The sequence below is a fragment of the Microtus pennsylvanicus genome, chromosome 3 (assembly GCF_037038515.1).
Source record: "Microtus pennsylvanicus isolate mMicPen1 chromosome 3, mMicPen1.hap1, whole genome shotgun sequence".
In the NCBI taxonomy this organism is placed as follows: domain Eukaryota; kingdom Metazoa; phylum Chordata; class Mammalia; order Rodentia; family Cricetidae; genus Microtus; species Microtus pennsylvanicus.
In genome coordinates this window covers 57,103,486-57,391,843 of record NC_134581.1, presented here as the reverse complement: position 1 = coordinate 57,391,843, position 288,358 = coordinate 57,103,486, and the positions used below count along the sequence as shown (strand labels likewise).

Sequence of the window (288,358 nt, the reverse complement as noted above, 5' to 3'; positions counted from 1 at the left end):
AGGTCACAGGCTTGCTCCCTGTGAGTGTCACCTCTGTTTTCCCTGGCCGCCCCCGCCCATCACAACCACCTACTGTACTGCATGCCAGCGCCCACATGGTAAGCCAGGGGAGGACGGCTCGTAACAGCAAAAACAAAAATATATATTGGGAGCGTGGGGGTCATGGAGCAGGATAGAAGGGGAGAGGGGAGGAAGGGAAGGGAGTGGAGAAAAATGTATAGCTCAAATAAAAGACAATTTAAAAAATTAATACAAGGTCTCTTTTAAGTTTTTCCTGGCTGAAAATATAAAAACCCTTTCCTTCTTTGTAATGTAGGCTTTTTGGGGGGAGGGGAGCACAATTTATTCCCATGGTGATAACTCAAACATGTCTATACTCTGAGATCTTCCAGGAGGACATTTCTGAGTTGATTTTGTTTTGACTGAGTATAAAAATAGGTTACAATCTTCTCTTTAAAAACTTCCCAAAGCCTTCCTAATAAATTCAGCCTCCACCCTAAACTCCTTGCTAGAGCCTCTGAGGCCCACGAGGTCTTGCTTGGTCTATGCTCTCACTATTCAGGACTCCTGGCCAGCCTCTGGTCCTCACAGCATCACTCTGGCTACCACAGTGGTCTTGTGTTCATCTGGGAGCACTAACACGTGCTCCTCTCTCTGCTGGTAAGAGCATCCCAGCGGTGAGCCTTGACTAGCTCAGCAGGGCCTCTGCTCGTTGTCACTTCTGTCTCTGATGCCCACTAGGCACCTGTGTGCGCTATTAGCCCGCCCATCCTGCCTTATGCTCTCACAGTTTATTCCTTCCTGAGAATGTACTGTATGTCCTAGAATACACCCTGCAAGGACAAGGTCACACTAGAATACATGTCCTGTGAGGACAAGGGCTCAGTCTTGGTCACTGTGGAGTCCACAGGTTTACAATGGTATCTGAAAGAAAATGCTTAGTAAATATTGCATATAAATCACATCATGAGATAAAAATAAACCAGAGAGGAAGATGTCAAGAAACTGGACTGCACAGGAGGGAATGAAAGCTGGAGGGTGATACACAGAGTGATGATTTTGTGTGTGTGCTTTGTGTTGTACATGACCAGAAGACTATTTGCTAACCTTCAAATCACCCTATTATACAGTCATGATTAGAAACCTTTCTGCCCAAAACAGACTATTAATGCTTAGAAATGACATGAACAGAACAGGAACTTGTGAGGTTAAATGCACAGTAACTGAAAGACACAGGACCAATAGCATGAGATGGCATATGAGAAACGCAATATAGGGCGAGCATCTCTACCCGCTGAGCCGTCTTGATGGCTGGGGATGTTCCCACTCTTGGTCACTTGTGAGCAACATGGCTGCTGTCACACTGCAGCAGGCTATTGGGTTTGTATGCTAGTCAGTTCTCCTGGGCTTCTGCTAAGTCCTGTGATAACTCTGTTTAACTTGTAAGGAAATGCCACGCGGTTCTAGTCTATTTTACACCATTTCAGATTAACACAAATGTTGTCTGAGGATTCCTCCTTCCCTATGCCTTTGCCGATACTTATTATCATGTGGTTGATTTTGTTTTGTATGTATGCACAGTCTCAGATGTGAACATGTACTTAGTTTTGATTTAGGTTTCCTTAACAACCACTGTTGTAGACATCTTATGTGGCTCTTGACCATTGTACATCTTTCTTTAAGAAATTCACATTCAAATCCATTGTTTTAAAGCAAGTGACTTGTGTTTTTATTGTTGAGTTGCAATGTTTTTTTAGTAATTACAAGAAACTGCAAATTATCTGATCACTGACAGACTAGAATAGCTAAAAGTTCAAAACTTAGGAGTTGCCACAGGATCTGATAACTTTGCTACCATCAGGCCTGATGACCTGAATGTGATCCCAGGGACCCACAAGGTGGAAGGGGAGAGTCAGCTCCCATAAGCTGCGCTTTGACCTCCAAGAGCAAGCAGAAGCACACAAGCGTATTGTGTGTGCATGCATTCACACACACACAGACATGTGATAAAAATACTTTTTATATGTAAAAAGTGGAAATATCCTAAGTGACTATCAATTAAAGAAAAACCAATGCTGTACAGCCACTCAATGAAATACTCCTCAGCCGTGAAAAGGGATGGTGGATTGCTGCAGCCACTGTTATGGATGAACTTGGAAACGATATACTAAGCAAGAGACGCCAGGCACCAAGGCTGCAGACTACAGGATCCTGGTGACAAACAATGTGCAGTATCCAGAACAGGCACATCCACAGGGGAATGAAGGAGACCCATGATTGCCGGGGGCGGGGGGATGGAAGGGATGAGATGAACAACTTATGTTGGCTGGGGATTTCTCTTTAGAATGTTTTGAAATTAAACAATAATAAGTTGTAGGTTTCAAAAAGGTGAATTTTATGGCATATGAATAATAAATAAAAAGTGTTTTGTTTTGTTTTGCTTTTTGAGACGAGATTTCTCTGTGTGGCCATGGCTGTCCTGGAACTCACTCTGTAGACCAGGCTGGCCTCAAACTCAGAAATCCACCTGATTCTGCCTCCTGAGTGCTAGGATTAAAGGCGTGAGTCACCAATACCCGGCAAATAAAAAGTATTTTAATGTAGCAGACCTCAAATGGTGAAAGTTCAAAGAGTGGTCTGTACTGGGATTATGAACCAATGCTTCTAATCAATGTGTCCACCCACACTACCTATGTGGTTATATGATTTGGTATCATACCAAGGATACCCACAAGAGTGCTTGTGTGTTTGTGTACACCTGAGCGAGTGTATGTACCTGTGTGCATCTGTGTATATGTGGGTGTGTATGTATGGTGTGCATGTGTGTATGTGTGGGGCATTGTGTATTTACCTAAAGAAGTAGGAAAGTGTGCCTGTGTATGTATATGTGCTATGTGGGGGGGGAGTATATGTGTGTGGTGTGTATGTGCAGTGTTTGTACTTGAGTGTGTGTATGTGGTGTATATGTGCAGTGTGGATGGTGTGCATACCTAACAAGACAGAAAGGTACAATCATTTGTGTGTATTTGTGGTATATATGTCATGTGTGTAGTGTGGTGTATATGTGTGGTAAATGTGTATGCATGGTGTATGTGTGTGGTGTGTGAACCTAAAGAAGAAGATAGGTGAATGCAATTGCTCATGTGTGTATATGTTTGCATGTGTAGTTTGTATATGTATGTATGTACAGTGTTTATCTGTGGGTATGTGTGGTGTGTATATGTGTGGCATGTATGTATATGTGTGTGTATGCAGTGTGTTTGTTTGTATATGTAGTATATTTGGGTGTATATGGTCTGCCTATGTATGGTATGTGGACCCAGGAAGTAGAAGGGCATGTAGGTTGCATTTTAACAGAGGCTAGAAACTTAAAAACTGACCTTAGAAAAGGTGAAAATGTGTCCAGATTTAACGTGGATAGCCAATAATGGGATTCCCAGAAGTCTGTACTCTGTCACAATATTCAGATCAAGGAAGAGCTACCGATAGCAGTGAACAGAGAGCAGGGAGGGCAGGACTGAAGTCCAAAGAGAGCCAAATGCATCTCGGCTAAACAGCTGTGTTGAAAAACAATTTCTTGTCTAGCAATTAAGAACCTATTTCTTTCTGAAAGACTCAGGACATTGGGTTAATAGATTTCTTTAGAAGAAAATCTGTTTTGGCGACTGAAACATTAAAAGAACAGAACATCTGTTCCCCGGCAAAGGCATGCTGCACAGAAGCAGCGAGGACCACGTGCCGACTGGACCTGCGTGTCGTCTGCTTTTAGTAAAAGGAAACCAACTTGCAGTCTTGAAATTACAACCCAGCTACAAATATTTAACACCAGGAACCTTTTTACAGGAAGGGACTTGCTAGTGTAAAGAAAACAATAATTAACACACTTCAATCATCCTAAAATTTACTTGACGTCTATATCAAAACCAAGTTTAAGGCAACTGATTCCAAATGCCATTTTGAATATAATTTAAAGGGAGAACTTACCATCCATGAATTCTGTACAAATTGAAATCCTGTTTTCTACAAAAAATGCTCCGTAAAATCCTATGATATATGATGAGTCACACTGCAACAAAAACAAGACAAAAGTGGTTTAAAACCTGGAGCTGACACATAAACATGTTTATAGATAAAAGTGACCAAGAAAAAAATTACCTTATAAAGAATTTCCAACTCAGACATGATCTGCTTCTGCAGCTCCAGTGTAATGTCTAACAGAATAACCTAAGTACAGACAGAGAGCAGTATCAGCACCAGAGTGATGTCTACAGAATAACCTGAGTACAGACAGACCACAGCAGCATCAGCACCAGTGTGATGTCTACAGAATACCCTGAGTACAGACACACGGCAGCATCAGCACCAGTGTGATGTCTACCGAATAACCTGAGTACAGACACATGGCAGCATCACAGACACACGGCAGCATCAGCACCAGTGTGATGTCTACAGAATAACCTGAGTACAGACACACGGCAGCATCAGACACACGGCAGCATCAGCACCAGTGTGATGTCTACAGAATACCCTGAGTACAGACACACGGCAGCATCAGACACACGGCAGCATCAGCACCAGTGTGATCTCTACAGAATACCCTGAGTACAGACAGACCACAGCAGCATCAGCACCGGTGTGATGTCTACAGAATACCCTGAGTACAGACACACGGCAGCATCAGACACACGGCAGCATCAGCACCAGTGTGATGTCTACAGAATACCCTGAGTACAGACACACGGCAGCATCAGACACACGGCAGCATCAGCACCAGTGTGATGTCTACAGAATACCCTGAGTACAGACACACGGCAGCATCAGCACCAGTGTGATGTCTACAGAATACCCTGAGTACAGACACACGGCAGCATCACAGACACACGGCAGCATCACAGACACACGGCAGCATTAGCACATGTCCACCTTTATTTACACAGCATGCGGAACACAAAACCTAAAGAAATGTGGTAGTTTATTTATGTAACACCGCCCCCCCCCACTCCCAATTATAGTTCCCAGCACCAAGACACTGTCTCTCTATCTGCCTAAGCCTTTGTATAGGAGGAGGCGTACAGAAGTGATTGATGGTACCCTGGAAGAAACCAGGTCTCAGAGGTCAGCATTAATGGCTTTAAAAGTCAGTTAAGTTATAACACTCAATTTATGTGCCCTATTTTAGCCACACTGGCTATTTTCAGAAGAAGATCATTAAAAGAGAAGAGCCCTGTGAGCCACAGACTCAAAGATAAGCAGAGGGGTGGTAAATAAAATAACATTTTAAAATGGGATTTTTAGAAATAAAAAAAATGGGAGTTTAAAAGTCCTGTAACCTTACTTCCTCCCATGTGGGTAATGTTTCTTTACAAATGCTGACAGTTGAGAGCTGGACAGGGTCACAGGTCATCTGACTCCCACAATTTGCCAGGGCCCCCTGAAGTGTTGTGGTTTTCCTTAAGTATCAGCCACTAATGTGGATTTTATGACACAGAAATATCCATGTGTGTGGACCTAAACTTGCCTAGGAGATGCTCTAGTTTAACTCAGACTCTCCTCATTCCTCAGCAGGTGTGTGCACTGGGGCTGGAGCTCAGCCTTCTCACAGATGCTGGTCGAGTGCTCCACCACAGAGCCACACCCCAGCTCAACCACCATCTCGGGTTAATATGCACATGGTGTATATTCTTAGTGCGGACACCCATTTAAGTAAGAAAGAAAGGTGTGCGGGGTGGGGTGAGGGTGGGCTCTGCCTTTTCTACCAACGCAGACCACTAGCCAACACTGAAATTAATCCCAATCTACGGAGACCTTTTCCCTTCCTCGACTGGGAGCCTTGCATGAGTTTCCATCACCTGGAACTAAGATGTAACTCCATAGCACCAGGAGGTTATGTCTCAAGCAAACCCCTTCCCTCACTCTTCCTACACAGCTGCCTTCCTGCCACCCACACCGCCTTACCAGTGTTTCCTCTCTCCACTCCAGTCACTGATTACAAAAGCTAGTTTGACCTTTTAGAGCCAGCTTGAATGTCTCACCACCTCCACACACCCACCTCAAAGCCCTTCATCAGAACTCATCTCTGCTTGACCCTTCCTCATCTTTACCGCACTCGGCTTCAATGCCCCAGACGTCTAAAAGCTTCCAGCGCAGGGTGCCATATGCTTCAAGGGCAAGGGGGGGTATGAGCGTTCTTTATTCCTCAGTGCCCAGCACCAGGGTTCACAGTATCACCCGGTCACTGAGAAGGGGCCTTAATTAAAGTGTTCCTCAAGGACAGTCCTCCAGATGTGCTGTTATTAGACACGAGGGGACTGGATCATGTGATGTCTGCAACTAAACCAAAAACCAAAGATGCGGACATCAAAGTGCCGCACTGACCAAGACTGGGGTGGGGACTATTGTATTCGTGGAGCTGGTCCACTGCTCTAATCGGTTTGGAGCTCTCTTCCATGACCCCAAAAAGGAAATCAGGTCATTTTGCAAATTTGAGAAGGGAAGTCATCTCCATGCCACCACAGAGCACATCGAGGCTCTGTTTTCCAGGAGCCTGGTACTTGGTGAAAGGTTAACTCCCTCCCCTGGGCATCCTTGCCAGTGAGCTTCAAAACTGCTAAAAATGAACAGGCCAGTCCTTCCTCTAAAGGCAGTGAGGAAAGCAGTGACTGGATTTTCCCTTTGAACTCTGAGGTCACTGTGGACCGCCTGAGTCTTCACTCCTCAAACTGAGCCAAGTGCTTTCTGACTGAAGAGGAGGAGCTGGAAGCAGCTCCTAGAGAGAGGCTTCAGCCTGCGCGGAGGTACCTGCCTGCCTTCCCACCGCTCTCCCTCTGCTAAAACCTCCAGGACACACGAGGATGCGCTGTCAAGTTAAATACAAGCAGTCAACTGACTGAATTATAATTTACTCTGTGCTCAATTTAAATTAGTGTGAGACTATTAAAATATACAGTATAAATACGGCAATTCATCACGAGCTGTCATGGATGACTTCATTTATTTGCTGGAGTGGCATGCGCTCCACTAAAGGCAGGGAGAACAAAATCACAGGTCAAATTAAGCCGCTATTCTGTTTTAATTCACTTATTTAATCTGTGGCGACATAATTGTCTTTTACAGTATGTACAACTCAGAAAGGAAATTTGGGAGGATTACAGCCAGGATACAAATGATTAATCAAATGGTCCATTTAAATGCTGTTTTAAAGGCTGCAGAAACCCAAAGCACTCCGGGAATGATAATCAACGCATGCTGCATACAAGGCTAAGAAATCCCGTTAGATGGATTCTTTTCCCAATCAGAAAACAAATAATCCTGGGGAATCCAGCAAATTCCCCAAGCATTACTATTGGAAAGACTTTATAGGAGGCATTAGTGGCAGAAAAGGTTCTGCTTGCTGGATGGCTAACAGTATTTGTGTTTGTTTTCTGCTCTACTTATTTGCAATGGTCTTGCTACCGATACCAAACAAACAAAAGCTGGTCGAACGCGTTTCAGCGAGTTTGCAGGTAATAATCAGTTATTTCTGACGTGTAGCTAACATCATTTTCTAAAAGTGCTCTGTGAAGCAGAAAAAAAAATCTAAATTTCATGGTATAGAGAACTTCTTATTTTTCCTAAAATTAGCTTTAAAAAAAAAAAAAACCTGGAAAGTTCTCTTGTCACATCTCAAGTCCAGGGAAGGAAATGCTGCAGTGTGCTGCTTGTCTTTAAAGAGCAGGACTCAATGACGAATGCATACAAACTGGAAATGCTACCAGCCAGGCTCTCCTCTAACTGGTCCCACAGACATCCAAAGTGTGGCCAGCTGACCACGAGCTGGGAAATGAAACCCCCATGGCTCCATGCAGGCAGCAAAGCCCTGCAGGTGATTCCACCCAGACAAGGGCCATGATTTGCCGCTCTGTACAGTTCCTCTGTGACACCAGGCAACTGGGGTCACTGGGAGGTTCAAGTGACACGCTTCAAGTCACACAAAAGTCGGGAGAGGGTCAAGAAAAGATCAAATGTGCTTCTAACTCTTAACCTTCCATTTCACCCTTTAATATAACAAAAGGAGCCAAGAAATATTCTGGGGGAGAGCAATGGTCCATACAAAGAACACTAGCGGGTATTCTGTATGTTGCTAAACCTGTTTTCAGTATGTTACTTCAAAAGATAAACAAATACTGAAATAACCACAACATAAATGACTAAATTAAACAACAAAACTGTATTCAATCAGTAACTTACGTGTTTCTACACTCACTACATGTAGTGCCGGGCCCTGTAGGGAAGGCAACAAAACACTCAGTTCTGTTCTCCACGTTTAAAAGATTTCAATACATTAGAGAAAATGGCCATGACACCAGCAGCCATGTGCAAGGTGGCATGTGGCTGCCTTTAGAAATTACATGCCGAGAATTCCGGAAAGTGGCTGACAGATGCAAACATGTGACAGAATCAAAGAGCAGGCCCTTGAAGGTTGTTAAGGGTTCTAATAGTTGAAGACACGGATGAAGGCATTCTAATTAGAGAGGCGCACATGAATTAACTTGTTGAAATGAGAAAAAAACATCCTAGGTTCAGATGAGGGCACAAGTTCAAGTAAAACAAAACAAAAGGCACAGAGATCAGAAAATGTAAGAACAAGCTATAAAAGATGCATTGTGGAGGGTCCACCTCCCATCCAAGAGTGTTTTCAGTGTGTCTGGGCTATATGGTGGTTGATATTGATTATTCTATATTGATTGATCTAACAGGTCCAGAATCTCCTAGGAGACAAGCTTTGGGCATGTCTGTGGAGGAGTTAAACTGGGTTAACTAAGAAGGGAGAAGGGAGATCCATCCTGAATGTGAGCAGCATCACCCCGTGGGCTGGGGTCCTGGACCAAACAGAAGAAAGAAAAGGAAAACAGCAATGGTTTTTGTCTCTTTCTGATACAGATGCAGAGTAGCTAGCTACCTTACACACTCCTGCTGCCATGATGGCTACCCTCTCCAACTGTGTGGCAAAATCAACCCTCCCTTCCCCAAACTGCTTCTGCCAGGCATTTGTCCCAGCAGTGAGAAAAGAAACCAGTGGAAAAATGACACGGAGCCTACTTTAGAGAGGGGAACGGTGCTGGGGAACTGCACCTAGGGGTGGAGATCAGCAAAGGGCAGGGTTTGCATCTTGGCCTCGGGGCTCTCTAGGTATAGGACCTTGGGCAAGTTGTTTAACTGCTCTGTGTCTCAGGTTCTACGTCTGCCAAATGAGAAGCAGTAATAGCAACAAAGTTCATAAATGAAGATAACATATGCAAAATATTTATCAGCATAAGTCATCAATAAGTTGAAACTTCTATTTCCAGAGAGAATTGTTCAGAAGCTGGGTATTTTTTAAATTGAGGTTCTCTCCTCTCAGGTAACTTAAGGTGATGTGGGAAAATGCTCCTGTACCCTGTAAAGATTTGTCACTCATATTGGGTTACTAAAACGCTGATTGGTCAGTAGCCAGGCAGGAAGTATAGGCAGGGAAACCAGACTAGGAGAATTCTGGGAAGAGGAAAGGGTCAGTCTGCAGTAGTCACCCAGATGCAGAGGAAGCAAGATGAAAATGCTGCACTGAGAAAAGGCACCAAGCCACGTGGCTAATCATAGACAAGAATTATGGGTTAATTTAAGTTGTAAGAGCCAGTTAATAATAAGCCTGCACTACTAGGCCTAACAATGCTGTAATTAATATAGTTTCTTGTGATTATTCGGGTCTGGGAGGCTGGGAAACGAAAGCACCGTCTCCATCTACATTAAGCTTGTGTCAAGTTGACATAAAACTATCTAGCACAGTTGTCATAATTATTCCACATACTCTAGAAGGTTTTAAAAAAGAAGGTTGGGAACATCAAAGAACAACATGGAAAATGTTCTTAAAGCAAAAAGGTGTACTTACACTTCTAGGGATATAAAAAGAGTATTTGAAATTAAAAATAAAACACACACTGAGCAGGAGAAATAGCACATTAGACAATGAGGAGGAAAAGGCCAGTGTACCTGAAGATTCCAGAGGAGAAATATTTCAAAACTAAAACAGGTAAAAGACTATCATGAAGTGAACATGTAGGCAAAGTTCTCAATGCGGGAGCATGATTTGATAAAAGTTAAGGTGTTCCAAATTTGAAGAAAGCTGAAATCACACATATTCGAGAACTTCAACAAACCTCAAGCATACTGAATTAAAAAAAATCATACTCAAGCCAAGCATAACCGTGTATTGAAAACTGTAACCATAACCTGTGACAAAGAAAAAAAAAACTGAACAAAAGCCAGAGAAGCCAGGGGAGGGAACAAACAGAAGAATAATGAACACACAGGATAGTCAGCACACGGCTGGAAAATATAAAGTCAACATTGGAACAAGATTTTTAAAATTCAAAAAGAAAGCCAGTCAGTCTAGATCCTATACCTAGTGATGGTTATGGACTAACCCTCTGAAACTGTAAGCATGCCCCAATTAACACTTCCTCTCATAAGACTTGCCTTGGTCATGTGTCTCTTCACAGCAACAGAGCACTGATGAAGGGCCTTATATGAAGACTAAAGACGGATGCTATAAACTCTAGACAACCATCAAAAACAGTGGAGGGAGAGTGGGTAAACAGCCAGGACGAATGGAAAACAATAAACAGAACAAGAGCTATAAATCCAATCATATCACAGAAAATATAAGTGGTTCCAACACTCTAATTTAAAAAGGAGAGATCATCAGACTAGATTATAAGATCCAACTACATGCTGTCTAAGAGAAATTCATTTCCTATACAGAGATGTGCTAGGTTCAACTAAAAGGCCAACCAACATTAGCAGAAATGTAGTTGTTGCTGTGGCTAGGTCTATATTAGCCAACATAGATTTCAAAGCACAGAGATGGCCATGAACAAAACAGTCACTGCATTAAGATAAAGAGGCCAGTTCATCCAAGTGATAAGAATCCTAGCCGGGCGGTGGTGGCGCACACTTTTAATTCCAGCACTCGGGAGGCAGAGGCAGGCGGATCTCTGTGAGTTCGAGACCAGCCTGGTCTACAAGAGCTAGTTCCAGGACAGGCTCCAAAGCCACAGAGAAACCCTGTCTCGAAAAACAAAACAAAACAAAACAAAAAAAAAAAAAAAAAGAATCCTACCGAAACTAATAGCACATCTTCAAAAATGGTAACAGAGAACAGTGGAAATTTAAGAAAAAAGAACCAGACCAAAGTCCAACTCTTGTTGAAAATCTTAACACTCTTTTTTTAGTAATTGATAGAATAAGTAGAAAAAAATTCAGTTCAGATATGAAAGATATTAAAACTAAAGTCAACTTGATCTAACAAAGGTTTATACAACAATTCATTTTCTTCAGATTGTATATTCTTTTTATGTGCACAAGGAAGATTCACAAGCAAAGACCATATTTTGAGCCAAATTAATTTAGAATAATTCCAATTATACAATATGTTCTTAGATCACATTGGAATTAAATTGAAGTCAATAAATGAAAAATACTTGGAAGCTTTCCAATATTTGGAAACTAAATAATAAATTTCTAAGAATTAATGCACCACTCAGGCTGTGAAGAAATGGTACATTTTCTCCAACTATAACCATTTTATAATCTATATGATTTTTGTTTTGGTCTTCAAGATCAAGTCTATACACAAAAATTAAACACTATTCGATTCAGTTTACAGACACAATACAGGTCCTGCTAGAAAGCCCAGTTCAAAGGTCCAGCCCTACTAGCAGCTTATTTGTAAACTCCAGCAATCTTACATAGTGAAAATCTAACTAACAATTATTTTGTAAAGTATATTCCTTTTTTAAAAAATTTTATGTGCATTGACTGTTTGGCCTGCATTTATTTATACCAGCATCAGGGAGTTGCATCCTTTGGAATCAGAGTCACAGACAGTTGTGAGCCACTATGTGGGTGCTGGAGTTGAACCCGGGTCCCCTGGAAGAACAGCCAGTGCTCTTTCACACTGAGCCAACTCTCCAGCCTGTAAAGTATATTCTTTTTTTTTTTAAAGATTTATTTATTTATTATGTATACAACATTCTACCTCGATGTATGACCACAGGCCAGAGGAGGGCACCAGATCTCAGTACAGATGGTTGTGAGCCACCATGTGGTTGCTGGGAATTGAACTCAGGACCTTTGGAAGAGCAGCCAATGCTCTTAACCTCTGAGCCATTTCTCCAGCCCTGTAAAGTATATTCTTAAGTGACCTTTAGTCCTTTTCTGAACAGCTGCTGGTTATTTGCCACACCCAGTTAGATAACTATACCCATGAATCTTAATATTAGCCTACCTTAAACATAACTTAAAATATATGGAATATGAAAATTTTATGTTTTTACAAGGCCAAGGGTTCTGGATCATTTGTAGTGATGCTCTCTCCCTCTCTTGGAATAACTAAACTGAGATTTGACTGTCTTTACATATAAAAGCAGAATAATAATCTAAGACTTAGGAAAACATTGCTCAGTTAATGGGATGCTCTCATCAAAGGAGAGCTCAGGGGAGGCACAGAAGATGGTTCAATGTAGGTTAACAGAGGGAAAGGCTGGGAAACAGCTTATCCCCACACCCCTACTCCAGGAACTCTCGGGACCGTCGTGTAAAATTGAGGCCTACAATGACCTCAATGGTGCCTCCTAAGCTCACCTACATAGCTATAATTTGTTTGGAGTTTCAAAGGCATCCTGAGAGAGTCCGCTGGGCCTCGCCACACACACTATCTGTTACTAAAACTAGACCTCACGATGATGTAGGTGCTGAACTAGGTGTGAGACAGAAAGGGAACCTTGGAATGTACTAGAATCCAGAGCTGAGCCTTAGTTTAACTTTAATAAAGATGGAATAATCATTGTGCAAATCCTCAGTTTCCTTAACATATAAGACACAGAAATACAAACTGAAGTGTTCGGGCAAGAGACCAATTGCTTACTGCAGATGGAGTTACAAGGGCATCTTGGAGATGAATTTTGAAAGGCTGGTTAGACAGCAGAGGGTTGAAAAGCAGTCATTTGGACAAACACTGCACAGCACCTGGAGGATGTTAGCTTTAAAGGCAGACGGACATCCTTTAAATCCTCACCATGCCTCTCTCAAACAACCTTGCATAAATCAACCCTATGAGTCCCACTTTCTTCAAATCTAAAAATGGGTTAGAATTAGCTCAGCGTTTTAAGGATTAAATATAACTTTAAAACACATACTGTGATACCCAGCACCCAGCAGCTATTCAAAACCAAAAACTTTCCATTACTAAATGCCCAGAGACCAGAGACAAGGTGTGGCAAAGAGTCATTAGCTGACCACTGAAGCAGAAAGTGTGTCTGTAAAGGCAGGTCACTGCCAGACTGCATGAGGGTCTGTGTGTCAATAAAAAGCCTCCTGATGAAAAGAGAGTTTGTGCACCAGCGGCTTAGGCTGAGAGGGAAAGGAAATCAGTGAGCACCAAACATTTCACAACACAGAGCTGAGATGGTTCTGCAGGCAGAGGACTTGCTGCACAACTTCAGCACCCACGTACGATGCCAGTCTTGGCTGCATGCTGGAAGTCCAGCACCATGGGAAGAGGAGATGGGAGGACCAGCCCAGCTCCAGGCTAGGTGAGAGAGAGTGATAGAGCAGGTCACCCAGCATCCTCCTCTGATTTCTATGTGTGCATATGTCACAAGGACCACACCCACAATCACATGTATTCACACACACACACTCACACTCAGACACATACAAATTTGTATAAAATATACCCAATGCTTACCTTTACAGCTAAAATTTTCCCACTTGGGACATGATATGCTCTATAGGAAGAAAAGAAAACAAAGTTACTTGATATCATTAGGTAACCTACAGAATGGCTAAGGACATAGCATCAGCTCAAATGTTTCTGCAACAATGGGGGACAGACCTGGTACCTTCAAGGCAAATGGCCACAAAAACAACATACATTTATGTAATGCTAAATGGCTTATGAAGTGATTATGTATCTTAAAATATTGCTCAAAAGTCACGTTGTTCTGGTTACTCTCCTCTTAGAGTTCTGAAGCATGGGAAAGTTAAGCAGTTTGTCCAACACCCAAGTGTGCAGCAGCAGAACTAGACCTTAAAACTCAGGTTTTCTGGCCCTAGGTCCCTTGTTGTCATTGTGTGTGTTTGTAGTCATGTACAAGCAGCAAAATGAAGGTTTTTATTTTTCTTTAAGGTACATAAGTAGAGACATCATGTCATAGTATTTTATCAAAATAATCACCAATCACGGGATGAGTTCTGACTATGGTTTTTTGTACCATTTTTCATAGGAAATACAGTTATGAGGCTTGAGCATGTGACTCATTTTTTCCTTAAATAGAGATGCAGGCTCAGTGTGGTGTCCAATGAGAAGGGCCCCCAAAGGCTCAAATGTTTCAATGTTTTCAGTTGGAGAAGCTGTTTAGGAAGGAGTGGGAAGTGTGGCTTTGTTGGAAGAGTGCCTCACTGAGGCAGGCTTTGAGGATTCTAGAGTCTCTCTATCTGCTTCCAAATTGCAGATCAAGATATAAGCTCAGCTATTCCTGTCACACCTTTGCTTCGCCATCATGGACTCTGTCCCTCTGAAATCAGAAGCCATGAATTAAGCACTTTCTTTTTAAAGCTGCCTTGGTCATGGTATTTTATCACCATAATAGAAAAGTTAGCAAGACACTCAGAGACACTGAAATAGCATTATCTAGATTAAGAAATATTAATAGGATTGGAGCTATGGCTCAGTGGTAGAGTACTTACTTGCCCAGCATAAATAATACACAGTGTTGGAGTCCCCAGCACAAGAAAAAGAAAGGAAGCAAGCAAGCAAGCAAGAATTCATTCATTCATTTATAGAAAGTTAAGAAATTAAGGTTTACAGAAATAAAATCATTTTCTATCAAGATCTAATGTGCATACATTTATACTTTTATATTCACACTGCATGAACTACATATTCTCACCATTTCTGGGACACAAACTATTTTATATAAAAATTTAAAATGAGACACATAACACAAGCAGGTGCTGTAACTGCAAGCCCATAGTGAACTGGGAAGAACCGCATCTGCCCCACGGAGGATTTCACATGCTCCCATCAGGTGGCTGGTGGCCGGGATGTGAGTGGGCGGCGACAGTGTCCACTTAGGCGATACTAATTGTAGCATATACTGTATTTTCCCCAGTGGCTGCAGAAGTTGATGGACTATGCGTCCTTTAAAATATATGTGAGGAATTTCCCACATAAATATAAATAATTCAAGGTGTAAGATTAAATGGTGACATTACTTTCACTGGTACACTATAGATGCTTCCGACTTCAGCTTCACTAGTCAAGGACTAAAGGACGATGACAGACACTCTGAAGCTGGGGGACAGCAGTGCTGGTTCTCAGGACAAGGGGCAACACATGGCCTTCTGAGACCAGCTGTGGCCATGAGAACTCGATTACCCAAGAGCCCAGCATACACACAGCGCATTGGGAAGTTTGGCAACTTCATTAGCTCGTCAAGAAAGCCGATCTCTTTCCCAAAAGAAAGGTCTCCCATTTCCAACTGAATTGAAAAGGAGACCTGATGATTTAATTATGACGCACGCTAATTCATCCATGCAAGTTTGGGTTCCATTTCGAGCAATAAAGAAAGCTTGTGGCTTGGTTTACAATCTGGTGACAGGGCTGATTTCACATTTAATCATCAGGGGGAAATGGATGACAGAGGCAATGCCAGGCTCTGAGCTAAGCCAGCTCCCTCAACTCGGTGATCAGCGTCCTACCTGGAGAAAGAGTTTGTTTACTTTCGGCAGATAGTGCGTCTAGATTGTCTTGACCTTCCGCAGCACATTAACTGGAAAGTGATTAATGAAGTCTGAATGGAGGCTCTGGTTACACCAAAAGACAACTATACACCTCTGCAATGTTTTAATTAACAGCTAACGCTTCAAATTAGTTTGTAGTTGCCACAGTAATTACCTGTTCCAAAGAGCGAAGGGAGGAAGCATTTGTATGAGGCATTGCTTAGTGCTTCTCCCTGTGCGCTTCTCTTCGCCTTTGGGACCAGTACCCCTGTAAAACTGAAGACACAATACAGACACCTGGGGATGGCACAAGAATAGTCTGGGGTAAATGTCTGAACAGGAGAAACCCGCGAGGGGCTTTTTTCTTAATTAAATCATTTGAGGTGGGAATACCCACTTTTGATTGGGATCTTTTGAGGTGGGAAGACTCTCTTTGACCTAGGCCACACCTTCTGATGGTAGCCTATATAAAGGACATGGGAGAAGGATGCTTTCTCTCTTTGCCTGCTTGCTCTTGCTGCCAAGTCCATGCGTTGCCTTCACTGGCATTAGAACTTCTTTAGGATTCCAGCCTATGCTGAAGACCAGCTGAGACATCCAGCCTCTGGACTGAACCACTCCTGGACTGGCTGGACCACAGCCTGTAAGTCATTCTACTAATCCCCCCCCACACATATATAATACATACAATAATATACTGGGTTGTTGTGGTGCTGAGGTTCAAGCCTAGGTCCCCAAGCATGCTGAGCGAGCACTCTCCCATGAGCAACAGCCTCAGCCCTATTTTCTGTCTTCCTCAGCAACAGTCCAGGTGTGGGAACAGTGATGTTGGGTCAACATTTAATGTCAGAGCGGAGTTCTCTGAACTAGTAGGGAGTGTAGAAAACTGTCCAGGCCAATCTTCTTTCTTCACCAGAAACACCCAAAAACCAGATGACTAACGGCCAAGCTTAGAAAAAGCCAAGAGTATGAAGTGTAAAAGACAAACAATGGGTGGGACTGGGGATGTGAAGTGGCTGTTGTTGCTCTAATGGACTTCAGATCTGTGTTCGCCTTGTCTAGCTCACCTATGAGAAACATCACTTGGCAGTAAGTTCTCCTAGGTGAGAAAGAATGTCTCAGTCTCCTTGGGCTAATAGGAAAACATAAGCTACCCTAGAAAGCACCCATGTAACTTCTTTTAATATACATTCTTATAGCTGGGCAAGTTGATGCACACCTATAATGTAACATTCAGAAAGCTGGTGGATCATGAGTTTAAGGCCATCCTGGGCTACACAGTGAGTTTTAGGTTAATCTGTGCTATGAGACCTGGTTTCAGACCTGGTTTACATATGCATACATATGGGTCCATATGCATGAGAATATATGTATGTGCATGCAAATATGTAAATGTATCATGCAAATTTATATGCACACAAATGCATGTGTATAGGTGTATATGTACACACATGTATATACACATGCATATATGCATACACATAGATTTGCATATATGTATACATGTGTATGTGAATTTACATGATGGTCCTCACCACACTTCAGATGTCCCTGCACTGTGTATCATACCGGGCACACATATGATGTATTCTCATATCATCATCTTCCTATTCTTATGTTGAGCACAGTGTTTGCCCATGGTGGATGCTCTGTGCCACAAATTCCACAGCATCTAATTCATTCTTTCATGGGCAGATTCCTAACTATTGAATCCAACGTCCTTATGAGGATTTCACAATCTGATTAACTCATGTATCTGTTTCTGTCAAACTTTCTTAGCTCGTTATCACTCCGCTGTACTAAACCTGCTGCTGCCTCAGGGCCTTGGTGCCTACGCCAGAAGTCTGGGCCATGCTGTCTCAATGTTTACTTGGCAGTCCCCGCCTGCCTCTGCCTCCCGAGTGCTGGGACTAAAGACGTGACGGCATGTGTGCTCTCCTAAAAATCTCTGCTCTGCAGAGAACTCTGTCTGTTTTATCCGTTCTACTTTGATTGTTTATGTGAGGGACCAGCTTTTAGTTTAGCTGACTTGTTTCTTGAACTTTGATTCCACGACTAATTCTCTGATTTCCAGGGTGTACTCTCCACCCCTGCTCTGTTGTGTCTTGGGTTGTGTTACACTGAGCAGTGCCCAGCTGTTCTAACAGAAGCCCAGGAACCCTGCCCTAAGCACGACTTAGCTGTGTCTCCGGATTGCACACTCGGCATTCCTTTTTCTGTTCAACTGTAAACATTTTTATTATTATGTACTACATGATTTGATGTTATTCAGACTTATTCAGTTATGCATTTCAATGTCCCAAGTGTTTAACTTACTGCTGACAGCTAACCTAAGTGTTGTTACCAGAACACATGAGCTGCATGGTACGGACTGGACTGAGATTTGCTTTGTGCCCTAATAATAATCGGGTTTTTGCTATTAATAAATGCTGTATGCCTGAAAAAGGATATATATTTTCAACTTAATTGGTGTCAATTTCCATACACAAAATCATAAGAACACATTCTGCTTGTGTGCCAAGATGTCCTGTATCAGGCTGGAGGGATGATTCAGTGTGTGAGCCCTGTATCAGGCTGGAGGAATGATTCAGTGTGTGAGCCCTCCCCCCTCCAGCTCTTGCAGAGGACTTGGGTTCGGTTCCCAGCATCACACTGGGTAGATCATAACCATGTGTTACTCCAGTTCTAGTGGAGGGCAACCTCTTCTGGTCTCTTCAGGCAACTGCATCCATGTGGTACATATACAGACCGGCAGTCACACAAAAACATATGAATACAAATAACCTCCAAAATATTTTATGTACTGATTTTATTTGATTGATCAATTGTTGATTGCTGAGAGATAATTTTCCACAGTGTGGAGTTATTAAATGTTCTGGGTAATTGTATAAAATTTTCTTACATATCTTAAGGTGGTATTATTAATTACATGTAAGCTTATGGTTGCTAAGTCAATCTTATTTCTTTATACCATCATATAACAGTCCTTTCTTATCCCTAATAATTTTTGCCTTTTAGTTTGTGATATGTCAATATATAAGCTTTAAAGAAAAAAATTTTTGTTGTTGCTTCTATTGTGTTTATCTGATACATTTTCCTATCATTGTCTTTCAACTTTATTGTGTCTTTGTGTTTTCGGGATTCATCTAAACTAATCTAAAAAAGAAAACAGCTATTAAAAAAAACCCCTCAATCTAACTAATCTATCAGGTGACAATCTTTGTTTGTAGTTACTATAACGCCCGATACATTGGGATTCATTCCCGCCACTTTACTCATTGGCTTCGTTCCTTCACTGTCCACTATATTATTGTCACCTATGCCGATTTTAGAATCAGTTTAGAATAAAGTTACTGTTTTCTATCTTTTTCCAGACAATGTAACAACCTTACAACTTCTTCATTGCAATCACCCCTTCTCATCTTAATGCATCGTCTGTGTAAGCCGTCCAGGGTGGAATGTGTGTGACGGCAGAATGGACATCAGGCTTAACTGAGAGACCTGAGCCAAGGAGGCCGTGGGAAGCTGGACTGCGTCACGTCACTTAGCCTGGTGAGCTCCAGCTTTTATCTCAAATGGTAACAGGCACAGATAGAAGGTGAGAGGTAATATTTGAGAACTCGCAGTGGCTGCTGGATGGTGAGACTGAAACTGGACGTGCGGATAAACTCTTGCAGCGGACGAGGGACACAGAAGGCAGGGGCGAGAGTGATCAGCTTCCTATCTGAAGATTCATTTGTTTATTACGTGTACAGTGTTCTTCCTGCAGGCCAGAAGTGGGCACCGAATCTCATTACAGATGGTTGTGAGCCACCATGTCGTTGCTGGGAATTGAACTCAGGACCGCTGGAAGAACAGTCAGTGCTCATAACCTCTGAGCCATCTCTCCAGCCCTCAGCTTCCTATCTAAACTGAGGCCAGAGAGAGGAAAAGAAAGTGGCCAAGGGCATAAGAAGGGACTTCTGGTAAGCTGATAACAAACCCCAGCGGCCATGAATGCTGGTGCTCTATCTGCTCTAATGCCAAGCACTTAGTGGCTGGCAGAAGATGTGTAACTGACACAAAGACAATACTTTGGAACCAACGCAAGTGACTCTAGTGCTTCTTTCAAACTTTAGAGAGTCTAGTACAGCTTGCAAGGTGGGTGGTAAGTGTGTTTACCTCCATCTAAGTCCTGCTGAATCTAATTTAGGAATAATCACAGGCTAGAGAGATGGCTCAGCGGTTAAGAGCACTGGCTGCTCTTCCAGAGGACCCAGGTTACATTCCCAGCACCCACGTGGTAGCTCACAACCACCTGTAACTCCAGTTCCAGGGGATCTGATGCTCTCTTCTGACCTCAGACACTGGGCATACACACTGTACACAGGCAAACATGCAGGCAAAACATTCATACACATAAAATAAGACTTAAGAAGAAAAAAAGCAATTTCTCTAATAATCTTTATAAGAGCGGAGAAGAAAAATTTGAAAACAAAGTCCTGCGCCCACCAGGACATAAGGGAGAAATGCTCACATTTCCACATCTGGACTGCCACGCGAGAACACGCCACGCACAGGACCATCCACATCTGTATCTTACAGTGTTTACTTAAGTATTTATGCTTGGAATTTCAAATTCTAGAAGAATCACAAAAATGTGAGTCTTCCAGCTGACTCCTGCTTACAAAATAAACAGCCTAAAGCTGAACATGCAATTCCTGATACAGCCTACGCAATGCTACACAATTTAAAGCAGACATCTGAGCTCTACGGCACTTCCTGTGTGCTAATTTCCCAATATAAGTCCAATAAAGTTACTCTAATTCGTGTGCAAAGAGGATTTACTCTGGGGAGCATCTGGCTTCTCTGGTGACTGGGACACCAGAGGGAATTTAAGACAGAGATGTTGACCTACACCTGATGCAAACGTTTCAGATTCCAGCAAGACTCAATGATGCTAAAAAAGCCAAGTAGCAGCAGCAAATACTCACAATGAGGATGAAAACAACCTCTGCACCTATTTTCCTTCCTATCTTGGAGAAAGTCCTCAAGAGTCATCACACGTATAGACTGAGCAACAATGTCAGGAAGGAAACACCTGAGTGACTGTTGTGCCCATCCTGAGGGTGGGCTGGCTGGCTTGTACAGTAACTATGACCACAGGAGTTCTGCTTCCCACAGACAGGTTAGTGAGTAGGGAAATTACCTGGTCATGGGCAGAGAACACGACAGTTGTGAGAACAGGAAAAGGTGCTTACTTGGCTTCCTGGGTCTCAGAGGGCAAACAGAGAGAGAAAAGAGACCAGAAAGAGAAAAGGCTTTATTTAGTCGGTGATTAAGAGCACTGGCTGACCCAGGCAGTGGTGGTACATGCCTTTAATCCCAGGACTCGGGAGGCAGAAGCAGGCAGATCTCTGTGAGTTCGAGGCCAGCCTGGTCTACAAGAGCTAGTTCCAGGACAGGCTCCAAAGCTACAGAGAAACCCTGTCTTGAAAAACCAACAACAACAACAAAAAAAGAGCACTGGCTGCTCTTCCAAAGGACCCAGGTTCAATTCCCAGCACCCACATGGCAGCTCACAACTGTCTGTAACTCCAATTTCAGGGTATCCAACACCCTCACACTGACATACATGCAAGCAAAAACATGAATGCATAAATAATAATGAAAAATATAAAAGTAAACAAAAGTCACGTCAGCCACCGTGTTAACTGGCTGCAGAGACAGACGCAGCTCTCCAGAATAATAAATCAGGTTCTCTGCTCTTCAGGCAACGGTGTCGCTGGCAGGTACCCAGATGTCTGCCTTTCTTTCCATAGCCCTAGAGCTTCACAGGGTACACATCAGACCAGTGCTGGGTGCCGGGAGATACGACCAAAGAGAAACAAGGGAGATTTGATGAAAGTTTGAGGAGGAGAAGACTGCTTAAAAGGAGGTTCATCCACTTTATCTACGCAACTCTTGGTTCTCAGTAGCGCAGCTCTTAGCTAAGACTTGCCACGTTCAGATTCAGTTATTAAAGGTACCCCATACCAAAATGTATGGCAGCCATTAAACCACCAGGAGATGCAATCACTAGTTTCCATATTTACAGATGGTGTTTTAATTGCTGTTTAAATGACATTTATTTATCTATTAAAAGCACCATGTTTTCACTCTGGTGAGGTAGCACATACCTGCTATGCTGGCAGAAGCAGAAGGGTAAATAGTCTGGGGCTAGCCTGGCCTAACATGAGGAGACATTTTCTCACAAACAAAAAACAACAAAGTAAAAATAAAAGTTCTTGTGAGTCCATAGAAACTTTTTAAAAGCGGATGGAAGAATTTCTCTAAAATAGTATTTTTCCATTTCCAATCACATCTAGCCTTTGGGCTAAAAGAGCAACTAAAGGAAAAGGAAGGGGGAGGCAGAACCCCAAGGTCTAAGGAGCAGTCAGTCCCTGATTCAAATGAAGTCTGCATTCCAAAGCTGAAGCCAATACAAAGTGATCCCTTCCTGACAAAAGAAGTGAAGGGCACGAATGCCTAAGAGCAACGCAGGACAAAAGCGAGCACTTTCTGCTGTCTTGAGAGTCATTTATAAAATTATTCTATTTTAATTAATTTCTCTGAATATCATCTTCGAGTTGCAATGGCATCTCCAGCAACCATATGCAAAGCGGCTGTGGGGTCAGCCCATGAAAATGCGATTTTAATGCTTAGTCCTTTTCTTTGGAGGGTGGGAATAATAGCTGGAGAATTTTAAGGAGCATGGCTGTACACTAAAATGGCCACAGCCATTCACAGGGAGGGAAAAAAAATCAAACAGTTCCAGGGAAATCCACATTGACAGTTGTTGCCTTCCATAATAGATAAACACATTAGCCAGGCTCTGGCTGTTAGAACAGAAAATCCAAAGTAAACAGCAGTTGTAGAGAGAAGCTTCAAATCGCGAGCGATGCCAACCTAAACACCCATTACAGAAGCTTGACTACCAACTGTAAAATAATCTGTGCTTAAGCAACACTCCCAACTGTTTACATGCCAAACCAAACATGTTATTAGGTTACAGATATTAATTTTAAGATATTGGTTGTATATAGGCCTCACAAATCAACCTAATACAAGACATTGGGGAAGTTGGCTGGGTTAAAAAGATTTTCAGGCAGAGAAAGGTGTTGGCTCCTTTCTGTTTAGTTGGGTGAAACACCCATTTTCTTCTCACACCTCCCTCAAAGTTAATGCTATTAGACTTCCATATTTTTTCAATAAGCTGAAGCAGGCTGCTTCGAGCCTTTAATGCTCTCCACATTAACTAGAGTAATGTCTTTTAATATATGGCCTAAATACCTTTGAGATGGGGGAAGCTCCTGTCACGGTGAACTCTCGATCAAAGGTTCTGAAAGAAGGCAATGGGCAAAGCAGGGGAGAGACATCACAGCAGAAGAAGGAAGGTAAGTGGCAGAGCAATGCACGTGGGGATGTAGGAACACTCTAAGGATGAACCAGATGAGGACCCCTCTCCAGGAACGCCTGAGAACGGGATAGATGCTACTCATAGTTCCTTGGAGAGTGAGCAGCAAATCACTCTCCCAAATTGGCCACAAAGATGGGAAAAAGACAGAAAAGCTTCTGTCAGGGCTCAGCATTTGGTTGTGTGTGGTTTAGAATATATGTTATGAAGTTTTCAATTTTTCCTTATTTTGAGAATTTCATACATATATGCAATGAAATATGACCATAAACTCCCGTTTCTCACCTTCAATTTTTGTGTCTCTTTTGTTTGTTTTTACTAAACTACAAAGTCCAACTAAGCTTGCTGTCCATATGTGTGTGGGTGTGGGGCCAACCACTGGAATATAGGAAGCCTATCCGGCACATATCCCATCTCATTTACGCCAGAGGTCAACACAGGAGTTCCACTCAGGGTTGAGCACTTGCTCTTTCCTTCTTAGGGTTCTGGTCAGCCATGCGTCTCTCTGTTGGCTGCTCCCCACTTGGAGCTGGGAGTGGGGGAAGTCTGGCTAGGAAATATTTTTATACAGAGGCTATTTGCTTTGCTCAAAAACTTGTCAGGGAAGTGTCTTAGCCATTCTACAGCCGAGGAGTCAAGGCCTGGTGAGGTAAAAGGGCAGTTTCAAATTTCTGTTTGATAAACATGGAGTAGAAGGTGGACCTGGGCCCTCGGAAGCCAAACCCAGCTTTGTGTGAGCGTGAACTGGCTGCTTCTAGAGCCTCTTTCCAACAGTCTTCCACACGTTCTGGAAATGGTTGGTGCTGATTTTTAAAAAGCAATAGGAGAAATCGATTGAATGCCTCTCTTTTCAGGGTTGCATTAACTTTTTCAGGCCACTGGGGTGCAATTTACTAAATTACCTCTTCTAGAACACTAAATAGTACCCTAGTGGGTCAAAGAGTAAATGCACCTCTGAAAAGTGAGCCATTTATTCCCTTCCCTGTAGTGCCAGATGTAATATGTCCCTTATGACAGAAATATCATCCTGCTTCCATTGCAAACCAAGACACTGGCTTTTACTAGATAAAACGAGTGTGGGGAAGATTCAGAAGTGGGGGGGATGATGAAATCTCTCCCACAATCCTGTTGAAAAGTCAAGACTGGCTTCTGTGAAAATAGTTGCTTACCATTCAATGGAGACTTATTTTTCTTGAGACCTCAAAACAGAATGAAAAATATTTGAATTGAGGGTGTTAAAGCCAGAAGCTCACAGACTATTTTGATGGCCCTTTCACACCTACTGTGTGTTACAACTGAGTCCTAGTACCCACTGCCATATGCAGGAAGACAAAGCACAGGCAGATGGCCCTTTGTCTGTATTTCCCTACTGAGTACCTCTGACCTAAAAGCCTTTGCTTTTGCACCCCTCCTAAGCTCCCAAGCCTGGGTATGGTTTTGGATCGCCTGAGGAACCGTTCCCAGGCAGTTTCACATTCATGAGCTATCTAACCGAGCTCAAGTTTTAAGTTTTCAGCACTGTTAGCCCCTCACTCTTCTGGAAGATGGCGATGCGATGAGAACAAGACGTTTAATTTAAGAATCACCCGGCTTCTAATTAAACTGCCATAGGCAGCTGGTTGGATAAGTTTTAATCAGTTTCAATCACCTATTGATTGGTATACTGAAGCCTAAAAAATTAAAAGGAAAAGATGATTGGGGAATTGTCCCGTCTCAGAACAACAGCAGAGGCCTCTGTAAATACGTCCTCTTTGAACCATCAGCTAAACGGGCACTTCAATACTGCAGTACAAAGTCTTCTGCAAAATCACTTTAACTAACAAGCAGAAATTTATCAGCTTCAGCCAGAATCAATGCTGAAATCAATTTGAACACTGGTTGTGTCTAAAGGGGCTCATTGGCAATTTAGGGAAATTACACCATGTAAATGCCTGTGCTTTAATTGAACAGTTCCATCAACTAGGCTGTGATTGCTGTCCATTCGTTTATTCACTTTCACTCGGCTTCCATTCTGCACAGGAATGGCTGTTGTCAGGCTGGAGAGAGGCACTTTGTCTTCATTCTGTGCACTTTTGTGCATAACTGAGTTTGTGGAATGGACACATCATGACCAGGTCAAAATAAACCAGGACAGACTTGTTACTTTAACATAAGGAGGAACACAGACCTACACTGCCTTCAAACCAGTCAGGAGGAAGGAAGGCAGCCCACACTTGGTTGGGGCTCTGTGCCACAGTCCTGTGAGAACATGGCATACTTTCCCCCATATACTTAGTGACGTCTAACAACATGTATTACGTGTAAGAATGCCCTTCTTGAAGAGCTAGGTAACATTTTGCTTTACAGAGTCCTCAGGGATCAGTCAAGAGAAGATTAGAGTCTCTTATCTGTTTAGGACAGTGTGGCATAACACGGTCACAGGCACTTTTGAAGTCAGACATGAAGAAGGAGGGAAAGGAAAGGGTGAAGACAGTGATGGGTGACCTAACTGCTTTATAAAGACCAGGAAGCCCAAACACTAACATGATTCCCAAGAAAGAAGTAAAATACTCACCAAGTCACAACAATGAAAAAACAAACACTACAGGCCAAATTATCAGAGAACCATATGAAATGACAAGGGGTCAGAAGTCAGCATCAACAAGTCGTACACTGGGCCCAAGTGCTCCTTCAAAGAGCTCAGGCTTCCAGGAAAGAGAAGAACGGAGACAGTGGTTGACTATCATAGGCCTTCAGTATGACACAAGAGCCTATGCAAAAAAATTACAAGCCTGAGGCCACTAATGGCCCCTCAAAAAGGCTGGCTCAAATCAGTCAGCGGAGACACTCTCTGCTCATCTGAGGCTCCTGAAACCAAACTACAACTATTTTAAACTATTTTAAAGAAAAGGCAGAGAGAGACTAAGAAATAAGCAAGCATGCGCTTGGGAGGGGAAATGCTCTGATCCTCAGGGAACCCATTTTCTCAGGTTGTCTTCAGTCAAACGAGGACCGGAGGCCTACTGTGCTCAGTCATTCCCAACACCCTGGTGAAGCACGGAGCAGAAGGCCGGCTGCCTCTGGGCCTTGGCTGTACAGATAGGTAGGACCTTAAGTCATTTTCCTTGTGCCTCTTAGGCTGCAGGGAAGCTGCTGACAGACCCTTTCAGTCCAGTCTGCTTTCTGCAAACATTCACTTCAATTCATTTTCAAAAGAGTTATCTTATTACAAAGTTAAAAGAGAGAAATAACTAGTGTATATGAATTTAGCTCTGTGTGAGTGTTTGTGAAAGTCATTCTGACACTCTGTTCCATGCAATATTTTCAACCACACTATAAAGTTTCATTTGCTCTAGTTTTTGTTGCTGAAACAACGTAAAAACATATCTTATTAATAGTTAGCTAGTGTTTCTGAAAATTTAATAGTAATGTGAATTCTAAATGGTTTTAATAATAAAAACCCCGAGTCAGATATAGGGGTAAATGCTGAAAGATCAGAGAAGCATTTCTCTGGGATTAAAGGCACATGACTCCCAAGTACTGGAATTAAAGGTGCAAGCCTCCACCACCTGGCTGTAATTCTGTTTTAGACTAGATCAAGCCCAGGGTGGCCTTGTGCTGGGATTAAAGTGTATGACACCACTTGCCTGGCCGTTATGATAAACTAGTGGCTAGGTCCGCCCTCTGATCTTCAGGCAAGCTGTAATTGTTAAAGCACAAACAGAATATCATACACTTAATTGTGGTTTAATCAAACCTTTACACTTACTCACTGAACCCTGCTCCTTTACGCTGCTACAGGCAGAGCAGGAGCAGAACCAGGCTGCTGAGGGCTGACACACATGTATTTTCCAAATACAACCAAGCTGGTTAAAGTGCTTTATTGACTGTGCCCAAAAGCACAGAACACTGGTTTCATTTTATTATGTGAATTCACAAAGCAAAACCATGCGCCGTGTGTTGAATGTAACACCAAACACTTTGCTTTCATGTAATGAAGTCTGGCAAGGAAAACTACGGAAGTGTTACGGAGAAAAGGACAGTACACAAAGTCACACTGAACAAACAAATTAATGTGAAAACAAACAAATAAAACACAGGCATTTTCAGCTTACTTTCCATAGCCTAGCCCTATACTGCTACCATTCTAGTTTAGTAACTGTTCCTGCAACCCCGTGTTATATCAGGGCCTGAACATGCTTCAATCCAGAAAGCCAGAAATTTAACAGAAACATGATCTCTTACACCAAAATAGCAAACAACAGAGCAAAGGGGAGCGGGGAGAGAAGCAAAGTTATACACAGTAAATGCCTTTTGGACTTTCCAGAAAATTATTTTCCAAAAAGGCAATTTAACTAAATGCCCTAGACACTGTGGTTTACAAACACCTCCTTGTACAATATGCCAACAAAGAAACTGTAATTTTCTAACATATCAAGTACTGCAAAACAGACTTAAAATTTTAGTATGTCTTAGGAGTCAAGAAATGCACCACCTCCACTGCGCAATCATATACTTAATCTAAGGATTCAATTACTAAATTCTGTGCTTTTGATAAGTAAAGAGACCCAAAGAGTAGCCAGTCATGCTGTGGTAACTGTGGACCAAAAAGTGTGCTAGCAATGACTAAAGGGCTTCTAAAATTAATCATTGCACATAGTTCACTACTGACATACATTCATTTCTACTTCACATTAATAAAGCATTTGCATTAAAAATAATAAAATCCAGAGATTAAAAGACATAGAAACTGTGGCTTGAGAAGCACCCCCAGGTATTGGTCCAGGCAGCAGAAGTCCCAGGCTGTACTCTTGGTCTTGGAAATGCCACTTCACCCCTCCATGCTTTTCCTTACGGTAAACAGCGGGAAACCAGTCTCGTCCCCATGTCTAAAGGCCTGGTGTGACCAGCCCCTGTCCCTCTGTACACTCTCTCCAGGACTTCTCTGCTACAACTACTGGCCTGGATGCAACACTTCTGTGCTCATTGTTGGGCTTTAACTTGAATGCTCCCTTCTTTCTGGAAGGTTCTCCTCCCAGATTTTCTCATGACTATCCTCCAGAACTCAGCTCGAATATCGCTTCTTCAGTTAAGTTTTCCTCAGGCGCCTCTTCTCCATACTTCAGGGCACCCACAAGGATCATTTTACTTTGGCATTCACTCCTTTGAGGACTCTCTGTTGGGACCCTAGACTGTCCTACTCGCTACTAGGCTGCATGTATTTACAACAGTCCTGGCACACACTGACACTCAGTAACCACTAGTTCAGTGAATAAATGAATATATAACAAGACAAAATTTAACAGCAAAATGAAACAGATCTGGCATACGATATTTATGGTTGCTGGGTGCTACAGTTAGAGGCTCTTTATTAGCTCTCTCAGACTCAGGGGGCTCTATGCATTCAGCTTATGCCTAGGTTGAAGGGACAATTCTTTTCTCAGCAGTTCTGGGCGAGAGCCATGTCTTTCTGCTTGTGCTAGGTGTTTCAGGAGTTACCCCATGACCCCCATTGACTCCTGCTGTTTGAATGCTTGGTGCATAGAGTGGCACTGTTAGGAAGTTTGGCCTTGTTGGAGTAGCTATAGCTGTGGGCTTGTTAGAGGAAGTGTGCCATCATAGAGGTGGGCTTTGAGGTCTCATATATGCTCAAGATATGCCCAGTGTGGCACAGTCTCCTTCTGCTGCCTATGGATCAATATGTAGAACTCTCAGCTCCTTCTCCAGCACAACGTCTGCCTGCATCCTGCCATGCCCTGCCATGATGATAATGGACTCAACCTCTGAAACCGAAATCCAGCCCCAATTAAATATTTTCTTTTATGAGTTTCTTTGGTCATGGTGTCTCTTCACGGCAACAGAAACCCTAACTAAGACACCTTGTATTCAGTCTGGGCCTGAGGCTAGCCTGAGGTCATGTATCACCCGTGGACAGAACTTCTGTGTCTCCCAGGACACGGGGCACTTGACAGCACATGCTCAGAACTTGCAGGTCAACAAATGAAGGAGGTCTGAAGAAGCACGCCTGCCAGGCCTCGTTATTTGTCCAGACTTGTTCCTCTGAACTCATGTCTCTGCTAACTTAATACCAGAAGAAAAAAAAAAAAGCCCATGAATGCCAAGGGGCATGCTGCAGGACAGTGTCACACTTAGATGGTGGCCTCCCAAGGCAGCCAGAGAACTGACTTCAGATGGAAGCAGCGTCTCTCCCACCTTCTGCTAACAGATGCATGCTAATGCATCTTGTACCTGCACACAAGCACTGTCACTGGGGAGTTGAAATTTCTCCATAAACAAGGCATTTTATTAACATAAAATATTACAAAGAAGTCTTGTAATCTCAAACTTATTTTTCCCTGAAACAGAATGCGCTGAAACATTTAGATTCAGCAAATTCTTACTTGAAATATTACCATAATGTATTGATTTTTACCAGACTCAATTGACTGAAAAGTTGTTTGTATAGCAATATTGGCCAAACCAATATAGTAGAACAATTTTGTTACCCATAGTAATCAAGTGCATTTCTGAAGTATAATTATACTGTCATAAAAATAAAGCCAAGATACCCTTTTCCAAGCAATAAAACTATAGCAGCTATAAAACAGGAAGAAGAAAAGGCTAAATAAATGAGATTTTTAAAAATAAAATTTAGTGTCTTTCAAAAACACCACTGCCTCTTCTTCCTTCCCTTAAGCTACAGTTAGGAGAAAAAAAAGATCAATACTTCAATCTCAATAAACTATTTCAATAATAGTTAATTCAAGTGGAAACATAGTCTGAAAGTCTCTGCTCAGCGACCTGTGACATCCTGTCATGTTGGTGAGATGCCAATAATCCATCATTGCCATAATGGATATGAGCACGTGGACGCAGAGGGTGGGGGGGCATAGGTGGGAAAGGTGTGCGGAGAGACGCTCGGGCACAGGTTTGCTCTCCAGCTTCGGATCAATACAGTACATATTACTGCAGGAAACAAGCCCAGAACGGTGAGTGCTGAGAGGGGAAGAGGGGGAAGCATACATAATTAATTTTATTTGACAAATACTCATTGATTTTTCTGAAAACATTACAATCCCTGTTCACCAAGTGATACCGTAATGCAACCCAGCCATATGTAAGTATTTAATTTTACATTAGGATGAGGCCTTGTTGCTTGTTTAAAATATGATCTTGGCTGCAAAGAAAATGCTCTTCACTTCACTGGAAATTTAAGGTCAAGATAAATCAAACAAGCACCCTGGCTCTCAGGTCAATATCAAAACCATTTAAAAACTACTTTTAATATATGAGATACATGTCAGGGGAAATATGAAGGCGCAGGGTCACTGCTTCTGTTTGACACCTGCAGGCTGGCTGGTGAGAGAGGAAGTCAGAGCTTCTGGGGGATTATGTGGTTCTAAATAAAGAATTTCAATAATAGTAGAATCCGACTGGAATTAACCTCAATGTCTCAGTCAACAAAGGCATGCAGCGTGAGAAACCCACTTAGGCAATTCTGCCACTATACAGACATCAGAGAGTGTACATACACTGTGAAAGACACCTATAACCTACCCTCTGGGTCAGTGGTTCTCAACCTTCCTAACGCTGCGACCCTTTAATACAGTCCCTTATGTTGTGAAGACCCCAACCATAAAATTGTTTCATTGCTACTTTATAACTGTAATTTTGCTACTATTGTGAACTTTAAATATCCTATATGTAGGGTACCCGATATGCAACCCCAAAGGGATCATGACCCACAGGTTAAGAACTGCTGCTCTTGAGGATTACAATGTCATCATGGACCACTCTTGTCTATATGGCCTGCTGCTAATCAAGACAGTGTCACGCAGGATTCTCAAGACAGTGACACTCTTCATTCTCACTATCAAGGTCAGTTTTGTTATGTTTTTAGGAATCCTATGGTTTTGATATATTTTGCCTACTAAATGACATTTAATTGGATAACTCATGTATTTTCCCACTCTATGTAAATGCCCATCAGAGTCTGCTTTTCAATACATAAATCAATTACTATAACGACTTATTAGAACCCCAGCTTCTAAGTACACATTTATTTTAGTTGGTTTTATAATCATATCACAGGGCCAGCAGTTGACTTAGGAACTCATAGGATCTTTGCTACTCCCTCCAAGGACTGTCCCCAGCTTGAAGCCTAAAGAACATCATTTAAAGGAAACAACAGAAACCAACCCCGAGAATTACCCTCCCTTCTTATTGTCTCTAGATAAAAATCTTAAATAATGACACATATTCAATCTTTAAAGCATCATATAGGTGAAATAAATGTCACTGAAAATTTATACAATATCCAGACAGGATTCTTCACTGTATTACAGGGAGGAATTAGACATGGAAAATTCACTAATTTCTAACATCTAGAGATTGGAACTCATGACCAAAACATTAGCCATCATTCAAACACTCGGGAGGCAGAGACAGGCTGATCTCTGTGAGTTCAAATGAGTGTGGTCTACAGAGGGAGTTTCAGAACAGGCTCTAAATCTACAGAGAAACCTTGTCTTGAAAATCAAAACAAAACAAAAAACAAAAAAATCCCAAAACAAAACCCAAACAAACAAAATCTAAGAATTAACTTTAAAAATTTGCATTAAAAAGAGACAAACAGTCAGGTGGTGGTGGCATACGCCTTTTATCTCAGTACTAAGGAGGTAGAGGCAGGCGGATCTCTGTGAGTTTGGGGCCAGCCTGGTCTACAAGAGCTAAATCCAGGACAGGTTCCAAGGCTACAAATAAACCCAGTCGGGGGTGGGGGGCGTAAGTCAAACAAAAACATGAAGTGATGAGTCTTGGTGACTTGGGTGACTATTATTAGCTAATGGGCAGCCCCTCTGGTGACTCGGGCGACTGCTAGCTACCAGGTAGCCCCTCTATTAACTTGGGTGACTATTGGCTAATGGGCAGCCCAATGTACTCTCAAGACTTAGCCATCCTGCACTTCTGAAGTCTGAGTGCAGCAGCTCTGTCCGAAGCAGAGTCTGAGTGGCTGGCTTTGGAACCACAGGATGTATATGTCCAGAGTAACCGGGCCTGTTAATCACTCTGATATCAGTGCCACAAACTATCCAAGAAAAGGGAACAGGGACTAGTTTGCTGGGCGAGAAGATGCTGTGTCATCAAAATCTTAACATCAGTAAATAGACATCCTTGGTCTGGAAATCCCCCCCCCCTTCTAGGTGAGAGAGACAGGGAAGGATGCAATTAAGGAGCCCACCAAAACCTGAGTGGAAGCCTCGGTTTCTCTCACTCTTATTTCAGCCAGCAAGCACCAAGCATCCACTCAGTGCTTGACACTGTACCTGGTGTGCTACGGAATACAAAGGAACACAACAGTCTCTGCCTGACCTTGAGAAACAACACAGCCCAGGGAAAAGCACAGAGGGGAAAAAAAGAAGAGGAGACATTGCCAAGGGTTCTGGCCTAGCCGATGGACGACTAAACAAACAGAGCCCTCTTACTTTCCAGTGGCACAGTGGGCTTACACCATGTGAGCCATCTGGTGACAGTCTGAAAACAAACTGTGATACCAGGTAAAATACCGTGAAGCTTTCAGAAAGTCTCAGTGTAATAATATAACAACGTTTTATTAGTGGGATAATTAGGAAATTAAAAGTATATAACATGCAGCATAGTGAAGATTTTTCCAACTTAATTGAGTCCAAGGATGATTCTGAGATTGTTTTTATAGATGCTTCTCAACATGAGCTCCAGACCACGCAAGAGTAGAAAATGAGAGTTTACAATGTCAATACTATCATTACCAGAAGCCACCAGGAAAACGTGCCAGTCACAAGGCTCGGCCTTCTGTGATCTCTCATAAATACGCAGCAATCTGAAAAGATAGGTCCTACTATTATCCCCACTCTACTGACAGAAACATAGAGGCAGAAGACTATACACAAATTGCCTGATCCGCATGGCTAGTTAGCAACAGACACAGAATTCAAACTCAGAGCCCGCACAGTTAACTACAACATATATATCCTCTGTATCCACTGCAGTTTTGAAGTTCATTGTGAATCAAGAATTAAAACATGCCTTTCTTGTTAAAAAAAAAAATGTTTTTTGGAGATTTGTAAGGCTTTGGTAAGGGAGCAATGCAAATGTCCCTATTTTCCTTTCCCAGACTTCCCCTTCTGCCACATTTAGGCTATGCTTCAAATCTCAACAAGAAACATGAACCCAAACCCAGAGAATGGCCTACACGGAGTCTATACTACACCAGTCCAGATGTCTGGAGCCAGCTTTTACACAGCCAACTGATTAAAATGATGAAAACGTGCCAACTATTAAATAATAGACATCACAGTTACATGAGGTACCAGATCACTTGAAATTTACAGCATCCTAATAAGTGAAGTGAAAAGATTGAAATATTAGACTTTCGATGCACACTTATTAGCTTTATTATACTTCCTAAGAAGAAAATTAAATAGAACCATTAGGCAGTTTTGCTACCAATGAGTGGATTTTCCAATATTTTCTTCATCTAGTTTATGTAGCATAGCCTCTAATGTAATCATTTTATTTCTGGAAAAAAAATCCACAATTTTTATAGTAAACACTATTAAGGTAAACTTGATGTAAGAGAAAGGCAATCACAACGCATCAAACAGTGTTCCTTAAAGGCTTTGGTAAACTGAACGCTCCGTTCTTGATGACTGGGGTGTTATTCTGTGGTGAACTGAAAGCCAGGGTTACAAGGACACTGCACACTGAAGCCCATAAATGAAGGGCAGTCATGGACCACAGTGGCTTTGGTGAGGATATCGTCACATTCTTTCCCTTCAAGAACTAGATATGAACCAACTGCAGGGGCAGACACCTGTATTCAGGAAGCTGAGTCAAAAGGCTTCTTGAACCAAGGAACTCAAGACCAGGTTGGGCAATGTGGCAAGATCCAGTCTCAAAACAAAATATACAAGTAATAGAATTGTGTAGGCAATAGGACACGTGAACTTTTTTTTTTAATGAGAAATGTACTAATTAAAAGAAGTACTCCATCATGATGACACACCATTTACCTTACCGAAGCAACTGCAGTCCAAACAGTAACCCTGTGAGACTCAGTGAGTGTGGACGAGGGTAGCTAGGCAAACCCTTGGGAAAAGCTACTAACCCCCTAAGACTCAGTGAGCATGGATGAGGGCAGCTAGGTGAACCCTTGGGAGAAGCTGATAATGGCATCTTCATTTCAACAACCAAGAGAACCTGTGATAGAGACTTTTGAAACGTCCAAGGGACATGTCAGTCCCAGTGAAAGGCTTTCTAGCCCAGCTCTGTGGCTAGACCCCAGTGTGAGGGATATTCAGTGGGAAAATTCTCCAAGAGAGTTCTGAGGACAGTGGGGACTGATGGCAGCTTCTGAGCGGGAATGCTTACAAACCAAGGTATGCTGGAGCATGCTCTTAGTCCCAGCACTCAGAAGACGGAAGCAGGAGGATCTCTGTGAGTTCCAGGCCATCCTGGTCTATATAAAAAGTTCCAAGCCAGCCAGTGCTACACAGAGAGACCATGTGTCAGGGGGGAAAAAAAGCATCAAAATTTGCATAAAATGGTTATGATGATGTTAAATTTTATATTTAAACATGATTAAAATACTTTTGAAACAACAGCAGCACAATTTTATAATCTCCCCTTGGGGAAGTAGACAAGTTATTCCTGCTTCCCTGTATACTCCCCCCTTTTATATTTGTATTGCAATTTTATAGATGATTAGAATTTTAACATCTGTACTGGCAGTGCAGCTCAGGAACTCTGGTCCCTGGGTTTAATCCCAGCATCATTGTGGCAGGACTTAATTTCAGACCAACGATTCACGTTATTAAATTATCTGAAGGAAAAATCATCTAAAAGATGAATGCACTTTCTGTTCTTTTGTTTTTGCTTTCGAATTTTTTTGAGGCATGGTCACATGCTGTGGTTTATGCTAGCAATCAACTCACCATTAGCCCATGTTGATCTCAGACTCTTAACAATCCTCCTGCCCCAGCATCTCAAGAGCTGTGATTACTAAGGTTTTGTTGTTGTTTTGGGGACAGGGCCTCACTATGCATCTCTGGCTAGCCTGGAACTCACAGAGATCCACTTGCCTCTACCTCCTGATACTGGATTTGAAGGTGTGCACATAATGCCATGTCTGGCACAAGTTCTTAAATAACTATGTTTTGGGAGAGGACCCTCATCTTTGCTGTATTTAGGGGGTCAAAAGCCCCAGGAGTGAACCCACATCCTGGCTGTACCTAGGGATCAGAAGCCCTAGGAGAGGACTTACATCCTGGCTGTCCTTAGGGGAACTGAACCCTTGGAGGATGACTGGATCAGATGACTTGAAGGATCTCTTAACTCCCTGTCCAATTCCATGCCAAGGCGGCATCAATACACAAGGATGTGTTGGGTTCACAAGGAACCAATCAGAATACAAATTAATTCTTTTATAACCCCAATTATTTTTAATATTATAATATCCACGGTAAAAACACAAGCACAATTCGGTATGGGGCTGGTGTGTGTGCAAGAAAGCTCTGTTGCCCTGAGGGCTTTCTTACGGAGGATGAATTTGTTAATTCCTAGAGGAATATTTTTCATACACCACTGCAGACTATTAAGTGCCACATATTACATTATGTAGTTTAAACTTTGCACTGCCGTGAGAGGGACTTCCCTGTTGAGAGAACTTTTTTTTATGCACAGCATTTTTTAATATGAAAATGAACACTCCTTTAGGGTAAGATCACTGCAACTGGATTGGGAGAGTCTCCTAACTTAACATATTCATCAATGTGTGTAGCAGAAACACTCTGGGGGAGGGGCGGGAGGGAGGGAAACACAACAGGAAAAAGGATTTTTAATAACAGTGTCAACACAGGGCAGAGCATTGATATTTATAAGGTTTGGTTTCCACTGGGCATAGCTGTAAACAGGCAAGAGACCAGCACAAGGTGAGAACAAGTTTCAAAAATAACAATAATAAGTAAAGGTGTTAAAGAGCAAAGAAAAACAGGTGCTAAACTTCAGGTCAGTAAAAAACGCACACTTGCTAATGGTGGACTAGTAACCACTCACCCAGGAGAGATGCAGACTCAGAAATATTAAAAAGGCAATATAAATGCATTTTCAGGCAATTCCCGAGAAAATAGAAGTTGCCTTGCAGATCCCGGTGTCAAATGTGGAAATAAAATCTAAGCAGTGGTGGACATGTAAAACCTTGCCATGAGGTACCTGGCTCTCAGCACTTGGCAAAGCAGACAGAAAGTTTAAACAGAAGGACTACTCACTTGTAGACTGTGCCTCCGTTGCCATGGCCAAGGGTGTCTCGATACCGTATGTCTTGTTCATTCATCTCCACAGGAAAGAAAGAAAAACAAAAAGGGTGTCATGCTGCGGATGGAAATGTCAAGGAAAGCAACTCTGGGCCATAAACAACAAGCAGGCTGGGTCATTCCAAGTTCAGCTGCAAGAACGAGAGGATCAATACAACATTTGCTGTCCAATTTATAAAAGACGATACCAAGGGACAAAGTGATGGAAAGTTTAATGACAATTTGTTTGCCTGGGTCATTTCATTAAAGTTTGATAAAAGGTGTCAAAACGGAATGATATAACACAGCTCAGAAGGGTCAGGTCAGACAGATACTGATAGGAAAATGGTCTCCAGCATGGCACACAACTAATGCCAACCAGCGACACATACAGGACCAAAGCCAAGCTTGGTGTGATCTCACACTCGAGCGCACACGTGCGTGCATGCACACACGCACACACACACACACACACACACACAGAGCCAGTAATTTATGCATGCTGTGTAAATAAACTAGCCCCTGAAAACTCCTTGCGTGACCCCATAATTAACACAGAGCAAACTGAATAATGTTTATCATTTTCCTCAAGTGGAAAGAGGTTTTCTTTACAAATGATAAGTTAGTACACAGCAATAGCTGGGTAGAAATTATATTATGCTGATTGGTAAATGCCAAACCACATGCCAACATCATAATGCCTACAGGGAACACACATCATGTGTGTGATATCAACTAATGCTACTCCTATAATGTAAAGTACAAGACAGCATTCATGTTTCCTAAGGTTCTACAAAACTTACACCAAAAACACCACTCTTGTTTGTAATCATGAATGGCAGGTAAATTATGTTGGCACCCACAAAGTAATGTTTTCAAGTCTTTAAGGGACTCCCTAAATAATCATTTATCACACGACTTTAAAGCTAGTCTGACTCCATTTGATACACTCAGTAATTCTTTAGGTACTGGTACGGCTGCATAAAAATTAACTGCCAACTTTATTCACAAAGTAGATTTAATAAAGGTATTGTTTTCCATATAGCTAAAGCTTGGGAAAGTAAGCCCTGAAAAAAATCAATTTCCAGGGAATTGCACTGCCTTGCATTGGGCAGAAAATGGATGGAGTTCTTAATTCAATATCACTTGGAAAATAATAGTTTGCTTTTGGACCATTATTATAGTAAAGCTTTAAATATTTGCTCTGCTCTAAACTCCCACCTTCTGAATAAAGCACAGGCTTCATTTATCAAGGGAAATAGTTTTCCTCTCTACATTTCTGCGGTTGAAGCTTCGGAGGACTGTGATAATTAAGTGTGTGGTGCAAGTAGAAGCGACAGCTTCCTTGCCAAGCCATTTTGCCAGTTCCTAAAAGAGTATCGACAGACTCATGTGTGAGGGTCAATCCAGCACCAGATTTAATTGTTGTACAACCTGATTGATGCAATTTACAATCGGCTAATTGCTATATTTAAGGTCAGTGGAAAAACACTGGCAGACAAGTCAGAAAAATTGCCAACTGCTTCCATATTCGAGGAAAATTCTGTTCTCGTGACCTTTAAACTACTAATGTAATAAAGTGATATTTTACCCTGTAGAAAAGATGTGGCATGAAGGAAAGAAAGCCACATTACTCTGGACTAAATGACACCTTTTCTAACAACATGGACAACAGCAGCCCAGGAAGAGACCTGAGATGCTGGGCGAGCAGGACTGCCTCTTGCTTCGCTTTGACTGATGAAGGGTTCATAAGCAGTGGTGTCTACTGGCAGGTATGAACAGCTACCAAGCCAATTCCCTGAGAGCATTTCTCTAGGTAATCTAAACATGCCTCCAACAACCTAATTTGCACCATTAACTTGCCTAACGAGATACATTCTCACTGTGGCTCGAAGTAAATTTCTAGGAGGGAGAAATGTCACTTAGTCAAGTGCACAAACTCTGAATTGGTGGCACTAAGGTCAAAGGGCAGTTGGGATGTAGGCATGCATACAGCTCAGAGGGTCTGGGTTCTGGAAGGGCTAACATTTGTGAGCAAGTCCTTCCCACCGGCAAAGAGCAAGATATGGGTATCTCTGACCATCTACACCTACAATTCTAACAATACTCACAAAAGAGGAGTGGCCAGTATTCCCACATGCCAACTCCATTAGGAACAGTAGGTTTACAACGTCAGGGGAGGGACTTAGAGCCTCATGAGGAAGATTGGTGAGAAGTTGAGGAGGGACAAAGCCTGTTGTTGCATGTGTACATGAAATGAGTGCTAAAACTTAAGATGAAATTATGGAATCCCCTAGATAATAAGGAAGATTATGCAAGATCATAAACATAGAAGTGGTTCTCAATTGTAGGTTCTAAAAGCATATTACTTTAAAAGACCACAGCCGTAAGAAATGATCATATGCTATTGCAAGGTGTGAAAGGCCTTTGTCCAGCCAATGAACTGATAGTATTTTCTGTAATATTAAGAATATCAACAGCCAGAGAGATGGCTCAGTGGTCAAGAACACTTGTTTCTCTTGCAGAGGACATGGATTCTGTTCCCACAACCCACACTGGGAGGCCCACGGTCGCTTGTAACACCAGTTTCAGAAGAATCTGATGCTCTCTTTGAAATACTGTGGGTGCTGCACGCAAATGGTGTACATATGGACAAGCAGGCATGTACACACATGGTAAGTAAGAAAGAAGGAGGGAGGGAGGGAGGGAGGGAGGGAGGGAGGGAGGGAGGGAGGGAGGCAGGCAGGCATGGTGGCACACTCCTTTAATCCTAGTGAGGCAGAGGCAGGAGGATCACTGTGAGTTTGAGGCCAGCCTGGTCTACATAGCGAGTTAGAGGTTAGTGGGTCCAGAGCTATATCGTGAGACCTTGTCTCAATAAATAAATAATTTAGTACATATGTACATATCTTTATCTTTCTGTTTGCTTATACGTTTTTCTATGTTTTTATAGCATATGATTTTTCTTATGTTTTTAAAAGTTGGGCTCCATTTGCTTGTTTTAGGAGACAGGGTCTTGAAGTCTTAGGGTCAAGTGTTTTTTTTTTCCTGGTCTGTCTCCTGTGTTTGGGACTACATGTACATGGTTACTGTATCATATTGTAAAGACAAAAGCTTATTAAAGCAGAGATCATGAAGTGAATTTTAAAAACATTGAGGATTTCATACATGATATAAAACTATAAAAAGCAGCTAATGCATTTTTGCCAGTTATTCTTAGATAAGCATATTAAATCAACCTTTCAGAATGAAGCACATGAATCATGTTTACTAAGAAATGGAGGTGGGAGTTATAAACTACAGAGTAATTCATGTGACCACTAAGATCATACAAACCACAGCTTTATTGCACTTGAAGGCCACTTAACCCAATTCATAACTTCATAAGTACACTAGTTCAGCATTATGCACCCACAGTCTGTCTTGGATGCAAGATGGGGGAGCACTGCTTTCCAGTGGTCAGTGTGTACAGACAGGCAGCCACTAACCAAAAGGCTCTCATAGGTTAAAAGCAATTTTCAAAATAAATAAATTTCATTTATTTCTAATAAGGTATATTTTACAAACAACACTTAGCTCAAGAGCTAGGGAGAGGGCTGAGTTGGTAAAATGCTTGTTATGTAAGTATGTGGAATTGAGTTCATATCTTACCACCTACATAAAAATGGGGCATGGCGACATACACCTGCAATGCCAGAGCCAGGGGGCAAAGGTAGGTGGATCTCTAGAGTTTGCTAGTTGGCAAACAACCAAAATAGCAAGCTCTAGGTTCAGTGAAAGAGCCTGTCACAAAAAACTGAAATGGACAGCAATGGAGGAGGACACTTGAGGTCCATCTTTGACCTCCATGTGTGCACATTGCTAGCATGTCTATACATGCATGCACTACGATCACTGCACCCCATCCACCCCCACCCACCCCACACAGCTTTTCAAGCTATAAAGATGTGAGACTGGTTTTTAACTTAATGAAGATGCCAGTTTTTAATCAAAGTTATTATCCCTGTTTTAACTTTAAAAAGCAAATAAGCAAAACAACAGGTGTGAGAGGAGAGGAAGGGAAAGCCACAGAAGCTGCATATTCACAAACAAGAAAGCGGATGGTTGGTAGTACCTGTATTCTAGTTCAGAGAGAAGAGGGGACCAAGAAAGCAGGAGCCAACAGCCACCACTGAGGCCAGGCTATGTCTGGGCAGAAAGAGGGACTCGGCAGACCTGGCTCACACTCAGCCTCATTCTTGCCTCAGTCTCCATCCACTGGACCATTCGGAACTGGAGCGCTTTACATGCTAGTGCTGACTGGGCTCTTAAAGGCAGCTGTTACAGCTGATCCCTACCCTCCCTAGGTTAGAGAATTTTTCTAAAGGTACCTCAAGTTCTGGAAGCAATAAAGGTGTGGCAGGAAAGGAACTGGCACAGTGTTAACCTGGACTGACAGGACAGTAAACACAGTCAATCTCGCTACAAAATCAGAAACAAAAGGGAAAGAAACCACTTTAGAGACACAGAGGCAACAGTCACAGGTCCATGGAGTGATGACTGTTTCTTTTTAAATCCTTTGAATTGACCCTCTGGGCTCTTCCCAGTCATTTTCAAACTCAGGGCAAACATTAGACAGACAAAGTCACGGTGGACTTGAGTGGGGGAAAACACTCCAAAAATACCACGGCAAGTCTGATTCATAGCTCTCAATAAAACAGGCCCCAAATATCTTTTATTTATTTAATAAGCTGGAAACTGGAATCCTCCACCATAAAGTGGTAACAGGAAAAGAACAGCTCTGTTCCAAAGACTAAAGGTAAACTTATAAAGTGGTTCTTGATTTAACATATTAATGAAATTAATGAGGACAATGAAACAGAATACAATTATGGATTAGCAAAGACTATGTTCTTTGTTTATTGTCTGACTGTGTTAAAAAAATAAGCATATCACTTATAAATCATTAAAATAAAAATGCTCAATTAATCCTATTTTATATGTAAAGGCCTGACAGAACTGAGTCCCAGCACGAGACCTTTGCTTCACAAATCGAAGCAATAATGGTTTCAGAAGGCGTCACACTCTATGAGCAGACAATTGGGGAGATTTAGTAAATCCCACTTTATAGAGCAGAGACTAATCGGAAAACACAAGCCAGTCAAATGTTTCTTATGAACTGTTGACACTCTATCAATGCTGAATCAATTGGTGGCATTTACTCTGAGTGACAGAAAAGAAATAAATATTTATATCACATAACCTATATCAATGAACCCAGGCAGAAGGCTATTTCTAACCTGTCAATATTTGATTATCTTGAAGAATCATGTCTCTTTCTGTTGATGATTAATATGAATTCCTTATGAAATCTAAGTGGAGGCTAGTGGAAAGGCAAATCATTATTAATGCTTGAGAGCTTAAACCACTCAAATAAAACTACACTCAAGTGTTCGAGTATCGTTAAATGTAACTTACATCTTCCATATCAAACGGTGTCAGTGTTCAGCCCGGAGATTTACCGATGCCTACGCCTTGTGCACTGTTTCACTGCAATGTAATCTCATCCTCGGAGAGCGGCTCCCCCGCACAGAAGAATTAGTACAAGTAGGTGTTTTGAAAGCATATGGAGGAACATTACTCGTCTCTCATTTTTTAGTTATTTATTTTTGAGCAAAAGTAAGCATAAGATTAGCTTATTTTTAATAAAAAAAAAAAAAGGTAGAAAGAAACTGCCACACTGTCTACTGTGGGGTTAGCATATTCCCGAGAGAAAGCAATAAACAATACTTAAGTGTCAAAAACCATTGCGAGCCAATCTCCCACTGCAAAGACCCTCATATGTGACCCTACTACAATATTTGTGGGCTGTGTTTTTTTTTTTCAAAACATTAGGGGCATTTCAGAATGACTCTGTGTGTGTGTGTGTGTGTGCGCGCGCGCGCGCATGTAGTAAAAACAGTGTTTTTCATTTTGGAGACTGTATGACAGGCTATTTTCCATTGTCTAGGTTGAATAAATGTAGTTAAAACTTCTTAATTTATGTCTATTTTGAAATATATTTTCCAGCTGAAGAACATGAGTGACTTGTACATAAACTATAATTAATAACAAAAATGCAAGCATGCTGAGGATACATAAGTGGCCTGGGCGCAAGACTCTGGCTTTTGTTCGTGCTGGTCCTGCACACACACCAGGCACAGGGCATCAGGTGCAGACCTTGCTCTAAACTAACCCTGGCAAAAACAGTAAATAAATGCTATCTAACATTTGGAGGCTGAGGGTATAGCACTAGCTTAGAATGTGAGAAGAGCCAAGTCTGAGCCCTAGCACCGTCTATCTCAGAATTTGAGATTACCGGGATTAGACACTCATACACCACAAAGTCAGAGCATCTTGTGCTGGACGTGGAGCATTGCATGACTAGAGTCATGCACACTGGCTGAGAGGCTATGAGAATCAGATCAAGTCAATTTTTTTAAGTATTCACAAAACTGTGTGCCAGACTTCCAGAAGTACTTCCACGCATGGCATGCACGCAGTGTTACAGGTGTTATTAGAGACAAGCGTGAGGATCCAGCTTTGTCCGCTTGCCATGCTCCACTACAAGTCCTTGATTCATGAAATGCCAGCAAGGCTTGGGGAGGTCGGCGTGCGGAGGCACTGAATAAGCATTGGAGATAATTAAGACCTCAGCCTTCGAAACATGGACGGAAGTGAACAGCAGTTAAGAAAATCAATAAGAGTCTTTTATTTGCAGTGACACAGATGTCTCAGTCAATAGAGCCTAATAGGCAGGCTTGATCGCAACGGACAGGCGCTGCCTGCAAGGCTATCAAAGGGTTTGCGCTGTAACAAACATTAAAACGCATTTATGTTGCTACTGAGGAATTGCAGGCCCTGTAGGTAGCTTCATTTACCAGTGAATGTTTAAAAGCTCTATACTTTTTCTGAAGTGTCCATTTACTAGAGTCAAAATTAGTGAAAAATAAGTAGCCTGCAGGCCCGTTTGTCCTTCCTGGCCGGGTTAGGTCATTCAGATTAAACTCAGATGGCCCACTGAAAAGGCAAACCAAGGTTCCCTGAAGCTCAGGGACTCATGTGCCACAGCCTGTCCAGCCTGGCTTCTGTCCCCACAAAAGCCAGTGCTGGTCTCTGGACAAAAGAGGAGCTAAGGCTGGACAGTAACAGTCTTTCCCCTTTGTCCCCAAAGATAATGGAAGAAACAGTCACCTCAGAACACAGGGCCCTGTCAACAACCCACGGGTTGATGACTTGTTCAGAACTGATTAACTTTTTTAAGCTGAGATGGCAGTGGGGAGTGTGCACAGTGCCTCAATCTGCTGGGAGTGAAAGCCATTAGCTCAGGTTGAAAACCGTGCTGCAGATTGTTCTGCCAATCAAATTAAGCTGTGGCATTCATTTATGACAAGAAGAAACGTGCAGACTCTTCGTCACTTAGCACCAACTCTGGCACACTCTGGACAGCCACAGATTTGCTACTCTGAAGGCTAGCATGTGACAATACTTACTTGGCCATTGGCCAGGATCTTCTTCAGTTCAGCGGAGGACTTCTTCAAGCTGCAAAGTAAAGACACCGTTAGCAGCATGGCCACCAACAAATCTCAACACCACTGCAAACTCTAGACCAGGGCCCCGAGGGCGCGGCTTAGGCGGCAGAGTACTTGCCTCCCATGCACCAGGCCCTGGGGTTGATCTCAAAACCAGGTAAACAGTGTGCTGGTGCACACCTACAATCCCAAGAAGCAAGAGAAGCAGTAGCTCAAGGTCATCCTCAGCTACATATGGAGTTTGAGTCCAGCCTAGGCTATATGAGAACTTGTCTAAATAACAATAATAAAATAATAATAATAATACACAAACAAACGAATAAAACTTTTAAAAAAACATAGCACTTCCCCAACCACTATTCTCTGTGAAATGTAGAGCTGACTGGCTCTGTCCTCAACTGCCCACACTACACTCTCCTCAGATAAACTCCCCCTTCTGGTTTTTCCCAGTGGGGCTCTTCCTTGCTCCACACTCTCCCCTGAGAACACAGATCTCAGCTCCGTCTATTATGGCCCACTCCTCATTGCTCCTGAACACCAGGTGCTAACTGTTCAAGAAATGGTGGTCAATCTTATTCTGTGGCAGGTGTAGCGATAACATGGAAAGACATAAATATCTAAGTACATCAGGAAGCAAATGGGATCAGAACCCATTTGGTTCATTAATCTGAACCACAGACTTAATCTGAACCACACTGTCATTCTACCTGACATTTTTAATAAGTAAAACTGGAGTCGACCTCAGACTTCGAGCTGGGCCTTCAACTGATAATCATTCTCTCTAAACACTCCTTAAAATTCTGCTGGGTCCAACACAGACTACTGGGCCTCCGTTCCTACTTTTTAAAAACTGCCTAAGATATGCCTTCACCTAAGGATTCTAGGCTAATAATGCCCTCCAATTGGCTAGGGGGATAGTCAGGAATTTTATAGACTGGGACAAACAAAACATACCAAAAAGTGAGCCGCTGCCTCAGAACCAGTCCGGTTACCAACATGGTCTGGCACTTCCATATACAGGGTGCTGAACAATGCCAGGCACTGTCGCAGGGCTACTGCATATCCTCCAGATTTAGTCCTCAGGAACTACACTCCTTTATGTATAGTTATTATCCCTGACTTACAGACAAAAGGCATAGCTCTTGTCCAAATTCTGATTATCACTTACACTTTCATAGGCCTGTCTGAGAAATATTTCAATCTTTGGTAATTCTGGGTCTAATAAGGACACAAACAACCAAACAAAGGCTCCACCATGTCCTCTCCACAGACAGCCCATTACGTCATAAACTTAAATAACAACACTTCCAATTCACGGCATTTACAAAATGCCTTTCATCCAAGAAACAAAATATGATTCCTTAACATAGCTTCATCAATCTTACACTGTCAGTGGAAGGAGGGAGAGCGTATTCATCCTAATATTACAGAAGGTGAAGGCCACACTGTTTGGAAAGAGGGACTTGAATTCAGTCAGTCATGACCTAGGAAGACCATGTGGGTTGATAAGCTCAGTCTACCAAGTGGTCATTTACCTATGCCAAAAAACAGCTTATACTTTGAAAAGTAATAAAGGGAAGACTGATCCACTTCACGCCAGGGTCTAGATGTGGGGATCTAGTTTTAACAAGGGAGGAGGAGTAGCACTGAGAAGTCGAGTATATGTTTAGGATGTGCAAGGTCAAGTCTTAGCACGAAAAACAAAAAGTTTCATCCAGTAAAACTGTTTTAGACACTGCTTATTCAGCATCTCATTTCTGTCTGTAAGAACTTGAGCTACCAAAACTCCTTTTCAAATGTTTTGAAATTTAAGTGCACATAATGGTAACCTGGCTATAACACCGAGGAAAGACACTGAGATATCCAAAGTGTAAAAGAATAAAAAGGCAGGAGAGGTGGCTCAGGGGTTAAGAGCACAGATTAAGTGAGAACTGAGGCTGAGGGAGAAGTAAAAGCGGACATGAGTATACACAGCCACTCACCCACCCATCCCAGCAAGCACTCACGTGCCATGCCTCAGACCAGGGTTTGCAGTGGGTACACTGAGTCACTGCCCTCCTAGAGCACCGAAGCTATGGGGAACCAAGATGATGGCGCTCCGATGTGCTCACTGCTATAGTCAAAAGAAGCGTGGGTGAGGATGGGGCACAGGGGTCAACAGAGAGAGCCTGCTATCACTTTGCGGGTTGGTGGTGATGGGGTCCACACAGGGCACCTGCTATAGCTTGGGAGGTGGGGGGGCACAGGGGTTCACACGGGGCACCTGCTATAGCTTGGGAGGTGGGGGGGCACAGGGGTTCACACGGGGCACCTGCTATAGCTCGATCGGTAGGTGGTGATCAAGAATAGGCTGAAGTGCACAGAACACCTGTACCAAACAATACCCCTCAAGACCCATGGAGGTCTTGTTTCATCCTGAAGTAGGAAATGGTGCTCATAATAGTGCCTTAGGGTTACATTTTGGAGTTGGTTTATTCCCTCATGGTCCACGTATTAGAAACTCAGTCCTTAGGGTGTCAATGTTGAGGGTGTGGATCTTGAAAAGATTCTAGTGGGAGATGCATATGTCAGTTGGAGGTGTAACCTCAAAAGTGATTGTGGAACCCAGGCTCACTCTCTCTGGTTCCCTGCAGCAGTCACTCTGAATGAGGAGAGATAGCCACAAGGAGTCACCACCAAGACCTGTCCTGGGTCACTGGCCTTTCAATGCCCCAAACTGTGAGTTAAGTAAACTTTTTCTCTCAACACAATGGACTATCTTAGGTATTCCATCATAGTGAAGAAGAGCTGACTGATACAATTAGGCTGTCCCAGCTAAGGTAGAGCAGAACTGCAGGGGCAGTGGAGATTTCCCCGGAGCTGAAAGAGGCAGGTGCAGAGCTCCTAGGAAGGTGCAGGCTGCTGGAAAGGATGTGATGTGGGAGAGAAGATGGCAGGAAGAGCTCACTAAAGAGGGAATAGTCGTGTTTTAGGGGCAAAACTCCATCTTTCCAAGTGGGTGCCGAAGGGCGCCAAATCCCAGCTCAGAAAGAGCCTCTTAAGATGGACCTGAATGACAACAAAGGGGCAGCCTTGGCCCGGGAATTACATCCCTAACACAGATCCTGGGAAGAGACTGGGTGTCCATTAGACAAAGAACAGGAGTCAAGCATCAGGGGAGAGCAGGCTAAGACGGGTGCTTCCCCTCCTCCCCACAGGCGAATCATCTAAGAGCACCGGGCGGCTTGTCCTCTGCTACATAGCCCTCTCTGGCTCTGTAAAGAAAGGTAAAGCCCCTGGACCTTCTAGGCCCCACGTGACCAGACTCCTGTCTCCATCCTTGCTTCCCACCTCTTGTGTTACTCTCCCAACTTCCCACACCCTGCCCTAACCAGGCACCTCCCTCATGTTCCAGCCAACCAGCCCACTTACACAGGTCAGCTCTTTCCCCTCAGGGCCTTGTCGTAGGCACATCCCTCTAGCTGAAATGTCTTTATTGTGATGTAACTTGGTCCTCCTTGTGCATCAGGTCTAGATGGAAACATCCCTCTCCCCAAGGAGCCAGTTCTGAGTACTCAGTTTAAACAGAAACATATTCCTGTCTAGTGTTTTCCTCCGCATGCATCTGCTTCCCTCACGACAGTACTGCCGCATCATACTCCTAGGACAGCAGCTAAAGTAAGAGGCACTTCATAGATACCTGCTGACTAGTCATCAACCGGGGCGTAGAACACAGCCAATGTAGGGTAACATCAAAAACACCCGTAGGACTTTTTCAATTAACATTCTTCCCATGATAGGAATCACTCTCCTTGCCGTCTAGGAGGCTGCCGTATCCCCAAGTGAAGATGCCAGGATGAAACCATACATAACCAGGTGGTGAAGTTTTGTCCAATCCAAGAGTAACAATACTTCATGAAGAGACGTGACAGCTTTTACCCCAAGCTAATCCTCACTTGTGACTGAAATGACTGGAACACTGGAAGTAACACTACTTCTATGTTTTGAAATCTTTTCAATTCCATCTGGCTTATTATGCCATAGGGAAGTGTGATCTAAAACACCAGGGGGAAACCCTTGCCCTTCCCCAGGCTAACGTGGTGCTTGTGTGCGCACCAGCTTTTCTGGAATCAGTGGTACCAGAGAATTGTTCTACCTTCCTGGAGCTGGGTGAACACGCAGGCCTCTACCCACAGGCCTCCTCTCTGCAGGACCATGACTCCCATGTCCAGGCAACACGAGACTGAATGCAAAGCAGTGTCAACATCGGCCCCATGAGACCAGGCAAATGGCACGCTGGTGACTAGCTAGACAACTGCACTGTAGCATGGAGCCAGCTGTTAGAGGCAGCACCCTTTTAGAGCCCCGTGTCCTCAGCTGGAAGGTTAGTAGGGAGATACTGACACAAACCAGGATGGCAGCTTTGCTGGGAGAGGGGTGGACCTAGTGGAGGAGCTCTTGGGTCAACTGGGATTGTGGAGACAGTGTGGTGGTACACACCAGTAATCCTAGCACTTGGGGCAGGGGGAGAAGGCAAAGGGATTGCCACATGTTTGAGGTCTAGCTGGGCTACACAGCAAGACTCTCAAAAATTAAAGAAATATAAGTTAGAGAGATGGATCAGTGGCTAGGAGTACTTGCTGCTCTTGCAGAGAACCCAGGTTTGGTTCCCAGCACCCAGGCAGAGGCTCACAACCATCTGTAACTCCAGTTCTAGGGGCTCTAACCACCTCTTCTGGCCTCAGTGGGCACATGCACACAAGGGTTGCATACATATCCATACATGCAAGCAAGCACTCAAAATGTAAAATAAAATGATTAAATTTTTAAAAGAAAATAAAAAAAAGGGCAGGATCACAGGCAGAGAGCGTCTCTCTGTGGCTTCCATAATTAAGATGCAAAGCCTTCTACAGATATTCCCACCATTAGGAGAGTGGCTGACAAGGAACTCTCATCACAGCCTGCCAGGCAAGATGGACTTACAGCCTCCAAAACAGTAAGCCAGAGTCAAATCAGAACCCCCAGCCAAAGCCAAGACTGTGGGTAAGTGAGGACAGAAAGGACCGAAGGGACAGCAGAAGCCAAAACCACACCTCAGCCCATAAAAGGCTGTGCACACACTGACTAAAGCCAGAGGCCAGGAACTCCAGTGCAGAATGGAAGAAGGGTCCTTCGGTTCTGTCAGCTTCTGTCAGTCGCCACTGTGACTCTGCCATCCCGAGCAACCACCTTCCAGCATCACCCTCAGTGAGGAATCTGAGGTTACTAATAGACTAACTGGCCACATGGACAAAATGTCCCAAGTCACCCCTCTGACCTGAGTACTGCCACAGTGTGGCAGTTCAGTTCAGTTACAGAAGAAAACTTTGAAAGGCTTAAGATCTGTCCCAGGGTGGGGTGATGCCACCATGAATTAACAAAAATAATCTTCCTATTACAGTTGCTTTAATCTCCTGGACAACCAAAGACGCCATTAATGAGCAGACTGCCGGTCAAGTTAAATGTCACCATTTGACTCTGTCCCTGACTCTGTCTGGTGAAGATGCCAGCAGATAATAACACTGTCAAAAGGTGGACAGGCAAGAAAGACTTGGTAAGTATCACACAGCTTGTAACTGTACCAAGACTTGAAACAGGCATAAAACAGTCTATACATTTTGGAGACTTAGGGAAAATTACTCTAGAACAAAGTTAATGGTGTAACATGTTGATTCCACCTTTTGTATCTTCATTCATTCACTGTGAATGGGGCTGTGTGGTAAAGGTGTGTGTTTGTGTGGGTGTGTGGAAGCCAGAGGTTCACATAAGATACCATCCCCAATGGCTCACAATCTTGTGTTTTGTGATAGGGTCTCTTATTGAACCCGAAGCTCATGGACTCCGCTAGGGTGGCTGGCCAGTGAGCTCCTGAGAGCTGCCTGTCTCCACCTCCCAGAACTGGAGTCACAGATGTGTGCTGCCACATCTGGATTTTACATGGGGGCTGGGGATCCGGCCCTCACACCTCCCTGGCAGGCACTTTGCCCACTGGCCATCTCACCTGCCTCCTTTCTATGTTAAGCCTTTTTTCTCCTCAGCCAGTGTGCAGCAAGGGCTATCTGGCTAGTTCACTTTTCTCTCCAGCCACCTACACCTTTTACCTTACAGAACAGCCCTTCCCGCCCCCACCTGGAGAGGGGAGTGCAGCAGGGCACACTTCCCTTGTTTGTCCTCACCTATTGCTTGGAAGGGAATCTGAGACCACAGGGCTGGCATGTTGAGATGGTCCAGCCCGCGTATTCACCTATAAGTAAAGAGAGAAGTTTGATCAGCCTTGTGTTCTGAGGACGCAGTTCTAATTAACCTATAATTCACCACACAGTGTCTCATCTCCCTATGAAGGTTAATTAGCTGCTGCTAGACAGACCCACGGTTGGAGTGTACTCAGTATATAGGTTACAGAACTGTACAATCCATATGTTACATAATCCCTATCCCCGGCATTATTCAAATACTTAAATAGTGCTGAAAGAGAGAGAAACCGAGGGGTGAAAACCTCAGCTTGCTATTTAGAACAATAGAAAAGCGGGATGCCCATGAAGGCGCGTTAAGCTTGTGTCTGGGGGTTAGTAGGAAACCTCAGGACGCCACCCCCTTCCAGCTCTACAACTGCTTCTCATTCACTAGAAAATGAGGTTCAAGTAATTAATTATAAAACACTTGAGCCTAATAAAATAGCCAGCTTTTCTTTCAGACATGAAGCCTTGAGCAGAAATCCAGAATTTAAAACACGCAGAACAATGAAAAGGCATTAACTAGATATGTGTTTCAGACATAAATATGTCGAGAGGAGAGGGAAGGCACCCTGTGTGCAATATGCTATGTGCTTAATTAATCACCAAAATGAAGTCCATGCTCTCACTCATATGAATCTTTGTAGAGAACAGACCCCAGGATCTCCTGGAGAAACTGACCAACAAAACGATTTCAAAAATTGAAAAATACAGCACCAAAGGCCTAGGATTCAAGTACATACACAGCGTAAGCAAATACAGATGTTGCCTTCCACCCCCAGCACTCAAAAAAAAAAAAAAAGAGAGAGAGAGAAAAAAAAAGATTGCTTGTCAGAGCTTGAGAAAGTGCAGTTTTATTTGACATTTCAATAAGTGGAACACAGCATTACAAATCCATCTAACTTTACTGAAACAATTATTGAAATTCGTACCTTCAGGCCATGTATGTTCCGTTCCCCAGGAGGCTTGCAGGCTGAAACAGTAATTGACTAAATTGTAGAACACATCAGGGCCATTTACAAATTTGCTCAAAATGAATCGTTTAAAAAGAAATGAGGGTGACACCAAAATTAGCAGAGAGAAATGATTGAAAAGTGGCCCCCAAGACCCAAGGTGGGAATTATGAACCGGGCTCTTAACTTGCAGGCGTGAGCGTTTATAAATGCAGAGCTTTCTGACTCCACTTCATATGAATTCCAATTTCTGCTTAAAACATAGCAAAGCCATGCAGGCCGAGCTAGAATGATGAGACTCCTCCCGTGGCTCGGGTTTCTGCAGTCTTCCCTCACTCTACCGAACTGCATGAGGCAGTCAAAGGGATGTGCAAAACAGCAGGTCTCTGCTTTTGTTGCTTTGAAGGCATGGAGGGGTAGGGAAAGGGTCCTTGAATCCAAAAAGATTGCTATGGACTCCAAGATAGAATATGCAAGTCTGAGGGTATTCAAATTTTGTGTAGCCACAAGCAATCAGATTTATTAAAACACAGATATACGATTTAATGAGGTTTCTTGATATCTGCTCCTATTTAGCTCTGAAGATAACATGGGCCAGGAAAAACAACAGCGCTTTCCCAGCACCACCCTGGGCTACAAGTGAGACATTTCTAACGCCCGCAGATGGTTCTTCGTCCCGTTAAAACACAGGGCTTTCTAGCCATGTTATAAACTGATTCTAGTCAAACACCACAGGGTGGGGAGGGCTGTCGGTTCTGACTGATTTTTTAGGGAAGAGTGAACATGATTTTTTTTCTTTCTCTGTTTCTGACAACAGAAACTGAGCTGTTTAAGAAGATGCACATGATAGTTACAGGGTGTGGTGAGTTTAACTTGAGGACCTCTAGTAAATTTGAATTTATTATGTTATTAGGGCTGGAGAGATGTGCACTGACTGCTCTTCCAGAGGACCTACGTTCAATTCCCAGCACTCACACGGTCACTCACAACCATTTCTAACCCCAGAGGTTCCAAGGTGTCCAACACCTCTCTGACCTTCTCCAGTTCCCATACACTCATGGGCAGGCACACACTTATGTACACAAACACACACAAAATGAAGTAAATAAATATAGCTCTAAAAGTGAACTCATTAGGATATCTAAAAATATTATCCCCAAAATATATCTCAACATGAATAAATGTTTTTATTTTTTCTCTAAGTGCATAAGATACTTAATACATTAAGACTCCAAATCTCTCTTTAACATGCAAAATAACTCTTTGAACAAAATAACAGCTGCATACATCTGGTTCCCAGCCCTTGAAGGACCCTCAGTACTCCCTCAAACCTTTGTCATTAGAAATCTAAACAGCCATGGTGCATTCAAAACTCCAGCAACCTCATACATCCTGAAGTTAAAAAGGCAGTTACTATGACGCTTTCCAATTTTCATACTTATTAATATTTAACACAGCTCTGAGCCACAGGGAAGACTTGGCCATGAACTAGGAGTGGAACACTATTCAAGAAAACAGTGACAGTTGGAATGAGGAGACTCTGTGACTAGAGTAGAATCATTGTCTTCTGTCCCGCCAACTTGTTCAGTCTAAAAATTCTTTTTAACATGCGGCCTAGCCACAGACCCTCTCAGGCTTGAGATCCTCTGACCAGCCAGGAAGACCCAGGGAGCCTCTTGCCACGCCCACGTTCTAATTGTACATTGTCTTAGGATGCACCCCTGTGTTGCTATGATAAACACCAAGGCCAAAAGCTACCTGGGGAGGAAAGAGTGTATTTTAGCTTACAGGTTACAGTCCATCATCAAAAGAAGCCAAGGCAGAGACCTGGAGGAGCCAACACAAAAGTCGTGAAGAACTGTTTCTAGACTCACACACAGATACCTTTCTTATACAACTCAGGAGAGTCTACCAAGGGCTAGCACTGCAGACAATAGTCTAGGTCCTCCTTCACCGATTAGAAATCAGGAAAATGCCCACAGACATGCCAGTCTAATGAAAATATTTCTTCCACTGACGTTCCCTCTTCCCGGTAATCTCTATCTTGTGCCAGGCTGACGAGATGTAACCAGAGAAAACAGACATTTCATCACCCCATCATCTGCATCCACACTGAGGGAGTCAATAGCAAAAAAGATAACAAAAGAGCCCAAAAGACCCAAATCACAGCAGAGAGAAGAACCACAGAAAGGGGGAAGAAGTAACATTTTGGAATCCTCAGCATGCCCTGGTGAGACTACAGTTAACGTGCTTTAAGCCTCAGAGGTGTTGTGTGGGGGCTGCAGCGATACCAGCAGCTCCTAGCTTTGTCTTCCCAGCATCTTCTTCCTCCCACTCTTACACGACACCCTCCAAAGCCCCTCACACACCTCACTGGTCCCTGAAGTTAGATGCCTTTCCCCAGAAACAAACTGTAATCTAAACCAACTTCTCACTCAGAATACACTGAACACTTAGGAGCTGTGGACTCTCTGGTCCTCACCCCTCTGAGCCTCAACAGGCCACACAATGGAAGCAGTAAACCCTAACTGTAAACCTGTTGGGAGAGCAGAAAGGAGAGCAGAGGTCTCAGAATGGCCGCCACAAGGAGGCTCTGTGTGGGAACAGTAACACCCACAAGACTGCCCATACAGTAGAAGGGAACTAAACTAAAAAGATTCCCCCTGGAGAGAAGGAAACAGTTTGCTGAGGAGAAAAGCCCTTGGCACAGCACGATGACTAGGTTCTTGGGGATCCGTACCCGGCTTTGCCGTAACAGAGCTCAGAAGCAACTCATAGAGATTTTCAGCCTTTTTAGAGGAAACAATTTCTAAATTTGTCCTAATTCTGCAGCCACTGAGAACACCAGGGAATAATCTGAGTCATCATCAAGGCCCTCTACAAAGAAACAGCGGTCTCCCTCTGCCTGTTCAGTAAGCACCACAGACCCGATTAATCAGTTTCCTTCTGATGACCAATGAGCTTGAGAAGCACAGTTTATCCCCTCACTTAGCCCTTCATTAAGTTCTTACTAATAGTGAAATAAGCCCCCTGGTTCCACTGCCCACACACACGCCCAAAGAGGAATATTGCGCTTGAACCCGGATCTCCTCCCTGGCTGGTCAAGCCAGCAGCCTTTGGAGACCATCTCTGCAAATAGAGTCCACTGGTTAATTGAGCCATTCAAACTTCTGAGTTACAGGTAATGAAAGTCTAGAATGTTTAATTGGAAAACTCATACCATGATTATCTGTACAGTTAAAGAAGGTGAGTTTAACTTTTAATTATTTCAATTAAGCTATTTCTAGAAGACTTACTTAGACGGTTTCCTGATCTGTTCTGTTAGTTAGAAAACATGGATTTCAAGTGAGACAAAAATAATGGCTAAAAATGTACTGGCTTATATAACTAAGTCGCTCTTTTTACCATTATTTAAATTTTGAGGGGATGTTTGCACAAATGAGCCATTGAGGCTGATACAGGCTGGTGCTACCCAATCTAAGAGAGGAATTCCCACTGAGACTCACTCTCATCCACTCATGCCATTGAAGAATGTGTCCCATTATTTAGAAAATCCCTCCCCTACCCCAAGACAAATCCCAAGTTCTGCCCAGGGCTCTGTCCTAGAGGCCCCAGACTTCATAGCTTCCACATCATCTCAACGGCAGCTTGCACCAGCATCACGAGCCGCAATATATAAATCCAGAATTCAAGCCATCCATTTGCCTTGGTTTAGAATCATGGTGACTCCCAAAGAGTTCTTTAAGCGAATGTAAGTATGTACTTCAAAAACAAAATACAATCTAGTTAGTTTAATTTACTCCAGCAGATTAGATATTTTATCTGCTATAACTATAATATAGCTTGCAATCCCCCGTGATAATGAATACTTCTTTTGTTTTTTTCAAATTAAGAGCTAAACATCATGTTATGTGCATTTAAACCTTTGGAAAACATAACTGTTGATGAAACAGTTTGCTGAAATAATCATTGTTGATTAGGATTTGCTCAACATTACCTCTCGGAAATATCTGCAGCGGCTCTATTAGCTGGCCATTTACTTGCTGTTCCATTACTGTGGAATAATACTGCAAAGAGATAATAGAAAGGAATTACTCAGTAATGTACGGACACTGGGATAGACACTACGGGCTGTTTAATTCATTGTACTTTTGGAAACGGCTGGTATGCACATCTCAGTCTTGAGAACACATACCCTATATCTGCACACCAAAATCACTACAGTGACTATATTCAGGATTTGGAAGCCCAGTATGGGGTTACCATCCATACCATGATTTATCTTTAACAGTGTTAACTAAAACCCCACGCTAGTATTTATCATATTCTAAAATGATATCTATTTTAAATGACACAAAAAGCATTTTGATAGAAATTACTCAAATTTCCTCTTGTCTTTTTCTTCTGAATTTTATAAAGCAAAACGAATAGGCTCAATATTTGGCTTGAATCCACATCTCAGCTAATGAAACATGTAAAATTGTGTATAAAAGCACACAGATAATAAACACGTACAATTGTGTATAAAAACACACAGACAATGAAGATCAAAATTGCAGAGACTGTGGGACCAGTGAACAACACATTATCCAACCAAGGACAACAGAATCCCCACATAAAAAGATAGCTCCCTTCTAGAAAATCTACTTCAGATGCATAATTTAGTCTTAGGCATAGTTTAAGATGGATCAAAATTTACTGTAAAATTCTAGGCACACAAAACGTAAGGTCCTGAGTAAAATATAGCTCCCTGCCCTTCATAAAGCATTTACGGACTGAGGTCCCATCCCTTTTCCTTGGAATACTACCTGGACCCCCACCCACCTACTCTGGGAGATGCCTCTATTCCTTCTTATTTATATTCCTTTTAAGCTGAACAAACAAGAAAACGATGCTCATGAAGAAAAATTCCTACAATGAAAAGCATTGACTAGGCCCAAAATAGTCTTTAAAATTTTTTTGTGTCCAAAAGTTTTGCCCGCATATATGTCTGTGTACTACTACCATGTCTGGTGTCTGCAGAGACCAGAAAAAGGCCTGGAACTACAGACAGTTGTGAATCACAGTGTGGTGCTGGAGAATCAAACTCCAGTTCCCTGGAAGAGCAGCCTCTCCAGCCTAACTTTGTGTTTTACGAGCCTATCAAAAGCAGAACTCTCTCCTCTCATCTTTGCTGTTTTTATATTTAAACATTCATATATCTCTTAACTACCACATTTTCAGGAAATTCCTGCAAATTGATTATCATGTTCACTAACATGCTAAAAAAAAAAAAAAACCCAAAAAATCAAACTTGTATCTTAGAGCTGAAGAAATGGCTTTGTGGTTAAGAGCACTGGCTGCTCTTCCAGAAGACTAGGGTTCAGTTCCCAGCATCCACATGGTAACTCACAACTGTCTCCACTTCCAGGAGACCTGACAAAACTCCAATGCATATAAAACAAAAATAAATAATTTTTTTTAAAAAAATGTGTCTTTCTATTGGTTTTATATAGATTAAAGTTATTTTAGAATTAATCTTTTTCATTAGAAATATGCAGAGACCTCAAAATTCTACAACACTGTGAGGGCCAAAAGCCGAGAAATACAAGACTTCCTGTCTTGCAAACAAGGAAGGTGAAGGAGGGGAGGGCCGAGGAGGGACTGTTTGCTAATGACTGAGATGAGCGTGGCCTCCCCTGCAGTGGTTTTCAAACTGTAAAGGAAGGCAATTCTCTCTTCCTATGGACCTAAAAACTTAAACACGCACAGCGTAAATACGTGCAAATCACTGTGGAATAATATACGAAGGCAACACAAGGCTGTTCCTGAAAAGCCCAGAAATACAGTGCGCACACCATTATTCACGTGGTGGCGACAGGTAAATGAAATATCAATCATGTCGGCTGTCAACCTTTTGGGACAGCAATAACTGTTAACAAGTAGTCTGGAAAAATTGTCCGAAAATGACTTGTCCTTGGCACACAAGTATTTGAGGTTTCCGTGGAAAATTAAGATGCCAGTGGCTATTTGGAACATTGCTCAGGTATTTTTTTTAATGGGAAATTTGCCGGTTATTGATCCACAGCATGTACCCGTGCTTCTGAAAGGCTGCAAGCAACTTTCCAATCAGTGGCTGTCAAAAAAATTCCTGCCTTTTTATACGGATACAAGACAGGGCCGTGGTGGTGACTATAGTCAATGATTCTCTTTAATTAACTGCTATGTACAGTAGGTTCCTACTTTGCCATGGTCCTAGAAATCAGGAAAAAAAAATCCTTATGCTTTATCTAACAAACTAATTATAGAATTGTCTGAAACCAGTGCTTGGGGTCAAGTTTGAAAACAAATGACCTCAAGTGTGAAGGGTCAGAACAGGTGCAATGCCTTTTCCCTACTATAAAACCTTGCATGCATGAAATTGACCTGTTTTCCAGCTTTATTTATTTACCTCGCAAAATAAATTTAAAAAAAGGTTTCCCTTTCATCTTAGCACTGTGCCAAATCAACTGGAAAACTATATATATATGTTTGTAACCATTGAGAAAAATCTAGGCACTCTCTACCCAGCTCTCTGTACCATGACTGACGGAGTCCCGCTGCAATGATACACCTGTGCTGATTAAGACTTTCTCAAACAATTAGTTAGGCTTTACTTTCACTTTTCTACAGTTCTCCGGAATCCAAGTGTCTTTTCTCCCGCTGACACACCAGGATAGAGTTGGACACACACAGGGATGGGGAGTAACCAAACAATGGTGTGAGCACACTGGGCACAAGTGACTTCCCAGCTCAGGGCTGCTGAGAGGTCACAAGGCCCCAGCCTGAGCTCTAGCTACCTCCTAGGCAAGGATAAAAGCCGGGGCGTGTATAGTAAACTGGCACAGAGCACTCCCACCAGGCCACTGGGCTACCAGGCTGCTAGTCCTGCTGTTGCCCAAGTAAGTGGGCAAGGCACTCAAGAGCTGGAGGGCTCATTCCTGGGAGCCTCACCATTGGCTGTCTCCTGACACATGGTACCAGTGAGGCCATGCCCTGCTGTGTCTCACTCTGCTGGGCTGCAAGATGGAGTCCAGCCAGAGGAGTGCTGTAAGCCTCACAGAAGAAAGGGGCAAAGACCATGATGAAACCACTGCACAGCAAGCTGGAATTGGGTCTGATCCTCTGCGTCTCTGCAGTGCCGTCTTCCTTTGTTCTCTCCCATTTTTGGTTCTACACAATTATAAAACCATCCGTGATGGCAAAGACAAGAGACTGCCTTGACCAAAGAAAAAGAAAAAACAAGCAGCAACAGTGAAGGCCTATACCTCAGTCACCAAGAGAACTTACATGAGTTGAGCAAAAGGGCCACAATGTGGCCATCTACCATGCCTTGGCTTTTATCACTTCAACATATGCTCCATGTGTAGTAGGTGTCGACTGAAATGGGCCTGGACCCTGATTCTGCTACTGTGAACGGCCTTCAGGAAGTCACCTAACCCTCCCAGCATCACGACTTCCAAAGCAGTGGAGATGTTCACCTCATCACCCAGGGTGACTATGGACTCTCAAATTAAACTACAACAATAGCACTAACTAAGGGACTTTGTAAGCTCAAACCGGGTAAGTCCATCTCCCAACACTGAAGTAACACTAAGCCTGACACTTTCTACCTTCAAAGCATTCCAGCATTCAAAACACAAAGATTATGTATGGAAAGTACAGGATAGGTGCCAAACTAAACCCAGCAGCAGCAATTATAAGGTGTGTTTGCTTCAGCTGTCCTTCGCATAAACCATTACAGGCAGTAATTGCAGCAATAATCAATATGCTAACGGGTTAAAGATTAATCAGTTTTAAGATAGCTAATGGAATCTCCAGTACCGGGCTCAGATTGGTTTCAGTCTGCCTGAGATGTTCTCTAAAACCCTTAAACAGTTTTAACGAGGATGTGGCAGAGTTTGGTGTAGCTATCCTGTAATAAAATTCATCTCCAACAAGGGGTAACAAGTACAATCTTGGGCTTTGTTTGTTTGCAAGTTTATCAAGTAGTGTTCCTGTTTGTTATGAACCCAGTTCTAATTAGAACAGCAAGATTCAATCAATAATTAAAGTTTTTCATGGAAATATACCATATTTTAAAAAAAACCCTGAGTTCAAAACAACACAGTTTAATTTTACAAGGCTTTATTAGGGGGGACAACCCTCACTCCCCGAGACGCCTGCACGTTAGGCCCAGCACTGCACACCCTCTACTCTGTTCATCTGTTTAACAGATGAGACGAATGACTTGCCGATGAACACAGGTTATGTGTGAACAAAGAAAAATGTTTATTCTAGCACATGAGCTCAAAACACGGAATTCACGCTTACTACTTAGGAATTAAAAAGGAGGTGAGTCTCATTCCTCCTCTAACTAAACACAGGGTTACTGTACTGAGTAGATTGCTGAGCTAGTAAAGAGCTCCGGCTTCTTCACTCACCGCTCCCATGATGTGTGAGTTTAGCAGTGCTCCCTGGCAGAGGAAGCAGCACAAAGCCTTCTGCAATGACTGTCCTCGGGGACCTCTGCTCTCACATGGCCATACCTAGCACCCCCGGGTACCCCATTCTAATTCCCGGTAGTGTCCCCCTTGAAGTGGGTGAGTCCCTGCGGCTCTGAGCAGTCCTCCCCTCTCACTGTGTTCTCCTTCTACCACTTTGCAGGTTTCCATCACCCGAGGAGTCATGGGGACTAATTAGGACCTACCGAATCACAAATCTTTATTTCCAGCCTGTCTCTCAAAGGATTTGGAGCACATCCAGTTGGCTGACTAGAGCCTCCTCCAAGGCTACAATCCAATCTGAATTCCCTGCCTCTTTACCTCCCTCAGATCCCAGACTGGTTTTCTGCCACTTGGGTTTACCAAGTCATTAAGTTCAGGTACCCAAACAGATGTCTTGAATTGATCCTGGCCACCTCTCTTCCCATACTTGCCACATGGATTTGTTCACTTGACCTCTTCCTCTCATAGATCTGCAGCCACTACTACCTCTGACCTGAAATAGCCCAAGCTGCTTCACTTCTGTGTTTTAGAACTCTTGTCCTGCAAGCCACACTCCAGAGAAATAAGCTGTGACCACATCACTCCCCTCGACGTCAAGCTCTGAGTCTTGCCATGTTCCAGCCCTTCATTCTCCACAGCCCATCACACACCCTCCTTCTGCTGAATCCCAGGCAGCTTCTCCTGAATTCCCCAGGCAGTTTCTGCCTCCAAACCTTTAAATACACTGTTCCTCTGCACAGAACACCCTTCCCAGTCCCCTGGGCCCCAGGACACCACCTTCTTCAGGAAGCCCCCTCAAAGATGGATTAGGCTCTCCTCTGTGCCACAGGGCGGCTATGTTTCAGCACTTCTCATCCTGCGTGGTGAGGGTCAGTCTATTGTCCTGATCTGGGTTTTCTCTCTGCTGTGTCTGTCGGGAGGAACAGAAGGCTCGGGTTGCACACTCTCTGGGTCCACCTGTAACATGGTGCTTGGCCAGAACTGTATCACCCAGCACACCCCGGCTCTTGGAAACTAGCTGTGTGGCTGAGTGAGTGAATCAGAGAAAAAGTGAGGTTTGGCCACAGCAATGTTTGGGTTGTGACCTAAAGAAAGGTCCCATATCCTATTGTAAAAATTACCTGCCTCACTCACTTTAAAGTCATTAGGAAGATCAAGACTAAACAAGGCGGTACATGGGAAACCGTCTATAAAGTCACAGGACTATGTCTCTCTTAGCATTAAGCAACTGAACACAGGCGACAGGGGAAGCTCTAAACAGCTTGCTGATATGCTCCGCCCACTAAAGGCGGGGTTCAGAAATTGAGCCAGCATCTCCTCCCTTGTCCTCAATCACTACAGTGTTATCAATAATAACTCAAAGTGAGAGGTGCTCTGGGAAGTGTCAGGTTTCTTCCAGAAACTCATCAAGGGCAGGGGCCATGCTTCAACTACTCTGTTCTCTTGGCAGATGTAATCACTTGGGATCTCCGTGGGCTTTAGGGAATCCGTGGAGCTCCTGAAATGATGTGGGCTGTGTTGTCTGACGTGAGCCTTCTGGTAAAAGAATAAGAACCTCAGATCTCTCTGCCCGTCAGGAGCCACCGCTGGGTGATGCCTACACACAACACCTGCTGCAGATGTTTCCAGATGGAAGTGGGGAGCCATCAGCCTCGGCAAGTGCTCTCCCTGACCCTTGACCCTAATTTCCTCAAGTATGGACCCTTTTCAGTACGTATGCACAGGGCAACTTCCTAAATCTCCTTTTCACACGCCTTCTAACACATGAGACTTGTTGGCTACGGCATCTCACCTATAAAGAATCATGTCGGTTGTTCTGACTAATAACAAAATCTTCAAACTCCTGTTTGGTCAATGCACAAGCACTTCCTATTATAAGTAGCTCTGTCAGTAACTACAGCAATGATTCACAAGCTACCAGCAGCCCACAGTCATCCATGAGCTCTTCCAGTGAAGCACCCAGCAATCTTAGCTTTGGATACCAGTCCCGTCACCTCACTGAGATGAACCACCAATTGCACTTTCCTTCAACTATTCCCCGTACTGCCCACTAAGAGACTTCCTTATTGTACCAGCTTCCTACAAACTACCTAACCGTCCCAGTCTTCAAACTTTGCACATGATGTCAATCTATTTTGCATACCAGCTAGTAGCTACATTTACTACATAGCTCTAGGTCAACTGGTTCCCTAACAACTCACAGACACTCTTCCAGGAGGAGATCCTTCTTTAACTGACTCTGGGCCAAGGCCCACATGTAGTCATAGGCTGAGAAGATAAGGAAAAAGGAAACCACAATGGACTTAGTCTTCCAGAGGAAAAGTCAACAGAATCCAACTCTGGGCTCTGCTTCCAGGCTGCTGCTACTACACACATGTATCTATCAAAGATCTGCAAGTGAAAAATGACAGCAAGTTGACCATATTTAGTAATAATACCATTTGTTTTGTCTAGCAAAATTCTAAAGGGCTTTCGGGAACTCCGGATGGTCTTAATGGAAGTGTGGGGAAGCCAGTGGCAGGCGAGATTCAACTTAGCTAAGCTGAAGGTAATGTGTCCTGGTAGTAGAATTTTAAATTGGCACAGCATTGGGTCCAACACATTTAGGTGTCCTCAGTCGAAGCTTTGAATCTTGTGGATTAGTTTGGGGCGGTGGCCACACTAACTTTTCACTTGACATCTAGAATTTCTACCGTCCTCTCTGAAGAAGTTCAAGGCCTACTTAAGCTACCCACTTATATAATAAGTGGTTATAATGAGACTATCAGGCCATGGAGACAGTAGGCCAAACGGAACACTCCCTTATAAAGATGCTACTCGCATCTGTCACAGAGCTGGAGTTTGAGTAGAAGGAAGCTATATCAATATGAAAATCCTGCTGGCTCGAAGCTGTGGGGTTCCATTTCCTGGTGCTGCAGAGCCTGAGTCTACTAATGTTTCTCCTTTGCTTCCAAAGTTGCACAGCAAATCCCTTTTTGATGCCAGGCATGACCTGAGCCATTTCACAAGGTGGGCAAACATAAGAGGCTACAACATTTTCATCTCGATTTTAAGAGACCCCAAATGGCCTCGGTAACACAGAAAGAAAAAGTAAAATGATCTGGCTCTGAAAACAAGTTTGTTCTTCTTCCTCTCTCACTATTTCTCCACCATACCTGAGAGGTATCGTGTGTGTGTGAGAGAGAGAGAGTGTGTGTGTGTGTGTATGTGTGTGTGTGTGAGAGAGAGAGCGAGAGCGAGGGGGGGGGGATCACTGAATAAGATGAGAAAATGAAAACTATTTTTGGTTTTACTGGTGGTTTGTGGCCATTATTTGAGTAAATAGAACAATATCTAAAACAAGCTCTTTCATTCCTGTCTTAGACACTGTTCTGTTGCTGTCAAGAGACACCGTGACCAAAGCAATTCTTACACAAGAAAGCACTGGGGACTGGCTTACAGTGGCAGAGCTTTAGTCCATTATCATGATGGTGGGAGCACGGGGGCAGGCGTGGCACAGGGACAGTGGCTGAGAGCTACATCCAGAGCTGCAGTGAAAGGGAGAGGCAGAAGAGGAAAGAAACAGGAAAGGGAGACTGGGCCTGGCATGGCTATTAGAAACCTCAAAGCCACCCAAGTGCCACACTTCCTCCAAAAGGGCCACACCTCCTAATCCTACCAAAGAGTTCTACTCCCTGGTGACTAAACATTCAAATATTCAAATATGAGCTTATTGGGGGTATTCTCCCCCCCCCTTTTTTTTAAGAGAGAGTGAGAGAGACAGGGTTTCTCTATGTAACAGTCTTGGGTGTCCTCGAACTCACTTTGCAGCCCAGGCTGTTGGCCTTGAACTCACAGAGATCTGCCTGCCTCTGCCTCCAGAGCACCAGGATTAAATGTGTGTGGCACCATTGCCCAGCTAAAGGGCATTTTTTTTTCAATTCAAATTACCTTTATTTAGTGTAACAAATGAACTGATTTACACAAATAGAAAAATGTTTTAAAGAAAAAAACACAAGAATTTGGTTTCCTAGCAAAGAGTTGTGACTACAGATTCTATTCTGTTCTTACGCTGCTTGAATGTTTTCTGTTTTCATTTTTTCAAGACAGGGTTTTGTTCTGTGTAGCCCTGGCTGTCTGGAATTCACTCTGTAGACCAGGCTGGCCTCGGAAATCACAGAGATCCACCTGCCTCTGCCTCCTGAGTGCTGAGATAAAAGGCTTGCGCCACCACTGCCTGGACTGAATATATTTCCTTTAATAATGTCAAAAATGCTTATTACATATGTATCTTCTCTTCTCTGGCTCTCGGGCCATTAACTGGGAGTCCTCTGAGAACAACTTTACAAGGTGAGACCCCGCACAGTGACAAAACTCAAACTGCCTTTAATAATCACTCCAATTGCCTTTGCATCTGGACTGGAATGTTTTCACTACTTATTTGCTATTGGACATACTGGAAACAAACTCCTGTAAGGGCTCCACTTAAGAGTGCCACAGTGTAACGGTACTGGCTCCTGGCACCAAACGTTCCTGGCTGATGCAGACACTGTCATGTCTAAAGCAGACAGGACGTTATGTGTACAAGAGCAGCACACCATTTTCCACATAAAATCTGTGCCCTATAGCGTCATCGGCTTTACTTTCCAAGTTAGATTTTAACTTTGAATAACTTAACGATGTTGTTGATGTGTATTTCATGTTCTTCGTGTCTGCTAGGAATATGGGACAGATGCTGCCAACCTCTGCACCCATTCTCAGTTCTCCATTGATTTTTCCCTCCCCAAAGAGTCTGCAACACAGACAGAACACTGAGTCTTTGGAGGCTGAATAGAACAGCCAGGACCTGGAGGTCTTCTCACCACTAGGAAGGATCCGTGTGCAGTACGCTTCGGGAACCTTCCTCCCCCACCACAGGTCCAGTTTCCCTTCTCTTCATCAACTCTCCAGCCTGTTTTAACAGTGTTCTGCATGGCTGACTGTACACGTTAATGGATGGAGCTGGGAACTAACTTCTTATTGAGGGCTGAGCTGACTTTGTCCCCTGCAAAGTAAAATCCTGTTCAATAAAGAGTATACTTAAGACATCTGTGGACAATGCTCTCTAAGACAACTCCCTGCCAGCAGAGGCCCTGGGCTTCTTGAACATACTACTCCCAAATGGGTAGTATATTTTGTAGTAAAAATATATTTTGGCCAAAATATATATTTTAAACTTCAGAAGCCTTAGAATTTTTTTTCATTATTTTTTGAACTTAGATGCATAGTCACTGTAGTAAAAAGCGTTATTTTTAATAATCAAGAAAAAGAAGTAGTACATACAAAACTTTCTCAGTAAAACTTACTAGTCACCAAAACAAAACCCATAAACAGGTGGGAGTCTCTTTCCAGGCCTCCTTGGTCCGGACCCATAACTCCAACCTATTTCTGAAACTGACGTCTAGGGCTCCGGTGCTCACCTGCGAAGCGGAGGCACTCACAAGACCTCTGAGGTGCCCTCCGGCTCTTCTCAACTTAACCACGGTTTTAGAGGCAATCTCCACATTATGCAGACCAGGGTAAAGATAATTACAGCCCAATTTACAGGGTGCTCCGGAGGTCAAAGAGTGCTTCTCCCTGACGTTAGCCACTGTCTAACAAGGTACACGATGGTCAAGTATACCAAAGGGAATACTTACACTCCACGGAAAGACAAGGTCTCTGCTATAATGAGAGGCATTACGGTAAAACTCATCCTGTACTCTTTTGGAAATGAGGGGGAGCAAATGAAGAGAATTATTCTTGTTAATACTCTGCTCCACTCACAAAGGCCTAGGAGGAGCAGGAGACTCTAGCGTGAAAAACATCCTTTGCTAGACACAGGACCCAGCAGAAACCAGTATGAATCCACTCACAGACGGTGCACTGCTGCTTTCCCCAGCGAAAGGCCACCCCAAAGAAGAGGTTAGCATTACAACGAGCCCTTCAACAAATGGGCTCCACAGCACTGCAGCACAGCAAGACCAAGGGGGAACAGCAGCCTCCTGTTTCTAATCTTCTAAAAAGAAATGAGAGGGGAAAATAAGAACAACAACCAAATTTAAACTACATTAAGGGAATATTTAACAGGGTCCTTTAAATAATTCGCAACGATCAGGTATTTAGTTTTCAGAATATGTAGGTTGTATGTTTTTCTAATAAAGCATTTCAAATTCTAATTAAAAAAATACTTTATGGAGGAATTAAAAAGATACAATAGTGTCAGAGGAGAAGCCATGATCCCAGAAGTGGAATATTCTAGCAGCATAACTTACAAGAAACTACGCTATAAAAACAGATTGTTGATTAACACAAACTCATAACAAAACGCAGAGCGCTATCACCATGCTGCTGTAATAACACTTGGCTGCTGAAGTCTCTCAATACATTAAATATCTCCTTGGAGACCAAATTACTTTACATTTTCTTAAAAGACAATTTATTACAGCTTTGTTTTCTTCTCATTATCTCTTAAAAATATATCGAATGGAGACAAGAATACAACTTCTAAATAACTTATACGAAATGGTCCTGATGTGAGTCGGCAGCCTTCAGTTTGTTTGCTGGCTATTACTCAACAGCGCACAACCTGCTGCCAGGACATGCCCTCTCTGCCACTCGACAGCCCCGGCTCACGTGGATCAAAAACCACGGTATGCCATTATTACAGCGCTCATAAAATTAACAGCCTCGGGCTGCTAGCGATTTAAATAATTGATAAGTTTTCAATTAAAAAGCCAACATTTTCAGGTCTACTATAAAAAAAATCTATTTAAATTACTGATAAAAACTTATACTTATGTTGGCCGAAAGCCAGAAAATCCCTTCATCCAATTGAGGGTGGGGTGTGATTCAGCATGCCTTCACTCTCTCTACCTAGGCTGTCCACTCCTCATTTTTGAGAGCTGTAGAAGAACAGAGGTGAAACGTCTCCACCTTCGCTTCCCCACATGGATTTAAAGTGAACATAATTTTACTGAATTCCACATTAAAGTCAAAGCTGTTGTAGTTTGTGCCTACAGTAAAATGTAGTTCTCTGGTGGGATCTTCCCACGCCAAATCCTTTTGCAGAGTCTAGTTGAATTTATCTATTGTACCGGGTGGTTTTGTGTGTCAATTTGACACAAGCTAGAGTCATCAGAAGGAGCCTCAGTTGAGGAAATGCCTTGAAGAGATCCAGCTGTCAGGCATTTTCTCATTTGGTGATCAATGGGGGAGGGCCAAATCTATGGTGGGTGGGGCCTTCTCTGGGCTGCTGGTTCTGGTTCTATAAGAAGGTGAGCTGAGCAAGCCATGGGAAGCAAGCCAGTAAGCACCACACGGCCATAGTCTCTGTGTCAGCTTCTGCCTCCCAGATTCTGCCCTGTTTGAGTTCCTGTCCTGACTTCTTTCAGTGATGAGCAGTAATGCTGAAATATAAACCTAATAAACCCTTTCCTTCCCAATGTGCTTTTTGGTCATGGTGTTTTGTTGCAGCAATAGAAACCCTAACTAAGACACCTATTTATTTTTTGAGAAGAGGACTCACTGTGTAGCTTTGGCTAGCCTAGAAGTCACTGTGTAGACCAGGTTGACTGTAAACTCACAGACATCTGCTTGCACTGCCTCCCAAGTGCTGGGATTAAAGGTGTGAGCTACCTACCACACCTAGCACACAAATTTGAATGTATAAAATAAATACCGAGAAAACTATCCATTTCTTTTAGATTTTCCAATTTTGTGGAGTACACGTTTTAAATTATAACCTAATAATCCTTTGATATCTGTTGTTATGTCCCCATTTTCGTTTCTTTCTCCTCATGTTTTAATTAGTTTGGATAAGGGTTTGTTTATTTTGTGGATTTTCTCAAAGAACCAACTCTTTTTTTGATTTTTTACATTGTTATCTCTGTTTCTATTTTATTGATTTCAGCCCTCATTTTGATTATTTCCTGCCCTCTACTCCCCTTGTGTGTGCTTACTTCTCGTTCCAGAGCTTCCAGGTGTGCTGTTAAGTTGCTAGTATGGGATCTCTTTAATCTTTTATGTAAGCACTTAGTACAATGATCTCCACTAGGTCCCACCCCACAGAAGAGAAGGAAGGATTGTAGAAGCCAGAGGGGCTGCAAAAACCAGGACCACATGGCCCACAGAATCAACTAATCAGGGCTCACTGGAGCAACAATCACCGAGCCTGCATGAGTCTGCCCTGGGTCCTCTGAATATGTTATAGTTATTAGCCTGGTGTTTTTTGTGTATCTCCTAACATGGGAAAGGGGGTATTTCTGACTCTTTCACCTGCTCTTGGGACCCTTTTCCTCCTACTGGGTTGCCTTGCCCAGCTTTGATATCAGGGTTTGTGCCTAGCCTTATTGTAACTTGTTTTGTTTTGTTTATTTATTTTACATCTCGATTGCAGTTTTCCCTCCCTCCTCTCCTCCCAATTCCTCCCCTGCCACTTCCCCTCTGCCCCACCTGATCCTGTCCTCCATTTCTATTTGGAAAAGGGCAGGCCCTCCATGGATATCAACAGAACATGGCATATGAAGTTACAGTAAGATAAGCACCTCCCCCTGTATGAAGGGTGAGCAAGATGACCCAGTATGAGGAATGGGCCAACAAAAGAGTCAAAGACATCTCCTGCTCCCATTGTTAGGAATCCCAAAAGAATCCCAAGTTACACAACTGTCACATATATGCAGAGTCAATCCCATGCAGGCTACAGGTTGTCGGTTCAGTCTCTATGAGCTACTATGAGCCCAGGTTAGCTGATTCTGTGGGTGTTCGTGTGATGTTCTTGACCCCTCTGGCTCCTACAATCCTTCCTCCCTCTCTTCAGCAGAAGTCCCAGAGCTCAGTCTAATGTTTGTCTGTGAGTCTCTCCATCTGTTTCCATCAGTTGCTGGGTGGGCCTCTCTGATGACAACAGGACTAGGCACCAATCTATGAGTATAGCAGAATATTATTAGGCATTGTTACATTGACTTATTTTTTTCTCCAGTCATGTTTGGTTATAGCCTAGGCTTCTTTCTGGGAGGGCATCTGTAACCCCATTGATCACCAGGGCTGGTTAAGCTGACCTGGCTGGCTAGATGGGTGTCCCCTTCCTCCCTCACAGCTCTACCTGAGTCTCTCCAGAAGCTGCATGCTCAGTTGAAAAGGACAACCTCCCCCAAAAGGAAGACTGGTCTAAACATATTTAAAACAAAAGAGTCAAATAAAATAAAGTTTAAATAAATAAACACCAATGAAAAATTCCTTTACCAGGCTGGTGACCCTGAGGACTATCTGTGAAACCTACTGTGACAATGCTGGTCCCCATAGTAATTTCCAACCAGAAGGACTGAGGCAAACTAAGAGGGATAGTTGTTTTCAGACCAAAAAACACCTCTCAAGAAATCTCAGGGACTACTAAATTTAAGGACATGTCTGTCCTACAAGATTATGTGATCATGACTAATGTTTCTACAACAAAAAATAATTAAATAATGCATTTGAAAAATAAGTGTAAGTTATAAGGAATGTATAGTCCAGACAGCACAAGTAAGGTAATGTATAAATAAATCAATCAAGTTTTATAATGGCCTTGACATAGTTTCCAGTAGATTTTTTTAGGTGGTAGACCAAAAAGATACTGTGTGAAAGAATGAATGGCTGTGGGATTTGGAAAGGCTAAATGAAAATCTATATTTTCTTTCTAAAATTTATTTTTAGTTATGTGTATATATGTATGTCTGTGTGTGGGTTTGTGCATGCGCATGTGAGTGCCCACAAAGACCGGAAGAGGTGTCAAATCCCCTGGAACTGCAGTTCCGGGCAGTTCCAAACTCAGGTCTTCAGCAAGAACAGTCCCTGCTCCTCATTACTAAGCCATCTCTCTCCAGGCAGGGTCTGAACTTTCAATATAGCTTTAAGACCTTGGGCATCCTTTCAAAGATTTACAAAATAGAGATGAAGGGTTGGAAGGGTAGCTCAGCAATGGGGTGCATGCTTGGGAAATATGGGGCTCTGGATCAATCTCTAGCCCCCCCCAACACACACCCCCCACACACACACACAAACCAGGGCTAATGTCTATCACAGAATGATTAAATTATTCTCCTTTTTAAGGGTTGAGGAGACGGCCCCGTGAGGAAAGCGCTGCATCAGAAACATGAAGACTTCTCCAGAAGCCATGTAAAGCTAGGTATGGTGGCAAGTGTCTGTGACCCCAGACTGCAGCAGGATGACTGCAATACAGCAGATTCCACGGACACTCGAAGGCCAGCTAGCCTGGCACACGCAGTGGCCTGCCTCAAACTGGCAGAAGGTGAAGACTGACCTCCTCACCTTGTCCTCTGACCTCCACACACATGCCCTGGCATGCATACATCTGCACTCACACACAAGATGTTTACACACGCCTCCATTACCATCTTAACTTACCACCACCCCCGACACACACAGATACACAAATAAAAAAAATCAATGAGAGAGAGAGACTTTCAAGCTGTGAGCTTACACACTGGGCACTCAGACATGGAAAGGATTAGCAGCATCATGAGGACCACACTCAGCACTCTCTTTCACAAGGAGGCACGAATGGCAAGGTCTTCTGAGAAGTCCACATTGCTTAGATGTGGGTATGCCGAATGCCTGTGAAAGTACACTGTTGTCAGTTCTCTGCCAAAGCCTTACGTTAGAAAACCAGAACCTACCTGTGTGCGTGCATTTCCTAAAAACAAAGGAGTCATACTCTCGGGAGAGTTAGCCAATCCATCAACAGCAGTGCCGCCTTGGAAAAGACAATCCCACTCTGCCTTCCACGTACCGATGATCTCAGCTCTAAATTCTCAGTACACAAAGACTCCCACATAAGTTAATGGGAAGTCAATGGGAAATTGACTTTTCCTACTCTGGGCTGGTAGGAATGCAATGCTCTGTTAATCATGCCATCCTTCTTGTTCTCTTTCCTCCTACCCTAAATTAAAACTATTGGCGGAAACCCACACAGACGGTTTCCAGCTTTCATTACGATGAAACAATATCCTGGTTGAAGTTGAAGGCTATCAAAAGCATACGTCCTGACTGTGGGCTCCAATTCAAGTCTGAGGGAAAAGCAAGAGTCTGGTCTTGTCCATCATGTCCACAGTATTACCACCTTGCGTTTGAAGAACGCTTTCACATCTGTTACCCTGCCTGACCGCTACAATTGCCCTGTGCAGTAGAAAGGACGTATGTTATCACCCACCACTGACAGAGGAGGCAACTGTGGTCCTGAAAGGCTAAGTCATCCGCCTCGTCCGCCTCAGGCCAGGCACCCAAAGCAGAGCTGTGCTTCTAGCAGTTCCTTCCCCAGACCAGAAAAGGTTTTCCAAACAGAGGACAAAGTCAAACCGGGGCTCAGGGAAGCTATATGTCTCTTGTTGTTTATAAATTTTTCTCAATTGGTACTGAAGCTTTAGAACTGTACCCATTCTGTTACCAATTTTAGTCTCAGACAAATGTTAATGCAAATTTCCAGCAAAAGTCGAGATACCAGAGAAAAGTCCACCTAGTATAAATTCAGTCCTGCTGTTCATTCCAGGGTACAAGCAGGAGGGTGGGCAGTGCAGAAAATAAGCCGGAGTACATCTTTAAATCCCGCGTCCATAAAAGCCTGCAGCTATCTTATAGCTGAAGTCTGGAAGGGTGAAAGACATCTCCAGTCAAAAGTAGATTTTGAAAAATTTTTTAGAGCCCAGGGGTTCACTTTTAATGAGCCGTTACTTTAAGTACTGCATAAAAAATACAGGAAATTGATAGTCCATTTAGTCTGCACCATACCTAATGCAAAAGTCATTAAGATGCATTATTCTTAATGTTCATGATATGATCAGTAAGTGTCTTTTGAAAATAATGTCCTTAACTTTCACATAAGGAAATCTTGAAAACCTTATCTATTACACAGGAAAATGCCATGGCAACTGTGATTTACTTACATATCTTCACTGCGCCCAAGAAACAGCATCCTCAATTACATTAACATGCTTTAAAAACAGTCCTTGTTTGCCAGGCTGATGAGATGGCTCAGCGGGGAAGACACTTGCCACCAGTCCTGACAACCTGAGTTGCAGCCCCAGAACTCACATGGTGGATGGAAGGAGAGAACCAATTCCTGCAAGTTGACCTCTGGTGTGTATGTGTGTGTGCAGGCGTGCGCATGCGCGTGCACACACACAAATAAAATGTTTTTAAAAACACTACAATAGCCCTCGTATGCAGTGCACTTACGTATGACAGCATTGCCTTCATTTCTTCATCACTTCTCACTGTAATCCTATCACCATCTTCATCTTCATCTGTTCAAAAAATGAATATGATGAAAGTGGTAAGATTTGCATTCTTTTTTAATATTTATCTTATCGTTTCATTGTGCAAATGTGCGGGAAGATGTACACATGGGAGCAGGGCTCACAGAGGCCAGAAAAGAAGCTAGAGCACCTGCTCGAGGAAGAACTAAAATTTTCTTTTAAAAGGAAGGTAAAAAATCAAAATACTTCTCTAGTTATTCTCGACGCATATCTAGGTCAAGTAAATTTGACTGGAGTAGGACAAGATTGGCTGTTGAAAGAAGAGAGGCCTCTCGCTCTACTTTGGTACTTTTATGTCTCATGTGGCGCTGTGTTCCCATTCTCTATTCTTCCTCTCTCCCAGAAAACCCACCACATCACTGAAGCAGGTGAAAATGTCTCCCATTTGCTAAACACTGCTGCAGGAAGGGGCTCTGACTTGGGCTTCACATGCTACACTGCCCGAGAACCACACCACAGCCCTGCACTGTGGACAGCAGGGCTCTTCCTGCTTTATAGAAGGCAAGCCTGGGCCTCGCACAAGGCTCACAGCAAAGGGGCTCTAACAGTGGGCTCTTCCATCCTATCCTGCAAAGCTCTCTCTAAGAGTTTTGTTTGTCCCAGTCCTCTGACCTGCAAGAATCAAACGGTGATTCATGCTATTTTGAAATAATGTAAATAGTCTCAAGACTCAGGGCTATTAAGACTTTACAAAACCTATAACCAGAATGTGCACATTTGAATAAATAGTAAAGAACTCACATCTAGAAACCATGAGCTCATTTCAGTAATTCTCTTAGTTTGAAAAGCTGTTTTTAAGAACCTAAAAATAGACCTCTTGAGAAGACCAGATCTCAATTTTAACCTAAAATAGAATTGTTGACCTAATCACCACCAACATCTTTTCCCAGGCTGGACTAGAATAACTTTCTTGTTATTTCTAAATATTTTGATAGCTCATCCTTCTAAAGAGTAGGAACACGTGGTGACCAAGATGGCCCAGTGAATAAAGCACCTGCTTTCCAGCCTGACAAGCTGAGTTCGATCCCTAGACTCCACACTGTTGAAGGAGGGATTCGGCTCCCGGAAGCTGGCCTCTGGCCTCTGCACATATGCGGCAGCATATGCGTTCCCACGGGCATCCAAGCACACACACTGAATGAATGGATGGATGAAAGAAAGAAGGAAATGCAATAACAAAATTTTAACAAGAGCGGGAGCATCTGACGGCTGATGCAGAAATTCTAAATACACAGTTCAAAGAAAAAATGCTCAACCACTGGAGCAGCGTGCAGAGCCTGCTCTGCCCAGGTAACAGTCTAGAAGGGGCAGCCCTCAGCAAGATGCTCAGGATCTGAGTACTTGCTAAACAGTCAGCATTATAGGTCTGCTCACTCGTGGACATATAACTGCAGATTTGATTAGATGGGCCCATTCCAAACCTGGCACATTGGGCATCTCATCCTAAGAGAATAAGTTTGCACAGCTCTGAAAGAACAGAGGGATTTGATTCAGCACACAAGTCTCCCATCATACACAGGCATACCCACTTGTCCACAGGAAGACATTATGAAGATGTCCTCCTGTTTGGTGACAAGATCATGGGGGCCACGGGAAGGGGTCTGTGCTTTTCCCAATTAGCCTATTACCAAGCAAAATACTAGTGGTTCCTTTTGTTCTCAGTAGCCAGCAGCCACTGACAGTACCGGGGAAAGCAGCATTTCCCTCCATTACCCTCCATGACTTCAGCCAATGGTTCGCAAAGGGTCTTCTTTCCAAAGCCTCGTGCTGCACAGTTCCCAAGCCTACTGAATCAGTGTCTCCAAGTCACTGTCCAAACAGCTGGGAGCTGTCCAGAACCCCTACTGAAAACTCTACAAACAAGAGTACCACAATGGTATGCAAAAGACACATTCCCGCATGCATCCCTGCATGTCTGAGAAATTTCTACACATAAAGAGCTGCTTTTTCTGTGTTTAGTTTTCAATACAGACTTTCTAAGGACACACTGGAGAGAAACACCATCTAGCAGGCGTTTCTTCATGGGTCTTAGAAACTAACATACTCAAGGCTAAGTTGGAAGTTTCCTTTGAAACTCAGAAGACAAGGAAGACGAGAGAACATAGTATAAAAGCATGGAAGACTATGTACCAACACCCACAAAGGCACACCATAGTTTTAAAGTCAGGCCAAAGAAGGCTGGGAGCACAGCTCTGTTGGTAAAGTGCTTGCCAAGCAAATAAAATCCCTGTGCTAGGGACAAGGAGACAGGAGGGTACCTGGGTCTCACTGGCAAGCCAGTCTAGCCAAGCTCCAGATTTAGTAAGAGAACTTACTTGCCTTAAAGAATACAATGGAAGCTGGGTGATGGTGGCTCACACCTTTAATTCCAGCACTGGGGAGGCAGAGGCAGGATTTCTGTGAGTTCAAGGCCAGTCTGGTCTACAAGAGCTAGTTTCCAAGACAGGCTCCAAAGCTGCAGAGAAACCCTGTCTCAAAAAGAGACAATGGAGACTAAAAAAGACATCTGAAGTCAACCTGTGACCACCACAGACATGCTCACACAAATACATGTGTACCTGCACACACACATGAATGCACACACATAATCAGCCAATCTGGGCCGAATTCTGTCCAACATAAAGGAGCTTTTGGCCAATCTCATTCCTACATCAGAGTTAGCTATGCAGATACAGTTCATATTCAAATTTCAACAGACACACACAAACACACACACAAACACACACACAAACACACACACAAACACACACACAAACACACACAGGACCTCAGGAAGGTATTCCTTGAATAGAACGGGAAAGCACTCAGAGTTTAGTAAAACAGTGAAAAGCCTTTTATGACTTCTGATGAGAGACCATAAATTCCACACGTACCATTTACATAATTATCTCTCTAAATTAAGTCAAGGAAGTATTGAAGGAGAGAGGAAGTGGGGGCGAAGTGGGAGATGGAATGAGGTGGGGAATTTCTAAACTCGCAAACCCAGACTTAAGACTACTTACGGTGTTCTAGAATTGTGGTTTCTATGTAAGCTTGAGGATGTTTGCCAGGAAAGTCAGCTGGCAGATCAATGCCTCACAGAGACTCCAAGCACAGCAGACAGGCCCCACTGCCAAGGCGCTTTAGCGGACGGAAGGGAGGAAGAGGAGTGCTGCCGCAAGCCTACAACATGGGTCTGACTCCAAGGGAAGAGCTCAGACCAGCTGAAAGGAGAATTCCAATTAAGCCTGGTGATAAAATCAGGCTTATGTGACACAGTGACTAATAGCTCATATGGCCTAACAGGATGGATGTCTTGGTTTCTCAGGGGACCGCTTTACCCTCTCATTTCCGTGCTTAGCTGCTTTAATGAAGATGCTGTTCTTGTCAAAGTGGAAGTTGGGTTGGAAAAATAACCACACTCATGAGAACGCAGGTGATGCTGGCCAAAAAGTGAAACGGAACCTGCCCCTGACCCCCTTATGCCAGGCTCGGGAAGAAACCACTCACCCCAGCGTTTAAAGAGAGGAAGCAGTTAAGGGACAGGCCTGGGAAGCAAGCGAGAGAGGGAAGCAGAGTGCTACCAAGCAGCTTAGTAGACAGTGACCTGGAACATCTTTACCCCAAAAGTTAGACCTCCTCAGACAGCTCCAGCAAACAGCCTGGCTATTTGCCTTTCAAACTGTATTGGCTATTTTAAAACTACACTCACTGGAGTCATGAATCCTAAGAACTTAACTAAAAGGGAACCAAGAGTTCGAAAGGTACAGACGGTTGGTACAGAGCTCCAGAAGGAAGTGGTGCTGAGCGGAAAGAAGAAAGATATAACCTGAGCTCTTTTCTGTCTTATACATGAAGGTTCTTTGCCATCTGACCAAAGGAACATTACAGGATATAACCGGGGAGAGGGTGCGCTCAGAGATCTGACACACTGGTTCACAATGACAATCCCAGACTCCTCTAGTTGCCTGGAGCATAGTAATATGATTTTCCAGCACATTAGGGAAGCAAAAGGAGAACCGGAAAGTCTATGTACTGGCTGGATTTTGTTAATGTCACTTAAAATGGAGGCAAAAATCCTAGCAAGATACCAAATAGAGTACGGCAGATGGCAAACAAATATTATGAAGCAATCTTTACAAAATCTGCAGTGTGTCACAAATATACAAAATGGCAGAGTTTGGGAAAAGAGAATCATAACAGGCCATATGTTGTTCACGATTTTTATCTGAAGCAACGTGCAATCTGAAAGACAAACTTAGAGGAGCCATATAAAGGCCCCAGAAGAGAGCGGTACCTCAGGTAGGGGTGGTCAGAATGGCCCAGTGGACAAACAGCAGAAACTGGAGAATTTCCAGAACTGCAGTGACAGGAAGTGAAAGCAATATATTATGTGTCATTTGTCACACTCCTTCTGAATCAGGTAGGAGTCAGATACAACTACAGTAATGGCAGGAAAGAAATGGAAACAAGGTTGTAAATGTTAGAAAGACATCAGTTGGAAATTACCAGAAAAGATGTCATGTTCAGAGCAGTTCTCAGGGACAGCATCCACTGACCTAGGGAGGATAACAGCCCAAGGCTTCTGTGGTCATACCTTCACATCCATGAGCTATCACTGAGCTCCTGGCCTCCCCTCAATGTTCCAGGGCTTCCCTGTTTCTTGGTTTCCTTCTCCTTCTTGCAGAAGAAAGCGCCTACTATGTGGCAGGTATGATACTCAGGCACGGAGACAGTGAAGTGGAAACTGTGTAGGTCATATACATACAGATGATATTTGGGAAAGGACACTGTGGGCAGAAAGAACAGCCAGCACAAGGGAAGAATTCCTGGCCTGTTCCAGGGACAAAGGAAGTGAGACTGGCAGGAACAGAATGCGAAGAGGAGAAAGAAAGAGTCCAGAGAAGTGATGGCGTGGCTGGGTCAGGGCCAGTGTGTGACATGGGACTTGAGCATTTAAAGGAGTTGCCTTTCACTGTTGGGTAAGATGAAAGCCGTGGGAGCTTTCTGATGTTTAAGATCTCATCTTCTAGGAGGATCACCCTGGCTGCTGGGTGGACAAGAAGAAAGCTGGGACAGGGGCCAAGAAGGCTACTGTCCTACTCCAGATGAGGGTGATGATGGCCTAACAAGCTACAGATGTTCTGAGTTTTGCACCCCACTTTAAGAGTTAGAGTTTCACTGTGCAGCCCAAGCTGGCTTAACTCATGGCTTATGCAATCCTCTGGCCTCAGCCTGTTGAATTGCTGGGACATAGGGTGTACCACTAAGCCTAGTCAAGTTGAGGTTTTGAGAACAGACCACATGCTGGCTCTATGTGAAGACAAGTTCAATGGGTTTGCAGATATATGAAACAAACAAACTTGTTCCAGGTATTTTATTTCTTCAATCACCCATGCATTTCAGAAAAGCATCTCAAGTCTACCATGTGCCTGGTGCTGCAGGATTTCCAGGGATTCAAATGAAGGAGCCACTGATCTCGAGGAACAACTGGTCCACTGCTTGTTTAAAGAACTTCTTTATACTCATACAAATTAACAGTATTATATATATAAGAAAAGAGTCTAGACTTATTAAAGCCAAAATTCTACAAATTAAAGCTCTCTTCAAATTTCCTCAAATTTGCATAATTAACTTTTATGTGTCCAATATTTTTCAGACTCAATGTACATTCATTGTAAATTATAATTTTCCCACTAATATATCTGTTTGTTTATAAATAATGACCCTTTTTCTATATACAACAATTTAAGAAAATGAAACTTCATTTCTTCTATCTTTAGACTTGAACTTTTCCATGATATAAAAAGTGGCTGCCACCCAACCGTTCTCACTCGACTTTGCTGCAAGGCAGCTCCTACACATACCACTCCAATACTCAACTACAGTTGAGGGAGGGAGGGAGGGAGGGAGGGAGGGAGGGAGGGAGGGAGGGAGGGAGGGGAGGATGTAAGGAAAGAAGGAAAGGAGGGAGGGAGGGAAGGAGGGAGGGGGGAGGGAGGGAATAGAAAACCGTCAGAGGTAGGATGTTGCAGAGATGACTCAGTGGTTAAGAATACTTGCTACTCATCCAAAGACCCATATTTAGTTCCCAGTACCTACAACGGGCTTCTGGCCTCAAATGCATAAACACATAAATAAAAGTTTTCAAAAATTAAAAATAAATAGTTGGGGCTGAAGAAAGGCACAAACATTCATCTTCTCACCATGTTTTCTGAGTCTATTCTGATACAGAGTTTGACAAGGATGGAGACACGGGACGGCTGCAGGCCTGAAGCTAGTATCATAGAGAAGTGAGAACACACGTGTCTGAGCACAAGCCAGCATGTGTCGGGGTGAACGTCAAGCTCATCCTTCAAGCTGCCCATGAGACTTCCCCGTCCCACAACATCAGTCTAATAGCCACTGGTCTCAAGAAAAACACAGAGAACGATGTGCACGTAATAGACAGGCACATGAAATGCATCTGCAGGGCTGGCTGATGTTCATCACCTGGTGTGTCAGAGCGCTCATTAATCTGCTAATGAAACCGAGAGACTCAGCAGGGACTCTGGGCCTTCATAAGTGCCAGGCTCCCACAGCATCCGCTAGGCCCACACATGCAACATACAGGAATTTTTATGGTTATGGACTTTAGTCTCATCTCAGAAATGTTCTCACATCTGGGAAAAGACAAAGTATTCAATAACTGGCATGGAGTCAACTATCTATTTGCATGAAAAATAAAACTGGACTCCATCTGACTACTGTCACCAAAATATACTGGAAATAGTACAATAGTAAAAATAAAATCTTTCCATTCCTGGTAATAAAAAAAACTCATGCTTTTCATTTAAAAAAATGATACACACAAATAACATGTATGTGCAAAACCCCATTAAGTAGAAAGAAAAAGCAATAAAAATAAATGTTTTCAGCACCCTGGAATGTGGAAGACCTTTTTAAGCATAAAAAATCCAGAAGTAAAGAGAAAAAATATGGTAAGCTTGCCCACATAAAACTTTTACCTTCTCTATAGAAAAAATAGAGAGAGAATAAAAAGCACAAAACAGGCTGAAAAGAAAAACAATACTTGTAAAGACAGACAACCACAGCACTCAGCAGGCAGAGGCAGGCAGATCTCTGTGAGCTGGAGGCCATCCTGGTCTACAAGAGCTAGTTCCAGGACAGCTAGGGCTGTTACACAGAGAAACCCTGTCTTGCAACCGCCCCCCCCAAAAAAGAACAAAAACCAAAAAAGAAAACCAATATTTTCCTTTAGAAAGCTTTCAAATCAAGTAGAAAAAAAGCAACCTAAAAGAAACATGGGCAAAGGTGACGAAAAACAGTTTATAGACATTAAATACACATGAAAAATACTAATACTCATTATAAAGAAATATAAAGAGAAAAGTAATAACTTTTCTACCCATCAAATTAATTTTGAGTAGAAACCCACTAGTATCTAGGGATTGGTGAGAATGCAGAAAGGGCTTTCTAGCATGGTGGTGGGTTGTAAATGAGTTCCTTTTTGGAAAGCACACACAGTCATGGAGGTTAAAAGCAGAGGGCTTCCTGTATCACAACAATTCCAAATGCCTAGAAATCTATCCTACGCACCAACGTACTCAATATGGAAAGATCTAAGCCACTACTGTGGATTTCCACATTTTCTCTGGTTCTAAAAAGCTGGTTAAAAACTTGGATGTTCATCTAGTAGATTAAATAAGTCACAACCGATGCTGGAAAGAAGTCTAATGCATGCTAGCAATGAGGGCAGGGAAGATAACGGGAGCATAGCATGTAAGGGAACTCAAGAAGCACTAACAATAAATGAGAAAATGAGGACTTTCTGCTTTGTTTCTATGCTATTTAAAATTTATAACAATATACCATTATATAAAAACAAACAACCCACTAGGCATTAATTAGTACTTTTGGGTTAGCACGTTGGCTCGGTGGGTTAAGGCACTTGTCACTGAGCCTGAGAGCCTGACTTAGACCCCTGACACACATGGTGGAAGGAAAGCACTGATTCATGCAAGCTGTCCTCCTACTTGGCTCCACACGTGTGATATGGCCTATGTATGTATGCATGTGTATGTGCAAGCACAGGTGTACACATGCACACACATACACTAAATATACGTGAAAAAGCTAATTAACTAAATGCTCTTTGTGTACCAGTCATGTGGAAGAAGAACCCACAAGGGTATTAAGAAAAAAGAGGCTTAGGATCACCAGCTCCACTGGTGAATGCGGCCCACAGGAGCCTCCCTCCCATCCCAAGAAGCCCTAACTCCTTTAGAAACAACAGGCCAGGGAGCGAACCCAGAGAAAACACAGCAACTGTAGAACCTCTGCCCCTCAGTATAGTACAAGTAGGAATTTGAATTGTCCACCATAACCAAATACATCTAGGTCCAGGAGACAGCACAGATACTCCCAGAGCACAGGACAGTATCTATTTAGCTGTAGCTCTTGAGCATTTCACAATTTTCATTTGAATATAGACACATGGGACACTGGCTCTGCTCAACAAGCATGTCCCCTAGAGCTCTAGAGTTAGTGCAAAGAAGTGACTGGCACGGCGAGGGAGGGAAAGGCAACTAGAAGCAGCTGACCGTCCACTCTGAGAACAGTGCAAGGAGAGACAAGCTGTCACATCAGCAATGTTTCCCGTCCTCTCAACCCTTTCCCCTACATTTATGAAGACTGGTAGCTTTGAGCCCTATGCTGTCTCTTGCTGCTCGTAATTATCACACCAGTTCTCCAGTATGAGGAGTCAGTTAGGGTTGGGTGCGCGCTGCAGTATTTAATAGTCCTTTACAATGTTTTATTTATTAGAGGGTTACTCATCCACCATCCACCAAAATGCCTCAGACTTCCCAGAAGATTCACCTACAAACGAAACCATAACTGTTTCTTGCATATTGATTCTACTTAATGGTTCATATTTTTGGGTCAGACAATCAAGCTACTCAAAAACAATCCTGAGAAAGCCAGCCGAGGGTGATGATAATCCAGCCCAAAACAACAAAGTCTGTCATCATTTTTCTCCGTATGTTTATATTGGTTTTTTGTTTGTTTTCCACTTTATAGCTGGTCCAGAGTTGGATGCTGGGGCAAGTGCCCACAGTCCTAGCACTTGGCAGGAAGAGGGAGTGGGGAAAGAAAAGGGACATAAGAGAGGGAGAGAGGAGGGAGAGAATCTTGACATAATCTATAGATGAGCAAAGCTGACCAGCAAACAGCCAGATACAGAACTGCTATCCTTACTGGGAAACACAGAAGAACATGACATTAAAGAATAGAAACCTAAGCTGGGCGGTGGTGGCGCACGCCTTTAATCCCAGCACTTGTGAGGCAGAGGCAGGTGGATCTCTGTGAGTTCGTGGCCAGTTCTAGGAAAGCCAGAACTGTTACAGAGAAACCCTGTCTCAAAAATCAAGTAAAAAAACAAACAACAAAAAGAAAAAAAATGGAAACCTCAAAGTCTGAACATCTTTTTCTATCTATGCTTCAGAGATTTCCAAGTGCTTACGACGACTGTGTGTGTTTGAGTCTGGGCTCCGTGACTTCCTAGCAACCACTTCACATCTGTGGGTTCCAGTTTCTTCACAGGTCAAATTTTCCTACTGTGCAGAGTCACTACGAAGATTATTAAGCCCCAGCAACAATCTTCAGAAAGAATCTAGTACACTGGCTGCCTCAGAAAAACCATCAGTATAGTAGTTAGAACAATTAACACTATTATTATGAATGCTAAACCTGGATGCCAGTGGAGCAGGCTCGGGCCCAGGAGTGGAGAATACAAAGTTAGGCCTATGTGTACAAGCCTCATGGCCTGAGTTTAATCCCTGGAACAACTGTGGAAGGAGAGAACCGACTCCTGAAAGTTGTCCTCTGACCTGCACAGGTGCCCGCATGGGGGGGGTGGGAGGAACACATAGGTATACACATACATGCATATACATACAGAGAGAGATTAAAGTAGAGTGAAAATAAACTCCTTGCATGTTTTATGGAAAGTCAGCGAGAATATACTTCAACTGTGGTGACTCTTGGCATCCAGCACAGTGGTTGAGAAAATATGTTCTAGAATGCACTCTCACGTATCTGAGCAAGTTGTTCAGTTCTTGGAGATGCCCTTGCTTGGGCTGAAACAGGAACAACAGTCCTTCATCATACCTCATGGGAATCTTGTGAAGGCTAAAGGAAATGAGCTAACTATTTGGTGGCAGTATGAACACCAAATGCTCGCTCGTGGAATACTCCTGGCCCCGGCCCCCTTTAGTTACTGAAAGAAGTCTAAATAGAGCTTTGTGTGTGTGTGTGTCTGTGTATCTGTGTGAATGTATACCCAATACATATATATTCCTCAATAGTATAAAGAGCCTAGCACCATTAATAAAACAGTAATTAATTGTCCTACTCTGGTTACTGAACACTATTCCAGCAATGGGGACATACATAAAGTGAAACATGTTCTTATTCATCTCTAATCCCCCCGGGTCCATGTCTATTTTCCAGGGAAGGAAGCACTGCATTGAGTCCTCTGCAGATCCTGTCCCCAGTAAACATCTGAGGTGGGTAAGGAGGGCTAGAATTTTGGTGAAATGGAATTGTATCAGGCACATCATTTGTCCATTCAACCACCAATCCCAGTCTCCTTCCGTTATCAGCACATACACTCTGATCGTGTTTTTTCCAGGTACCACTGTGTGCTTCAGAACATGGACACATTATCACTTCCTGGTCCACTCTACAGAGGCATTTTGCTTATATTTAGTCCTTTACTATCAAAAAATAGTCCTACCATGTACATCTTGTTTCAACAAGGGCATTTAGTGTTTCTGTTGGACAGCTTCCAAGAGAGCTCTGCTGAGTAAAAAGTGCTACATAGTTTACCTGTTACTAGGTGCGGTTGAATTGTCCTCTAACAAGGACATTACTTACTGTACACTCTACCAGTGATCATCTTTAAAACAGGAACAAAAGCATACCGTCAAGTGGGGGGAAAAGTCGCAATCATTTCCATATCGGAAAGTGGCACACACTTTTGCGTGCATACAAGTATATGATGTGTATATGTGTGTATGAGTATATATGGACATGTTCCTATGTGTAAGAGTGGATAAGCACATACCACAGCACATGTATGGAAGGCAGACCCCAGCCTTAACTATTGGACTTCAGTGTCTATCTTGTTTAAGACAGGGTCTCTTTTTTGTTGTTTGCTGGCTCCATCAGGCTCGCTGGCCCCACAGCATTTAGATCTGCTGTCTCTATCTCCTCTTCTGCCGTAGGAGCACTGGGGTTACAAATGTGTGCTACTCCGCTCAGTGTTTGCGTGGGTTATGGGGATTTGAACTCAGGTTCTCACAATGGTGCAAATGTTTTATCCACTGAGCAATCTCTTCAGCCCACGGCCCCATTTTCAAAAAAGGGAAAGACCACAGTTCCAACTCCTGACTTTACCCTTCTCAGCACCTGAGGCCCTACACAACTTCTAAACTAGCGGCAGGCCTTCCTCTGCAAAGATTGTATCAAAACCAGTTTCCTGGCACATCCCAGCCCTGTCCATAAAAGCCAGTTCAATGGAGAGCAGAGGATTCAGGACAGAAGGGCCCCTGTCATCATCAACAGGAAAGCCAAAGCTCACTGAAACAGAATCATTCCACACATGCCCACGAGAGCTTTACTCAGCTGCTATGTCCTAAAGCACTGAAGAATTAAAACCTCTTCATCAACGATCACTGGTCTACAGGTAGTTTACACGTTTCATTTTGCCCTGCACTATCATAACACGGAGAAGAGCAGATAAAGGTCATGTTGGTAATTAAAGCTATATTGTAGAGATATGCACACCCAAGATATGATTAAATAAGAAAATATTACTCGGTTCAGTATCATCATTAAACTTGCATTAATTTATAAATATTTAAATGTACCATATGATGATCATAAATAATCTGTTTTTGTCAGTTTTGAAAGTAATGCAACCCATAAAGCATGTGAAATATCACTGCAGAAAGAGAATGAGGAGCGTATAGAGCCAGACTCACATTCAAACGCTGTCGTCGTTGCTTCAGGCAGGACCTGGCCTATCACATCCTAAACAAAGGAAGAATAAAGAAGCACAATTAGTCATCTTCTTTATTGCCAACATGTGGCAAGTCCAAGAGAAAATAGGGGAACCTGGGAAGGATTTTTGAGATGCTGGCGTATACTATGGAAACATGAGCTGATAATCACACTCCTGCAGAAACTTTACATCTCTACTGCCTTCATATTGCATTAAAGACAATCTTTTATTCTCAGTTCAACAGTGCACATCACCACACTATTACACACACCCACACATAGCTTCATATATTGTGGGGGGAAGAGGCTTAAGAGTCAGACCACCTTAGGCTTGGGTCCTTACTATTAAATATACAACCTGGGAAACATTTTTTTTATTTAAACATCCTGAGCCTCATTCTGATTATTTCCAAAATGTATCCAATGACACTGAAAGAGTAATGTGAAAACTAAATAATAAACATAAGTAATTAAGTAATAAACATAAGCTTGACACGTGGTAGACACTCAACAAATGTGGTTCCTGATCTGTAAAGACCACAAGGAGCCTCGCTCTCACAGTGGTAGTTTGAGCAAACAAGTTTCTGTGATGATATGCAGCATAAGGGTAATAAGACAGTTCTCATCAACCTTTATTCCTAAGCAACACAAACATATTTAATATTGCTGGGATATAATTCATTGGACGGGAAGCCCTAGAAGGTATATATGATCTGTTATTAATATGTAAATGAGTCTCTAAAGTTGAAAACACTAAAAAAATTAGTCTGCAGGGGCAGCTAAATCGAAGAGGTACAGAACACCTAAGCTCTGGGAAAGGAGGCCCTCCATCATGTCCAATCCCACAGCAAAAGCCTTGCAGACCTCATTTCTCTCCAGGAGCTCTGCTACGACGGCCCTCCCATGCCCAGGCTGTGCCAGAACAAGCACCAGGCAGCCAGCTGACAAAGCCGGCTGGCAGCGTTTCTCAGCAGGGAGCTCACAGCCCTTCCAAAGCAGGGCACTTAGCAGAGCGGAGGCTGCAGCTTCCTTCTAAAGGCAGTTCCTTAGGAGCCTTGCTGCAGTGCCAATTTGCATAATCATCTTGACACTTCTTTTTCCTTTTTTTTTTAAAAAAAAACAAATCTGTACATAAAAAAAATTGATCAGGGAAAACAACTATCCTGGGTAGCCTTTACTCATCAGTCAAAAAAAGGTGATATCGTCTCTGTCTCTAATCTTAGCAAGTAAAACATCAACTTAATGAGGAAGTGAGGAGCCAAAATTTTAGGGTAAGGAAACTGTTTGTAGACATTCATAGGTAGCAAGCACCTCTTAGCAGGCAGCTGGCTATACACTGACTACAGAATTAAGTATACAGGCAAACCAGAGGGAAGGATGGAAGCCTAAACACAGCCAGAGTGACAGGACTGTCTCCCCAAACCCTCTATTGGCCATTTTTAAGCAGGGCACATTTAATGGCTTTACATACGTTTCCACTTTACTCTAAGAGATTATTCTGTACTTGTTTCCAAGGGGATTTCTGCTATCCTCAAAACTGCAACAGTTTTCTTTACCTAAAGACATTTTCAAAAGAAAATTTAAATTGACACATCTTGACAGTGATCATTTCTTGATTTTTCTTCCTACCTCTCAATAAGTCAGAAGAATATCTAACAGAAGAGAAGTAAAACGGTCTCTATAGCATGCCGGGAGCTTTGTAGGTAAATGCATGTTAAGACTTGGCTCTTCAGCAAAACTATGATTTGCTCTCTGAAATAAGATGGGTAACAGAAGAGCCAAATGAAAGACGTCAATAGCAAAGAGTGTTTGTTCACTGTGATCGTTAATATTGCCTATCAAGCAGACAGAACCTAGAATCACTTAAAAGATGTTGGGGGCACGTCTGCGAGGGAGTTTCTGTGTTATGCTAACTGGGGTGGGAAGGCACACCTTAACCATGGGTGACACCATGCCATGGACATGGGCTCAGGAGCACTCATCGTTCTATGCCTCCTGATCACAGACGCAACGTGACCAGCTGCCTCCCGCTCCTACTGCCCTGCCTTCCCTGCCAAACCCTCAAACTGTGAGTGAAAATAAAATCTTTCTTCCCTAACTGGCTTTTGTTAGGAATCTTGTCACCACAAGGAGAACACCTGACAAGCAAGAGGAGTGAAGAATCACAGGTTCAGTTTGGATAGAAACATCATCACAAATCGCGACATCTGTGAGACTTCAAGACAGGCTACGAAGAGAAAGAGAAGGCCACCAACCAACCCAGTCCCACACACGATTCCTAGAACTGAAGACTGTCTCCACGGATGAGGAGAAAGAAGGCCAAAGAACAACAAAATCCCAGTGTCTCTGCCCTTGGTTTTGGCTTCCTCCACACTGCACTTAACTCCCAGAGATACAGACGACAGACAGCGTGGAGGGGACAGGATGAGACCTGCACAGGGTCTCCCAGCCACTTGGAGAAGTAACAACTGGAATCTTCAACCACTGACTGCGGTCTCAGATACTCAATCACTCTGACTTGGTGACCAAACCCTGCTCTGGCTTCTGTGTTAGGTTTTGCCAAAAACAGGCTCTATGGCTCTGCAAGGCCCTGCCCCTCCCAGGGTACAGCTTCCTCATCTGAAAACTGAAACGTGTACGAAAAGGCTCAAGTAGACCAAGGGGCCATCCAAGTTTCACATGGCCTTCAAGTTTAAGGTTCCAAGTCCGAGATGCTGATTTCTTTGGGGTTTTGTCTTTTCCTGATGGAAGAGATGACGTGAAGTGGGAGAGTGGATGACAAGGACCTGAGGTGGCACCCTGCCTGACTTGCCTTGAGCCAGCAGCAGCATAGAGCACAGACCCACTTCTAAGGTCTTTGTTGGCGCTTACTGACAAATGTCCCCCAGCTGCTCTTATGACAAAAAAGTCCCAACACACAGCCCTGAGCCCTAGTGCTGGGCCCCCAGTGTGATGTGCCGGAGCTCTCCTGGTGTACTCAGAAGCAGAGGGCCAGGTCCTATCCCTTACATCATAGTGTCAACATTTATAGGGTACCTTCTCTGTGCTTCATCTTTACAAGTCTTGATGCAGGCGTCCCTGTGCAGAAATAAGGACACTGAGGCTCAGAGAGATATGACTTGCCAAGCTGGTGGCACAACTGGCAAGAAAGTCCAAACGACCCGACTCAGAACCTAGTGCTCACCCAGCATTCAAGAAGCAAAGGCAGGGGGGTGAGGAGTTTGAGGTTATCCTTCACAAAATAGGCAATTTGAGATCAGGCTGAGCAACAAAACCCCCTGACTCAAAGAAAGACGCCAGAGATCTGCACAGGTCATAACCGTGCACATCTGGGTTGGCGATCATTTTTTTTTAAATAAATCTTCTTTTTTAAATTTTTCATTTATTATATAAACATGTGTATGTAAATAGTAATCATGGATGCACACATGCCATGGCAACATGTATGCAAATCAGAAGACAACTTTTAGGAGTTGGTTCTACCATGGGTTCCATGGACTGAACTCGGGTGGTCAGCTTGCACAATGTGTACTTTTACCCACAGAGCATCTCACTGGCCCCTCCTCCTATTTTGAGCTCTATCAGTAAATTTCCAGGTTCTATGAAGCAACAGAAACAGAGTGCGCTCTCTCTCTCTCTCTCTCTCTCTCTCTCTCTCTCTCTCTCTCTCTCCTCCAGAAGTTTAGCTTATAGAAGAATGGTCAGGCAAACAGTCATGACTAAATGTATGGTTTACTATAGGAATGGACATAGGAACCAGTGTGGCCATCTGACCAACATTAACAGAGGGAAAGTGAAGCTGGGTGTGAGAAAACAGGTGAGAGTTGGCCAGCTAAAGAAAAAGGCAACATGCAGGCACAACCTGGGTACCTGGGAGGACTGACAGGAACGCTGTATACTTGAGACTCATGAGCTGTATGCTCATGAGGGTGTGGCAAGAAAGGACGCAGATGCCAGGCCAGTCAAGATGGAACTGAAGAAGACAGTGATGAGGACTGTGTGGGCTTATAAGGAAAGGGAATCATCAATGGGCAGAGGTGTGAAGAACACCAGATGCAGAGAAGGGATGGCATTTGGTGTCAAAGACTGGAGGCTGCTAGCCCACTACAGGTACCACACTCTTGACCTAGGCACCTGAAAGCCTGCATGGCCTGGATGGTCACTGGCATCTAGCTTTCAAAATGAAATTTTATATGTACACACACACACATATATATAAATACATATATATATATACATACGTATATATGCAATCCAGTCAAACTACACATCTGTCTGCTAGAGCATTCTTCCCAGTACATCTAATTCTGTCTGAGTTACTCCATGCATAAAGTGAATATATTATGCCCTGTTAATTGCAAATGACTAGAAAGATGCAAATGGGCTGAAGTATGTGGGAAACTATAGCATGCAAAAGTAAGTTTGCCGACCAGAGAGATGGCTCAGCTGGCCAAGTGTTTACCATACAAACATGAGGACCTGAGTTTGATTCCCCAGAACCCGTGTAAAAAAGGCAGGTGAAGGGGGCTTGAGAGGTGGGCCAAGCATGGTGGCATGTGTATGCCTGTAATCTCAGCACTGGAGAAGCTAGAACAAGTGGATCCCTGGGGTTTGCTAGCCAGCCAGCCCTGTCTCAAAATACAAGGTGGATGGCAACTGAAGAATGACACCTGAGCTTGATCTCTGATCTCCACATGCATGCACACACATCTGCACACGCATATAAACACAAACTATGTAAGTAAGCCAGAGTGTCGGTGCTTACTCTCAGCCTCAGGAGCAGTAATTCCTGAGAAGGTCCTTTTACTCTTGACTCAGTACATATATACAGACATATAATGCTATGCAATATATATTATATATGGGCTCAGGAACCCACCTACATTAACCTACGTAAGATGTGAAATATTCTGAGCATCCCAAGGCAATCTCCTGTTGATTCTAAGATGCACATTTTCCATCAACACTCAACATCTCTGAAATTGAGCTGTTTTTTTTCCCCCGGGGGATGGTGTGCTGCAGTTTTAACAGGCAGCATTTTTTTTCTTATTGCTAGTAAGTTTATGTCTTTCAATCAATGACATCTAAGGTTTGCTTAAACATTGTAAATTAAGGTTGCCCTGGTTTCCCTTTCCTAACAGGTCAAAAGTTCAGGGAACTCAGCAGTGACAGGGCTAGAATGAGGGCAGAGATGCTTTCCAAACACTTGAGGGGGAAAAAAAGAAAAAGAAAAAAATGCACCGGTGTGTAAGTCCTAGTGCAGGCTGGGAGCTTCCTGAGGGCAGGGGTTCAATAGGATTCATCTATTTCCCAGGACCCTGCACATTTACCAATTTTCATTGAATGCAATTAATCGATATTATGGTTCAAATAAGCAAGATGACCCCACGAGGGGCCAGCTCAGGCCACCAGTGGTCAAGATGCTGTCCATCCAGGTCCCTGAGCCCCAAGCTGGGATTTGGCCGCTAAGATTACCACTCACCAGCACATCTCTGAAGAGTAACTGCGGCCCGGAGTGCACGGTCCAGTCCACCGCGCCACTATTTGGAATCTTGATCCGAATCACCAGCACTTGGTTCTCCATGGCAGGGAAGGGGCCAAGGGCCAGCCACAGCATTACAGGTTAACGGGTCTCACATCCTGGGGCGAGGGGTACCGACTGGCCCCTGCTTAGGAGCCCCAAGAAGTGACAAGGGGAACGAGGTACACAAGATAGGATAAAAACAGGGAGCAGGGTGGTGGGAGAAGTGAAGAGGAATGATCAGGAGGGAGCTCGCAGGCCCTGAACCAGGCCCGGGTCGTGTGGAGTTTGAGTGTCTCTCGGAGAAGATGCACTGGGGAAAGGGTACGGGTCAAAAGGTATTAGCAGAGAGTGGAAGGTCCTGGAGTTACAAAAGTGGACAAAACAGAACCGATAAGCATTTTTGAAGTCCGTGTGCGTAAGGGGAGACAGCACAGCAATGGCCTGGTTTAGGGGAAGTGCATCAGCCTATGTCCTGCAGTCCTGGGTGGGCAAAGGGAGGGTGTCTGGGCGCCGCGGGCTGGGTCGGGTCTGTTACGGAGGAGCACCGGTGCGGCCTGCCCGCTACCAGACCGGAGAGCCCAGGACCGCGAGGTCACGAGGGGGGTCCCGGGCCGCTGCCGGAACCGGAGGCTGCTGGGCGTGCGGGCTCAGCAGACGAAGGCCCGCGTCCCGGCGGCGGAGGTGGCGGCGCGAGGAGGAAGAAGGCTGCTAGAACGCTGTTACTCCGGAACCAAAACTCACGGCGCCGGAACCCGGGGAGCCGACGAGTGGGACCCGCCTCCTGGGGCGCCATGTTGGAAGAGGGCAGGTTGGGGCGGAGCAGAGACCGAGACCGCGTGCTAACACTGGCGACTGCCCGGTTAACCCTAGGAGGTGAAAGCATCCAGGAAACCGAGAAAGATACCGATCTATGGCTGGCGCCTGCCCGTAAAACAATTTAAGGCTTAATCTTGCATAGTGTGGCTTCAGAAAAGACGTTGCAAGACAGGCGGGCAGTTCCAACTTGTCAAATTGTGTACCTTTTAATATCCGTGGGGTTTGTGCACCAAATCAGCAAGAGCCAGGCAAGACCTTTCTTTAAAAAAAAAAAAAAAAAAAAAAAAAAAGAGCAAGTTTTTGTGCCCCTTCTTCCAAGTAACAGTTCCAAAATACCACTGTGTTTCTCCCGTTAGCAAAGTGCATGAATTTTTCAGGAAGGTCCTTTACCCCATGAGTGACCTGCAGTACCAACCAATCCCCTGCTCACAAGCAATAGTAAAGAAACTCCATGAAGAGCTTAACTGCCTGGGGACAGCTGTATTTCTGGCATCATAATATCTTATTCAACCGTTGCAAAAATATCCCCGTCTGTTCCATATATTTTCAACTAAATCACAGTGTTTATGCAGTCATGATAGCGGAGCAGTAGCCGTAAACCTTGGTTATTTTAAAATGCCTTGTTACCTCACATTTTAAAGTGCACAATCCTGTTGATCTATGGTGCCTATGCAAAAATTGCTTACAAATGACAATGCGTAGGTAGGTCCTTTATGTGTAATTAATTTGTGCTATTTATCTCTACCTTTTGGAGCTGATTACGCATAAACGTGATGCGTGGGGGTGGGGTGTCCACTTTCCCCAGAACTAATAGATATGTGATTAATATAAGAAGAGGAAAAATTAAATGTTGATAATTTTTTTTTTTTTTTTTTTTTTTTTTTTTTTTTTTTTTTGGTTTTTCGAGACAGGGTTTCTCTGTGGCTTTGGAGCCTGTCCTGGAACTAGCTCTGTAGACCAAGCTGGTCTCGAACTCACAGAGATCCGCCTGCCTCTGCCTCCCGAGTGCTGGGATTAAAGGCGTGCGCCACCATCGCCCGGCAAATGTTGATAATTTTTAATATAATACCCAAACTTGTTGCATAATTCTCTCCACCTGGGCTTTTTTCCTGTTGCATTCAAAAGGCCATTGTAGGAGAAAAATGATCATCTTTTAGTTACTATTCCTTATTAACTTAGGTAGAAATCCATTCAGTGAAATTCTCCCAGGTACCATAGGACCTGCCCCTTTCTACCTGATCTTCAGGGCTGAAAAATACACTATTCACTCATTTCCCCACATACTTCTTAAATCTAAAGTTTATTTCTATTATTTGAGAAAAGTTATTACAAAGCTAGAGATTTTCTATTAACCTATCATTTGTTAAAAAATATATCTTTTTTAAAATTCATAATACCATAGGGGAAAACAACTCCATTTGCCTAATTTGTATATGTATTCTGAAAATACACACACACACACACACAAATGGCAGAGCCACATTTTTTCCCCAAAATTTTCAGAGCAAATATAATTACATCTCAGGTTTCATAGCCTTTATATACCATGAAATCTTAGACTTGATGATTTGATGAAGATTTCACAGAAAATTCTTAATGCTACCAAGGTATCTCTTTATCAAGTAGAATAAGTCTATATATTTGTCCGTATTGGGTTTCATGACCTAAGTTGGTAAGGAAGACTGACCAGGTCTCTTCCTCAAGTAGAGTAAGTACCACTCTCTAAATTAAAGGTATATATGTATATGATCTTAAAGCTTTTGCACATAATATTTTCTTTTTAACAGTGAATATAAATATAAATCAGTCACTCAAGTACTGACTTAGGTAGTTTGGTAGCCATAAAGCACTTTGAATGTAGTAAAAGCTCTATACTTGTCTTTGTCCTACTTGAAGGCTGTTATAGTTTGGATCTGAAATGTCCTGCATGTGTTCAAGTCTTGGGTGCCAGTCAGTGATGCTGCAAGGGGATGGGAAATTCTAATGAGGGACTCAGAGGAAGTTAGGTCATTGGAGGCATAGTGTAAGATCTACTGGGACCAGGGTCCTTCTTCCCCCTTGTCAGCCATGAGGAAAACAACTTTCCTTCTGCTTCTTTCCACATACTCCATGACGTGTTGTTCTGCTTAACCACGGGCCTAGAGACTGACTATAGGGCCAACTGACCATGGCCTAAAACCTGTGAACCGGTCAACTAACTCCTCTTCCTTATAAATATTTATCATTGACAACTAAAACAAAGAACTTGCTTCTCAATGAATATAATAGAAAGTTTCTTTCTAAACAAACTAGTTTGATGAAAGAAACACAAAAATGAATAAAGCATATCAGAAGGTGGTAAAAGCTAGGAGAAAAATGAACCAAGAGGGGACATGGAAATACTACATTCCAGTGCGTTAACACTGACAGAGATGACAGTGGCCCTGGGGAATCCTGCTACTGTGACCTTAACTGAGGAGAAGGCATTTCTGAAAATTAGGTGTGTGGTAGTTTGAATAAAAATGGCCCCCATGACTCATAGGGAGTGGCACTATTGGAAGGTCTGGCCTTGTTGAAGGAAGTGTGTCACTGGGGGTGAACTTTGGAGTTCCAGAAGCCCAAGCAAGGCCCAGTGTGGCTATCTCTTCTTGCTGTGTGCCCATCCTGATGTAGAACTTTCCGCTCATTTCCAGCACCAAATCTGCCTGTATGCTGCCATGCTTCTTGCCGTGACAATAGTAAATTAAACTTCTGAACCTGTAAACCAGCCCAAATTAAATGTGTTCATTTGTGAGTTGCCATGGTCATGGTGTCTCTTCACAGCAGTTGAAACCCTAACCAAGACAAGTCTCTACTGGTTTTTAATATTTTTGTGTTAATTGTGACAAAACACACATAAGATCAGATTTAGCCTTTTTAAGTGTGCAGTTCTGCAGTGTTTAAGTGCATTTGTATTGTTACACAATCTACACACAAAAGTGAAGTCCTCTATCCATTAGATGATGACTTCCCATTTCCTCTTCCTTTCACCGGCATTAGATTTCGGGTTTTGAACGTAAACCATTTTAGAAACCTCATGCAAGTGGGGTGAGACAGTGTTTATCTTTTGTGCCTGGCTTATTTTACTTAGAGTAATACCCTCAAGGTTCATCTCCATTGAAACTTTGTACCAAAGTTCCTTATTTGCAGGGCTAAAGATAAATCCTTCCGATCTGAAATATGTTCATTCATTCATCTGCCAATGGAATTTTAGATTGCTTCCACCTTTTGATTGTTACAAATAATGCTGCTATGACCATGGATGTAAGAACATCTATTCCAGGACTGGGAGTGTAGCTCAGTGGTGCAGGGTGTTCTTACCACAGATTAGGCCTTGGATTTGATCCCTACCATCAACAATAATAAATGATCATTGTGATCATCATAATTATAATAATAAACACTAATGTGCCACTGCAATAAGATACCTAAGGCATGCTAACTTTTTGTATTATTCTTTTTCATCAAAAATGATTTTCTATAAATTCAATATATTCTAATCATGGTTCCCCTCCCCCAACTCCTCCCAGATTATTTCCACCACTAATTCTATCCCTTCTTCTTTCTTTCGTTCTTTAGAAAATAAATAAGCAGGCAAACAAAAAAGAAAAAAAAACAGAATTAAAGAAAAAGAAAAAACAATAAGCACAAGAAACACAGAGACATATATAAAACAAGACACATAAAAAACACAAAGTCAGGAACCATAATTCACAAACAAAAGACCAATAAGACAAAAAAAACTAAACAAATCAATATGAGACAAAAAGTCTACAAAAATAGCATTGAGTTCATTTGTGTTGACCATCTAATGCTGGGCATGGGGCCTGTCCTTAAATGTGATTTATTTACCAGGGAGCCTCCACTGGAGAAAACTAGTTTTTCCTTTGCAAGCGGGTGTCAATTAGAGATAGGTTCTTGGTTAGAGATAGAAGCTCATGTCCACGTCCCCACTGCAGTACTAGGACCAGGCTAACTTTATAAATATTTATTTAGCATATAGTACTGGAGGTTCAAGATCACAATGCGGACACTGGCTTGGCTCTGGTGAGAACCTCACAGCTGACACAATGAAGGAATAATACTGTGTGCCAAGAAGAGACTGTAACTCAAAATCAGAGACCAAAGAAGCCATATTCCACAATTTCTTCCAGAAGCACAAAGCTAATGACTTGCAGAACTTCTGCAAGCGCTTACCTTTTAAAGGTCGCACCACCTCTCCATATTGCTGCTCTAAGACTAAGCCTTCAATTCACGAACTTTGGGGCAAGGAAGATATAAATCATAGCTACAGCACAGCAGAAACATACCATATCCATAATGACTCCAAGTTTTCCATATCACTAATAATAATTCCTTTCTATACTTTTATTCTAGTGTGTTGAGGTGATCTCCTGGATGTTTGTTTGTCTGTTTTTTATAATTTGCATTGATTTTCTGCCTCTGTGTGTGTCTGTATGAGGGTGTCAGATCTTGGAATTACAGACAGTTGTAAGCTGTAATGCTGGTGCTGGGAATTGAAACCAGTCCTCTAAAGAACAGTCAGTGCTCTTAGCCACTGAGACCTCTCTCCAGCTCCCATTCTGTGGTTTTGATGTGTGTGTGTCTGTGTGCATGTGTGTGTGTCTGTGTGTCTTTGTGCATGTGTGTGTGTCTGTGTCTGGGTGCATGTGTGTATATGCGTGGTTGTGGAATATGTAACTATGTGAAGATGTTTTACATTTGTTTATTCTTCATTTGCTTAATTACTATTAAAGATGTGTTGCTGTTTCTCCTTGCCTGCCTAAGGCACCTGATTGGTCTAATAAAAAGCTGAATGGCCAGTAGGCAAATGTGTTCTTATCTATTTTGATAGAAATAAAAATGAGCAGTGGCAACAATCCCATACAAGCCGGGGTAGGGGTGGGGGAGATGACAGGCAGATACTCATGCAGTGCACATGCCAGGCACTGGGGAGTTCCGATATTCTAAAATTCACCAGCTCTAATTTCTGCACAGGGCATATCCCTTTCGGAAGACAGGGCTAGGATTCCTAGGAAACAAAATCTAACATGACTCTGTCTCATTGTTAGGCACTTCTGTATAATTTTCTTTATGTGTAGAAGTAGCAATGAAATTCACGTTTAAGTGGCTTCTCAATTATCACCTGGAAGAATGTCCTTGTGCATGGTAGGACATGTGGAAAGTTGTGGTCAAAAATATGAAATGATGCACAATACTTAAATCTTATGGTGGTTTGGTTAAGTGAGTTAGTGTGTGTAAAGCCCTCGGACAAGTCCTTGAAATAACTAAAATGCTTTGTGTTAAACTCCTTATTATATAGTAAAGATACTAAAGTTTATCGTTAAACTGTAATTACCCTTTTATCCAACTGGTAATGGCTGAGTAATAATTTAAGCCATGTCCATTTCTTCACCAGCTTCCTAAGAAATTGACATGTAGCCTCTGGATATCAACAAAAGACTGGCTGGCTTCTGAGAGATGATTGGTTATTTGACAACTCAATCAAAATATTTATTCTGTTTTAAAAGAGTAAGGCTGAGAGGTATGTAGCTCAGTGGTATCATGCTCTCTTTGCTTGCACAAGTGATTGGGTCCCACGCTCTGATGATGATGATGAAGAAGAAGAAGAAGAAGAAGAAGAAGAAGAAGAAGAAGAAGAAGAAGAAGAAGAAGAAGAAGAAGAAGAAGAAGAAGAAGAAGAAGAAATGATAAGGTAAAATAGAAGAATGGGTCTAGCTGATTCTAGTATTACTGGTTCACTTCTGTACATTATCTAAGTTTGACTTTACAATAACAGTTCCCATAGCATGAGGAAATAGAAGACAACTTTTTGAAATGTTTTAGAAGGATACTGCAACAGGATTCCAATCCCTTATTTTTCAGAAAACATAATTTATTATACCTGACACATGTCAAACTCTGTTGATGTTCTTATAAGACAGAGCCACATGACTCCCATTAGAGAGTCCTCTTCTTAATGTCATTAAAGCAATTACAGACTCATCCAGACTACAGCATTCATTCTATACCAGGTGCCGCAAACAAAAGTTACTGACACATGCTTCCCAGCCTGTTGAGTGCAGAAGCTGTCTTTTTCAGCCTGACTTCTTTACATAGGCTCAAAACTGCTAGATTTTGATGGCAAGTAAAGCTACTAAAATTGATCTTCAGCTTCATCCATGTTGAGTATTTGTTGGATACATGGACGACTGTCAATTTTCAAACGTCATTGGAAGTTATTGACACTCTGGGGCTAGAGAGATGGTTCAGTGGTTAAGAGCGCAGAGGTCTTTCAGAGGTTCTAGGTTAAATTTCTGCTACCCACATGGTGGTTTACAGTTCCAGGGAATCTGATGCCCTCTTTTGGCCTCTGTGGGCACCAGGCATGCTTATGGTATGAAGACATATATGTAGGCAAAATACTACAAAGAAAATAAGAATACATAAAATATTTTTTTAAATTAGTGATACTACTTAGGTGTGTGTGTGCGTTTTGTTCTCGACTGAATGTGGAACCTTACACATTCAAAGCAAATGCTCTTACACTAAGCTAACCAAGATTTAGATTCAGACATCCAAATTCTTGACTACTTCATGTTGTAAGTTTAGAAATTGAAAAACATAAAGTTTTTTATGGCACTGGTGGTATAGCGATAAGCATAGCCGCCTTCCCAGAAAATAAAATTTTGTTCTTCATCTCTTAGTAGTGACTGTAATACAATGTGTAAGAAAGGCTTTCAAAATAATCTACTCTCATAAATTATTTTCATATAATTCTTAAACATCTAACATTTTAAAATAGATATGGTCACTCTTATTAAATGTGACTTTGCGCTTCTGTATGCTTGGGAAGCATTCATTATTTTGTATGTTTTTATTCTTTAGGGTTTCCATAGACACCTTTTAGGTGGGGTTTAAATTATGTACTAATATGGAAATAAAGTAAAATGAATCACTTCATGGCTAGCCAGTCCGGCATTCTGTTCCCAGGCAGATTGTTATACAAAATTACTGATCTGTTCTAGCAGAAGCAGTAAAGGTTATGTCAAATAGCTGCTAAAAACCCATACCACATGTGTTAATGATGTTACCTTAACATGCCAGCTTCCTGGGCTGCATAATTGTTTCTTTCAACCCATAAATTTTTGAGTAACAACAAAATTATTGTGATTTTTCTTACTAAATAATTCATACATTACAAAGCATGTATGTAACAAGGCTCATGAATCACAAAAGCATATAATGACCATATATCTAATGACATATCTCTTTTCATAAGATGAATCCAAATAGATTTATGTATTTAGGTTAACTAAAAAGTACTGAGTTTATAAGGTTCATAATTCTATCACCCAGAACCGCGAGGAACTCCAAACCTTCTTTTACGAAGTCCAGTTTCTGTGATTCTCTTTTCAAAATGGCAAGCTTTTGTCTGTTGAAACCCCGTAGTATAAACTACTTTTCATGAAGTTTTACAGCTTTTAAATTGGCACTATAAATATCTCTGAAGATAAATTAGTGATATAATGAGACGGTACAGTGTTCATAAACTGTATTTAAGATGACATGAGTGCAGTTAGAATAGCTTTGTGTGATCGCACATGAAACCTTGCGCCAAGATTCCTTATCCAGCAGTGAGGACCCCAATAACGGAGGCTTCATCTACTGCCTCTTCACACACTTCACGTGGATCTGTCTTTAAACACTCTCCAACAAAAGAGATCTTTTCTTAATGATATGAAAAAAAATGGTCCCAGGTGAGATTTCATCTACTTAATTAAAACTAAATATCCTAGCTAATGTTTTGAAAATTCAAAGTCTGTAATAGACAAAATATATTAAATTAACCACAATTTAATTTTAAAATGTCAATGTATTTATTATTTGACAATGTCATACATATGTACACTGTATCTTGATTATATCTCCCTGCTTTCTCCTTCCTCTCCCCGTCAGTCCTCCCACCACGTCCTATTTTATTTTTTGTTTATAACTTACGGAGTCTAAGTGCTTCCTACAAGAACATGCAGAGGGACTATCCCCTGGAACATGGGCAACCTACTAGGAGCCATACACTGGAAGAACATAGACTCTCCTTTTTCCAGCAGCCATCAATCACCCATAGCTCCTCAGCCAGGGGTGGGGTCTTGTGAGCCCCTCTCCAATCCATGTGGTAATAGTTTTACTTGGATGAATAATTCTAACACAGTATCTATGCTCAGTTTTTATATAAAAGTTTTCAGTTCTCTAGGACTACAAAGAAGCAGAATTGCTGTAGAATATGGTCTTTAAAAAAGACAAAAATAAATGTGACACTGGCCCCAAATATTTGCACCAATTTTACATTCACACCTGTGATGTCCCTACATCCTGACATTTTGTGAGACCACACCTTACTGAAAACAAGCCAGGGGTAGAGAGATGCCTCTGCAGTCAAGAGGACATACTTCTCTTCTACAGGACCTGGTTGGGTTCCCAGGACTGAAATTGGAGGGCTCATAGCTGCCTGTAACTCCAATAAAGGGACATGACACTCTTTTCTGGCTTTTGAGGGTACCTACAACACTGTAGCGTAGAGACACATACACAGAAATTTTTAAAAATGTTTGTTTTCTTCTAATTGCATTCATATTCTCGATTAGCAGGAAAGATCTCTAAGCAGTAGCTGAATGGCCAAGGGTTAGTGAAAACTATCTTAATGACAGTTTTATTAGAAGAAGAAGAAGGAGAAGGAGAAGGAGAAGGAGAAGGAGAAGGAGAAGGAGAAGGAGAAGGAGAAGAAGAAGAAGAAGAAGAAGAAGAAGAAGAAGAAGAAGAAGAAGAAGAAGAAGAAGAAGAAGAAGAAGAAGAAGAAGGGGAAGAAGGGGAAGAAGGGGAAGAAGAAGGGGAAGAAGAAGGGGAAGAAGAAGGGGAAGAAGAAGGGGAAGAAGAAGGGGAAGAAGAAGGGGAAGAAGAAGGGGAAGAAGAAGGGGAAGAAGAAGGGGAAGAAGAAGGGGAAGAAGAAGGGGAAGAAGAAGGGGAAGAAGAAGGGGAAGAAGAAGGGGAAGAAGAAGGGGAAGAAGAAGGGGAAGAAGAAGGGGAAGAAGAAGGGGAAGAAGAAGGGGAAGAAGAAGGGGAAGAAGAAGGGGAAGAAGAAGGGGAAGAAGAAGGGGAAGAAGAAGGGGAAGAAGAAGGGGAAGAAGAAGGGGAAGAAGAAGGGGAAGAAGAAGGGGAAGAAGAAGGGGAAGAAGAAGGGGAAGAAGAAGGGGAAGAAGAAGGGGAAGAAGAAGGGGAAGAAGAAGGGGAAGAAGAAGGGGAAGAAGAAGGGGAAGAAGAAGGGGAAGAAGAAGGGGAAGAAGAAGGGGAAGAAGAAGGGGAAGAAGAAGGGGAAGAAGAAGGGGAAGAAGAAGGGGAAGAAGAAGGGGAAGAAGAAGGGGAAGAAGAAGGGGAAGAAGAAGGGGAAGAAGAAGGGGAAGAAGAAGGGGAAGAAGAAGGGGAAGAAGAAGGGGAAGAGGAAGAAAATGAATGTCTGACCTGTAATTTTCATTAGAACAGTAACTTGTAGACTGGGGACACTGCCAGTGACACTTCTTACTGTTAAGGAAAGCTCGTATGAATTTGTCAAGCACATAAAATAATATGAAAGTGAAATATAGTAATTAAGATTTGTGCTCTATTGATTGTGTAGCTTAAGTAATTTTTCATTACTAACATAAGATTTAATAAGTATAAGTAGTTAAAGATTCTGACTTGGCACTAGTCATTAGCATGTAATTGAACTAGTGAAAAAGATCAGTTAAAGCTGTGTTGATTACTACCTTATCTTTGAAAGGCAATTAAAGGCCTCAATCATTGCAACAAGATTTGATTGTGCAGCCTTTATTGGACATTGATCTTTCAGCAAAGTGCAGTTACATTTTCCATTAATTTACAGTAACATAGTTTAACTCTGATACCCTAGACTGTTGACCCAGGTGAGATGTAATGCTAAGTACTTGTTTAGGTTAAGATGCTCCCAAACGTCATTACCTCATTACTGTCTCAATGCTGTGTGCTGAATATAGGAGATACCTGATCTGCTAGCATTAGGGTAAGGTTTCTGTATCTGCATTAACTTTCAAGTGAAGTGAAATGAAGATCCTTGTCTTTGATGTCATCCCACACACTTAGACATCATTACTCTTTAATAGACCTAAAAGGCATTTTATGAAGATTTGTAGATGTGCTGTGTCTGTGGATCTGGGTGAACATAAATATAAATGACATGAGATAAAATGTTCTAATAATACATATGGGTTTAATTTTTTGAAATTTTTATTACTGGTGTGTGTGGATGTGATCACATGTGTGGGGGTCAGAGGACAGCTTTATGGAATTGGTTTTCTCCTTCCACCTTTATATAGATTCTGGGGATTGAACTCAGGTCACCAGGCTTTGCAGGGCAAGTGTATTTATCTACTGAACTATCTCACTAGGCCCCCCATATGGCTTTTTAATAATTAAAAAGTATTTTGATTTTTATTGGTGTCAACAATGAACAGAACATTTTTAGTAGTCAAATATATGTGACAAAAGAAATAAAACTATTTATACAAAATGGTGTTATGAGGACATCAGCACTGAGAAAGTAGGGACTTTTATAATTTTCTTAAGATTTATTTTTATTTTACCTGTCTTATGCAGCACCCATGGAAGCCAGACTAGGGTGTCTGATCTCCTGGAACTGGAGTTACTGATGATTGTTAGCCTTCATGTGTGCTGGGAATCAAACCTGGGTCCTCTGGAAGACCACTAAGTGCTCTTAACCCCCAAGCCATCCCTCCAGCCCCAGAGCTATTTATTGTTTTCTTTTAATATCAGCAATATCGTTCATACTCCGAAGTATGTTGATGTCTCTTAAAGCAGCAATTCAGTTTACATAAAAACTAAGAACTTTACCTAGAAATTCCTTCTAGCATTTCATAATTGATATGTGTAGAAATGAGAAGAGAGTAAAGTGTGCCAAACATTACATCTTCACTAAATGTTATGCCTGGATTATTTTGTCTTTATTGTTTCTGTATTATATTTATTATCTATCTATCTATCGATCTATCTATCCATCCACCCACCCATCCATCCTTCCTTCTATCATCTATCTAGTTTGTAGGGTCTGGAGAAATGCTTCCACAGTTAAGAATGTTTATTGCTCTTTTAGAGGACATGAATTTGGTTCCTGGCACCCATTTAGGTGAATCATAATCACCTGTGTCTCCAGCTCCAGGGGATTTGACACCTTTTCTGGCCTCTGTGGGAACCTGCATACATGTCATACACACGCACACACACACACACTGAGTTTTATTTGTATATAATAAAGTTTTGTGTGTGTGTGTGTGTATATATATACACTTTATATATATATATACTACATATATGTGTATATATGTATATATAATGTAGAGAGACAGAGAATGTTAGCATAGTAGCCCCATCCTTTTCCCCTTCCCCTCCCTCTTTTGAGTACCTTCTCCCATTAATCCCTTTTAATGCCCTAGACAATTTCACTTCATTTATACATCCATGATTCATGTTACCATATAAAGTCTAGAAACCATAAATGAGAGAATGTCTGAGAATGGCTTCGGTTAATGATCATCCAGTTGCATCCATGTTCCTGAAAATGACACAATTCTATTCTTTGCCACAAGACTGGATACTGTTAAATATAAATTGCATTATGGAACTGCAGGTAGGAAATCTTTGCCAATGGTTTTATAAACCAAGAAGGGTAGGGTCCACTTGATTTCTCCTTGCTGCATTAGGTTAGTGGATGTGGGCAAATATGCACTCACTGTCTTCAGTCTCTCTCCCTCTTCTCACCTTACTTTTGAAATCCTTCTATTGATGAAATCCTTTATAAATAAAAGGAACAGAAAAATGTGTTAGAAAAACAGACTTTTAATTGGGACAAAAGTAAAATGTGTGCTAAAAAGGATAATCATGATACATCTTTTAAAAAAATTTGCCGGGCAGTGGTGGCGCACGCCTTTAATCCCAGCACTTGGGAGGCAGAGGCAGGCAGATCTCTGTGAGTTCGAGGCCAGCCTGGACTACAAGAGCTAGTTCCAGGACAGGATCCAAAAAGCTACAGAGAAACCCTGTCTCGAAAATCAAAAAAAATAAAAATATTTATTCTACGAAACAAATTGTGTGTATGTGACTCTGTGTTACACACATATGTGTGCATGTGTGATGTCAGAGGGCAGTTCCATGTAGCTGGTTCTGTCCTTCCATCCTTACACGCTTTCCTGGGATCAAACTCAGGCTGCCAGGTTTGCATGGCAAGTGCTTTTACCTGGCAAGACAACTTTCCAGAGTCATGATACATCTTCAGGTGGAAAGGTCCCTTGTTCTTCTCAGTTTTCAGGTGGAAAAAATGCCTTAAGGCAAAAGACAACATTGAAACCAGGAATAGACTCAATCTCCCGGCTTCTTAGATTTACACTCTAATCCTTCTGGGCTACAATGTTTTTCTACAATAAGCAATATTCAAGAAAAGAAAAAAAGGAAGGAAAAAATAAAAAAGGAAAAAGGAAGAAAGAGGAGGAAAGGAAGAAAAGGAGGAAGGATGGAAGGAAAGAAGGAAAAGTTAAAATGTTGTTTCTTGGGAAGCAAGTTTCATAACAAAAGATTCATCACAAGGTTTATAAATCCAATAAATTCTATTTTATATTTTGAGCTCTGGCCCTAGCCATCACTGGTTCATCCTTCACAGCGATCAACTTCATGTGAGCAAGAGGTCTATTGATTTCCATGTAATACAAGAAAATATTACATTTGCTTAATTGTTGCACAGCAAACACACCAGACAAGAAATCAAGGCTCTATTTAATGCTGCAGCAGCAGAGAATTACAGAGATCAATAGGGTAGTTTGTCAAAGATGTTCTCCTAGGAGACTTACCTATCACCATGCGGACAAGAAGTCACACTGACTACAGTTATCGAAAAACAGGTAAGCAGAGTCAGCAGTACAGATTATCAGAAATCAAACGGCCCGGTGTGAAAAGAAGTACAACTGGATTGAAAAGCTGTATTTACGGTCTGGTAATTAAAAACTATTTTATCAACCTTGTGTTGAGACCAAACCTTTACGGCATGTATTGACATGATCAGCAGCAGAGAATGAGCAGTATTTGACTTAGAACTTATGAGCTATAGTTATTTAACACTGTCCTTACAGAGGAAATCAGTTCTAGCCTTCTTTGCAAAATGCTAATAGTTGTTTTTATTATTAATGAAGCTTAATGCAACACCATCTTCTTTGGGCAAGCCATTCATTTAACTAGTGTCAAGCATAATTTCTGAACTAAATACACTGGCATAAGTACTTCTTTGATTAAAGTGTTACTTAGAATTGTGTTTGGACAAGTGAACAATCATTTATTAGTACAGTTCCTTATCTGTAGCACACTTGAAATGACTACATTTGAGGGGCCCATTTGTATGACTTCGTTATTCTGATGGTTTCACTCAGGAAGTTCACTTGGTATTAACTTGCTAGAAAGAACATCCAAATGTTGGTTAGGTGAAACGGTGTAAACACTGCACTACCCGCAACACATTAACATAAAACGCTATATAATATGTTTGTAATTATGAAGTGATCATAAATCTTAAATACCCATTGGCTTAGAAATTAAATAGTCCTACTTAGTTCTCCCTAAATTACTCCAAATTTCAGAAATTTACCATTCGTCTGGGTATTTTGTGACTATCTCCAAGGATAAATTTTTTTAATGACTTTGCTTTCAACAATGCAATTAGCTTAATAAAATTCTAATGCAAAAGTGATATCAGGTTTTAAAAATTTCAGCGCACTCCCTGTGGTCAGTAGATCTGTGGATATGTGCCATTTCAGTTCACTGCTTTTATAGACAGCTGGCAAACTCATTCTTTCTGGGGCTTTCTAGACCTTAACTTTCTTATAGCTTTGTAGTATGTTATTTTTTTAACTTATTAATAATGAGTATTAATTTCATTCACCCTGTTGCATTTACATTGACAAGAGCTATAACTACATTAAGTACTATGGAATTGCCCTTTTTGTTGTTGTTAGGGTCTCATGCTGCCCAGCCCTATAGCTGAGGGAATTTGACCTCCTGACCTTCCTGCCTCTACTTTCCCAGTTCTGGGGTCACAGGAGTACAACTGCACTTTATTCCTACTACTCAGTCCAGATAAATACTATAAACGCTTAAAAAACAATCACTTCCATGCAAAATCTTAACACTTGGATGCTTAAGTTTTCAGTCGCAATCAGATTTTTACCTATTTTGAACTTGTCAATGACACCGTATCATCTCCACTAAGTATTCACCATCATTGCTAATATCCAGCCTTAGAATCTGTATTCATCCACTCCTTTTTACCTGTAGTTTAATCTAGTTCTAGGGAAACAGGAGTGAAGTCACATGTATTTGGAGTTCCCATTAGTTAGATGATACAAAATATATAATAATGTAGAAAAAGCTTCCCTTTAGGGAATAGTGATTCACCTTAAAAACACACACACACACCATAGAAAGACAAAGGTGTTTGCCGGCATTTTATTTTAAAGAATCAAAAATAAATATTTCACACACACATGCATGGAACAAATTCATTGACATTTGTATTTTCCAATACACATTTTTCAATACATGGCACCTTCATCTTCTTTATTTAGAAAATAAATTGTTATTGGTCCGTAACTGGTATGAACAGTCTCTGTGACTCTGGCAAATAACCAGGAGCCAAGTCCATATAATAAGGTCGGAATACCTAGAAAACAAATGAATATGTTACATGAGAAGATCAGTACTTATTAATCATGTACTAACATGTCATGTTACTGATCATGTAAACTGTCTTCAGCAATGCTGACATAAAAGCTATTGACACAGAAATATATGACTAGATGCTCACTAAGATTCCTGAAGAGCTGGACTTTATCTCTGTGGGACATAGTGGCAATTATGTGAGCCTAGATTTTTAAAACCATAGACGAGACTGATATAAACTTTAATGCAGAGCACTTGCTTAATTCATTATCTTCAATTAATTATGAAGTAATTTTATATTCTCACAAACAAGCAGAAAAGAGTATTCATTAACTTGGTTGTAAATGGCCCTATTTGCTTTAAGCTAAATTTACTAGGACCACTTTGCTGTTCTGCAAGTTAGATAGGACCACTGATGGATAAGGAAATTTTTGTTCAACTAAGAAACTGGTCAAACAATTATCTTCAAAATCTAAAGCAAAATATAACTTTTAGGAATATTTTAGTGTACCTGGCATGACAAAGAACGCTCTCATTATTTTGTAATTGATTTGAAAACAATCTTGTTTCACCTTATCTACATGGATTCCAAAAAGTCTCTCTTTCAAGATTGCCATTAATAAGGCTTTCCTGTTTTATTTGAGATTAACTGCTGTATGCTCTATATCAAACTGAACATATACTACCCAGAAATATGGATGCATATGCATATGATGCTATGTTGAAGGCAAAACAGTCTTCCAGAATCCTTAACTTTTAGGCACTTATTTAAAATCAATGACTATTAACATATTAAAAATACTGCATATATATGTGTGTGTATAAAACCACAGGCACACAGATCAAAAACAAATATTGTAGGGCCTACACAAGTATTAATTTTATTGCTTCCATGTGGGAAATGGACAGAAAGAGGCAATTCAAAATGTTAACTGCTCATTTGGAAAATCTCTCTCTAGTTAATAGAGAAACCAACACACATTCAGCACTGATCGTACTGCTGACTTTTCTTCCTTTGCTGCAGGAATAGCCTCACTGTGTCATGCTCCCTTTGGACCTGTGTAACAGAGGAGACTGCACCAGCTGGCAATGAGATGGTGGGCTGAGGAGACAGGTGTCTCCTGCTCAGGTCCTTCTCTGCTTTTGGGAGCATACCAGGTTACAGTTTGTAATTTATCACCACAGAATCCCCTGGTGCTCCCAGGGAACTTTCTACAGTATACCGCTGTCTTTGCCCTCATTGTGTCCCAAAGAATCTCAAATGTTTCAAGGGGCAAAAACACATCCTCAAAAACTATAATAATAATTTGCTATTTGCAAATCATTCTTCAAAAAGATAAGAAAAAAAGAAACAGAAAATCAAGCGGTATGCGGTGGGAAGGCAGGCTAACAAAGTAAAAGAGGAGTGTGGGGTACAGGCTGAAACAAAAAAAAAATGAATTCCAACATGACACTACCACTCCAAAATCTGAAACCCAATGAGATGAGGAATTTAAAAGGGCCTTAGAAGCAATCATTAGTTTTCTATATATACTGAAAGTAAGATAAACACAAGGTACCTTCCAAACCAACAGTAAGGGTGGAGTGTAAGGAATGGTAGTGACCCTGAGAGTTATTTTTTATAATGTTTACCACAGCTTTAATTTAAATATTATTTTAAAATGTATACTTTTGAAAACAAATCATACAAATAAATGTCCCCCATTAATAAGGAACTAATTAATTATTACTAGTTAATAATAAGCCCATGAAGAAACCATTAACAGTCATGCTTACTGACAGGGATCAGAGTTGATAAGGGAGTCAGAAATTCTCTGTTGAATGAATTGAGTTTTTGTATTTTTTTCCACCCTAGAATGCAGAGAATAATGCAATAATGAGGAAGCTTTGTTGCCTCTATACTTTACAGATTAAAAAAAAATTGTTTGTATGCGTCAAAATCAAAATCTTTAAGATTCTACAAAAAAAAAATTCAGACTACCAGAGACAGAGAACATCAAAATGAACTTGAAAAACAGTTCTTTGTATTAATAATTCATTTTGAGTTAACTGAACGGTAGATAAACTAATGTCGAGTTAGGCACTTAGAACAACTGGAACTTTGTAGTAAGGCTTCTATTACTCATTTATTCCAAGTGTAAGTTGCTTTTCTTTAAATCTTAATTTATTTCCCAGCAGGATACTTAGGCTGATAAACCATCAGTAAAATGTCAGTTCCGTGGAAGGGAAGGTGGAGAGGAAAGGGAAAATGAGTAAATAGAAATCCTTATTTACAAAACAGAAAATGAATTATTCTGATTACTACTCATTTAGAAGGGAGGACGAGGAATAAAATCGTTTGTACTCTTATTACCGACTAAGGACTTGATGATCCAGAGGGGCAAACTGTACATCACAGACTAGGATCCTGTTACTTAATTCACATTTCCCTCAGTTCAGACAAAAAAGAAAAAAGCAACATAAATATTACTACACTGGTAAAAAGCCCAGAAAAACATTTCAGAGTAAGTCAATCGTACTGAAGCACGCAGGAATGCGGTCTCCCTTGGCTGCATTTCCAACTCTTCTTCCCATTCAAAGCTGCATTTTTAAGAATTTCTAGAAGCCCCCAGACTATTAAATTGCTCTTCCACATTAAAAGACAAACAAAAATCATCCCCACATCTGTTGGTTTTTGAAAAGGTTTTATTTCCTATGTGGGAATGTGAATTTTTTTCTTCTTTTGGTGTCTTAATGCCTGACACCTGAAAGAGAGCCGTAATCATGATTGGTTTCTTACAGGAAATGCGACTTTTAAATGTGACATTTAAATACAGGACACCCTGTCCCTCGGCCTTACAGCTTTCCTAACTATCACTCCATACTGGGAAAAGAATGACTCCTACTGATCCTGAAAATGCTAACCACACACTCATTTTCACAACTAGTCGGCACTCCAGCTTTCCCACATACTTTCAGGCTCAAGTTTCTAAGTCATCTCATAGCAACTTAACTTTACACCAATCCCAGAAGTAGGGGGCATAGCTCTGTGTAGTCCATCAGCCAAGTAATGAGACATTTAAAAAGGATTATATATATTGTTTATAATCTCTTTCCTGGATGAAGCACAGGGCAGTGCCAGTGGGACAATAGTTCAAAAATTCCATAAGTGACATATGAGTTATAAGCAACACTGACCTTGTCTTATTTAATTTAATGAACTGTTGGATTATATATAATACTAGAACAGCTGTACAGTTTAGTATAATTTTGGATAAAAAAATAAAAACTATTTGGGTTATACTGATTCGGCTTCCTTGTGTAGAGTTTGAGTGACTGAAATCGAAATTAATTTTTTAGTAGCTATTAATAGGTCCGAAACATCTCGAGGGCTTGCATTTTTCCCTGATCTATAAAATGCCATCACATCTACGATCCATGATATTGACCTGCTGTTAAACCAAAAGAACATGGACATCTACCGGGAGGAGACACAGCCAGAATTAGATGGCCAGGAACACAAGTCCCGAGGAGGCAGCCTCTTTCAAATGCCTTTTTAAATCTAGCACCTGAGAAAATTATGATGCCTGGAGGGAACCTACTGCTCTTAGCAAAACACACGTGCTGAGATTTCACATAAAGAAGACAAAGAAATTTTAAAAGTCCGTCCAGTTTTTGTCCTCCAAAGGCTCCCAGTGACGAGCGCGGGAATGACTCCTGCTCAGCAACTTCAGGGCCACTGTCCAAGTGGGGGCGTTTCCTGACTCGCTGCCTAAGGCAGGGTCCTCCTGAGTGGACAGAGGCAGGGCACGACCTCAGGGGTGATGCAAGCAGCCCGCCGGGCCCGAGCAGCGTGCCTGGGGACCAGCAACCGCCCGCCGGGCCGGAGGAGTGCCCGGGTCAGGCGAGGGCGCCGCCACTCACCCAGATTGATGACCTTGAGCGCCGTGAAGAAGCGGTTCTGCCCGGCCAGGTCCTGCCACGGCGCTTTGGAGCAGTGGTACTTGATGAAGGGGAAGCAGCCGGTACGCAGGACGTGGTAGTTGGCGCCCGGCACGGGCCAGTTGAAGTGCGACAGGCCGAACTGGTCGTTGTGGACCGCGCTGTAGGGCACGCAGAAGGAGGTCCAGTGCGGCAGGCGCCGCTGCAGCAGGTGCCGCGTCAGCACCTCCGAGGCGCGGGGCTTCGGGCGGGAGGCAGCGCCCACGGCCCAGGGCCTGCACAGCAGCAGCCGCAGCGCGGCCTCGTGGGCCCTCCGCAGGGCCTCCATGCCCGGGCCAGGCCGAGGAGCAGGCCCCAGCCCCCAGGCCCCTGGGGGCGCGCCCTTGGGGGGCGGGGCCTCCAGGAGCGCTTGCGCACGCGCACTCCCTCCCCTCTCGCGCTCGGCTAGGGCAGGGAACGCCGAGAGGGCGGCGCGCCGGGGAGAGCGGCCTGAGTGGGGTCTGGGCTGCCGGCGCGTGCGCACAGCGGCCCGCGGCCTCTGGCGGACGGGAGGGCGGAGCGACTGCACAAATCTGAAAAAGTGTCACCCGTGACCTCAGGTATCGTTGGTAACCACGGAGCAGGGGAAATGCACATGTTAAACAGCCAACCTGAGCGACTGGCAGGATTCAGGCAATGGGCTTCAGGGAAATCCTTAGGGTTGCTGAGGAGCCGGAGGTGTGCCCGGCCTTGACACCTGGTGACCTTGGAAGCACGTCCTCGCAGTCGCTGTTGCGTTGCCTGAATCCTAGATAGTGCAAGATTGAAAAGGGTCCCAAGCCAAGTGTGGTAGCACTTGCCCGTAAACACAGCCCTGAGAGGCTGAGGTGTGAGGATGGGGAGTTGGAGGCCAGCCTGGGCTACATAGAGGAGCGCCTGTCTCAAAACAAAGAAACACCAATAGTGCTTCTCAACAATCCTGAAAAGAAGAAAGGAGCCTTCCTCATTCAGTGCCCTGAAGCTCAGAGATACCTGGGTAAATACCAGGACAGGATATGGCGGTCACCAACCTAACATAATCCAATTACTCCTTTTTTTTTTTTTTGAGACAGGATTTCTCTGTAGCTTTGGAACTAGCTTTGTAGACCAGGCTGGCCTCCAGCTCGTCGAGATCCGCCTGCCTCTGCCTCCTGAGTACTGGGGTTAAAGGCGTGCACCACCACCGCCCTGTTTCAATTACTTTTATCTCTTACTGTAAGGAAAGCATTTCTCAAGCTTTATAGCATCTTGAGGTACCTTACATACCACCATTATTCTGAAGTATCGTTAGCTCATATTTGTCCTTAACTTATGTGGAGAGAACATAATTATGTGGAGGATAAATAGGTCTGGAAAGCACCTTAATGCAAATGAAGTAATTATATGTGTAGGAACCATATAACAATTATTATTTGCTGAAAATTCAAGAAGGAATTTTTTATAGTCTCCATTTTTTGATTTAGTCAACAATGAGTTCATTCTACAAATATGTCAAATATTTATGAGGTCTTAGTTATGCAAATAGTTTGAACTTTATAAGATTCCTTATTAGATAACAATTTTTTGCAGGGGCTGGAGAGATGGCTCAGAGGTTAAGAGCACTGGCTGCTCTTCCAGAGGTCCTGAGTTCAGTTCCTAGCAACCACATGGTGGCTCACAACCATCTGTAATGGGATCTGGCGCCCTCCACTGGCATGTAGCCATACATGGAGGCAGAATGTTGTATACATAATAAATAAGTCTTAAAAAGAATTTAGGCAGAGGGATGATGTGTTTAGCTATGGAGAAGAATGGCTAGGATTGTTGGAAGGAGATGGGGCAATGCTGCAGTACCATCATCTTCAAAGTCAAGTTTTAAAAACAGTAGAGCCCCTTCTCAGACAAGAGTTTCACAGAATTCCAACATATAAAGTAAATTATGAACGCAATGTGTTTATTTATAAACATTTATACATTTCTTAAATAGTAATTTAATAGGCAAACGCACTACATCAAAATCAAGGGTGGTCTGTTGTCTTGGGTTTTGTTTTGAGTGGGGAAGGGATTTGTAAGAAGTAAGTCAGGTAGATTAAATAATAAACGTGGGGTTTGCAGAACCAGACTCAGAAAGTGGCAAAGAGTGGAGGGAACCTGGCCAGTGAAGACGTAGGTAAGGGCAAACCAAGAACTGTCGTAAAGAGGATGTCTGGCCAGTGAAGACGTAGGTAAGGGCAAACCAAGAACTGTCGTAAAGAGGATGTCTGGCCAGTGAAGACGTAGGTAAGGGCAAACCAAGAACTGTCGTAAAGAGGATGCCCACTCTCACTGCACCTTCAACTCTGGTTTGTTTTCATTATGGGACAGTAACAATTACAGCTGCCAATTGTTTCTTGCATCTTCTGCTTTGACTATTCAGAAAAATCCTGATCTTTCCAGAGAAACCAATTATTTATTTATTTTTATTTTTTTATTTTTCCATTCAAAAATTTACACTCCCATTCCCCCATTCCCCCATTCCCCTCCCATTCCCCCACTCACCCTCCTTCCTCCCCCTCCCTGCTTGAGAGAGGGCAGGGAACCCTGCCCTGTGGGAAGTTCAAGGCCCTCTCCCCTATATCCGGGCCTAGGAAGCTGTGCATCCAAATAGACTCGGGTCCCAAAAAGCCAGTACATGCAGTAAAAACAAGTCCCAGTGCCTTTATCAATGGCTTCTCAGTCAGCCCCCCTTGTCAGCCACAATCAGAGAGTTGGTTTGATCATATGCTCGTCCAGTCCCGGTCCAGCTGTATTTGGTGAGCTCCCATTAGAATAGGCACACTGCCTCAGTGGGTGGACTAACCCCTCACCATCCTGACTTCCTTTCCTTGCTTCTTCCTCCTTCTGCCCTTCAACTGGACCTTGAGAGCTCAGTCCTTGCTCTAATGAGGGTCTCTGTCTCTATCTCCATCCGTGCCAGGCGAAGATTCTATGGTGATAGTCGAGATAATCATCAGTATGATGGTGGGGCACGGACAGTTCAGGCACTCTCCTCTGCTGCCCAAGAACCTAGCTGGGGACAACCACGTGGACACCTGGGATCCCCTCTAGAGCCAAGTCTCTTGCCAACCCTAAAATGGCTCCCTGTGCATATGAGATTTAAAAAAAGCAAACTACTGATATGGATAACCAAGTATTACGTAAGTTCACTGATTTTTGTCATTATGCAGGCTTTGAAAAGGCTAGTGAACGGGTAGGGCGGTGGTGGCGCACACCTTTAATCCCAGCACTCAGGAGGCAGAGACGGGCAGATCTCTGTGAGTACGAGGCCAGCCTGGTCTACAAGAGCTAGTTCCAGTACAGGCTCCAAAGCTACAGAGAAACTCTGTCTTGAAAAACAAAAAAAAAAACAAAGAAAAACCAAAAAAAGCTAGTGAACAGAAGGACTAATCCTGGACGCTGCTGTGTTGGGTAAACCTCATAACAGATGAAGAGTTTTGTTAGGGCAGGCTGTTTGACTCTCCCCTCTTTTCTCATGTAAAAACATTCTTCCAATGAAAGTAGATAGGTGGGCCATTCTCCCATTTTAGAATGTTCTACAGACCACTGTGTCACCTCACTAATATGCCAAAACTTGGGAGTCTTCTAGTCATGCAAATAGTTTGTCACATGTATGTATATTGAATGCTCTCCTAAATATTAAAATTCTCTCCTAAAAATCATTAAGGAAAACACAGTCCCGTAGAAAGATAGCGAACTGGACATATCAGAAATGAAGCCATCCTCGTCTGCAATAAATGTGTAAAATGTGCATAATTTCAACCATTGTTTGAGAAGTGGACATTAAAGTCACAAAATGATAGCATCACATACCCTTTAGAATGACCAGAGTCAAAAAAAAAAAAAAGTTCGAAGGGTTCAGAATACGGAGAAAGCTTTTCCAAAGTAGAGCAGTTGGATTTTTTAAAGACTTACTTCTTTAGATTCTGTTTGGGTATTTTGCCTGCCTGTATGTCTGTGTACCATGCGCATGTCTTATGCCTTAGAAGCCAGGAGAGAGCATCAGATCTGTTGACTGGAATTGCTGTTGATTGGGAATCACTAAGTGCTAGGAACTAAACCCTGGTCCTCTGGAAGAACAGCCAGTGCTCTTAACCCTGAGTCATCTCTCCAGCCCCTAATTGGAACTTTTACCCCCCCCCCCAGCCTCTTCCTGTGTGTATGTGTATGTCTTGTTATATTTCCCAGGCTGGCCTTCAACTCACTGTGCTCTCACCTCAGCCTCATATGCATGACTTACGACACAGGCCTTGTACTTCTAGGTCTATACCTATACTGTTTTATTTGAGCTACCATAACAAAAAATGTCATTCGCTGGGGGATTTTAAACAACAGAAATGTTTTTCTAACCAGGGCATGCAAGGTATTGACCAGTTCCGCTCCTCTGAGAGTTTCCATCCTGGCTAGCAGATGGCTGCCTTAGCATGGTACCTCACATGGTGACCCTACTCTTGACATACCTTCTCAGATTTCAGCTCCACATTATTGACATTTTTAACCTTTAGCACCTCTTCTCAGGCCCTGTTTCCGAATGTAGTCACACTAGGCTTCACCATATGAGTGTGGATGTATGTGGAGGGAAACACATTCAGTCTACAGCAATACCTAACATAAATCATGCCTGTATGTTCTCCAAAGCACATGGACTAGAATATTTACAGCATCACTTCATATTTGTAATGTTTGATCTATGAATTACACATATCAACTGTATGTCCATGATTTTATATCTTATTATGTTTTCAGTTGTGTGGGGCTTTTTCCGCACCTCTTGCATGCTATGCAACTGCTCTAGTACTGGGCTAAATATTCAGCCCTCATTGTTAGTGTTTATTAGGGATCTAGAGAAAGAATATCTCCTTATATGTGTGCATATTTATTTTCATATTGTAGGGTCTTTTTGTTTGTTTGCTTTTTTGTTTGTGCTTTGAGACAGGTCTCATTGTGTTACCCAGACTGACCTCAGCCTTAGCAGCTGCTGCCACCTCAAGCTTTCAAGTAGCAGGAACTGTAGTTGTGCCTCACCACACCCAGCTCTCATGTTTTTACAAGCTTAGAGTGAGATCCTGATTGCTCTTGTAAAGTAGTCCTCGTTACCTGGCATAAAAGGTTCAGTATATCTGAGGTTTCAGATATTTTCTGGGGATCTTGGGAGGTATCATCTGTAGATAGGCAGATGTATTGTAACAATGTGATTTAAAACAAAGCAGGATAAGGATGTAGATTCTAATTCACTTACATTCTCACAGGAAACTTTAAAGAAATCATACTGCCACACATATGTCAGCATGGTAGTAAAAGATGGAAGACATAAAAAATGGGGATTAAATGTTTATGTTTAAGATTTAATTTTAAATTTTCTGTTTGGGGCTTAATGGCTTTTGGTTCAAGGAAAGAAGACTGAGATGATTTTGTCTAATTCTTACTCCAGCATGGTTAGATGTAATCACAGGTAGCCAAAATAATTTTAGACCCAGGCTTCTTCAGTACCCATCTCTGCTTAATGGTTCAATGCCCTCTAAGTCAAGCTCAGCACTAAAGTGGATTTAGGTACCCCTTGCTGTAATGGTCTGTCTTGTCCCTTTAAGAGACAAGCCAACCCCATTCCTTGCTGAGGCAAGCTGATCTTCCTTTTCTAGAGGTAGCTTCTCTCTCTCCCTTCTCCCCACTTCTCCCCTTCTCCTCTCTCTCTCTCTCTCTCTCTCTCTCTCTCTCTCTCTCTCTCTCTCTGTCTCTGTCTCTCTCTCTTCTCTTCCCCCTTCTCCCCTTCCCTTCCATAACCCACTAAATAAATACCCAACTTCATTCTGCATGGCGTGCCTATCTGTCTCTGTCTCTCACCTGCCACATAGGTTTCTACCTGGGACCCGGCTGCCTTTGTGGCCTGCCATGGTCTTGGAACCCGATGCTGGCTGCCTCCTGCCACTCAGGGACCTGTGATGTGGTCTCATGGCCCACTGCTGCCACTTAGGGACCTGCAGTATTTTACTGAAACCATTACACCTACAGCTGAACGAATGTTCCTTAATTGTCCCATTCTCATCAATAACAAACACTACTTACTGCTCCATCCTGTACATCATCTTGTCACTATATAGGACAATATATATGGACTTTATGCAATATTCATGGAAGAAGTTTCTAGGAAAGGAAAGCTATATTCCCTTTTTAAAAATATAGTTCATTTTTATTTTGTGTTCATTGGTGTTTGCCTGCATGTATGTCTGTGTGAGGGTGTCAGAAGCCTGGAACTGGAGTTACAGACAGGTGCAAGCTACCGTGTGGGTTCTGGGAATTGAACCATTTAACCACTGAGCTTTCCTTCCAGCCCCAGAGTGCTGTATTCTTATCCAGATCTTCTTGAGTCTTCTGCTGAACTCATTGGTATTCTGAAAGCTCCTAGGAATTGGCTGATTGTTGGGGCTGCTTTTGTAAAGGGTGACACTAAGAATTACTCTGGTAAAGTATTTACTGTTAGTAGTGGATCTGATGACTTTATCCTCAAACACCTTGTATCTAAACACTCTCTGTTGTTGTCTCCTTCACTGTGATATAAACCTCCCAGTGCTGAGAATATGTATGTGATTTCTAAACCTTTGTGGCCCCGGTACCTAGTATAGCACTTGACTTATTGTAAGCGCTATTCTTGAATAAGTGGGGATGGATGAAAGTGAATACAATTAGTGTATTTAAGTGATACTGGAGAAAGGAACTTATAATACATAGGAACAATGGTTTTAATCTAATTTAGTTAAAATGTTAATTTGGGCGGTTGGCAAAATTAAGCTGCAAAATAGGTATGAAATGTATCCAAGATCATCTATCAAAATCAAGTATAAAAACCCTGCCTCTGGCTACAAGTGAGCTTTTTATTAAAGGCAGTTCTTTTCCCATTGTCTGGTGGAAGCGCTGGCACTCTGAAACCTGGTGGCAAGAATATATGTTTATAACTTTGTAAACCAGATAACCATATATGCTGGTAGATAATGGAGTCCACCACATGGGCATGTTCCCAGGATTGCAGATCTTCATAATATATAGTCAGTGTTTGGAGTCACCCTTGAAAAAATGGCCAAATTAATTTAAATTCATATTATGCATGGATGATAGTTATGACCCTGGCTACTAACCTTGTTTATTGACAGATATATTTATGAAAAGTCTGTAACATGAATCATTTCAAATCAAATCCCAAAGATGTTTTGGGTCCATTGCTGATCTTCAACTGACAGTGACTTTTAACCCTTTAGCTTTAACTGTCTCTGCTGCCTCCCCAGTCTCTATGTCAAGTAGTTAATGATCTATACACAAATACTGCCCTGAGGGAGCTCTCCATTTAAAGGGGCCCTGAATCATTTTATAATGGAAGTATAGCAGAGTATTCACTGATTTATGATTTGTCAGTAAAGGTTTTTAAAATGAATTCCATGGTGTTTTCAGATGGAACAGGATTTTCACATCTATCATTCTACTAAGTTTTCTCCATTGTTCTCCCATTTGGAGAAAACTTTCAAAAAGTTGATCTGCATTTATGATTCCCTTTGTATGAAACACCATTTTACCTGTATGCTATTGTATGTCTTAAAAGTAACTGTAATGATAAAAGTAAAATGGTGCGGTTTCCCAAGTGGCTGCAGCAGGCAGCAGGCCATGAGACCAAGCTGCAGGTGCCTGAGTGGCGGCAGGTAGCCGGCAGTGGGTCTGAGAGCAGCCAGTCCTAGGCAGGGACAGTGCAATTCCCCAAATGATTGCAGTGGGCCACGAGGGGCAGCGAGTCCCAGGCAGGGAGTCACATGGTGGGTGAGAGACCAAGATGGATAGGCACACCATGCAGAGTGAAGTTGGATTATGGAGGGGAAGAAGAGAAGGGGGAAGAGCAGAGAAAGGGGGGAGAGAGGGAGAGAGAGAAACAGAGAGGAGAGGAAGGGGAGAAGTGGGGAGAAGGGAGAGACAGAAGCTGCAGACAGACAGACAGAGGGGAGTGGAAGGGAAGGGACTGAGGCTGGAAGCTGAAGATCAGTTTGCCTCAGCAGACAGAGGAGTGGGTGTGGCTTGTCTCTTAAAAAGAGACAAAGCAGACCTTACTGTAACCACAGAGAACTAATATCAATGCCATAATATCCATCAATTGCTGAACATTTATTATGTCTTGGTTGGTTTGCATCTACTGTCTCATGTAAATGTGCCAGATTGCGGAGTCCCCCAAAGGCCACCAAGGAGTCTGAATCCGTATGCAAAAGCAAAGAGACTTTATTCAAGCTTGAGCTTGGACCCTCTGTGTGTCCTAAGCAGTGATACCAGATTAGAGAGTTTTTGTCATAGCAGAGGTTGGGGTAAGGTTCAGGAGCCCTGATTAACTGACATTCGTCTAGGGGTAAGGGTGTCTCTTGGCGGAAGGGGGATAGGTGTGTGCTAGGTTAAGGGATGTCTAGTAATCCTGTTTATAATGGTTGGAACATTAGGTATTTCCCCTGGAAGTTAGGTATTTTCCCCTTGGATGCTGATTGGCCCATCCTGGGTGTTGCCTGGGTGGTTTTTGTGGTCTTTTCCTGGAGCCAGGTATTACCTTAAGGTAAACTGAAATTTATGCCTACTCTTTGGCTTCTATTTAGCCTGTCATGGCAGCAGTATAGCCAAGCTGCCCTGAGCCCCACAGTAAACAGTTCTCAGCAGTGCATCATTTCTTCATTGCCAAACTGGGGAAATAATTTCAGGGATTAGGAGGGTAGTGTCATCTGCAGTCAAGAACAAGCTGGTACTAGGACTGGAATTTGAACCTACACAGACAGTACTATAACAAACTCATGGTTTGTCCACAGTTTAAAGGTGTCAGATTCAGACATAAGTGTAGGTAACACAGTCTAGCATCTCTGACATGCTGCATGATTACTAAAGAGTCAGGAAATAGTGCACCAGGCAGTGGTGGCACATGCCTTTAATCACAGCCCTTGGGAGGCAGAGGCAGGTGGATCTCTGAGTTTGAGGCCAGCCTGATCTGCAGAGCGAGTTCCAGGACAGTACACAGAGAAACCCTGCCTCAAAAAACAAATAAAGATTCAGGAAATAGCTTTCTAGACTCAAAATATAGCCCATCTAGCCCAGAAGGTTGTCTGGATCAAAGAGAATTTGGGGTAAAAGGACATATGATAATTCTCAAACTGAAAGAATGAATATTTTTTTCAAAATTAGATTAACTACAAAATTTCCTGCAATTAATTATTCATATGCATATTGAAAAGTACATTTAAAGATAAGTAAGAGTCATAAGTTAAGGAGTTTGCATACCAAGGACGGATCACAAATCCAAGTCTGTTGTCAAGTCCTAAGTATGGGTTTTATATGAGATGACTGAGCTTCTACTGTTCTTTTTTTAATAATTTTTTGAAAGCTTAGAGTTTTATTCAAAATAAAAGTTTGGTTTGTCAAAGTTGCATTTTCATGGAGAGAGCATCTGGTCATAGCTCAGGTGGCTGTGAGTATTACTGCCGCTATGGATAATAGGCACATTAATCCAAGCCAGCATCTTAGTGAACCACAACTTGTGGTTCAGCTCTTCTTTTATTCCTTATTGCTGTTTCTAATAAAGCAAGATGTTAAAGCTAACTGCATGCTCTATTAATTATATGAAGGTGAACTTGAATCATCTTTGTTACTGAAGATGATTAATAATTACTAGTTCTGCACATGTTTCTAGTGCATTTCAGTAAATAAACAGGGTACATTGTTGGGTAGTAATTGATTAATTAGCACATTCATCCTACACAGCTCAGTGGTCCAAGGATGCTGAGTTTGAGATATTGTTCATAATTATTACAGGAAACAAATCTGCTCCATTTCTCAGTTTATTCTTCTGCACACTACTTTTTGTTCTAAATCGAATGCTTAATGGTTCAAAACCTCACAGGTTTATTCAGATAAATCAACTCATGAAAACTTGCAAGTCATAATCTCAGAATCTTGTTTTTGTGTGAACTAGGGTGAAAACCTTTATAAGGCTAATTTTAACATTTAATCTTACTGTTAAACTGGATCAAATACTGTAAATATAGGGCACTTCCCTGCCATGCAGGAAATGCTCTTTGCGCACCTATGCACAACAGGGGTACTGGAATCTCATTTGCTTCCCAACTACATCAAATAAGCTGAGGATTGCAAGCGTCAAGTTGGCACTTTGCAGAACCAGTCACATATACTGTGGAATCTTTAGAAAAGTGTAGCATTGTGTATCAGTTGCTATTTTAACTCTGTGTCATTTAGGACTTTTTTCCTTCTAGTTACTGAGCCAGCATATATTGAGAGATAGTGTAGTTGAGAGCTTTGGGCAGGGGCTCAGGAGTTTCTCAGGTTTCTATCTCCGTATTCGCTCTCTGTGTGTCCTAGGGTTGGGCCCAGGACTTCATATTTATTAGTCAAGGACTCTACCTCTTAAGGAAATTATGAGCCCACCACATCCCCCTGTTTAAGCATGAATCATTTATCTGTAAAATGATGGTACACTGAAAAGCCCAGGCTTCAGACATAAAGAACCCAGCCTTGCATCTAGACGCCATATTTCTAGTTTTACTCCTTAGGGCAGCAAGAATTTAAACTCTTCAAGTTTGTGGTTTCTTACCTTGAGTTTATTATGACTCAAATAAGATGTGAAAATACTTTGGAAGCATATAAATATTAGGCATTTCTCATATTGTTTAATAACCTTCTTAGTTAGTTAACACTGACATGATGCAGTAAATCCATGTGTACTGGAATGACAGCAAGAGCTTTAAAACACTCATTGTACTGTTACTAAAACCTTAGTAGGTAAGGATTTCTGATGTGACTTCATAATTAGTTTTTAAAAATTTATGTATCTGCATATGTGTGCATACATTTGAGAGTGGCTACCCAAGGAAGCCAGAAGACGGCATTATATCCCCTGGAACTGTAGTTAGAGGCCATTGTAGGCTGCCTAGAGTGGGTACTTGGAACTAAACTCAGGTCCTCTGCAAGAGTAGCATACATCTTATGCACTGATTTTTTGTTAGCTCTGACTTTATAATTTATTCCTAAAGGAAAGTGTCTGAAAAACAGTGTGTCAGGTATGATCCTATTTAAAACATTTTATACATGAAGAATAAATCATTATATAGAAACTCAACAAATATTTTTTGAAAGTACAAATGTGCTATGTATTAATTAAGTATCCTATTAATAAGTAATGTTCTAGAAGATGTATATGTATATACATGTTTGTATATATACATATATTCAAGCTTACAATCTGTTGGGTGAGATAGACAATAAAAACAAGTCTATTTTGTAATATATAATGACATGTGATTATCAGGTACCCTGTAGAAAAAGAAAGCATGGTAAAGAAACAGAGTAGTATTAGTACTATGTTAGGGAGGTGGCTACCTGGTCTGGTGAAAGCTGAATGAAGATTTGAACGCTACAAGGTAGTGACTGGCTACTAAGGAGTGGAATGCAGTGTAGAGGCCCTAGGCCCTGAGAATAGATACAGTCTAGAATTTTGACAGTAGTTATTAAAATTTTTATGATTTTCTATTTTTTAGGTTTTGAAGAAGCTATGTGACACTCTGTGTTTTTTTAAAAAATAATATACACAGACTTTTATAACTAGAAAAAAATTTAAAACTCTATGAAGTAATCTTAAGAAAAGTGTTCCTAAGTAGGTTTGAAAGTCAATATTGTTTTTGTCTTCCTGGGTTTAATGCCAAGACTCTCTGAACAGATCATGAATCATTTATAAAGGGCAATTTCTGTCTTGTCAGTGAGGTTAAGAAAGAGTTTCAGGCATGATAGTGCATGTTTTTAATCCCAGTATTCCAGAAGCAGAGGCAAGTATATCTCTGTGGGTTCAAAGCCAGCCTAGTCTACAAAGCAAGTTTCAGGCTAGCCAGGGCTACACAGTGGGAAAAAAGGAAGTATTTTAGGTATAATTTGTATCATGACAGATCAGGGTGATTCTCACAGACTGATAGAGAATTGTCTTCCTCCGAGCTCCTTCCTCGGGCTTTGGTCCATGGATGTCAGAACAGTTCCTTGTGCCTGCTTATAGAAGATGCGGCCCAGAATACACAGGGACATGGTAGGATGTTATTAGAAGATGGGAGTAGAATGCCAGGCAGAACTAGTTTTACCATCAATGTTACACATCTTTTAGATGTAGTCATTAGGGACTGGGTCAACTACATAGCAAAGTAGAATGTTACCAAATATATCATTCTCCTTTTTGATACTGGTCAGAGCCAGCACTTCAGCTCTTCATTCTGTCACTAAAAAGCAGAGATAAAAGGAAGGTATGCTCTGATTTGTACTGGAACAAAAATGCCAAATATTTTTATTCTAATTTCTAGTCCATATGACTATACCAAGATATAAGTAAAGGGTGTATATATTATGTCAGCTCAGGAAAAAATTACTTAGAAATAAAATGTTTCCTTTACTTTAGTTGATTAACAATAACTAAAAGTGTAACATGAACGGGCCAGGCCTGCTTGTTTGTTGGGGTTTTTGTCCCGCCCGGTAGCCCACAACTGTTTAGCCCCAAAGAAAATCACACATAGGTCTTCATAAATTATAAGCTGATTGGCCCATTCACTCTAGCCTCTCACTGGCTAACTCTCACATCTTGATTAACCCATTTTTCTGATCTATGTGAGCCATGTGGCTCAGTACCTTTTTTCAGTGGGGCAGATCACATCCTGCTGCTTCAGTGATCTGGGCAGGAGTGGGAAGAATCAACTTCCTCCTTCCCAGAATTCTCCTGTTCTCATTAAATCATTTTTACTTCCTGTCTGGTTTTCCCGCCTATATTTTCTGCCTGGCCAATCAGCGTTTATTTATAACATGATTGACAGGATACAGACAATTCTCCCGCACCATAAAAGTACAGTATATAGAGTGACCACCCCCACAAATAAAGACATCATCCAATATAGGATTGTATTTAGCTTCTTGTTGAGAGATGTGTTTGACTTCAGTCAAAAGAACACCTTCTGTGGTTGGGGAGATACCTCATTTGGTGAAGGGATTTTCTAACTAGCATGAAGAAAGACCTGACTTTGGCTTCCAGAATCCATGTTTAAAAATAAGTAAATAAAAGAGGTGGGGCTGCACACTTGCAATCCCAGAACTGGGAAGGCAGACACAAGAGAGTTCCTATGCTCACTGAGTAACCAGTGATGAGTTCTAGGCCATTAAAGACCTGTCTCTTAGAGAGAGAGAGAGACAGACAGTACATCTAAGGAACAGCAGCCAGTGTTATCCTTTTCCTTACACACACACACACACAGAGAGAGAGAGAGAGAGAGAGAGAGAGAGAGAGAGAGAGAGAGGGAGAGAGGGAGAGAGAGAGGGAGAGCGAGAGCCCAGTCCCAAATAACTGACTCAGAGGCTGATTATGAATCATAAATGCTCAGCCGATAGCTCAGGTTTGTTACTAGCTAACTCTTACAGTTAAATTAACCTATTTCTATTAATCTATGTATTGCCACGTGGCTTGTGGCTTTACTTGTCCTGTAGTATGTTTGGCTTCCCGGGAGGCCAACTGGCCTCTTAACTCATACATATTTCTGTGCAAATTAGATTGTTTCATTTTTCCAATTAATGTCACACAAGTTCAATATGGAACAGAAAAAAAATCCCATCATTAAGTAATCACTTAGTAGTTGTTCTTATCATCTCAGTGTGTGTACATTGTAATACTATGTACATATTTTGAAGCCATAATTTGTTACAATTTTCTTTAGATTAAAAAATCAGGCCGGGCGGTGGTGGCGCATGCCTTTAATCCCAGCACTTGGGAGGCAGAGGCAGGCGGATCTCTGTGAGTTCGAGACCAGCCTGGTCTACAAGAGCTAGTTCCAGGACAGGCTCGAAAACCACAGAGAAACCCTGTCTCGAAAAACCAAATTAAAAAAAAAATCAGTTATGTGTATGTGTGTCTGCATGTAGGTTGTCACACAGGCTAGAAGAGGGCATTGAATCCTCTGGATTTAGAGGTACAGATACTTGTGGGCTGTCTGAAGTGATTGCTGGGAACCAAACTCAGGTTCTCTGGAAGTTCAGCAAGGCCCCTTAACCGCTGAGCCACCTCCTAGCTTCTTGTATTGGCAGTCTTCATGCTGTTCTAAAATGTTTCCTTAAACTGGTGCATGATTGTAATCCCAGTGAGAGGTAAGACAATTGTGACTTTGAAATCCTGAACTATAGAGCTAAACTTGAAAGAGAGAGAGATAGAGAAGGGCGGGGGAAGACAGAGATTATTAATAGTGACAATTTCTTCCAACATATTCTCCCCATTACAACAAAACAGTATTGTGAGATATTGACTTTCAAACCCTAAACACATTGACAAGCATTCCCTTCTTGAACTCCTGCCAGGCATCCCTGTGCCTTTTCTCACTTAGGCCCATGTTGTCTCAAACACTAACATGATTTGTAAGCCTCAGACTTCATCCCATGGATCCCAGTTTCTTAATCTTTGAGTTGTGACCTCACTAGAGTTGCATTACTAAATGTAGTGGTAGCAAATCCTAAACATTAATTCAGAATCCGCATGGGATGACCTTGGCTTCTGGCAGTTCTTGCCCATTGCATCTCACAATTTCACTTCACTTTGATTCTGAGCACAAGACACTGTCAAGCCATGCTGTTGCCAGTTAATGTAGCTTAGAGTACTCTCAGCTCAGCAAGATTATTATATGTAGTATTTTTACTTTGCATGCAAAATTTACTGGTCTTACTGAAATATAAGAGTTTAATTACAGAAAAAAACTTTTAATATTTTTGTTATTATCTATCAAAACATAAGTATCAAATTAATCTCTATATTTAATTGTATTAGAGTATTTGATTTTTAAAAATACTGTTTGAAATAAAAAAAAGTTTGAGTTGCTGACTTAAGTTTCTTTCTTTCTTCCTTCCTTTTTGTTTGTTTTTTTGAGACAGGGTGTCTCTGTAGTTTTGGAGCCTGTCCTGGAACTAGCTCTTGTAGACCCAGGCTGGCCTTGAATTCACAGAGGTCCTCTGCCTCCCCAGTGCTGGGATTAAAGGTGTGCGCTACTACCGCCTGGAGTGACTTAAATTGCATAAAAAAAATCAATCAATTTTTGCTTGGCATTAGGACAGAATTTCCAACAATTTCTGAACTATACCTAAACATACTTATGCCATTCTGTACTACATATTTATGCAAAGTAATATTCTCAGTACTGATGTAAAGGTATTTGTCTACTCTGAAAATTATTGAAGATGTATGTTTTGTAGTACCAAATGTTAAGCTGATACAATTTTTTATGTAAAAATATACAAGCATATCCATCTCATCTTTAATAAATGACAAAATTATATGCATATAAATTTATGATTTGTTATCAGTAAATGTTTTATTGGCATGCCTGTTTTATATAACTGTATGCCCAGAGCTGTGTAAAATTCCATGGGTGAAAAGGTGTCAATGGTGGAATGTGTTTAAGAAGCCCTCCCTAGGTGATATTACCCCTCTTTAAAGTGCCTGCTGGGGAAAACTCAAGTTTGCTAAAAGAATTTACTTTTTACTCTGTGGAGGGGCGGAGCCTACATTCATAAGTGAGTTTCACGTAAAGCAGCCCCCTTCTTCTTGTTGTTATTTTTTACCTGTCTTAATTCTACGAAGCAGCTCTCTGTTCCCTATTTTCTCCCCATAATGCCCAGTTACCTCTTTATAAGTCAAAGCTTATTTCAGTTCACACTGGACTCTTAAACCTTATAGCTATAGCTAGTCCAATCCTGATTAAATAGATGCTTACCCACCTTAACCAGTATGTGGTCTTGTTTATCTTTAACAAATTTAAAGTATATAGTGTGATGTTTCTTGCATTCAAAAACTACTTGCATTTCAACACAGTGAATAGTCTACCATCCCCAGAATTTTTTTGTTTGCCCTTTTATCACCTTCCTGCTTCCTCTCACCTAGTTCAACCAGGCAAACATTTTCTACAGTTTATCATTCCTAGAATGCTAAATAAATATATACTTTTTCTGCCTGAAATTCTTCATTCTGTATAACTAGAGACTCTTTTATGTAATTGAGTTTATCAGTACTTCACTCTTTTTCGTATCCAATTGTTCCATATCATTCAATGTTTTTTCGGCTGTTTGGCAGTTCATGAACAATGGGTTGTTTCCAGTTTTTATTTGGAAGTTCCTATAGACTTTTATTATATGTACTTCTATGAGCAAGAGTTTTCTCTTTGATAAATACCTACAATATGTGGTAGGCATAGTAACTATGATTTCTAATGGTTACATGGAGGTCTTTTATGGAAAATAACCCATAAAAAGCTTGTTGAACATTTACATCATTCTGGTTTTTTTTTACTGCTGTTGCAGTTCTTGTTGTTTCTCTCATCCCTTTCTCCTTCTCTTCTCCTCTTTCTTTCTTTCTATGTATGTATGTATGTATGTATGTATGTATGGTGGCACACACACATACACACACACAACTGTGTTGTGTGTGCACACAATGATAATTGTAGACATGAAGCAGAATGTTATAGAGTGGCAAAGAATGCTTTGGAGAAAATCAGTTATCCAAAACCAAAATATAAAACCAAGGGTTGGGAAAATGGCTTAGTCAACAAAGTACTTAACTTGAAAGCATGAAGACCCAGAGCCCACGTTTTTTTGTTTTGGGTTTTTGTTTGTTTGTTTGTTTTGTTCTTGTCATAGTTGGTTTTTTTTTTTTTTGATTTTTCGAGACAGGGTTTCTCTGTAGCTTTGGTGCCTGTCCCGGAACTAGCTCTTGTAGACCAGGCTGGCCTCGAACTCACAGAGATCCGCCTGCCTCTGCCTCCCGAGTGCTGGGATTAAAGGCGTGCGCCACCACGGCCCGGCATAGTTGTTGTTTTTAAAGCCAGTCATGGTGGTGTACACTTGTAATCCCTGTGCTGGGGAGGCTGAGACAGATGGTTACCTCTGCTTACTGGCCATCTAGCTAGCCTACCCTACCTGGGGAATTCTAGGCTGGTGAGAGAATCTACCTTAAAAAGAAAGAACTTGAGCAACAGTACTCAGGGTTGTTCTCTGGCATTTACATTTGTATGCACACATGTGCACATGCATGCAACACAAAGGTGCCTTCCCACACATACAAACACATCAAAAAATTAAAACAAAACCTCCCAAGTCTACTTTATGCATTTGTATCAAAGCTATATTTTCCCGTGCTATATTTAGGTTGTTTTTAACAACAGATTTTTAAATAGCAGGGACATGCTTGTTATTTACTGTTTTGGTGTATTTCTCTCATTTACATAAATACCCCAGAAACCAGCAGTTTAAAACTAATAAAAGCCAAGGCCTTCCATCAAGTGCAATAAAGTTTCACAACCATGAGTTAGATTGTTAGAGTGAAAAATAAACCTATATATGTAGTTATGAAGTTTTTTTTTCCTTGAAAGTGTATAATCACATTTCAAAGTTAGAGCTTCCATTTGAAGTAGCAAGCTAGTAATAATGCTTAAACATTTATGTAGAATGTTTCATCTTTGAAATACTCTCCCAACATTGGCTATTTAATCTCTGTGACTTTCCTAAGGAGCAGGTATTACCATGTGCCATTTATTTAGATAGAAAACTGTGGAAGATATGACCAGACTTAAAGAGTCAGAGGGCTGGAGCAAAAAGTCCCTGGCCCTTTAGTCTGTGTTTCTTTGGGATATAGCTCCAATAGCTCCAAGAGAATACATCAGGTTTCAAACAGTGATATGAATAATAGCTCGGTTTACTAGCTCAGGCTTTTCCATACAGTGCTGTCTAATCTATGGCCTAGACTGTAAAAGGAATGCTGTCTTGGTCCGTTCCGTGTTACTATAACAAAATACCTGAGGATCAATTCTTTATAACAATGAAATACTTATTCATTTATTATCTGATGTCTAGAAACTCCAAATAACATAGTGTCAGCATCTGACTAGGAGCCCTTTGGTTGTATGACAGAATGGGGAAGGGAAACAAAGAGCTGTCTGCAAAAGTTGAGCATGCGTGGGTAGCCTTGTTTTACAACTGGCTCTTGTGAAACATTAAGTCCATCCTTGGAGAAATACATTAACTTCTTCCATGGGTGATGCCCTATGTCCTAACTGTCTTTCATCAGATCCTGATCTCCCAGCTCTCAGTTTTGTTACACCTAAGCTATGAGCACACAGACCTTTGGGGGCACACGGAAACCATATAACAAAAGAGAAAGGATCCATATCCCACTCCATTTGCACTTGCAGTGAATTGAGCCAAACATTTTCTAGTGTGAAAAGCAAAGGCAGGCTATGGCCATACCATACTGAAAATACAAGTCTTGTCTGATCTTGGAATCTAAGCAGGGTCTAGCCTGGTTAGAACTTGGAAAGGAAAATAGCAAAAGCAAATGCTTCCTCCCTTCCTAGCTTCCATCCTCATGTGATCTGATCTTGCCTTATAGTTTTCCAAATAAGACTATGATTAGTGCATTTGAGGAATTGAACAAATGAGCTCTGCACATTAAAGCTAGAGGAACAGTAAAATAAAACTAATGAACATTTATAGTTTTGAAAATATAATTAATGTATGCTTGAGAAATTTTGAAAGATAAACATTTAAATGTTAAGATACTTATTACTTTCCCCACAGGGACAATGTGGGGAATTAATGAGATAACAAATGCAGAGTGCTTTGAGCTCTTTAGAGGAAAGGTGCCAGATGAATACAAATGATTATTCTTAAAACTATCAGATGGTTACTAATAAATTACTCATGATAGAAAGTGTATTTTCACACTTGACAACAGGATGTTTAGAGTTCTTAGGCTGTTACCAATGAAACAACCCCCTTCTCTAGCTATTCTCTATCTTGTCAGAAGTCCCACTTTTTGATCTCACGCTTGTTTCTCAAAATTACACAATGTGACTCCCCTATTTCCAAACTCCAGCACCTTCCTGGTTTATTTCCCTACCAAAGTCTCAGATCTCACACCTCAGGGGAATTCTACTGACACTATTTTCTTTCCCCCCTAATTATTTGATCACATAACTGTGATGTCTTGTGATGATGCCAACTCACAAGCAGATTTTTTGTTATATATTTATTGTAAGTATAGGAAAAGAAAGTTAAAAGTATTTAGAACAGTCATCACAAAGACAAAATACTACTTTTAAAAAGGGGAGAGCTGTGAAGTTGGGAGGATGAAATGCAATTGATAGTTGTCTTGGTCAGTGTTCTATTGCTGTGAAGAGATACCATGACCTTGGCAACTCATAAAGAAAACATTTACTTGGGGCTTGCTTATACTTTCAGAGGTTTAGTCCATTATCAGCATGACAGGAAGCATGGCAGTACACAGGCAGATGCTGGAGCAGTAGTTGTACTATATCCTCAGCCACAGGCAGAGAGGGAGGGAGAGGTGGGTAGAGGAGAGGAGGGGAAGGAGAGGTGGGTAGAGGAGAGGAGGGGAGGGAGGGAGACATTCTGGCCTTATAAGGGCTTTTAAAACCTCAAAGCTCATCCTCAATGACACACTTCCTCCCACAAGGCCATACCTCCTAATCCTTTCAAATAGTGCCACTCCACAGTGACCAAGCATTCATATCTATGAGCCTATGAGGGCCATTCTTACTCAAACTACTACAAAGCTCCAGTCAAAGCTCCATTGCTTCAGAAATTCATTGAGACTAGAGGGAACTGGGTAAGTGCTTGAGTGGTTTCCTTAATGTAACTCTATGATATTTTTATTTGTGAGTTGATTAGAATAAAGTGATTTTATTTAAAAATAAAATTTGACCTGGTGGTGGTGGCACACACCTTTAATCCCAGCATTTGGGAGGCAGAGGCAGGTGGATCTCAGAGAGTCCAAGGCCAGCCTGGTCTACAGAGCTAGTTGCAGGACAGTTAGGGCTACTGAACAGAAAACCCTGTCTCAAAAAAAAAACAATAAAATAAAATTTGTTGGTCGTGGTGGTGCATGCCTTTAATCCCAGAAGTTGGGAGACAGAGAGGTAGATCTTTGTGAGTTTGAGGCCAGCCTAGTCTACATAATGAGTTCTAGGCCAGCCAGGGCAACATAGTGAGATCCTATCTCAAAGTAAGCAAATACTTTAATTTAAAATGTATATTTATCACTTGAAAATTTTATACATGGATAGAATATATCTTGTTCATATATACTCCAAATGCTCTTGTTCCAACCTCCCCCAGGACTGCCTTAGCATGTTGATTTTATTATCAGGAGATGTTTAAATTAACTTGTTTTCCTATATTTTAAGCCATACACTAGAACTTGTTATAGAAGAAAGCAAATGTGTTATATGACATGGAGCAAGTGAAATTAAACTTTCTACTTTATGCAAAATGTTAAAGTCATGGTCAAAAGAAGCAAATCTCAAATTTATTTTCATTTAATCTAAAGCATGGGGTGAAGTACTCTTATTAAATATTGCTTTTTTCCATATGTAAGATGAGGATGGTAGTAATAACGACCTGCATGGGTTCGCTGGGAAGATGCAATAGAATTACAGAGCGTCTGGTCCAGCAGGTACCTAGCCCTACTAAATGTCCAGTAAATGGCGAGTGTAAGTGGCTAGTGGTCAGTGGACAGCATGGTGGTATGACCTATTGGTTTCTTAGAGTTCATATGAAACGAGCAGTATATTAAAGACACGCACCAGTAATGCTCTCCCAAGCACTTTTCCACTGCAGGTCATCATAGACAGTAGGTCTCATCTTCTACAGAATTAGCTCTACTGTTCAGTAGAAAATGACACATCATATTCCAAACTTCCTTTTACTAATAGAGGTCAGTAAAAATTCAACAATTCATTTTATTTGACTGTTTGGGATGCTTAAGACATTGTACACTCATAAATATGTTTTCAAACTGAATTTAGTCTGCTAGCTACACAATATCTTCGTAACATATATGTGCTGAAAGATAATGGACTATCCATCCCTCTTTGCAAATTTTCTGTAATTAAAACATTTCACTAATTTAATCTGGTCCTCTGGCTTCTTCCACTTAATTACTTGACGTGATTGTTTTAGTCTATGGATATTTTGCCTTTCATTTTGAAGCTGTAGGTATTTGGGCAGAGAACAGTCTATTGCTTTAGTATGGTTCTGAATCTGGAGAGAAAGCCTGAATTTGGAATCAAGTGTTTTGTGTTGCAAAATAATGATGTATGCAAAGGAGGCAAGTGGCATTGTTTGAAAAACCAATCATGTTGCTTAAAAAAAAAGGTACGGGAGAGTGAGCTCCTTTGCTGTTGCCAGCAGCTCCAGGCTCAGGAGTGCTAATCACAGTCCACACTCGGAACTTCCCTATGGCTTTAATGGTTTTGTGAGGAGGGCTTTGACCATGTGAACGATCCACTGCTGTGCTGAACAAAACGGAGACAGTTTTCTTTTAAAGTCCAGAGCAGATGAGAGCCATAAGGAGACAGAGGGTTTCATTTACTCTCAGGACTTGATTGTGCCAGTGAACTAATGAGTCTCCTGGACCTTATGTTGCTCTGGCTTCGATATAAGAGCGACTCTAATGGGCATGTAGCACTTCCTATCCGTCAAGTGTCTGGACAATAGGCCCCTCGTATGGATTAGAGAGATCTGGCAAGAAAAAGAGGTCATCACTGTACCTAGCACAGACAAGAAACCGGGCTAATTAATATATTTCCTATGATGGCTAAACAAAAGCAGACACATGGAGAAATGTTAATTTTATTGCAGAAACTCTTAGCCTGTGGCTGAAGCACATGTTTAAAATGATTGTAATTCCATGGGTGAAACATACCTCTCCTTTCCCAAGTCTATATGTTTTTACAGATGTCAAGACTGTTCTTTAAAACTGTATGTGACTTTGGTACTGCACCTTGCCTATTTTACCCTTCAGGAAAGCTGGAAGATGTAGAAATGTTTTTAGACAATTATGAAGCAAATGCTGAGTGTTCATGGCAGCACTGCTGAACTTCAGCCATTTCCCCTTAAAAGGTACACTTGAATTCAGCTTGTAAAAATCCTAATGTGTCATGCAGAAAGCTTGCAAGAGGGATTTTCATTCAAGCTAGGGGCTCTAGTTACACCATTTTAAACCAAGAGCAGATACTGCCACCTAGACACATTCCGATGCCGTGGTTAACTTCATGTCGGCTTTTCTTACTCTGAAATCGAGAACAAGTAAGTACTTGGTACAATGTAAACAGTGCATGATAAAGAATCATTTGAAAACTGATTTAATTTTTTTGGGGAGCAAGGTAGAAAACATTTATGTCTTGACAAGTAGTGAGAGCTAGGATTTATTCATTGTTTTAAATACAAAAACTAAGTGACTCCTGAAAGAATAAGAGTGTCACAGTACTGACTTCATGGAGAAGTAGGTGTAGGAGTGAGCTAAAGGCTTCCTTCTCCTTTTCTTTTCTGAGGCCGCTGTTTGGTTACTTTGGGAGGAGGAAGGGTTTACTTAGCACTCACAAGTGGAAACACCAGTAGGTTTGTTTAATGAATAAATGACATCACATAATAAGATTTTAAAGACTATTACATTACAATCTTTTCTGACTTCCCTCTTGGCAAATAAAAGAAACTAACTTCTCCACCTTTATACCAATATCAAAGGAAATACTGTTCCTTCTTTCTTTCTCTAGACAGGCATCCAGTCATGGTGATGAGTGTATCTCAACAGGCTCATACAGGTTATCTTCCTTGTCTTTGGACTGTTTTTCTTCTTTAAATCTCATTTTATTTTCTTCTGTTACTCCTAAAATGGTTTCAATATCATCAATGGTAGTCTGTGAATAACAGCAAAAAAAAATTTATTACTTTAAAGATTTCTTATAATATCCACTCCTCAAGTTTTTTTCCCTTCAGTGTGGTTTAGATCAATTCTACTCAAAATGTATCCACTCACTGGCATACATCCACACATTACTGGTTATTAGACTTGATTGTGTGAATTTAAAAAAATGAGCTAGAAGCCAGGCGGTGGTGGCACACGCCTTTAATCCTAGCACTTGGGAAGCAGAGGCAGGTGGATCTCTATGAGCTAGAGGCCATCTTGGTCTGCAGAGTGAGCTCCAGGACATCCAGGGTAACACAGAAAAACCCTGTCTTGAAAAACAAAACAAAAGAAACAAAGAAGAGATAGAACTCAAAATTTTATATTCTAGAATTTTTATATCCATTAAATCTAACAGTGAAAAATTAGGTTTTATTTTGCACATTTCAGTTTTCTTTTTATTTCATTCTTCTAGTCAACTTGGTATACCAGATAAAAACATTAATCCATGATAGGTCAGAAAAAATTAGAAAAATAACAGTCTAAGACACTTTAAAAAGCAGGCTAGTAGGTTGAAAGATTATTTTCATTGTTTTCTGGGAACAAAACTGACACCTCCCTGTTTTCCTTTATGTGTATTAAGGAATTGTTTACATATTTTATGAGACATTTCTTTATAGTATAGAATTCAGTAGGCAAATATGTGTAATTTCATAGTGTCTTTATTATCCCATATTGGAACCTTGTACCCATTAGCACTTGTCTCTCTTTCTTCCCTTTCCCCAGCTCTGACAACCACTGACCCACCTCCTATCTATGCTCACTTCATACAGGACTTACCTTTCTGTGATTGGTTTCTTTCACTTAGCACAACATCTTCAACATTCATCCATGTTGTGGTATATGTACTGTCAACATATCACTCCTTTTATGGCTGAACAATATTTCACAGTATTCCATTATATGAATATTATTTATAAACTATAATAAAATTTACTATTTTCTCACTGACATACATTTGGGTTATTTATTCTTTTTAGTTATTATGAATCATGCATCAGTGAACCTTAATGTATAAATATATATTTTTGATAATTTGGTGTTTATATCTAAGACTAGAATTATTGGGTCATATGTTAATTTATATTTAATTTATTAAGGAGTTACCAAACTCTTTTACAATAATATGTGAAGGTTCCAGTTCCCATTTCCCCCAAATCTTTGCAAATGTGTGTTATCTCCTTTCTTTTTGATTGTAGCCATTTTAACTAGGTATGGTCTTGGTTTGCATTTCATTAGTGATTTACGATGTTTAACATTTATTCAGACATTGGCCGTTTGTATATCTACTTTGAAGACATATCTATTCAAATTCTTTGCTTGCATTTTAACTGGATTATTTGCATTTCTATTATTGTGTTATAAAGGTATTTTTATAAACCCTGGGTACTATAGGCTTCTCAAATATATACTTTGCAAATGTTTTAACATATTCTATGTTTTATTTGATAAAATCCAAATAATTTGTTTTTGCTTTGATCACTTTTGCTTTAGGCATCACAGCTAATAAATTATGGTTAATCCAAAGTCATGAAGTCTTATACTTGTGTTTCCTCCTATGCATTTGATAGTTTTAACTCTTATATTTTGGCTGTTGATCCATCTTATGTACTTTTGGAAAGGGTACCTTGGAGAAGTCCAACCTTATTACTTGTAGGTTTTTTGTTTCAACACTTTATATTAAAAAGATTATTTTTATTTTTTCTTCCACTGAATTATTTTACTGCCTTTTTAGAAATCAATTGGTTATACAGTATGGGTTTATTTTTGTTATTCCCATTTCCTCCTATTATACATACTTATATATGTAGTCTCCTTAGCTCACAGCTTTGGAGGCTGGCAGTCCAAGATTGGGTATTACTATCAATACAGCCTCTGACCCCTTAGCTACATCACCTCATAGCAGATGGCACTATACTCAAAAGGAAGAAATCTCGTGGTGAGTCAGGAAGCCCAGAAATTGAGAAGAGGCCAATCTTGTTTTCTTGCAAGAACTAAATAGTATTCTATGAGAATTATTTTAGTCTCTTCCAAATGAGATTTAGTCAATGAATTCCCCCACTAGCTTCATCTCTTAAAGTTCCACCACCTCTCATATCATATCACTGGGAAACTGGAGACCAAGCTTCCAGCACAGGAACCACACTCAAACTGTATCCAAACCATTGCAGATCCCTTGGTAACTGCAAATAGTGATGCAGCGGTGAGCCTTTGTGGAGAGACACATTCTTGGGCCTCACTACTCCAAACCAAAGATTCTGATTTTGTTAATTTGGGTAGAGCCCAGGAATCTGTTCTTAGGAAGAACCAAGAATCTAGCATGGACTCTAGTAATGAAACACAAATTACTTTTCAAAAATTACTGGCTCTAAAGTTCAAGTTGACTTTGACTAGTACTTGGTTTCTTAAAAAAAAAAGGGGGGGGGATACTAGTGATCAGCAGCTAGAAGGGGTGGGGCTGTCCTTGGACTATATAACTGCAGCACAAAATGCTGAGAAGCTCCAGATTAGTCTAACTTGTTCATTTCAGATAAAGTAAAATTATCGTTATTTTATTAGTTTATTTTTAAAATCTTCTCAGTCATGATGTGCGAAAACCAATGGTCAGTCTCTTAGGTCTTAAATCACTTTGAAGAGTGAAACATTGTTATTAAAAGGGTTAAACCCTAGCTTGAGTTTTAAAAAAGAGATTAATCTTTTATATGAAGCTTGAGTTTTCTCTTTAATAGAAAAATGACATTTCCATTTGATTCCTTAGAATTATGTGATCTTAGCTGTACTCAAGTACTGCTAAGGCCTAGTCTGGGAGTCAGATTAGAAACTTGCTTATCAGGACCACACCATCAGCTCTTTTCAGGAGTTGTCTCCTGCATCCTAGAACTTGGAAGAGACTTTGGATCTTTAGAGGCCATATGGAGGCTTAAAAATGTTAGTGGTGAAGGTCCACCTCACTTTGGAGAAATGGAGTGGGTGGATGGCCCACGCAGGTGCTTGAATTTTTCTTCTGCTTCTCTTTAACAAACACTGTTCTTCTTGGGTCTGAGTACTTACCTGGCTTTATAAACTAGGCTCCCCAGGAATCACTTCAGCTAGACATGTATTATATGAAGTACAGATAGGTACATCATAAATTAGTTACAGTCTTGATTTTGGTTCCATTGTGACGTCTCAGCTTCACCTCCAACATCAGAGAGCTGTGTTGTCTTATGAGCCTGGCTCTCAAAATGGCAGGGAGTTAAAGCAAGTCTACTATATTTCAAAGAAAAAGTTTCAAACTATTAAATTTAACTAACGGGTTCAATGGGAACCTTACAAAATTGACCCTGCTCATTGTAAAATGTGTACTGCTTACAAGAAGAAAAAAAAGATGGTTTAGCACTTGTTTACAATACAGCATGAGGTATTTTCAGCCCTTGTATAGAAATTAACCAGGATCGTTAGTTAATTAACACCTCACCTTAAAATTGGTCTCGCCTTGCATATTAGGTGCTGATATTTCTTGATGGATGATGAAGAGATTGCGAGCAAAGTTCATGAGGACCCCCTGGAGATCCACACCGATTGTTCTGTTAATGATATCCAAACAAATGAGTTTACCAGCGATTCTCCTCACATGCTTACAAACAATCACCCTCTCATCTGTACGCTGCTGATGGAATTTAATGAGTATTTTCAATCTCACAAGGTGGCAATCTTCAGGGAGATATGAAAGATGAGACTCCATTTTAACTTGTCAACAGAAAGGATTTGTGTAATAAATATTTTTTATTAATCAACTTAGCAGAATATAGCAATAGGCTCAGTCGTTTCTAGAAAAAGGCACTCCTAAACTAGGGCAGCGGTGCTGATTCTGAAAAGCATCCTTGCTGAGTGTCATTCGTGTCCAACAACTTTCTTATCTGTGGAGACATTTGCATCTCTGGTTTCCAGAGGCTTGGCTGAGTTTCATTTCCAATTTTATGTGAACAAGTATTTTCTGCTACTTAAGAGTAACTCGTGCTCAAAGACACGTCTCCATTCATGAACAGCTACTGTTACTCTCTACCAATTATACTGTATCCAGAGAACATGTCAAATGAGTAGATTATTAACATGAAAAAAATCCAGAAAACTTTCTATTTTTGTTAAAACCTTATCAAAGGGAAAAGCAAAAAATGTTAGGTATTGGGTTGGTGTTATTATTATTTTAGATAAGGTCACATTATGTAGTTCTGGATGAACTAGAACTCACAAAGATCTGCCTGCCATGTACTGGATTAAAGGCAAGATGTCTAGCATGAGTGGATTAATTTTGAATAAACATCACTTCTTAAGGGAGATAACATTACAAAGAAGGGAGATGCCCCTTAAGTCAGCTGCAAGAATGAAGACAAAACTGATGACTTCTACAAAGCTTCCTGGTTCCTAAAAATGGAGTTCAGTTTTTGTTCATTTGTTTTTTGTTTGGTACTTTTTTTTTTTTTTGTCTTGCCACTGGCTAACTTTGTGGAAGCTACTTAACTCTGATTCTTCATTTCCTTTTTCTACAATGAATGACTTGGACTAAATCAGTGAGTCTGAGCTTTTTGAGTTACATTCCCCAAGTCCAAGGACAAGCCCACCCCTTCGATGGACAACCATTAGTATCTCTGACTAAGAAAATAAATTCTAGCCCTTGGGATGCCCCAGCCTTCTCTAGTTTATGATTGCAGTAAGGGATGAGGAAATGAGGGCATACAGCATGGTAGGAAAGGCAGTAGAACCTAAGTCCATTTCAGTGGTGCCCTTTCTGTAGAATGTGTGAGTAGCAATGTCTTCCTAGGAAGTACGCTGATAGCACCATTTCTGCTGCTGAAGCTGGGATGTGGGTGAAGGTGTAGGGACAGGTGGGTAGTTCCACTTGGCTTCCAGTATGATTATTTTTTTCTGTGGGCCGCAGTATCAAATCTACCTTGCTGATAGGTCAGCTTGATGACTGGGAGCTTGTTCACGAAAGTCCCATATAGCTCTTAAATTCTGTAGTGGTTTTCCTCTTGCCTGGTACTTGTAGCCTAGGGACCCACCTGCATAAGTCTTCCTGTGTCCCATATGCCAGAGCTTTGCCTAGGCCCTATTAATACTTCCCTATGACACTCTGTCAGTTTTGGGACACAGATCCTGCTCCTGGCACTGGGCCCCACTACTTGCTGACAAGCTTTCTTCATGCGAGCTCCCTACTGATACGCGTTTCCCGAAGTGTAATTTTTTAAAGATCCTATGGTCAGGTTCCCTCTTCATGACTTTCAGGCTGTCTGCCTACTCTTTGCGGTTGAAAGTTTGCTAGTGGTGCGAGTTTGTTGCTGCAGATAACCTGCTCTATTCACCCAAGTCCTAGATCTGAATTTGGCTCCCCTGCCTGGCTCCTCCACCTCATTCCATGTGCATGACGGTTTATCTAGTTGCAGCCCTAGGGCAGCTTGTCCTTAGTAGTTCATCTTTTATGCCAACTGGTGGGCAGTAAGAGTCCAAATATCTGTATTTTGATTTCTAGATCTTGTAATGAACACATGCTTTCATTTGAGTTCCTGAGCTTAAAAATGTACTTGGAGCTTGCATCTTTCCCCTCTAATTAGACTCCTGGAAAATACTTAATTTTTTATTAGATTGCCAACACTAAATCCAGGTGGCTGCTTTGTTCGCCTAGTCCCAGTTGCTTTTGTTGCTTTTTGCTTTGGTCTTGCTACTGCCCTAGCATCACAATGGCACATCTGAAGAGTGTAGACATCTTGGCCAGGAGCTCAGAGCAAGGAGGGAGCTGAGGGATAGGATATCACTGGGAAGTAGAAGGGAGCTCCTTTCTTACTCCCTGTTATTCTTTTCATGTAAATACCTGGACAGATTAAATGAACACATGTTTGTGTAGATGTTACAGATAGAGGTCTCATTTCTGGTATCACAGCAGTAGGTTAAACTGTAGCCACATTCTAGCTCCAAAGGGGAAGAAACAGCACATCCATGGATGTAAAAGCAACAATAGGGGTGAATGACTATTATCAGCACTCTGCTCAGCATACACATTCCCTGAGAAGACTGCATCTGAACCTGTTGTGGGGCTGCTTCCCCAGCATCCCGGCCACCTGCTAGCTTATGCCTGAAATAACAACACACAAACTGTATTCATTTAAACACTGCTTGGCCCATTTCTATCTAGCCTCTTCTAGGCTAATTCTCACATATTAATTTAGCCCATTTCTAATCATCTGCATTGCATCTCTAGGTGCACTTACCGGGAAGATTCTAGCCTACATCCATCCTGGGTCTGAGCTTCCTGCGTCTGCCTGGAGTGGGAGAATCATGGCGACTCTCTGACTCAGCTTCTTTCTCCCAGTCTTCTGTTCTGTTTACTCCTCCCACCTATGTTTTAACCTATGAGGGCCAAGCAGTTTCTTTATTGCTTAACCAATGAAATCAACAGATTGATATATGACACTCCTACATCATGAACCAAACTGGCGCCAGCCCTACTTTGGAAGAACATCTGCCCAGGTCACCAGAGAACTTTTCTAATCATCCCAGAGTGACATCTAGCTCTTCACAATTGGGCCATCTGAGCTGGCCCCTATCAATAATATTTGAGCCTTGTATGTGTATGAGTTTATGTTAAGCATAGACTCCTACCTGATAATTGGAATAACTATATTTAGGAGCCTGACATTTTGTGCTGGAAGATCGAAATAAAACATGATAAATCAGCATGCTGATTAAAACTCAAGAGAAGTACCAATCTTGTAGATGTTATAGACATTTTTTAGCTTATTACATATCATAGACATACTTCGTACTTACAACATGCCCAACTTGTATCTCTTCAGAGGTTCATATAATATAAAAACAGTTCCTTGTCTGTCCTATATGGTTTCAGTGAGAAGAAAACAAACAGCATATTTATATAGGAAGCAAAGACAATATAATCTACCATGGGCAATAAGACAGACCAGAATTGAAGTCTAGAGCTACCTTCAAGTACCATTTAAGGGGCTTGTCTCCAGAACAGGGAGGCAGTATGCTCTAGGGTGGTGCTTTTATTTAGTATGTTCTTTACAACACATGGATCAGAATCATCTATTGCACCTGTTAAGATGATCTTCATGGGCATCATCCAAATTTAGAATCCTTGGGCTTTGCCTTTTAATTCCTTCTTGGGTGATTATTATATCAAAAGCTAGAACCACTGTTATAAGAGCAGTCCATAAAAAAAGAAAAAGAGCTGTGTATTCGAAAAAAAATTTGAGGGTGAGGGAGATAGCTCAAGTGGCTTATTTAAAAATCCTTACAAGCATGAGAATGAGAGCTTGGTACCAAGAAATCACACATTATAAAAGCTGGTTGAAGGGGCACACATGGCCTTAGCCCTGGGAGATGATAACAAGTCATCCCTGGGACTTGCTGGCTAGCCAGCCTAGCCTAATTGGTGAGTTCCAGTTTAGTGAGACACTGGGGAATGACAGGCAAGGTTGTCCCTCTGTCCTTCACATGCATATACCCACAAATGTACATGTACCTGTATGTACATACTTGAACATGTACACACATATATACAAACAAAAGAATTTGAGTTTCAGTGGGATATCACATGTAGCATATCCTAATACCTTATGGCATAGATTTCATAAGACATTTTATAGCTCTGTAAGTGATGGCTCTAAATACTATCTTTGCTGATTTGAAGAATGGTACCCTTAGGTTATATGTTTGAATGCTTGGTTCAAAGTTGGCAGGCCTGTTTTGGGAAGAATTAGGAGGTGTGGCCTTGTTGGAGGAGTATGTTACTAGGGATGGGATTTGAGGTTTAAAAGCCCACATCAGGACAAGATACACACCTGCCCTCCATCTCTTCCTCCCTTAATCCCTCCTTCTCTCTCTCCCTTCACTGCTCTCCCCCACCCCTGCCCCGACCTCCTGCTTGTGGATCAAATATAAGCTTTCTGCTACTGCTTCTAGCACCATGCCTGCTCACTGCCATGTTCCCCACCACAGTGGTCATGAACTCACCCTCAAATTGTAAGCAAGCCATCAATTAAATGTTTTCTTTTGTAAGTGTAGCCTTGGACATGGGTTCTCTTCATAGCAATAGAACAGTAACTAAGACAGAAGTTGGTACCAGGGAGTGATGTTTTGCTGTGACAGACCTGATCATGTGAGTTGTTGAAAGAATATGGACTTTGGGACTTAGGAAAATGGTTGAATGCTATAAATAGGGATTTACAGCTTTCTTAATAAGAACTTGGAAGACAGTAGTGGGGAGAGCAATGTAAAACTTCCAGCTTAAGATGCTTCAGGAGAGAACAATATTAGCAGCTAGGCTAGAGACCATTCTTGTGGCTTTTGGTAAAAACATCACTTTTTTTCCTGCCCTTGTCAAATAAAATGTTGGAGGCTAAACTGAAGAGATTTGGACTAATATCACCAGCAGAGGACATTTCAAGACATTCTAATATTCACTGTGTCATCTGGTTATTAGTGATTACTCTTATGCAGATCTACAATGAAAAAGAGCAAATGGGGTGAAAAGAAACACAAACTGTGCCATTTGAAGAGAAAAAGAACACTAGGAAATTTAATGTTAGAACCCTGGTTTGTGCTGGAAGAGATGAGAAGAAATGGAATAAAGGGAGTGGTGCCCTCAGGGTAAGACCTCACCTAGCTAAGCTTCCAATTTAAGAAAAGGAAATGCCTAAGGAATCTTCTCCTAAGCAAAAGGAAGTTTATATAACAAAGGGAAGCATCAACAGATTAACTCTTGTGCCAGTGTAATTCAAGGAAGGGGCCAAGTTTTATCCCAAATAAGCAGATAACTTGGCAGCATCAGTCTCATGGTTTGGTTCTGGTTTTAGAGTCAAGAAGGATATAGGAGTAGAGGGGGTGTAAAATATTCCTCCAAGGCTAAGGAAAGCCAGCGAGGCAAAGTGTTGTGGCAGAGGAGTCTCTGGGTAGAGGCCCAAGAGGCCATCCCATGAAACTGTGAAAGTGAAGCTAGGCTTGGGTTGGAGACTCCAAGATATTGAAGATGCCAGAGCCATGGGTGTCTGTTGAGGAGAATTACAAACTAGGAGTAGAATAAGCCCATGAGAGAAATGTATTTTCAACAAAGCTGGAAGGAGTAGTAGGAGATCTAAAGAGCCATTTAATCCCTTTGACATTCAACATAGAACTACAAGATTTGGAATTTGTCCTTCTAGTTTTCAGTCTTCTTTGGTTCAGTATTTCCTTCCTATGCCCCCTTTCTTCTCTTTTGGAATGATAATATATATTTTGTGCCATCATATGTTGTAAGTATATAATTTGCTTTTTGATTTTATAAGGGGATAATTTGATTTTATAAGAGAGTGCCTTGAGTCTCAGAAAGGACTTTGAACTTTTAAATAGTCTTAAGACTCTTAAAGACTTTGGGGGCTCTGGAAGTGGACTGAATGGATTTTGTATTATGATATGGCTGTAAGCTTATGGGGTCCAGAGAGTGGAATGTGATGGTTTGAATGAAATTGCCTTCTATAAGCTGACAAGTTTGAACACTTGGTTTCAGTTGGCAGAATTGTTTTGGGAAGGATTAGGAGTATGGTTTATTGAAGGTTTGTCACAGGGGCAGGCTTTAAGATTTCAAAAGCCCACACCAGGCCCCATCTCTCTGTCTTTCTGTTCAGTTTGTGGATCAGATAATAAGCTCTCAGCTACTGCTTTTACCACCATGTCTGCTTGTCCACTGCCATGCTCCCCACCATGATGGTCATGGACTCATCCTCTGAAACTGTAAGCAAACCAACAATTAAATGCTTTCTTCTATAAGTTGCCTTGGTTATGGCATCTCTTCACAGTGATAGAACAGTAATTAAGACAAATTTAGTTTAAATTAAAGTTTAGTTTTTAAAGACTTCAACATTCAAAAGTTTAGTGCAGAACTTGAGGGCTATATGGCTCAGTGGTTAAGAGTGCATACTGCTCTTGCAGGAAACCTTGGTTCTGTAACTAGCATTTACTTCAGTCAGCTCTTAACTGTCTATAACTCCAGTTCCAGGGGATCTAAAGGCCATCCTCTGGCCTGTGAGGCACCTACACTGGGAATATACCCCCCAACACACACCAAGAACATACCCATATATAGACACAAACACACATACACAAAATTACTGCACTCACAGGAACATGTCCAAATATACACAGACACACATATACATAATTAGAAGTAAATCCAAGGACCCATCTTAGCTCTTGCCTACCAGCTCTCTCAGCCTTCTTTTCTAGCCCATCCTCATTCCTTTCTGTCATCCACTGGCCTGTCACAGAAACACTCTCTACCAAGGATTACACAGTGTAGCCACTATATTTTTCTTGGATCAAGAGATGGCAACAATAACCAAAGAATAGAACATCTACCCAACAAGACCAGATATAGGCATCAAGAAACACCTTAAACATGATAACTCCAGATGCAAAAACACAAACATGAACAGCCAAGACAATATGCCTCCTCCAAAAGTCTTTAACCCCACCACAGTACACGCAAGAAATGCAATATTGCTGAAGAGCAAGACAAGGACTTCAAGATAGCAATTATAAATATATTTAAGGACCTCAAAGAGAATGTGAATAAATCCCTTAATGAAGTCTTTGAAAACACAAACAGTTAAATGAAATAAAACAGAGAAATAGAATCATTAAAGAAAACCCTAACTGAAATAAAACTAGAAATGAAAATTGTAGAATGTCAAACAAAAAGCTCAGAGGTAAGCCTCACCAACAGATTACAAGACATAGAAGAAAGAATCCAAGATATTGAAAGCAAGGTAAAAGAAATGGATATTGCTCTGTCAAAAAAAGGTTAAACTTAAAAAATAATACAGGCACAAGGCATCCAGGAAATCTGGGACACTATGAAATAACAAAAATCTATGAATAATAAGGATAGAGGAAGGAGAAGAAATCCAGTTCAAAGGCATCGAAAATATTTTTTAACAGTATCACAGAAAATTTCATTAGTCTAGAGAAGGAGTTACCTATTAAGGTAAAAGAAGTATACAGAACACCAAAATGACAGGACCAGAAAAGAAATTCTCCACAATACATAATTATCAAAACACTAAATGTAGCTTCAAGGAAAAAAGACCAAGGTAACATATAAAGACAGGCCCATTAGATAGCATCTTACTTCTTAGTGGAGACTCTGACAACCAGAATGCTTGTACAGACATTCTACAAACTAGAAGAAACCACAGATGTCAGCCCATACCACTATTCCCTGAAAAAATGTCAATCACAATTGATGGAGAAAGAAAAGAATTCCACAATAAAACCAAATTTTAACAGTTTTTAATCTACCAATCCAGCTCTACAGAAAGAAGTAGAAGGAAACCTTCAGTTTGAAGAGGCTAACTACACTCAAGAGGACACAAGGAATAAATATAATCCCAGAACCGTAATCCAAAAGAAAGGGGGAAAACAAAATAACAGGAATGAATAAAAACTGTTCACTGAAAACTCTCAATATCAATGGTCTCAATTCCCCCAATAAAATGACACAGAGTAACATATTGGATTAGAAAAAAGGATCTTTCTGCTGTATTCAGAAAATATACCTCATCATCAAGGATAGACATTACCTCAGGATAAAAAGATGGAAAAAGCCATTCCCAAGCAAATAGGCCCAAGAAGCAAGCAACTGTAGCCATTTTAATATCTGACAAAATAGGCTTCAAACAAAAACTAATCAGAAAATATTGGAAATGATACTACATACTTATCAATACTACATACTCATCAAAGGAAAAGTCTACCAATAGGATATTGTAATTCTAAACATTTATGTACCAAACACAAGGGCACCCAAGTTCATAAAACAAACACTACTACAGCTGAAACCACATATTGACCCTCACACAGTGATAGTGGATGACTTCAGTGACTCACTCTTACCAATAGACATGTCATTTAGGCAAAAACTAAACAAATGCTAGAGCTCAATAACATCATAAGTCAAATAGGTTTAGCAAATATATTCAGATATTTCTGCCCAATTACAAAAGAATATACCTTTTTCTTAGCCGCTCTTGGAACTTTCTCCAAAATTGACCACATCCTTGCACACAAAGTAAATCTAAATGGATGTAAGAAAATTGAGATAATACCACCCGATCTGATCACCACGGATGAGAGCTGGATAGCAACAACAACAGAAACAAAGTATACAAACTTACGGAAACTGAAATTATTACTGAATGAAAAATTAGTCAAGAAATCAATAGGGAAATTTAAAACTTTTTAGAATTAAATGAAAATGAAAATATAACATACCCAACCTATATGACACAATGAATGTAGTTCTATGAATTCATAGCACTAAATTTCTACATCAAAAATTGGAGAGATCTCATATTAGTAACTTAGAGACACACCTGAAAGATATAGAACAACAAGAAGAAATAACACCCCAAAAGAATAGATATCAATAAATAATCAAAATCAGGGCTGAAATCAATGAAATAGAAACAAACAGAAAAGAAATATAAAGAATCAATGAAACAAATAGTTGGTTCTTTGAGAAAATCAACAAGATTGACAGACCTTTACCAAAATTAACTAAAACACAGAATATGCAAATTAATAAGTTAGAGATGAAAGGGGGACATTACTACAGACAATGAGTAAATTCTGAGAATTATGAAAATATACTTTAAAAATCTATATTCACCAAACTGGAATACTTAATCAGTGACTGTCGTGAGTCAAGATTAAATTAAGATCAAATAAGCAAGGGTTGAAGGGGAGGGGAGAGGCAGGGAGAGGAGCAGAGAAAAATGTAGAGCTCAATAAAATCAATTTTAAAAAGATCAAATAAGCAATTTAAACATCTCCATTACCTCCAAGGAAATAGAAAACAGCAATTAAGTTTCACAAACAAAAAGCCAAGGCCAGATAGATTTAGTGCAGAATACTATCAAACCTTCAAAGAATTATTATCAACAGCCCTTAAATTATTTTACAAAATAGAAGGTACCTTTTCTAATTCTTCTTCCTTTTTTTGAGACAAAGTTTCTCTGTGTAGGCCTGACTGTCCTGGAACTCACTCTTAGACCAGACTAGCCTTGAATTCAGAGATCCACCTGCCTCTGACTCCAGAATGCTAGGACTAAAGGCGTCCGAAATGATCCCTGGCTCTCCTAATTCTGCTTATGAGCCCATTCTGATACGAAATTATCCTGATACCAAAACCATACAAAGATCCAACAATAAAATTATAGACCAATATCTCCTACAAATATAAATACAAAAATTCTGAATAAAATACTTTCAAACCAAATCCAAGAACACATAAACAAACAAACAAACTACCCACCATGATCAAATTGGCTTTGTTCCAGAGATGCAAGAATGGTTCAACATGCATAAATTAATAAACATGATCTACTACATAAACAGACTGAAAGATGAAATCCACATGATTATCTCATTAGATTCAGAAAAGGCCTTTGACAAAATTCAACATCTCTTCATTATGAAAGTCCTAGAAAAACCTGGGATACAAGGCAATTTGCAGTAAGCCTACAGCCAACATTAACTTATGCAGAGAGAAACTTGAAGAATTTCCAATAAAATCAGAGCAAGACAAGGAAAGATGTTCACTTTCTCCATACCTATTCAATATAGTACTTGGAGGGTTAGCTAGAATAATAAGACAAGTGAAGAAGTTCAAGTTCCTATACAAATAGGAAAAAAAGTCAAACTTTTTTTTTTCGAGACAGGGTTTCTCCGTAGCTTTTTGGTTCCTGTCCTGGAACTAGCTCTTGTAGACCAGGCTGGCCTTGAACTCACAGAGATCCTCCTGCCTCTGCCTCCTGAGTGCTGGGATTAAAAAGAAGAAATTTTCTAATCTAAACTTTTTTTGTAGGTGATATATTTTTTATACATAAAAGACTCTAAAAATCTTCACCAGGAAACTTCTACATCTGATAAACACTTTCAGCAAAGTATCAGGGCATAAAGTAAACACACAAAAATCAATAGCCTTCCAATATATAAATGATAGACTGAGAAAGAAACCAGCAAAACTACCTTTTACAACAGCCTAAAAATAAAATCAAAAACAAAATAAAACAAAACAAAAATTTGGGATAACTCTAACCTAGCAAGTGAAAAGTCTTGTGTAATAAAATCTTTAAGACATTAAAGAAAGAAATTGAAAAAGACACCAGGAGATGGGATATCGCCCATGCTCATGGCTATATACAATTAATATAGTGAAATTAAATATCCTACTAAAAACAATCTAAAGATTCAACATATAAAAATTACAACACAATTCTTGACAGAAATTGAAAAAAATATTTCATATTCATATGGAAATTTAAAAAAAACCACAATAGCTAAAAACCAATCCTGAATAATAAAAGAACAGCTAGAGGTATTGCCATCCCAGACATCATTTGTTTATGCTGTGCTACATTTGTTTATGCTGTGGAACATTTGTTTAATGATGCAAAGATATGTTGCATCCTTTTATATTGCATTTGTTTAGCACTGTGCAGCTGTGTTACTGTGCCTGTCTAAAACACCTGATGGGCTAATAAAGAGGTGAATGGCCAATAGCAAGGCAAGAGAAAGAATAGGCAGGGCTAGCAGACAGAGAGTATAAACAGAAGGAGAAAAAGAGAGAAAAGAAGGGAAATTAAGGAGTGAGGAAAGAAGGGGCCAGACAGAGTAAGAATGAAAATAAGATTACAGAAGTAAGGAAAAGTAAAAGCCCAGAGGAAAAAAGTAGATAGGATAATTTGAGTTGAGACAAGTTGGCTAAAAACAAGCTAAGCTAAGGCCCCAGGCATTTATAAGTAATAATAAGCCTCCTTGTATGTGATTTATTTGGGAGCCGAGTGGCAGGCCCCCAAAGAGTAAAGAGCAAAAAGAGTGACAACCAACAGCACACCCCTCCTGAAGTAACGCTGCATGCCATACTGTAGGAGAGAGGTAATCATCAGTATCTCCCAGTTACAATCCCTGTGAACTATAGCAGTGAGCTCCCCACAAGATACACTGATGCAATAATGGCACAGATGTCAAGGGTGTAACCAACCGTTACTTTCTCATTCCATTTCATGAAATGGAACCTCTATCTGATTCTACTAAAGTGACCAAGAACCTGAGTCTAGATAGGTCACAGGCCTAGGGGACAACCTACCACTATTATTCCACTAAAGGAAAATGACTCCTGATGACATAGTGTCACATCTACAGAACTGTGCCTCACTGAGCCATTATTAGAGAAGCTTCTTGCAGTAAATGGGAACTAAACATAGAGACCTACAAATGGGCAATGTATGGAGTGAGAAACTCAATCCTAAATGTGTCTTTATCAAAGCCCTCTCCTCAAGGCTCAGGGAACTATGTGGAAGAGGAGGGATAAAGATTACTAGCCAGAGGTGATGGATGACACCATGCACATATAAACTCAGAGACAGTAAGCACAAGGCATATACAGGTCCATGTCAGACAGGGTCCCAGCACTGGAAAGGGTGAGTTGACATGGGCTCCTACCTCTAACCAAGAAGGTATCTGCAGCTGATAGCAGCTGGTAAAGAAAAAAAAATCAGTTTTCTTCAAAGGAATGAGATTGGTGTTTTAACCACATCTTGGGTGGGCAGGCCCCATTCACAGGATCAAAATAAAATGAACTCAGTGGTATTTTTACATATTTTTTGTCTTATTTTGCTTTGTTTAGGCATTTTTTGTCTTATCAGTCTTTTGCTTATCTATTTTGCTTTTCATTTTTGTGGGGGTTTTGGTAGTTTTTTAAAAGTGTATTTATTGCTTTTTTATTTTGTTTTTGTCTGTTGTTTTAAAGGGAGAGAGAAAACGAACATAAGGTTGGGTAGGAAGGTGGGTAGGATCTGGGAGGAGTTAGGAAAGGGAAAAATCATGATCAAAATATGTTGTATGAAAAATTGTTCTCACAAAAAACTAAATAAATTTCAAAAATATTTAGTGCAAACATGAAAATGTCTCAATAGTTTTATGCTATATTGAGATAAAATATTTTTAATATATTGGATTATCAGATATTAAATTAATCTTGACTACTTTTTCACATTTAAAAATTATTCTGAGACCAATGTGAATGGTCTCTGTGGCTCACATTATATTTTTGCATGACAGTGCTCTTCTAGGACTCTATTATTAACATGATTATAGCAAATCACTTCGGATAACCAGTTTTCCCTCCAAGTTTTATTTCTCTCTTTGTTCAAATAAGTCCATGTTGCCTGGAATGCAATTCTTAATCAGAAAAAGTTCATATGCTTGCCATTCCAAGGCTTTGTGGAACATTTACTGATTTTTAACCTCCTTTTCTGTGAATTAAGTCCATATTCTACTCTATTCTCTATTGTTCTATTCTTCTACCCCATGTTTCCCTTCTTCTGTGTCTTTTTTCCCTTAAAGCATATATACCCCAGAAAAATCTTTCTAGCAATATAAAAATTACAATGTGGTTACATTCTATTTTTCAAGTGAATGATTATAATGAATATGAGTGTAAAAACATCATGTTTTCCTTATTCCATTATCCCATACATGATTAACTATTTTACGTATTACAGGTGAAAACAAATTATCCCCAAGAACCCACATACATCCACTTGATTTCTGAAAAGCAGATTCAGGGCTTCTGTGAAATTAATTACCTTGTTACTCTAAAAACCTATCCTCTTATCTTCCTGGATATTAATCATAGTTATTTTAGAATCTCTGGCTGATAACTTAAATATTGGATCACTTTTGGATACTTTCTTCTATTTGCTTTCAATTCTTTTGGTCCTGTCCTTTAGTATGTCTTAGATTTTTATTGGATTCTGTAACTTAGAGAGAAAACTGCAGAAGCTGTATGTCAGCAGCTCTCAATCTGTGGGGCGCAACCAACCCCTTAGCAAACCTCTATCTTCAAAAGTATTTACATTACAATTCATAACAGTATCAAAATTACTGATTGACTTCAGTGTAGACAATTCCACTCTAGATCCATGACCTGGTCTCATTTCCTGGAAAGTACCCTCCCAGTGTTACTTCCTGGCCATCAGATTCCTTGTTTCTGTTTTACTCATGCCTGTTTCTTTAGGCTGGTAACTTAAATTAACTTCTTAAATTTGTTTTTATCTTAGTCTTTCTTTGAAAATATTTAAGAATTTGCTTGTATAAAATCCTTTTCAGATTAGTTACTGGAAAGCACATAAAAACAAGGCTTTGTTATGCAGACTTGCAAAGCAGTTGATTTTGAAGCTCCAGCTTTCTCATCTACAAAATCAAGGCAAAAATGTTTAAAGTTATGGCAAGGATCAAACAAAATATTTGAACATGTTTTACACAGTGTACAGTGCTTTAAAATTACATCACACGTGATTATGGATGACCCATGGTGTCTCCAGATTAGGTTTGGGCCTCTTGATATGAAGTACGTGTGCTCCAAAGGAGAAAATAATTATCTGTTCAACTTTCACCACTCAAACCCTGTGGGTAAAGGGATGAGGCCATTGCTGTACTTGCTTCTGTTTGGAAGGGAAAAGAATGATACAAATGGAAGACAGTCTGTAGTGGTTCTGAGGTTCCACTGGGCTCCTGTACTGTGTGTGGGAAATACTCTTTAGCAGGGTGCTTCTATGAACTTAAGGGGACTCTTGTAAATGCTGTGTTTTGTGTGTGTGTTCCTTGGTTCTGCCTTCTGAGTATTCTCTTTTAAGACTTTCTACCACTCACTACCTACTGATAGCTGAGGACCCAAAGGTCGTTTTAAGTCTTAAACAGGTACAGCCTCCTTCAGTGCACATTAATGTTTCTTTTAACTGTTGAAGTCCTCAAAATTTTTGACTTCAGGCTAGGCAGGTGGCTTGGTTTGTAAAGCCTGAGTTTGGATCCTTAGCTGGGAGTGTGTCTATTATCCAGCACTGGGAAGTGGGAGGTGGAGATAGAGGATCCGTGGAAACTCATAGGCAGTTAGCCTGGTGTTTGTGGCTAAGTTCCAGGCTAATGAGTGACTCTGTCTCAAACAGAAAAAAATGGAAGATGTCTGGGATCTGACACACAAGATTGTTCTCTGACTTCCATAAGCCATGTGCATGTGCACTGGCACTCACTGGTGCATATGCACAAACATAAAACACACACGAAACTTTAATTTCAATCAGCTCCAATAACTGCTTATGTAGTGATATCTGCATATAGCTAGGTTTTTCTTTATTTCTTGGTTTCTTGTTTCTGTACCCCTCTCATCTCTTAATTGTAGGTGCCTTAAGCCTGTCAGGCTTTAGTAGAAGAGTGATAGCCTTTGTCTGGTTTTCTTGAGCTAGTCTCTCTATATTAAAACATTTGCTAGATGCTATAATCTTTGCTATATCCTTACTCTGAGATCTATTCAGAGGTTTTAGTAGTTAGTTGTTTTTGTAACTTTAGTTTGATTCTTATTACAAGGCTGAGTTTTACTTTTTTGTGTGTGCAAAAGCCTTTCAGTATTGTGTGTGTGCTTGCTATTGTGCATGTGTGGAGGTTCAAGGGCAACTCTGTGGTGTTGGTTGTCTCCTTCTATGTTTACATGGATTCAGGGGCTCAAACTCAAGTTATCAGGCCTGTGTAGCAGGCCTGTTGAGTCATCTTGCCAGCTCCTGTCAGTATATTTTATACCTTTCTAAATTTACAACTCACTTTTTCCAGCTTTTTCAAGTTCCTACTTTCTAGAATCTGTTTATTTTCACTTTTGATATAGATTGCCTGGTACATTTAGAGGTTCACAGTTTTTGTATTCTTTGACAAAGCAATTGACACTGATCAACATACAAAAAAAAGCATTGTGTTTTCTAACACTTCGCCAATGCTGTGAACACAGTAGGCCTTCTAAGTTGTTATAGGTACCAGTTTTGCTAATATTTTATGACTTCACAATATGATTTTTGAGATGGCCTATTCCCATGAACACTTCCATGTCACCAAGTCAACATCAAACTTGCAGGTTTTGTTTGGGAACACTTTTGATTGGATACTAATTTCTATGCCAACCAGGTAGATTGGTTATGCTTCAGTATTTGAAAAAGACAGTTGCTGGTTGTCTATAACACAGAAGCTGCAGTTCTTGCTTATGTCTTATTCCATGTGGATGACATGTGTCTTCAGTCACTGTTGATACCCTCAGACACGAGACTGGTACAGTGAACTCTTGGAATGAACTCCCATGTTTTTCCAAGGTAGGAAAGAGGATACAGAAACTCAAATGTTCTGCATAGATAGGACATATCTCACTTCTGTTAATATCTCATTGGCCAAAACAATTTACATGGTCATGCCCAACTTTGGGAGAGCACTGAGGAAGTGTAGTTCTGTTATGTACCCAAAGAGGGAAGAACCAGAGTTTATGTAAACAATGCTAATATTTCCCACCATGGTAATATCTAGGCCAGAGAAAATGATTGTTGCTGGTTGTGGGGCCATACTGCCTATGTATGAGTGATGCTAGCCCCCTTCACACTGTTACAGAGAGTAAACATGATGCCTTTCCTCATATGGCTTGCATTACAGCTTCATTTCATTAAGAAACTAGTGGGGGCATTCTGTGGCATTATAGAAATACCAGGAATGAGACCCACCAAGTTACTTAAAAACTCAGCAATGCATCTCTAATATGCATGAAGAAAAATTAAGCTTGGGGCTGGAGAGATAGCTCTGAGGTTAAGAGCATTGACTGCTCTTCCAGAGGACCTGAGTTCAATTCCCAGCAACCATGTGGTGGCTTACAGCCATCTGTACTGAGATCTGGTGCCCTCTTCTGTCCTTCAGGCATACATACAGGCAGACCACTGTATACATAATGCTGTGAGACAATGGTCTCTACCCTGTCACTTGTATTTTAAATAAACGCTGATTGGCCAATAGCCAGGCAGGAAGTATAGGCAGGGCGACCAGGTAGGAAGTAGAGGCAGGACAATGAGAATTCCGCGAAGAGGGAAGTTTCAGTCTGCAGTCTGTCACCCAGACAGAGAGGAAGCCAGACACAGAACAAACAAAATGTGACTGCCTTGCTGAAAAATGTACCAAGCCACGTGGCTAACACAGACAAGAATAATGGGCTATAAGATGTAAGAAATAGTTAATAAGAAGCCTGAGCTACTAGGCCAATCAGTTTATAATTAATATAGGCCTCTGTGCATTTCTTTGGGACTTAACATCCATGGGAACCAGGCAGAACAGAAACTTCAGTCAAATCTTTTTTAAAAAAAATGGAAAGAAAAACATAAGCTCATAGGATAATTGACACTTCCCACCCTCGATTTAAAAAAAAAACACTGAAATTCTGTGATAATAATGGGAAGAAAACCAAATTGAATGAGGACACTGGAGGAATCTTCCTTTGGTAGTATCAACAATAATATATTGTTTATGTTGCTTGCTTTTCCTGGAAAAAGCACCCACTTTAAATTCAACCAAAAGTAAGACCAGGTAGAAGAGGTTACACTTGGGTTTAGGTAAATGGTTTTCTTTTTAGTCTTAGTATAATTAGAGAGAATGGCAGTTTAGGGAAGTCCATCTTAAATGCACGCCTCGCTTGTGTAAGCTAGCGGCGATAGTAGGGGTTGTTGCAGAGAAGGTGCTGCTTCTCCAGCTGAGTAAGAGGCACTGAGACAGAGCATGCTTTTGAAATGGATCTCAGAACTCTTTTATTAGGCTGGCAATCATATTTTATTTCAAGTGAATCAGTTCTTAAGAGCAAAAGACACATTTGGGAGAAAGCTGTGTACAGTTATGGTATTTGAATACCAGCTCCATAACATTCTTGGGAAAGCGCATTGTGATATGGTAGAAACAGCACCTCCTCCCAGCACAGGCATGAATGAGATGGTGAACTGAAAGTGCTTAGCTCAGTGGCTGACAGACAGCAAGTGCTCTAAAATGCTGGCCATCATCTTCCTTCCTGAGAGACGTCCAGAATGACAGGAAGAGCAGGATGATAAGAACCCCTGCAATCCCAGGAACTGAGCGGTTGAGGCAGGAAGAGGGTCAGGAATTTAAAACCAGTCTAAGCTTTAGGGTAAGATCTTGTCTCAGGAAACCAAAAGAAGATGATGAAGATAAAGAGGGAGAAAATGGGGAAGAGAAGAAGAAAAAGGGAAGGGAAAGGGGTGGAGTGGTGGTGCAAAGTTCTCATTAGGAATAGACTACTAAATCAATTTTTACAGTCAGGCAGAAATATGAGCGCCCACTTCAGGAAAAGTCAGGCAGTAATACAACTGGGAAATTTGTAAAATGCCAATGTGGTCAGATGACTATCACTTCAGCCTGTCTCTGTCTCTCTGTCTCTGTCTCTCTCTTTCTCTTTCTCACACACATACAAACATGTACACGTGTTGTGTGTGTTGTCCCTGATCCATATATGTTTGTGTATGATTTATGTGATGTGTATATACACACACACACACACACACACACACATTTGTTTGCTTTGCTTCTGGTTATTCTTTCTGCTTTCTTCAAATAGAAAATCCTCTAATTTCTGGATTTTATCTTTCCTTTGCTTCTGATTCTTTCTTTTTTGTGTTATTCCATTACTCTGTTGCCTCTACTCTGTATTTTTCTTTACCTTTTTATCTCTTATCCTTTCTAAGTTATTGAACACGAGAAAACCTGCAGGTGAGTCTGTAAACTGTGATGACTGTCTTTGATGCCTCTCTATCCATTCTTTCTGTAGCTTTCCCTAGCAAGGCCCCTGACCTTTACTGATCTGCTTCCTCTGCACCATGTGATTACCTCCTGCACCAAGACAACCCTCTTATTACAATACTGCTCCTAGTTACAGTGTCATAGACAATGAGGTTTATCCTAGGCACAGTTATTGCTAATTAAAAACTTTCCCCAACACCTGCTGTGATAACTTGCAATATACTTAGCATTGGGAATTTCTTTCAGTCTCTACAGAGACTAAACAAAAAAAAAACAGAAAGAAAAAGGAGTGCATCCAAGCACTCAGAAAGCAAAGGTGAAAATAATTCCTTGATTTCTGGGCTTTACTTTTCTCAAAAGTATTATAACTCCAGTCAAGTGAGTGTAAAGCCCTGACCTCAAGAACAAACACATTTTAGATAGTATAACATGATAACATATGTTTTGTTTTGAGCTTTTTTGAGACTTTCCCTGCTAAATATACTGATTCACACTATTCTGTTTTGATACTTTAGAAAAATAAAGCAAGTGGATTATACCTTGTGGTACATGGGACTATTTCAGTACCATCAATTTGGAACTAAAAACTATTTAATTCTGAACGGATTGTGTGCAAGGAATGTAACAATTTCAGGTGAATTAGTTCATTCTGGCATTTTCACTTTTCTCCTGAAAGAAATCATCACATGTAAACAGCAGAATGATAACGACTTCATTTTGTTGTTCCCTACCTTATATTTTTAACCCTAAAACACTTATGTGATTATATTGGAAACAGGGCCTTTAAGGAGGTCACTAAGTTAAATAACTCATAAGAGTAGAGCATTGATCCTTTAGAATTAGTGTTTTTATATAAAAGACATCACATTCCCTGGTGTATGTGTGTGTGTGTGTGTGTGTGTGTGTGTGTGTGTGTGTGTGTGTGTGGCTGTGTGGCTGTGTGGCTGTGTGGCTGTGTGTTAGAGACACAAGAAGAAGATGGTGGTTCCCTTACCAGGAGCCAAATCTACCTTGGACTTCTACGCTCCAATTGTAAGAAAACAAATTCTTGCTGCTTAAGCCACCGTGTCAGTGCTGTCTGTTCTATTTGTCTGAGAAGACCAAGGAGAGATTTCTTAGTAGTAGGTAGGCTCTAGAGGCTCAGGACGTGCCCACTGCAGGATCAAGAGATGCCTCCAAGGCAATCCCAAATCTGGTAACTAGGGTTATTGCTTTATGATGTGGTTGTGCAAATCTGGAAAGGAAGGGAAGTGTCCAGGACTAAGTGCTATTCTTGTGGAACTGCTGTTGTTCAGGTCCTGTCCTGTACAATTCCTAGCCTTCCTCTGAACATACCTACCTAATCTTAAAAAACATCTCTTTGAAGGGGCAGCAGTTTATCAGCCATCTAGATCCTGCACATACTTGAGTGGTCCAGCCCCAGTGAACTATAACCCCTCATACCTCAAGGTCATAGCCAATGCCATGGGCCTTACACATCTGGAGAAAAACATAATAGAAGACTAGGGAGAGATTGTCGTGCTTCAGCTGGGTAGACATCACTGCATAGCGACTGGTTTCTGGTGACTAGAAAAGTTACAACTGAGTTAGAATCCAAAAATTTTCACGTCAAAATTTAACTTTACAGTTACAGATTTGCAGAAAATGACTAGGTGGCACAGAAGTGCTTATTCTACCACAGTTGCACTGTTGATTCTACCGTACATTGCTTTGGAACACTTGTCATAACTAGGGAACCCGGCTGCTACATTACTGTTATCTAAGTTCATACTTTATTTGAATTTCATTAGTTTTTTTCCATTTCCCCTTTCCTGTGTCAAGGCCCCATCTTGTTTTTAGTGTTATATTATACTCAGTCATCTTATTTCCTTATGTTCCTCAGATCTTTCTTAGTTCTTCAGATTCCCATGTTTTTGATGACTTGACAATTTTGAGTACTGATTAGCTAGTTCATTAAATTCCCATTGGTTTGTTTTTTCTGATGTTTTTCTCATTATTGGATTGAAGTAGTGTGTTTTTGAGAGAGAAAGGCCACACATATGAATTGCAGTCTTTCTCACCTTATATTAAGGATCCATGCTATTGTGCTTTGGGTACTATTTCCTAAAGGTCACATATTAAAGGATAGTGAAATCATGAGGAGGTAGGATTCTGTGGAAGATTGTTAAGTGATTGGAGACATGCCCTCAAAAGGGATTGTCAGAATTTAGGTGCTTTTGTCTCTATTTTACTTCTTGGCTCATAATGTAAGTGGTTTTATTTCACCATGCATTTTCTATTATTGCAATCCATCACCCCCACCAGAGGTCCAAAGAAATGAATGGGCTAGTCCACCAAACTGTAAGCTAAATAAGACCCCTGTCATATTATCTCAAAGCTGACAAACACACTATCAACATGACATATTATTCATAGTGCTAGAAGTAATATTCCTCCTTTCCATACTATACTTTATGATATAAGCCACTTTAGTGTTAACAAAATACTCCTTAAGGTAGCCAATTTTGAAACTAATTGCATTTTCAATTTGGAAGCTGCTGTTTAAAAAAGTTATTAGTAGATATTAATTATACAAACAAACAGGTTTCATTATGCCATTTTCATACATGTTCACAATGGATTTCAATTATAGTCACCTATTATTCCCTCTTGTTCCCCCTCTCCACCTGGTGATCTCTTTCCTCTTTCTAAGTAACCCTTCTGCTTTTCATGCCTTTCACTTTATTTTGCATACATATTAGAGACTGGCTATAGTAGGCCCAGAAAACTTCACTTACATATTTCATAGAACATTTAAAATTTAATCTGCACAAATTAGAGTATTGGATATTAGCAGCTTTGCAGAATGCATAACATTATATATTTGCCCTGGACCATCAGATGTTTCTGTGGGATGTCTGAAAGTGTGGAGGCCTGCATACAGAGTCGTGATCAACTTTAGAGTCGTGAGAGAATGCTCCTGGCCCAAGTCTGGGTCTTAGGGTCCTACAGATGCTTGGACTTCCACAGTGACTTGAAACACACGCTGACATGGGGGTACCTGGAGATCTGTAGGCAGGCCTCAGGTTCTGTCTAGGAAGCAGTGTGTGAGCTGAGCTGATCACAGCCCATCAGAGAATAGAGAGCCTTACTCTTCTCTCTTCCTGTCCCTCTTTCCCTCCTCTTGGGCATATATGTATAAACTTTACAGTCATCTTTTGTAATATGTCCCCCTTTCATGTGACTTTTCCATCAACATTTATATCAAACCCTGTAAGTGAAGATCCCAGTCAGTACCATTGTTAAGGTTACTTTTTCCACAGGTAGGTAGAGTTCATGTCTATACAGATGTTAGGCCTTGCAGGATAATGTGTCTTGAGTCATGCATTGCTATTAGAATTGTCCCATCTGTACAACTAGGACACATGTTTATTTTTAACAGAGACACAAAAACATTTTACCTATCAGTGGAGTACCATGTAATGTTTGATATACATATGTATTCAAATATTTAAATCAGATAAGCATTTTTATCTCTTCAAACATTTATCATTTCTTTGTGGTAAAAACTTTCAAAAGTTTTTTCTTAGGTTACTTTTTCTTTTTTAATGTGCAGTATATAGCTACTGTCTATAACCTCCATGTTGCAAATATGGTAGTGACAAGAGCAAACTAAGAGAAGCTCTGACTCAGCTGGCTAGAGTCTATCATGCCAGGCAGTGCCATGTACCTGCCCTCATAGTGAAGGCCCAGAAGTGGTGTGGAACAATTCTGTATCTGTCAATTATGTTTTAAATAAACGCTGTTTGGCCAGTAGCCAGGCAGGAAGTATAGGCGGGATAACCAGATAGGAAGTAGAGGCCAGACAATGAGAACAGGAGTGTTCTGGGAAGAAGAAAGCTCTTCCTGCAGTCCTGCCCAGATACTGGAGAAGCAGGATGTGACCTGTCCCACTGAAAAAGGTACTGAGCCATGTGGCTAACATAGATAAGAATAATGGGTTAATATAAGTTATAAGAGCTAATACGAAGCCTGAGCTAATGGGCCAATCAGTTTATAACTAATGTAGATGTTCTGTTTGGTTTTCTTTGGGATTTACTGGCTGTGGGAACTGGGCAGGACAGAAACCCCAACAAGCAGGCCCTCATGTTACACAGAGGATGGATGTGAACCTCAACACTCTGGAATTCCACAGAGGCTACTGAGCATGTAATTGTATGGTAATTGCCATGAATTCACATGGTGATTCCATTGAAGGTTATATTTGTCTTCTAAACTTGTCTTATGGTACCTTAGTATAAATAAGCACAATCAAGATTATGCCACAGTTCGTGAGAGAAGCAGGAAACTACATGGTAGGTAGATCACTCTCCATACTGTGGTACTTGGTCATAAAGCACAGCAAAAGAGTTCATAGCCCAGCAGAATATGACTTCTGCATGCAGTAAGATCAGGCCACCCTGGGGCTACTTCTCAGTGAAAACAAATTCTTGTTCCCCCTTTCTCAGTCCTCAGCTTAAAATGTATGAAGAATCAGTAAAGAGTCGGGGTATCTGATATGTCTCTTAGTTGCTGCTGCTTTTCCATTATTGCCATCATCTTAGCTTGTAATGTTATTGTCCAGGAGTTCTGAAAATGAAGATACAAGCAGAATTCCATAGATGAGAGGGCATATGAAATATGTGATCAAAACCTGGGAAGCCACTGACTATCATTGTGATCCTGAACTCATCATTTAACATCTGTGTCTGAAATCTGATAAATAGTACCTACTATTTTTGTCCCTATTCCTTTGGAAGGATTTTAAATCATAAATAAATATAATTTCCTAGACTATTCCTTTCTCTACGGGTACCACTTGTCTCCTGGGATTCTGACCATCACCACAAGATTTATTGTTTTCCCCCAAACCAGGATGCTTCTACTCAAAAGTCATCAGGGTCGTTTCCTTGCCTTCACACTGAAATCCAGAGCCTAGTTTAGTGAGCAGACTCTTCCAGATCTTCCAGAGTCTCAGTGCACTTCTCTAATCACAGCCCCTTCCTCTTCTGATTACTTTCCATCTTGTAAGAGTCCATAGGTCTTTACAGACAATCTCCCCTTTGCTAATGGAGGCCTTCCCTTTCTTTCTACTCAGTGACTACCCTAGTTCCATGTATGTTGAAAGTGCTTCTTGTCCCTACCAGGCCATCATCATCTTGCTTAAGAGCTCTGGAACAGTCATTCTAATGGCATCTTTAGATGGCCTTGTGGATTTTCTTTGTGAAAATGTATATTTTATTTATGTTTTAGTATATAAACTGTTCATTTTTAGAAAAGAATGGCTCATTGCTTAAGTTCTTTGATCTTTTCCATAGCCCCTGTTACTTAGTTAGACATCTGTGCTTCCTAGGAAACCAGTGCTATGTCTACTGATGCTTTTAAAAATCTACTTCTCCATGATAACCCAGCCCAGCTTGTGTCACTGAGACACTAGGTAATATGTACTGAATAGTAACATATTCACAGGGACATGGCTTGCCCTTTGGAAAGTGTGTTCTGAAGTCTCAGCCAGAAGCATCCTCAGGAAGGAGCCGAAGCTCCCAGGAACCCAAGCCCTGACTCTGAGCCAGTATAAGGCTGGGCAAACAGGTTTCAAGTTTGACAGCCTGCACTTTAAGCATTGGCTTCCCCATTTGTTTGCTAAGTGTTCAAAGAACATATACTTACCTTTTCTTAACCCAATTTTCTCATATCTTAAAAAAAATGAACACTATAGTTCCTGCCTAATATATGGGGTTATGAACAGGTTCATGTGATGGTCTTAGCAAAGCACATGTAGATAAGGCTTAGCGCACTGTGATGTTGCTCTCACCCTACACTCTGTGGCAGGGCCAAGCGCTGCCCTTCATAAACCTGGAGCTCTTTGCCACTTATCCCAATTTTTTCCATGCTTCATGTGTTGGATGAAAGACCTTTTGAATTTACTTCTAATTGGCTCTTGCTGAGTGTTAATTGATATAACTAAGTGATGACTGATAAAGTCTTAGTTATGGCTTGTCATAACAATATTACCCCCTTCTAGAAGTTTCCACAACAGCAATAAAAACCTACCTAAGGGCCTTTCCAAGAAAGGCTACAGAATGGAAAGATGGGCCTTTTCTGTTTGCTCACGGCTGTGTTCATTCTCTTGTCCCCTACAGTGTGTGAGGCTCTAGCCAGGCTTCCTACAGACAGCCCCATTCTCCAGGACCCATAAAATCAAACTGCTCAGGAGACCTTGGGGATTATTTAGCCCTTCCTTATTTATAACTAAGGAAACTGATGCCAGAGCAAATATCAGAACTCATGATCCCTGACACTCAGACCAACATCCACTCTAAAATCTTACTGGCCACATCTGGAATGTGTGGGAGGTCTCAGAAACTTAGCCTTTCCATGAAAACAAGAAGCAGCAGCACACAAAACATCAGTGCTAGTCTATACTTATTAAACTACCTTTCTAAATCACAATCTAACAAGAATGCTTCAAGCTAAATAAAAGAATCCTGGAATACTCTTTTTCACTGGAGAATATAATTTTGCTTCAGCCACAATTTAAATTGATTTAGTTGTGAGCACAGCGTCTGAAGTGTGGAGCGCATTCTGTTTTCACCATGATACTTGTTTTGACAGTGATGCATTTCAGTTGACATAGCTGAAATCCTCATGTAATAAATCTCTGCCTGAAAATTAATCATGTTTATAATATTCTGAGAATTAATAACACCCATTGCTCAAATCATTAACTTAAAAAAGGAGCTTCCAAAATCTGTTCTCGGCAGTAAGGGACCACAAATAAATGAATGTTTGATAAAATAATCCAAGTAGCAGTTTAACAAGCGTAAACTGGAATGTGGCTGCAATAACACAGAACTATTGTTTAAGGGTTGGCAGAGGCTGATGAGGTTCTTATTCCAGTTATGAAGCAGGCATCCACATGCATAATGAACTGCTCTCTGAATTATTAATGTGTTGCTTATTTAGCCTCATCTGTCTAGAAGATAATGTATCCTAACTCTAATGAGTGATCGGTTTTGTACATAATTACAGTAGCAGCAGTAGTGGGGAAATGTGTGCCTTCAACGAAGGAGTTCTAAAAATAAAGTCATCACATAAACTCTGATGTGGTTGCATTCTATCAAAATCAAACCCGAAGCATTTGAGAATTCATAATAAATTACAGGAGACAGAGTCATTATTAACATCATAATTTAACACAAAAGGTTTTACTTAATCATTCATTACAGATCGTATCTGTTCAAACATGTATAAATGAGTTGGGTTGTTTTAAGACGTTAGCAAAGGCGACTATTTTATGGTGGCTCAGCAACTGTGGTTTAGAAGGTCTGGGAAGGGAGGGGAAAAGTGAAGGTTGACAGAATAAGGTGATTATTTATGCCAACTTTGGAGTTAACTAAAAGTTTAAAAAAGAATCCTTTTGTGTGTATGTGTACATATGTACACGTGTGCACATGTGTGTAGAGGCAGAGGGTGACACTGAATGTCTTCTTCAATCACTCGCTGTCTTATTTGTTTTGAGACAGGGTTTGTTTCTCACTGAACCAGGAGCTTACTGATTTATCTAGGCAGCGCTGTACCCAGATTCTTACATGGGAACTTGGGATTGAACTCAGGTCTTGATGCTTGTGCAGCAAGCACTGTGCTTACTAACTCAGCACCCCAGTCCTTTTTATTTCTAAAATGTGCATATCTGGGATTTCTCAGACTTTGTTTTTATGCCTTCAAATGTATTTAGTTGGTTGGTTTGCTGGCTGTAAAAGAGTCTGGATCAGGTCTACTCATCTGATGCAAAGGGTTCCAAACGGTCCTGACACCTGTTGCTGACAGTGGTCACCACTGAGCTCCCTGAGAGTCTAGAAAGGGGTCTTTGCTCATTTGTTGTTTGCTTTTCTTGTCTTAGCACAGCACATTATTAAAGGGATATAAGTAAACTTCCCAGTTATCAGTTCTGAATGTGCTGTCACTATCTTAGAAGCTAGCCCTTTATAGTGGCCACCTTGTATTTCCTCCTTCCTTCTTCAAAACGGGGCTGACTGTGAACCTATCACAGTGTGTTCATACTTGCTTGGGAAGTTTCAGGTTGGCTGAAAATTGTACTGTGTACACATGTACATGATTCTTTTTAAAGACCCTATTGCATATATGAATATGTGTGGGGCCTGCACACACACACACACACACACACACACACACACACACACACACACACAGAGTGATTCAGCCTGGAAGAATCTATTGCGCTCTGAAACCTAAAGCACTTAAGTTTATTCTCACACCAGAAACCCTGAATAGCTTTTCTGCCATAATTCTAGAAACACGTGATTTCTTGGGAGTTTCCTTTTTTGTGTAGGCAGTTCCTAAAAGTATACAATAGTCCTCATGGAATTCTCCTTCTTGGCCTGTAGCTAGGAATGACACCTAGAGGCAAGCGGGGGAAATGGAAGAACACTGCCGATTTGAGGTACAACTACTGCTTATGGTCCCCAAAGCTACAGGCCTCTGCAGCAGTAGATTGTCTTTGGATGATTGTGCTGCTACGAACTCAGTTCTAGCTTCATAGTGGCATGGAGCTTTACTGTGTCTTTTCATCCAGCACCAGACCAACAGTTCCACAGATCCTTCTGGTGAAAATGGACACCTCAAGTGGAGGCGATTTCCTCATATCCAGTTCGGCTTATCAGAAAGCAAAAAGTGAGGTGATTCCTCAGAGCAAGGTCCTAGCTGGCACCTCACAGGAGAACTGGGTTGAAGGGGTAAGGAAGAAGTCACATGAGCACTCAAGACATCAAGAATCTCTCTAGGATGGTGGAGGTATAGGGCAGAGTCAAACAGGCTCCGTTAAACCTAGAGGCATCTAGTTCTGAAGATGTTCAGCAGAAAGGTAGAAGATGTTCCAAAAAGGTTCTGAGACAGAATCCAATTAAATAGCTATGGGTTGTAGACCAGGCTGGCCTTGAATTCACAGAGATTCTCTTGCCTCTGCCTCCCGAGTGCTAGAATTAAAGGTGTGTGCCACCATTCCCAGTTGGAATTCTTTATCTATTTAATATATTTGGATGTCAGGTGGAGCTTCATTTTCAAGGACAAAAAGCCACTGTTGGAAAAGGCAGAAGAAATCTTTAGCAGCAGTCAGGACAACTGGATGGATGCAGAGCCTCAAATACACTCTTATACCAAGGACCACCTTGCCCTGTTGACCTTTGTTCTTTTTCTCTGTGACCTGATTAGCTAGCTCCAGAAGCACCCCCTCTTCCCATGGAGACTTTTTTATACCCATGGATGCTACAGTTGGTAAACCTCATTAGCAGCCGGTTTCAGGCCTGTCATCCTACTGATGACAAAGGAGACTATGTAGTTTTTAGGCCAAGGGGAAAGAAGGGAGACAGGAAATCTTAAGGGAATTGCTACCATGCTAGTGTGAGATGGTGGGGCAGAGTCCAACGTGGCATCTTCATGGAAGTAGGGTACTGGTAAGATCTGAGGCATTTTAGCAGCTAGAAGTATTGCAGCCTGGTTGTGGCAGGGAATGGGACTAAGCTAAGTCTTGCCCGCCTCTGGCCTCATCCCCCAAGAGGATGTAGGGGGAAGAGACTATACAGTTTAAATAACTTCACCTGAAGACTCAGAGCAGCCAGGTCTAGAAGTTTTTGGGTCTGGGAGTCTAAGCTCAAAATGGAAGCGAGGGCTAGAAAAACAGGGATGAAGGCTGTCAAAAATAGCTGCTTGCTGATGGACTGTGGAGAGAGCTGGGGAGAACTGGGAGGTACCCAACGGAAGGCCCGTGCCTCTGGACTTCCATACCTTGCTTCCTCTTCTTGGGTGGCCTCCCCCTTTTTATGGCAGAGACTGTCTCATTTATGAACCTTGTTTTGAAATGGCTCAGTGACCTCTCTGATTCTTGATTCTCTTTTTGCTCACTTAGCAGTTGAGTATTGCCGAATGCCAGACCAACCAGAAAGAGTTGCTTACCAGCTCTGCCTGGATGCTAAGGCGCTTTTTCTTCCTTTCTGTATCTTGATCAAAGCGGGGCACTTCCAGGGTGCTCAGACCACAATCCAGATGGCCATTTGTCAAGAACAGGGTGAGCTGAGTCATGGCTAGCTGATCACTGTATGAGAGGTTGAGGCCTGTTGTCCATACCTGGTTAAAACATGAGCCAGGGAAGTGAGGGTATGATGAGACAGGAGAAGAAAGAGAGCCACACCAGTCCTAACTAGACCAACCCAGTGGCCAAGGAGATTCTTGGAGTAGAGATGTCTGTGCTGAGGGATGGGGCTTGTTTCTCAGTAGAACATTCATGATGATATAGGGAGTTTAAAACTGGCAATACCTGGCCAAAAAAATCTAACAGAGATCTTGGTGATGTTTTTTGCTTGTGGTTTGTTATTTCAGAGGTGGACAGTGCAATGTTCTCTACTGTGATTGGATAAAAGCTAAAGAGGGTGGTAACTAAAGGAAATACTGAACATCTACCAAGTGTTTAACTAGCAGTGACAAAAGTAGGTCAGGAGCCACCTCCTCCTTCTCCTTTAAGTTTGTCATTTCAAATTCCCATGTGATCCCCAGTCCAACTTAGCTGAATGCTCAAGGCAGAGCCTGCAAGTCACTAGAGTCAGAGATAGAGGCTATAAGTCATGCCATCAAGATAACCGATCCACATATGCCCAGTGAATCACAGCACAGTGTAATGTGTGCTATAGCAATGAATATGGAAGTAGAAAGGACAGACTGGGTTTGCTTGGTGGAATCAAAGCTGCCTATGAAGGTGACATTTGAGCCTTAAACTAGTAATCCAGCCATGGTTTGCATGGACTAAGTACATATGCTATGCTAGGTACTTCACAGGTTTCTCTGATCCTTCTAGTTGTTTTTAAAACTGCAACACATACTCAGATAAAGAAACAGATCCAGGAGGTCCTTAAGTCCACATAGTAAGGAAGGGTTAGCACTCAGATTTTAGTCTTATCTGTCTGGCTCCAAACCCACTCTCCTCCCGTGCACCTTCAAAGGAGATGCCATTGATGCTGTACCAATCCTCCAAATTAAATGTCAAAGTTGCAGAGAATCAGAACATGTTTTTGTTTAATACAGCCTATGCCATGGAAGTGTCTTGTGGAGAAAACATAAAATATTATATTTCTGCAGCATGCTGTAATTAGCAGTAATGCATTTTCACTGTAGGAAGTTGGAAACGAACACATTTTCATGAAGGTTTGATTAAATATTTTTTCCTCTTAGAGGGCCTACAAGTGCCCCACTCACCAACTCTGTATGTTAAAATACATAACACATCTGCCCTAGAGTGGACTCCTCTCGAACAAATCTAGCAGTGAGTGACTTGAGTAAGCATTGGATGTAAATGGCATCATTATAAGAATATTAAGGGGTCAAGCTGTCAAGGCCCCTTGCTAAACTGATGCTAATTTCAGGATCATATTCACACAGTAATCCTCTTTCATAACAGCAAATAAATCACATTTGCAACAATTGTTAAAAACTAACTGCCAAGTGTCTGCTGCAGTTGTAAATATCCTATTTGTCAACTTAAATATTTACCGCTATATGGCAGTACATGTAAATCAGATGGGGACAGCTCCTGTTCCTCTGAGGAGGAAGTGAACTTTCTCTTCTTACACATCCTTCTCCGGAGTTTCTCTTTTCATGCTTTGGTGCTCTTGGTCAAAGGCAGATGTATATACAAAAGATTGCTGATATTTATATTAATGATATTAATGTTTTGGTGGTAAGGCTTTTGGTAAGAAGGCAGCATTGTCTAGGGAAAAACAGAACCAAGGAGTGGGAGCACTATATGTGTCCTCACAAGCAGCATACGTTTAGACTAGTACTGATGCTCTCTCCACCAGTGTCCTCAAGGGTCAAGGAGCAAACAGTAATACCTCCCACATGGGGCTTATACACACATAAAATTGCCATATAAAGTTGAATACAAATGTTACTTACAATTATTAAGCATTCCCTTTAAGAGGACAGACTCCTCACTAAGCACAGTGGTGGAGCCCAAAATCTTAGCACTCAGAAGGCTGAATCAAATGGAATCACAAGTTCGAAGCCAGCCTGGACTAATGGTGGGAAATGCTATATTTTAAGAAGTTAGATTCTTAGGTGGCACATTTTATGTGACTCTCAGATAGTACCATCTCCTAACAGGTATGCCCCATAGTGTCAGGTTTGGGGCAATGGTGCTGCTACTCTAGCTCCATTTTACTGGGGATACTGAGAGCAAAGTCTGTTTCCTGCTTGCCTGAGATGATAGAGCATGGGCCAGAGCTCTGAATTTTCTAGAGGTCGGTATTTTTGCTTCTTGCTTCCCCAGGCTGCCCTAACTCCTTGGTTCACAAAGGAGATAGAATACATTTCCTTAAGCCTTTTACTCAACAGCAGGCTTGCCTGATTTGCTCAGATAATTGTTCCCGTTCTCCATCTGGTTTTCCCTGCTGAAAACATTGCCCAAGGCATGCTTGTTTGTGTACAGGGGTTCCAATATTCCCCTCTAGATTGTCAGCCCTTTAGGGGAAGCTGCTAAGCCTTTGTCTTCCTACAGTCCCCAGTGTGTGGAGTACGGTTAGTGAAGCAGGGTACATCTACTATTCTAGTCCCATACTGTGAATGCCTCTGGATCCATTCAGTAGCAGGCACGTGGGGGCCCCTTAGGACGGAGTCCAGACTCAAACCAAGCAAATATTTCTCTGCACCTCCTTGGTGCTTGTCCCATGTTCTCACTGCCTCTTACTTAATCCTATTTTTAAATTTAAATTTCAGTGTTAACTTCAAAAATTTACAGATCCTTGCAGTGGATACTCCTGTCACAAGCAGGCCATGGCAGTGGCCTACACAAAAGCACTGTGAGAAGGGATAAGGACAGTGTGTAAATGGTGACTTTGATATGACCTACTATGATGGCTTGTAATGATTGGCTTGCTGGATTAATTGATTAGATTTGAAGGTAAGACTAAGGGTTTACTTTTAAAAAACAAAACACCCAATACAATCAGTTCACTTCATAAATGGACCAACTCTGGCATATGTGGTGGGGGTGCTTCTCCCTGGGTCACAGCTAAACATCAAAGGTGCACAAGAGCCTACAAATCCTGCTTCTCAGTCAGAAGTCATTTGATAACTGTTTGCTTGATGATTTTTAAAAATAATTTTTCTGAAAATAGCAAGAAGTGTAGGGAAACTCACAGCCTTAAGGACACAAAATTATTCACCTCAGCATTACTTGTAATACTGAAAAAGACAGGTGGTGGTGGTGCATGCCTTTAATCCCAGCACTCAAACAGATGGATCTATGTGAGTTCAAGGCCAGCCTGACTTGCAAAGGGAGTTCTAGGATAAACTCCAAAGCTACAGAGAAACCCTGTCTCGAAAAAACAAAACAAACAAACAAACAAACAAACAAAACCCCAAAACCAAACCAAAATAAAGCATTTGGGCGTTAGACAAAATTACAGTGTATCCAAGTGATGGGATGCTGTGTGATATGTGATATTATCATAAGAGATGATGGTTGTGAATAACTTGATGATATAGTATGCACAAAAAAGAATAGGTAGCTATATGAGCAACATGACTTGATCTTTGCAAAAATAATATATACACAAAAGACTGGTTGAGAACATAACAACATGCTAATCATCGGTATCAATATTAGCAAGATTATAACTGCACTTTCATGGAGATTTTCAGACACATTCAGGATATACGCTATCTAACATGGTAGCTGCCAGGCCTGTAGCCACTAGGCACTTGAAATGTTGCTAGTGTAAACTGAGATGTGCTGTTAGTAGAAAATACATGCTAGATCTCCAAGACTGAGGAGATAAGGAGGAGTGTAAAATACATCATTAATAATATTTGTACTGATTGAATATAGAAATGATATTACTCTGCTTATGATGGGTTAAGTAAAAATATTATTTTCATCTCTTAGTTCGCTTGTAAAAATGAGATTGCTAGAAAATAAAAGTTATGTATGTGACTTAACATCCTTTAGTCCACTGCAGTTTTACCAAAGAGGTGGGTCCAGTGTGGGGAGCGGAGGCCCCAGCTCTCCACCTCCCTGATGTACTCTGTCTGCATTCAGAGAACTAGCACAGGACAGAATTGTTCTGTTCTCAAGTTCTTTGGGATGACAAGGCAATAACATGCTTCTGTGTGAAAAAGGGTGGGAGAGAGACCTAATGTAAAGCCCTCTTTGCCTTAGGTATTCTGGGCAGATGGAGGCCGCCTGCTCACCCCTGCTGCTTCTGCCTTTCTCTGGTGACAGGCAGGATGGATGGGTGATGGAGCATGCAGATGCGGGCAGCTGTGCCTTGGTCCTACATTCTGCAATTGTCTTAAAGTGCAAGTAAAGTTCCATGGCAAAGAGTTTTGTCTTGCTCCTTGCTCGCCTTCTTTTATGAACATCATTGTAAGAACGAGACAGAGGGACTAGTTTATAGATTGTATAGTAGTCATTGAAGAACCAGAATTTCTGAGCTTTAAGAATCCACAGAGATTTTACAATTTCATCTTCATGTTTTCATCTACTTTTCTTTTCTATAGGGAAACTGAGGCCTGAGCAGTTAACAGGCTAGTGGTTCAAGTTTATGCTATCAGTGTCTGAGATACGTATTTGTAATCCACAATTAAGTCACCTCTCTGGGCCCCACTTCCCTTGACTAGTCACTGGAGATTATGTTCTGGATAGACCTTCCCTTCATTGCCCCTAGATATATCTATGAGGCCAACTAGGAATTATGAAGATTTACCATCTGGTGATAATTTTTTAAAAAATATTTTATTATTCTCTAAATTGGCCAATCTTAAGAGATATCAAACTGAGAACTCACTCATTACAAGGCTGGCACCAGTCCTTCAGAGTCAACTGTGATGTACAGCCATTTTCCTCTGCAGCCTGCTTGACTGAGGGATATAGGAATGATCTCCCTACCCATGTTTTCGTTCAGATTCAGTTATAAATCTGATGGGAAATCTATTGTTGGACCATTTGATTCTTTCTAGAGAGAAGCCAAGCCATCTGTCAAACCAATGGGAAGCTCTTCTGGGAGTAGCATAATCAAGCTGTAGCTAGGCCAGGGTTCCGTATGTTCTTCTGGCTTGACTAAGAGGCAAGCAAAGGGCTTACTTCCCACATACAATTTCAGAGGCTGGAAATTTGTTGGAGGTATTGAGCAGAGGGATGACATGCTCTGCTATCTATTTTTAAAGAGTTGATGTGCAGAAAGAGAAGGGACCATGAATGGCAAGGATAGAGACTGGGAGTGCAGTTAGTTTGGGTGACAGGTGACAATGGCAAGACCAGTATCAGAACCGTGCAGGGTGGCAGGAGTGGTTTTCTATAGACATATTACCATTGTAGGCTCAATGGACATAACAGATGGCTTTGAGGTGGGACCTGAGTCAAAGATAAGAATCAAAAATATCTCTAAGCTTTTCCCCGAGAAAATGGAAGAATTGTGTCCTAGTAGAACAGATTGAAGACAAATTAGAAGGTAAAATCCAGGTTTGAGGCTTAGGTATGTTCAACTTGAGATACCTCTGTAGGACAATGTTTTTGTGGATAGGACGAGCTCAGATACCTCTTCTTTCTCACTCACTGTATGTCAGGAGCATGTGTTGGGCTTCACTCGAAGTTTAAAGATTGCTAGGCCCTGGTAAGGAGGCAGCTCTTCTCTGATGTCATTTTCGAGCATGGAGTACCAGGCTTTCCCTAACTGGGTGCGGACCATAGGATCCGAGGTCTTAATCTAAGAGACTGTGGCAGAGATAGGTCATCCTGCTTCTCACCATGGTTGTGCCAAGATACACTAAGCTTGAAAGGATAGAAAGAAGGATTGGAGGACATAAGAGCCAGCAGCAGAGGGTAAAGAGGCCTAAGAGGGGCTGAGGGAGACTTCTGAACCAGTTATAAGGACTTGCTGAGGATGCCAGCCTCGTCTCTGCTGTCTGTCTGGTCTTCAGTAATTTCCTTCCATATCTCTAGGCCTACTTCCTTGTCTAGTAACACAGGCCAAAGGCTGTGGCTGCATCTTAATAGTAGAGCACTTACTTAGCACGCGTGAGGCCCTAGGTTCAATCTCAAGTATTGTCAAATCAAACCAGATACAATGGGCCTACTGGCATGGATCCCTGTGGTCTGTTGTGAGGTGACTACATGATATAGTGTGTGAAGCTATTACTGCAGGGGTCTGGCAGACCCCAAGTCTGTTTGGACCCATAGGACTGTGGAGACAGTTAGGGCAGTGGGAGGACTCAGTTGTTGGGCTCTGAATTGGATATACTTGCCCATGTCTCAGTGACAGGGAGCAGAACAGGCCCCAGCATCCCAGTAACCATGAAGACATGATCTCCTTGGCATAGCAAATGACATCTCTCCCCCTCTTGGATCATTAAAATGCCAGACAGCATTGAGCGCACCATGTGGTAGACACACCTGACACAGTTTTTAAATAAGTGGGTATACCACACTGAAAGAATTTTCAATTAGTAAAACAGTAATAGGATTGTGATATTTATAAGAATTGTTTGCATTACATTAAAAATAATAAGTAGACAGGCATAGGGAACAGCTGCTGCCTCTTGGCCTGTTGCCACCTAGTGGCAATTGCTGGGATAGCCCAGTGTCTTCTACAAGTCTCTTAAGAGATAGGAACAATCACCTAACTACCTGTTCAACAATTGAAACTTCTAGAATCCATCCTGGAGTCGTTCCCCATGTTTCTACTAATGTTATTTATTCCCAGGGAATGGAAATTACAGCTCAATAAGGCTGTCTTTAATCAACTAGAACATCCATCCTTGAATACCGCCTGCCTCTGGTTAGGGCCTTATTTTGATTCTTGAGTCTATGAGATCAGAGGCAACAAAGAATCTGGGTCCCTTCTCTTAGCAGTCAGGGCCAAGTAACCATCAGGCCTAGGGCCTCCTTGGTTTTCGCTTTCATATTTGGATTTAAAAATGTTTAGATTTTTTAAAAGTTAATGGCTTTCAAGTATGAAAACTATTTAAAAAGTATACACAAAGTAAAATATGTCAGCCATGTGCAACAAAACTCTTAAGCAGTGATGTTTAAATCAGATTCCATTAGAGTGCATTTGTATACACTTGACATGACAAGGACAGGTGAAATACCTCTAAAACTGGAAATACTCTGGGTACCAGGGACTCTTAGACAGTTCTATCATGGAAGCACAGAGCGACCCTCATCATCCCACTTCACTATGTAAGAACTGTGGAGGTGGGCTGACCTGCTTGGGTCCTGTAACTAAGTGAAGAACTGGCTGGGAGCGAAGCCCAAGTTCTTAGCCATTGGTCTAGCACATCTGTGACACCCAGTTACCAACATAACTTGCTTTCTTTATGGGGCCAGAAGCTTCTCTGTTACTGTAGAAATTCTTTTCCTGATATGCCAAAATCACACTAGAGATTATTTGGTTATCTAAAGTGAAAAAATTTTAAATTTAAACCTGCAGCAACAGCAGCAGCTACATTTGTTTTTCACTTAAAACAAAAAACACAACTTTTAAGTACACAGTTGCGTTTTCTGTTTTCTATTCCAAGCTTCTTCTGCCTTAACAATTTATAACCCTTCTTGTGTTATTAAAAACGGATGGCCTAAGTGGTATTACTTATAATCTTAGTGTACAGAATTACACACCCATTTTTCATTTTTTTCTGTTTAAGTATTTTCTTGCCTTTTTGCTTTTTGGAAGGCCATTTTCATATCTGAACATTGAGCACTAAATACTAATAAACATGAAAATCTAATTTTTGTAATTCATTTTTATAAGACCAGTGATTGTCTGCTCCTCCAATAGGAACCCCACATTATAGGTGGAGCTTTTTTACTTTCATGCTGTAAACATCAGGTCTGGTGGATGATCGGCTTTAGAGAAGAGCTCCTTATGGGGTACTACAAATGACCTCTAAAAGGCTTTTTTGGTGGGCGTTTTCAAAGCAAAAGAACTCTTGTGTAGCTCTCAAAAGGGAGGGTCCCTGTGCGTAGTCCTTTTAGGCATGGAGAAGTTTTGTGCAAAGCAAGGTCTCTGGGTGAGGATGAGCTCATGGAGCAGAGGCTTCAATCCCCTGCGGTGCAGATGCATTCCGGCACAGTTCCCCTTTGCTCCCTAGGCTACTCAGCAGCTCTTGTAAACCATAATCTCTCATAAACAATAATTTTGATGCAGACTACATAGGCAGGTAACATGCATTGTGAAAGTGAGGACTTTGGAGTTGGTCTAGTCCAGCTGCTTTAGATCCTAGGAGCAAGACTTTGAAAAGGAAGAGACATGGTTGGGAGCAGAGTTCAGACTGCAGTTCAGAGTTCTTGGTGCCAAATCCAAGGTTAGTTTGTTTATGTTTGAGAAATTCCTAAAGAAGAAAATGAGGCCAAGAACAAGAGCCTGCTTTCCATTCCTGTGTCCTGACCAACATCTAGCATGACGTGGGGAAGAGATCTTAGTTAAATCCCAAAACTTAAACTTACACCATGCTTGTCCTGTGACCCACTGACTCCACTAGTGGGCATATAATCAAAAGAAAGGAAAAAATATTTCTGCATAAATGTGCATGGATACTCAAAGCAAAGATCATTTGCTTTTAATCTCTGAGAAGCAGTCAAGAACAAGTCAAGAGCCAGTAACTAAGCTATAGTGTCTGCCCTAACTCTGTCTATAGTTAAAAAGGATCAGGGCTCAAACAGCTCTATGTATGCCAGCTCTTTCAGTAAAAATTAAAAGTAGTTAATATCCTTTAACTGATGGAAAAACAAAATGTGGTATAGCCATGCAATAGAATACTATTGAAACATAAAAAGAATGGTTGGTACAACCAACACCTGCTACCACATGACTGAACATTGAAAACACTGTAAGTGAAAAGGCACAAAAGACCACCCATTGTATGATCCCACTTACATGAGATGCCTAAGATAATGAAATCCATGGAGACAGAAAATAGGTCACAGTGGCTAAGGGAAAAGGAATGGGAAATGACTGCTAATGGATCTATACTCATTTCTTGGTGGGAAGGGGAATAAAATAAATGTAAATTTGATAATGGTGATGTTTGCACAAGTCTGAATTGATGTAAAACTACTAAATACTTTTTTTGAAGAAGTATCCTTTATGGTATAAAGTGTATCAATAAAGCTGTTATACATGCATCCCCACAACCCAGTCTCTAGAAAGCCCACTGTAGTACAGACAATTGCACAATCTGTGTGTCCCTTATTTGAATGTGCTTGAGTATAAATGATAGCTGAATGATGAGGTCTGTGTTACACCTCTTCTAAAACTGCCCTCTGGGTTTACTTTAGATACTCTTTAAAGTAGAACCTTATAAAGCTTTGCTATGTTTAACAAATATGTCACATACACTAAAGCTAACTAGTGGCCAGCCAAGGATAATACACAGAGCTTAATAAGCAGCCATGGGCTAGAGGAGATGACAGCCCATTAGCACATGGTCATATGCATAGTATCAGATAGACTCTGTGCACTCTAAGGACACAGTATCACTGTTCTAAAAGCCGGGCTGGTTCTTCCTGTTCTGCACACAGGTTTTCATTTTGGGTCAGCTTCTGGACTAAGTTGGGCTGACTGAAAGCCCTGGAGTTTCACTGTGTTCTAAGTGTGCTGAGTATTGTTTTCCCAATTGCCTTCCCTAGGTCTGCCCCATGGTAACCTGGCTACTGAGTGGATTTCTAGCAAACAGCCAGAAGGTGAGGTCTTCCTCCCTCCCTTTTTTTCTATCCATTTCCCTTCCTGCTCCTCTTCTACCCATGCACTGTCCTGTTTCTTAATGTGTTGTTTCATCTCAGGAGAATACACCAGAAGGCTCTATTATGGTGGCTAAGCATCAAATCTGAGGTTGTAACTGTTTGTGCCCACTAAATGTTTTACATTGAAAACAATTGTGAAATTTCTTTTTTCATATTCCCTTTATTATTTTTTTGTTTATCCATTGACTTCCTCCCCAAAAGCTCTGGGGTGGCATATTCTTTAGTATACTCTAGGTCTTTTTTAATGTGACTAGAAGTTTCACATAGTTACTCCTTTGGAAACTGTCCTTGAGCTCTAGAAATGACTTCATGTTCTGCACATGTCTGTTGCAGAGGGTAGGGAACTTCACTGCAGTGCTACCCAGTGGAAGAGACTCAACACATGCTTGTCCGGCCAGAGAAGGGCTCCGTTGTCTGCCCTGGTCGTAGCTACTAGCCTTAAGAAAGTTCGGCATTCTTCAGCATCCTGCCTTCCTGTGCTTTCCTCAAGGAGGGGGTCAATGAATTTCATTGATCTGTTTGGGCTTGGTTTTTGTAAAGGTTCCTTATGCTGCCTGAGCAGATTTCAGTGGTTGGATTAATATCATTTATATCCTTAGGAATTGGTATAGAGACTTAAAGAGATTAAAAACAGACCCATATTAAGTAGGTCCTCCAGGTCAGTTAGACCTGTGGCGTGATGGGCAGGCCAGCTTCTCAAGAAGGGGTTCTTTGCATTTGCTCATAAGGATTTGGATTCAACAGTCAGTCAGTAAATCTTATGTTTAAGAAAATGAAGTATATGTTGAAAGGAATATACATATTGTTAAAACATTTCTATTTATGCAAAAAGATTCATGCAGTTTTATAAAGGATTTTAAGTGCTGTGTTAGACTGTACTAGTAACAGATGTTCAACCACATGTTTACATTGTTATTTTACTGAAAAGTCATGGACTACCTGATATTTTACTTTTAAAACATACCAATGTCATCACATTTTAAATTAACTCAAGTTAGTTATTACTAGAAAAACACAATTTAAAATAATAGAAAGGCTCTTAAATATCACTAATAGAGTCAAAAGATTTTGTTAAAGGAATTCCAGGCTCTTGTGCCACTTCTTGTTCTTTTTCTGCAAAGACAGATGGTGTCAGTAATTGCCTATATATTTAATTAAGTTAAAAAGCTACATAGTAAGGGCTTGGTTAAAAAAACAGGAAATTTTGTGTTATGAGCAAAGAAAGCAATAGAGCAGACACTGGTAACATAAGACAGCACCCCTAACCCTTAGATACTCAGACACCCACATGGTCTGGAGTGTGGGCTGCATTTTATCCATCTAATTATAAGAACAATAATAAACCCGCACTTGAAACAGCAGCAGCGGTGCTGTTATGTCCTTTACCAACTGAAGAAGAATGACCCTACCTGTGGTGGCCCTACCATTTGACCTATTACTCAATCACTTTTGACTTAATACTTGAGTGGCTACTCTAAACCTCTTTTATGCTATTTGCCTGGAATTTCTCACATAGAAGACTGGATAATCATTGTGAAATTATTATGGGAGGTGGGGAGCAGGAGCTACTTGTAGAAAGTGGTTTGGAAAACTGATTTAACCATTCTTGTGGTGTCTGTTTTCAATGTTCCCATCCCATGAATTCACCTTCTGGCTTAATGACAATATGGTGTTTCCAGCTGTGGTATAGTATATAGGCTGCACATTTAAACTCTTAAAGCTTAAAAATGGCTACCACAACACTGATTTTATTCCATTTCTCTTAGTCATTAACATTTAACGATTACCTTATGTTCTGAGCACAAGGATGGAATATATTAACAAAAACAGGAGTTGTGTTTTTCTGGCTTTAAGCAGTTCAACTCAGTTCAACAAGCATATTGAGGAAATGCAAGAGAACAGACATTTTATCTGGTGTGGTCATGGTGAGGGGAGGGCATGGTGCTTACAAAGGAGTCACCATCAAGCCTATGCAGTACCACAGTGTTGTTGGGAAAGACCATAGGCTTCGTAGTCACGTAAGCCATGGTAGGAACCCTGAATTAGCCACTACATAGCTGTGTGACCCAGAACATAGCACTGTAACCTCAGTCTCCTCATTTGTAAGCTAGCGATAATAATTTGCAGTGATTTGCCATGACCATTAGAACTACGCCTCAGCCCAAAGAGACTAGAGGACTAAGCAGCAGCAGCTAAAGGGGGTTTAATTAAGGTAGGCTTCCATGTAGAGTTGAATTGCAAAGGAAGGGAATTTAAAATTTGCATATGCATATTAACAGACGGGAAAAAAAAGGAAAGACAAGTTGAGATGAAAGTAGCCTGTGAGAGGTAGGTAGTACAAGAATACATGTTGAAAATGGAGTCACTAACCCTGCTTTTTTTAGAGAGTTACGTGGATGTGATAAGTAAACCCCACAAACTGCCGTATTAAGATCTGGAGCAAATCATCTTGTGTATAGTCACTCCAACATTATGGTACAGAAAAAATTAAACTTTGAGAGTTAAGGGCAGTTTTGTGGAGCCCATTCAACTCAACTGCAATGGACAACTTGGCTTAAAAAATGGGTAGGGGACTGACCATTTTCTAAAGAAGGCAGACAAATGGCCAGTAGACATATGAAAGGTGTTCAACTAATTATCAGTGAAATGCATGTTGGAACTGTGAGGTATTTTTCCATGCCTATTGGAATAACTATTACCTTGTTGTGGAATGGTCTATTCATTCCCCGCCCTCCCCCCGCTACCCCCCTCTGCCCCTGTAGAGAGGGCCATGTGCTAGAAACTTGGCTCCCAATGTGATGGAATTTTTAAGGGTTATGTTCTAGTGGGAGGTAAGTAGTTCATGGGTGATCCATCCATGAATAGATTAATAGTGGTTTTCAGAGGAGAAAGGGTAAATTCTTAGAGCAGGTGGTTCTAAGGGAGTCTAGTATTCCTTCTCAGTCCCTCCTTTAAAAAAATCTTCTATTGTTATTATTATTACATGTGTGTATAACATGTGAGCCACAGTATATATGTGTAAGTCAGAGGACAACTTTCTGGAGTTGGTACTCTCCTTTCACCTTTATGTAGGTTCCAGAGACCCACCTCAGGTTGCCAGACTTGTACAGCAAGCATCTTTACTTGTTGAGCCATCTCTCTGGCTCTTTTACCTCCTGTCTTACCATGGATAGTTAAAGGGAATTTTTAAACTAATGTAGATTTCCATTTGGAATTGAATTTTGAGTCATATTTTGAGGAAAGATGTAGTGATATTCCATTTGTATTACTGCCCGGTTTCTATGACAAACTATGTGGCTACTGGGATTAAAGGTGTGTGTCACCACTGCCTGGTCTGTAAGGTTGGCCAGTGTGGCTGTTTTACTATCTGATCTTCAAGCAAGCTTTATTTATTAAAATACAAATGAAATGTCACTACAGGAAGGGAAGGTATATTAACAGGCAAAAGAAGAAAGAAAGGGAAGGAAGGAAGGAAGGAAGGAAGGAAGGAAGGAAGGAAGGAAGGAAGGAAGAAAGGCAAGTTGAAATGAAGATAACAGTAGGAGGTAGTAGCTGGGCAGTGGTGGTGCATACCTTTAATCCCAGTATTCGGGAGGCAGAGGCAGGCAGATCTCTGTGAGTCTGAGGTCACACAATGAGTTCAAGGACAGCCAGGACTGTTTACACAGAGAAACCCTGTCTTGAAAAGAACAACAACAAAAACCAGCCAATCAACAACAGAAACAAAAGGGTAGTAGTAGTAAGAAAATGCACGTGCATCTGGATGTGCTTTTGGCCTTGAGATGTCATCCACCATGAGACCCTCACAAGCTAAGTTCAGCTCTTGAGCTTCTAGCATTGTTGACTGAGTAAGTCTCTTTATTCAGCCTCAGGCATTTTTTATAGTAACACAGAACAGATAAATATAGCCATTTCAAGAACCAAAAGAGAAGGCTGGGTGGGGTAGCACCCAGAACCCAGGAAGCAAAGGTAAGTGAATTGCTTTCAGTTCAAGACCAGCCTGGTCTGCATAGTGAGATTACTATGTTATTATGACTAGTTGTAATACAACTCTAGCCAGTATTGAAAAATAGTAAGGAAGCTCCTAAGAAGTAAAAAGAATAGGGGGAATGGAAAGATGTCTCAGTGGTTAAGAGCACTGGCTGCTCCTTCAGAGGACCTGGGGTCAGTTGTCAGCACCCTTTTGGTGGATTCTAACTGTCTGAAATTCCCATTTCAGGAGACTTCTGGTCTTTGTGGACCCCAGGAACACATGTGGTACATACACCCACAGGCAGGCAAAACACAAACATAAAATAAAACAAACAAATCTTTAGAAATAAATAAAACGAATAAAATAAAAATAAACACCTTTTTTTAAAGAAATAAAAGAACAGAACTGTCATATGATTCAGCAATTTTACTACTGGGTATGGACCCAAAGAAAACAAAGTCATTATTTTAATGAGCTGTGCACCACTATGTCATGACAGCATCATTCATAATAGCTGGATCTTGAGACAATCTTTCAATAGATTAATAGATAAAGAAATTGTGGTGTATATACACACAGATACAGACACATAAAATGGAGTATTAGTCAGCCATTGAAAAGGAAATCCTAACATTTGTGATAGCATGGGCAAGCCCAAAGGACACTATGATAAATGAGATAAGCTAGGTACAGGAAGACAGGCATACATTGTTTTACCTGTATATAGCATCTAAAAATGCCTACGAGGGTCAGGAGGTAGGAGAATGAAGGAATGCTGGTTAAAGGGCACAGATTTCCAATTAAAGATGAGAAAGAGAGACCTAGCATATGGCATGGTGAATATAGGTGAATGATACTTTATGCTACCAGGGAAGGCCCCATGCTCAGGAATTGTTGGCCAACACAAAACTCAATGTAGTTTTGTGGACTTTTTGTTTAATTTTGCTTTGTTTTGGCATTTTTGTCTAGTTGATCTTTTGTCTGTTTGTTTTGAATTTTAGTTTTATGTGTTTTCTCTGTTTTTGTATTTTTCTGCATAAAGTTATATGGGGAGAGAGGTAGGGAGGAAAAAATAAATCATATTGTATGAAAATAATTTCTTCAATAAAAAGCTTCAAATTTAATAAAGAATAAAAATACTATGTGATACTGTATGGCATTGTGACTGTAGTTGGTAATACTGTGTGCCTGAAGTCTGCCGCACGGGAGTAGTTTCTCACAAACAAGACAGATATATGAGGTGATGGATGTGATGGATGTGTTACCTACTTACAGTGTACATACACAGTAGAGTATCACAGTGTGCGCCGTACAGTGTACATACACAGTAGAGTATCACAGTGTGCGCCTTACAGTGTACATACACAGTAGAGTATCACAGTGTGCGCCTTACAGTGTACGTACACAGTAGAGTATCACAGTGTGCGCCTTACAGTGTACGTATAGAGTATCACAGTGTGCGCCTTACAGTGTACATACACAGTAGAGTATCACAGTGTGCGCCTTACAGTGTACGTACACAGTAGAGTATCACAGTGTGCGCCTTACAGTGTACGTACACAGTAGAGTATCACAGTGTGCGCCTTACAGTGTACGTACACAGTAGAGTATCACAGTGTGCGCCTTACAGTGTACGTACACAGTAGAGTATCACAGTGTGCACCTTAAACACTTAGGATTTTTATTTGTCAGCTATACTTGATAAAGCTGGGGAGAAGGAAGGACAGCTTTGCAAGGGAGCACTCATTCTACAGAAAGCAAGATGACAGCTGAAGTGGGGGAGAGTGTCAGCTTTGTTTCTGCCACGCTAGAGGGCAAAGGGCACACCCTTGTGTGTAGCAGGAACATTTCCCTGCCCCCTGTTCACTGCCCTGCTGAATACTGCAAAAATGTGGATCTTCTGAGTAGTGCACAGGCAGTGAGCATGCCCAGATCTTCTCTGCCCTGGAAGTGTTTCTGGAGAGAGAAGTGTCTTAGTTATTAAAGGGAACAATGATGTTAGAGACACTGGAAAAGCAGCTAACAGAAACAAGGTTGCCGTGGTTTAGGATATGAAGTGTCCCCTCAAAATGTTCATACTCTGAAAGATTGGTCCTCAGCCGGTGGTGATGTTTGGGGAGGTTCTGGAAATTTAAATAGTGGAGTACAGCTGGAAGAAGCAAGTTGCTGAAGGCAATTAAGCTCTTGAGAGCTCCATTTTTCCTAGGTCCCTGTCTATATCTATTTTCTTCTTGTCCATCAGGAGGTAAAGAAACTCCTCTGACATATGAGCCCACAATAAGGTTCTGTCCAAGTAAATGGGGCAGAGAAACAGCAGCCTGAAATATCTAAAACTACTCAAGTAAGTCTTTCCTCCCTTACACTGCTTCTCTATCAAATGACAGCAGTGACACAAAGGTACCTAAATGAGGTTCACTATACATAGGTTCGCAGGCTGCTCACCTATATCTGAGGGTTAGGTGGCTAAAACAGGTCACTATACATAGGTTCGCAGGCTGCTCACCTATATCTGAGGGTTAGGTGGCTAAAACAGGTCACTATACATAGGCCTGCAGGCTGCTTACTGATATCTGAGGGTTAGGTGACTCAAATAGGTCACTATACGTAAGTCCGCAGGCTGCTCACCTAATATCTGAAGTTTAGGTTTGAACTCAAAGCTTCCTAAATTTCATGGTTTGTAACATAAGGAGGTTAATAAGACATTAAGAATAGCCACATATGGTAATATTATACATATAGTAAAATTGGCCACTAGTTCACTAATCAATATAAATGTAATTTCACACTATAAAATTAGTATTCTATATGACCATAAATATCATGATAAAAACTTGTGTTTATTGCTGTCATTCTCATCATCACCATTATCATCATCACTTGCATGTTGTAGGTCTTTATCGCTGACACAAAGATACACACTTAAAAGGGACAAGGCTTTTGTTTCACTGTTTCAGGATCCTCTGGGATCTACTTCCCCTTCACTAGGTAGTAAGTTGTGATTAACAATGCGACTATTATAGCATTTAGAAACACTGACTAATAGGCACTGCTGTTTATACCAAAGGCCTATTAAATTTTAATTTAGATATACACTATTAACCCTCTTATATATAAATAAAATACCTTCCCTAAAGAGGAAAAGTAAATCTCATTGAGCTCCCTTAGTGAATTCCTTATATATCTTGAAAACAAAGATAAGGAGCTGTTGCAAATGATATTACCAGAGGGGGACTGAGAGAGAAGTATTCATTCATTCATTTAATAAATATTTATTCAGCATCTATTATCCGCCAGACAGGATGCTAGGTGCTGGGTTTACAGAAATGAGCAAGAAGAAATTATGTTTCTGTAGACCTCGGGTTTTGCATCCTCTGAAATAAATGTATTCATTTTTGATGCTTATATATCACTTTGAGATGCTAATGCTCAGTGAGTTTTTAAAAATAATGCTAATTCGATTCAGATTCCACTCCCAGTCTGAGAACCTGCTGAGGGTCTCTGTGACAGTTTTGCATGTGCTTATGGCATTTGATTTAGTAACAATAGCACCTTGCATATATGTGCTCAGCCTGCCAGAACATCCTGTAAGAAACAGGGCAAGAATTCACTAACTAATGACAGACCAAAGGCTCATTGAGTGTCTTAAAGTATCACACTAGCCAGTGTGAAGAGAGAGGCTGACACTCATGGCATCATAGTGAGATATTTTGAGGTGATTTTCTGTTGCAGGATGAGACTATACATTTAGGATCCCAGAGAAACACTTTTTAGAAAGTGTTTGATATGTCCATGTATTGAAAGGTCTCTGATACAACTTGCATTCAGAGTTGGGACTCTGAGGATATAATTGTGATATGGATGGATTTAAACCATCAGTGGATTAAAAATCTGAATGCACTATTGGAAGTATTAGAACTGTGGGCCTACTTGGGAGTCATTTGGGGATGGAGTTTGTCCTCTGCCCTTGTGCATGATATTAAACTTTGCTTCAGGCTCACAGCAATGGAGCCAGCTAGCTCCAGATCAAAGCCTCTGAAACTGTAATCTAAGATAAATACTTCCTCCCTTTACGTTCTTTTTCACATAAATCAGCTGCAAAATGTCTAACCATTGCGATATGGCATATGGTCTGATATACATTCCTCAGTTTTCATTTTGTTTTATTTTTTGATTACCCTATTGATGAAGGGCCATTATGTAGCACTTTTAGCCATTTTTCATCTCAACTCTTTTTTTTTTTTAAAAAGATTGGGTTTGGGTGGGAGCACAGGATAGTGATAGAATTCCTGCTGAGAATGAGAGGCTTTGGGTTCAATCCCCAAGACAGCAAGAAATGAAATAAAAAGATTTAATTTCCTATCCCTGTTTTATTTTTAAATATACCTATCAGCACTCATAAATGAGGCTTTCCCCCACAAAGTTCACAATTAGTATGCTGAAGAGATGGCTCAGTGGGTAAAGTGCTTGCTGCACAAGTATGAGAATCTGAGTTCAAATCCCCAGCACCCATGTGAAAACCCAGGTGTGGTGGTAAGTGTCTGTCATCTCATCACAACCTTTGAAAATTGAGACAGAAGATCCCTGAGGTTTATTGGCTAGGCAGTCAAGTTCCAGGTTCAGTGAGAGATCCTGTCTCAAAGTCACAGTGGTGCATGCCTTTAAATCACTTGGGAGGAGGTGTGAGGATTGGCAGAGTTCCAGGCCATCTAGGCCTATATGGCACCCCATCTCAAAACAGAATAAGGGTGGAGAGTGACTGCAGAAGATAACTGATGCCAACCTCTTGCCTCCACACACAGGCATACCCATGAATGAGCACACACACATGGACATATACACATTCATACAGTTCACAGTTATCTACAAGCAAAGAATTTTTAAATCTGGGATTTCAACAGCCAGTGTCTTTGACAGTTTGTTTAAACGTTATATAATTCATATTTATATGAGGTAAAATATGATATTTGTAAGACACAGATTATCATCTTTCTCCATATGTGTTCTGTATGTTGGTCTTGTTTTGTTTTGTACCACACCCTTTACAACCTCTTCCTACTTAGAGCACATTCTTTCTTACACTCCTTCAATCTTAATTATCCTTCAGCTCCCATCCCACCTCTTCTGTAAAAACCTCCCCGATTGCTCCAAACAGAAGGGACCTTGCTCTTATCTGAATGCACACAGCAAGTGTTGTGGCAGTTAAACTGACATTACCTTTCTGATGTCTCTTTTATTGTTCTTTCAAGTTGTCAGTTAAGCCTTTTCTTGTGATTCATTTTTCCAGATCAGCTTCCCAGCTAGACCGTGCACCCCCTCAAGGCAGGCACTTTCCCATCTCTTTCTACCATCTCTGCAGCTTCTCTAGCACCTGCTATAATGGCATGTGCATAATAGACGCTCAATAAACACTTGTTTCATTAGTTTTCTCCATAAATGAGTAAACTCCAAAGATCTAAATTGCCTAGAAGTTTATCTTTGTTCACTCAACAAGGGACATCAGAATAGACCCCCAGAATGTGTTTGTTCAAAGAATATGCCAATCTCTCCCCAACCTAAAGCTTTTGGAGGTACTTGATGTTCCTGTCTTCTGGAGTATCATGTATTCTGCATGCAGTCTCTAAAGGCCTGGATTTTGCATTTCTAGTTTCCTGAGATCTCTGACCTATTACCCTGCTGGAGACTGAGCTGTGCTCCACCAGCTCCACTTTCCAAGGACCAGCTCCTCCTTTTATTCCCCTACAATGCTGTGTTCTAGATGACTTTCCCAGTTCTATTTATTTGTTGATTTATTTAGAAACAGAATCTCAGTATTTAGCCCAGGCTGAATGCCTGGTGTCTATTATTTAAATCCTACATTTCCAAAACCATTTTCACATTCTGCTGCTTTAGACCTTCATCTTTATCTCCTGAGGTTATGACAGAATCTTTACCTTCTGGTCTGGAGGTTTGTTTTTTTTTTAAATAACTGCAGGCTTGTCCTTAGTGCACCCCTCTAATTTATTTGCTTTTCCTTGGCCCTAGTCCCCTTTGCTTCTCTCATGCCAGCATCGTAAATTATAGGTCCCAGCTGTAGCTACCTAGCAAAAATCTGAATGGATGTAGGCACCTCAGTTTTCTGCTTCTCGTATCTATTCTAAGATGTGTGTATATAAATAAAACCATGTATGTGAATTGCTTTGCAGACTAGAACCCTCTATACAAATCTATGATTATCATTATTCATTTCTTTCTCTGATTAGAAATTTAACACATCTTTGTTTACTCTTGAAAATGCAAATGTAGGGACTAGGGTGTAGTTTAGCATATACAATGCGGTAGGTTCAACCGTAGTACCAAAACAAATGAATGAATATAAACACATACATTAATTAAACTATAAAGGGAAATGCAGAAAGCCCAGAAAACAAAATAGCAGCCAATTTCTTTGTTACTTTCTTAGCCCTGTTGTAATGAATTGCCACAAGCTCACTGGTGTAAAGTGGCACAAATGACTGGTTCAAAGTCAGTAATGTAGTGCCCTCTCTCTCTCTCCCTCCCTCCCCCTGTCCCTCTCCCCCCCCCCTCCAGCCTTCCTGCCTCCTTAAAATGAACCTGCGAGTATTTGGTCCCTAGACATTCCAAATTCCCATCTCACTGTTGAATTCAGAACAGTCATATCTGCAAAGTCCTTCTGCCATGTAAGGTACCATAAGGGATAATTGTTCTGCCTATCACAGCCTCAGTCCTCTCATACAGAAAAAAAAAGATATATATTTTAGTATATATCTTTAGGATCCTTTTGCTTTGTATGTATGTATATATATATATATATATATATTTCTTCTTATAAAATTATAACATTACAGATATTGTTTATGATTTGCTTTTCAACCTTCTATTACTATATTAACACTTTTATTAACACTTTTAAACATCTTCAAAAACATGAGTTTTAATATCACAGTATTTGTTTCCATTTATATATGATACGTTCTTTAAAATTTTTCTATTATTACAATTTAGGCCATTTTGTGATTAATATATCTATATAAATCTTTGTGATTATTTGTCATAATTTTTCAAAAGTGTATTTTATTAAAATTTGAATTTGCCAGTATAGAATGCAAGTATTATGAAAACATCATTAGAATAAATAATTTTCTGAACTGAAAATTTACTTGGACATTAAGAAAACTAAGACCAGGGAAAAACAGTAAGTCCAAAGTAATACAACAGAAAATAGTTAAATTTGACTATTTGAATTAAAGTGTAATGGCAGATATCACAGAAATAGCACAAATGGCAGGCTTTGGTGTCTGAGTCCATGAGGTATGGTGGGGAGCACACATGTGCCGAGTGAAGAAAATGGCAGAAGTGGTTGGGAGACTGGATACAGATGACTACATCGAGTAAGTGAGATGTATTGAGGCTGAAGAGACTCAAGTTCCTTACTGGTGGGTAAAGTGTTTATCCTTATTTTTAAGCATGGAAAAGGTGTAGTTTAGAAAGAATTTTGAGGCATTAGAGTATTTTTGAAGATATTTGCAGGAATTCATAGTGTAGTATATGTTCTGATAGATTTATAAGTAGTTACCTCTATATGGGAGAGGACAGAAATGACAATCGGAGAGGAAGTATTTGCAACATGTAGATCGAATAATGAGTTTTTATATATAAAAATCAACATTTTCATGATAACTTAGTTTAAAGGGGACAAAAACTATAACCAGATAATTATTTTTATGACCAGACATTTAAGTGGAGATAAGTAGAAGGGCTGACAAACATGAGAAGCTGTTCATTATCAGTAATAAATACTGATTAAAATGAGATAATGTTCATTATCTGTTAAACATGCAAGAATTGAGAGGCTGAGAATATGTCCATCTCTTCACTGGCATCTCGGGGAGGCCAGTCAGAATATTAGGGTGCTATTTGATGTGATATCACTTGCAAAACTGTTGGAGAATATACCTGCATTTGTAAGTTAAACACAGAAAATATATTTCCTTTGCTAATGTAGGAATACCCTTTGAGTGGCCACTGGGAACTTACTGCAGCACCTGTGACCATGTATTCAAATACTAGTGAAGGAAAACAGAACCCATAATATGATAAAATCAGAGAATCTTGGGTTTATATAAATCCATTTCATTCATTTCAATGAGCTCTTCTAAACACTTGAAAACACCTGCTTGCATGTGCTTTGTGCTTACTCACCCAACAAATATAATTCCTGAACACCTGCCTGTTGACCCAGTGCAGAGATACTGCGTAGCAAACAATAGGGAGCACAGGAGACATGCAGAGCTGTGTCCACCAAGGAAGACAGATAATCAGATGATCACACAAACAGGTCTAAATTGCCACTGAGACAAGTGATAGGAGAAGTATGGTAGATAATAATATGAGAAGCCAAAACAGTGATTTTGATGTTGCCAGGGAAGTCAGGAAGTCTCTAGGTAAGTATGGCCTGTGCTGAAATATTATATGTATTTAATATATATATGGAAGAGGGGTTAACCCAGTCAGAAAAAAAAGGCAAAACGCAGGAGCAGGGGGTGGTTCATGTCTGTAACTTTGGCGCTTAGGATGCCAAGACTGGAGGATCAAGTTTGAAGCCAGACTGGGGCTACATAGTGAGATACTGACAAGAGCATTTCAGGCTGAGGGCAGCATATTTCTGGCAGAGTGTGCTACAATGAAAAAAAGAGATTGGGGGAGGTTGTGTGGTGGATTCAAGAAAACAAAAAGATCTGAGATAAGAGAGGGCTGGTCAGATGCACAGGACTGGTGTTGGGTATCTTTTCTCAGAAGTATATATAGGTGGTGAACTAAGGAAGGATCAACATTGTGTTAGGAGGAGATCCCTCTCCTGTGTGCATGTCTTCCTATATCAAACTCAAGTAAAAACTGTCAGTGAGCTGTGACCATAGTTTCATCTTCTCTACCACCCCAGGAACCTTTGTCCTTCTTCCTAGGACAGGTGCTTGTGAAGGTAGTCTCCTCCACACCCTTCCCTGCCAGTCTAGTCTTTCACCAGGGGTGTGGTTTCTTTCCTCCTCATTCCCTAGGGAAGTTTCTGAATGCCTTTCAGTCTGTCCTTTATTCTGTCTTATGAATCTGGGAACAAAATAGAAACCCAATAGAGATAAGTGGAAAATGGTTACCCAGCAACCCCCCAACTACCCTAAACATAAACTCTTGCTGTTAAACCTTAATCTGACTGAAATAGCAGATAAAACTGAACAATGAATATAAAACACCCACAGCTTATTCACACTAGGGACACTGGAGGGTGGGAAACCTCAAGCCATTTCAACTTTGGCCACAAGTCTAGACACCCAACATAAAAAGCAGAGGAACCAAACATTACAAACTGAGTCTCATGAAGTAGTAAATTTAAATATTATTATTCTAGGGGGAAAAAGCATAGAAAAAAGCTTTAAAAATATTTATTAAAATCAAACATGCAGAGTCACAGACTATCACACATGTAATCTTGAATAAATAAAAGCATATTATGGAATATATGTATCTATAATCTCTAGGATGCTTAAAAACACAGAGTAGAACTATATATTGTTTCTGGTACTTCCATGTGCACTAAAAGTATAAAGATGTATAAAATTGTCAACCCTCTAAATTTAAGATAGAAGTCTCTACCTGTTCACAAGGAGGAGGAAGAGCTCCATGTTCAGCAAGGGGTACCTATGGCTGGAGGTGCTGCTGATGTCATTTTATCTTTCAAGTGAGGAGAGGGCATATGATATTGATTACATGATTACTTAGATCTTTTTGTTTTTAAAGTATTTCCCAATACATGATTTGAAGAAAACATTGATAATCTGAGTTGTTAGTGAACTATTGGCAAAAAAAGATCAGATATAAGACTCTTAACTCATTTCTGGTTATTCATTTTTCTATTTAAGAACACACTTTAGATAGGTTCAGTCCCTGGACAGTGTAAAATAGTTTCTCAATAAGATATAAGCATAGCAATAATGGACAAAAATGAGAGACCCAGCTAACAACTGTGTTGGATGAGTTTCAGTCATTCAATCTTCTACTTTGCACAAATGTTTTAACTTTGACCCTATTTATAGACAGAAAGCCTGGTCTCCCTTAGGTCAGCATGGATAGCACAGATATAGATTTACAGTCAGCTCATCAGAGCATAGTGAGTACTGGGTGCTTCCTGATACTGTCTGCTGCATGGGTGTGGAGTGTTTTAGTGTCATATATACCAACTGTTTAACTTACCTGCTGCTCTAAGGTGTTTGGATCAATAAAAGTCACCAGATCTATAGAAAAGTAACCAATCACATCTTTCTTTCTGCAGGCATTTCCAATTTGGAGACACAAAGAACTGAGAACTTGGGGATCCATTGAGGTCTGAGGCATGGTGGTACCAGAAGAAATAAAGGGGCCGTCAGCATGAAACTGGTCCCCCGTTGACAGTACCCTGATTTCTCCATCAGGCTCTATCAACATGTCTACGGTGAGGTTGGTGACACTGTCTGCAGGTGGGTATCCTTCAATCACGCCACCTGGTTGGAAAACCATGGAGCAGATAAAAGAACACAGTCAAGAGAAAGACCCGCTTGCAGGAGGAAGAAATAATCTATGTTTTGGCAGGGGAACTCGGGCTCAGACCTTGCACTTGTCATCTTGGGAAACTGAACAAGTAGCTTCAACCTTTGACTTGCTTTTCTTTACTTATAAAATGGGGGACATAATTCTACATCACCAAACTGTCCTAAAGTTTGAGAAATTGTGCCTATGGTATTTAGTCTGGTTCTTGACACATGGTAGGGCTCAGTGAACAGTAGTCTTGATTACGATCATGATTACAAACACCTTATAAATGCTATATTTGGAACCACTCATTACATTAATGAAGGATCCAAGGATTATGGTCAAACCCCTCAAGGAATTAACTCTCCACTGCCCACTGTTGGTATCCTAATAACCAGTGCACTCTTTCTGTCTAGCATTATTACTTTTCTAAGGGCTTGTAATAGGCATAGAAAACACTGGCTGTCATGCTGGTCATAGGAATCCCGTAGAAAACCAAACATAGAGACTGGTGACATGGTCCAGTTGGTAAAGTGCTTGCCACAAAAGTATGAGGACTTGAGTTTAAATCTCAGCACCCTTGTAAAAACTGGTGTGGTAACATATGCCTGTAGCCTCAGTACTCGAGAGGCAGAGACAGGAAGATCCTTGAGGTTTATTGGCTAGTGCATGTAATTGAATAAGCAAGTCCTATGTTTTGTGAGAGACCCTGTCTCAAAAGTAAGGTGGAAAGCAATCAAGGAAGACACTCAACATCAACCTCTGGCCTCATATGCATGCACATTCAACCTCCCGCCACACACACATATGAAGAAAAAGTGAACAAGTACCAGGACTTGCTGCTTTTGCTAAGTAATAGTTGGGTAGTGATTTCTGTCCATCTCAACAAACCACACTTGAAGCAGGATCATGTATATATAGTTAAAATTTGAGATTTTTAGCTGTTCTCAAAGGCAGTCATATAAGAGATATTTTCATTCAGTGCCTATAAATTTGATAAGGGGTAGCCTTAATGAATGCCAACTTTCAGAAGGAAAATGATTTTGGGGGGGCTGCATATTCAATCTCTACTTTATCTGCTGGCTTGTTCAAGATGCTCTTCAAATGAGGTCTGCTATAGTATATAACAACTGAATGCCAGTTGCTGGAGATTTAATAAGATGAACATAACCAAACAAAAAACAAGCAAACCAGTGAGTCTCTGTAGTTCAGGTAACTTGGTACTTTGGCTGTCACTGATGATAATGTATCAGTATCTTTTATGATTCACAATATCACTTTGGATACCATGGAGTTTTGAATGAGAAATATCTCCCAAGGCTCATATAGTTAAATACTTGGTCCTCTGTTGGTGGAGTTGTTTTGGGGCTTATGGAGCCTTGGAGAGAGACCATCATTGGGGTAGGCTTTAAGAGATTATAGCCTTGCCCTACTTTCACTTTGATCTTTCTGCTTCCCTCTTGAGGTTGAAAATGTGATCTCTCAGTGTCCTATTCGATTGCCTGCTTCCATTCCTCCCTCACTATTATTGGCTCTCCCTCTGGAAGTAGAAGCCAAAATAAACTCTTTCATAAGTCATTTTTGATCATGGTGTTCTATTACACTGGTTACAAAAAGTAACCAATCTTGATATATTATTTCAAACATGCTTAATTATGTTGTCTTCTTAGCATCAAGACTTCAGTCTTTTTCCTTTCAAAGCAATTAAATTTTTCCCAAGAATGTGTTGTCTTTAATATAAATCTATGACAGTGTAGAAACCAAATCTATAACACATTTTGTGGCCATAAGCTCACTCAAGAGAATAGAAGTGGGATGAAATAGGCGGTTGGTGGAAGCTGGTGAGATTCAGGAACATGGGGTGATGTCCTGCTCAAGTCAGAAAATACACAAGGCCTCCTGCATGCACTAGGGTTAGGGCTCAGGCCCATCCAGAACCTCACGTGTGACAATGGTTCTCAACCTTCCTAATGCTATTCTCCAATACAGTTCCTCATGTTGTGGTGACTCTCAACCATGTAATTATTTTCTTTGCTACTTTGTAACTGTAGTTTTGTTACTGTTATGAATTGTAATGTAATATCTGATATGCAGGATATCTATGTGACCTCTGTGAAAGGGTTGTTTGATCCAAAAGAGGTCATGACCCACAGACTGAGAACACTGACTTATAAGAACCATATTTTAAAATGTACTGAAATTATAGGATATAAGTATGTTCCCATTCATTACTTATCTGGAGTGTTGTTTTTTCCAACATCTCTAAGTCTCAGTTTCTTCCTCTGTGAAATTGGGTTAATAAAGCCTGTTCTGCTTCTTCTCCACAGTGTTTATGACATGACTGAGGAAGAAGGAGGGAGATGGACAGGGAGAGGTGAAGGTGAAGCCTTAGCTTGTGGCCACATAGCTCAGGGGAGGTAGAGCTAAGGGACTCACGTAAAAAGAAATGGTCAAGAGCAGTGGTGCTCAACCTGTGGGCCAAGACCCCCTTGGAAGCTGAACAACCTTTTTACACAGGGGTTGCATATCAGATATTACATTACAATTAATAACTGTAGAAAATTTACATGAAGTAGCAGTGAAAATAATTTTATAGCTGGGAGTCAGCACAACAAGAGGAACTATATTAAAGGATTACAGTGTTAGGAAGGGTGAGAACTACTGCTCTAGAGGAAGGATTTTCAGGCTGATCTTTGATTATGTAAGCTTCCTAATACTCTGAGAGATCTTCATGGTTTTACCTCTTAATTTAAATCCCTTCTAAACTTGTTTATTTGCTTGCTTGTGGAAGACACTGTGTTTTTTTTTTTTCAATTACAAATGGAGCTGACTTCCTTATTTTCTCTTTTCTGTCCAGGGGTTCATGTGGAAATTTGTTTATTCATATACTTACAGAGATGAGAGAACACTGAAGGTACCTTAACACACACACACAGAGAGGGGCGGGGTGAGAGAGAGAGAGAAAGAGAGAGAGAGAGAGAGAGAGAGAGAGAGAGAGAGAGAGAGAGAATCCCCCCTAGCATTCCTGTTAGATGGCTGGCATCCAACCTCTTATTTAAATAATTCATTAATAGGGCATCTGCTACACTCTTCCCAGCCAATGTATTCTACAGCCAACAGGCCTGTCCTTTCCGACAAACCCCTTTCATACATAGGGCTGAGTCCTGCTCCTAATGAACAGATTCACTGGCCCTGGCAAAGACTCCTGCAGAAACATAGGGTAGACTTTTATGGCCCTTCTATGTGTTGGCAGATTATCTGGGATGATCTAATCTTTCGTACTTTGGGCTCCCTGTGCTTCAAATAAGGGTGATAGCAGTACCCACTCCTAGGATTGACAGGAGGATGAAGTAAGTTAATGTGTGTCTACTTAGGATGATGTTGGCATATAACAGCTACTGTGTGCTATTACCATTGTTCAGTTGTCATAACATGGCAGAATTACCAGTTTATCATTATATACTGAGGCCAGTGTACTGTTATCATCATCACATGACAGCAGTAAGTTAAGCAGATTATGTGCAACCTCCTAGAGAGGGGAAGCCTCTGCCTAACTGTGCCCTTGTGTGGCACCCAGAGGCCTCTGGAACTGCACGTAAACTTAGGTCTGTTCATCCTCTTACTCATCATTGACTTCCCAAAATGAGGATGAGGAAGGAGAGGAATCTAAAAATAATGGAGGCTGGTTTTATTCCTAGTCTGTAGAGGATTCTGGTTTGAAAATGTTACCTTTCTGAGCTAGGGCATTTCTGCTCTCCTAGAAAATGAGAGAGAAAACTAGATCTAGTAAAGGCCTTTGTTCATCAGTCTGTGATAGAAACGTCCCTATTTCTAACCCCGAATTTTCCTAACTACTATATGCAATAAGTAACTGAGGAAACTGGGTCTCTGAGGATTATCCAAGGTCACATGTGGTTCATTGGAGAGCCGCCCCTCAAGACAAGTCTGGTCTAAGAAATGCCCAGAGGACTGAGTTCTGCATGGCATGCCTGGCATGTTGAGTTCCTATTTACTTAAGAGGCTGGGTGCAAGATAAATATTTAGGCAGTGCTTGAAAAAGAACAAAGTCAGCTGCAGAAGCATTTTCCAAATCCACATCGACTGATGAAGAGTATTTGAATTGGCCCTGGCTTGACCCAGAACCAGAACCTCCGCTTGTAATACTGACCCTCAACAGAAACTTTACAGTCTTATTTACCTTGAGTGAGAAATGTTTGGAGGAATTTCCTCCACGTTGGGAACCGTTTCTCATTGACTGGCTGTACGTGCTGTGCTAAAATGCCCGCCAGCTCCTCGGAGATCTTCACCAGAGCTGGCTCCTGCAGAAACAAATTAAATAGAACCACAAGCAATTTTACTACAGAAATGAAAACTGCTTGTGGAGTGATTAAAAACCAGGCCTCCAACAGGCAAAAAAATGTGGTTACTGTTTACCCAGAGCCAGAAAGCCATTTTGAGATTGTTCTATTTTTCCAGCCATTTCACTTTTCATATTTCAGTGTGAGTTCCCCTCCCTGAAATCGGTGCTAATTGTGCATATTGTGTCCTAAAGGCACCCCGTACTGGTCGTGAGGAGTCCAGGCTTCAGACTCCCTTCAGCCCCACCTGCAGAGTGGCCTCTGCGTCTCCACTCTGAGCCTCAGTTTCACATTCTGGAAAATGTAAAGCTGAATAGCTTGTCCCTTAACTCTTTTAGATGAGAATACTTTTTATTCTATGAATCTAACAGCATTTGAGCTTAGGAGGAACAACAGAGTTGATGAGGTCTTTTTTTTGATACTTCTGCCTCTTTAATGTGTGCCCACTCTGTTGTAAAAGCTGCCTTTTACAGTGTTGATAGGAAAGCCTAAACTCTTGGCTACAACTGTAAAGGTGGGATTTTAAGATGTTTCAGTTAGAGAACAAGCTCTACGGTCAGCCTTAGTCAACCTGAAATCCCTGCAGATCACAGTGTCACCTGTCTAGTTACATAGCTATCATCGGTGAGATGATCCAAAGACAACAGAGCCTCCCATCAGGAGTGAGAACAGAAGGAAGCTCTTTAATCAATAGGAAGTCTATCTTTTTATGTAAAAGGTGTAGCTTGCTACGATAATTTCTTTTCTATCTAAGTTATAATGCTTTTAAGACTCATTAAAACTTTTCAAATGGAAGCCACAGTTTAGACATTATTTCTGTCAGGTGCAGGGCAGGGCACTACATATAAACACTTTGGTGCTCAGTATTCATCATGTTCTAATGCAGAGCAGGGTGAAGCAAAGCTCCAGCTTGCTCCAGGGTCCCAGGAAAACTCTGAATCTGAGAGAGAACTCTAAGTGATTTGTAAGCATCCGCTCTAGGGACGGGGCTGGCTGTAATACTGGAGATCATCTGTATACTCACTTTTTCCAATTTCCCTAACATTAAAAAGTGATTCTCCTCTATCCTCTGCCATCTCCCAATTCCTTAAAACATTTGGTTTATTCTGTTTTAATGCTCACTGAAAATCCAGACTAAAAGACAAATATCTTAGAGTTTATGATAGGCAGGTCCAAATAATCTGAATTGTTTTTAACTACCTGGAAACTCCTGGCTGTATCATTAGTTAATCTTAGTAAGTGATTGACATACAAAACAAAAACACATTCAGAAGCAGAGTGTTCTGGCCAACACAAGGTACAGAGTCCTGCTAGGAAGGGCTAGGGAAGTCTGCTCATGCAGTAAACCTCTGCCTTGACATGTGGAACAAGGAAGACGACAGTCGAAGCAACGGGCCTTTGCATTCCATACCTGTACATTGTACATTTACTCTCATTTTTACTGCAAATTCACTGATAGTGTCAAAGCTTCATGTGCAAATTATGAGCAAGCATCTGCAGCATAAGGAACCCTTCTGCTCTCTGAACACCCCATATTCTCTAGCCTCACACTTGTTTGAGTTCACATTCTGCCCCATGGAAGAAAACTGTCTCTGAACAGGGGGCAGTGAAGGCTGGCTTTAGAGTCTGCCTCTTTCTGGAAAACTATCCCAGAGAAAAGAAACCTCGCAGCCCAAGCCTCTCTTGGACAGGTGGAAAATTCACTTTTTCTCCTGCCTTGATTAGAGAGACTTTTCTGTCTCTCCCACTTTGAAGGGAAGTGGAGCCATCTACTCAGTTACATATGTGCTAGAGGGCTATTTTTACAAGGGGGAAATATGGAGAGGAAACAGTGAAGGAACAGATGAAAGCCCTGCAGCTTGATTTAGACCAGGTGCCAGATCTTCAGCAGAACGCTAGAAAAGACTAAGTTACAGAATAGAAGAGGTGAATCTCTCAATAGACTTCCTCCTTACTTCCAAGGAACCACCTGAAGGACTGGCTACTTTAGAACCACGAATTCTTCCTGGGTGGATGTCACAGGATTCCCTGCCTCTAAGGACTTCAGAAAGATAAATGAGGTGACATATATGGAGTGTCACCTCAGCTGCAACATGTGTGAGAGTCAATAACTAACTTACAAGGCTTCTGGACACAGTGTCAGGTGCCACTACTACTTCTGCTTACAAAGTGAGTCATTCTGCCACAATGCCTATCATTTTCACTGTGCACAAAACCACAACAAGGAGGTAGATTTCTAAAAGAAAAATCTGCCTCGGGAGTCTGGAGGATGCTTCGTGTCCCATCAGCTGAAGGCACTGACAGGGTGGCATTCAGTGGAGATTCTGGGGCACTCAGAAGCCGCGTGGGGGTCATGATTAGCTCTCTAAAGACATAGTGAGGAAAAATGGGGTCGGAAGGGGTAATATTAACTATCTAATTTATTTCTAGTGGGATGTATAAGTCTTAAACTAATACCTTAGTACCTATGGCCTTCGTGTCAATGAAGAGAGACTTGCTCCCTCACCTCTACAGTGATGACAATGTGGGCCTTGCAGCTCACATATTCAAGTAAGGGAGGGTGTGTATGACAGGTTTATGTATGTCTGTTTATCATATGCCTGCCTGTCTTCCTATCATAATCCGGGAACAGAAGTACATTTTTACAAACTTAGGATGTGGAATTAAGTTCTGTCTAGTGAATAATGACAAGGTAATTAATGGGTGAAGTAGCAAAACTTGGGCTTAAACCCAGTTGCTCCCAGTGTGCCATAGCAGAGTGGGATCTGTGCCTGTAACAGCCATCAGTGGCAGGAGATCAACTACAGGTGCTATGGTAAATATGGGGAAATGGTAGGATAGATATCTTCTGTTGGCTACCCAGCATTTATGTCCCCTCCTTCAGGTTAAGTTCCTTTCAGGAACTGTTCTTCTCTGTTCTTTGCTATGGAAGAGTGGTTGAGGGGAATTTCCACTCTCGCCTCCAAAGAAATGTCGCCTTGTCCTTGCACAATGGCTGGTTCAGTAGAGTTGCAACCCAGTGAGGCCAGGCACCTGCTAGAAAATGCTTACCGGGGCCTCTGGAGAGAGTGTGATCTGAGTTGCTACCAGGGGAGATGCTCTCTCTTTCTATTGCTTGGACCAAGAAAAAATTCTGGAAGCTAGCCTTAGAAAGAAACCAGCCTTATGCATAGTTCAAAGGAGAGACAGAAAACTGTGGAGCCAGTTGGATTTCCAGATAGCCAAGGCCAGTTTCTCTTTATTTGGAAATCCATTTGAGTTGAGGTTCTGTTAGTTGAAGCTTAAACATTTTAAATGGATGCAAAAAAAAATTGGTGGACCAAAGCATGTCCCCACAATCCACAATGGTAGTTTTAAGCCAGTGGACGTTCTGCTAACCACCTGGTGCTGACTTTCATTCTGCAGTCAGTAGTGAGGTTTTCACTCATTCCTTTCCACTACAACCATTAGGAACAGTCCCTCTTTAGGGTGCAAAAATATGTTGAAAGGATGAAGAAAAAAATGAAAATGTCTCCAGCAAGTCAGAAACAACTCTCCGTACTTACTTAAAGTTTAAGGACAGCTTTAATACTCCATGTTTAATTGTTAATGGAGAATTTAAAAATCAAAAATGCCAAGTTTGCCTTCGATGAGATGGAAAATTATGCTGCAGTAGAAGGTAACATAATGTAAAACAACCAGCATTACCAAAGCACACAAATGTTTTTGGTATGTAAAATTGCTTTGTAAAATATTTGCTCCATCTGCTAAAAGCAGCAAAGACAATTTTCCCTTGATAGCTAATGGCCCATTTCTGGTGTGTGGCAAGTGATTCGCTGCAGTGGTGGCTCTCATTAAGCAGAGTGTTGAGAACACGGTATATAATTCCATACTTATGTAGCATTATCCACTCACTGCTTCTTGAGGAGCCTGTTCCTCATTATCTAGGCCTCCACCTTGCACCAACATGCAGGCCTAGCAGTCGATTTGACTGGAGAATCATTTCGTCCAACTGAGGCACATATGTCGCTTCCATTCTGAAGCTCAGCACAACTGTTTCACTGCGACCACGAACGCTGGAGAAGTTCATTCCCTCTCCACTTTCCAGCAGGCAGAAGGCTGCTTCCCTTTCCCCTCACCACAGGGAGCCAAGCTTTGTTTGTTTGTTTGTTTGTTTCTAGGTTCGTCCTGTCGCGCTGCATGCTGGGGGTTTCAATAGGTAAAGATTAAGTGTTTCTAGAAATTCTTAATTGAACTTTGCACATACACAAAAGGAGGAAAAAAAATTCTCCCTCCCCCGACAAAACTGCCATTATGAAAGCCTGATATACGCTGCCCTTTTTCCTGGTGTATCTGTGATTTCTCTCTTTAAAAGAGTTGTTTATATTACACCCCAGATTACTTCAACATCTGCTAAAGGGATGATTAGAAATAAATACAGTAATCCAGCGTGGTTTAAAAAGAGAAGAATATGTTCATGTTTGGGGAATGATACTGAAGAGTACTTACCGGAACAAATGACTGTGATAGACAAATATTCTTACCATTGCGAAATAGTTCTCAAGGAAATTATACTGAACTGTAAGAATGGCAATTAGTAAATACATATGGCTGTTTAAAATATTATACAGTATTTTAAAATGAAAACCATGCCATGTTTAAATCAACCATAAGTGGAATTAGTCATAACGGTTACTTCTGGAAATAGGTTTCTTCCTATCAACATAGAGAAATGAAGCTGGTTGGGAAAACTGTGGACACTGATGGAAACTCTTTAATTGTAGATTGAAAACAAAAGGAAATACACATGTCCTTTGGATTTGATTCTCGTTACTTTCTTTTTGTTTTGCTTTGTTTTTCTGTGTAGCCCTGTCTGTCCTGGTAATTCTCTTTGTAGACCAGACTTTGATTCTCATTCAAGTATGGGAAAAGACTGAGTTCCAGAAATGAAACTGAGAGATTATCAAGAGACTTTGTATTTAATCCTATACAAAAGGAATGGACTAGCAACATCGTTTCTTAGTCAAGAGAAGAGCTGGACCATTTTAGATATTTCCACACATCAGACACAAGGAGTCAGGAAGATGGAACAGCACTGCAAATTGATTGTTCTCCTTCCACAGACCTTGCACAGGATGAGACCAGTGAATCCCACAGTAGGGGTCTGTCTTGAGTCTGGCTCAGTCACAGAAAGTCCTAGACTTCTCAAGGGCATCCCTGACTCACCAAGGGGCACCGAGGACAGATGACCAGAAGCACATGGCATTCAGAGAGCAAAAGCTCACTTTGAATCTATTCCAAAGCCTGAGCCTGCTCTGTGGTTTTCACCAGAGCAGACAATTCCAAAAGGACTCCAGCAGGACCTTCCTAGATGTGAAAACACTAACCAATTTTCCTTCTTCTCATCTTCTGCTTTATTCCTTCCTTCCATGCTGTTATTGTGAAAAACTGGCAGTTAAATTCAATTGATTCAAATTTTTCTGGATCCATATGGCCGCCAACCCTGGAGCTGAAGCGGCGGCAGTGCCTCGCCACTGTTTTCAAGCATTTGCCTTTCCTCCAGTCCCCAGATGGTGGGAGTAACATTTAAACCTCCTTTTCTCTGCCTTGTACAATAGACCTTGGCACCATTTCAACTGTTTACTCCGGTAATTAACAGCTTTGATACCACAACAATTACAACTCCTCCACTCTCCACAATAATGCTATGAATTAGTGAGAGCTAATGGCTGGAAGGTAGAGTGTTTCCAGACTGTGAGATCTGTGCATTTTTAGAATAAAATAAAAGGTACAAACAGCACGCTTGCAGTAGACAATGATTACTTAGTAATTAGTTTACACAAAGCTTCCTATTTAATGGCAAAACGCTGTAATTAACGTGTGACAGAAAATCAAAGGGTACTTTGTAAGCATATGAAAAATTAACACTGCAGGCCCATAGCTTTATGTACTGATTAGAAGCATATTAAATCAATAGGACACACAAGCCAACAGCTTGTATAGCTGATTATTATAGGTCCTCAGAAGGGGTACCCTGGCTTTCATTTAACTGGGGAGGCAATTTTCCTTCTCCTGTCATCATCCTCAGGCACAGAGAAGTACCTCAAACTCAACCCTGGCAGCTCCATGAAAATAACCATTGAACTGGAAGAAAACGTTCTAAGTCATTCTCAGAGCTAAGAAAAATATGTAAATGATTAAGACTTTCCAACAATCATGGTGACGTGCTGCTACACTAATTAGAAAATATGCCAACTGGAACCAGAAAATGAAGCATCCAGACTCAGTGTTTTGGTCAGAATAATCTCTACTTTATTAAGCCTCTTTATTCAACATGGAGAAAGCTCTAATATACACATTGTTTTCTACTTTCAAATGGAAAGAAGCCAGACTGCTATCAAGGGCTATTCTTTTAAAGTCATTCACTGGGAAAGTCATAGCATAGGGACAATTGGATCACTGTTCTGAATTTTTTGATAGGATCTTGTATAATGATAATTGAAGCATGCTACAGTATTCTTTAAGGCTACAAAAGCCTCCTAAAGAACCTTCTTCTTAATTGCCAAAGAACAACTGATTTGTATTTACTCACTCAGTATTGCTTGTATTTTCTTACAATAGAAATTTAATTAATATGCGTAATAAAAAGCAACAATGTCTTAAACTTTCATATGCTAAGAATATTGCTAGCATTTTACAGGATTCATTTAATTCTCATCACCGCCCCATGAGACAGGTGAACTGCTATGTTTCCAGATAAAGAAATGGCAGCTCTCCTGGTGATTTGGTTGTGGCTTATTCCCTCTTAAGATCTAAGGGAGGCAGAGTAATGGGACCTTGTGAAGCCAACTACCCCTCAGTTACCCTGAATGTTCACTCAGTAGCTAACTTCTCAGCATCAGACTGACCCATTTCAACTCTTTTTCTGCTTAAAAATGTTTACTGTGTAAACTTGAATTATGTCTAAAAAAATAAGTAAAAACATAACCAAAATTTTTGGTGGCTTATGCAAAAAAAAGAAAGTTGAATTGCTCATCATGTTTTGTGCTACATCTGGTTGTGAAGGCAGGCTGTTCAACACTCTGATAATGTATAGGCAGACTCAAATGACTATGACAGTGTATTAAATTGAGAAAAATACCAAAGTGTATATCCCCATGACTGGGCAAATGGTAACATATAAAATACTCTTTTGTCAACTCTGCTGTTAACAGGTTTGTATGTGTTGAGGCAGCTGGGTTTTCTAGGGGCTCCTGATCAGGCCCCTCCTTTCTGCAGCTGAGCTATGCATACTGACAGCTTTCCTCACCTCCACCTGCCTCCTGGAAAAGGATGTACTCTAGAGTAGTGGTGGTCTGGGGCCATCTGTGCTTTGAGAAAGTCTGCCAGAGAAGCAGGACAGACCTAAGGTAGGGCTGCTTCTCTAGGAATTTAAGGAAGTCTTTTTAGGTGTACTCAGCTCCTTGTTCTGCACGCTCTGCTAATGGTCTGGGCAGCCATTAGCACCTTCCTAAAAATGCAGCACATACGACAGAAGTCGAAGCTTCCTACTTTGTACCGCATTCTGTTCATGGGCTTTCTCCTGGAAAACAATAACACAGGTTTGGTTTGGTTTGGTTTTGCTTTTGGCACATTCTAAAAGTAAAAACAAAGCTTTTCTCTGGTCCACAATTTAAAACAAAACAAAACAAAACCAGAGAAGAGTTTAAGTTTTCAGACAGGTGAATGATTTAGCATATTAGAATTAATCAATAAAATAGAATATCATGCAGCTGTTAATTGTGATGAATATGAATAAGCAGGGCAAATGGCTAAGATCCTATGTCTAATTAGCATATTTACAATTATTGTGGCAATGAGAGATGATACACATTTGAGAATTAATTCAGGAAAATGATGGCAATGGGAAACGTGATTTTAAACTTATTTGGTTAGACATATTTTTAATACTGTTATATTTTAATGTTACATTATATTTTAACTTTACTAGACATTTGTGGTGACAAGTCAATGGCTTTTTGAGCTCACCTAATAAAGCCAGACCATGGTCTACATGAGGCACTTAGGTCAGCTGCCTGCAAGTGGCTCCCATTACTGCTTCCAAGGAAGGCTTCACAGAGGCCGTGGGAGTTGCTCTGAGCACATCGTGGAGGGCAGGTCTCCTCTGTAATGGTTTGCTCCCTGTCTTATTAGTTCTCTAAGAAAATGGAATAATAATTATGGTTTAGTCTGCCTTCTAAGTTTGGATACCCTGGATTAGGATCTTTCCCTTCAGGTGATGCTGAAATTAATACCAAATGTCTTAACACAGTAAAACAAAGGAGTGTACAAAGAAAGGTTTAAAAAAAACAAAAATACAACTATTCTTGCTGGCTAGAGAGATAGCTGAGCAGCTAAGAGCACTTGCTATACTTGCAGAGGACCAGAGTTTGGTTCTCAACATCCACAAGATGGCTCTAACTGTGACTCCAGGTTCAGGGTATCATCTTCTGGCTTCCACAGGCACCAGGCACACACACAGTACACAGGCAAATATGCAGGCCAAACACTTATACACATAAAATTAAAAAATTAAATTTTTAAAAAACACGCTGTTCCTACAAACGGCCAAATGACAATGTGTAATAGTACTATTCAAGAGCCAGCCAGTTCAGTTTCCTTTCTCCCATTAAGTGGTAAAGTAGCAATGCCAAGATCCATATCCCAGACTCTCCAGGACAGCAGAAGTTCAATGAAGGGAGGCACAAAGAAAGCTGAGAGGAATCCAGTTTCACTCTTTACCCAGAGGAGCTGCTCCACAGAAAGCTGCTCTCTGAGTACCATCACCAGTGACATAATTGTCACCCATAGGGCCCCAGGATTGAGAGAGGGAAGATTTGCCCATAAACAAACTAGAAAACAGTCACAAGAAAGACTGGTAGCACAGAAAGCAGAGCTGGGTTTCACAGACTGTGGCAGGGGAATGGGTCAGGAGGCTTCTCTCCTGCAAGTGTGCCTTTGTTTAAGTCTTCCTTCCTCCTAACTGAAACAAATACCCTGACTCAGAGGCAAAAAATCTGCATATGTGCAAATGGATTCACAGACCTTAGCAAGCACTGTGTACTCCACAACTGAGGTTATGGGGATCCAGTGGGTGGAGCAAGGAGAGCTGGTGCCATTAGCCAATAGGATGAAAAGCAGAGCCTTGTTACTAGCCTCCAAGAAAATATGAAAATTTGTGTTTTGTTTCCATTGTGGCCTTTCTGCTTTTCCAGAGGTTCCTACATCTTGATACTGAATTTTCAAAGGTGACTATGGCTTTTTAGCATCTGGTGACTCCCGTGACTTTGCTTCAAGTCTCGGCTGCAACCAGCCAAAGCTCATGTCAAAATTAGAGTGGACAAAGAGGTGTTCTGTGTTATATATCAATGCCTACACCGAATCCTGCCTACTTCTAAGACTTTAGAGTGGCTCCCACCCTGTACACTGCACTGCTTTCATATGTCGCCATGATATACCAGTAACGAAACCACAGCATCGCGTCACAAACTGCTATGCAAATGATGCTATTTGTAAGTATTAACATAATTTAGTGCTTACAGTCATAGCCTCATTTCTAGTAATTCTCCCAGAATGCAGTATTTCTCTGGACTCTTAGCCTGCAGGATAGTCTTTCATCAAGAAGCCGAAATTTTTAATAACCTGCCAGCATATGTTTTGTATGTGCCCGGCTAGGCTTGATAACACAACATCTTCATTATCGAAAGGAACAGGTCTACAGACTGTAATAGGACATTAAAATGCGCCTGTGCTCATAAAATAACGCTTTGATGTCTAAATGTGCACTGTTACAATGGTCTTCTGGAACAAAGGTGGATTCCCAACCCTAACTTCTCAGCAGATACCCGCAGCTCACCTCCACTCTGAGGAGGGCTTCCCTTTGCAGGTATAAGCTGTCCTTAGTCCCTGAGCTAGGGAAGGGAGCTCACGGGGGCTTATCTTCATTTTCAGCTTTGGCTTCTCATACATCATAGCTAAGCATGAAGCCTGCATTATAACAGAATTACTGAATAATTATTTTCCCTGTTTAAGATTTTTTAAATGATTTAAATAGACCATTAATTATTTAAGAATTTCAAATTTAATAACATTAACAACAGTGCCAAATGTATTTGGTAACAATTTAAAATGGCATAGTTTAAAATAATTGAAATTAAATAATCCACAGTGAGGTTTCTAACCACAATTCAGCCAACTGTCAGTACTGTAAATATTTTTAAAACTCAAAGTCAAACATTTCAAATTTATCATAGTCTAATATCAGGGGATTTCTTTAAAAATGATTGGTTTGAAATGCTGAGGCCAGCAAACACTGTACACACTGGTATTTTGAGTCTTTAAAATAAAAGTGCTAGCCTTTTCCATGGTTTAAACTTGACAGCTTTGCTTCAAGAAGATAAAATCCAGTTCAAAGAGAACATAAGAAAAGCCTCTATTGGCCTCAAAATTAAATACATTTTCTTTGGTTTATTTTTTTTCTAGAAGAGTAATTCACTTTAGTATCCTTTAAATAATATGTAAAGAGCTAGCCATGACAGGTACTGCATTTAGTCCGTTCACTGTTGGAGGGGGAAGAAAGCCCGAAATAGATCATGGGGAGAACCGACCCATTTGTCAAAGGGAACTCTCCCTCCTGACTGTTCTCTAGACTTATTCATCATTTCACTTGCCCAGGAATAATGTGGCTCCCACCAGTGTGCCCTGCCTTTCCATCACTTGCGACTTGATTCATAGACTTCCGTAGTGGGATGCGCAAAGCAGATGCAAATCACTGCAAGGCCCACCGCTTTGCATGCTGGGAGGAAAGAGACTATATAAAGAGTTTGCCTGCCAATTTTCTTTTTTCTAGTAGGTCAGGTAGAACAGATGTGATAAAGAGAAGCTGGTGTAAGGATACAAAGTGGGACAGTGCTTAGTACAACTCTTAAGCAAAGTAGGAACAGACTGAGGTTGTATAATTCATTTCAACAACATATGTGGAAAGGTTTACACACCTCCACACCTAGCCCAAGATCCTGAGCCTACTACTCAGTTTTTGCTGGAAGTTTTCTTCTGGGGTTTTTTCTTCTCTCAGCCTCTCACAGGGACTTGTAGTTACATAGATTTCTTTAGAGTATCTTCAGGAACATGGCTTCTGACAGAATGTTATTTTACATTAGCTCTCAGGAACCTCCATTTGCTAGTAGAAACACACACATGCGCATGTACACATGCACACATATGCATGCACACACACACACACACACACACACACACACACACACACACGGCTAGCTTAATCACAGTACTTGGCAGAAGCACAGGATCTGCCCAGGGCAAATGCTAAGATTTGCAATGCTACTTGAATATGGCTTTTTTCTCTTTTTTTTTTTAATTGATAAAAGGAGAATAAAAAAAAAACCAGATTTCCACCTCCTCCCAGCCTCCCATCAGATTTCCACCTCCTCCCAGCCTCCCATTTCCCTCCCCCTCCTCCCACCCTTCTCCCCCTCCCCCCACTCCTCTCCCCCTCCCTCTCCAGTCCAAAGAGCAGTCAGGGTTCCCTGCCCTGTGGTAAGTCCTAGGTCCTCCCCCCTCCGTCCATATCTAGGAAGGTGAACATCCAAACTGGCTAGGCTCCCACCAAGCCAGCACATTAAGTAGGATCAAAACCCCGTGCCATTGTCCTTGGCTTCTCATCAGCCTTCATTGTTCGCCATGTTCAGAGAGTCCAGTGACCCTATCCTAGAGCAATACTGACGAATATCTTGCATATCATCATAGAACCTTCATCTGGTGATGGATGGAGGTAGAGACAGAGACCCACACTGGAGCACTGGACTGAGCTCCCAAGGTCCCAATGAGGAGCAGAAGGAGGGAGAACATGAGCAAAGAAGTCGGGACCACAAGGGGTGCACCCACCCACTGAGACAGCGGAGCTGATCTACTGGGAGTTCACCAAGGCCAGCTGGACTGTTATTGAATATGGCTTTTTAGTCATTTCTTAGGTATCATAAACAGTTTGAAGGTGTGAAAAATGTTTTGGACCCCCAAATGGACAGTTAAGTGACCCAGTACGTCCATTCATGTTGTATGTTAGGACAAAGGCCCAGGAAAGGCTCTGCCATAGACGACAGTTGAGTCTGGGAGAAAGGGTTGCATCTCCTAACTGTCCACAGTTGTGGCCTAAGTCGCCACTGAACACTCACTTGTGCCCACTTCTTCTTCCAGTCTTCATGGCCATATCTGTCACTCTCCTTTAGCACCCACTTGTAGCACTGGAGGTGGGAAGGGATGTCACAAAATGCTGTCCCGTTTCCTCCAAATTCCATGTTCATTTTAAAGACCCAGCGTTGGATTTGCAGGTGATCAGTCACCAATTGGCTCAACTGTTCTAACATCTGTGGGCAAAGGTACAGAGCAGCAATAAAGCATGTTTCTTTTCTGTCATAGCAGCTTGGCTGTGCTGCTGAGTGTATCTTTACGTAGTCTGTTCATTAGGTGCCCTCGACTCACTAGACAAATTCAAGAAGTTGGAAGTGATGTGTGATATAAAGAAATCACTAGCCAATGGGATAAAGGTCATGTTTAAAATGCATTTGTATTTGTGAGAAATTGAAAGACTATTATTATGTGGACTAGTGAGGAAAAAAGAAAAGAACCTTTAGACATCTGTAATTGAACTCTGGAATTGTCACCTTTCTTTCTCAGCAACTTAGGTGTTTAGTTACTGATTCTTCAAATGATTTTTTTTAATAATGTCAAGACTATAAAAATATAGTCCTAAAATCTCGGTTGAGCTTTTAAATACTGTAACCTAAAATAAATAAGTACTGTAATGTCTAAAACATTTTTTCCTCATCAACATACATTTGTTTGGCCAATTGGCCAAGTGACATAATGAATGTGTATAGAGAAAGAGATAAATGAGATAAAAACACTTGCAGATCACAATGGGGAGGGTGGACCTGGGAGGACGAGGAAGTAAAGGTGATCAGAGTACATTATGTGAAACTCCCAAATAATCAAGAAAACAGTATGTTGGGGAATAAAGATTCTATTTTTAGGATTTAAAAAGGAATAGAAACCTACAACTTAAAACAACAACAACAACAAAAAAACACTTGTATAAACAGCCTTCCTGGAATGTCAGCTGTCTGGCATTTGATATGAAACAATAAATACTTTCAACAACTGGACTTAAATGGATGAAAAATTAAGGAATAGAAATCCATACTTTAGGGCTGGAGAGATGGCTCAGAGGTTAAGAGCACTAGCTGCTCTTCCAGAAGTCCTGAGTTCAATTCCCAGCAACCGCATAGTGGCTCACAACCATCTATGAGATCTGGTGCCCTCTTCTGGTGGGCAGGCATACATGCAGACAGAACATATTATACATAATACATACATTAATTAATTAAAAATCCATACTTTAATTTCAAAATGATAATAAAAAACAATAATAACTAACATTACTGAACACTCAGTAGGAACTGGCCTTGTCACATATATCTTTAATACATAAGTAGAGGCTGACTAATTTAAGTGACTTGTCCGTGATCATACAGCACTGAGTGGCAGAACAAGGCTTCTCTTGGGTTGCTCTGACTCCAAACCCTACACTCTTTCCCTTCTCATGTGGCCGTGTATCCAAGCCTGCAGACAGCTGGAGAAGGAGGAAGTGTAGAAAGAGGCCAGAGGAGACAGAGAAACAACTTACTTCCAAGTCAGTAAGTCACTTGTGTTGCATTTGAATCAGACAAAAGTCTTTGTAGCAAGACTACTAATTCTACGTAAGGACATTCTATTATAGTTTTGAGGAACACAAGCTCATTAGATCACAACATGACTTTGATGTCTGTACCTCCCAGAAAGCAACAAAACAACACTAATGACTGTGTCTCCTGTACCTACCCATGCTATTCTTGACTGTGAAACCCATACTTGACAATAATATTCTTATTCTCTATTGTCTTAGTTAGGGTAATTATTGCTGTGATGAAGCACCATGACCAAAATAACTTGGGGAGGAAAGTTACACTATCCATAATGGAAGGAAGTCAGGACAAGAACTCCAACAGGGCAGGAACCTGGAGGCAGAACCTGATGCAGAGGCCAAGGAGGGGTGTGGATTACTGGCTTGTTCCTTATTGTTTTCTCAATCTAATTTTTTACAGAACCCAGGACTAGCAGCATGGGGTAGCCCCACCCACAATGGGATGGGTACTCCCATATCAATCACTAATTTAGAAAATGCCTAACAGGGTTGATTACAGCTCAATCTTATGGAGGCATTTTCTCAATTGAGTTCCCTCTTCTCAGATGACTATAGTTTGTGTCAAACTGACATAAAATTATGCATCTATTCTTTTAACTACCAAATGGACTGTTTTTTTTTAACTAAAGAGTTTGAAAGCATTGAAGACTAATGGTTTAGCTGAGGTTAGGAATGGCAAAGTTAGAATGGTTTTGTTTAAAGGCACAATGTTGTCCTGAATTGTGTCTATTTAGCAAATGATTTGGGGGATGCTACATGACATGGCAGTGTAGAAGAGACACCGAAATAGCCACACTTGGGGTTTCCAGAAAGCTCATGCAATATGGCTTATTCAATAAAGGTAAAAATGAAATTGTCTCAGCCCTCTGATTATCAAGTAGTATTTATTGATAATTTGGATGTTTAAATGATAAGTGCTCTGGTCTATATACCATATGGCTAATGAGCACAGCCAAAGGAGGAGGTTCCTACTGTGTCTTCCAAGGTTGCATCCTCCTTTCTCCAATTAGCTATGTTCTATATTGAATCATATTTTGCTGTGATCTGTGTGTACTGTGTATAAGTTATAAAAGTAGAAGTGCTGTTTAGTCTCTTAATATTGGCTAAAAATTATTTTGCTAGTTTAAGGAAAGGTATTCCAGCACAGCCTTTAAAAATTGTGTATTTAGATATACTGTATACTTGGAGGCTTTCAATACTAACAGAATTAGTATGTGTTTCCTCCAAATCCTATTATTTGTTGCATCCGAGAGTCCTATAAATGGGTGCCTGTGGCAGGATCCCTACAGTCACGAAAACGATCAATAGTATTGTAAAGACTACACCGCTGGAAGAATTATGTGCTATCTTTAAGTGAAAATTGAACAGTGCTTTAAAAAAGCATTGCCATTTTTGATTATTTAACCAAAGCTGTCAATATTTCATACAGAACATATGCCAAAAAGGGTCTTACATGGTTATTTTATGGATCAAAACAGGAAATGCTCACTGTGCTTGTGCTAGATTAAAAAACTCAGTCATAAACCACATGACTTTATGCTACTTCCAAACATTTATCATTTTTTGTTTGAATCTGTTTTTAAAAAATGTAATATAATTTTAGTTGTGATTCATTTTTTATTGGCGAAGAGCAGAACCAGAAAAATTACTACTGTAAAAATCCAACTAAGACCCAAGAATACTTATTAACCTAAGTTGAAATAATCACAGCTTTCACCCACTTTAAATTTGCAATGCACATCGATAAAGAGTCAGGATTGATTCTTCACCATCTGCAGATTCAAAATACTGATACACTCAGATTGATTAGGTAGAGCCATTACTATTGGGAAAAGCCTCAATGGGGTGCTTTAGTTCTTGCTGACCTCAGATGCATGTCTTCCAAACAAGCATAGAACTCAGATACAACTTGACTTACTGCTATGCCATTGATACATACTCTGTGTCAAATAACATCCCTCAAATCTGAGGGCTTATGAGAAGGGTTTTAGTCCTACTTCTAAATATTACAACTAGACAGAGTTTGTACAGTATTAAATGTGCCCATACTTTTAACTACAATTAATATATAAAGTTCTAAAATATTTCAGAGCATAGATTGCCTGTGTTATTATCAATGAAGATGGAACTAAGACTCAATACAAACATTATACCTGCATTTTAAAGACATGAAGATTGTTTAGTGTGGTATGTGCATTCAGTTGTATCATTTAAAAATCTATTTCTCCCATATTAAGCCTGTCAGCCAAAACATTCTATTAGGAAGCAAAATTAAGCAATCCACCTAGGTACCTTCAAATTCCAGTGGAAGTTAATGACAGTGGAAGTCTCTCCACTAAAATCTCCTCAACTAAAATCCCAGACTGTGTTTCTGCTATAAGCCAATTGTTGGCCAGGAACTTTCTATAGCAAGACTCAAACACTTCAAGGAAGCTTGATGAATTCATAGTGTCTTTAAAATAGACTTTCTAATGAATGATTTGCTCAAAGGCTTCATTATGTTCTTAGTGGCTCTTCTGTGAGGAACATCCTGACCAAGCAACCGAAGTCAAGAGAGATCCCCAAATCTGACCCTTATATTTGCTACCTCACTGTTTATGGCTCCTTAACTTCCCAAGAAAAAGGGAAAGGAGATAATTTGTGGTTGGCACAGGGAACCAGTCAAGAGAAATTCAGAAATAGAGGTTAGGAAATGTTAACAGCCAGCAGTTTGTCTTTTGATTTTCTTTATTATGTAAACAGATGGCATTTAAATGGGAGAATACTTGCTAGAGCCAACTCAGAAGGAAACTATTTCTAGAGGCTAAGGGAGAAGTGCAGGGTGACTGGGTCCAAGGTAAAATGGGAAGTAGTTTTATTCTTGAGGGCATTTCACTTCCTGTTTCCGGCTAGGTTCTCTACTCTCTTCCGAGCCACTACTGAAGAGCCAGAGCATTTATGAGAGTCAAGGATGTATTCAGTACTCTGCAGTCTCGCCAAGCACTCTGCAAAGCTTTCTAACCCACTTCTTTGCCAAAACGGACTCTTGTGTTCTTAGGGTCCTATTAAATGACTGGATGGCAAATGTGACGATGAACCAATAGATATTAAAGCATTAAATACTGATAGATTAGTCCTGATTATTATTTTACCAGCACTAGTAACTTAATCCAAAAGGTAGACATTTTGAAAATTTTAATAATTTCTATAATAAGGCCTCTAGGCCTGGTAGTTCAGACATGTAATCAAAGATTCTTGGGAACCACAAGTTTAAGATCAGCATGTGTAACTTAGTAAAACTTTATCTCAAAAGTTAAAAAAGAGCTGAGGATAAAACCTTCTAGTACTTACCAACCATGTGAAAAGCTCTGGGTTCAGTTCACAGTATGAGAAACAAGCAAACATGAAGGTATAATGTAGCCCTCTTCAGAGCAACTCAAGCATTTACACAGTCTTCTTGGGCAGGGCTGGACCCAGATTACCTGAAGTTGTACAATGTCAAGGGGATAGGAGATATTTGAACAGAGCCGCCCTACATACCTGTTGGTAAGTGTAGATGTCATATATTCCAGGAGGCACTGGCACATTGGCACTGTCAAAAATCCGTTTGCTTCCAGACTTGGCACTGTAAAGGTGAACCAGCTCAGGCTCTGAGCCCAGGATGGGTACATTCAGCATGTCAGCCACAGCTAAATCATCTCTGTGGAGGAGCCCGCCCACGATGTAGGCCTCTTTTCCTTGGATGAGATTTTTGATTCTTTTGATTGCTTTGGGACTGTACATCAGGTGAGTGGCCAGGCACATGTGATTATTCTGGTGGAAAATCAAATCACCCCTCTTAAAAGGTGTCTTTTTCTAGCCCCTACCCCAATTTATAATGTTGTACATACTAAATACATTATTAATAGCAGGCTGGGTTATGACCTATCCTGTTGTTTAGCGGTTTAAATTGATAAAAGCTGCTGGGGTGAGGTTCCATAATCGCTCACATCTTTAGTGTGTTGGAAATAGGCTCACTGGGAATAGAACTAATTACCACACATCTGTATTTATTTGATCCATGTGGAATTATCCTTCTGTCAGAAGGAAAAGAGGCTGGCGGCCTTTGGATAATAGTGATTCATCTCCACAACACTTCTGGCATGGTTTAACACTAAAGTGTCTGGAAAATCAATACAAAAAAAATGAAGGAAAAAGCCCCATAGTGTTCTTTCTATATAGACCCTGTATAGACTCCTAATCTGGCAATGCTTTCAGTATTTTTTCCAAAGGAAAAGGGCATTTTACTTGATTCCCCTCCCCAAACTTCCCCCCAGATCCTTTTCTGAGAACATATGCTTTACGGTGATTACCAGGGTTCCTGCCAACACCTTGGAAAGCATTCAGGAACAGAAAATATTTGAAAATTACAGCAAGATTCAAATTTCTTTTCCAATTCAAACTTTTTAAAAATCCTATTTTGACTAGGCAGACCTGGCTCTACAGTGCCTATGATGGTCTCATTCAATTAAACAAGCAATTCTATTCATATCTAGCAGGGTAGAAAGTAGCCAGATGGTCAGCACACACCAAGCCTCATACACCATGTTTCAGCTTTCAAGGAGTGGGAACAGCACCTACAAGACATACTCATTCTCTCTCTCCTTTCTTTCTCACTCTTCCGTCTCTTCTCTTTTTCACCCTTCCCTCCTTCTCCTCTCTCTCTTCTCTCTTTCCACCTATTTTAATCATATTTAATTATTTTTTAGAAGCTTCCATTTCCTCATCTGTAAGATAAGTGTAACAGTACCAGCCTGAGGAATGTTGTGAGGATTGAATGAGATAATGCACTGTGAAGTACTTGGAAGCATTTAATAAATGCCAGAATAATTATCGTGAAAAGAAGTGGGGGATGAAGTGCATTTCAAGGCATGGGAGGGTTTTATAAGGTGAAGATGGGTATGGAAAAGCCATTGCTTAAGGATGGGATATTAGAACCTTAGACTAAGTCTACTGTTATACAGCTACACTGAGTTTACATTCTATTAAAGAGACGATGGCATGGAACCCAAGAAAGTGTTGGAAGTTGGTAGTCAAGTACTTCTGGCTTTGAATCCAGTTCTACTACTTATATGTGTGTATATAAATATATATATATATGAACTTGTATATAACATAGATTCCATGAGCCCATTTCTTTATGTGTCAAACTAGAGTTAAAAAAAAAAGACCTGTATGCTGGAGTTGCTCCAAGGCTGAAATAAGATAATAAACATGAATAACATTGGTCCAGTAATTCATAAATAATAGTAACTATTTTTATAGGGAAAATCCTCTTTTAAAAATAAAACCATTAGAGCCAGGCATGGTAGCACACACCTTTAATCCCAGCACTCAGCTGGGAGGCAGAGGCAGGCGGATCTCTGTAAGTTTGAGACTACAAAGAGAATTAGAGGACAGCCAGAGCTGTTACACAGAGAAACCTGTTCTGAAAAACCGAGAGAGAGAGAGAGAGAGAGAGAGAGAGAGAGAGAGAGAGAGAGAGAGAGAGAGAGAGGCCATTAAAATGTCATGTAAATAAAACAGTGCAAAGGTACTGGATGCTTGAAGAATTCAAGGGGTTTTAGAAGGTAGCACCTTGCACAACTTTAAGGAAAATTTATCTAAACACAAAAATGTGAAGAAAAGTGAATGGCCGTGTTTAAGAATATCCAATGCACCTGTTCAAAAATGGTTGCAGGGTATAACTTGGAAGTGTGCAAGCAAGGAAGAGATTTGAACTACGAAAGATCTTAGCTCTCAGCCTTAAATGGATCTGCAATATGCTGGGTGATTTAGAACAGGGTGGCTTAAAGTTTTTCCTGCTTGTCACCCCTACTCCCATGAGAAATTTTTATATAACTCTAAGTATTTATAAAATAGCTATACAAATCAAACTTTTATTCATAATAAATCACAAATTTGTTTTAAAACAATTCTTTGGTATATGAATAATTGTATCACTTACTAAAGATGAAAGCAAATTCATATACTAATGAGATTATATGCTTGTTCATTTTTTATAGAATAATTAAGTCCTTGAATATTGATACTGTAGGGCATAGAACATGTCAATATTTTCTTGGAGTTGATCAGTATTTTTATTTTATAGTTATCAATGTTGAAAATGCTACTTTGCATTAATACATAATACAAAATGCCTAAAGTGTGTTTAGGGACATTTTAGAAATTACTGGAAATTATGTTCTAATCTCAAGCCAAAATTAATTGAACAGTTTTAAAAACTATAACTCAGTCAGAAACTCAACAGCATTTTAAATATATTTTTATTTATGTGTATGGCCACATGAGCTTATGTGCACCATGTTTGTTTATGCAGGGACCCAAGGAAGGCAGAAGAGTGCATGAGAGCCGTCCAGCTGCAGTTACAGATGGCTGTGAGCAACCTAACCCAGGTTCTCTGGAAGAGCACTAAGTGCTCTTAACAGTTAAGCCATCTTTCCAGTCCCTCAAACAGCAAGTTTTAAAAATCAAACAGTCTTAACAGAATGTAATGCAAAGACACAAATTTGATACTTACTTGCTGGGAAATGATGGAAGGAAAATATCAAATGTCTGATTTCTTTAATTAAACCATACTCCTATAAAAGCAGAAAAGTATGTATGTACAGTGTTTATTAGGTTTTGTTGACTTAACACAAGCTAGAGTCATCTGGGAAGAGGAACCTCAGTTGAGAAAATGCCCCCATTAGATTGGCCTGCAAGTAAGCCTAAGAAGCCTTTTATTGTTTGAAGACTGATGTGAGAGGCCATATTGCTGCTCTTGCAGGGGACCTGGCTTAGGTTTCCAGCAATCACATGGTGGGACACAACTGCCTCACTGTGGTGATGCCACCCCTGGGCAGGTGGTCCTGAGGTGTATAAAAAAACAAAAAAAAAAAAAAAACAAGTTGAGCAAGTCACTGAAAGCAAGCCAGTAACCAGCAGTCCTCTATGGTCTTTGTTTCAAATTCCTCTCTCCAGGTTCCTCCTTTCAGTTTCTGCACTGACTTTCCTTCGTGATAGACTACAAGCTCTAAGATGAAATAAACCCTCTCCTCTCCAAGTTGCTTGTGAACATGGTGTTCATCATAGCAATAGGAACCCTAAGACATGAAGTAAAACACTACAATTCATAATACGCCATAGTCTCCAGCTGAGCAGAGGTGTTTTAGGCAGTGTTCGTTGGCACTGTTTGGGGCTGGAGGATGGCTAAGTGGTTAAGAACACTCGCTGCTCTTGCAGAGGCCTCCAGCAATCACATGGTGGCTCACAAGTGCCTGAAACTCTAGTTTCAGTGGGTCTGATGCCCTCTTCTGGCTTCAGTAGACATCAGGCACAGATGTGGTGCAGAGACATACATGCAGGTAAAACATTCATACACATAAATAAAAACGACATTTCCGTTGACATTTGTTTGCCATGAAGGCATGTACAGTGCAGAGTGTTATGATCAGAACTGAGGCATTTGTGTCAAGTGACATAAACAAGTGTCACCAAAACCACATTGAATTCATTGGGATTTGATGTTGAGTTAGCTATTGGTCATAGAACATTTAGAAACATTTTCACAGCCTTCACATTCACTTTGAAGCCCAGAGTTAAGAAGCTGGGGCATAGAACACTCTGCCTTTCTGAAACTCAGCTCCTTCTATTCAAGTGAGAGGTTGGACAGGAAGTCTCTAAGGTCCTTCCATCTCTGAAAGATTTCCTAAGTAAAGCCAGAGCATGTCACATGTACGGAGCTTCTACTGTACTGGGTTGATGAAAGTTCTGAGATCTTAGGTGGTAGTAACGTTTGTACACTAGGAATGCACTGAACACTACTCAACTGTCCCCTTAAAAGCATCTGAAATGGTTTTACCTTGTACACAGTTTAGTACAGTAAGAAAGGAAGAAACCCAGAGCTCCTCTGAGAAAAATCAGAAAATTTACCATTGGGGCACTCCTCCAAGTGAGGAGTCTAAACCTCTTAGATCTGTATAATAGGACTTTTCTAACGTAATTAAAATTCACCTTCCACATGCACTTCTGAGAGCATATTTTAGGAAAGCTGCTGTTCCATTAGACAACAGCTAATGCCAGCACTCGGGAGATGTGTTCAGCTGTGGCTGGTGATCACCTGTCCTCCTGCTCACTCGGGAGATGTGTTCAGCCATGGTTGGTGATCACCTATTTTCCTGTTCACTTAATTGCTTTCCTTTTGCCACAGACTACTTCAGTGTGGACATGCAAAACAAATGAAGCACACCCAGAACTGCTGACTTGAGTTACAATAGGGAGTTTGATGATTGATGAAGAAGCACAGAGCTGGATCTGGAAAGAGAGCTCATTGGGTAAGAGCTGCTTTTCCAGACTACTCAAGTTCAGCTCCCAGCACCCACACCAGGTAGCTCACAACAACTCTAGCTCTGAGGAATCCAACAACCCCTTCTGGTCTCAGTAAGTGCCTACACATGCATACATACACAATTAAAAATAAAATAAGCCTTTAAAACAGAAGTTTGAAGTCTTTGTCACACCATATTTGATCCATACAGCCATCCTTGCTATGGAGATGAATGATTTGCCCAAAGTTCCAGAGCTCTGACCATGAAGTAAGTAGAGGATTTGAACCCAGTTAGCACAGTTGGCATGCTACAGTGACCATACTTTGCTCATCTTACAAAGTGAGACGTGAAGGTCTGTGGGTTAATGAACTGTGAAGATGGAAAAGCAGATATTTCAGTCAAATTCAAGATCTGAGTACCTGTCCAGCCAGGGTACAGTTCTGTCTCCTCTAGATATATGTATCTGTCGACAAGTATTCTCTCTAGCTCCATGTCTTTCTGGGCATGTCTGAGTCTTCAGGCATGATGGCACCATAGTATTATGTTCAGTAGGTGTTTAATAAAGGTTCAGATGTGAGTGAGGATGGCAGAGGACATGCTGTTGACCTCAGGTCTTGTGAGATCGTTTAGAGAAAGTCAGCATCCTCAGTTCCAGATAGCAAAAAAACATGGATGACAAAGATCTAGAATGTTCCCAATGCCCTTCCTTATGGCTACGTTCATTTTTACCATCACTTATTTCTTATTTTTGACTTGAGACAAAGATAGTTGTTTAGAATGTCCTGATAAACATTAAAATGCTTCAAAATAGACACGATGCCTTTTATACAAGCACACTTCCCATGACAAATTCTAGTTTATACAAGCACACTTACCATGACAAATTCTAGTTTTACATAGTAACTTGGAGAGATTCACAAACACATTTTTGGCACGCTTTAAAAAATCTCCTCAAAGCCATCCATTTGGATGAAAATCAGCACTGACAATCTCTCAGACCCATTAAAAAGAAATAAAGCAATAGCTAAACAGAAACAGAACTGATTTGAAAGCGAGAGTTTAATTTTTGTGTTTTAAAAAGTTGATTGCCTGTGAGTGATTAATCACTCAAATAATTTGAATTTAAGCTCCAAACAGCAATATTGAGTACTTCAAACCTTACCTACCTGTTTCTGCTCACAACAAAGACCTGCACTGGCCTGAGCTCAGGCTGTCAAGGGTGCCAGCTGCCTGACTCTAGCCTGGAAGCGGGAAAGGGCACTGCTAGGGCAACCTTTTCAGAGATGAGGACTATGAACTTGGAGAGGACTTTGGAATTACCCAATCCATCACCCCCTTTCATAGCTGAAGAGCAGAAGACAAGGAAGCTAAGGAGGCTTGCCCAAGGCCACTGAGTCATCCACAAACAAAACATCATTCCCATGTGTAGTAGTGACCTAGAGGAGACAGATTTTGGTTCACAATCTGGCCCTACCATGGACATTGAACTAGAAAATGAATTTTGGTTTTTGCAGAAATAAAAGAAAAGCATTGATTTCTGTGTTGCCGCACTGTATGAGGCTCAAATGAGAAAATGCATGCTAAGAATCTGATAAATGTTACTTTATCCACTGTCCTTATCCTTGCCCATGCCTCTTCAGTGTCTACAGATATTTCAGATATGTGCACACTCTACTGGCAGCTACCAGTGTTAGCTTGAGTTTCTGGCTCTGAGACTATCAACAGTTTAACTAAACAAAAACGGGTTTTGGTGTTGTTCTTCTTTGCTTCCTAACATCTACATCAGCTGTGCCATTGAGGGCATGGGATCTTACGTTTGATGGAGGGTATGAAAGACCCCAAGAGTATAAGTAAGTTGTGATCGTTGGTACTTGTCCTTCCCTCCACAGCCACATGTGCCAATGAAGCAGAGCTGAGCCAAGCACTCTCAGGAATACTGAGGCATCCTCTGCGTGAATGCCTAAGGTGCTTCACTAAGCAGACACAAAGCCAAAAAAAAATGCTCCAAGCACCCCTCCCTGCAGCCTGGGCAAGTTTACTCTTTCTCAGTTTAACCCCTTCCCTGCCACTACCTTCTCTGATGATATGAAGAGAGCTGGCTATGGTGTTCCTCATCTGTAAATGGAGGTGCTATCTATTAGCAAATGCAGAGTCTTTCTTTTTTAAAACAAACTTCAAAATTGTATGGCCCATTAGATAATAAAATGTGTGTGTGTGGGGGGGGATTAGATACTGTTTAAAATGTAGAGAAGCCCCTTTCAAGTCATTTGTTGTACTGCCTTGGACTAGAACTCTTGTGCAGATGTGAGTTCATTCTACCCACTAAAAATCAGTACATTCAGATGTAAACCTTGTTTATACAGGACCATGTGATGTGGAGCATCCGTTTCTAAAGAAACCAAAGTATGGAGTTACAAGGAATACCTGTGTGAAAGTCAGAAATTGAGGCCCTGGTTCAGTTTCTCTTCCTGAGTCGTTTTATGCCTACATAAGCCTGGCCAGCCTTCCACTGTCCCGGTAAACTCCACGTAAATTAAGAAAAAGGGTGATGAATGTTATAAATCTATCTATTTGATTGGACCTCCCCCTATCTGCAATTAGGCTTCAGCCACAGAGAAACTGGGCAGGGGCAGCTCAGCTAAGTCTGAAAGTTAAACTGTGGTATTTATTTCCTACAGTCCAACTAGTAGTCTAATCAGCAAAGCTGTTAAACTTGCAATAATATTTCACTGATGTGTACCAGAGCGTTGCAAGTTATAAAATTTCCAATTTAATTTTACTGCATCCCTGAAGCCATAGTAATTAGAAGACAAACTCACAGGGAAGATGTTTACAGCTTCAGGGGTGATGATTCTGAACCTGTTCTGCAGGTCACACCTATCCTCATAGAACCCCGATTTGACAGCTGCTTGTAGACTCAGGAGCTTTCTGTAGTACAGCCTTAACTCATCATTCATAGGATGGGAGCAGATGTAGATGACACTGACGTTGGCATCTAGGAAATAATGGCCACAGTGTTAATTACTGATATAAAGGTAAATGACATGATGAACTCTGGCATCCAGTTGCTGTTACAGTAGTTTAAAACAAAGAGCACATCCAAAAGCCAGGCCAGAGTTAATTTAAATTGGCTTCGCATGCATCTCAGCAATCTAAAGCCGCCCTTCTGTACTCTGTCATTTCTCTAAAGAAAAGAAGACACCATCAACAAAATATGGAAGACTGTGTGAGGGAACATGGAATAAACTTTCAGATAACGCACAGGGATCTAACTAAACCATTTCCTTTAGCATCATTGGGAATGTTCCATTCAGGCCAGCAAATTATAAAGCAGAGCTATTAGCTTTAGAAAGCCAATAAAATTTCAGTGGCATTCTCTGCTTGTACGGGGACAGTTCAGGGAAGGTCTTGACAGAATAAATGGGCTGATTATGACCAGCAGTGATTCCTTCAGGAAGCCACCCTGTCCTGGCTCCGGTCCCAGAGAGGAATATATTTCTTCAGCAGCACATCTGGTGATTCCTGGTCCAGAGAAAGCACCGCCCCAACTGCTTTCTTCCTTAAAATGTTCTTAGCACACACATATAAAAAATACTAATTGAATATCTGGTCCAAATGGGATGCTGAGATGAGATTACTCACTCTGTGCTACAAAATATTTTAAGAGCATATGGATGGAAATTTGCATCTGATGGAGCCATTAATTCATTCATAAAATAACTAACTAATGTAGATAACAATAGGAACAAAGCACTTGGCTCAACACTCCAGGAAATCTAGAGATCAAAGTGATTTTGGGAAGCAACCATTTCAAACACACAGGTCAGACCAGTTTCTCAGGGAAGTTCAGAGGAGGGAGGGCTGGAAGTGTCACCTTGGCTGGCTGGCAAGGTCAGAAGGCTGTTTCCAGACTGCTTTGTTTAGTTTGGCAGAGTACACGGCACACGAGCTGATTAAATTCTAGTTTAGCTTTCTAGGGCCCTGGGCACATTATTTTAACTTTTCTAAGCATTGGTTTCTTCATTTGTAAATGTGGGGTTGAATCACCGAGGCATAGAGATCTGGAGTATTAAATGAAAAGAAAAATATTCTTGGTACAGTATCAGGCACACAGGAAGGGTTGACCGAATGGCACAGCCAACAGTGACTCTCTGCCATGCCCTCTGTGCCTGGCTCATTTTGATCAATCCCTTGATTTAATATGAAGAAGTGTCATCTGCAGTCTCTGATAATTTTTCAATCTATCAATCCAAGCTTTTTTATATTTTTTTTCCTGAAATGGGGGTCTTATGTAGCCCAGGCTGACCTTTAACTCACTATGTAATAGAGTTTAGCCTTGAACTCTTGATCCTCCATCTCCACCTCCTAAGTAGTGGTGTTGTAGGTTTGTATGGCCAGGTCGGGTTTATTCAGTGCTGGGGATCAAGCCCAAGGGTTTATACATGCTAGGCAAGCACTCTCCCAACTGAACTACATCCTCAGCATTCACCAAGCTCCTTAAATTCTCTTTATCTTTATCCAGGTCACAGTACAGTAGACTACATAGGAATTACTCAATAAGCACTCATGGTTGGCTGGGGTTGGCTGGGGGTTCAGAAGAATGAAGAGGTTTAGATGGTTGACTGTTCTCCTCACTTAGTGACATGGCAGGTACAAGTCTCTCCTTGTCGAGACGGTGTCTTTTAAACTGGCCCAAGAAAAGGCTGGTAGAGGTGCTAAATAGTTAAGGGCTCCAATTTTATTTTGAAACTAAATGCCATATAAACATCAAAATAAATTAGCTGAACAGAAAGTAATTGAATACCTTGTATCCAATTGCTGACTGATCACATTAGTTATTGCTAGTCTTGTATTTGGGGGAAGAAACTAGTGTCTTACCAAACTAGTAAGTCTAAAAACCAAATATAAATATGTGTTGTAATTGTGTGTGTTTAAGAAAAGCATAAAGGAATAGGATATAAACAGAAAAAACAGCTATAGTAGCAGAAAATGAATTTTACTTGGAAAGAAATCTCTAGGGTTCAAATAATAAGAAATCAGGTCGATAGTGTCATTTTTCTTGTTCATTTCTGCCAGAGCTATATGTATCCCTAACTCTAATACCCAGTGGAGTGGGAGTTCACTGTGAATACAAACACAATTCTTGACAGGTAGTTATGGAAAGCAGCTACTATGAAGATGGAACTTTCTTTTATTGGTAGGGAAAGTACTATCTGTGGGGCCTCTACCTGACCATCCTGGCATCACAGCCGATATCCAGTGGCAAGTCTTAGCGGTCTGATCAGATTATCTTTATTTCCCTCTTGAATAAGTAGGAAACCCAATACCTCTTACTAGTAATTAACAGAATAAAAGAAGTTTTAATTTTCCTCCCAGGTCATTTATCATTTCTCCTTTCTTTTTCTACTTTTATTTAAAGCACCCGTACCTTCACTAGCTCCCTCTACGCTGACCTCCTCCTGAAGAGGCTGTGTGGTCACACTGCTGTGTCAGAATGCTAATGTGCCAGAAAAAGGCACACTCGCCCAGAAATGGCCGGAGTTGCAAATTTTTCTTTGTAGGCACAGACTGAATTATTGGATTATCAAAAATAGTAGCTAATACTTTTTCTCTATAATGAGGAACTTCTATAAAGATACTCCTTTGTGGTGGCTTGTACTATATATAGAAGGGTATATAAAAAGCTAAGGAAAAAAATTAATTCAAATAAATCAGAGTAAAGTCCGCCCTCTGCTGCACCTCAGTGGTCCCAGCCAGCCAGGCTTTTAGTTGAAGAGCTCAGCGCTAACAAATCAATCTCACATCACTGAAGGGCTTGTTGCTGTGTAATGCGGAAGCGCAGCCTGGGCGCCTAGATAACAGATGAAAGCAATTATGCTATTATTATTTTAGGACACTGGAAATTTCTAGTACTGATGTATTTTTGTTACCAAATGGCATTTATAAAATAATAATGTTGTTGAAATATCTATGAATCATATAAAGTATGTCATTCCAGGGATCCAGCTCAGCTGGCCATTGATAATATAAAATTCTTCCTCCTATTGCTTAAATAAGGGCCAAAACAATTATATTTTAACAAAACAAAGAAGTCCTTGTTAACTTCTAAAAATTCAATTTTTATTTAACCCTTAATTTGGGGTCAGTTCCTCACAAACTGACTGATGTTATTGCATGTGCTTTGTAATCTGTATCTTTTCTTTCAGCCAGGTTTGCAACCTGGCCTTAGCAGCCATCTATTTTCTCTCCTGGATCCAGTCTAAGGCTGAGGGATGACTAAAACAGTACCACTTTAACTTTTGCGAAGACATTTCCACCTGCCTAGGGCCTGGATTTCTAAGAACTCCCCACAAGGCACTCCATGTTTTCTGAATCTGTCTTCGCTTCTCTCTTACTCTTATAATGAAAACACAATCTTCAGTCTTCCTACTGCTTGCACAGAAGACAGGCTAGACAATATTGACAAATAGAGAGTTTTGACCCAATTTGCTGGAAGGAATCAATACATCAAAATGATTTGAGTCTATCAGAGAGAAACTGTTATTCAAAAAAGAATTTAGAAAACTATCCAAATAGTAATTGTTTAAACATTTAAAAATTCAAGTTGACTTCACTGTAAACCCATTACTAAAACAAAATAATTATTTACCTTGCAAGTAGATTAGAAAGCTAAGTTCTTTCCTTGTAGAGGGAGAGGAAAAAAGAAATATTTACCAATATCTACCCAAAAGTTGCAGACAGTCATTGATGTAAAGCTCTTTACTGTACCTAGGATGTCACACAGCCTCCCCAGCTGCATGTTCTGCTGTATGTCCAAATCAGAAATGTGTTTTCGCACAGGCTGGGCATATCCTAAAAGGCAAAGTGTCAAAATAGAAACAGTACATCAATATAGCACACATGGGAATTTCAAAATGTCACACTCTGCAAAATGTCTCCTCTGAAGCATCTTACAGAAACAATAAAATCCTAAGAACGTAGTCTGCATTTCTCAAGGACTCAGCATGGAAGATGTGCTACACGGCATCTTCTGCAACAGAGGTTGCTATTCTTCCAATACCAATCAAGCCCCCGCGAATCAAGATCACAAATGCATGGAGCAAACATCTGACATTTAACAGAATGTTCAGAAGGACGTCTGAAAATGTTAGGGTCGGGTTTAAGGGATTGTTTTGGCTTTAAAATCATGCAGCACTTTGAAGTTGGGTCCCAGAATCATTCTCCATAGCTCAGTCAAACCCCTTGCTGTCGGAAGCATGTGTTTAAGAACTCACATATCAAAAAAAGCACCCTCTGCTCCCAGTCAGAACTTTTAACCTTCAAAGGGCAAGAAAGGTCAAGGCATTTACTCTGTCGGTACTAAGAAAGTCCTGTGGTTCTTTTTGCTTTTACTGGAGACGGGACAGAGGGAAAACACATAAGTGTTACCACTGCCCAGAAATACTCACAAAATAAGTAATAACTTCTGCTTTAATGTCAGGCCTTAAAACAGTGGATCCAGGCATGAACTCGAAAGACATGTATCCTCACAGGTAGGCACGGTTGCTTGTTAGGAATTCAAGAACCAAAGGTAGAACTCTTTTAACATAGAATAACTTGGCAGATTTTGAGAGATGCTTCCATGCCTCCTTGTGGTTACTGAGCCCAAACACATGTCTGTGCAACTGCTTTAGAAAAAGGCACTTTATAGACAAATGCAAGATGTGACACACAGTTCTCTTTCAACATAAGGAAAACTATAGCAATTCAGGCAACGGGGCTCCAGACCAAATGAACACTGATAATTGCCTCTTTGCTTTGATGTCAGTGTTTAAACACCAGACAACATTTGAAAAGCAAATGAGTTTACGACTCATCTGAAAGTCTTTGTTTTATGCGTACGAACCTAAGAATCAGAGAGACAGAAGGACTAATGGGTGGCTGGAGTCATTTTAGAAAATAGAAAATGACTATTAATTCTCTAATAATTTAGAGAACCACTGGACATATGAAAGTGAACAGAGGTAGATACAATTTCAATGTTGTAAATATGCATTAATGTGATATTGTAACGCTTAAAATTTTGTGTATCTATAATTGCACTGTCTACACATATCTACATTCAGGAAAATGTCTTAAAAGACATATTAGCAAATAACATATATTGAGGTCATAAGAAGAAAAGGGAGATGCTTAAGGAATAAAGTGTAATTTAAAAACATATCTAGACCATTCCATGACCATACCTCTTTCAAGGTCAAGAGGCAGCATGAGATTTCTAGTTAAGATGATGTCCAATGTAAAATGCAAAAGACGTTTGATCACTTGGTAGCCATATGTGCAGTGTGTGAGTAGGTGTGTTTCATTCACATGTCTGAGGTCAGTCTTCCAACAAATAACCTGGCACCTCTTTTACCACTGATGAAGGATGCATATTAAACAGATATACAGAGCTTTGAGAACTTGTTACTTATCCTTCTGCATACACCCATTTTCTGTTAGCAGTCTCACATTATTATAGAGAACCACATGAAGTTACAGATATGAAGACATTTTGGAAATTTCAAAGTAGGTATTTTAATGTTATGAAGTATGGGCACTTCCAAAGCACAGGACACGTTCTGTGATAAGCAACGTGGACATTCTGTGACATGTAGTGTACACACCAGCAATAAAACAAAAGTTGGGAGGCAATTTTTCAGATTTATTTTTATTTACATATATGTATGCATATGTGTGTCTGTGTATGTTACATATGCAGGTACCCAAAGAAGCCAGGAGAGAGCATTGTATCCTTGGGAGTCACAGTCACAGGTGGTTATGAGCTCCCTGCTGAGAACTGAACTTGAGTCCTCTGCAGAGCAGCAAGGAGCAGCAAGTGCTCTCTAACTACTGAGCCATCTCCCCAGCCCCAGGGAATCAGTTTTTGGTTTTTGTTTTGTTTTAAAGCTAAGTTTATTTTTATATTTTGTATATCCATGAAGTAAATGTGTTGATAAGGTGAAAACTCTTAACAATGCTGGGAGCATAGGTTAAGTACAATGGTGACTTTAACCAGACAACGATCAACAAGGATTCTGGGGCTTCTGGGAGTTGAGCAGCATGTCCTGTGTCTGAGACATCATACTTTAGAATATAATGGTAAAGGTATAGTTAGGTCAAAGGTCATTAGGAAAACCAGGGTCTGATAAGCCATCAGCCTCAATCTTCCCCTGTTACAGAGGAGGAAGTCAGGGATTAGGGCTCTGTCCAGGATCACCTAAATCTATAAATTCTTATGTATTTCAGCCACTTCATGTTTTGCTCTTATGACCAATTTAAATAAATAACATACAAGAAAAGATTCCCAAATAGTAGCAGAAATAGACTTTTTATAATTTTTCCATGTTAATTTTCTATTTTTGTGATAGGCATCTTAATGCTAGAACATTTGGATATGCTAGGGTTCATGCTAAGTGAAATACAGTTGTTAACCACTGACCTCAAAATAAAGAGACAAATCTGCATTTTCTGGCTACACCTGGTGTCCTTAAGACTGAAGGGGGGGGCTGGAGAGATGGTTCAGAGGTTAAGAGCACTGACTGCTCTTCTAGAGGTCCTGAGTTCAATTCCCAGCAACCACATGGTGGCTCACAGCCATCCATAATGAGATCTGGTGCCCTCTTCTGGCCTGCAAGCATACAGACAGACAGAACACTGTATACATAATAAATAAATAAATCTTAAAAAAAAAAGAGTAGGGAGGGGGGCAGAAGAGTAGAAAGTTAGGGATGCCATAATTCAAGAAAGGCACAGGGCGTTACAATATACTGTCAGCCTTAAAGATCAAGAACCTTTGTGAATTCCTCTGTGGGTAATGTCTACAAGTTTGAAAGGAACCCTATTTTCTCATCAGGCCTCCAACAAAAATCACAGCTCTATTGGAACTTTTATTTTATTCCCCTTTAGACCTCTGAACCACTGCTCAGCATGTGTGCAGGGAACTGAGCCCGCTCTATGGAGCAGGAAACACTCCTAACTGCCGAGCTGTCTCTCCAGGTTCTATTTGCACTGTTTTTGGACACCAATTCTATTCACTGTCTATCTCCCTTTGCTTCCACTAAGATCCCCCCTTCTCAGGCATCCTGCCTTCCTTTTCACCTTTGACTGAAAGATGAAAGGGCCAAGATCTCTGGCACATGCTATGAAATCATAAATGTCCCCATCATTAATATGTATTAATATGTATTTCCTAATCTCAGCTGAGCCAAACTAAAATTCTCAAAAGGAACTTAATTTAAATGTGAGAACATTATTATTACTATAAGCACAAAACTATCCAAATACAGCTTCTTTTTATGATAGACCCTGTGTCTCACTACCCTTTCCTTTTCTTTCTTCCTTTCTCTCCCCAGTCTTTCCCTCCTTCCTTTCTTTTCTTTTTCTTTGTATATGGTGTATATGTGTGTGTGATATGTATGTGCCCATGGGGGGGGGGCATAGGTCAGAGGTTAATGTTGGCTGCCTTCTTCTGTTGTTCTCTATTTTATAAGCCAGGGTCTCACTGACCCTGTGGCTCACAGTTTTGGCTAGATTGGTGGTCAGTGAAGCCCTAGGCATCCTCTGTCTCCACCATCTCTCCCCTAGTGCTTGAGTTGCAGGTATGTGCTAGTGGGTCTGGTTTTTCATGTTTGCTGGGATTGCAGACTTAGGTCTTTATGCAGGAAGCCTTTAGATGCTGAGCTATCTCTCCCCACCACCACCATCACCACTCTGCTGTGTTCTTGGACTCTTTTTTCTGTCATTCTCTTGTATGCTTCATCTTCACTTTTTAAATTCTACCAATGTAGGTAAAAATTTTAATTTTACCATAGTAGGCTCCTTTGATTTCTTATTTACTCATATAATCTGTCTCTCCCCCATCACTCTAGCTTCTGTAACCAGACCACAGCCCAGAGAGCAGACACTTGAGGAATCTACAGCCAACCGAGTGAACAAAACGTGCCTGAAGATCTTGCTTGACGACTTAGTCACGTAAGCCTCAGTCCTTTCCTCATGTGTTCTCTTTACCCCATCCTTTCAACTCTTCAATTATCTTCTCTAGTCTAGAGAATTTGTGGTAAATTCAAAGAATGACAAGGTAGTTGTGTAAGATTTTCAGGGTCTTTCTCATAGAAAACCCAGAAGTGGCAGAGAGGGCCCTGTTTCCCTCTTCATTCTGGAGAAGCCTGCTTCCTTTCCTATGGCTCCTGTGATTGCCTGCAAACCTTTCCCAGCTGTTTCTGTTGTAGTTGTTATGTTTAAATAGGGTCTTTCTACATATTCCTGGTTGGCCCATGCAGACTGGGGTGGTATTGAACTCACAGAGATTTGCCTGCCTCTGTTTCCAGAAAGCTGGGATAAAAGGTGTGCACCACCATGGCCAAGTATTTCCAGATTTCCAGAATGTTCCATCTTGCCCCAAGTAAGTACTTGAGCACGACTGTCCCACTCCACATCAAAGGACGACACTGGTAAGCTGCCTCTCTCTAAGTCATTCTACTATTTTGATCTTTCACTAAATCTATGATGTTCATTGTTGGTTTCTCTGTACCCGCTTCTGCTTTCCCCAATGCTATGCTTTCACAAACACCAAACAGGTGATGCAAACTGCTTCTTGGCAACGAGAAGACTAGTTCTTCTAGCACTGGCTTTTCTTTTGGCGCAACCACAGAAATTAAGAATGCAGCCAAAGGCGGCTGAGACAAACTGGCTTGCCTCCCTGGAAGGCCTCCACTGTAGGAGCCTGTCACATGATGTTGATTGCCCTGTGGTTGACTCTAAGCTCCTCCTTTCTTTAAGCACTCTCCCTTACAGTGGTACTCAAAGCACAGGCATTGAAGATGGCTCCTGGTGACCAACTACTTGCTTAGCCATCCACATAAGTAAGATGGTCTGATGCAGTAGTTCCCAGCCTTTTTCCCATTTTGAACCGTAACTGGTGATGTGGAACACATCACATCCTACCAGTGGCTCACATTGTTATAACAGCTGTACTAGTAACTCCATCCCTTCTCTTCTCTCAGGAAAGCATGTTGGGTAGAAGCTGAGCAAGACAGACATTATTACAGAGGCAACCTGGAACTACTCCCACTGGTTACAAAAAGCATTGACATTCCAATAGTTAAAAATAAAAAGCTCCACATGACAGACCTCACAGATGACTGTGAAGGATCTGTTTCCAAACAGACTCACTGACAAAAGATGGCACTTTCTGTTGTTCCAGCTAAAACTCATGAATCTCAGATTATGTTCAGAGGCTCTGAGGGCACAGAGACCATTTCAGGGGCTCTCCAAGGTCAAAACTGTTTTCACAATTATTTTGAGAAGTTATTTGCCTTTTTTAAGGCAACCCGATCTACTCCTGAGAGGATGTTGAGCACCAAAGACACTCCACCTGGAGCCTTTCTTCTTGGCAGAACTGGCCTTTGGGCAAAGAAAAGCCCATACCTCGACCACAGACAGAGATACAGAGCGTGCATCAATGGATAAAACAGGACTGTCATATCCTGCCAAGACAGGGTAAGATAGTTCTAAAAAGTTTCTTGCCTTTAAAAATAGTATGTCAATTACGTTAGGCCTTAGCCAAAGTTGGTTGCCTCAACATTACAAATGAGACTTTGGGCGATTGCCCAGGTAGTCAGTTGTCTCTGCACATTTTGGAAGTTTCTCGATTGTACTTCCTGTTTACTCAAGTAATATTACTTCCCTTCTCAGATCTTTGATGGAGTTAAAGATTAGATAATTGTAGTTAGCCTCCTCATGATTTAGCTAAACTTAATTTCAATACATTATTTAGACTCCTTGAAATAGAATGCTTAGTAAAACTTTTGTTATGCGTTTCTTGCTTAATATTGCTTGTAATTTTATATTTGGTATCTGTTCATGTTGTATATAGTTGTATTGGGTTTGGTTCGATCTTGTTTAGATAAAAGGGGAAGATGATGGGAAAGCTCAACCAATCACATCTGGCTAGGGTGTGGCCACCTGGAGGCCAGGTAGAAAAACAGAAGAGAAAGGTGCATGCGTTCTCTATGCTGTGCTCGCTGGACCATTTTGGATTTCGGACCTCTCTCTCTATTAGCATGAGTTTCCCCCTTTTTCAATTATTAAAAATATAACTGTTGTTCTTGAGCTGGTCTGGTTATTCATTGCTCCAACCACTAACACAAATGCTTACACTGTAAGTTCTGAAACAGAGAATTTATTGGTGCACAGACTCCACGCTAAAGCCAACATGTAACACCTCTACTGCTAAGGTTAGTACAAAGTCAGAGAAGAATGTACACAATTATTTGAAAAGACTATAAAACATTCTTCCCTTTCCAAATATTTAATCTCTATGGGGTCGAATTTTCTGTTTCAACCTAAACAACACAGATAACAGACTAAATACCGAAACATGAGAATCCAGCCATGTTCTATTGAGAGATCTGCAAATTTACCAAACTAACCATGCTTTTTTTAAAAAAAAAAATGGTTGTTGTTTTTATACAAGTCAACACTGATAATGGGTTTATTAATTTGTTATTTTCTCAGTTTTAGTTTCCTTCCCCCCTTCTCTCTGTCTCTGTCTCTCCCTCTCCCAGAGGGAGGCAAATTCTTGCTATGAAGCCCAGACTGACTTCAAATTCTCAATCCTCCTACCTCAGCATCTTTAGTTCTGATATTACAATAACTACAACAAATAATGACAGACAGAATTAACTTAATGTTCTTTAGTCCAGTATCATTTGAGTTAAAGGGGAACTGAGGCAAAATATTTGAGAACCACTGAACAAACTTCAATTATTTTTTTCTTGTTTTATTTTCTTTCTTTCTTTCTTTCTTTCTTTCTTTCTTTCTTTCTTTCTTCTTTTTTTTTTCGAGACAGGGTTTCTCTGTGTATCTCTGGCTGTCCTGGAACTCAACTCTGTAGACCAGTCTGGCCTCGAACTCACAGAGATTCTCCTGCCTTTGCCTCCCTAAGTGCTGGGATTAAATGCTCAACCTTCAATATTTTAATGACAATTGTAAAGAAGATTTCAAAGATTAGATTTTAATTTAGTATATCAAACTTTTTAAAAGTCTATCCTAATATTAATCCACTTAATGAAAAGTGTATGAGCTTGTGACACTTAGAACCCTCTTCGGTGCCACTCCTATGTATTATGGTTCAGTGTTGGGCAAGACCACCCGGTTATCTTCATATTCTGAAAGCACTGGGCCAAGACTGATCAAACCTGTGGATAAGTGTTGACTTAAATTGCCTGTTTGAATACAACATAGAATTATATAAATGTGTTTTAATTTTAGTTTGTGCTATGAAGAAAACAAGTTTGTCTCTGTCTTATGTTAAAAGACCTAGCTATCTCTAGGAACAGCCATCAGGGAGATCGTGACTGTACACCTTTCTGACATGAAGATCTAGTGTGGCATCTCTATAGCTGATCTATGGACTCCATACCCTCTGCCAAAATATATGGGGAAGCCAGCGTGGACTGAGTGGGAAGGCCCAACTTCTTGCCCCAAAGTATAAGGAACAGACTCTATTGGATCTTTGAGCTGGTAACTGAAGAGTGAGAGTGGGGGGTGTGAGCGAGTGTGCTGAGCGGCTCTGCTTTCCACTCCTGGGGTGCGAAGGAGAGCAACTGCAGTTAGGAAACACCCTTCCCATCAGCCTTTGGGGTATCCTATGGTCATGTGCACACCAAAGCCTTCCTATCTTTTCCTTCAGGCTTTTGCAGTAGCACAGGCCAGCTGAGGAACGTTGTCTATGAACATTACCAAAACAAGTATTCACAACTTTTATGGACTGGAATATTTTGGAGACTTCTAATTGTGTTAAAGCCAAGAACAGTTTGCTGAACTAATAATGCCCAGAGGAAAAAATAAAATTATGTGCGTTGGCTTATCCATTAAATCAGTTGGGCAGCTGGCAATGAAGTAAAATATCACATGGAGGAAAGCACAAAACAAAGTGCTTCAGTGTCTTCCGTGTGCTTTCAAAGAGAGGGAGAGAGAGACTCACTGCTGAGAGCTAACTGGCCTACACTGGCCCCCAAATTCGGCTGGAACCTCAGAGCTCAATATGTGGCACATCCCACTTCATTGCAATATATTTTTTAAATGCCATGGATTTAGGAACAGCAACAATTGATGTACTGTAACAAAGAGGTGCAGGGGATAAGTTAAAAGTGGAGGAAATAACCTAACAAAAAACCGCAAGCAGTGTAAGTTGGCAGGCTTTATTTAGACCACTTTTTTTTTTCTAGAGAAATTAGGATTCTTTGTTGCAGTTCTTCTTTGACTGATAGATTATGCTTAAAATAGACCCTAGTTTTCTGTTCCTGCTATGAAGCATAGAAGATTATTTTGTTATAATTATATTTCATTAATAAAAATGATGAAAATATGCAATATCCAATTTAGAGATCAGCCTACATTTTTATCTTAATGAAATTACAAAGTCAATCAGTTTCTATGGACAATTAGTCATTTGCGATCCACCTTCCTTGCAGGTTAAAAATAGCTACAAATATTTGTCACTTCTAGGAATACTACCTGAAATTCTAACAGTCAATCAAATTTGTAACTCCCCTTTTCAAGGAGACTGCTCTGCAATACATAATGTCATAATATTACTAATTTCAAATTACAGATTTAAAAATACATTCTAGTATTTTACAGTAAAAATATCGCTGACAAGCCATCTTTTTCTGTATTTGGAGAATGCAATTACTGCTAGAGGTGCAAAACCAGAGCCCATAGTCAAATGTCTCCAACAGTAGTCTGTTATACACCTTTTGGTACTGCACCTTAAGGCCAAGTGAGTCTAGCCCCACCTGGCTGGTAGCATGATGTCATTACCTCGATGAGTGCCCCATTGGAAGGAGAAGTCGCACAGTCTAGAGAGGCTGGAAGTGTCTGCCTGAGCCTGAAGACCCTCCCTACTGATGGTGACTAGTGAATTAATCCACCTGCACTCTGAAAGCAAAATTATTATATTGAATAGGATGGGGTGGGTTTTTTTGTAATTGTTGTTTTGACTTTTTTTTTCAACGTACTTAGAAAAGAAATAGCTTCACTTTCATTTCTATGAACTGTTGCAGTGAGTATCTGGCCTGTAAGACAAAGAAGCCATGCTTTATTTGTCTGAAATCTGTGTATTCCCACAGGAAAGTGACAAACAACCAAACAAAAAGGTACCTCATATTATTAAAAAGAAAAAAAGTATATAGTTTAACAATTCTGCCTGTAAAGTAGGTGAGACGACTGTTTAAGATTAGTAACGGACTTTTAGGGAAACCTGAAGCACAGGCTGTGGAAACGAGCTCCCCACAAGGTGGGGGTGCAGTTGGCCTCCGTGCATGCTTCACTTGGAATGTGCCTGACCTTGCTCTTGTTTCTTAAAAATACAAGACTAGGAATTTTCTTTGAAAATTCATATTTCTATTGTTGCAAACAAAAAACAGTGCATTGGTGGAGATATCATACTGATTATATGCTTATTTACACTACATATGCACAATATGGAAGAAAACAGTTTTAATGATAAATTTAAAATCATGCTTTGTAATTTAAACCTTTATGATCGGGTCATTCTTCCCTTTGTTTTATATTTGCTAAGTCTTTGAAATGATGTGAGACTTACATTTGGAATTCCTGGTGCTGCCCTGTTTACAGTATTATGCAGGGTTACTTTTTGCTACTTTGGAGACTCCTTTGTGTCAGGCATCTCTGCAGAGTGGATGGCTTAGGGGGATTTTGTTTTTTGTCTTGGAGGGTGTGAAAAGTCGAGTGCAGGAGGGGGAAGTTTGTGGAAATGACAACTGCAATAACCTCATGCATATTGACATTGAAAAGTAGGGGACAGATAGTGCTTTTCAACAGTGTAAGGTAGGGCCCCACTTCTGGTTCCAGCTCTGAATAAGATACAGAAAGCAAAACGAGACCCCCTGCACACTAACAGGCCAAGTCTACAATTAGTTGCAGAAGCAAAAGCTCTTGCACCTTATTCTAAGGCCCCAAGTCAGTTAATTGGGTCTTCAATTAGCCTCTCGGGTTGTAATCAATTACAAGTGTAATTTCTGTGTGTGAGCGTATTTTGTGCAAAAGTAGTCTCACCAAAACCAAAGCATAAGTGAGAGCAAGATTCAGATCTGTCTTTTCTCACTGATAGGCACAGAAGAACAAAACCAAAGGCTCTGTGCAGTGCCAGCATTTCCTCGCCAGCTCCCACAAGCCCTGGGTCAAAGCACATACTCTGTAATCTAGGAAAGTCTGTTTATTACTATTAAATTTTTACTGATTTTTTTTAAAAACCTTAGTTTCAGTTATATAGTAATTATAATATTTTCTTTCATATTACTGTTTAGATGTGATGTTTCTTTACCACACGCCAGTGTTCAAACAGTATTTCCACATCTGAGCACAAGTTGTAGCCTAGGATTTTACTACACTAGATCATTGGCTGTGCTGCTCTACTTAAAAGGCCTTAACAAAGCACTAACAGGTAACATTGAAACCCAGTGGGTTTTGCTAGTTGTCAAAACTCTACTAAGTCAGCGTAAAAAAAAAATCCAGACTTATTCAAGAAATTTAACAGCCTAGGTAGAGGCAAAACAAAGCAAAACAAGCAGCCAGCAAATGCAAACACCCACAGTAACTCATGTCTGAAACAAACTTCCAGCACAAATTTCTGGATTTCCCCGTGTCACTTTGGCATACCTATTTTACCACTGCGTTTCAGACAACAGCTTTTAAGTTCCCCAATTCATAAATGTAATTAAATAATTACATTAGTGCTAATTAACATGAAACTGCAGATTATTTAAGCGCAAAAAACACTATTCAACTTCTTAATTATTCTTGTTCACACAGCATTTCCTTTTGCTCAGGCGCCCTAGGTGCAAATAAAACATCCCATCTGCTCGCAATTAGAACTAAATAATTTCAGAGAATGTAGCTTATCATTTTGACTGCACATTTGATTAAAAACAGTGTACAAGCAATATCCTGGCTATTGGTGTAACAGCAACAACACACACAAGCCCGTGTTCTTCCATCATTAAAGAGGATCCAAAACATTATCTGTTATTTCAGGGGGAAAAATACAACTTTTTAGTTCATTTCATACAGATGAAAGCGAATTACAGCAAATCACCTCTCCACTGAATAGCAGCCCCCACATAATGACTTTATTTGCTTAATCCCCAAATTAAACGCCGTTTCGAGCGAGGGCCCTGTGTTATTACTCTCATCATGTCGAGAACATTTTCCTGCCGAGACCAATTTGAATAAAACAAGGGGCCTTCCTTGAACTCAATCAAGGAGCCATAATGTGGTGGGTAATAGAGGTTGCTGATAGATTTGCAGGCAAAAGTGTTATACCTAATGATGGGATATGGATAATAGTCCTCCTGGAGGTCCTGATGCGACTCCAGTTGGCTGCCAGATGCTGAAAAGCAAGAAGAGCATTGATCAGTGACAGGAAGCTGTAGTGGATTCATCTAGTCAAACTTCAGCTGTTTTTCCACTGTACAGTTAAGCCAGGCATAAATTATATTAATTGATTTAATTACATACTTAAAACATCTTCCCCAATTAATTTAATTAGGTGGCTACATGATGCTACTGGCAGGGGAAGATTAGAGGCAGCTCACTTAATTAACAGAATATGAATGAAAAAAAGAGAAAGCAAACATAAATGAAATTGTGAGCACTAATTAAAAGGCTGTCTGCAAACTTAAATACTTTCTGACAAAGTGGTGACAGCAATGTAGACAAGTGAGGATTTTTTTCTAGCAAATTAAAATGTCAGAAGGTGTGTAATATACATAGATATAGAGAAAAGGTAGTGCAGTTAAAACATTGACTTTCCAACACAACTACTACAGTCAAAACAAAAAGAATTTTCTTTTATAGAAAAATTGCAGCAGATTTTACAGGCATATAAGCCAGACTCTGAGTTAAGACTAAAACATGCTGCACAAACAAACAGGGTTTGTGCATCTTATACTGAGGAGACTTATAGATGAAGGATGCTGGGCAGGCGGGTGACTGGAGAGGGAAGGGGAGATAAAGAGACAAGTTATTGCAGTTGTTCAAGCAGGAAATGTTTAGAAAAAGAGGTCTGCTTTAACAGCTGGCAGCCTGGTGCACCTTGGCTCGAATGCGGAAATTCTCCAGGTGTCTCTGACGAGATTCCTTTAGTATCTTCTTTAGTCTTGTCTTGTGGCAATATAAAAGCCACGCAAGGGCAATCACACCTGAGGCCCACTTCTTCTGGCGATAACAAATGAAGAATTTTCTCGCCTTATAACATTTCCATGTGGCTTGGATCTTCATGGCAGCCACGTTCTTTCCATCTTGGCCCTGATACCTCCGTCCCGGCAGGTTTAGCAGCATTTGGATGTGAAGCGGGTTCTCTAACACAGACAAAACGTCATTTCTGGTGAGCTTATTCTTCAGCTCAAATTCTGGAAGCAGGGCCACCAAACTCTTCCCTTTTACTTTGGCTTCCGTTATTGCATAGTCCTTGAGAAACTTCTCGATTTGTTGCAGGAGAGAAAAAATACTTCCCCAGGCTAAGCTATAATGTGCCTTGAAGGCTAAGAAGTCTGGAGCGGTCTTATCTACGGTACCATCATAAATGATAAAGTCATAATCCCATGATGACTTCACAGATTTAGCTGGTGTAGTAATTTTCAAGGCCTGGGGAAAGAAAGTTTGCCAGAAGTGAAATATCTTGTGATTTTTTTAAAGAGTGTGATCAACACATATGTACTAACACTTTGCAATTACCACTTAGTGATGGGAAAATATGGCTACTAGGGTTGATTTTACATACGTGCATCAGGATGTCAAATACTGTCATTAAAGTAGTTACCAGGAATATCTCAAGAGATCAGGAAGGGCCACTAAACTGCTACAAAAGTATTTCTACATATATAATATAAATTTATATATTTTTATATATTATATGGTGATATATTCCTGTTTATAATATATAATGATCTCTTTCATTGAGTCACTTATAACAGTTATATATAAAACACATCTTTACATATAATGATATATGTAAGATATATTTATCTTTACATATATGGTCACTGACCATACCAAAGGAAACTAAAAGCAGAAACTTTTATGATCTGTTTCCTTAAGCCATTTAACAAATTATATATACAATACAGATATTTATCTTTATTATTATATATTAGTATAGTTATTAATTATATAAGTGTATAATATCTCACAATTATTTTTCTATGCACTCATAGTCTTAAATAGCTATGCTGCTGATCCCTTTTTCTTAACTTGTCATCATCCCTAAAACAGGGAAGTACCCTATTTTATGTATAAATGTCCAGAGAAATCCTCTAGGAGTGCGGTGGGGGGGGGATATTTCTTTTAAATATTTTTCTATATTAAAAACATCATGAATTATAAGTTCAATAAAATCAGAAGAGATTTGGATGACAAAAGTAAAACATAATATTATCCTCACTTAAAATAAAGAAAACCAAACCTGGGTCTGGTGGCATAGGCCTGTCATTCCAACTGCCTGGAGTGCTGAGGAATAAGAACCGTAAGTTTGAGACTTGCCTAAACTACAGAGTGATTTGCCCATCATGCACAACCTAGCGAGAGATTTTGTCTTAATATAAAAAATGAAAAAGCACTAAAGATAGGTTCCATTGTAGTGAAGTCAGATATTCAAACCTTAGTACTAAAAAGGAAATTTTGCCAATAAAAAAACCACTGTATTTTAACTACTGATACTTGTTACATGAGAAAAAGAGACATTTTGCACCAGGATCCAAAAGTCCTGGTGACTAGGAAAGTAGGGAGGGAAGACACAAGAAGGCATGGTGTTTTTGCCTTGAGTTCTTCATGATGACTGTTTCTGCCTTCTTGGGGGTTTAAGAGGTTGATTACCTTCAGCATATCCATTGAACATACATTTGTATTAAATCACAGGGTTATACTTTTCTCTGTAATTTTAAGAGCTTCCACAAAACTCAAGGGGGAAAATCAATGGATTTGTCAAGAACTGTTGTGCCATGGCTTAGGTTGGTTCATGCTCTGTCTCAAATACTGTTAACTGTGAACAATCAATAGGTTCAAGGCCAAAACCCTCAAAGTCTGAGAGTCTCAGACAAAAGAATAAGACAAGATATTTGTTTATACTAAAGACACAGTAACCAAACACAACAAAATAAAAACCTTCAAATTCCGTCCTCGGGTTCCAAGGAGAATAATAAACTGTCATCTCAAGTCAAAATACTAAGTGCAGAAGGGGGAAGTCCCCTTAGCATTAGATGCCAACTCCAAACAGCAATGAGCTTTTGCATGCTTTTAACTGAAGAAACTGTTATAAAGCATAAAAGCAATGGATTTTTTTTGCCAAGATTATCTCTCTTTCTAATCTAATCAGGACAGCAAGAGAATGTAAATTGTTTTACAGATGGAAGTAAATTTCTTCTTCCTGAGTGGGCATGAGAGGGTTTGACAAGGAATGCTCCCATTAGCAGACGTTAGTGCTGGCAGGATGAACCGTGAGTCCAGGCAGAGGATGGCAGGTGGCACATGTTCCCGAAGAAGTAGCCCATGGCTACATTTCCACCTCCCTGCAAGGATGGGTTCTGATGGCGGGAGGTTAGAATTCAGAGAAGAATGGCAGGGCTCCATCAGCAAGAAACAGACATGCGGAATGGCCACAGATGGCCATGCATGGAGCTGGCTGGTCTTGCTAGTCACATGTTTGATCCAGTCATGAAGACTCAGACCCCTATAGGAAGCAACGGCTATGGATGGGTGGTTTGCCAGAGAATCCTGTATCCTTAAAGATGTTCAGATATTTTCAAAATTCCTTTTCTTAGGGAGAACAGTAAGGAAATGGGTCTGTTTGTGAAACAGAACAGTCTGGGACAGGGGTTCAGAAGGGGAAGAACCTCCATCTCTCTTAAGACAATGCCCTTCTGCAGGCTGGGTCTAGGATATCTGTGTACATCAACAAACATGGGTTAGACCTTCTGATAGAATCACCTAGGGTGGACTGGAGTTGTAGACTTTAACAGGGGTTGTTTTAGAACAAAAGGATTACACCTTTTTACCTTCTTGGATGAGAAACCTGCTCTCAAAGGAAACATGCTCCTGGACATCAAATAGACTACTCAAGTGCCAAGAAGCTATGGGCCTGGAGTCAGCTAAAGCATAGCTGTAGTACATCTGTCACAGAGAATGCCACACACGGGAGCACTTCAGACTTAGAGCAAGAAAAGACATGCCTCTCAAGAGGAAGGCTTCCCAAATTAAAGCAGTGTATCAGCATTGTGAGATGCACTGAGCAGGTGAAGACTGAGCAGCTTCACAGCCTGCTGGGAATGAGAGCCCTGATTAAAGGTCATGCCATGCTTCAGGTGCTGCCTTCTTCTGTTGTTCTTCTTTCGTCTCCACAAACTTGTAGAGTGTCATTTGTAGGTGTCCCCCATGTCCTTCCTTTTCTCCCTCTTTTGTTTACAATGCCTTGCTCTCCCAGAGTGAGATCACTAAGCAGCCAAGTGGGGTGCTGTGCTGAGACATCTGCATCTCTCACCCTCTTCTTTCTTGGGACCAGGGCTATACCCATCCTCTGTGAATCCACCCCTCCTGCTGCAGCTCAGACCTGTAGCTGTGGCCTAATTATTAGCATCCTGCTCTAACTGACTGAGTCAACTAGCTGGGAAATGCTCTTTTTCATTTGCAAAGTGTAATCACTAATTAGGTAACTTTCAGAGTTTCTGGAGCAGTTATTTAGGGGAAATTCTAAATCTAAAGCAAAGCAGAGGAAGGCAGGATGATGACGTGTGTTAGTTAAGACCCAATGGGAAGCAACATACATAGGCCCAGGATTGCAGCTGTACTAGAAGATTTAGGAATAACGTCTGCAAAGATGAAAAGAACACATTCAGGAGAAAGAACTCACTTCTAAGTGATTTTTTTTTTTGGTAGCAGGTATCAAACCCAAGACTTCATGCATGCTAAGTAAGCACTCTCTCTACCTTGGGCCACATTGCCAGCCCTAGGCTACTTTCTTTATCATTATTGTTGCTGTTGTTTTTGAGACAGGATCTCACTATATAGCCCAGGATGCCCTCAAACTTAACCCTCCTGCCTCAGCCTCTTGATTGCTACTAAGATTGTAAGCATGCAGGCCTGTGTTAAGGTCCCTGGCTGTTCTTTTAGATTCTAAAGAAATCTAAAATTTAGAAGATCTGGGTTCAATTCTCATCTCTCATAGGGTGACCCATATCTATCTGTAACTCTAGGTCCAATGGATCCAACTCTCTCTTCTGATCTCTGCAGGTACTAGAAATACACGCAAGAAAGACACACACACACACACACACACACACACACATATATATATATATGTACACACACACACATACATACACATATTTTTAAAGTTACAGGCATACACCATCATACCAGGCTAAGATGAATTTCTTATTGAAAAAATAGTTTTCATATACATGAGCAGCAGATGAACATTGTATCAAACTGATTTCCTAATGGTGAATGGTGGAATACCTGGAAATCCCTGTACAGATGATAACCATTCCACTCCCTGGAAGGAGAGACCACAATACTCTGCTGCAGGAAAATATTTGGTCTCTCAATCACCAAACACGTCTCTTAGGAACTGTTTAGGTAGTTGTACTATATAACTGAGAAAGTTCTTCCTACATATATAGTTCTAAGTGAGAGTGTAGATGAAGGGATGGAGAGTTTCTCTTAAGTCTTTAGTATTCCTCAAAGACCAAAGACGTCATTTGTCTGACCTTGTTTTTTATTTCTAGTGAAGGTCCTCAATGTGTCAATCTTTGTACAAAACAAAGTTGAGATCCTCAATGGGCTCAAACTGTTCAAAAGACACAACATTCAGAGAGAGAGAGAGAGAGAGTTGCTGACTTAACCGCAGCTTAGGAACATAGCATATGCACAGTTCTGACTTTTCAAACATAAGGGATCTTGAAAATCACTAGCTTTGTCTTTTGCTCAATAGACTGTTATGGGCCCAACAGAACAAGCTTTGGCCCTGAAGTCCACTAACGTTGGTTCAAAGCCTTGATCTGCTGCAGTCTGATGCATACTGCAGGCAAGACATTACCCTCTGAGGACCTGAATTTTACCTTCTGCAACAAAAAGGGGGGGGGGTGGGAATTCACAAAGACTTTTCCCAAGCCTCACCTTGCCACAGTGGTCAGCATATAGACAGGGAAACGGATGCTCAGAGATGGTGAATGAGTTGTGTAAGATCATAACTCTTTGTGGAACTCCTAGGACAATGTTTCTGCTATAATAAAAAATAGCCACATTCCTAATGTTCCCAATACATACAGACCTAAAAGAAAGGATTCCTACGTGATGCTCACCCTCACCATCTTTTCATCGTCTTTCCTCATTCCTTGTCATGTTCTCATGGTGTTTGCACATTTCGCTCTTCCATACACTTACCCTACATTGTTCCTACTTCCATACCTCCAAGTTCTCATAGTCTAATGTTTCCAGAATTTTCTGTGTGGCTTCTTCCTGAGCTATGCTGTCCTTGTTCAGTCTTCTAGTGACCTCTTATGTCTGAGACAACCTGTCCTTCCCTTGACCTGGTATTTCTTCTTATTTACTAGGCTGGAAAGCAATTTGTTAAATTAAGCCCCATGAATACAAAAAGGGATATTACATGGTATGATGGGAAAATGGCGACTCAGAAGCCAGAAGACCTGGGATCTAGTCTATACTGCCTTCCTCTGTGATCTTTGCAAGTCACTTCCTTGGCAGGACTTGAATTTCTATTAAGAAACCACTTGGTCAAAGCTTAACAAATACTTGTAATTACCCTATGTCCTCCCTGGCATCACATTTCACCCGCTCTAGATGTGTTGGCTTTTAATTTTTTTTCTTATTTTTCTGTTTGGGACAGCGGCTTCAAACTTGCTATATAGCTTGCTGAAGGTAGCCTTGAACTTCTGGTCCTGCTGTCGTTGCCTTCTGAGTGCTGAGCTTGCAGGCAATTTGTCACCATGTCTGGTTTTATGCAGTACTGGGGAGCAATCCAGGGACCTGTGCATTCCCGACAGGCACTGTGCCTCCTGAGCCACATCCTCAACCTGGTACCCTTTTAAACAAACTGCTGGAGCGAGTAAAACCACAAAACCAATGACCTCAGCACTGTCACTTTCTGACCATGTCAAAGACCGGAGAGACTTTTCTTCTCCAGTTTTTATACATAAAATTATTTGTAGCAACTTCCTGACCAAAATGGATGACAAATTACCCACACTACATGCTGTACAGAACTGAGAAAACCCCAAAGAGTAATATTCTAGAATTCTGAGGTTTGTGGATGAGCAGGACAGTCCTTAGATGGCAAGACATGGAAGCTACCTAAGACTGGACTGTCGGAGTACACAGCTCACACAAAGGGCATAAAAGGCAGAGGAACAGAAAGGCACAAAGGGAAGGGATGGAGTATAAAGGGCACCTGTGTCAGCAGCAGTTTTCTAGAATAACCTCAGCCATTCCTTTGAAAGGTGCCATATTCAACCAGGCCTTTCTCAACTCTGAAACTGTTCTGAAAAGTGCCCATGCTTAGGTGAACTCTCATGGAACAGAAACACCCAGTCCATCAAGTCCATATGAAAGATCAAACAGCCGGACTAGAGAAGCATTTTAAATAGACGGGGTCTGTTTTCAGTCAAATGTGAAATTCCCTTTTCCGGAGGCACATTTTACTTCACTACAGCATTGATTCCATCTTTTCTGATACCCTTCAAATGCTCGCTGAGAAAATGTGGCACAGTTAAGGACCACTTGGGACAATTATGATGGATGAGTTGAGCCTGCTGGGGATATGCACAGGCAGCATGACAAGCTGGGGATCAAAAGCAGCTTCATTCTCAGGTCCCTAAGCAAAGGCACATCGTTTTCTCTTTAGATACAGGAGAAAGAGCTGGGCTCAGAAAGGATTGCCATTATCACAGAAGTGAAACTTGGCATTCCCGTTTTCCTCAAGAAAAGGTGTGCGCAGAGGAAGTCTGTTGGTCACAGACTACTAAAGAATGTCTACAGAATTCTCACAATGCTCTACTTGGGCGCATTCTTTTTTTTCTTTTTTCTTTTTGGACTTTTCGAGACAGGGTTTCTCTGTAGTTTTTGGTTCCTGTCCTGGAACTACCTCTTGTAGACCAGGCTGGTCTCGAACTCACAGAGATCCGCCTTCCTCTGCCTCCCGAGTGCTGGGATTAAAGGCGTGTGCCACCACCACCAGGCGGGCACATTCTTCATAGCTATGTGAGTATTCAGCTTTAATGTTCTTCCAAGTATGGATCATTCTAGGACATGACAGTAGATGTCTGTTATCTGCCTTTCTCAGTAAAAGAGAAGTCTCAAGAGGGCAAGAAGTTAAGTTTGCTTCATTCACAGTTGTGTTTTGCTGCCAGGGTGGTCCAATGCTTGATGCATAGTCAAAAGTCAGTGAGGATTTGATGAGTGAGTATATATGTATGTTTAATTTGAACTTCAAGCCGTTTGGGTCAATGAACTTCAAGCTCTGTGCTATAAACCAGTTTTTGTGATCAGGTAAGATGTCTAGCATTTGTAATTTAATGTTGATCAATATGATAGCTGTTAAATCTATGGGATATCTTTAATTGTGGAATATTATGTAGTAAGTTTTTAACAACATTGTACAAGCTCATGATAAAGTATTAAAATAAACTCAGAGTTAAAGGCACATTGGAAAATCAGGAACATGACAAGGAACATAAATATTGCCAAAGGGTTATAATGTCATCAGGAGATTCTCCCATACTTGTTATTTTTCTCCTTTCTGGACTTTATTTTTTTTCATGAGTAATCATTAAAAAATATGTTAAGTGAAATACATAAGGGAAAATATTACTTTGTGGATCACTGATAAGTTAACCTCTTTTCTGATGTGTATAAATAGTCATTTACATGCAACAAGTATATGCAGTAGGCAATGTCGACAATCTTAATAATACTTGAACTTTCTTCTCTCAATTGTTTTTACATGAAAAAAAACTACTTTTCAAATAAAAACCATATAATTATGTTTACTTTGAAAGTTTAATGGCAAAATGATTAGGTGGGAGGGGCAATTTAATAGAGAAAATTAAAACAGCTTCTAAAATATTCTGCAATCTCCTTTTTTGGAATTTCCCCCCTTTCTTAAATAAGGTCTTATGAGAGAGAGAGAGAGAGACAGAGAGAGGCATAGAGACATAGAAGCAGAGAGACAAGGAGACAAAAAACAGAGAAGTAAAGAGAAAGAGAACCAGACACAGAGAGAAAGGGAGACAAAGAGGCAGACACACACACACACACACAGAGACAGACCCAGAGACAGAGAGATAGAGGGGCAGAGAGGTAGACCTTGACTGACTTTTGAACACATATATATATATTAGATAAATGGTCAAATATACATATATATGAGAACAGATGAGGACCGTGACAGACCCAATGCTGGACAAGTTGTCTAATTAAAATGGTTTAGCTGACTCATCTATACAATATTAAGTTTTCCACTGAGGTGATCACAAGAATATATTGGAAATACTAAAGAAACTAACACTATAATTGTGATAAAGAAACAAATAATCTTCACCCCAGCTTTCCTATCGCTGGGATTACAGACATGCTTCACCACACCCAGTGATTTTTGACTATCTATTTAATTAATCTAGAAGACAGAAAAGGCTATCTACAGTGAAGCTGATAAAAGCAGACATGACAGCAGAGATGACAACTGCTGTCTGGTAGGGAAGGACGCAAAGGCACAAACTTATTATCTAAGCATATGGCACTGGAAAGGGGAAGCATTAAATACGCTGGATAGGAGACATAATATATTTTAAAAGGATTATCATTGTGAATGATTGGGATTTGTAGCTTTCTAATGCTTTAGGGGTCTGGGTGTCATGTAATCCACTTTCCTGTACCAGCTTTGTTATTTATTTACCTTGGATGACTTACCTCTCTCTGTCTGATTCCTCCTAGTAATAAGGGAATAATAATAGCATCTACCTCCTAAAGATGTGAAAACAAGGGAGGCAACCCACTGAAGATGTTAGGAACAGAGCCCAGTGCAGAGTGGGCACCCAGTACAGGCTAGCATAGCAGTTATACCAGGAGTAATATTTGGAGGACTAGCTCCTAGGAAAGAGCTCCTAACCTGGTTTATAAGCCTCACACTGCCCTTTTGCCTCTGGCTGGCCAGGGGTAGTGATAGCACAAAGGTTCCTCCATCATCACAAGGGTTCAGTGAGCATGGGAAGTGCATTGAGCCACATACACAGGGCATGCTGAAGTCACATTAGCAGTTCCTAACTGTGTCAGGTAAATAAAGCGTTGGGGTTCTTCAAGCACATTCTCTTTTTGAGGTAGAGAGTAAAACTCACAGTTTCTACATAGTGAAGTCATGGGAATGAGAGGAAAGATCTAATTGCACTGATGAGTTATCTGGGAGCAATGCACGCAGGTTCAGAAGGATTGTCTGCAATCACTATTGTAAACCCAGCCTATGCACCACTGCTGGGAAGGAGCAGAAGGGGGTTTCTTCCTTGAAAGGATGTACTCCTCGATGTGCGGGGGAGTCCAGTATATTTCACGTGCAAAGGTTTTACTGCCAGTGCACAGCCTGGTGGAATAAGCCTTATCAGAATGTCCCTGCCATATTGTGGGGACAATTTAATTTTTCCTTTTTTGTTGTTGTTGTTGTTGTTGCTGTTGCCTTGACTGTCATGAACAGCTTCCTCAGCCTACTTTACGAACACAGTATGTGTACATACACTTGCACCTACGTATTTGTACACGTAAGCACAAGTGCGCGTGTGCACACTGTAAGTGAATGCCAAGAAATTACTACATTAATTTCCAACATCCTGCTTCTTTGTAATATACTCTCAAATGAGGAAAATCTTTGACACTAAAGACACACATGATTCAACCACATTTTGAGGATGAAAATCATTTGTTTGGATTGAAAACAGTGCTATGATTCAGTCCTGACAGAGATCAAAGCAATGCTTTTCACTTTAAGTGAACCACAATTATTTTTTTAACCATGACCTAATTTCTTTTGTAAAGGAAGCACGAAAGAACTTTCGTTGCCAACTCCAGCTGTCAAGTGGCCTCCCATACTTTTGCCCTAAAGCAAAAGGAAGGGACATCAGGTGACAGATCCCAAATTCCAACTAGTCACACAAATTACAGACCTTCTTATCGAGGCGTCCTCTTGACCTTTTGCTTTTCCTCTACAATGAAGAATGAGACACAGTTTAAATCAAAATGACTCTCATGGGCAGTTTTACAAAACAAATAGAAGGATGGGAGTTCTGTTCACCCCCCACCCACCCACCCCGCGCTTCTTCCCTTCCCCTGCTGTCTTCTACCCACACAGGCAGTAGCTAAAAATTAGAAGGGCCTTTCCCTCCCCAGACATCCATACTGCCCCATTTTGTTTTGAGGAAAGGGTTTGAGAAAGTAAATATTCACACACAGTTATAATCCCTACTTTCAGGGAACAACACTCTGAAAGGCATTTGTAAGTAAGAAAGGGCTTGCGGTGCTATCAGGCGTAGGTTTGGAGCCCAGCAGAGGGTCTGCAAGGGTTCCAGTATGGAGCTTGGCACCTAGTGTCTTTCTTCTCTTCACTGCTAACATCCATGCCCAGTTTACCATCTACCACTATTAAAAGTCAGCTCAGAAATGTACCAGTCTGGGGTCACAGCCTTAAAATATTACTAATTTTAAAAGTGGAGGAAACCTTTGCAAGTCAACTGAGGAAAATGATGCCAGGGATAATCAGCATTTAGAAAACACATTATCATTTAATTTTTTTTTTTTTGGATAAACTGCTTACTGGCTAAAACCTCACTCTGACATGTGTATTACCTGTAGATCTGTTCTCTATAGAACAGGGGGAGCCGAGAACGCTCTTGGAGTGAGAATCGAAACAGGTGCCTGGGCCATCGCATTATGCACATTAGCCCATGGCCTCCTCACAGCCTGCTAAACAGCTGAATCTGAAACAATAAAGGAGCAGGCCAAGCACCCGCCTGAAGGCCTGTCTGCCTTGGGATTTGGCCATTTGCATTGATTTTCTTTCTTTCTTTTTTTTCACTCACGTTTTTCATGAAACGCAAATATTTGCCATGGCAACTGGGGTGTCACATGACATGCTGTTCCATAAGCAGCTTGGCAATCTCTTAAGAGGAAATGACCCACCAATGCTGAAAACGCACCCTACACCTCTTGAGGGTGTTTGGTCTGGGAGAGCAGGGAGCATTCTGTAGGCACAGTGGGGTGGGTGGCTCTGGAGTTGCTCTCCGGTTCTTCTTTCTTTTATTCATGAGGGCAGTTAAAGACATGACTAAACTCGGGATCAACCTACCCCTGGACCCAGCAATACCACTCCTGGGAATATACCCAAGAGATGCCCTATCATATGACAAGAACATTTGTTCAACTATGTTCATAGCAGTATTATTTGTAATAGCCAGAACCTGGAAACAACCTAGATGCCCTTCAATGGAAGAATGGATGAAGAAAGTGTGGAATATATACACATTAGAGTACTACGCTGCGGTAAAAAACAATGACTTCTCGAATTTTGCATGCAAATGGATGGAAATAGAAAACACTATACTGAGTGAGGTAACCCAGACCCAAAAAGATGAATATGGGATGTACTCACTCATAATTGGTTTCTAGCCATAAATAAGGGTCACGGAGCCTACAATTGGTGAACCTAAAGAAGCTAAGTAAGAAGGTGAACCCAAGGAAAAACATATAGTTATCCTCTTGGCTATGGGAGGTAGACAAAATTGCCAGGGAGAAAATTGGGATCTTGGGGGTGGGGTGGGATGGGGGTAAGGGGAGATGGGGAGAGAAAAGGGAGAAGGGGAGGATGGGGGGAACTTGGGGAAAAAGGATGATTGGGATAAAGGAAGGTTGGATAGGGGAGCACGGAAGCACAATTCTTAGTTAAGGGAGCCACCTTAGGGTTGACAAGAGACTTGAACCTAGAGTGGCTCCCAGGAGCCCAAGGCGATGTCCCCAGTTAGTTCCTTGGGCAGCTGAGGATAGGGAACCTGAAATGACCCTATCCTATAGCAATACTGACGAATATCTTGCATATCACCATAGAACCTTCATCTGGTGATGGATGGAGATAGAGACAGAGACCCAAACTGGAGCACTGGACTGAGCTCCCAAGGTCCCAATAAGGAACAGAAGGAGGGAGAACATGAGCAAAGAAGTCGGGACCACGAGGGGTGCACCCACCCACTGAGACAGTGGAGCTGATCTATTGGGAGCTCACCAAGGCCAGCTGGACTGTGACTGAAAAAGCATGGGATAAAACCGGACTCTCTGAACATGGCGAACAATGAGGCTGATGAGAAGCCAAGGACAATGGCACAGGGTTTTGATCCTACTTAATGTGCTGGCTTTGTGAGAGCCTAGCCAGTTTGGGTGTTCACCTTCCTAGATATGGACGGAGGGGGGAGGACCTTGAACTTACCACAGGGCAGGGAACCCTGACTGCTCTTTGGACTGGAGATGGAGGGGGAGAGAAGTAGGAGGAGGGGGAGAAGCGTGGGAGGAGGGGGAGGGAAACGGGGGGGCTGGGAGGAGGCGGAAACTTGTTTTTTTTCCTTTTCTCAATTAAAAAAAAAAGAAAAAAGAAATAAAGACATGACTAAACAAGGCATACCAGAAAAGTATTGCCAGATGTCTCCTTTCTATGGAGAAAAGTTTCAATTATCCTAAATCTGTCAGTGGTCCTTAAAATGAGAAAGCAACCTATAAGAAGTCCAGTATCTTTAAACTGGGGCTATCGTCAGAGGGTGAAATATACTGTACTGTAAGGGACTAATGTTAAAGAACTTATTTATTACACTTGTTTATTAGTTTATTATAAATTTATTATATATAAATCTGTTTATTAAAGTTTAGTTCTTTTAACTAATGTTAGTTAATTAAATGTTAGTTAAAGGAACCCCTTCCTCCTCCCCATCATGATTTTCTATGCAAACTTGGAGGGCTTGTCTTTCCTATGCTTAAAGACAAATGAGATATGGTAAGGGCCTCTCGATAGCACCCCTTGTACAGCACAGATGTAGATGTAAAGCAGAGTTACTGTACCCCAGACTCTTGGCCTCTGACCAGCTGCTAGCATAGATCTCACAAGAATCCAATGGCTCTGGCTATCTTAGACACATGGTCATGGAGTCCATTTATGCATTCATCTTCCCTTTTAAAAGCAGGCGCTGACTGTATGTTCAGTAGTGAGCAGGGTGTGGGAGGCTCTGCCTTTGACCCATTGCACCACAGAGAAGAGTCATAACAATAGTAGCTGCAATGCTCCCAGGAGCTGCTGAAAAGATGCTATTGCAGAGCCCAGCTTTTTTTCTGTGTTAGAAACATGAGTACCTTTGTCTTTTGTTTCTTGTGAGGCTCTTCCACGTCTTCTACAATTTGGTATGACTTCTGACCTAGAGCAAAGGGGGTTGTGGAGGGAGGTAGGGCAAAGTTATTTCTTTTAGAAAGAAAGGCTGAGCCATTTGGTGGATGCTCACAAGTCCTGTGGCTCTGTCACCCACTGTTTGCTTCCTCCCTGCATTTCCTGTTCCCAAATCATGACACCTCTGTGACTGCTAACTCCAAAGCCAAATCTATGGGAGGACAACTACTTCCTTAGAACACATGGTCAGGCCGGGCGGTGGTGGCGCAGGCCTTTAATCCCAGCACTCGGGAGGCAGAGGCAGGCGGATCTCTGTGAGTTCGAGACCAGCCTGGTCTACAAGAGCTAGTTCCAGGACAGGCTCCAAAACCACAGAGAAACCCTGTCTCGAAAAACCAAAAAAAAAAAAGGACACATGGTCAGCCCACGGCATGCAAAATGCCTGGACAAAAATTAGACCTGTAAAGCACAAGGATTAGAGAGGAAAATTTGTTTCTTAAAACGAAGACTCCTTTAAATTGCTACATTCCCAAGTTTATGGACAAGATAATTAATATAGTTGCATATGATGGACTATTTTATTGGTTAGCTATTTAAAAAAAGATGACTAGAAATTAAAATGTTAAAATGCCCTGAGGGAACTGATTTGGTGAATAACACCATAAAGATTATTTTTGGAATTATTAATCTACAAGAAACAACTCTCTCAGTCATTTCTTTCCTGCCAGCTGGCTGCAAACTCAACTGCCCTCTGCAGATAGGCCAAGCTTGGCCTTCTAGGGAGAAATCCCTTCCATTATTCTTACCAAGAAAGAAAAGGATTATTTGAATGACTGTTGAATACAAAGATGTGAGCCTTCTTCCATTCCAAGTCCTTCAACTCAGCCCTCTTTTCTGTCTGTTCTGTAACAGCAGTCTTTGAAAGAATTGACATTGATCAAATGTAATAAATGATAGCAATGCACAACTTAGGCTCACTCGGAGGACTCAGTTAACTCAGCCTCAAGTTGGGCATCTCTTTAGAAGTAACAAGAATTTCAGAGCATCAAAACTTGCCACAAGAGGAATTTGTTTGTTGCATCTGGCCTAGCCTTACCCACTCTCTGATTACTGGCTTCTAGTGAGTGCCTCTGTGACTCCTCCCCATTCTGTAGTCCAGTACACCACACAGAGTCAGCAGACCCCATTAGAAGCCTACAAGTTCTTGCCTTGACCTCTGCACTCTTCTTTCTGGTGCTCACTTGGAACTCTGCTGTCCTCCTCTGCCCCATCCTGGGTGTCTTGAATCCATACATTTACAAGCAGAACTTGTTTTTTCTAATGTCTGCAGACTCAGTACAGTTTTTGTTTACCTTTTAGGCTCCTAAAGACAAGTGAGCTTTGGGGCTAAATTCCTGTGCTTAGACAACATAGTACTTGATAAGTTTTCAAATTTTTTTTCTCTACTCTTTTATTATTATTATTATGATTATTATTATTACAAATTTTCACCTCCTCACCTCCTCCCATTTTCCTCCCCCTTCCCCCATGTCCCCTCCCCCTCCCTCTTCAGTCCAAAAAGCAGTCAGGGTTCCCTGCCCTTTGGGAAGTCCAAGGTCCTCCCCCCTCCATCCAGGTCTAGGAAGGTGAGGATCCAAACAGACTAGGTTCCCACAAAGCCAGTACATGGAGTAGAATCAAAACCCAGTGCCTATGTCCTTGGCTTCTCAGTCAGCCCTCCATGTCAGCCACATTCAGAGAGTCCAGTTTGATCACATGCTCCATCAGTCCCAGTCCAGCTGGCCTTGGTGAGTTCCCATTAGATCGGCCCCACCGTCACAGTGGGTGGGTGCACCCCCTGCAGCCCTGACTTCCTTGCTCATGTTCTCTCTCCTGCTCCTCATTTGGACCTCGGGAGCTCAGTCAACTTTTAAAGAATTTTGGTTAAATTTAGAGAAGAGGTTGCAAAGTCTTATCCATTTTGCACAGATAAGGCACAGCCAATGGGACCTACGGACTCTCGGGTGCCTACTCAGAGGCTGCGGCTTTGCTGCACTTACTCTCTGGCCATGGACTTTATGGGACACACACATCTGAGCAGTATGCCTGTATCTTTATAAAGTTGTATTCCTAGGATTGCCTGATTTCAAAGTCAGGTTCCCTTCTGGAAAGTTTCTAAGACAAACATTTCTAGGAGAGACATTGGCCATTTCAGAAGGGGAAAAAAATCATTCATTTGTAAAGTAAAAAAATAAATAATTTTATGTGTAAAATTATATTTTTGCTGCATGTATGTCTGTATGCCTGGTGGCAACAGAATTCAGAAGAGGGCATTGGATCCCTTGGAACTAGAATTGCAGACAGTTGTGAGCTGTCACGTGGGTGCTGAGAACTGCAGCTGGGTCCTCTGCAAGTGCTCTTAACCACCGAGCCATCTCTCCGGCCCATTGGTATTTTTCTTGACAAATCTGTATACTTCTGTGGTCATTACTGATGCCTGCATACAAATAGCCTCCTCCTTTCTTCCTGAATAATTTAAAACCTGTTTTTCTTTAGGGTGAGAATATACCCAGTTCCTAAGGTTGTCAGATTTATCAAGAAATAAAGGATATGTAATTTAAAAATTTAATTTTGGAAGTCAGTTTTAAATATATCTCAATTATTAACTATATTTAGGTAAGCCAATAAAGGACAGAATGCTTACTGATGGATTGGACTGATCACAACTCATCATGCTATGTATTCAGTCTAAGCAGTCTAAATAAAAACACTGACCCTATCCCTGGATATTTCCCTGTCTCCCCTGTGGCTAATGGTCATGTACTGATAGATTTAAACGGAAACATGCCCTTCACCACTGTTTCCCCCCTTTTCCTACCTAGAATGTGTATGGAAGGTCCAGGTTTGCAAGAGGGATCTTACAGCCGAGACATGATGAATTTGAGGATGAGAGCAAACTTGCTGGAGGTCAATTAGACGAAGCACCTGCCAGTCCTCTCACCCCAACGTGAAGAACTATTGCTTTTTAGTTCTGGCAAGGATGTGGATAAAATGAACACGCCCCTGCACACTATGCCAGGAGAAACGTGCTATAGCAGCAGAAACAAAGCAGGTGTTTGTAGTCAGGGTGAGGAGACAGTGCAGCCAAAGAGTTATAGAAGTGAGCTTTATGCGGGGAGGACAGGGGTGTGCATGAGGTTGGCTGGGTAGGCCCTGACTGGCTGCAGGAAGGACATTTCGCAATAGGAGCGTGAAAGGAGCAGGCTGTCTAATGCAACCGGGTGAAAAACTGCAAATTCAGAAGACTTTAATGGTAGGTTTCTTTTTCCTGGGTGAGGGGTGTGTCCATTGGAGGAATTGAAACCCACTGCAGCCTTGTAAGCAACTTATTGGTGGACTGAGACAAAATGGTGTCACCAATGTTAAGCTATATCAATGGGAACATAAATTATGGAAAATGGAGGTTCCACAAGAACTAATAATAGAACACGATGATTGCCACATATGTGAAATCTAGATAGGTTAATTTCATAGAAGTTGACAGTAGAGTGGTAGCTAATAAAGGCTTGGAGATTAAGGGGGAAGGAGAGATGGGAAAATATTGCTCATGGTGTTGAATCACAGTGTCTTAGATTTCTATTGCTATGACTGAACACCCTGCCCAAAAGCAACCTGGGAGGAAAGAGTTTATTTCAGCTTACAGGCTGTAGTCCATTATCCAGGGAAGTCAGAGAAGGAACTCAAAGCAGGAAGCTGGAGACAGGAAATGATACAGAGGCCATGGAGGAGTGCTACTTCTCAGTTTGCTCCCCAGGCTTGCTCAGTCTAATTAAGTATACACCCAGGTTGCCAAGGGTGGCACTATCTAAAATGGCTGGGTCCTCCTATATCAGTCACTAAACAAAAAAATGCCCCATAGACTTGCCCACAGGCAGATATTATGAAGGCATTTTCTCAATTTAGAGTCCCTTTTCCCAAATGATTCTAGCCTATGTCAAGTTAATGGAAAATTAGCCAGCACAGAATTAGAAAAGAACAAGAAGTTTTGGTGTGCTATTTCAACGAGTATAGTGACAGTTGATAATAATGTCCCACATATGTCAAAAGTTCCTACCATATAGAAATGATAGATATTTGAGATGAATGTGTTCAAATTTGTTTAAATATTACGCAATACATATATGTATCAAAATATAACATAACCCATTAGCCATGTGACATTTTATATATTTGCTAAATAAAAATGTAAGAAAACATTACAAAGGAGTTTAGGTCAGCTCACACATGAACAAAAAAATCATTCATAAACATTAAAGCAATCATATATATATATGCATATATATATGATAAAGCAGTCATCATAAAATGCCCCTTAAGCAATTACAAACACGCTTAAAACAAATTAAAAATTATAAAATCTCTACAATGAATTAGAATGTATGAAAAGAAACAAAATGAAAAAAAACTAAAAATGCAATAACCTAAGTTCAAAAGTACAGAGAATGACTCAAAATTAAAATGAAAGACATAAAGGAATCAGTGATTTGGAAGACAGAAAAGCAGAAATCACTCAATCTGAGTAACAGACCCGAGGCAGAATGAAGAGAAGTGAGCAGAGCCTAAGGACTTATGGGACAAGAGAGTCTGTGTCTGTGCCATTGCGGTCGATACAGAGGGAGAAAAGATACGGAGGGAGGCTGTAAAGAGAAACAATGGCTGTGAGCAATCCACACCTGGTAAATAAAAGCCACAGGTTTAAGAAACTAAGCCAAGTGGAAATGGGCAAAAGCTGAGGAATTCCAAGGCAACACAAAACTGAAAACTAAAAATGCAAAATAAAATATCAAAATCAGATAGAGAAAAGTCATATCTTACCTACTGGAGAAAAACTTCACTGTCAATGAGTTTCTAATCAGAGGCTGAAAAAAGACATGGCATGACTTTTTTTCCTCAAGTGCTAAAACAAAGACATGGCAACCAGAATCATATGCTTAATGAAAAGTTTCTGAGGGGCTGGAGAGATATGTCAGTGGTTAGGAGCAGTGATGCTCTTTCAGAGGACCCAGGTTCAATTTCCAGCACCCACATGGCAGCTCACCCACTTCTCTGTAATTCTAGGTCCAGGGAATCAGACACACACATACACACACAAGCAAAACACTAATGTACATTTAAAAAAATCATGTTTTTTAAAGCAGCTTTTAAAAAGTTTTTTTTTTGGGAAAAAAAGATGGGAACTCAACACATTCCCAGATGAAAGAAAATCAAAATAATAGATCATTCATATACAGACTCTAAGAGAATGGCTAAACAGGAAGGAAATGATCAAAGAAGAATGCTTGCAAGACGAGAAAGTGAAGAACACAGACAGCAAATTATCAGCAGAAATAAAAGACATTCTTTTTCCTTTTGCATCTAGACATTATTTTTGATGGTCGAACCAAAAATCTTTAACACTTCCTGGTATGAATCTAAATGTAGGTAGATGAAGCAGACATAAAAACACCTTAAGACACAGGGATCGCATGCCTACACATTGATCCAAAAAGAGGAGAGCGCGTGTGCAATCACACACCTAAGGATTCATCCAAAGAGTAAGTTCACTCATTCCATACAACGCCTGCACACTCATGTTTATAGGCGCTGACTCAGAACTGCAGAAAGCTTGAAACGACCGTTTCCTTCAACAGGTGCACAGCTTAGCAGCTGCAGCATGCTAACATGAAACATTACTTAGCAGTACATGGGTAATTATCACAACAAGCTTCAACTGAATTCAACAAAATATTAAAAAGAATCCATATCATGACCAAGACAGATTCATTCTGAATGCAAAGAAGAGACAACATATGTGTTAGTTAAATGTAATACAGCATATAAACATAATCAGATAAAAGTCCTGTAGTTATTTCAATACACACAGAAAAAGCCTTTGACAAAGTTCACAATCTTTTCATGATAAAAAATACTCTGAAGAAACTAGGAAGAGAATGAGCATACCTTGCCATAATAGAGGCTACATGTGGGCTACATAACCTAATGATACAAGGAGTGTGAGAAAACTAAAATCAGGGAAGAGACAAGGTGATCAACTCTTCCCATTCTCACTCTGTATAGTTCTTGAATTCTTACTCAATGCAGTAAGGCAAGAAGAAATAAAAGGGTTGTTGTTAGGAAATAAAAAGTCAAATAATCATGTTTTCAGATTTGAGCATATACATAAAGGACTCTATCAGAAGATTCTTGTTCTGATTTAAAAAAAAACTTTCAACAAGTAGAATGGTACACACAAAACCTAGTAGATTTTCTTTCCTTTGCGGGGGACGGGGTTTGAGACAGGGTTTCTCTGTGTAGTCCTAGCTGTCCTGGAACTCACTCTGTAGATCAGGCTGGCCTTGAACTCACAGAGATCCGCCTGCCTCTGCCTCCCGAGTGCTGGGATTAAAGGCGTGCACCACCACCGCCCGGCTATATTTTTAAAATAGAAAAGAAGAGCAAGAAATAAGCCTAAGAAGTTATAACTATGTGATTCTTGACAAAGATACCAAAAAATATGTATTGGAAAAAAAGACAACCTGTTTACCAAATGATGGGAAAACCAGATGTCCATATATAGAAGACTGAAACTAAAGCCTCACCTCTCATGCTGTTCAAAAACTAAACCAAAATGGACCAAAGACTTTAAGGTAGTACCTGAAACTCTGAGCATTCTAGAGAAAAACAGGAAAAACACTTCAAGATCTAAGCATGGGCAAAGGCTTTTTAAATAGCCAATATTTCAAGAAATAATAACAAAACATTAATGTGATTACATAAAATTTAAAAGCCTTGTCCCTGAAGAAGAAACATCAGCAAGTGAAAAGAAACCTTTTAGAACAGGATAAAAGCTTTGTTGGCTGTCCACCCAGTAGGAGGGCCATGTTTAGAGTATATAAAGGACTCCAAGGATTAACCAAAGAGTAAATACTCAAGTGAATAAATAGGAAATTAAGCTGAAAAGATGATCTCCAAAGAAGTACCAGTGTCCCGCTAATAAAGAAAAGAATGCTCAGTGTCTCACAATGAATGCTATAGAGGATCCAGGGAGGAAAAGGGAACACTGATTCACAATTGTGGTGATGTAAATTAGTCCACACTATGGAAACTAGTGTGGAAACAATGAAACATCTAAGTTCCATATGATTCAGCCGTATCACATGTTGGCATATAAACAAAGGACTCAAAATCAGTTTACTATAGATATGCCTGTTTCTCCTTGAATCCTTGAATCAGCTTGGCTTCTTATCCAGAGATAATAGATTTAAATAAATAAATAAGCACACACAGACAATGGGGTCTATTAAGACAATCACACCATTTGCTGGAAAATTCATAGGACTGCCTATTTTCCATAAACACAAGTATTTTCTAATTTTCTCATATGTAGGAGTAGTTAGGAGAGGGGAAAGATAGGAAGATCAAAGGGAGATAACTATTGGTGTAGAAAGGGAAGGAGAAGGGGGTGGGAACAACAGAGTAATAAAAGAAGTGAATATGGCTAAAGTATATTGTATTCATGGAAATGTCAGAATGTATCCCCCCGCCCAAAAAAAAAGCTACAACCTGGAGGATTCTCCTGAAGATTGCTCTTAGTGGAAAAATACCCAACCCAAAGGTTACATACTCTTATGAGTGCATTTATGTGACAGTTTTGAAATGACAAAATTATACAATGAAGAACAGATTTTTGGATGCCAGGGATTAAAGGAGTTTAGAGAGAAGTTCATAGGGCTGTAGCCTTTGGTGATAAAAATATTCCGGTCTTGACGGAATCAGTATCCTGACTGAGGGTTAGCACCTAGCTCAGTGGTAGAGTGCTTGCCGACCATGGACAATGCCCTATGTCTGGTCCTCAGTACAAGCAATATATATCCTGATGGTGATATCATACTATAATATTTCACTTTGTTATTATTTGGGGAAAGCATGCAAATAATTCTATTAGTTCTTATAAATACATGTGGGTATATAATTATCTCAATAAAACTTTCATCTTAAAAAGATATTATAAAGGATAATAAAACATCAAGTCACAGAGTAGGAAAATTATACATAGAACTCATAAAAAATTTGTACTGTGAATATACAAGTAATATGTTTACTAAAAACAGAAGGACAAAACAGTTGCAAATAAAAAAACCAACACCCTAGATCACTTCATAAAAGGACATTCAAACAACAAATAATACATCATTTTTTCAAACTTGTCCTGCTTGTATTTTAATTTTTTACTATTTTGCCTTGTTTCCCCAAGCAAACTTAAATCCTCTTGAAAGCACCAACTCTCTAACACACCCTGCAGAGACTCTCAACTCCCCAACACAGTGCACAGTCTCTTAACTCCCCAAAACAGTGCACAGTCTCTCAACTCCCCAACACAGTGCACAGGCTCTCAACTCCCAAACACAGTGCACAGGCTCCCAACTCCCTAATACAGTGCACAGGCTCTCAACTCCCTAACTCTCCATTCCTGCAGAACCCCCAGCTAAACCCACAGGCATGATGTCTTACCTTCTGCTGGAATTTTACGTGGCTCATCAAAACTATGCAGATGAATTGCTTGGGGTTTAATGGGTGGATTCTGAAAGGTAATCCTTGCTGTTGGGGGAATCAGCCCTCGTTCTATCATACTTAAGATCCCTAAAAGGAAGGTTAAGAGAACAACAAAACACTAGTTTAAGCAATTCTGAGGTCTGAGCTCTGTGAATTTCACAATGGTAACTTGACATCATTTATCATCTTATTTGTAAAGGTACATTCTAGTGCCTTAATCTTTTGCATGAAAAATAGCTACAGTACACTTTAAGCTTAATATTCTAACCCAAGGGGAAAATCATTTCCAATTGCAGTAATATAAAATCAAATCGCACTAAGATAATTTCATTTTTAGGTAGAAATATAATTTCAAGACAACTAAAACTTCCTTACACTTAGAGAATTTTCAATCACTGGTGATTTTATTGTTCTTTTTGAAATTCAGGGATGTGAGGCACACATTCTTAAAGCAAAGATGATCTTTTGTTCTGAAAGAAATAAAGTCTGTATACTTGAACCTGTGTGCCTGCTGTTCTAATCACTCATACTTTGTAAATGAAGGAATTACCTTTAGATATGATCATATCATCAGCAGTTATGAAAGCCAGATTGGATATTTGATTCTATTAGGGCAACATGTTCATGAACCATTGGGCAGTTTCTTGTCATCAGTAAGGCTGCAGCCAGGTCTTTCTAAGGGCAAGGCACTTTGCTAAACAAGTAAATGGGCAAACAATTGAACAAAGCCTGCTGTCAAGGACAGAGCTTTCCTCAGATTGCATCTACTATTTCGACGTCAAAAACCCAAAACTTTGGGGACTACCTGCAACAAACTTGGGCTGGGACTTCTGATTCTTGCTGTGCCCTTGCCCAATAGAAAGAAAAGTGAACAACTTTCACTTCCAACAAATACCTAGTACACAAACTAAAACCAAGCTGGACTAAGCTGAAGAAATTGGCACTCCTAGAAAGGGATACTGTTTGCTCTTGCTTCAGGAGCCTCATGGGGACAGTATATTGTTATTAGAAATGTTAGCTCGGTGTCACAGGAAGTCAGAAGGATCACTAATGGGCTGGAAAACTGAAGACTCCACCTATAAAAGATTCATTCCAAAGAAAACTCTCCGTTTACATACAACACAGTCATTTGTGGGAGGGTTTTTTTGTTGTTGTTTTTTCTTATTGAAGGTGGAGATTTCTGATCCTTGACCCAGACCTGTCCGAAAACTCAAAATCAGAGCTTGAGGATATGAAGTCTTGAGGCTTCTTCAAGACAAGTATGTGCCCTGACGTGTGAGCTGACGATCCATGTTAGCTAGCACTCCGGTCCATCCTCTGTTCTATGCTTACAACTTTAAACCTCTATGAAGTCAGTCAGGTTTCAACTTTCTTATCATTAGAACTGAAGGATCTCTGTATTTTAAAATACTAAGAAAAAGAATTTGTCCTTCCTAATATTTTCCATAATTCATCCCAAATTCCATGTGTAAGAGCTATGCCTGCCTTCCAGGTATGAAACTAGATTCTGGCCTATGTACCAAGAAACTTGTATTCTCACCCACTGACTCTGTGGGGAGCTTTATTTCTTAGAGTTTGCCAGACAATTCTAGAAAAACTAGGAAATCTTTTTCATGTGGATATTGTTCATCTTTCATCTCATGCTAGACTTGTGCAGACCTGGAGTGGCTCTTAAATGTCACTTAAGAGCACCAAAACACCTAAAAATTCCACACCATATTTCTGTGACTTGTGCTTTCCCGACACTAATATTTTGTTGTACAATAACTAGACATATGGCAAGTACTCCATGAGGACTAATTGGTTGACTAATTACATATATGATAGGCCATGTGTTCTTTGGTTGCTTTAGAAATAAAAATGTAACTTCTGTCTATCTGCACAAACGGCCTTGATCCTAGATTCACCTTGGTCTTGGTTATTTTCATCTGCTAAAGCAAGGATCATTCATTCACTCATACTAATTCCATCCAGGCAGGAGATGACACTGAAGCAAGAAATGCCAGGTTATTTCTGTTACTTAGTGCTCCTGGGACGTCAGCAGTACGTAAGCTACCATAAGGTGGATGCCACAAGACTTCTTGCTGCCAAAAAAGAAATAATTAAAGCTATGGGAAGCTTAACAAATTTAGAGACTCATTACATTCTGGGGTATTCACCACCAGCAGACAGAGGTCAGTAGGCAAGACACAAGAGCTAGACACGAGAGGATCTTGAATCTCTAGGTATCACAAGAATGGTTTGAAAACAACTCTGGGTCCTGAATACTCCAAACAGACAGGAAGTGAGACTACAAATAACTCACGGTCGTCTTACTCCACTATGTTTAAGATAGAAAAGGGATCCACTTAGCCATTCTTCAACACTTTAGCCAATCAAATGATCTAGAGAAAACTAAGGATTATAGTAGATATCGAATCCTCATTCATCTATGTAGTCCTTTAATTTGTTTATTTATTCATTCAATTCACATTTTTTACCTACAAAACTCTAATACAGTCCTGGGCACTGTGAATCCTGAGGTGTAGTAATATGGACGGCGGTGGGGCTGTGTCCCCAATACCCCAGCCGCCGGCCCTGCCCGGCTAGCTTATGCCCCGAAATAATTACACGGAAACTGTATTCTTTTAAACACTGCTTGACCCATTTCTATCTAGCCTCTTCTAGGCTAACTCTCGCACCTGGACTAGCCCATTTCTTATCATCTGTGTAGCACCGGTCTTACCGGGAAGATTCTAGCCTAAGTCCATCCTGGGTCGGAGCTTCAGAGCTTCATCACGTGTGTCTGCCCAGGAGCCGGGAGCATGGCGGACGTCTGCTCCCGAGAGGAGCGCTGTGGAGTCTGACCTCACTTCCTCTTCCTCCTGGCATTCTGTTCTGTCTACTCCTCCCACCTATCTTCTAACCAATGAAATGGGCCAAGGCAGTTCCTTTATTGCTTAGCCAATGAAATCAACAGATTGACATATGACACTCCCACATCACTGAGGTAAAGATGATACAATCTTTTTTTATTATTAAAAACCCAATAGTTTGTAATAGTAGACTTTAAATTAAAACTCACATAGAGGGATGGCTCTGTGGCTAAGAGTAGTAGCTGCTTTCAGAGAACTCATGTTTAATTCCTAGTACCACTTGGAACTCCAGTTCCAGGAGATCTGATGCCCTCTTCTAGCCTCCAAGAGTTTAATCATGCATACATATAAACTAATAAGTAGTAAAAATTAAAAAACCAATAGTTATATTATCTCTGGCTTTGTGCTTTTGCACAGCAGTATTCTGTAATAACATTAAAGACAATCAGAAGAGCATCAGAAACCACTTAGAAAACAGTAACTTTTAATAATATCACGTCAGCAATATAACAATCTTAATACATAGCACCAATATATACGTCAATATTAAAATCATGAAATGGTGGATCTAGAAGTGGAAGAAGCTCTGGTGATCGCTTAGTCCAAGGTGAAACTAAGCCCAGGTGAGGTCTGACTTGTCTAGGGTCACTTAGGAAAATTAGTGACTGAGCTAGTATCCAACTCAGGGCCCCGATCATGCTCAAGGCTCTAACTTTCGCATCCCTAAACGTAACATGCTACACAATCACTAACCTTTACTAGCATCCTTTTGCAAGATGGGAATGGGAATGAAATGGGGATCAGTGCGATGAGAAGATGGCAGAACCGTGAGGCTGGATATTGTGGACCCTTTTATTAACCGCTGAACCTTCTCCTAGGTGAAAAAAAAACAGCTGTTGTTAGCTGACATTTTTGCCTTCACAATGAACACGGTTTTTTTTTCTTGTGAACAATAAATTAGATTATGAATAGTTTCATTAAGTTTTAATAAAGTAGCAATACCATCTCCAATTTTATTGCTCATGAGTACCCTGTGCTACTGTCTACTGTCAGGATTTTGTGTAATTTAAAATAGTTAATTAAATCCAATTAACATGTGGTGATTTCTACTATGCAAATGCGGTGTAGTAGTTAATAAAGGAACTATTAAGATTTTGTTCAATTTTAATGACTACAATATAAAAGTACTAAATCTTTACATAGGAGGTTTTGAATACAGCAAAGTTGTGCAAAGCAGATTTCCCAGGAAATAAATAAGAGTCTGGAGGTTATAAAAGCAAACTGGAAGGATTTAAAGAAAAGCACTTCAGCCATAGTACCAGGTTAAGTCTGAACACTGAGCAAATTGTTGAAAACTCATCAAAGGACAAAGGTGCAATGTCACACAGATAATCAGTCACACAGATAACCACTGTTCTTAGGGTCAGAAATGTTCTTATTGTAGTTACAAAACAGGAATTGATTCTGTTTAGTGGGGTTTAGATTTTAAAGCTCATATGAGCTGCATATAAGTCACGCTTAATTGTATAGCTCAAGTACACTTTTTTACCTTGATCATGGGAGGTTGTGGATTACTTGACCCCTCAGCAGGAAGAATTCCTCTCTCCGCTGTTTATAAACATTTAAATTTCAAGTCATTTTCCAAGCATTAGTTAATTTGCATAGCTTCCAGGGGAACAAGGTAATGGTTTACTACTTAACTTATGAAGAGCTCAAAGTATAAAAGTTAGTAGATTTGCTTCAGGACACACATATACCAAATATGCAGTTTGTCTATTTAAAATGAATCTGGGTTTTCAACAGTGGACGATGTCATTGGTCTCAGCTGTATTACACTTCTTGCCCACCAAGCTTAAGAAAAGAAAATGGAAAGTTTCTTCTGAGTGCAGAGATAGAAAAATCTTATGGATTAAATATTAGTTGAGCAAAGTATTAGTGTCCCCAGCCAGGATGTGGTACTAAGGGGCAACCACAAAGCAGCATCTCCCACCGCACTCTTCATGATGCTCAGCAAATAGGAGCAAGAATTGTTCTCTTGGTGTTGTGGTTAGAACCCAAGGTCTTGTACATGTTAGGCAAGCACTGTACCACAGTGCTGAACCCCATTGCTACACATATTATTTAAGAAAAAAAGTGTGTGTATACATGTGCAGGTCTGGGGCTAATATTGGGTATCTCCCTGGATTACTCTCTTCTTTACTCATTGAGGCAGAGCCTCTTGCTGAACCCAGAGCTCACTGATTTGGCTTGCTAACAGCTTGTCCAGAGGATTCTATTTCTGCCTTCCTGGGATGATAGGCTACCTCTGCAACTGCTCAGTTTTTCTAGGGATCCCATCTCCAGTGCTCACACTTGGGAAGGCTTGTATTTCATCTATTGAGCCACCTCCCTGGCCCTTAATAGCATTTTAAGAGGGAAAAGTAGACAGGAAGTGCTCTCTGTTGCCTTTCATGTGAGTTGGAATGGGAAGAGCAGGTGCAACTAGCCTTGCCTCAGTTGCAGTGGGGGACTATGTGGGAGGGTCATACAGAACTCCAGGCTTGCTGAGATAGTGGGGTTGCTCACCCTTGTCCTTAGCTCTCTTCTCTCCTCCTCTAGACCTGAGTTGCTTCTGGAATCTCCTCCTAATATGAGAGACAGAACTAATCACCCATTGTATTGTGACTAGACTGGCATATGTGTTACAATGGATTAAAGCTAGAGTTAGCATAGATGTCGCAATGTATAAACTAGAGCTGGCATATATGTGACTGAGGAGACCCAGCATCAAAAGGGACAAGGTCTCTTACTTGTCTGGCTAGTATCAAGGTCAGTGAAGTAGATGTAAATTGCAGAAAGGGAGAGAGATTCCTCTTCAACAAAACTGTCAAGCTCTGTGTAGAAGTGAAATACAGGTTTGGTAGTTTGGGGGCACAGAGCATAATTTATCTGTATTTTCTGAAAGCCTTTGATAAAGAACACCTGACAAGTGGCTTTTGAAAGCTAAAGCAAAAAGATCCAGTATAAAATACATCATTAAGAATGACACCGAGGAGAGGCTGAGGGCGGGGAACAGTGTCTGTACTAAACTCAGCAACTTCAGAATGCTGCTTTCTTCAGTTCCTCGCACCACACCAAACGACACACCGCGTATGCTGAAGAAGTGGGCGAGTGGATGGGATGCAGGAGAGGGCTACAGGTTACAGAAAATAAATCCCTCACTGTGGCTAAATAAGAAACATCTGCCTACTCTGCTGTCCCTTCCCAGGACAAGGATAACCACTTCTGTATGAGTTCAGCTAGAGAGAGAATGTAGCAAACTCCAGCATTTACTGAGCACTTACTATGTAACACTAACTTTAATACAATGATCATTAAATTTCATGAGCAATGGGAAAGCTAAGAGCTAAGAGTGTAGACTCGGGAGCAGTTAAGACTGCCTGTTGGTATTATGGGGATGTTGCAGCAACTCAATCCTGACTGTATATTGGAACCACTCAGGGAGTCTCTTGAAAACACTGTTGCCCAGGCCCCGGATCCTACACAATTAAATCAGAACCGTTTAGTTCAGGCCTGGGCATTGATATTTCTCTAAGGCTCCCTGGGCAACTGTGATGTGCAGCCAAGGTTATGATGTAGTTCAGCGGATGATATTTAAATGTCATCTTAAAAGAACACTGAGTTACAGGAGAAGGGCTAGAAGATGCAATTATAAGTGGGGAGAATGGTGGCAAACTGAAGCAGCACACCGAAGCACAGAGGTGTTGCCAACCAGGAGAGGTCTGTGTGGCTGGACAAGTGTGGGCCTGTTGGGGGAGGGGTGGAGAGTGACAGGAGAAATTGCCTGGCTGAGAGAATCGGCAGTTCAGAAGCTGGCTTTGAGAATGTGCTGACTCTCTAGCAACTTCTATGCCAACTGCTTCTGGATTCTCTTCTATACTGTGAATAGAGTACATATTACAAGAGTACCGTGCTTTGCCATTTGCAAAATACGTAAACCTTCACACATTGATGCTGTATGCAATATAATTATTCAATAATCATATCACAAACAAAATAATGCCCTTTATATATGGTCTCTCATGATTATTTCTAAAACTCAAATTCAGAAGTCTATTACTTTGTCTAAATCTTCTAAATTAGCTTAGAATTTTTTGAAAAAAAACCATTTATGGTCCCTGGGCTATAGCCAGTGATAGAGATATTGACTAGTGTGTGTGTGAAGCCCTAGGTTCAGTCCCCAGCACTGGGAATAATGGAAAGCTGAAAGGCAGAAGAAGCAATCACAGTTCCATGACTCAGAATTTTCAAACACAAAATATCCTATTCCATTATTCTGGTACAGATGCTATGTGCTCATTCTAAAGACCCCACCCATCAGAAACACAGAGATAAAGTTGAAGAAGCCACACCATCTTTCATTAGGAGACCCATCTTCCTTGGTATCTTTACAAGGACTGATATATTGATGTATAATGATAATATATATATATGTATATTACATTATTAAGTTTGACATGAAAGGGTACGATTTAAAACATCAATTATGCTATTATTATTATTACTATTATTGAGAGTTTTATGTATCCTATGCTGGCCTTGAACTTGCTATGCAGTTATGGATGATCTTGAACTTCTTGCTGGAAATACAGGCAAGTGACACTTGCTTAGTCTATGTAATGCTTGAGATTGAACTGAGTGTTTGTTCATGCTAGGCAAGCACCAAAGAATTATTAAACCTTAACAAATATTCCTCTGCCTGAGAATTCCTTTACCTATTTGTAATTGTTTTTTCTTCCTTCCTTCCTTCCCTTCTTCCTTCCTTCCTTTCTTCCTTCCTTTCTTCCTTCCCTTCTTCCTTCCTTCCTTTCTTCCTTCCTTTCTTCCTTCCCTTCTTCCTTCCTTTCTTTCTTCCTTCCTTCTTTCCTTTCTTCCTTTCTTTCTTTGTTTTTTGTTTTCTTTGTGTAACAGCCCTGACTGTCCTGGAACTTGCTCTGTAGACCAGACTGGCCTCCCGAGTGCTGGGATTAAAGATGTGTGCTACCACCCACTGGAGACAACTGCTTTTCTTTAAGGAACAAACTCGTGCACATTTTAGGTGTGCGAGCTGTATGCAGGTTGACTGCCATAACTGAAAAGTAGCATTGACAGCATGTAAACAATGGGGTGAAGCTGAGGTCTGAATGTCTGGGACCCCCACATGGGATCTTCAAATGGATGCTCCAGGGATGTTGAAGGAAGTGGGACCTCTGTGAGATGGCTAGGTCATGAGGATGGAGCTCAAGGTAGCCATCAAATAGTTCTGTTCAGCAACTGTTCATGGGTATCTTACTCCTTTACATGTGAATTACATCTGAGTCATTATTTCTGATTTCAAAGCTGTATGGATACCATTCATTGTCCTTGATTGGAAATACTGTGAAATCTAATGCCAGCATGAACTTTCACTCTTTATAGATGATTCCTTACTTCCTGGAGGCTGACACATTCTTCATCTTTAAAGTTGAGGCATTTTGCTGAAGTAGTTTATGTTAAATATTCTAAGTCAATTCTCTCTGAGGTTCAGAGTTTCCTTTCCACCAGTATTCTGTTCCTTCTTTAAGAACTTTCCTTACATCAGTGAGCATCATTTGTTTGCTGGTTCTCTGTTTGGGAGACACCAAATATCTTTCTATATTGCTCATCTTTGCCTTTCATATTATGAAATATTTCATATGCTGGTACCTAGGGCCTGTTTTCTTTTCAAACATGACATTTCAATTTTGACTGAACACACGGCTATCCAGTTACAGATAACATTTTCCGTACCCCTGTGACTAAATGTGATCAGATTCATGCCAATCATATGTGAGGGGTCCCTTATCTAGAGTCTCTTCACCCTTTCCATAAGCTGATATGTGGGGGTGGGGGCAGACAGCTTCCGTCATAGGAAACAGACTGTTATGTAACCACTGAAATGGGGAGACAGGAGGAACAATATCTTGGGTGGCCACATGGAACACAGCCAGACTTGGGTTCTCCATGGTGAACTTTTTGTGAATGAGAAATAAACTTACTTAAGTCATTGTCCTTACCTCCCCCCTACCAATATTGCTGAAGTATAGTTTGTACCAGAGCAATGTGCATATCAGTTAGCATTTAATTGATTTCTTTTGTCTTTTTCCTGTGTGTGCTGTGCTTACAGGCTTTCTTCCATGTTAGTATTTCAGTATTCGGTGCTGTCTGTTCTCTTCCTTCTATTTATAGTTTATTTATTAGTTCCATAAAGTATTTTGGTATTCAATTTGTTTCTGTATATCTGCAATCTCTCTTTTTGTTTTATTCGCTATTTTATCATCTTGCATTTGAGCTCTAGTTTTACTTAATTTATGTTATCAAGCTGTGCTATTTATTACATGAAGAAATTATGAAAATCCTTATGTTCTTGAGTTATGTTTTTTTTAGACTCTGTCTTTTGGGGCCTAGAGTTTTCTCTCCTCCTCCCTCATTTCTTTTGTTAGCTATGGGTGAGATGCGAGCACGGAGAAAACACAGCAACTATAACCCACATAGGGCCTGCCTCATTCACATCAGCCAGTCAGCTCACCCAGCTGGCCTGCCTTCTTCCCCGTTTCCTGGCACTCATGTGTGGCATGAGAAAATACCATCCTCTCTCCTGTTCTGTCCACTGATGTTTGATCTATTTACTCAGTTGGGCTTCTGTGTGGAAACCTGAGCAAAACTCATTTGAAATTTGTTCAGGCTATCCTAGATTTGGGGAGGGAGAAGTGAGATTTTGTTTTAATTTTTAAATTTGAGTGGTCTCAATTATTCATTCTTCTGTATCTTCTTTTCTTTTCCTCAAAATTGATTGTGGGATTGTGTAGTGAGCCGGACAGGATCGCCATTACAAGATGGCGCCGACATCCTGTCTTGTTTGTTACAAACAACTCCATATTTGGCTATTCCACTGAGAGCTGCGCTTCCCAGCTTCCCGCATGCGCGGTGGATGTAGATTCTTGAGCCTATCCCGATGCGGTCTGGTGTCAGCTGTTGGTGGCAGCCAATCACAGGGCGACCCGTGTGCCAATTCCCTATTTAAGCGGCTGCCTAAGTGTACCCCCTTCCCTTCGCTTCCTGCTCTCTCTCCCCTTCGCTTCCTGCTCCCCTTCGCTTCCTGCTGCCTCTCCCCTGTGCTCCCTGCCCCTTTGCTCCCTGTCCCTCGTTTTCCTGCCCCCTCGTTCCTTGCCCCCCATCAATCAAGGGCACTCCAGTAAAGCGTGTTCTGAGTGGAATCCTGGTGTGGTGGTCGTTCTTCCGTCACCGGTCAAGAAGTCCGCCGCAACTGGTGCCGAAAACCTGGGAACTTCGGTCGCCAGGCGAAGGGCCGAAGAGGATTCTGAACTCAACATGCGGAGTGGCGACGTCGGTAAGTTTCTCCCAGTATGCTGGTTTCAGTCTCCCCAAGTATGCTGTTTGCGGGAGTGGGTTCTTGGATGTTTGGTCTCGTGTTCGTGGCGTTTGTGGTACTAGCCTGCTTTCTCTGTTTGCACTGCCTTAAGTCTGGCTGCAACCTCAGAGCAGGGAACAACGTGGACGTTCCGAGAGAGGGGCGAAAGGCCCAAATTAAACACAAGAACGGTTTTTCAGATTCAAAGGGAGGAAACTTGGAAAGGCCTGAAAGAAAAAAAGTAAAAGAAAAGGATCCTGATACAATCCTCTCTAAAAGAGAGGCTAATGAGAAGAGGGGAGGTCCCCTCTATCCAGCGCTCGTGGAATTTGCGGGCCTGGATCGGTCTGAGGAGGAGTTAGATCCTCAGGAAAAGAAAAAACTGGAGAAAGCCGCCTCTGGTAATCTTAATGTTTCATCCTATGATAGGCTTGGTAGAGATCTGGCCACTAAACAAGATATGCTAAGGAAGGGAATTATATTCTTCTGGTTCGAGTTACCGAGGCCTCCAGATTTTGTAGAATGTGAACAGCTGCGGCTCCAAGATGCAAAGCTGCAAACACAGGACCTGCCTTGAGGACCAACAGGCTAAAATGCTAGGCCACTCCCAGCGTGGGCCTCAGGGCATAGAAGTGCAGCACGACCATGGCAAGGCTCACCAGCTTAAACGGTCGGGCCCAGCCGCTCTGCTCAGCCACACATCCAAGCAAGGCTGAGCTGCTGAGCGCATGTTCTTGTGGTTAAACAACTTTGTATTTAGGCCCAAAAAGGGGTATTGCTAAGTTTTGAGGTAGATATTTGCCTAATTTTAAAAAATAGACATAGTGGGAGACTCCCAATGCTGGGGAAACTCTCACTCGGGTCTTGGGATGGCGTGGGCCCGCTGGCTCGTGGGAGACCATCCTTGCTGAGGTTGCGCACGTGGCCTTGGTTGGCGGGGGAGGAGTTCAACCCCAAGTACCAGGAAAAAGGATTTTTGAAAAGGAGGCCACTGCCCAGTGGTCCAAAAGGGTCATAAATTCCAAAAAATCCACAGGTGGTTGCCTTGGGACCACTCCCAAGGTCGTAATCTGTTAGTTTTTTTCTTTACCCACATTTTCTTAAGCATAAATTGTTAGCAATAATTTTTAATCTTGGTCATTTCTACAAGTATAAGATAAAATCTCAGAGTTTTGGTTTGCATTTCTCTGATGGCTAAAGGATGTTATGTTTGAAAGTTTTTTAACTGTCTCAGTCATTTTTAAGTTCATCTGAGAGTTTTCAGTTTAGGTCTATTTTTTGGATTAAAATTTTTAATAACTAATTTCCTGAGTTCTTCATATATTTTTGGAATGGGTTTATAATAAGTAAAGATCTTTTCCCACTATTTAGCCTTGTTATACAAAAGGTTCTCAATTCAGGAGATATAATTTATGATTTCTCCAAGTGTTTGTGCCACTGAGGCTGTGTTTGAGATGTGGCAAAATGTGCTTCAAAAATTTTTTTTTTCTGTAAGGTTCAACATAATTTTATATGCTGAGGCCTTTGGCTCATTTAAACTTAAGTTTTGTACATGGAGATGGATATAGGTCTATTTTCATTTTTCTACATGTTGGGGCCTGGTCTTGGCACCAGATAAGATCCAACAGACTACTGCTATAAAATTTCTGGGGGCAGTTATATCCCCTTTGACGGTGACCCCTCAAAAGATTTCCATTCGCACCCATCATTTGAGGACACTTAATGATTTTCAACAATTATTGGGGGATATTAATTGGATTAGGGGGTATTTAAACATCCCCCGGGCAAAGTTGTTGCCCTTGTTTTCTATTTTGGAAGGTGATCCAAATGTTAATTCGAACAGAACTTTGACCCCCTTGGCTGAAAAGGCTTTAAAACAGGTGGAGAAAGCAATGACTAAGGCACAATTGTGCCGAGTCGATCCTGCTTTGCCCATATTCTTATGCATCTTGAAAACTGCACATTACCCTACTGGGATGCTATGGCAAGATGGCTCCTTGTGGTGGATCCATGGTAATTCTTCAGGTACCAAAGCCATTCAATATTATCCCGAGTTGGTTGCTTCTCAAGCGGTATTGGGGATAAAACATTGTTTAACATCTTTTGCTACCATGCCAGATAAATTGATTATTCCCTATACCAAGGGACAGGTGGAGACATTGGCAGCTACAGTAAATGAATGGGCTGTTTTGGTTTGCGCTTTTCCTAACTTTATTGATAATCATTATCCAAGACATCCCCTATTAAATTTTGTAGAAAGGAACTTAGTGTATTTTCCTAAGGTTACCTTTAAAAAGCCCATTAATATGGCCTTGACTGTTTTTACTGATGGCTCTAAAACTGGCAAAGGTGCCATAGTAATTCAAGGTAGGGATCCCATTTTGCTTGATTTTCGACCTGATTCCCCACAAGTCACGGAATGTATGACCGTGCTGGAAGTTTTTAAAAGATTTTCAAAACCCTTCAATTTATTTTCAGATTCTAAATATGTGGTAAATGCTGTTGCCTCATTGGAGGTGGCTGCCTTTGTTAGAAATTCAAGTACAGTTTCCAATATTTTGTGTCAAATTCAAGCATGCATTTTACAAAGAGATAATCCCTTTTTCATTGGACATATTCGGGCTCATACTTTGCTTCCAGGACCCATGTCTGAGGCCAATGATTTGGCTGACTGCCTTACCCGGTCCATGGCTTTGGTCGTCTCGGACCCTGTAGAATTAGCACGAGATTTTCATAAGCTTTGGCATGTGCCTGCCAATACCCTTAGAAAAAAATTTCATATTTCCAGAGAGATAGCCAGAGAAATAGTTAAAGCCTGTTCTTCATGTGTGACTTTTTTATACCCCCCTAATGTTGGGGTCAACCCTAGAGGGCTGCAACCTAACGCGTTGTGGCAAATGGATGTTACCCATCTGCCTGATTTTGGCAAATTAAAATATTTACATGTATCAGTGGATACCTTTTCGGGCATTATTCATGCCACGCCCCTAGCGGGAGAAAAGGTAACTCATGTAAAAACACATTGCCTGGAGGCCTGGGCCGCCTGGGGAAAACCCCTACGCCTGAAGACAGACAATGGCCCGACATATACCTCCCATGGATTTCGTGCCTTTTGTGCACAGCTCCAAGTGACCCACATTACGGGTCTTCCATACAATCCACAAGGACAAGGTATTGTGGAGAGAGCCAACAGAAATATTAAAGAAATTCTACAAAAACAAAAAGGGGGAATAGCTGAATCCGCTTCCCCCAGGGAAAGAATCTCCCTTGCTCTCTTCACACTTAACTTTTTAAACCTGAATGAGTCGGGTGCTGCAGCTGAAAAGCATGCAGCAGGCCCTATGGAACAAAAGGAATATGTGAAGTGGAAAGATGTATTGGATAACAAATGGTATGGACCGGATCTTGTGTTGGCAAGATCCAGGGGAGCTGTATGTGTTTTTCCACAGGGCCAAGAGGCTCCGCTTTGGGTTCCGAGCCGGCTGACACGCATGATCAAGGAAGTTCCTAAGGATGAGGCTGAGTCTCTGGAGAAAGTTCCTGCAGACATCCCTGATGACGTGGATCCAGTGGAAGGCGGAGCACTGAAAGGGAATCCTGCCAGCCTTCCCAAAGGCGATGCCTGTTCGGCATGATGCCACAGTTCTCCCCAGATTTTTACCTTATAGGAGAAGCACGTAACTTTACAGAGAAAGGGTCCCTGTGCTTTCAGTTGCATGGGCATGTTTTTTGGCAAGCTGCCTGGGTGGCCGTGTGTTGTGCCTGTGGTTGGTTTGCTGCCTTCGAGCCCAGACCAATAGGGATAAGGCTATATTGGGATAAAGTTATAATCTCTCAGGCATTAGCTACTCTGGAGTGTGGCTCCTTCCCCCAGATATGGTTGTTAGCACTAAGAGACGCTTAGAGCTTCCATCCTGCACAGCCTTTGCACCCCATGGGATCTGTCGATCCATTGCACTTGGGAAGGTGTGTGGTTGTAGACTCCTGCGACACAGCCTTTGCACCCCCGGGGTTTCTCGAATACCCATTGCACAGGGGAAGGTGTGTCCATGGAAAATATCTTCCATCCTCGATCGACCAACACATCATGAGGTGGGGGTCAGATTGGATGAGTTAGTCCTGCGCTCATTGCTTACAAACAATAAGGGGGAACTGTAGTGAGCCGGACAGGATCGCCATTACAAGATGGCGCCGACATCCTGTCTTGTTTGTTACAAACAACTCCATATTTGGCTATTCCACTGAGAGCTGCGCTTCCCAGCTTCCCGCATGCGCGGTGGATGTAGATTCTTGAGCCTATCCCGATGCGGTCTGGTGTCAGCTGTTGGTGGCAGCCAATCACAGGGCGACCCGTGTGCCAATTCCCTATTTAAGCGGCTGCCTAAGTGTACCCCCTTCCCTTCGCTTCCTGCTCTCTCTCCCCTTCGCTTCCTGCTCCCCTTCGCTTCCTGCTGCCTCTCCCCTGTGCTCCCTGCCCCTTTGCTCCCTGTCCCTCGTTTTCCTGCCCCCTCGTTCCTTGCCCCCCATCAATCAAGGGCACTCCAGTAAAGCGTGTTCTGAGTGGAATCCTGGTGTGGTGGTCGTTCTTCCGTCACCGGTCAAGAAGTCCGCCGCAGGATTGAGTGTCTGTTCATTTTAAGTTATCCTGTTTTTGACACCATGAAAAAGGGAAATGGTGTGGGAAGTCCTTCTATGTTTTGCTTTTATTGGTTAATGAATAAAGAAATTGGCTTGGCCTATAGCATGGGAGGAGGAAGGCAGAGTAAGAGAGAAGCCATGGAGCTGCCTGAGATAGATGCTGGGAACTTTAGCCGGTAAGCCACAGCCATGTGGCAATACGCAGATTAATAGATACAGGGAAAATTAATAGATGCAGGTTAAATTAATATGTAAAAGTTAGCCAAGAAGAAGCTAGAGCTAATGGGCCAAGCAGTGTTTTAATTAATACAGTTTTTGCGTGATTATTTCAGGGCTAAGCGGCTGGGAACTAACTAGTGGCTTCCTCCAACAGTTATACTTAGAAAAGTAACCATACAGCTTAAGCCTCCAATCTCCTACATTTTTGCATTGCTTAATATGTTTCTATTATCTTCTCTCTGTCCTTAGACCCACCATTAAGTTCTGTCACTTAGACAAGTTTAAAGGAAGCCTCTTTTGGAAAACCACCTCTGATTTCTTTCCCTTCTCTTATCATGTTTTAACATACAATGTAAGAATCTGTACACTATCCCAGAGGCATTCATCAATTCAGAGCTCATTTGATGCTGTCTTACTCTCTTATGACCATAAAAAGAATTTTAAAAAAATAACAAAACATTTAGGGCAACTTTGTGGCTCAGTGTTTTGATCACTTGCCGTGCAGTTGCAATGCCCTGAGTTTGGTCTCTAGGCCCATAGAAAAGAAGAGGGAGAGAACTGACACACACCACACACAGACACAATACTATAAATAAAAATGTAAAAAACACTTAGAATTTATTAGAAAGTAACAAGTGACACAGACACATTAACAAAAAAATTTCTTCTTTTGATAAGAATACAGCATGGCAGGACTAAACAGTGCCCTAGCTGTCTTTGTAACCTCAGAGCACCTCACAACAAACTCTCCTGAAGACGACAGCTATAAACTTTAGACACATGCTTCAAGGAATGTTTGATGCTATCAGTAGAAGTTGAACCAGGCAAACACTGAGAGAAGGAAACCGCACCAGGTCAGACTCATGCCCGTGTGATTTCCGACCCGGATGTACTTCTCAGAAGTCTGAGAGAGAAAGAGTGGCTGAGAGCTAAGGAGTTTCAGACATGAGAAGCCAGAGCATGGAGTTCCAGGTTAACACAACGAGGAAGAATGCTAGACATAAAGAATTAGAAGGAGGCCAAACTTTGTAAATAAATGTCATACAAATTTTTGGTTGACCTGAGTCTGAGTCACATTCATATGAAAGAGATTCTTAGGAACTCGGGGAAAAAAGGAACAGATCATGGAAGACTTTTAAAAAATGAGCAAAGAATTCAGCTGCTACCCCACAAGAACAGAATTTGGAGTTTAGGATTTAAATGTAACCAAGTAAAATGCTTACTTGAATTATAATAAAAGTTAAAGAACAAAGTGACAGAATTTAAACATATTTATAATGTGCATAACAAGGAAAAGTTACTATATATACAGAGAAGCAAGACAAAGCAGCACAGAGGGAATGGAGAGAAAGTACATGGTTTCTCTTAATTACACTATTTTCTGGAAAAATACAGCTACTTGCTCTGAAGCTACCTGTGTACACCTTTCACCAGGTTCAAGCTCAATTCCTCACCAATCTGCACATTTTCCATATCCTTTGCTTCACGTTCTGTTCTTTCTTGCTGTAAATCTGGCTAGAGCAGTGAGCAGTAGCCATGCCACAACTTAGAAGCTGTACTATCCTGAAATGTCCTCTGCCAAATAACCTAGTCCACTGCTTACACATTCCACCCCAGTCAAACAGACAGGACTTAGTCAGTGTCTAGCAGAATGTGACACAGATGGCCTCTAGTACATTTCCCAGAATAGGCCTTTCTCCACTCTGGAACCTCACAAGGCACAGCCTTTTGCTGTGGTAAGCATTTCTGTGTGCATTCTGATCCCCTACATTCCTACCACACCTGTGCATCAAGCTCTTCATATATACATATACATACATATATACACACATACATACGTACATACATATGTGTATTATGTATATATGCAAAGCTTGAATATACAATGTAAGAATCTGCATCCACTTCCAGTAAAAGTGTGACTAAGGAGAAAAAAATGTGTAATAAAGACCACAATGTTTTTCCCATTAGAGTTAAATCCAGTACTTAAGCAAGCTTTCCCCAAGTGTGATTGATGGCTGTAACTTGAAGTGGCCCAATGGCAAAAACCAGCTTGAGTCTCTTTAGCCTGTTTTTCCCAGTTTCATGACAAATAAACGCTCCTTTGTAGGAATATTATTCCATGGAACATTATTATTCCAAGGGATTAACAGTCTCTGGAATATAGTTTGTAAAAGCGGTTTATTTGAGTAACAGGATTAACGCCCCGATGATAAATACACAGCTGTAATTTGCTAGTCTTTGGTGCCCTGTAAAGTTAGTAGATGACACTTTGGGTAAACAAAAGATTTTCCTTAAAAGGAGCTTGGTACCCACTGGACAGAGTTTCCTAGTAGGAACTCTGGAGTGTTTCTGTTGCCCCTTTCCCCTGCTACCTGTGGCTCTATTTTCCTGGCACTCCACCAGAAATGCTCAGGTGGCAGAGCAGGCACAGGAGAACTGATGCCCAGCGCACCTGTGCTGCCATGACATCTCACACAAGGGGACAGGCCCACACCAGAGGCCACACATGCAAAAATGAGTTTAATAGTAGCCCTACCTATTAGGATCGAGGAAAGACTGTGAATTTATCACTTATCATTGCGATCATTGCTGTTTATTCCCTTGCTGCAGAGCACTGTGCCAGTCTGTAGGCATTCTAGTTTAAATACTGGCTGGGGTCATAAGTGAAATGAAGTTTGGTCCTCATTTACCTCATACCAGCAGTTGGGTTGGCACGCAGCTGCAGAACTGCTGGGGTCCTTTTTATTTAATTTGGCATCCTTTTCTGAGCGGTACTGAGACTTTACCGTGACGACTCCACTGGGCTTTGCCATAATTTCTGCATAACATTAGTAAAGGCTCTGAGGAGATGCCTAAGCAAACTTGAACATAACATTAGTAAAGGAGATGCCTAAGCAAACCTGAAGGGGTCGATGCACTTACCAAGCAGGTGTTTTCGCTGAAGTCAATAGAGAGCTAAACTCAAATACAAATCAAAGCAGTATAAAAAGATCTTGACTAAATTTAGCAGTGAAATGGACTTTACGGAATAGAATTTGACCATTTAATGCCACATGCAGTCTAAGGGTCTGTCCTTTTTGTAGTTTCTCTTAGACTAGCTTTCCCAACATCTGAACAGTGCTGTCAAACAACAGATAGCTCCAGTTCTGAGAGTCCTGCTTATTACGTGGGTTAGTCATATAGCTGACCCCGTGCAGTACTGCTTCTGACTTTTAAAATGAAGTCCATGTATGAAACATGGAAATATGTAAGAATGATGGGGACAGGAGGCATGACACAGCATTCAGCAAATGTGCCGCTGAATCATCAACCCCTTCAGCAAAGTTGCCGTTTGCAGGGTTTGAGGATGGGCAGTGCTAGGCTTCCCTGGTTTTGCTAGCAGCCGGTCCAGCCAGTGAGTGAATGACCCTGTCTCAGAAAATAAGATGGAAAAGCAATTGAGGAAGACACCTAACATCAGCCTCTAGCCTCCACATGCATCCTATGACCACCACACACATGTGAACCCACATACATGTACACCCCAAACATGCCCACTCATATGTGTTTACATGAACACGTACACAAATGATTTCTACAGTCAGAATAGAAGATAGTTCCCCAGCTGGGCGGTGATGGCGTACACCTTTAATCCCAGCACTCAGGAGGCAGAAGCAGGCAGATATCTGTGAGTTCAAGGCCAGTTTGGTCTACAAAGTGAGTTCCAGGACAGGCTACAGAGAAACCCTGTCTTGAAAAACAAAAACAACAAACAAACAAACAAAAGTTTCCCTGAGCCTACTTTTCTGTTTTCCATGTCATGGGTTGATGTTCCCAAATAAGGAGTTAGTGTCAGAACTGAGGTCAGGCCCAGAAAGTACCCTAGAGATGGCCTGATTCCAGAGTCTAAGTCACAGACGAACAAGAACAAGAAGTAGAAATAATTTGTCCAGAAATCAGATATTCAGAACAGACCCAGTACTGGAGCCTGTATAACACAGCCTTTTCTTACACACACACACACGCACACGCACACACATGCACGCATGCATATACACATGCACACACGCATACACACACAAGGACTGTTAATATCAGATAAAGTTATAGTACTTTAAAAAGAAGGAAAAGTACTTCCTTTGATTAAATTGTAAACAGTTTTATCTTTTAGAGTTTTCTAATTTTTTCTTTCCTTAAAAAAATTTTAATACACTTGGAGCTTTCTTTGGTACAAGGTACAAGGCTAGGATTTGACTCAATGCTGTCTTCCAAACCCTTCTCTGAGCCACAGGTGGCTCTACTGGCAAGCCCTCCTCTCCCTTCTGGTTCCCAGGGCCTCCTTCACCACTGAGGGCACTGTCTGTGCTCACTTTTCTATCCCACCGATCTGCTAACTCTCTCATAGAGTGCCATCATAACTGTGTGAGCCTGTCATGCTTTACTAAGTGGTATGGAAAGGTCGCGTTCATGAGTCTTTCTTAGGGGAAAAGGGTCCTCTGCCCATTTATTCCAGTAATAAACACTGGCAAGTTGAAAAGAATTAACGTTTCATTCAGACGAAATTGCCTGAATGAATTCCTATGAATTGTCATTGGAATTGCAGAGATATGAAGATTAATGTTGAGAGAATTGCCATGTGTGCTGCAGGCTTTCTCCTGCTAGGGAATATGATATCACTTTCTACTCCAAGTGTTCTTAGATGTGGCTCCTCAAAGTTTTGGAGCTCTATTCACAAAGGTCCTGCACTTTCTGTTTCAGGATCGTTTCTCGGTACATTTGCACTTGACATGAGAGAAAAAGGGGAAGAGGGAAGGGAGGGAGGGGAGGAGAGAGGAGGAAAAGGGAGGGGAAAGAAATCTACTAAAATGTTTTTTATGTCTGCCTCTGCCCTGCCTGGGGCTGAGGTCATATAGCTTTTGTCTTCTTACCATTGTATCTGCCATATTTTCTTCAATGACAACAAGAAAATGAGTCATAATCAGGAAACCATGCATCGGGGCTGGAGGGAGGCTTAGTGGCTAATAGCACATCTTGCTCTTTCAGGGCGTCCAAGTTCAGGTCTTAGCACCCATATCAGGAGGTTCACAGACACCTCGGACTCCAGCTCCAGGGGATCCAATGCCTCTGTCCTCCAGAGGCACCTGCACTCACACAACACAAACACATAATTTGACCAAAGTCTTGCGTTTGCTTCTTAAAATCAACTGCTATGTGGAGCAACTGGGCTCTGGGCTCACTCCCAAAGAGCAAAGTCTGGGATTATCTTCCAGCTGCCTAAGGGAAGTGGCATGCAGAGCTGGAAGCTGGGAGAGGAAAAGTGTCATGAGAATCTGCCCATGAAGCTAGGCCCTCCATCTCTTCCCTTCTCTATGGAAGCCACCCTAGTCAAATTTTCAGTTTGATTATATTAAGTTAAATAAATCATGCAGTAAGTACTAACGATGCTTAAGTGCTCTGAAAAGACTACAGAGGATATGAAAGTGGGGGAAATGGCTCCTGCCTGCCAGGAGGACTAGCAAGAGAAAAAAGACAAAAGGCCCTTGCCAGTCAACTCACTAATTCAGTAAAGCATGCTGTGATGATCTAGGCAAGGGAAAATTAATTCTACCTAAGAGACCTGAGTAGGTTTTGTAAAATTTTTGTGTGCATGTGTAAGTTTGTATGTGTGTGCACGCATGCCATAGCATGCATGTAAACATCAGAGGGCAACTCTTGGAAGTCAGTTCTCTCCTGCCACCTTATAGGATCCAGGGCTGGCACTGCAGGCCTGTACACAAGCACCTCATCTTGATAAGCCATCCACCAGGCCCTAGCAGGCCCTGGAAGATATTTTTATGATCTAAAAGATGAACATTCTACAAAAGCAGTCAAATGAAGTACATGACATTTCATAGTAGTACTGAGGTAGGAAGCGCAGACTAGTGACCAGTAATATGTTAGCCCTGCCCCAACTCTAGCATTAAATAGGAAAGTAAGATGCATGATTAATGTGACCATCTCTGTGCAGAAGTAGATCTAAACAGTGCTCTTTTATGAAAGGAGAGTAGCTGTGCGGGTGTGAATGAGAAATGTTCCCATCAGCTCGTGTACTTGCTCTCCTGTCAGTGGTGCTATCTGTGGAATTTTTAGGAGAAGCAGGCCAGCTGGAGGAAGCACATTCCTGGTGTTGGGCTTTGGGAGTTCCAGATTCATTCACCCTGCTTCCAGGGAGCTCTCTCTGCTCCCTGTGTGCAGCAGAGAGGTTGAGATGTGACCTCTTGGCTTCCAGCTCCTGCCATTAGATATTAGGGACTCTCCCTCTGGAATAGTAAGCCAAAACCAACTCTGCTTCTATAAGTGCTTTTGGTCATGGTGTTTGATCACAGCAACAGAACAGTAACTAATACTGAAGCCAATAGGAAAGCAATGGCCAAGCGCACAGGCTCTGACATTAGATAGGATGCTGATCTGTCTTTCTCCCAGTTATTAATGGTATTACTGGATTGAGTGACTTAATTTCGTGAAGCTAAAGAGTCTTCTTGAAAATCTTTTCATTTAGTTTTTAGTTTACTTGTCTGGGTGTTTTGCCTGCATGATGTCTGTGCAGCATGTGTGTGTCTGGTTTCCACAGAAGCCAGAAGAGGGCATCAGACCCCCTGGAACTGGATTTACAGATGGCTGTGAGTCACCATGTGTGTTCTGGGAATAGAATCCTGGCCCTCTGGAAGAGCAGGCAGTGCTCTTAACTGGCTGAGCCAGCCCCCTAGCCCCAAGCTGAAGATTCTTAATCAATCCAACGGCCGCATCATCACTCATCCTATAGGGGGCACTGTCATATAAGGAGCTCAGCACAACACAACTCAGTCAATCACAGCAGAATGTAGCTACTTACTATAAAAATCCAGGTCAGAGTCCAAGTTCTATGTCCACACAACACTTGCTTTCCGGGGATGAACTCAGATCCCTCTGGCAACTGAAGCTTCAGAGATGTGCACTTCAAAGGATACACACGTGATGCCACTCACTGAGAACATATAACTCGTGGTCCTCTTGTTGGCAACCTTCTGACTGGACAGTCTCAGTGGCTCTCTGATAAGGATATTCTATGCTCATCAGATCAGGCTGAACATTTAGTCCATTTGTTCACTGTAGCTCAAAGTGGCTTCATTCCACTCACAGGATCAATGAGATGTAAATTAATGGTTATGCCTTGAGCTACACACACACACCAAACAAACAAACAAACAAAACCCAACTTTGTAGGGGACCCTAGCTGCCAGCCAACTCCCCAGATGATACCAGTATTATTGTACCCCAAATCCACGACATCTCCTCTTTCTAAAGGACAGGTGTAAATTTTGGTCCTAGAGATTGCCTTCTCTGAACTACATGGGATAATTTTTAATGTGTGTGTGTATACATGGCTGTGCATGTGTTCATGTTTGTGTAGTTGAACATGTGTGCGTGTGCACAGATGCCAGGGGATAACCTAGGGTATTATTATCTTTCTTTGAGAAAGGGTCTTCCATTGGCTTGAGGACCACCAGTTAGGCTAGACTGGTTCCCAGCAAGCCCCAGGGACACTCTTGTCTCTACTTCCCCAGATCTAGGGTTTTAAGCCTGTGTCACCACTCCCAACATTTCTACATGGGTTCTGGGGACTGAACTCGGGTCCTTGTGCTTGTGAGACAGGCACTTTACTGACTGAGCCATCTTCCTTGCCCTATATGGGGATTTAGAATCATCTAAGCAAACATTTTAAAAATCAGGAAATCTTAGGAAAAACAAAAGAAAACATGAACTTCAAACTCCCTTTGGAAAATCCAGTGTAAAGGGTGGAACTGAAAGGGCTGCCTCCTGTAAGAGTCCTAGCTCCAGTACCCCAGCACTGTAGAGCTAGCTGTCAGTTATTATCTGCCTAGCTAGGACACCTAGACTATGTCTATAATTTTAAATAACATTTTCTAAGGATTTTTTTAAGTGGAAGAAAGCCAGAAAGTAAAGTTTATTTCATGAATAGTTTTTCCTTTTTTTTCTATTTCACACAGACAATAAGTTTGAAAACATACCTATTGTAGAAAACACCGGAATGAAGGCAGTCTCCTGGACACAGCTGGGCATGAGCAGACTGGACACAAGGAAGCTGGTGTGAGGTCACTGAGTGGGAATGGGCACTGTGGCTGTGAGTGGAGGGAGGGAGAGCAGAGCGTGTTCCCAGGGAATCACCCTCCTTCCTCTCCGTCCTTCCTTGTTTTTTCTCTCCCACCTCAGCAAGTCCTGCTTTGGCTGATGCTGGAGGAAGGGATGGCATGTGGGGCAGAAAGACAGACAGGTTTTGGGGGAAATCTAAGCCACCCTGCTAGAGTGGCTCTTCACATGAGAGGGACAAAGCCTTATGCAAATTGTCAGGGAGCAGGGCGCCTGCAGAACTCTAATTAGGGTGCTTCATGGACATCTAACAAGTTCAGGAGATAATGTGATTTCAGAAAGTACTATTGCTTTATAGCCAAAGGGAGAGGAAATAAAGTGTAATAATCAATGAGGACATCAAGGGGCAGAGACTCTTCAGAAGAATTCTAATGATGCCCTTCAGTTAGAGCAGCTAAGTGATCTAACGTCGACTGTGTGCCTAAAGCCCTTCCTTTCACAATCCAGACTGAGACCACACAATTAGATTTCCGAGGCCCAGCAAGGCCGTCCGTCATCTCCAAGTGCATATTTGGGGAAAATATGAGACAGTTCTAACTGTCCGCCCGGCCTATGTGAGCAGCACCGCTTCTGGTCCTAGAGTGCACACGGCGCTTCTCCAGCCACGTGCAGTTCTCGTGAGGCTCCTCAGGCAACCTCCATCCAGCAGCTTCTCATTATTGCTGGCTTTCCCCAGAGGAACTGGCATCTAGAAGGCATCTAACAAACATTGGCCTGAGAGTTATACAGTCAAGGCTGTGGCCCCTAGGGTAACTGAACAAGCATTTTATCTTCTCGGTATAGAAACAAGACATTGGAGACTGAGGAATGGCTCTGTGGATAAGATCTCTTGCTGTGTAAGCATAAAGATCTGAGTTCGAATCCCTAGCACCCACATAAAAAGCCAGACATGGCCCTGTGTGCCTCTAACACATGGGGTTGGGGGCAAAGACAAGCATATCCTAGGAGTGCACTGGATAGCCAGCCCTAGCCAAAACACTGAGCTTTGTTGTATGGAAAGACTGTCTCATGACAGAGAGTGACAGAGAAAGACCCCAACAGTTCCTGAGCTACTCCATGCAAAGGCAGTCACGCACAGAGGCATATGCAAGCATACGGCACACAGGACACACTGGCAAACACATGCACAAAGAGAAGAAATGAGGCTACTCAATCTATCAAGACTAAGTGATGGATTTGTATCCTGGTTTATGGCCATGATATAGGGTAGTGTTGAAACCTAAGTCCTTGGACTCAGGCCCATAGCTTTTCCCACTAATGTGTATGTGGCTACTTTTAGGCCTTTTCATCTCTAACCACTTATACCATATCATTGCTTGGCTATTAAAAGATGATGTGAATCTACTTTCTCTATCCTGACTTCTAGTCCCTAACCTCCAAATAAGTATCTTCTGAATTGACATTCCACACGCGACTCTGAGGCCATGTTTTTAAAGGAAGTGCACAATGAATCATTCCACATTATGATACTCATTTCTCCTCTACTAGAGAGGCTTGTAGGGGCTAGGAATGCATACTTGAACTCAAGTACAGTTTAAGCAACAATGGGCTAGGAGACTGGAGAGCACAGCAATACTATTTATCCATCTCAAGTACCTCTTAGGAGATAATGACCCTGGCCATGACGACAGCTGTTCTGTCAGGCCAGCTTCTCCTGTGGCTAGTGCCATGGAGCTGCTTGCTGTCTTGTTAGGTTTCTATTGCTGTGAAGAGACACAATGACCAAGCAACTCTTATAAAGAACATTTAATTGGGGTGGCTCACTTACGGTTTTAGAGGTTCAGTCTATTTTCATCATGGCAGGGAGTATGGTGGGAGCATGGCAGACATGATGCTGGTTACATCTTGATCAGAAGGCATCAGGAAGAGACACTGAGCGATATCCTGAGGATAGGAAACCTCAAAGCCTGCCCCATAGTGATGTACTTCCTCCAACAAGGCCATACCCACTCCAACAAAGTCACATTTACTAATAGGGCTACGCTCTATGAGATCATGGGGCCAATTACAGTCGAACACACTGTTATTGTTCTTAGCATCAGCTTTTGTTTGTTTATGTATATGAGTACTTTGTTTGTATGTTTGAATACCAGAAGAGGGCACTGGACCCGTTGTAGATGGTTGTAAGACTCCATGTGGTTTCTGGGAATTGAACTCAGGACCTCTGGAAGATCAGAGAAGGCAATGCTCTTTATCACTGAGCCATCTTTGCACCGCCCCCATTTTACACAGAACTCACTGTGGCACGTTTCCACTGCCCCCATTTTACACAGAACTCACTGTAGCGCATTTGCACCGCCCCCATTTTACACGGAACTCACTGTGGCACGTTTGCACTGCCCCCATTTTACACGGAACTCACTGTGGCACGTTTCCACTGCCCCATTTTACACAGAACTCACTGAACACGTTTCCACCGCCCCCATTTTACACGGAACTCACTGTGGCACGTTTCCACCGCCCCCATTTTACACGGAACTCACTGTGGCACGTTTCCACCGCCCCCATTTTACACAGAACTCACTGTGGCGCATTTGCACCGCCCCCATTTTACACAGAACTCACTGTGGCGCATTTGCACCGCCCCCATTTTACACGGAACTCACTGTGGCACGTTTCCACCGCCCCCATTTTACACAGAACTCACTGTGGCGCATTTGCACCGCCCCCATTTTACACAGAACTCACTGTGGCGCATTTGCACCGCCCCCATTTTACACAGAACTCACTGTGGCGCATTTGCACCGCCCCCATTTTACACAGAACTCACTGTGGCGCATTTGCACCGCCCCCATTTTACACGGAACTCACTGTGGCACGTTTCCACCGCCCCCATTTTACACAGAACTCACTGTGGCGCATTTGCACCGCCCCCATTTTACACAGAACTCACTGTGGCGCATTTGCACCGCCCCCATTTTACACAGAACTCACTGTGGCGCATTTGCACCGCCCCCATTTTACACGGAACTCACTGAACACGTTTCCACCGCCCCCATTTTACACGGAACTCACTGTGGCACGTTTCCACCGCCCCCATTTTACACAGAACTCACTGTGGCGCATTTGCACCGCCCCCATTTTACACAGAACTCACTGTGGCGCATTTGCACCGCCCCACTCTCATTCTTGTCACACAGTAGCAACCATACTGAGGTCAAAGAATGAAGATTTTGTTCTGTTTTGTTTGTCTGAGGCAGGGTCTCACACTGTAGCCCAGGCTGGCCTCAAATTTGGATGATCCTCCTGCCTCAGCTTCCCAAGTGACTGGCTCAGTGTGTGAAGTTTTCTATTATTACTCACGAAAGCATAGTTCTTTTTTTTTTATCTTGAGATAAAAATCTCAAGTTTGCACCGTATATATATCTTTTTCTTTTCTTCTTTCCCTTCCTTCCTTCCTTCCTTCCTTCCTTCCTTCCTTCCTTCCTTCCTTCCTTCCTTCCTTCCTTTCTCCCTCCCTCCCTTCCTCCCTCTCTCCCTTTCTTTCCTGGGTGTTAAAATAGTAGCACAATATGGCAACTTTTGGTGAACTTTTGTTTTGAAGCATTCTTTGTCTCATAGTGGATATTTGCAAGAAAGAAAATATTGATCACAGAGAGATCTAATTAGGGGAAGTCACCTCTTTAGAAGTCTGGTAAATTCTATGAACCCCATCTCAAAATAGTGTTTTGTAAATGCATGGAATGAAATGCAGAGAAAAGCAAGCCAGATTGGTGGTGCACATTTGGGAGATAGAGGTAGGAGGATCAAGAGTGTAAGACCGACCCTGGCTACACGAGACTTGTCTTAAAAAACAAACTAATTATTTAATAATTATGAATAAATAAATATTTCATAATAAAATAAACAGAAGCTGATTATATTGAACTATAATTCTATCTGTAATTCCCTTGCGCATTAACCCTATCAAATATGTCTGCCCCCCCGTGTGTGTTTGTGTGTGTGTGTTTGTGTGTATGTGTGTGTGTGTGTGTGTTGACTTAGGCTCCTTTATCTTCAAAGTGGTGCTATGAGGTCAAGAACACTATGCCTTAGCATGGCCTCAGATGCTCAGGTCTCAAGCCCCAGGCACAGCGTGAAAAGTGGGTCACTTAAGGGAGTGGGCCCAGTTCTGAGAGCAGGTCGCTGCTAATGCGGGGTGAATATAAAGCAGTGCAAAGGTTCCTTCCTGGACCACTGCCCCCCATCTTCCTTCTCCCTGGCCACTCATGCTTGAAATCCCCCATAGAGCTTCACTCCTTTTTTAATTAAATAGAGGATTTACTCTTGTGAAAAGGAAATACACGAGGGAGAGGTAAAACTCGATGCCAAAGGTTCTCGCATTGATTCCTAGCAGTCCCTGTTTTCCACTGCAAATAAATATGAATATCAAAAAAAATTTAGCATGATTCTGTTGATTTCATATTTTTAAAAACAGAAGCATATAAAATATTGTACATGTATATATTTATTATATAAATACTCACATATCCCACTCAGATGGCATATAATAAAATGTATCTACATGAATATCAGTCAACATTGGAAATCATGAAGTTGTTTTGATGAAGGCAAATTGTAATTTCAAATATTGTAGAAGTAACTTTAGTCTTATAGTCATTTCCACAATAATTTATTTATATACTTTATTTTGCCTACACAAGATGAAAAAATTCTCAATGTGAAAAGACAAATCATTTTAAATAGCCAGTAATTTATTATGACACCATAGTGTCAGGACTCCCTTTAGCTAAAATGATCCAGACATGCTGAAGAACAGTAGGGAATTTTATTATAAGATAGAATCCCTAACATTTAGTAACTGCTGCTGTTTTTTTAATTGCAGAGCATCTGTTGGTAGTGACTCAGTTAGGGAGCCCTGAATAGTAGATTCCAATAAACTCGAGTCCTGATTATCCTTTTTTACTGCATAACCTTAGACAGGTAGTATGTCCTTCCTCAGTTTCCTCATCTGCAAAATGGCCCTATAAATGGCATATATTCTAGTTCAAAGGTCAGATAAGATAGCATGCATTAGGCACTGAGTACATCTTATCGCCTGGACATGCTGTACTAGCCACAGACTGAAGAACCATGGCACTTGCGTCAAGTGTCACGTCCCAATGATCCCTCTTCCTCTGCAATTGTCTTAGTGCCTTCTTGTCACATATTCACCCAAATTTCACAAACAATTTTGTCTGGGATATTAAATGCACATTTTTAAATGGTGCTTTATTGTTGGCTGATTATTTACCATAATCAATAAATTAACATCTTTATCCTAGACTACAAAATAAAGCAGCAACTGATCTCAAACCACAGAGGCAGCAGCCTAACAGGAGCAAGCGCTGAGCCATGGTTCCTGCCTATCATGGTGCCCTGAGAGCGGTGGCCGAAGCTGTGCCAGAGCAGGCACCAGAGGACCTGCCAGCCTTTAACTGGAGTGCGTGCGTGCTAGTAGTGCTATCGAGCAGTCTGCGCAGGGCTCCTAGGGCTCAGACCTTGACATGAAAATTGCCTTTATAAATTAAAAAAAATACTTACTTCATGCATGTGAATGTCTTATCTACATGTATGTACGTACAGTGCATGTGTGCCTGGTACCCACAGAGGTCAGAAGCATTGGATCCACTGGAACTGGACTTATAGATGGATGGGAGCCATGATGTGTGTGCTGGGAACTGGACCTAGGTCTTCTACAAGAATGTGTGCTCTTAACTGCCAAGCTATTTCTCCAGCCCTCGAAATTAGCTTATTTAACCTTTGTTTATTCATACATATGACTATCACAGAAGTCCATATGAGCACATCTGAATTTTCCAAGTGTGACCAGTACAAAGCTACAATCTATTTTGATAAAACTCATAAGAAATCCATCTGTGCACTCTTGCACATGCGTGGTAGTCTAATGCATTTTATCACTTGGTTTCTAACATAAATAAGCATGTCGTTCTGTGCTGCACCTTGAAGGATTGTCATGAAATGAGTTGTGACTCGAGCATCCGCCACCTCTCTGAAACTCTCTGTAGCTTTCTGCTGCAGCGCGGAAAGCAGAGCAGCGGGCCCGTGCCCTCATTATGTTCCGGGGTAAAGGGGGCTGAATCTGATCTCTTCTGTGGCGAAGGGAGGAGCACAGGCGTGAACCGGGGAGAAGGAAATAGATTGTTAATGCTAATTCCTTCTCAGAAAAGCAAGAGTCTTATTGGACATTTATCACATGCCAGCAGTGGAAGATATTTTCTGTAATCCCCATAACAGCTGTACCTAGTAGGCATCATTATCCTGGCTTCGCAGAAGCTGAGGGACTCGGGAGGTTAATTTGCTTACCTGTGAGTTTAAGAGCAGGCCCATGCTCTGCTGCACTTGACCCCGAGCCCTTTCCACCATACCACCTGCCACCGCATCTAGCTTGCCCCCCCCCCCCGCCGTAAAACAGAGACGTGAGAATGGTCAAGTGACAATCACAGAGACAGCTAAGCAGTGGCAAGGCTGTACTGTGAATCCAAGAGCAAGATCATTTCACTAGGAAAAACTATCAGATGGCCCCTGAGGAGACGACTTTAGACAACCAGGCTACCTGGGGCTGGCAAAATCAGGACTTGCTTGTCGTGCTCAATGTCTGGCTTCAAAGCAGAGGCTGGACAGAGAGAGGAGCCAGCCTCTGCTAAGCACCTGTTGTGTGTAAAGCATTGCTCGGTGTAGTGGAGGCTTGGAAACATGTAAGCGAGGTCCCCATCCTCATCCTCATATTTGTATAGGAAAGAAGATGATCACATGGAAAATTAAATAGTATTGCTGGAACGGCCGTCAGCAACAGTCTGTTGCCCTCCCTTGGTCCCAACAAAAATGTAAATTCTAAATGACAGATGAAAGGTGGTAAATATAGTACACGGGGATTGCTAATACTAGGAACTGATACTTCCAGAGCACTTTTTTGCAGCCAGATCTGCTAATTCATTTGTGTCTCAATGCCATCCTACTGGACAGACACTCAACGTAGTGCATCTCACGGATGAGGAGACAGAGGTTGTCTCCAGGACATCCCCCATGTGTGAGGCTCACATAGGGCAGTGTGAGCCAGAATCACCACACTGTGTGCTGAGAAGTGCTGTGAGTCCAACATAGGCTGTCTGGGGAATAAATACAGAGTCTCTTTCCCCAGAATATTAAAGGCTGGGATTTGAAAGACATTAGAGAACTCGCTGGAGCTTGGTGTTTCATGAACACTACTGATGAAGACATGGCCTCTATTGGCTTCTCCAGGCTCCCCTAACGGTGGACTTTTGTGACGGAGCTGAACACCAGCCAGTGTCACATGTGTTCCTAAGATCTCCCATTGTTCCAAGGGCAGTAGTAGTGTATATCAACAACATGCCACCGTAGACCGCCACTGCCACCGCCGCCATGTTGGTGGGGTACACTTTACAGCTTGTGAATCAGGAGGCACACTTTCAAAGAACACTCGCTGTACAACCTCGAGAGAAAGCTGTCTGCAACTGCGAGAAGTGGGGACGCTGTGCGCGCCTTGCAGTCCTTGGGTAATAACTGCGTGTCATAAATAGAATGTGGCATTTCAGAATGTCTTTAAAGCTATTTCCTTTTGTTCAACTAATTTAATTTACCAAATGCTCCTGGGGGAAAGGGAGGGGGAGCAAGATGCTGACTCCACATTTTCTGGGGGGGAAAAAGTCACTATTTCCTTAAAAACAATACAAAACAAAACAAAACAAACAAAAAACCTCTTCTCAGAGAAATTACATCTGACTGTGGTCTGCTGGCTCTCTCAAACTCTACCTCTGTCAAAATCCTGCCCTGGCAGGTGTGAGGAAGAATAGACGCCGAACTTGAATGAACACCCACATCTGTTTTTGGAGAAGAGTAGCAGAAGCGGCACAGAAGGAAGGAAAGGAGATAATTGCTGGCTTGAACCACGATGCATTTTACTTGTGGGCAGAGGGCCAGCGTACAGCAGGCAAAATGTGCAGGCCCATCTTATTGGAATTCAGGGGTGGGCCTCCGTTCCTGTCCGGAGACAGCTGTAAACCAGCAGCCCATGGCATCACAATCAGGCACGGAGTTTTGTCAAGGAATGCTGATATGGACAGAAGCAGCTCTGTCGGCTTCGCCTGCACCCCCGCCTGGTGCAGTGACAGTCAATCTCTGATTCCAGATGACAAGAACTGGATAAAAACTTCAAACAAATGGCGACCTTTCCAAAGATTAATTTGTTTACCAACAAAATGTTGGCTCTTTGTCATCTGAAATGGGGGTGACCTTCACTCTGCCACATCTAGGCTGGAAGGATGCTGACTGTTGTCATCTGTTAGCTCCATCTCAGCAATTATTTCCTTTTTTATTTTTAGTGACAAGGAGGCTTTATTAATTCACTCTGCTTCTTGTTATGGTTTATAAATGCGGCAAGCTCGTTCTGAATTACTGCAGTGTAACATCAATTTGTTTAAATCTAATTCTGCTCCCGTTGCCAGATTATGTTGTGGCTGTAATTGTGGCCATATGCATGGGCTCAAAACACAATCATGTTCTGAGATCGCCCCACCCCCGCTTGTGGTACTTCTTCTAATCACTTGACATTAACACAATTGCCTCACTCTCCATTACTTTATCATCTCAGAAATGATTGTGCTTTCGGGGGAGAGATTGCTCTGCACACCCCGCGCAAGACAGTAAAGAGTGAAGCTATGATTTGTGAAGTGTGGTTGCTACCCAGCCAAGTTAGGGAGAAGCGCTGGATAACGTACGAGTCATAAAGCCCAAGTCATCATAGCATTAAATCCAACCTCATGAATAAATAAAAGGTTCTAAGTTTACATAGCATTATATATTTATTTATTTGGAAAGTGGGACCAAAGAACTGGTATAATTCTCCAGCAACTCATAGCTTGCCAAAAAGAAAAATGCTTTTATGATTCTTTTCTAGGTCATAACAGTTGTAATCAGAGTTATTTGTGCAGCAATTCATGGCGATGTTTTGTTTGGCTATTTTGTTATGCATTCATAATCGTTCTTTTAAAATTCATGTTAACAGTTACATGTTTCAAACCTTTTAAGAAACCCTTTTTATTTGAGGAAAATAAATCAAAGTCAAATTTTCAGAGATCTTTCAGTGCTCTGCACTGTAAAGCCTGACTGGAAGGAAACGAGATGCTGTGAGAACTCAAGAGCAGCACCAGCGCTCGCCTCCCTGCTTCCCCGCCGCCCTGTCCCAGTGAGAGCCCCGCAAATGCACAGAACAGCTTTCTTCAGCTCTCATTTGGCGCCTTTAAGATCCTAAAATCGTTAGTGGGTTCTGCATTTAGTACTTTTTTTAGAAATTGATTTTATGTAGAAAGGGTCACAGAAAATAGTGTTCTAAAGGCAAGTTGCATGATATGATTGTACGATGCATATGT

General features: G+C 41.2%; 3 protein-coding genes and 1 non-coding gene across 9 annotated transcripts in view; 1 reads left to right on the top strand and 3 right to left on the bottom strand.

Annotated features, from left to right (window-relative positions):
- Map2k5 (mitogen-activated protein kinase kinase 5) overlaps positions 1-90,435 on the bottom strand; it is a 224,972-nt gene extending 134,537 nt beyond the window's left edge. For 3 of the 4 annotated variants that reach the window (XM_075965562.1, XM_075965563.1, XM_075965564.1), the window contains exons 1-11: positions 89,634-90,435; positions 84,133-84,181; positions 72,027-72,094; positions 55,292-55,361; positions 51,274-51,314; positions 50,285-50,352; positions 44,052-44,100; positions 36,517-36,581; positions 13,763-13,802; positions 4,156-4,224; positions 3,985-4,066 (exon numbers count right to left, since the gene is read on the bottom strand). In XM_075965562.1, coding sequence (XP_075821677.1) covers positions 3,985-4,066; positions 4,156-4,224; positions 13,763-13,802; positions 36,517-36,581; positions 44,052-44,100; positions 50,285-50,352; positions 51,274-51,314; positions 55,292-55,361; positions 72,027-72,094; positions 84,133-84,181; positions 89,634-89,768 — 736 coding nt within the window. In that variant the 5' untranslated portion in view covers positions 89,769-90,435. The remainder of the gene's footprint in view (positions 1-3,984; positions 4,067-4,155; positions 4,225-13,762; positions 13,803-36,516; positions 36,582-44,051; positions 44,101-50,284; positions 50,353-51,273; positions 51,315-55,291; positions 55,362-72,026; positions 72,095-84,132; positions 84,182-89,633) is intronic. The other variant, XM_075965565.1, reaches the window with a different exon arrangement.
- A 14,631-nt stretch (positions 90,436-105,066) lies between these two features.
- Positions 105,067-109,634, bottom strand: C3H15orf61 (chromosome 3 C15orf61 homolog). 3 transcript variants are annotated; one of them, XM_075965557.1, is made up of 3 exons: positions 109,197-109,634; positions 107,070-107,144; positions 105,067-105,294 (listed from the first exon to the last, which is right to left on the bottom strand). In XM_075965557.1, the coding sequence occupies exons 1-3, from the start codon at positions 109,540-109,542 to the stop codon at positions 105,167-105,169; spliced, it is 549 nt and encodes a 182-aa protein (XP_075821672.1). In that variant the 5' UTR covers positions 109,543-109,634; the 3' UTR covers positions 105,067-105,166. The 3 variants fall into 3 exon arrangements, with proteins under 3 accessions (XP_075821672.1, XP_075821673.1, XP_075821674.1); XM_075965558.1 differs by having other exon boundaries at positions 107,074-107,144; positions 109,197-109,633; XM_075965559.1 differs by lacking the exon at positions 107,070-107,144 and having other exon boundaries at positions 109,197-109,623.
- A 21,868-nt stretch (positions 109,635-131,502) lies between these two features.
- Positions 131,503-273,616, bottom strand: LOC142846753 (IQ domain-containing protein H-like). Its single transcript, XM_075967570.1, has 13 exons — positions 273,494-273,616; positions 233,735-234,286; positions 232,964-233,030; positions 221,363-221,446; positions 217,414-217,589; positions 204,700-204,891; positions 192,334-192,454; positions 187,821-188,107; positions 163,771-163,941; positions 155,224-155,346; positions 138,892-138,953; positions 135,545-135,653; positions 131,503-132,040 (listed from the first exon to the last, which is right to left on the bottom strand). The coding sequence occupies exons 1-13, from the start codon at positions 273,614-273,616 to the stop codon at positions 131,909-131,911; spliced, it is 2,199 nt and encodes a 732-aa protein (XP_075823685.1). The 3' UTR covers positions 131,503-131,908.
- On the top strand, positions 153,904-154,038 carry LOC142847478 (U4 spliceosomal RNA). Its single transcript, XR_012910226.1, has one exon. It is a non-coding gene; the product is annotated as a U4 spliceosomal RNA (small nuclear RNA).
- Positions 273,617-288,358: the final 14,742 nt, after the last annotated feature.

Coding starts and splice junctions, on each gene's coding strand:
- C3H15orf61 (XM_075965557.1), bottom strand. CDS start 109,542: ATGGAGGCCCTGCGGAGGGCCCACGAGGCCGCGCTGCGGCTGCTGCTG. Junction 107,145..109,196: donor GCTCAAGGTCATCAATCTGG/GTGAGTGGCGGC, acceptor TCTGCATTCTAG/GGTGGAAAAAAATACAAAAA. Junction 105,295..107,069: donor ATCAACTCTGATCCCTGTCA/GTAAGCATGACT, acceptor TTTGTTTTCTAG/GTATTCCGACCTTATTATAT.
- LOC142846753 (XM_075967570.1), bottom strand. CDS start 273,616: ATGGCAAAGCCCAGTGGAGTCGTCACGGTAAAGTCTCAGTACCGCTCA. Junction 233,031..233,734: donor ATTTCCGCATTCGAGCCAAG/GTGCACCAGGCT, acceptor CTTGCTTTTCAG/CATCTGGCAGCCAACTGGAG. Junction 163,942..187,820: donor CAAACACCTTAGAGCAGCAG/GTAAGTTAAACA, acceptor TGTTTTAACCAG/GTATGGACAACAGGCCTCAA.